The following is a 258,977-nucleotide window of genomic DNA, read 5'->3' as shown; positions in this document are numbered from 1 at the left end:
CCCCACCCAGCCGGCCTGTCCTCCCACCCCCACACAAGGGACTCCGCTGACGTGACATCATGTCTCTGTCACAGAGCAGACGGCATTGTTGTCCCTGACTGCTTAACTCTGCTTTCCACCTCCCTCCCTCTATCCCTCCCTCCTCTCTTCCGCTCTCTCATGCTCTTTTTTCTTTTTTTTCTCTCTCTCTCTCTCTCCCCTTGTCCTCCTCTCTTTTTGTTTTGTTTAAAGGAACAACAAAGGGACGCCACAGTCAAGGCTGGAGACATCCTTCCGCTCTCTGGCTCCCTCCTCCCATCCACTCCTCTGCCTGAATAGACAGAACACACGAATATAGACTCTCCAACCTGCAGACAAACTGTGACCTATGGCTGCAACCGCAGCATTACCCTGGTCTCTAGTTTCACTTTACAGCCATGCCCATGTGCTCACTGTGAAGTGTCCCACTCCCCACTAGTCTTAAAAACATAAACATAAGACTTAAGAACATTTACTCATACAGCAATAACCCACTTTTATCAACAGGTAGCGTTAATGGTTTCTCACAAGCATGCAAGGTGAAGACCCCAGTGATGGCCGCCACCCACATTCATTTCCCACCACTGATAGGGAGTAAGTTCCTGTTTGTATATCAATGTACAGCTCAATGCTTTTATTTCACTCTTCACTGCATTTTTTTATACTTACAGAATAAATCAATCAAAAGTTGTTTTTTTTTAATCTTTTTAGGATCTCTCGCTCCTAATTCAAGAACCATTATACTACATGACACTGATGAATATAAAATGATACGTTGTGATACAAAACAACCCACTGTAATACATTACAATGCAATATGACACAATGTCAATATGATGTGATACAGTTTGATATGATATGATATGATATAATGCTATATCATAAACTTCACATTAACCAGATGATACTCATCAACAGCTTCTCTTAAAGACACAACAGTGTGGATGAACTATTATTATTATTTAAACACCATCAAATAAAATTTGAACATATATTCACACTGGATTGTATTAATGCCGGCATTACTGTCAGATTGTCAGCAGGTCGTTATCTTTAACTTCAACTTATCCTTTGACTTCCACATTAAAGAAGTCTGCAGGACTGCCTGTGGAACGTCTCCTCAATCAGGAGCATGTTGAATTTGAGCAACATTGAGAAACCCTAATCCATAAACTTCTTACTTTTAGACAAGACTATTGCAATCGTGGATGTCCAAATAACACTTCAGGGAAGTCACTTTAATTTTAGCTACTCTTCTTTTGCTTCCTGTTAAATCTAGAATACAATTTAAAATCCTTCTTTTAACCTTTGTGGCTCTTAACAGCCAGGTTCCATCATATCGTAAAGAGTTGTTCCATATTTTTTATTTATGTATTTATCATTCTACATTCATCCCCTTTGGGGGATGTTTCTTAACTGACTTGACCCATCGTGAGGCAGTCACAGAGCTCGGTGTTCGGGGGCAGCTGGTGGAGGTCCAAGGGTCTGGAGGCAGAGGTTTCATATCTGAAAATACCAAAGTACTTTAAGTGGAATCATCATGAGATATGAGTCATTTACTCTCATTTGAAGGTACCATCAGCACCCTGTGGTGCACTGGTATACACGGCAGCCAAATAAGAGGTTTTCGTGCTGCTGCAGGAGTGATGTATTGCTTTACAGATAGGAAAATCTTTTATCAGAAACCAATTCCTGCACTGACATAACACATTAACAAGTCATTGGGATTATTCCGTATACACGACACTAAAGAGAAGAACAGACGTTACACTTTGCCCACCGTTGGAAATGACGAATGAATCCCTCTATATTTTGCTTGGAAAAAGGTGCAGTGAAATGTTTTTCATGGGCATGGATTTCTGCACATTATTAATGAGTTTTGGTGTTTTTCTGTCGTAACCCAACCCAGCTACAACCACGCCAAATGACGGCTTTCCTCTCGTTTGGCGCAGTGTACCTGACAGACTTGATTACTCTTGACTCAGATGCTGCAAGATTATACTGTAGATGTCTCCGGGTATCTGTTTCACTGCATCCTTATAAAGGCCCGATGGGTATTAAAAGTCAGTCTTCAAATGAGTGCATATTTGTTACAGTTAACAGTACACCCTTGTACAACAAATGTCTTGGCTCTCGTTGCAGTGTTCGCACAAAGACGAAGAAGGGAGGAAAAAAAAATTGTGACAAATCAACACTATGAAGAGAAGGTTCACAGGCGTTGTTCTCTTCATTGTTGTCATTGGTACTGATAAGTAATTTAGGTTTTTATAACATACACAATATTAGTTTCCTGCTTCTTTATTATTATTTCAATTGATCTATGAAACATACTCAAAAAGCAATGTCCTATTCGCTACTTTGATTTAGTCTTTGTGCTGTTTCGCTGACTGAGCAAACACCTCCTGTACGTCCGAGATACAGAGGATGTGCAGCTTTACTGACAACTTCAACAGTTTTCAGGTTCACATAAATGGAATGAACATGCTACTTATTTTTCTCAACCCTTTAAAGGGAAGTGCTTGAAATAGTCATAAATTCATTGTTTCTATTTGTAATTAATAATCAAGGCTTTTTAAAGAATCAGTTGCGTAACTTAATACATGATTTTTGAATTTGGACCTGAAACGGATCTAACTTTGAAAATGGTCCCCCTCAATTTCCGCACCATTTCTCTGCAATAACAGCTCATGATAAAACATGTTGCTAGGCATGACTAACGTGATGCATTTGGCATCATTATGATTTTACAAATTCTAAAAAAAAAAAAAAAAAAACCTAAAGTCCAAAAAACAGCATCAATATTTCACAGTTATTTGTTTCGGTGGTCTGTGATTGCCAGTAGTTTTTCACTGATAGGTTGGAATGCACTAATCAGGAAAAGGAGATGGCTTGTTAAAAACAAAGGTGCCATATATTACGCTACTATTCTGGGACAGAAATAACATCGCCACCAACAATTAACACAAATTGCCTAAATGAGGGTCAACCATGATGATTAGTTATTTAGAAGAGTAACTTGTTTGATACTCAGGAGTAAGAAGCAGCAGTAAAACAGCTCAGCTAAAGCAAGAAAAGCAGCAGACAGCAGCTGACAGCCCTTGCAAAGGAAGCTAATGTAATTTATTTTGGGGGCTGCAGCACATCAGTCACAGTGGAGGAAGACTAACGCCGCAGCTATCATCTGCCTCAAGGAGCAGGATAGAGACACAACAGCTCCACATTTTATTAATATATAAACAAAAACACATTTACTTCAGTATTTGATATCATGATAGAAACCTACTATTGTGTTACTGTCCTAATGTTACAATAAAGTGTTGTTTTGTAAAAAACCATCACCGATTGCGTAACTCCGGTTGCCAAATTCGGATGCCTCTTGGTAATCTCTACAAAACTTTCCTCATTAAATCTTCGTATCTGTTGGTGCCTCGTCTCAACCACTTCAGCTCTTGTCCCACACTTTTATGAACCAGATGACAGAAAATTCCTGAAGTAAATCAAAGACAATGAAGCAATTATTTGGCAGTTGAGTTAAAAAAGACAAAGGAAAATCCCAGCCCAGATGTAAAAAATCTTACAATGCCTGGTGTTTCAAACTGCTGTGATTCAGCCGTCATTCAATGGCAGCCTCCCAATCCGGCAAGTCCTCGGGCAAATTGGCTGATGCTGAGTGATGACAGTTGTTGTAAGTGACCCCCTAACTTTTCATAGTTTCTCATTCATGTCGTGACCCCATTGACCATCAACTGATATACTTGGCCATAGGCCCCTTTCCAAAAGCCTCCTCGGTCCAGTTGTCTCCTCAGGTCATAACTGACTCCTGAGACCCGCTATGCTCGCCCAACTCAAATTATTATATCAGGTCTCCTGGCCTTTTGTTTTGAGGCTTTGAAAGATGCTGTTTTGTGTTTGTTTGAGAAATTACGGGTGTCCGGTCTGCAAAGAGGGGGAGAAAAAAAATTGCCTGGGATAGAAAATAGAGCAACCACAATGCTTTCACAATGCTTTTTGCTTCTCCTTTCTCTTACCAATACCTCATGGTGCAACCTGACTCCCCCTCTTTTTTAGCTGTGTGTTTATCTAAGCGTCTCCATGGGACAGGCTGATGTGACTCTTTAGTGGACATCCTTTCAGCTTTCCACTATGAGAAAAAAGCAGGATTCCCTTGCAATCTATTCTTCTCACACAACCAGCAGATGGTCTGTGCACACATAATGCACATATCCATACACACACTAAATATATAGATACAGTGTGTCTTGCTTTTGGTGAAAAATATGCATAAAAAAAAAAATTATAACATTTTGTGGATTTCCCACAATAATAAGAATGATGCACAAAGAAAAGAACAAACAGAGACTGTTTTCTTCATTTTAATGAAGCTTTTGGAATGAATCTCTACATTTTTGTCGCATGAGCCCCAGCATGTTGGGCAATTCCATTTTCAGCGATATAATCTCAAACATTTGTTCACACATACACAGGTTGCAGATCTCATGATATTGATTTTCCTCAAAGGATTCTTAATTTTTTTCTTAAACATCCTCAGGTCCAAAAGGGAAAGAACTGCGGGAACCCTCCAGTTTGACTGAACGAGAATCGATATAACCCTGATTAATCAACATCTGATGAAAGGAACTCCTGATACTGTGTTGAAATAATTTTCATGCCTTTATTGTTATGTAGAGGAATGAGCCTGCATAGAGCTCCATTTATCTCTGTGACTTTTTTTTTTGTTTACTCCTGTAACACAATCTGAGGCCTTCTGTTAGATAAGATCAGGGGAAGTGAAGGCTTTATACTGCTACGTGACACTGACCATATCTCTCCAGCGAGCTGCTGGATGATAAGGCTGACATGACGGACAGCTTTTAAACTGAGGGTCACGGGACGGGATTTGGATTTATTGTGGTAAACCCTAAGTTGCACAACTGCTCTTCAGACTGAGAACTTGGCGGAGGTGCTGTGGTAGTTTGGCTTAGCACTTGTGGGTTTGGTTGTGGGGAAACAGAACCAGACATCCTGCAGCCAGAAGTGATGCTTGAGGTTGTGTGTTTTGGGCACAAGTGGCGCTGTGAGCTTCAAGCTATTATCAGACTGCTTATGCTTTTGTTTGATTTTTTTTTTTTTTTTTACTGTTTTCATCCATCTTCTGTACAGCTACGTATATCCAGTTCAGGGTCATAGGAGTGCTGGAGCTAACCTAAGCTATCTGAGAACGAAGGCAGGGTACGCACCAGTCCATCATAGGAAAAACTTGGGGGCTGTGAGAGAAACCCGGAGCACCTGAGGGAAACAGACATAGAGAGAACATGCAAACTCCACACAGAACGGGGCTGGATTCCAGACCATGAACATGGCGTGGCTCATTTTCACCATATTCACCATCATTTTCGAAATAAAAGCTGTCGGATTTAGTGGCAAGACGTGTGAGATCAATATTTGCAGCAAACTAAAACCAAACTTTTCCAAAGTTGTACAGAAAGATACTGTGATTGTAAAAAAAATGTGGGAAGAAAATGAGAAAACTCTCATGAACCAATGTTTTACTTACACGTTCTGGACTACTGCAACATTTGCAGTTGTTATATGTGGTTATAAAAGTTAAACTGTATTCATTGTGGAAAACATTTCTGAAACTTTGAATTCAAAGTCCGTATTGTTGGAGTTTTTATCTCTAGGGCGATTGGTTAAGGCCTGAAACACTGTCCAGCTTCAGATGACAATGGACTACAGATAAGCAAGAAAAACTGTTTTTTTTATTTGAATCCTTCTGGTTGCTGTTTATTTCTTCTTCGTTCTTGATTGTTTGGTTTCATTCAGTCGTCTGTAAATACGTAGAAACAATCTGAGTTGGTTCTCATAACCCTGCGACCAAGGTTCTGCTTCTTGGTCACATCTGGTTACAAACAAGTTCAGATTAACACGAGGGCTCTCAGCTCACAAAGTGAGTAACTGAGATCCATTTTTTTATACAGTCTATGGTTTGAGTTGATGATGAATAATGAATATATATCAGACTTAACTCATGCAGATTTATCAATGTGGTGAAATAATATTTCACACTGTAGTAGTTAATAGAGCTGAAACCAAACTACAAGGGGGCAGCTGCCACAAAAAGTATGCATCATCCGGGAGGAATTATTATTAGTTTTCAAAGCTCTGACTGGACAAGAGTGAACAAGTACAGTACGAGAGGTCAGATATGAAGAGGTGCGTCACAAATCTCAGTCTGGCCCATCCACCGGGCAGAAAAATAAAAGACTGAAGATACTTGGCACACTGAACATCAAATGGGTGTAACACTGCTACGGTACATTAAAGTCTCTATTAGGGGGAAAAAGAGTCTGCCACAGATGAGAGTACAACTTGAAAGTTAGTTTTGCGTCGCCACCGAGCAACAGATCTGACAAGCAGCGTCACAGCTTGTGTGTTTTTCCACCCGAGGCTGTCATCAGAGCCCACTGTGCCCCTCGTGGCTGCCGAGTGGCATCCATGACCAGGACACACACACACACACACACACACACACACACACACACACACACACACACACACACACACACACAGAGCGAGGGATGAGTCAGCGACATGTTTCAGGTGTGGGAGTTGAGCCGTTCGTCTGACGGCTGACACTGAAGTCATTCCACTCAGTGTTTCCATTGTCTGATGCGGTGCTGCTCCAGTGATACAGAGTCCGTCTGAGTTCTTCCACCCCAACAACTTCTGGCTGGAGCCGCTTGGATTAGTCACCACTGCTGCTGAGCATTGCGCAGCTGAAAAGCAGGAATATTTCACATAGAATCCCCCTGATCCACGTCTGAATAAATCTAAAGCTTAATAATTTGCATCTAATAATCAATATTTGTTCATCAAATATCTGGTCGATTTGCTCAGATGTGAGTTTGTAGGGCTTGTCAGCATTATTCTAAGGATGTAAACAGCTGGTCTGGGCTCAGGCATTTACTGTTCAATCTTATGCATCTGTGGCTTTTTAATGATTCAGCATTAGGATGTCAGAATCTTGCATCAGCACTATACTTGTGTGAATAAATGTGGGGGCTTTCCCAAGAATGCTACAGGCAAATAAGCATTAAAACAAGAACATTATATCCAATGTGGCAACTGCAGTAAGAGCTGTGGGCACCCAGTAATGCCTGTCTCCGTTGTTTATACCTAAAACAGCTGTTCCACTGAGTGCACCGCACGTTATTCAAGACAACATCGGATTACATGCTGCTTTTCGCTAATATCGCTATTTCACTTGTCCGCAAATGGTAATTGACTGAAAGTAAATGCCATCTTTGAGTTGGACTTTGTCCTTGAACAATATACTCGACAGAGCTTAGAGAAGAAAACTGATCTCATTCTTTGAATAATAATAATACATTATACGAAGAAAAAAAACCCCACAGTGAAACAAGACCTCCTTGTCCAACTTTCATTCAGTAAATGAAATAATTATGTTCACCAATTTGCTCGGGGTAAAATTACCCTCTCCCCCCCACTTCTGACTGTCTTCCACCGTCAGAGTTAAAACCCGTCACCCAGACTGGTGGCGTACAAATCAGCTATTAACAGGCAAGAAGCCATGAACCTAAACAGGTAGGGGTCTCAACTCCAAGGCTCCCATTCACATCTCCCCTTCTTTTTATCTTGGGTTTCACTTGTCGATGCGGGGGACAGTGGTGTCCTTGTTTGATTGTAATTACGGTCCTCACCTCAAAAGTTTCCCCCGGGGAACTTCCCTCCTCCCCGTCCTCCGAGAGGTCTGAAGACACACTCAGACTGACTCATGAAGTGTGGAGGAAAATGAAGACAAGCTGGAGCTGTCTGAGAAGGTGAAGCTCCACCAGAGTCTCGCTGGAGACTCTCCGTCAGTCGTCTTATCTCCTCTGGCATGTGGAAGTGTCTCTGTGGGCCTGTTGACTGCTGAAAGACGAATGAGCTCATCAAACCCCGGGCGGGGTTTTTAAGAGCGCTGCCACAGACGCTGGTCCGGGGTCACGTTTGAGTGAGGTGTCTGATCTTTAACCTGCAGTTACCGGGAGGATCAATGATCTGTGCCGACGAACGCAGCCCTGACAAAACGTAATGAGTTATGAGTTTCTTAGCCAGAGCGCCCGAAGACCAGCGAAGGTACGAGGAGGAAGGTTGCAACTGAAAACACGTGTGTCAGCAGTCTATTCTCTCTTTTTTTTTCTCCATTCTTTGGCATGAGGTGCAGTAATTAGGAAGGCTAACCACATCCGTATTTATTCTCCTCTGATGGATCTTTTCTAACTCAAATTTTCTGTTTCAAATATAGTCTTTCATCACTTCACTCATTGATCAGAAATTGATGGCTAGATATAGCAGCCCAATATGGATCAGTATCACAAATGGATCAGATAAGCCTGGAAGAGGTAATTATAGTCATTTAATACTTCCTCCGCCTCCTTTACATCCTCAAACACATTACTGCAGCAAAGAATGACTCTGGGTGAACTCAACTTTTTTTTTTCGGCCTCTTCAGATCGGATTAAGTGTCGACATTGGAAAGAAAAGCAGTTTAGTACACTAAAGGTCAGCTCAATCAGGCACATTTAACTCTTCAATGAAGCACACAAAGCCTATTCTTTGTGCAGGGCAGATGGGAATTTTGTGGTGGGGTTCTGCCCTCCTGTGGTCAGCACAGCAACTCTCAAGGTGTCTCAGGAGCACAATAAATCCTCCTGCATCTGCTCTTACTGCTGCTCAATGTGACAAAGACTGCTTGGTTGAATTTGGCTTAAAAAAATTCCTTTTGTTTTGGAGTTTTTCAGCGCTGGTTCAGGTTGTGTTAATTGAACCTATGCAACATCCACTACACAGTGCACACACACTTTAAACAATATCTGCTGGGGTGTTAGAATTTAAAACGATGATTAAAAACTGTTCATGATTTTTTAATTGTTTTTTGTTGTGTGGCGCCATCATGCATGTACAGCAACATCCTGCTTGGTGTCCCAAAGCCAAGATCAACCTCTGCATGCCTGCCACCCTTTATAAATGCACATTTGAAGATTTACTGTGGATCTCAGAGAACTGCCTCAATCTTGATTTTGTGTTTATGGTTGCAATGCCAGACACCAAACAGTTTTCTTCATGGTGTAACAACTTGCAGCATCCAAGAACACGGAAAGTGATGCAGGTCAAAAGTGCAGCCTGAGCGTACGCTCATCATTTTCTCTGCCAATAACAAGGCTTGAAGCATGAATGCATTCAAATAGCACCCTGGATGTTTCATTATGGTGTAACAGCTGTGCTAAATCGGTTTGTGAATTAAAATTCTGTTTGGACTTAATCATTGTTGACTATATTTTAATTTATTGGCTTTAAATCATAAATTTTGCTAGAACTGAAGAACAGACTGTAGATGAAGCGCTCCAGGTAGTGAACATTAGAGTGATGAAAAGTTGCATGAAGTGATTCCTTCAAGGAGATAATGTCCGAGCATTTGCTTTTTCAGTGCCGTATTTGACCTTTAAGTGACACCTCGTGTTTCCATGTTCAGTTCAACTGGGAGAGAGAAAGTGTTTGAGCTGCTCAGACTTCTGAGGCAAGGCTGCTTCTTTGAGTGGAGGGTTTGTGCAGAAATGAGCCCAGCATGTTTATTTGGACGGAAACTTTGATTTATGAAATATGATGATAAAATGTAATATCAAAGTTTTAATCACTGACCGGCATTCGCATTCCTTGCTCATCTGAAGTGCATCATATCAGTTAAACATAAGCGTTTGCGTGCTCTCTCTGAAAACTCTAAGTGAACATTGATGGACCGAAGAAAATCACATAATAAAAATCTCCAATGGATGAATCTCACCGTGAGAACATTTTTCCTAGTTGAAATCTTTTCCAAATAAATGTTTAAATTGCGAGTTTGTATCTGTAATCATTTATTCATTTCATAGTGTACATGATGCATTTTTGGAAAACAGCAAGTTTCTCACATTTGACTTTATTTTTGACATTATTTTTATGAATAGATGCCACACTTTTTTTCATTGATTAGTTGCTTTAAATTTCTGTCTCAAAGTCGGAGCTGTCAGCTGAAACCAAAACTGAGCTGTTTCCTTCAGAATCGCTTCCACACAATGCGTCTGCGTTCCTTGAATTCTTCCTATTGCTGCCTGATAAATTAAAGTCCACTAACAAAGAAGTCACAACAATTAAGGCAGTAGTGAATACAACTTACAGAAGTTTACTTTTCCTAAAACTATTCCAGCTCTTCAGATTCTAAATTAATACCCATGTAGTTAAAAAAAAAAAAGGAAAGGTATACAGGATGACTGTATTTAACGGGCAGTTTATAAGGTCCTGCGGCGCTCATCATATGGATAATAGATTTCCTCCAGTTGAAAGGGATGCTTGGATAATTTAGTTCATTGTGATCACTAGTGAAGCGTAAAACCACACACCGAGGAGCATGAAAGAACTGCTCTTTCAACTGCAGCCAAAACATGTCCGCCGAGGTTTGTCCTCTCCACAGCAATCCCAACCCTATTTTCCACCCAAACATGTTTCTGAATTTGTAGATTGTTTCCGGCATGGATCACATTTATTCTGCCATTATGTAATAATCACCTTCAACATTGTTTCCGGTTAGTTTGTTCATGTGAACCGTGGTGTTAAAATGATTAAATTAAATTGTTTAAATCAAAATAATCAAGTATAACACTTCATTAAAACTTGAAACTATTAAGAACAGAGATTATCCCGTACATTTTATAAATTTATGGGATCCAAGCCATGAAGCTTGTAGAAATACAGACTGACCTCTAAAAGACGGCGCTACAGAAAGGTTGATGAAGCTATCAGAAGAATGAGAAGTCTTGAAAAACTTCAAGTTTCCTCAAAAGAATAGGACATGACTCAGTAGTTCCACATTACATTGCATTCAGTTGTGGACTGCTGTTTTTAGTTTTACGACACATGATTAGAGAACTCGTTCAGATTTAAGTGAACTTTCCTCCAAGTGCATCAGTCTGAGACGCACAGCGATGACAGCTCAGCTAATGCGTCACAGCAGCATTACAATAATTCTGCACTTTTTACAAGACAACCTAACTAGGATGGACATGAACATCGAACGTAATGCAGCAGAAACTTTTCAGTTTTTAATTGCATTGACTTGTAAAAAAAACAATGAAACTAACTAAACATGTCTGTAAGATACATGTCTTTGTTTCTCTCTAAATAACTGTGGGAAAGCTCAGATAAACTATGGTTCAAGTGATTGAACTTAAGATTGAACATCTTTCCAGATTCATACAAGACACCGCTGATCAAACAGTTTAGGCTTACTGCTGCATAAATAACTGGAAATTAGTTTGAGGGAAAATGTTGTAAAGAAGAAGAAAACTAACGTATTTATCAGTTTGACAGGAATGTCCACACGTCCAAATGCTCTTGAAATAATCAGGGAAAACGCGGCGTATTGATTCACACCCGATCAGAACAGGCCGTATAAGGATGCAGATCATACTGCGGAGTCCGGGTCGTGACTTTCCACCCAGACATTTCTGCATTCCTGCATGAAGACCTGATGTAGTTTAAAGTCTTGCAGAAAAAAAAAAGTGCTTGGCCTCAGAAATGAGAAATGTATTCCTCGTGGTAGTGCTGTTTCATGACGTCCTGGCTGGTGGCTCCCTGGTTTGGTGGAGCTCACAGCCCAAAGGTTGGAGAAAAATAGTATCAGACTTGCCTGTTAGTCATAGTTACCAATACACCAAATCCTGTTTTTGAATGTGATTTAGGCTCCGTCACATCAAAGAGTAGTTTGGGATTTTCCAAAAGTTTTCCCCTCTTTTCTCCACATTCAGTTATGTCTGAAGGTGTTGCATGTGTGTGTCCTCCCTACATCAAGGCCTGCCAGAAGAAATTAGTTTTTCTCTCTGCTCAGGTCAAGTTGAGGACATCACTTGAAAGACAGAAAAAAAAAAGAGACGAAAATCATAAAACAGCAAGCCCCTCTTTGCTCTTTTGTTTCAAATTTTAGTTAAGAGAGCTGAAAGATGTCTTCATTGTACTGAATTACTGCAGCAGTGTGTGCGAGGACAAAGGTGTGTTTTGACTGACGGCTTGATAAAACACTCTGGCAACATAATGCAATACATGTTCTGAAATCTGGTTCTTAAGACCTGACATGACATGACCCCAGCGGGCCTCAGTTCTGGTTCAGGCGGTGGAGCAGGGGAGCGGTTTGATCCTCGCCGTTACACTTTGAGCAGGACGCTGAACTCCAGGCTCGGTAAGAATGTGTGTGAACTTGAGATGTAGTTTGAAACTGTCTGAACAGAGAAAAGCGGTCATGGAAGAGAAGTCCACGTTACATTTTTCCCCTAGAAATCGACAACACTCGACTGAATGGACTGTTTGAAGTAGCATAACATAAGTGCTGCCAAGGACACACACACACACACACACACACACACACACACACACACACACACACACACAGATCAATATCACGATCACATATTTCAGCATGCTTGTGAAAGCTTTGTGATAAACTGATGAAGAGATTCTTATCAGATTTCTTTATATTTTTTTTTTTTTGTAACACAGAGGACTCCGCTTCCAGCTGAAAATTCTGTCGAAATGTGCAAACGTCTGACTGAAAACATCACGGGTCGAGCTTTCTTTGTGATTGCGACACTCTTTGTGGTTGCGGAGAACCCATAAAGAGCACTACGGTCTATCTGAGAATACGTCTTAGCACCGATTTCGGAGTAACGTTGTCTTAAATGAGAGGTTCTTCTCACTGAGGACCTCTAAACAGTTATTTAACGAGAGCTTCACGGGCTCATTGAATCTGACAGAGTCATTTATAAAGGCCTGATGGGCACGGGGCACTTCTAAATGCTAATGTGATGGCTGCAAGAAAAACATGCTCTCAATCTTAAATGAAATAAATAAATGAATAAATCCTCGGCTCCTGAAGCTCTTGAGAGGCAGCTGGAGCCTGACACTGCAGTCTGGGTGGCAATGAAAGAGCAGCCGCCTTTTAATATGAACGACATTTGGGTTTATTGAAGGTTTTCATTGTATTATTGAATTATAGGCAACCATGAATTCATTACAGAACATTATTTTTTCAATTAAATGCACTTTTCAAGAGCTACACGAAACACCAGATGAAAAGTAAAATGAGTATCTTTATCCTCAACTGTTAAGAGGACCTGTTTGTTGTAACTGAGGCGACAAACAAACAGGTCAGTAAAACCGAGAGCAGCCGCGGAAACATGTATATTGCTGTCTCTTCATCATCTGACACCATGGCAATACAAATACAGCCAGTTTAAATATAAGCGTTCCCAATTTTTGATACTTTATAATAGATGATTTTTCCGCTCTACATCACTTCCTATTAGAATGACAGCAAAGCAGATCAAGGAAAACTATGCGCTGGAATAAGAGCGCCAATTTCCTGGGCTTCTCAGGAACGGTACTCAGACTGCAAGCAGTGAGCAATGGTCTGAATCTGCAGGCGGCAGATGTTTTTGTAGTGTGGATGTTCTTAATTACTGTTAATGTAACTTTAGAGGTTCTGCTGCGCAGCGCTTCCTTTCTTTTGCGAGGGCTGATACTTCCGGAGGAAGGTGGACTTTTTCTTTCAAGGGGACAATAAAGCAAAGCACATGGCACTGGCAGCGCTGTGCCATGACTCAGATAATGACGGCAGATTGGAGCGCCACGGCTCAGCTCGATCTAAATGGCCTCTGTAAAGCACTTCAGAACCTGATGGGTTCTTTTTTTTTTTTTTTGAGCCTTTGAAATGCCACATACCAATTTTCTCTCGTGCTCATTAGAATGCCCAAAAGCAGTTTAAGTGTGGGTTCATTACGGCCCTCGGTTTTAATGCCGAAATTAAAGTCTAATCAAGCTATCAGGCTTCAGGAGGTATGAGAGATGTAGAACAAACAGAGGCGAATTCATTTTACTGAGATTATGTTTAATTTAAAGGCAACAGCCCAATGACCGCTTCTCAGAAAAGACGTGAAAAAAGAACAGATCAGTCTCAAATCATTTTATTGAACATCTTCAAAGCACTCTCTTCCATTCATGTCGTTTCTCGCCCCGACCGCGGCCGCTGGACGTAATTTCCAGGTAAACACCGAACTATTTAAAGCTGCGCTGTGATTTTATTTGATTCCACTGTTGCTCATGGTCTGGGCTTTGCACACTCCCTTGCCGGCGACTTCAAAGGCAGCTCCTTTGTAGGTTGCGACACACTGGCCGTCCGTGCGCAGGTCGGGCTGGACCTGCTCCCACACCTTCTTCTTGGGATTCAGCTCTTTGTCGGGTTCACCTGGGGTGAGAAAGTCAGCTTAGTGCATCAGGCGCTGCATCCCGCTCCTCCAGCCGTCTCTTCATCATCTACTACTTTCACTTTAACATCTTCGAGATCGAGGGACGAGTTTTGCTCACATTACTAGTGATATAAAAGATTTCAAACAGAGACTCCGATCGGATAAGAAAGCGAAACCAAATACAACATGTGAAGCAAATGTCTGCCAATTATATCAATTGGACTGCTCATAAGCATATTTCTCCCATGTGAATTGTAAAGGGGCAGACACTTCCTCTCGCTTCCTGATGGAGCGTCAGCTTTTAAACATGGCTGTTTGTTCTCTGCCTAATTGGAAACATCAAAACTGAACTTCTGAGAATTGAACTCTGCATCCAGGGAAAACAATTAGGTCAGGTTCCTCTTTCATAATGGCTTTGTTTTTGATGTTGTTTGGCTTAAGTGAAAATCCATAGCTGGCACCGGCTGGCTCCTGCCCGCTCTTGACTTTTTCCACTTTTGCACAACCATCTCGAGGAATAAGGACACGGACGTGTTTCATTTCCCAAGGCGGCAACTTGTGCTGGTTTACGACGCCGGAGTGGCAACAATCACTTTTGATGAGCAATGTGTGCACGAGTCTAAAGTTCAAGTCCCGTTGGCTGAGGTGAGGATGGGGTGTGAGCAATTGCAACTATGCAGGATGGGCTGCGATCGAATTTACAGTATATTAACGGTCTCTGGTGGGAAAATGGAGCAAAACTAGAAAGAGGACGAACACTGACTCCTTACTCTTACACTGCTCGATTAAACAGTCTAAATTTTGAACACATTGTGGGAAGGAAAAGACTGAAAACAAAAATCGGCCAATGTCATCATTCCTCTATCCTCCAGGCTTCAGTTTGTTTCATGAAGCTCTCAGGTTTTCGGAGGATGGTTATGACTCTTTTTAATGCAGTATCCATAAAAAAGTTCCGGCCAAAGGGATCGCTGATGATTGAAGCAGTTTTCGGAGTGGCCGGAACACCGGAGGATGAAAGGCTCAGCTGAGGCAGCTGGGCTCAGGGTGCTTTGACCACAGAACCACCTTCATCATATGCTCCTCGTCACTTTTTACGGTGTTGCTCTTCAGAAGGATATGTAAATAACGAGATCAATCGCTTGCTTGTATTCAGTTTACTTTTTCAACCAGAGCAGAAAGTTCCTTGAGAGGTTGTGTTTTCAAACACTTTGAAACAAACTTCAAGCTTGTACGGCTCGCTTGAACGATGTTCACATGTTCCCTTTTGTTAAAGGATTCATTTATATCTGTGAAATGTGTGTGTGTGTGTGGGGGGGGGGGGGGGGGGGGGGGGGGGGGGGGGGGATCAGTGAGAAACCTCACAATAAAACAAAGTTGTGTTACATTCCTAACGCCGAGTGCTGATTAGCCTGTCAAATCAGCAGTCACACTTGATTTAGCCGCTGCCAAACAGAACTGAGCAGCTCTCTAGTGAAATCTTTCGGTGGGGTCTGAGAGCACCGGCTGATCGGTGTCTGGAGGGAGGAATGCTCGGGCTGCCATGTTGTTTCTGGTCGTCAAAAAGGCTCAATGAAACCCTTCATTTCCTAAAGACAGGGGACTTTTTGTGAGAAATTTTCTGGGAATTAAATCTCTTGACGGTCTCTCAGTCGAGACAGGCAAAAAGTTGAAAAGGTTAACAAATGCATTCCTAATCCCAGCGATCAAAACGGTTGAACTCGAGTGAAGAAGGGAACGTTACCTGGGAAGCCCTGGAAAGTGACTCGGTCTCCTGGCGCGGCTCCGCTCGGAGGATCAAGGATCTCGACTTTGTCTGGGGAGCTGGCACACATGACCATGGCCTGGGAGACGACGCCTCTCATCTTGGCGGGCTTCAGGTTACAGAGGAGCACCACCATTCGGTTCTGCATCTGCACGGAGGAGCAGGAGGGCGGATGCATTTTTGTGGACCAGACAACCATAAATGACAGAGAGCAACGTTTATAGTCAAGTTTCTAATATTACTTCGTTTTTCTGAGAATTCCACCCAGCAGATTCCAGTAGAAAGAATGATCAATAACTCAGAAATACAGTGTCTCAGGGTTTATGGGTTGTTCTCCTGGTTTCATAAACCTCTGTGGTTTACCCTCCTTTCAGACCAGAGCCAATATTTTTGCAAAAGCTAATAAGACGGGGGGATATCAGTATTGCATGAGATGATATATGCCCAATCCTTCAAAAGAATCATACCTTTCTTTGAAAGACATCTTTTCAGAAACGGCCACATAAATCTACACTCATTCACGTTGCTTTGTCAGGGTTTTAGTGTTACTATTTATTTTTCATCTGTGGGCCGTTCTGGCAGACGGGGGAGAAAATACAAATACTTTCTAACTGTATCGACGAGACGGACTGCTCACCGAGAACAGTATTTCATTTATACTGTCGACACATGTGCTAACAGCTATTTTACGATCGGCCTGCCTGAGACTGACACAACTAGAAGTCCGCTGCTGTTTATCCGCTGGGAAGCAAAGAAATAAAACTAATCTGATAAGTGAGCTTTTATTTGTGCGACTCCTGTGTATATTATGTTACTGCAGGAGTCAACAAAAGCTGTAAGCGGAGTTGGGATGGATTTATTGCCTCTGAGTAATGGGCTGGTATAAACATACAAACAGCAGCAGTGACTGCAGCCAGGGAGCAGTTAAGTCATGCTGTTTAACACAGTCTGTTAACTTTGGCCTAATATGTTTACTTTTGTGTTATAACCTTTTCATTGTTTTTCTTTTAAGAAGAATTTGGTGTTTGTTGTATAAACACCAAATTCAGTAGTCAAATGATTCCATGAGAATGGCATACAGTGTCTAAGTACAACATAATGCAATATAATGCAAATAATGTAATGGAGCTGTAATTTTTTTTCTCTGAAGAAACTTCAAGTTGTTCAGAATCTCATAAAAATCTGAAAAAGTGCATGAAAATGCAAATATTTTTAGGATGTTCACAAAAAGCTAAACTCTGGAGTTTAATATCATGATGTGATCAGTTTACTGGTCTGGACTGTTCGGGGTCCCTGAATTAAAATAAGCCAGACTGCCCAGGCTCATTTTAAAAAGTGTAGCTGAGGTTTGTAGTGGACGAAAACACCACCGCAGTAATGCGACAAGCATTTATCCTGGAACTCTGCATAGCTGTGGAAACGATGTTGTACAATATAAGTCACAACAGCTGTTTAGCATGTGCTTTGTTTACATCTTTTGGTTTGATGTTAAAAATGTCAGCGTGACCGCAGAGCAATCCTCACTAGAGTGACTCAAGTTCTTTTTTTTTTTTTTTCCTTCCCCTCCGACTTTGGTCAGGACCAGTGAACCGCAGCGCCACTGTGAACGCCACCTCAGTGCCGAGCCCGAGGCCAGATCAGACAACCAGCAGTAGGACACATTACAGCAACACTGTGCTGAGATGAACAGGAGTGGAGGATATTTTTGTGATCAGACAATGTTTCTTGCCTCGCTCTGCCTCCTCATCCCACACAGCATCACCTGCCAGGTAAAGAGCCGTGCTGTACCTTGTCCAGCGGTATGTGCTTGACCAGCCCGCTGACCACCGTCCTGGGAGAAGCCTCCCCCACGTTGATCTGCTCCACGTACAGGCTGTCGGCGTCCGGGTGCTTCTCGGCAGAGAGGATCTGTCCGATCCGCAGGTCGAGGCGGGACACGTCCACCTTGGCGTCCTCTTGGCTGGGAGCCGCCTGCTTCTTCTCTCCTTTCTCGCCTGCTGAAGAGATGATTCGTGCTGGCTTGTTAACACAAACACGTGTTGCTTTTATATCTCAAGCTTGTTGCATTTCATTTAATCAAGGTGAAATAAAAGCTCTGACAGTTTGCATCCCTGGCGCGTGTTTTCAGCATTGAAATGTCAGACAGTAGCCGTTCATCATGCGTCGAAGGGGAGGCTTTCCTGAATTGCGGCATCTGTGACAGTTCTCCTGCCGTTGAAATAAATGTGCGTGACATTATAGGAAATGTTTGTTTGAAAGCGCAGAGGATATTCCAACCGACTGGTGTCTTTTCAAAGCAACAAATCGTGGCTGAAACAATACTGGGCATCTATCTTGGAATTTGATTTAATTTCCTCTCATAAAATGAAAACAAAACCCACCAATGACAGACCTCGGGGTGGCATGCCTTCCATGTGATCCATAACTAAATAAAGATTGAAGAAAAGGGACAATCGCTTTTTCGCCTCTTTCTGCAGTTCCCAGAATACATACCGCGGCTGAACGACAAAACCAAGACCTGCTCTGGCTGAAGATGAGCTGCAACGTGATACTGTGACATAGCGGAATAGCAGATGCTTCCTCTCAGGAGATCAAGTACCTTCCACCTGTCTGCTTCGCCTGAACACCGCATTTCCAGTGGCATGCACTCATCTAATGATCACACAACCTTCAATCTTTCTTTGGAGCCCACACTGCAGCAGGATTCCGAGTTCCAACTCCGGCATTTGATATCAATCCCTGCGCCGCGGTGATGACAATACAGCTACATCGCATTACCAGCAGTCGGCTGAAGCTGCAGATGGTTCTGTCAACTAGCAAGTTATGAGTGTCTGGATGAGGGGAGAGCACAGCTAGATTAAAGCTGCGAGTAACAAAGAATCCAACATTTTTCAGGATCTCTGACACCGGCAGGTCTGGATGAGATTAGCCAGACAACCAGCAGGCCCGTAAACAAATCCAGAGCTCACTCTCTATCGCTTGTGTTCAGCTGAACTTCTCGTTAAGTGAAAACTATATTGATGGATGCACTGTTAATCAATACATAACATTCAACCTAACACAGATTACGACCAAGTGGGAAGAATAGAGAGAAACCTCATGTGATGACTGAAGCTTATGTACTGTCTCATTCTATACAAAAATAAAGAAATAAAAAACCACAAAGGCTGCAGTCTTGGAGTCGATCTCTTAGTTATATCATTATGTAATATATGTAATTTTTACAGCTGAGTGTCCCCATGTTCCCCTGGTGCCAGGTATTTCAGGTTAACTGGTGCTTTGACCTGAAGACTGTGTTGCTCCTGCGATGGACTGGTGATCAGTCCAGGAAGCACCTTGCTTTGTGCCTTAAAACACTTCTAATTGGTTCCAGACCCCAGCGATCCCTAAACTCTGATAGAGCCAGCACAGAAAATGGGCGTGTAATTACTTTTATTGATTCACTTTGGTTTTACTAACACAATGAAAATGGATACTTAACACATAAAATATCAGAAAAGGCTTTTTCTTTAGCTTCATTTGGATTGTTGGTTTGTTAGATTGGTGCAAAACCTTCTTACCTTTTTTCTCAGGCTTCTTATTTTGAGCCCCATCTTTGGGAGCGGCCGTCTGGACAGGCGCGGCCGGGGAGGCCGAAGGTGCCGGAGCTTTAGGAGCAGCGGCCTTCGAACTGCACTGAACACTGGCCTCCCCCGACGGCATGGGGACGTCCATCACTACAGGACAAACACATTCAGAGCTCACAGAATCAGTTTAAGGGTTCTTGTGCAATGATGGACACACAGGAGCGAACCGGCACCGCCACAAGATGGAAGAAATTTACATTCCAAATACACAAAGCCCACTTTATTGCTCCAGTTTCCCTCATTGCTTCAACGCGATGTGATGAAACGATACAGGAGGAGCTTTATTTACACACCTAGTGGGAGCACCGTCCTCCTGATTCAAACAGTTTGGATGGGAAAATGACACAGTGTCCACGTTGAAGGAAACAAGGAAATAGAAACATGAAGGAGAAAACAATGTTCTACAATAACTCCGCAGAGAAAAATAACCCCTCATTTCAGGCGCCTGATGCTTGAGTTCCTGCAAAATCCAGTGTCTGTGTCTGACAAAACATCGGTCTGCAGGCACGCCGCCGTCTCCATAATGCTTCTAATTACCTTAATTCTACGTTAGGACCTGACATCAGGAGTGTTCCGGTTTACGTTGAAATTACAGGCAATTGCTCTTAAACTCTTGACATTGCCATTAAATATCCACTCGGGGTTTTTCAAGTTGACAGCAAACCCAGCTTCTGTATGGAGGTGTTACACGCAACGCAAGACAAATGAAACCACTCAGCTTCAGACTGAGAAAAACCGTTCTGAAGCGGAGGTATAGTCCCATCCAGTATTTGCTTCTTTAGTCTCAGTTACAAATAAGCAAAATCCAACTTCCCTTCAGAGGGATTTCCATTCATTCATGTTTTGAATAAACCATATTAAGGCATCTTTAAACCATTGAGATGAAACCTCAAAAATAAGCAGCAGAATTACACTCGGCGTGTGTGAAAACGCCGCCCCGAGGGGACGACAATCTTTCATCATCTTATAACATATACAGAACTTTTGAGGAAGGTTGAATGACTTATTTCTTCCAACCCACTGACATTCCTGCTGCTTCTCTCTGGAAAACATTAAGCGATCTGAGTTGTTTGCCATTGAATGTCAGCGTTTGTCAGAGACACAATGGCCGACGCACACGTTGTCTCCATCACTGAGCGGGAACTCGTCGGTCGCTTGCAGCAAAGACAAAAGAAAGCTGCTTATAATGGGCTCGGGCGAGAACGCACAAGATGTTATCGTCGATAGAGCAAAGCAACAAAGGCTCTTATGAGCACCGACTGACATCGAATGACCCCCAGTCAGACACACAGCCGCCTCTACAGCTCCACGTGAATGATCGCAACATCAAGGACTTCTTTAAGACGAACACCTGATCAGAATTCAACCCACCTCCTCTTCTTTTTTCCTTCTCCAGCAGCTGTTTTTTCAGTTCCTCGATGTCGTTCTTCAGCTTCACATTCTCCACCATCAGTTTCTTCTCCTCCCTGACGCTGGCCTGCACAACTGCAACGAGTCAGAGCAGAATTAAATTTCAATTTCTGCTAAATATTTCAAGAACAGTTTCTTTTTATATATCCCGTCTAACTGTTACATCAATGCAAGCGGTCCACATGTTCAATACATTTGGATTTTTTTGTTATTCTGGCTCGTGCTGCCTGTGAAGGACGGCTCTGTTGTGGGCAGACGACAGGCATCCAAGACACTGTGATAAATTGATTTTTAGCACATGGACCGTCTCCCTATGATACACAAGTGTATTTTGCTGAAAAAAAAGACCCTCTTTCTGGATTTTATCAATCACTATGTGCTCAGTATCAGTTTGATCTACAGTTTATTCCGATTGTCAAATCACTGATTTTTTTTTCTAAATTCAAAAACAAAAAAAAGAGAAATATTAAACAATCAGCTGAATCCAGAACACAGAAATATCAAGCTTTGTTACTATTATTAGACAATAAATCTATATCACCATGACACGATCATTCCCCCACAAGAAAGAAGACAAACAAAAATCCAAAAGTTACATTACAAAAAAACTGCATAGTATGCTTTGTTTCTTAACATTCAATACCATCTCAGCAATTGATATTGTGCATAAAAATCTAGTACATCTACACAAATGGAGTAATCGCAGTGTATTGGTAACATACATCAGCTGACTCATTGTCTGCAGAGTAAATTGTTTTTGCATGGCTTACTGGCTTTCTCCTTCAGGAGCTGGACTTGCTGTTTGAGGTATTCGATGATCTGGTCAGCCTCAGCCGCTCGCTGCTCCAGCCTCAACAGGGGATTGTGACTCGACATCTTCAACAATGAGCGGGCTAAAAACCTGGGGAGGGACAAAAAACAAACGAAAAAAAGAAACGTAAATCCAACTATGTTAAATAATAATGCTGACAAAACCCAATCACGAGAACATTATGACACAAATGGCGCCCGCAGCCTTTGTTTGGGGTTTTACACGCGCCGTGGCTTTACATGTTTTTTAGATAAAAGTGCCTTCTATAACGCATAAACACAGATGCTCCGACTACGCTGAAAATGTACAGAGATGCATCTGAGTTGCAAGTTTTGCATTCCAGTGCAACTCCACCGCAAACTACAGCCTTCGAAATGACCGCAGACAGAAGTCGACTCGTCTCAGAGAGTCTCAACAAAAACTGAAGGTTGTAATTTAGAACCTGTCGTATAGGCTGCAGCTTCACAGCGCCTCTACACGGCGCTGGTTCTTCCGTTCAGTGTAATTTGATGCTGCAGCAGTGCCGGGATGTCTTCATTATTGGAACACTATAAATCACACATAAAAATGCGGTGAATGTCTGAGGACAATACGTTTTACGGAGCGATCGCATTTGCATGTTTTCAAAATGTGGAGTTTAAGAAGAGGTGAATGATGAACTGATGAATTTCATGACTGCTTCGGTTTAGCTGATCGCCCAGAGTGACACAGTTTGACCTCTGGCCACAAGGTCACCTAGATGATAGGACGCTTCAGAAATAAATTTCAGAAATACAACAACCGAAAAAACCCCTTGGGATTGATTTTCAACTAATTTAAAAATGCAATTCTGAAAACAAGTCTGCTGAGTTAAAGTTCACATCAGTTCAAACTTAAGTCTTGGGTGAATTATTCACAGTCTAAATGTAAACTTCCTATTTCACTGTTAGCTGCACATCACTGAGTCACTGGGAACACTCTCCAATGCTGCACTGGGAAAATCACTCATCCAAGAGAAAGGAAAAGAAGGATTTTTACAAGGCTGGAGCATGAAGAAGAAAACTTCTTCCACATACTCCAGGGAGGCGCTGGAAAACAACAGCTGGGCCAAGATGAAAACAAACTGTTGGGGGATGAGGAAATTAGAAACACAAAAGAGCTGGAGTTGATAAAATCAAGGATCAAAGCATTGTTTTTTGAGAAACTGAATCGATTTAAACAGGACCAGTGATGGAGTAATAACAAGAGCCACAAAAAGGCTGATCTCATTTGGATAACCTCTGGAAACAGACCCTGAGACCGAGGAATGGGCCGCAGCGTCAGAATGATGCAGCGCTGAATTTACTATGACCACGGTAAAATGCGGAAAATTGATGTGGCCTTTCACCAGCATTTAGCTCGCCTAATGTACCCGCCTACACCGCAAGGAACTTTCAAATTCTGCAGTGAATTCACAGCAGAAAATTACATGATTATCTGATTAAAGTGACACTGAGCCTTTAGTCTTACGTTGATATGTCAGAGATAATGCTGCTCAGCAGCACGCAGCATACAGAGAGGGCGTTAATCAAAGAAGCAAATCTGTCACTTTTAAGCACCGACTTCCTCTGGTGAGAGCAGATATGTCAGGATACAACTGTTCCCTTTTTCATGGTCACTTTGCACAGAAGCGTCGTGCAGCAGGAGATTTTCTTACCTGTCTGCCAACAAGATCATTGTGAAAATGCAGTGTGCCAGCACCACCTGAAGGCATCAGAAGGCCCTACACACTTTAATTTGGAAGAATATTAAGAGACACCCTCAACACTGAATGCATTCATATGTCTCATATTCTACATTAGAATAAAAGTGCAGCAATGTTCAGCCACATGAACTCAAATTATTAGGCTGCAAAAAAGGTGAGTTGAAATGTAAAAACAACTTTTTTAGCAAATGTGATTAAAAGTACAGTGATAGAGCTGTGATTTTCATTTCGGATGTTTGTTTGCTGTATTATTTCACAGTTTAAATTCTTTAATTGAGAAGTAACAATGTGAAAGTCTGTGGACTTCAGTCTCTCACCAGTAAAACTCAGAGCAGGTTTTCCTGTGATATTAGTAGGTTTAATGACTGCACATCAGAAAATAAGTACTCTTGGTCACAGTGGTTTCAAACCATGATTACAAATAATTAAGCAATAATCATCATTATGCCTGGTGCTCTTCTGTTTTTGAAGAAAGCAGTACAAGAGTTCATTTTGAAGAATGTTCTATATAAGCTACCAGAAGCAGGAGTGTTTCTAGACCCCCTGGGGGCCCTAGGCAAGAGGGACTATGGGGCCTCTCAGGCCCAGAATTATGATGAATGAATTTCTTTTCTCTGTGCTGCTGGAACACTGCATTTTCCCCCTGTGGGACAAATAATGGACTTTCAATCAGTTCAAATCAATCTAAATTATTCAAATGTTGCTGTGTGATAATATGAGACAAGGCACCAATCAAATTTGATTTGTAACTGTAGATAGCATTTCTACATTTGCAAAAGAATAATAAAACACAATAGATGTATGACAATAGATATCTGTACTTCCATTTAAAAGCTGCCTTTGAATGATCAGGAGTCAGGACTCTATAGCTGTACTCACGTGGCTCACTTTGCACCAATATGGCTCCTTCTTTCTGTATGAAATTGTCATTTAGAACTTTCCTGACTGAGGAGTTTGCAACAATGTATCGTTTTGAATGACGTCATCATCTAATTTGAGCTAGATGTGCAAATAAGCCTTGATACAAATTACAAGATGACAGAACGTTACTAAGTGAGGAGTTGGCAACAATGTGTCAGTTTTAAAGGTCTTCTGTTTTATGCAAAACACAATAAAGTGTATTGTTATAAGTGAAAATGATCATGGTTTTTTGATCGTGATTATTTTTTTTCTTCCTTCAGCCTTTTCAACATTATCTTCGTATATATTACATTATTTATTAACATGTACTACACGTTGGTTAACATTGCGTCAGTCAAATCAGTCCCTCATCAGATTATTTGGTCAGTAAATAACTTTCACTTTAAATAGCTAAACGCTTTATGCCACACCGGCTGGTAACGCGTAGTTTCTCAGCTTACGATTCAAAACAAGCGACACTTATTTCAGACATTATAATATAAAATCGGAGCCTTTTGAGACTTACATGGACTCTGACCAGCACGTTTCAAGGAGCCTAATGGCTCGACAGCTGCAAGTAGCTTGTAGAACGATACAGGCAGCTGACAGGCTACCTACAAACAGGCCCACTCAGGCCCCATCGACTAGATCTGTGCACTATCTGGATAGAGAGAAGCGAGTCGCACTCTGATTGCATTTACTCTAGTCATGTGGTTTATGAATCTAATACCAAACCTTCGTCTGAGCAGGTAACGGCAAATGCCTGTATGAAATTATTAAAAGTGAAACTGATTCGTAATAAAAAGCAAAAATAAATCCACCCAATAATAACTTTGTTAAATGATTGTTTCTTGTTTCATGATTTAATTAAACACAATCATCGTATTGCTCATAAAATGTGCCTCTGTACAATGTGCCGTCGCACAAATATTACGTGTAGATCACGTTCACTCAGCTGTTTCCATCACATCGAAGAGGAAGCGGGTTCATTGGAATAAGATTTTAAGCAAAACTCAGATTCATTCTGTTGGTGTGAGTATGTCGCTTTACATTTAATCCAGAGGAAACGTATTTGTTAAGGTGTTGCGCTCTGCATTATGCACGCTTTCTCCAGCGTGCCTTGTTTACTAATTTTAGGACGCTAATGCTCTCTGCATAATGTTTGTGGGTTTTGCATTTATTTTGTTTTTGTCTATGTAGATAACAGTGGGGCAGTTTCAATCATGAAATCCTTTTTATATATTTTATAATTTTGAGATTTAGTTATCTAATGGCATTCGTTCCCAAATATTGTTCCATTAGTATTATTGTTATTTTCATATGCTACACCATTAATTCTCATTTTTCAAGCCAGTGTCACCATGAGGCCCCTGAAAGACGCCCAGCTGGGGGCCTTCACCTTCTTTGCCTCGGCTCTCCCGCATGATGTCTGTGGCAGCAATGGGCTTCCTCTGACCCCCAACTCCATCAAAATCCTGGGACGCTTCCAGATCCTGAAGACCATCACTCACCCACGGCTCTGCCAGTATGTGGACATATCCAGAGGGAAACACGGTATGAGAGTTATTTGATGCCATTCCATTGAATTTGATTTTATTCATCAGGTTATTCCATGTTTTCTGGTGCTGTGAGGTGTAGCTCTGTTTGCCCTGTGATAGAGTGGTAGTCTGTCTTGGGTGGGATTATCTCTAGTGACCCATGACCTTGATGAGGACAGGGTGTAGAAGATGGACAGACCATTTCCTGTGTTTTAATGTAGTTCAACAGGTTTAATTTGGAAATATAGCTTCCCTTCTTGTGTAGGTGATTGGCATTGCATATATTAGATTTAACTTAGGCGTAGTTTGGCTATGAGTTATCTCAAGAAGTTTTTGACTAATTTATTTTAGCTCTATACAAAAGCATCAAAGCCTTCAACCTCCTAAAAGACCTACTTTTGTTGATTATTATTGTCTTTTTTTGATTGGTAAACGGACTACACTTATATAGCTTTAGAGACCAAAGCGCTTTACACTGCATTATCACATATGACCCATTCACACACCGGTGGTGGTGGCTGCTGTGCAAGGCGCTCAGTCCACCCACCGGCGGCAACTCAGGGTTCAGTGTCTTGCCCAAGGACACTTCGACATGCAGACAGGGGGAGATGGGAATCGAACTAACAACTTCCCGATTGTCAGACGAATGCTCCCCCCACTGATCCACAGCCGCCCTATTGTTGACTTTCTAAGCAGAAGTCCTGCAGTAAGGATGACTAATATTTTTCATATTCAATTCCTTCACAACATTGTCCAAAACACTAATCCAAATAAAAAAAATATTTTTTGTCAAAAAAATCATGATTTTCCTATATTTATATAAATGCACCATACCATCTTACATACTGGTAACCAAGTATCTATGGACCAAGTTTGTAACCAGAAGTTCACTAACTTAAATCCCACTTCTGATGCGTCACTCCTGTGGGTACCTCACAAAGCCTGCAACACCCAACTGCTCATGTTGCATTTGGAAAGGAAACCAGTGTAAAATATACATAAGACATGCAGATTATATGATCTGCTGTTGTCACCCCAACCGGAGTAGCAGAAAGCCGCCACCTCTGAGCCTGGTTCTGTAAAGGTTTCTTCCTGTTAAAAGGGAGTTTTTCCTTTCCACAGTCGCTTATGCTTGCTCATGTGGATCTGTTGAGTTTTTTCTGTTAAAGTGTCTAGAAACGACTATGTTGAAATTGGCACTTCATAAATAAAGCTGAATTGAATTGAATTAAAATGCATTCTGCCCCATATTATTCTTGCTCTCTAGAACGGCTGATTGTCGTCACTGAACACTACGAGAGCAGCTTGAGCGATTTCCAGAAACAAGGGAAAACAGTCAGGTAAAAAGAAAACTCCCACAATTCCTTCCTTACTATATTTCATAAGTAACTTTGCACTGATGTAGTTTTGATAAGGATGCTGTATATGACTGACAAGCTGGACACAATGTAGAGCTACGATTAACCTTGCCATCATCTGTGTAGCGATGGACGCTTCTAATAGTTTTGGAAATACCACAAAAAAATCTTTTCACATGTTTCCAGTCGGGCACATTCACTGCATCACATCACCCATTAATTTGTTTGTGGTTTTGATTTTTTTTCTAGCCCAGAAAAGGTGCTGCAAGTGGCCTATGAGGTTCTTGAAGGTCTGGAGTTCATGAACAAACATGGTTTGGTGCACAGAGCTCTCAACGCACACAACGTGCTCATGGACTGCAAGGTAATGTTCTGAAACTCACCAAATGGTTGAGGCTTAAATTGCAGTTAATGTAAAAGTGAGATAAATAGATATATAAATGTTATGGAATTACATTTTTATTGTGTTTTTAGGGGAATGTTAAGCTGGCGAAGTTTGGTTTCTATCACATGACTGACCATGGAGCAGATGTGGATTTTCCCATTGGGTATGTCTTTGTCACCTCATCCATCATATTTAGCTGTCTTTAATGGGTCAATTGTTCACTTCTGTCTGTTTGTCCTTAAACCCCTAAAAAAACAAAGAAGAAAAAAAAAAGCTTTCTTTCTTTTTTTTTTTATTACAGAAACCAGGTTTTAGAGCATCAAACAAATTTTCTGGCTGAGGAACTGTAACAAATTGCTGAACTTTTATCCTAATCCAAAGGCCTTTGCGGCCTCTTGAGTATTCCTGTGTAATATCCTTTTGCAGATTGAAAGGAGGGACCGATGGCACATGCCCATGAATTTCAGGAAAACATCTGGCTGGATAATGTTATAAATGAAGCTGCCACATAACTATGCAGATTGTTCTAAGGAGCAGCTGCTCAGACATCACTTAATGACAGCACCGTGAACACGATCATCGCTTCACATAAAGTAATCATGCGGCTCGGGAAATAAAATGTATTCGTTTCTCTTTCAAGATGTAGAATAAAAATTCAACAAATTCCCACAAATAATTGAAGAGCTTTGATGGCATGTGGTGTTGTTAGATGCTGGCAAAGTAAAATGTTGCTCTGTTTTGTCGTTTTGATCTCAGTTACCCATCATACCTTGCTCCAGAGGTGATCGCTCAGGGCTCTTTTCACCCGACTGATCCTTCCCATGATGAAGCTCCTCCGCCCTCAGGACCCAAGGCTGACGTCTGGTCTCTTGGGGTTTTGCTCTTTGAATTGTGTGCAGTAAGCATCTTGCGTTAACCTTCAGCAGAATGTATCACGGTTTGGGTTTTCACTGAATTCATATTTGCAGGAATTCTTTTCACCTTAAATATCAATGAATTCATTTCAGGGCAGACGACTCCTTCACAATATTGAAATAAGTGAGAGACTAAAATTCATCTTAACACTGGGTGAGTGAAGGGAGGTAATTATATAAAGAGCTGAGAAGCATCACTTGAAGCTCTCAGCCTCATGCAGTGACATTGTCTGTCATTTTCAGGTTGTATGGATGACATTGTCACCGTCCTCGCAGAGGAACACGGTTGCCTGGATACCATTAAGGTAAAATGACTATTGCAGGATACTTAATATTCTAAATGGAATATTTCTCATTTCACAGTTTGTTGAAAAGAATAAACATTTGCTTTCTGTTAAGCAAACATGCCTTGAAAATTCTGGTATTTGAGGACTGTCAGACGGTCTTTATATCGCGCTGTTCATGCAAGTTTCTGCAAGGGCTTCGCAGTATGGTTGATGCAGTGATTAAAAAGCAGAAAATACAAGACACGAGTGGGAAAAAAAAAACATTCAAAGGGAAAATGTTGTAAGAGTCGTAGATGGAAAGAAATGACAATTTACATACCGTAATTAAATATTCTGATGACAAAAACAAGATAAAACTGATTTAATCCACTGATGACTTAAAGGTCAAGCACAAAACAATATGAGAATTATCATTTTAATGCATGGCTCAAAAATCTTAGTTGTGCTGCTTTCTTTATATTGAAATATAAAAATCAGTCACAAGGCTTCCTTACGACTTTTAAGCCAATTAATCATCATGTCTGGTATTAAATGATTTGATATTGACTCCTTCTCATGGGATCAGTTCTGCCTCCCAATTTAAGAAATGAGTAGAAATACATATTTAATGTTATTATGTAGGTCAGGGTTATGAAATATAAAGTTTTGTCGGTAGCTAAGTCAGTTCCGTGTGATATTTCTGTATTGAACTGGGTGAAAATATTTCCATAATTTTTACAGGAGCTGCCTGAGAATGTCCAGGAGTTATTAAGGAAATGCCTGACCTTTCTTCCCTCTAAAAGGTAAATACAGTCTCTGTCAGACATCATATCCTGCTGCATGACATCTAAAAAACGTTGGTCATGCAGATTAGATGATCGACTTGAAGAATACTAAAACAAAGCAATAAAGTATAACAATAAGCAGATGTAAGCCAGTTTACACAGTGCTCTCTGTGTTTTGTGTCTTAATATAAAGAAGAGTTTTGTGAAAATTTACCACATAAATACTCTGCTTGTGAATATTTCAGTTCTGTTGTATTTTCTCTGGCATTTGTCCATCTCTCAGACCGACCCCTGCTGAACTGCTGGGAGACCCTGTGTTCAGCGGCATCTCCTGTCAGTATACTCCGTTCCAGAAGCCCGTCAGCCTCTTCTCCTCCTCGCTGCGCTGTGCACATCTGGAGCTGCCAGACGACATCAGTGACCTTTGCAAAGGTCTCCTCCTTTTTCCACACAGAGGAAAACGCAGACACAAACGCAGCCTGTCTCATAAACGTACAGACTACATGTCAAACCACCTTGCTTTGTTAAGTTAATGTGAATTAACTGTCATTTAAAGTGCCAGGATCAAATGTTCTATTAAAACTCAAGGAAGGATGGGTGGCTTTAAGCTGCTCCTGACGGGATGTAGTTTACTATTTGGTGTGTTTGCTGACAGATGAAGATGAAGACTACCTGTCAGAGAGAGCCATAGATGAGGTTTACCACCTGTGGTGTCTGGCGGGAGGAGACCTGGAGAAAGAGCTCACCAACAAGGAAATCATCCAGTCCAAACCTCCCATCTGCACGCTGTCTAAGTACATTCACACACACACACACACACACACACACACACACACACACACACACACACACACACACACACTTCCACAAACACACACGTGCTGGAGGTATTTTACCAAAAGGTCAACTTGTGTCTGCTTGCAGTTTTGTCATGGAGGACGGGGAATCGTTTGGGCAAGGCAGAGATCGAAGTTTCCTGCTCGACGACACCACAGTCACTTTGTCTCTGTGCCAGCTCAGAAATGTAAGACTTCACAGAAATTACGATAATTAACACAACATTTATGATCCTGTGTAAATATGGATAAACCAAAAGGTTTGGGCCCAGAAACAGTCATGACCCGGGTTCAGAATTTATATGGTCAACATCATTTAGTCTGAAATACTTAGAAAATAAAATGAGCATGCAATTTGTTTCAGGGATATGAGCCATCAGGGACGTTCACATGATCATATCAGGCCCTTCTAAAAAAATGTTTGAGAACCTTTGGTCTTACAGATGCATTAAAAATCAAACCATGCCAGTGATCATCACTCGTGTTCGTACACCGCTCACTCAAATTTAAAGCTTAGTTGGACCAAAAAGTCTGAAACAGATTAAAATAAATCTGTATTTGTAGACATTTGATAAAATGTAGAAAAAAATTAATGTAATTCATGAAATTCCCTTTAATCTTGTGTTTGAGTTTTATAAAATCTTCCATTTCTGAATTATTGATTCACAGTGATGGCCAGCATATGAAATGAGCAGATTGATAATAACTACTTTTAGACATTAATGCGGTAGAACAAGCCTCCAATTGTCAAACTAGAACCAATCTGGATGTCATTTTGTCTGAGTAGAAATGGTTTCTTTTTTCAGAGGCTGAAGGACGTCGCTGGAGAAGCCTATTACCCCCTCCTGGAAGACGAGTAAGCTCTCTCCATCCTGAACTCCCTCCTGCTGTCCTCCTGTCTTTCCCTGTCACTGTTTTTTTTTTTTTATTTTTTTTTCTCCCACATCACCCCATAATTTGTTTTTGACTTGAGTAATGTCATATCGCCTTTACTTCGCCCTCATCCAGGCAGTCAAGTTTGCCCCAGTCCAACAGCAGCAATGAGCTGTCGGCCACCGTCACGCTGCCACTCATCATCCGGGAGAGAGACACCGAGTACCAGCTCATCCGCATCATCCTCTTTGACAGGCTGCTCAAGGTCTCGGCGCCGTGCGGACTCACACACACACACGGGAGCATTTTAAGTAGCGCAGGGGAAGCTGCTCACCCGGCTGTATTTCCCAATTAGGAAAAGTGGCTGCCAACTGGAATATTATTTCTTAGATTTGAAATAAGTGTTATTTATTATTGCTTTTGAATTAAAGCTGTTTGTGTTTGATGCCTTCAGGGCTATCCGTACAAGAAGAACCTGGTTTGGAAGGAGGCCAGAGTGGATATCCCTCCCCTCGTCCGAGGACTGGCTTGGGCCGCACTGCTGGGTATTGAGGTGCCAAAGAAACTAGAATTCTGTCCTTTCAAAAGTTGTGTTTTAACATTTTTAGTTTGGGAAAATACTTATCCTGGCTTGTCCTTCACACAGGGTGACATTCAAGCTAAATATGAAAGCATAGACAAGGACACTCCGATTCCAACTGACAGACAGGTAGAAATACACCAAGGTGCTTTTTTTTTTTTTTTTTTTTTCATTATCGCGTTGGATTCATGTCATTTGAGTCGGGTGTCTTTGGGGTGTTTTCAGATTGAGGTGGACATCCCGCGCTGTCACCAGTACGACGAGCTGCTGTCGTCTCCTCAGGGACACATCAAGTTCAGGCGCGTGCTGAAAGCCTGGGTGGTCTCTCACCCTGACCTGGTCTACTGGCAGGGTCAGTCACTCCCCTGTCAGTCTCCTCCCATCAGTCTTTCCTCTTATCATCCCTGCACTACACACACCCGGACACTAGGTGGCGGTCCTGCCACGTTTTTGTCAACTCCTCCTTTTGCCCTGAGGTACAGCCATCAGCATGAACCTGGCTGATTTCATTCTCATTTCAGGTTTGGATTCCCTTTGTGCTCCTTTCCTGTATTTGAATTTCAACAATGAAGGTAAGAGTGTAAAATTGAAAGTCTTAAGCGGCTTACTTCTGTCTCTCCTCTGTGTTCTTATCACCGCTTTCTCTTTGTCCCCTGCTCCTTTTCATCTCTCTATCATACCCTCCGCAGCTTTGGCGTACGCCTGCATGTCTGCCTTCATCCCCAAGTACTTGTACAATTTCTTCCTGAAGGACAACTCTCATGTCATCCAAGGTGAGTTAAACTTTACTAAGCCTTCGCCGTGTAACTTATAAGGGCATTTATGTAATGCCATGCACTCAAAACTCTGGATGTTTTGTTCCTCTAGTTTGCAATATAAATTACACACGCTGCTTCCCTTCTCTGTAAAACAAGTTTTCACTTAAGGCGTCCAGTCTCACTGAGCTGATGCAGTAAACTGCCTCTGCAAGTTAAGTAATAAGTATTAAACATGGTCAGAGCATTCGGTTAAGTTCAAAAAAACAAAATTATGATCAGCTGGCACGGAGCATCGGCCGTCAGCTCAGTGTTGATTAAATTTTGGCTTCATGTTGCTCCTAAGCTGCGAAAACTAATTTCGGTCTCTCTTAATGGAGTTTGCAGCTGAGCCACATCATTTAGAGATAGGGAAACAAATGAAACTGCAAATGCCTGCGGAGAAATGTCACAAGCAATTCCTACGTGACTGATAAACAGCTGCGCCGTGCACCTCTTGAACTCTGCGGGGAATGTGACTATTATCGCTCCTTTCCACTGCTGGATGCCCCCGGAGAGCCGGCTAATGTTTATCTGTCTGGTCAGAGCTCCTTTGTTGACTTGCATTGTGAGGAACGGCAGTTGCACGGCTTTACGCTGCATGGGTTTTTAATTCAACAAGTAAAGAAGTTGGATTCCTGGGATGCAAAGAGAGCCACGCCACGTTTTCCCCTCCGTGCGTCTTTGTGGCCTCGTTTCATTGACCGTGTTTTGAACGCTGACAAACACTCATTCCCACTGTCAAACGCTATGTGACGCTCATAAACACAGATGTTTTATTGTAGGAATGTCTTTACTACATGTAAACAGCGATATCCCCTGCATGCACGACTGACGTTTGACATACTTTGGTTAAGCTCACTTAAGCCTCCTCTGCCTGCGTTTCAGAGTACCTGACTGTCTTCTCACAAATGATTGCCTTCCATGACCCAGAGCTCAGCAACCATCTGAATGAGATCGGCTTCATCCCAGATGTAAGTTGCCACAGATGCAGGCGTCCTGCAGAGAAAGCGTTGACGGCAGGCAGCAGTAAAGGAGACACTAGGATCACAACATTAGTGTTTTACTGCAGCTTTATCTTTAATGGAAGGTAGAAGATAGTGGGATATTATCCCCGGTTTCTGGCTCCATGTCAGGGACAAACCCATAGATGGCCGTATATATCTCTTCATTGCCAATGACATCTTTTGTTCCTCTGTCTCCGTCTCCAGACTTTGTGGCCAGGGTCAAGTTCTCCCTATAGTCCACTGCTGGTGATTTATACAGCAACTAATGTCTGCCAGGCACACTTAATAATTGTCCTCTACCAGGCTTACCTTATCCCTCTTACTTTGTGCCACCTCTTCCTGCCCTTGGCTTTCTTCTTCCAGCCCGTCTCAGACAGTGACAAGGTTAGAGGCTGCACCGTCTCTCCAGGGTTTCAGTTGGTGAGCTGATGAATGTGCATCATCTGCCGTCCGGCCTCTGAGACATTACCCCGTGAAGAGTGGGGTCTTTATCAGAGAGGAGTCAAGGATTTAAGCCACAGCTTCAGAAGCTGCAGCTCCGGAATGGCGCGAGTGAATCACCGACCTGTGCTCGTTGATTGTCTGTCAGTGTTGTTTGGGGGAAAAAAAAAAAAAAAAAAGAAATGATGCCTGTACATGTAGGTGTGATGCTTTATGGAGGTCATATCGTTCCCAGATCTCGGTGTGATTCTTTCAGTTCCCTGCCTGTATGTTGTTCAGACTTGGCTGTTAAAGGGAAGGCGTGCTGACTTGACTGTTATATTTACAGTGCTTGCCATTCTAAAGAGACTTTGTATGCCTGTTTTCACTGTTAGGCCGGGATAATTTAGGAGCGATCTCTGTTGGTACAGCTTTTAAGCTTGATGCCAGTCCCAGTTTCTGACCTAATCAGCTATAAATCTCTTTCTTCTTTGTAAACATCAGACAAAGCTCCGAACTGTTGTTTTATTGAAGCAGTAAATCCATCAGCTCGACCAAATGTCATTTCAGCATGAATGGATTTTATTTCTCAAAATATGGCTAGATTAACACAATTTGTCTGTCAGAAGACAGAAATCCTGCGCAAGCACGCCAAAACAAGTATACCTTGGAAGCATGGTGGTATTGAAGTGATGCTATAGGCAGAGAGTCAGATCGCCTGCAGCCAGTGGTTTAATTCAGGCCACTTTCAATTTGGCCACATCTCCTCTCCCGGGTCTGCCATTTACACCTACACTAATCCAATCTGGCTGGACTCGCAGTGCTGCTGCCGAGCCGCCGCGATTGAGGAAGAGACTGGGAGTGCAGAGGCTTTCTCCTCTGTTCATCACTCTCGGGCACACGAGAGCGCCGCCGAACATCCACCAGCTCCCGCGCAATTAGCTATCAATTAACTGGCTGAGATAAGCTCCAGTTTTTTTCTGCTCCAGACTCTTTGTTGCTGAATATTGCGGCGCTCCGCTGGCGGTAGCCAGCAACTGGCAGGTGTTAGAACAGTTGGTTAATGGAGGAACGTGTGTGTGTGTGTGTGTGTCAGTGTGTGTGCATGCAGGCATGTGTGTGCACGCTTTCAATTCAATTTTATGCATTTGCTCCCAGGGAAGTGTGGAAGGGAGAGAGCGTAGTAGGAGAGAAAGGAAAGAGAGATGACAAGGTTGGTATAGTGAGATTCATTGTTAGCTTTCTCCCCGTTGACTAATAACCAAACTCAGCAGTTTCCTCTTTATTGCTGCTTCTGTCTCTCCGAGGCTGGGGAGAAGTGCAGCCATGTGTGCAGCGTTTCCTGAAGACAGAGATCTCTTCTGCAGAGAAGCAGCACATTCATTTCACTCGAGCTATAAGCTGTTTATTTTGACTTACCGAATGTTACACAGAATTGAAAGCAATATTATCCCATAAACGTGCTCGCAGTATATCTTATTTTATCCTCCTCTCTTTCTCCCACACAGCTCTACGCCATTCCCTGGTTCCTAACAATGTTTACACGTAAGTTGTGCTTTTTTTAGACTCACGATGTTGACCGGATAGGCCACTGAGCGTAATTCAAAGCTTTCAAAGGGCATTTTGAAACTGCTTCAATTAGAGTATCAATAAAAGAGACTGAAAAGGGCATCAGCCCCAGTATGGACATTTCTGTAGCTTTTTGTGTTTTTTTTTCTCCTCCTCGCAGTGACCTTTTATTGCAATTGCTAATTAATTCCAGCCTTGAAAAGAGAAGATTCAGTCGGCCTGATGTGCTCCACTGGAGATTTTCACCCACGCATTTGTATTTACTTACTGAAGGGTTCTGATGCAGAACTGGTCCGCCAGAGTCTGATTACTTTCTTATCCTCGACACATCAGCTGAATTGTCACAACTGTGTTCTGCATTTATATACTTCGTCTCCGATGAGAAAAGGAAAAACAGGCAAAATACAGTATTTTACCGTGAAAATTTAAACGTCCATGATTCGTGAGATAGAGCGTTATACTTCCTGTCTGGCATGTGGCGCATCAGTGGTGATAGTCTGGAGTGACAGCTTTAATTCTGCCTGTCAGTGTGATGAATACGAGACATCCAGTGGTGATTGAAGTGTTTTGTGAAATACGATAGAATAACCTTCGAGGCGGTTTGCCATCTCGGAATTCTTTTTGAAATCAACAATGATACTCTGAATTTAAATTTACATAAAATTCAATCTGACTAAAGCTCAACGTTTTGAATGTGTTGCTAAAGAGGAAATGTGCAGTATATCAGGATCCACAGGGTGCATGTGGAAAACAAAATCAATTCCAGGCGCTTGACTTCATGATTGTAAAAAATAAAAAGCCGTCAATTATTATGGATTAGGTACATTATAAGACAGCGTGGAGAATTATCGGCACGGCCGCCTCTCTAAGGAGAGCTCTGAGGAGGGAATGATGTACTTTATGACTGTTTACCAAAAACTGATTGTGAGTTGACTTTGCGCACAGCATCAGCCTCGGTGACGCAGACCCTTCGATCCGTTAACCTTTATGTAAAAGTCAACACTTTTATTTTCTCCATGAGAAGTTGTTTGCGCAGAGGACTGTCTGCTCTTTTGTTTCAAGGCTCGTTTTGGGCTGAGATTTAGAAAGTCTGATGTTTTATTTATTTTTTAAATCCTGCAGCATGTGTATCGCTGTGACAGTCAGCCGTTTGGTGTCATTAGGCTTGAAGGCTCTCCTTATTGATTGGAGCGTGTTCGCCTAATGATTAAAGTCCTGTCAGTGTTTGATCAATTTTGTATGTTGATATTCAGAAATTTCAACATTTCTCGCAAGATTTCTAAATATATGAAAGAAAACAACTTGCAAGCAGTGACACAACACAATTCTCCCTTTAAAAACAAAGACAAATGGAACGTTCGGCCACAAACAGCTTAACACTGTGAGATCATTTGGTCATGAGCGCCTCCATAATTTCAGAGAATCTGATAAATCTTAATAAAAATGATCTCCAGCAGCTGCTGGATTTCTTGCTTTCAAGTGCAGATCTAAAAGTATTTGTTGATTCCAATTAGTGGCATCACGTCTGAGTCCTGTAACCTTTTGTGTTGCATCAAAGGTGCATTAAAGGCTTTTTCAGATGCGCCCTCAGCATGCGGTCTGTCAGTTGATGGCAGCATTACGCTTTTATCTTTCCACACGGTGCAGGTTCGTCTCTGAAGTATGAGCATATTAATAGGGGTCATGGATAATAGTTACAAATTAAATTGTAATTAACCTGCATTTCTTTTAAACCGCTTCAGCATGCAGATGGTTTGTTTTGCAACCATATAATTACATTAGATCTTGGCTAGTCTGAACACCGTCACGACATGATCTTTGATTTACATTAACTGTAGCCAGATTATTCCGGATGTACCTGATTCATTATTCAGTCTGAATCGGGCACTCTGCAGTGGGATATTTCATTTTTCCGTTAAGCACATAGACACACACACACACACACACACATACTTGCATAGAGGCTACTTCTGGGCCAGAGAGTGTAAGTTGTGACCCTTTTACCCCTGATCCTTCCCCCGAGGCAGTTTATGGGTCCCGTATTCAGGAGGCGTGCCCTTCTGACTGCTAATGTCCCCAATCCAATACTAGACAAGGTTGGAGGGTCATCTTCCATTCTCACACACACACACACACACACACACACACACTGTCTGTCACTCACATGCACCAGGCCACTCAGCTGACTGCTAATGTGCTGCAGATCCTCAAGTGTTTTTTTTTTTTCTTCGTTCCTGTTCCCGTCAGCCAGCCTCACCACAGTCACTCTCTACACACACTCACACACACACTGCTTAGTATCCACCTTAACAAACCCCAGGATGATATAAACAGGTGGCCAATCCCAATTCGGATGCATAAATCTCAACAGAAGGGAAACCTTAAATTTTAGGATGCTGAAAGTAGTATGACCGCAGTAATTGCCGCACTGGGACATATTACCAGGATGTGGTTTTATTTGGCTTGAAATAGCCTGTGAAGGTTTCTTGTTCTAATGCTGCTCAGCCCCCTGATGTTCTTCCTGTCATTTTCCCACAACAACACCCACCTAAAAACATTTTCCCGGCTGCCTCCCCCTCATCAAATATCCCTCCAGGCATCTCTGCCAATGTACTGTTTTGCTTAGTGAGCTTCCCAATTTGAAGCCGGAGAGCCATGTTAAACAGGAGCGCTATGCACATGCAAATCTGACTCATTATATACAAACTGATCCCTCGTTCCTCACGGTGTGCGTGTCGCATGCTATTGTTGCAGATTCAGTCATTTTTCACTGCTTGAAGGATTTGTCTCCTCGGGCACTCTTCCTTGTCTTGTTAGTCATTTAGTAAAATCTTTGCTTTGTTCTCTGTTTTTTTTTTTGTTTTGTTTTGTTTTGTTTCGCACCTGGAAATACAGATGTGTTTCCACTGCACAAGATCTTCCACCTGTGGGACACGTTACTCCTGGGTAACTCCTCGTTCCCCTTCTGCATCGGCGTGGCCATCCTGCAGCAGCTCAGAGACCGACTCCTGGCTAATGGCTTCAACGAATGCATTCTGCTCTTCTCTGACCTGCCGGGTAAGGCCGTCGTACTGAATGCGGACGGATCAATATTATCCATCTTTTTATCTTCATTTAAAAACCCGACCGTCGCACATTTGAGAACCATTTAGACTTATCATTTTCCTGTCTTTTCTAAGCCAGATTGAAAACTTGTCCGTCTGTGTCAGTCCCCGCTATTTCTTGCAGACAGCGTTTTCTTTCCTCGGAGTACTGATGTGTGCTGATGTGTCTGAGTTAATGATATCCTGGAAGCAGACAGCTCTGCCCCCCTATACAGACATACTCCTTCCTTGATGTGCTCTGGGAGCGCCTCATACTGCTCTGCATCTGTTCAACAGTCAATCTCTGCACCCTGGGAATGTTCGGCTCACAACCTCTACGGCTGTTCAACATTTACATCATCTTTATTCAAAGCTTTCGGTCCGTCTTCCGTCTTTGTGGACTGCTCAGCGTCTGTGGTACAGTGTTATTAAATTAGCATTAACCAGGAAATATAACTGGCACAAATATGGGATTACCCATGCGAGAAATCGGGATAAATTAAGAAAAATAAGGGAAGTCATGGTTTAACATATAAATGTAAGGTGAGCAGTCTGCCTGAGGCGTCTACCTGCTTTGCTAATGCCAAAATACAGGCATTTTGTGAAATGCTGCGCTAACAGGAGATGATGGTGTAATGGTAGGAAATGGGATTCGGAGTGAAAACGCAATAGATTTTACAATCCATGAAAAATATTTCATTCAGTATTATGTTGTCTCCATTTCCCCGCATGTGCAATCATTACAAGCAACGAAAGACATTGAGAATCACAGCTCCGCAATGAGGAATTGGGATGACGCTTAAAAGAGAGTTTGTTCATTTTGAGTTATAGACGGATCAAATTATTCCACTTCCCAGACCATAGATTACACCTGATTATGAGACGAATCTGTTTTTCCATGTAAACTTAACTTCAGCACAGTCAGTAACTCACAGTTCAGCAGCTTTTGACTGGTACTCATGCGGTTCCTCAAGCATATAAATAAGGAACTCCTGCGCTGTTTGTGGTTTTTACAGTAACTGGTTTTATTATGGAAAAAAATAGGGAAATTTTCTCAACAGTATGAAAACTAGAACCGAATGAGGGCAATCTGAAATCCTCAGAAAAGCTGATACTTTCAAGCTTTCAATTGAACAAATGATTCTGATTATGTGAATTACAGTGAAACTGCAGCCTCAATACTTTAAAAGAGGGTGGAAGTTAGATCACGCTGGCTGTGCCTGGCAGGGATTGGACCTTGCCCTGTTTTCATGTTTCCTGTTGTCTGGTGTTAAACTCCTTCTGTGTTCAGTGTCTTTCTGTTCTGCTTTCATGTCCTCGTCTGTGCTCCTGCTCTTCTCATGATTACTCTTGATCATTGTCCGCCGTGTCTCGTTGTTGTGGTTGTGTGACGGTGTCTCCCTCAGGTTTGTGCTTTGTCAGGTTCATCAGTCGACTCCAGTCCTGCCCCTTCCTGCCTGCCTTGTCCAGTTTGCTCGTTTTCCTCACCTGTGTGTTTCTCTTTGCCTTTTCCCTGTCAAGATTTACTTTGGATTGAGACGTAGTTTTGTTTTCTTTGGTGAAGAAGTCCTTGTTTTGCTAATGAAACCGGATGTCTGCATTTGTTAAGATGCACTGCTTAATAGATTTAAATTTACATCTAGTTGAAAAATTTCTTAGTTCACAGATCGGATTGTGCCATTTAGCATAAAGCGGTCAGATTAACATGCAGGTTTATAAACACCAGAATATCATTTGATCCACTCAGTGTTTTGCTCTGTGGTATTAGTCATTTGTGACATCCTCAAATGATCTCTGTTGAGTTCCTTTTTTCATTACTTTTGACAGTGACCAGAGGAAAATAAATGAAAGGAAAACAAAGAAATGAATTACTTGCTCAGATCAAAAAAAATTCAAGTCTTTAAGTTCTTAAAGAATCTCTCGACTAAACTAGTTGTGTTTTATTAATTTAAGTTTAAAAAAAAAAAAGATTGTATGGTGATGTTGTTTAACAGACATGCAGCCGAAGCCCTTCCAGTAAACGATCTGATGAGTTGTTTACATGGACTCTGATCTGATCATAAACAGAGTTACAGCCCGTACTCTGATCCAATTAAAATATTGATCACAGCAGACCAATCTTATCAGACATAAGTGTTTCCAATAGCCCATCTTAATCGGATTATTTATGATCGGGGTCAAGGTGAGATTATTAATACCCTTTGGTACATCCGTAAGGCAGCAACAGGAAAGGACATCTGAATACACGAGGACAGAAGACAGGACAGATTCAGAGGACAACATAGATATGGTCTGCTGCTCAGGATCTCGTCATGGTAGCTAATTAACAGTTGATTAAAAATACAGCTGAAAAGTGCAGTTTGTTTAGAACAGCATGTCATGTGCTTAAAGGCAGCATGAACTCAAGACTTAAAACTGAATATTAATGCAGAAAAGCATCATTGTAACTGAAAGTCCAGATCCAACTGCACACAGAAGGATTTGTAAAAGAAAAGCTAGACTATTGTCCAGCAGTGACTCTTGATCTCGATCCAATCATACAGTTTTGGCTGGAACTGAAATTTGCCCCTGCTGAAACACCGCAAACTTATAAAAAAGAAAAAGCTTAAATGCATCTTGAGAAAATAGTGCCTGAACCTAAACAGAAACGAGGTGAAGAAGATGTTTGACAGATAAAAGAGACATCTGAAGACATAAGGCAGTTTTCAGAAATGACTCAGAAATGGTTCCAAAAAATCTGTCAAGGGTTCACTTTCAACATCTACACCTTTGTTTTGGTTGTTGTTTCTCATGTACTTGGGTGATTTTTCTCCAAAGACAATTGTCTTACAAAATCATTTCACTCTGACCTATTTCTAAAGAAATGTAGGACTTGAAACAACGCTGACCAGCACAAAAGACTGACTCCATTTTTTTAGATTTCAGTTTATCAGGCAGCAACATAATGCATCTCTATTGTGTTTTTTTTATCTGTATTTGCCACACATTGGCGGCACAGAGTCACCTAATATGAACTCTTTTTTTTTTATTTGCACTCAGTGATTGCTACAGCAAAGTTTTGGTGTGAGAGCGGCATTCATAATGTTCTTTTTCACAAAGCGTTTCTTGCATGAGGATAGCTCAAACAATTTCTTCAAAAAGATCCATTTCTGAATGAGACTTCCCCTTTTGTTCTTGCTGAAAGGCAGAATGACATTGGGATTTTAAAACCAATAGAAACGAGGATGGTTTGTCCAGAAGGGACACTGAAGCACTCTGTAAACTTTCTGCCCAATTTTAGTTTGGCCATGTGTTTCACTTTTCAAGTCCAGCAGATCCGTGTGATTGAAGTCGAAGCCGGAGGAGGGCCAGTTCTCCTTATAAAGGTAAAATATGCCGGCCTGAAGCTGCAGTCAGCTCCTTTGGCAAGGCTGCTTCTGACTGACTGCTTCAGCTCGGGTCTGTATATCACTGCCAGTCTCATTATCGCAGCCTGTGTATACCTGAGCAGTTACAGTGTGGCGTCTGGCACGCTTTAAACTATATTAGGACCGAATCCCAAGCTATAGAATTACCTCAAACACAGCTTGTTTACTTAAGCTCCTTGCCATGTTCGGATCCACACACAGTTTAAGTTTTACTGAACTTTTGATAAACACTGACTGCAAGTTCCACCACCAACCACTTCAGAAGACCACTTCTACCAGCATCAGCTGTAATCCGTCCTGGAACATGGCAGGAGATGTAAAGTTGACTTCAGGGGGCTTCAGTTTATTAGCGAGCTCTTTGTTATTTTGTCACTTTGTTGATAATGGGATTCGGGTCAAACTATGCGCAAGCATTTACAACGGAGGAATTAGAATGCGTAAGTGAATTATTTTTTTTCCACTAGCAAATGCTGTATGTATGAACAATTGGCACAACAAAGAAGGTATCACCAAAAGTACTGTTTTACTGTGTTTTGATGGGAAAAGGGAAACCATTGCAAGTAAAACATTTTTAGTGATAGAAAATGTATCCCGACTTTTAATGACAAATACTGTGTATTTTCATAACCACATTTGTGCAATGCATATCATTTATCATAATCATATGATTATGATCTTAAATTGTTTGTTTTACTGATGTTTTTCTATTGTTTTAGCGTGGTTTTATGTTTATTGATTGCTGATGTTTTTAGTGTGTGTTTTTATCCTCATGTACAGCACTTAGATTGAAAGCAGCTCATGGATAAATGTATTATTATTATTATATTATTATTATAAAACCTGAGAACAAAGACAAGTTTTGCTTTATGATAGGAATGAATTACTCATTTTATGTAAAGATGTCTGTCAGCTTTTGTTAAGAGAATAGGTTTGAAGATCACTGTCTGCTCTGCCTCACCATACACACACACACACACACACACACACACACACACACACACACACACACAGATATTCTGTGATTTGTGGCCCACACCTGCTCCTTTCTGCCGTCAGGCGTGTAGAATTGATGTCCTCTTACAGCTGAAGCTCACATTCATTTGTTTCAGATCCAACACCACAAGCGCCACATGATTATAACTACAGGAGTGACATGCATGCCGGCAAAAAAAAAAAATAGAAATTCCCTGTTGCTCACTAGACAATGGGATCGAAGAAATGTAGGATCTGTTTTGCTTTGTATGGAGTGCAAAAAAAAAATATATATATATATATTTATATATATATACTGTATGTGTGTGTGTGTATATATATAACGGAGCCTATAACAGAACCCCTATGAATATGACTGTTCTAGGGATTAAAAATTAAAGAGGCCACATCGCGCCTCTGACTCAGTATAAGGTTCAGGCCGACATGTGAACTTCAGGAAGTTACATAAGCAGACTTGACATTGGTTTGTTAAAAAAAAGTAAGAAAGACCCTCCTTCTTTTCTTGTCTGGAATTGCCAAAAGGAGGTCAAGATAATGTGGCAGGACAGCGCTCGCTACAGGATTCAGACACACGCCTGTCTTTCTCTCCATCCAGGTAATAAGTGGGCCTCTTGATGATAATGCTCAGTGACAGGCCCATTGCACAGAGTACGGTGAAGTCCATAGTTGCCAATAACATTTAGACCAAAGATCCAGATTCAAAGAAAACGCTACATATGTTTGGTTCCCTCAGTGTTCAGCTGAATTATAAACATAACTGTACAAAGACATATAAATCCTCAGGTAAACGTCTGCACGGCTCTTCAGTAAAGTCAGAGTAGATGAAAGCATCGCTGACTGTTTCTGCAGTGACGCCAGCTTCTGTGATTGAAATGGCTCTCATTATTTCAGAGTTTGATAAAAAAGCAAAACGCGAAACAGGTAATCCATGCCGCAACATTTTGCCTCCGAGTCAGCAATACATCTCAGCTTGCCATTTGTTGGCAATTAATCTCTTTTTGTTGATTCCCATTTGCTTAGTCTGGTAGCCCGGAGTAATCTATACGGCTCTCTCCTGTTTGGAGACTTCATTGATTCACAATGGACCAGAGAGGCTCTCCGGCTGACAGGAACCATGTGTTTACTGATGATGCAGCGGCATTTTCCTTCACGGGACATTAGCATCTGCTTCAATGAGCCGAGATAGGCACAGAACTGATGAGCTCTAGTTATAGACGTTTAACTCTGAGGAAAAACAGGCGCGAGTTGCTGAAACCGCCTCTGGCAACAAAGCACACAGAGACACCTTGAAAACAGCAGCAGCAGGAGGAGAGGAGGGATAGTGGGATATTGATTTTGAAATGCAAGAGTTTTAGTGAGACAGATTACATGTGTACTGTATGTATAAGAGGGTGGTGTTTTGTGTTATTTCAGAGTGTTGTGTGCCAGTATAGACTGGCGGCTCACGGGTGTTCCTTCAAATATGAAGAGGAGCTGAAATTGTTTTGCCGCCTCCAGCTGCGGAAGCGGTGCGCCCGATGGGCGAATTTAATGGTTCACGCTGATATACCTGTCAGCTGAGTGAGAAATTCTGTTACAATGCGGCTTTAGTCAAGTACTTGTTGCTTTTAATTATTTTGAGCAAACATAAATAGGTTCTGTGATTCACCTGAAAAAAGTTGTGGCTCCCACTCATAATCCAAAGTGTGAAAACACACGGAGCGGTCTCAGACACACCTGAAATCCTTGTGTGGGAGACCTTTAGTCTTCAGTCTTATAGTTTATTGTCTCTAAAGCGGCCTGACTGTCTGAGGTTCATGTAGTACAGAGGTTGGGAAATGGTGTTGACGGAAATCATCAAAGGCCATATACGTGATCGAGAGGCTTATAAAACCCAGGTAGAGTAGAAGATGAATGGATGGACAAACACTCACAGCTCATGTGCCAGCCAGTGTGGCTGGTAATACTACTGTCATCATGGATTACAGTTAAATAGCTAATGTAATCAAAATAGCTAAACTAATTGCTACAAGATCCATTATTTGACGTTAGCGTCTGAGAGAAATCGTCCTAATTTTGTTGTGTCTTTGGTAAAACATGGAGGGTGGGAACGCCGCCCTGCAATAGAGGTTCTGTATTTATTTTAATTCACTTAGAGTCTCGTCTTCATTAATGCCACGTCTATCTCTCACTGAACCGATATCTAATTCCACAAAGCCCTGGAGTTGCTCTTGACTAATCATGCCATTCTGCTATTTGTGGTAACAAGTCACAGCCCACAATCAGTACCTATACATAATTACTAAAATGTAATTTCGTCTGACACAAAAGAGAAAAATTGCTGCGGAGCGGAATTGGCTGTATTGGAATGCCCAGCTGAGCCCCGAGCTTGTTAAAGCCGCCATCAATCTCCTCTTCCTGGTTTCTGCCTCTTTTAGCAGGGGGAGTGATTGCATGCAGCATTCATGGCTCTAGGGAGGGAAAATGTGTTTCCCTGAACTGCTTGCAAGCCAGCCGGCGAGGAATCGGAGCCCACCAGTGTGTTTTTCGCTGGAATGGACCTTGTAACTTGGTTTGTAAGGTCCCGGCCCGTGAGAGCCGAGAGCCCCTTAACCTTGACACTGTTGTGGAATCGAAGCCGAAGGATACATCTCTGGTTTAATTTCACTTAAGCCCTGGCCAGGTGCAGGTCATGCCAAGGAGCGCTCATTACCCAGACTTCCTTATTAGCCGTGAAAGACTGGAATGAAAGCGAGAGACTGTCAGTGTGAACACTCGTGAAGGAAAGAATTCCTAATTTGACCCAAATCCTCGGTTAATCCAGTGAGTCCCCGCTCTCTAATCCTCAACACAAGAGGCAGGAGAAGGATGGCTACCGCGGCAGAAGCATTCAAGGGAAGAGCAGAAATGTAGCTTTGCACTGAAAACTTGACAAGGTCCAGACGCTAGAATGAGAACAGCAGCTGAAGGATTGAGCATCTGAAAGAGCCACTTTCCTGGGGGATGACTATTTAAAGCTATTAACGGCAGGAAAATGTCAAGGTCAAGCCTCACACTTCTGCAGATACACCTCCCACATTGCATTTACATAATATGAAATAGCTCTTTGAAAGGAACCACTTTCATACAGCAATTTGTATGATTGGAAAGCATTCTCAGTTACAAGTTTATTATTTTAACATCAAGTATATGAATGTTGAATGAAATGGATGAAGTTTGATAATCCTGATCACTTTTTTTTTTAACCAGATTTCAATCTAGTGACTCACTACCCTGGTTAGGATTATTGAATGTTGTGAAATTCTCAAAGACAGCAGGGACGTTGACGGTGCTCTTGATGCCTTTTCAGCACGATCTGAGTCCATCTCTTGCTTTACTTGACAGAAATTGACATTGAGCGATGCGTCCGTGAGTCCATCAACCTCTTCTGCTGGACCCCGAAGAGCGCTACGTACCGGCAGCACGCTCAGCCACCAAAAACCACGGCTGACAACGGCTTTGGGAAAACGGCAACGTACTATTCGTCCGACTACCAGGACATGCCCAAGACAGACCTGGTGAGTTTGATCCATTCTCACACATTCAGCAAGCATCAACGTGATGCAACGCAGGTTTGAAAATACATGTAAGGTAATAGGCTAAGTGGTTCAGAACACGTTGCACAATAAATGATTATTGTCTGCTCGAGTGGAGAGCTTTCACCATGGAGAGGTCCACAAATGTATCATCCTCACTACTCACTGACCATTGTGTGACTCAACACCTCCAACACACACACATGTCTTTGTTATAGCTATTAATTTAATGAAAAGAGCCAGCTTTGTGTTTTTGAAATAGATTCAATCATCATGTTTTGATATTTTAAGTACTGTATGAACAATTGACGTTTGTTCTAAAGTGGTTATAATGACCTTCCTCCTCCTACTATCTTCTGTGGAAACAATTACATATTGATTTTTGGGAATAGAGTCGTTTGGTTCACAGAAGAGAGGCTGCATGAGTCTGACAAGTCGCCAGTTCTGTGCTAATAACAAAAAAAAAAATTAATGGATTACACTGAGCTCATTTTATATTTTTAAATGTTCCAATGATACAAATTAAATTCTATCAATGGGTTAATTCTGTTGATGAAAAATAAAAAGTGAATGACGGCAATCAATACCGGCCCCTGCAGTGCTTTTCTGGGTAATATTCCCTCAGTAACGAGAATCATCTGTGTAAATTCTTGCCATATCAAATTTGAGATGATGCAAGTACGGAGAAAATAGATGTAAGATTAAGCCTGGGTTCTGTTTGATATTTGGATAAGAATATTTCGGCGCGGCAAGATTCCTCTTCATGGATCCTATCAGCAAATTAGATCCTATTGAAAACATTTTTTTTTTTTTTATCCAAATGTGATTTCAAAAAGCAAAAACATTGGATTGTGTTACCATAATTTGGCAGTGGAGTTCATTTATCATAGCAGTCTGTGTTGGACGGTAATTTCATCCCACACTCAGAGAAACCTTCTTAAAACAAGCCAACATGAAAGACTTGATGTTGAGTTTTCGTCGCTGTTTATCGGGGTGACTCTGTCTTTCGCACAACACTTCTGTTGGGTTTTTGTCGCTCGGCCCTGTTTGCCTTTCACACCTGAATGCGTCGTGTCCAGAAAGCTCACAAACACTCTTGTCAGCTCTATCTGCTGTGTGCCCAAGTGATTGCTGTAATCTTTCTCATTCAGCCGAGGCTCATTTGTATGGGCGGTGGGTTTGATCTGTGGTCGCACCTTTGTGCACCCCCCCCCACCTTCTACTCAGGAAACATTCAGGCAGGAGTGCGCAGTGTTAAAATGTCATTCTTATACCAGGAGTGACCGCACACATGGACAAGACACAGAAAACCACCTATGCTGCACAACTCCAGGACCAGGTCCAGCAACCAAATCTAGTTTTTTATGAGCATATTTGAAGACAGCCATGATAAAAACATGAACATATCTATAATAATTAAGCAGTATAACACAGATAAACAGTTCTGCTGGTTACTTTCGTATAGTGGTACAGTGCTGTGTTTTCACGGTTGTGGTCTGCAGTGGAAAAACATTCGATAAAAAAATAAAAAGGAGGGTTTAGCTCAAATCGCATGACAGGTATGGTGTTCTGCGTGTCTGCGCTACATGCTTCTCTGTTGCCCCACTCTCAGGTAACAGCGCACAATGCCCTGTCAGCGGATTTTCAGCCCGTGTGGTAAACATACATCCATCTCACTGGACAGCTGCTGTCTTCTCTGACTGGTCTGAGGGGCTGAATTACAGAAAAGAAGCTTTCCTTCTCCTTCCACTCACTCAACAACCAATGTGAAAATGCAAACACAGCATTATAGGTCTAACACTCTTGTGCAACAGTGTCTCTATGTTTCACACAACTGGGACCAAACAATGGTCATTAGGTCAGAGCCTTTTAGGTTTTTGCCTGAAGTGAGTTGAATATAACATAATAGCTTAATGTTCTCCTTCATATATGGTGTAGTTTAATATTTTGGTCATTTTTGCATTTGCTCGCCATTGCATATGTAATCTGGTGAGTGTGCATTTTGGCCACCAGGTGAGTGTGAGGCCTGCTTAGATAATAAAATAACCATGTGGTACAGTATGAGCAGGGTTCATGTCAACCCATGAGCAAATGTTTTCCAACAGCTGACAAAGCTGGTCTTTCAGCAGCTCAGAGAATGGATGTCCGTGAATAAACAGGAATGCGTCCTGGTTGCAGTGTTCTGCAGCCGTGCACTGACGACAAAACGATTCCTAATTTAACAGTAAAACATCTGGTAAATGGGTGAAATCAGCCTGTCAGGATGCAGCGTATGAAGGATCCCTGCATCCGGATACTTATTATTAATTCAAGGTTTGTTGACCGTATGTCAACAGTTAGTAATATCTTCACCCAACACAAAGTCACAATTTCTCATAATTAAAAAAGTGACCAAGGTGTTGCATTAACTTTCTCTCAGTTTGTCAATAAAGTTAATTATGCTTCAGAGAAATGAAAATTTCTTAATGACTTGTGGAAATTTTAAAGCTCCACTGCAGCGCAGATGCTGCACTTTGGCTTCAGGTGGTTTTGGCTCAGTGGGCAGAACGGGTCACCTTCCAATCCCAAGACTGGTAGTTCAATTCCCTCAATCCCCGTCCATATGCCGGACCATCCGTAAGCACGGCACTGAATCCCAAACTGAACTTCTAATGGAGAATTTCTGTGTATTTTTTTATGCTGAATGTAACTAGAAGTGTGAAAAATGGTGAAAAACGCGACACAAGTGTAGCCCAGTCACCTTTACATGTTCAGATGATCAAGTCAAGTTATTTGAAGTCACTTCTCTGCATTTATGTTGGAAATCTGTGCATATATTCAATAATTGAATAGTGTTTCATGAAAATCTAAGTAATTTTATTGAAACACAAAAAGTTTTGCTTATATATCACTTCCTGACACTCAGTCATTACAGTGTTTGAACTCAAATGATGTGTTTTATCAGCAAAAAAAGAGAATCTCGATATCGACCATATTGTAATGTCACTGTGTGGTCAGAATGAAATCAGGAAGTATAGAAAACTGTGTGTGTGGTGTGTGTGTGTGTGTGTGTGCGTGTGTGTGTGTGCAGGTTGTTTTGTCGTCAGCATTTTTCTCAGCTCGTGACCTCAATTATCCTCGTCTCCTTGTTGTCTCACACCACACGGGGCAACTACAGTGCAGTTCTGCTTTTGTAAATACGCTTGAACATCGGTGACAGTGCTGTTTGATGTGTGAACACCTCAGTACCAATATCAACATACGTTTACTTTACTCATTCATTGACTTTCCCATCAAGCTTTCACATTTGTCTTCAATATGTTCAGCAAGGAGTTTATTTTTCTGTTCTGGAGAGCAGGAAAACAGCATGCAAACAGACATAAACTACTGCAGGAGATTTGTGTCTGCTTTTCTGAAGGCGCTGGTTTAGCCTCCTCACTGTCAGGCCAGTTAAATGCCAAAGAGTCAGTCAGCACACTGCTCATCGTGACATTTAAGTCAACATGCCGTGCTTCATCACAACCAACAAACATCATGTTTTGTTCTCTTTTTCCCCTCCTGTATATTGCATTGTAATATTTGCATATTATATGTATATGTTTACATATTATTCTATTTATGTATACAAAGATCATACATCTTATCTGAGTTAGATGAGCTCAACCACCCAGAAGAGGCTGCTCCTCTCCATCATCCAGCTCATCATCCAGCATTCTTATACAAAATGTAATTACCGTAATTCAGTGATTGTTTGTTTTTGAATTTACAAACGTCCATCCTCTGCTGAATCTTTTCTCAGTGCCTGACTATGGGCGACTGTTTTCAGGTCACCAATTTGTCACAGTGGAAGCACAGACAGTGACACACATCCATACTCTTGCATTTCACTCTCAATTCATCCTAAATGCAACTTTTTGGGGAGCTGGGCGAGGAGAAAAAATCCATGCATGCAAACTACACAGAAAAGCCACTGACCCCATAAACTACACAATAATAATAATAGTAATTGAGGGTTGTCGTAGCTACTGTCAGTCCATATTCCTCTGTTAAGCGTATCTTTGCTCAACAGACATCCTGCAGTCATTTAAAAGTCATGCAGTCATGAGATTAATGTGGAATTGAATTTTCGATATGCATATGTTGGTCCATTAATGATTACATAATTCAAGTGTTTCCAAGAAAAAGTAAATGTTTTCTTGGTGCATATGGTTCCCTGCATAATTTAATCATCCGAAAAGGTTTCAGATCCTCATTTAAATCAGCAGAATAGACACACAGTGCTCTTCAGCTCAGGTCACACTCACAGTCTTTTGTTTTTCTTTTCATTTTGGACTTTATGAATATACTTTGCAGGAATGTAAGTGAAGCTGAGGATTTCAACTCATGAAAGCTCCTTTTGGCAACAATAACCACAAACTCTTCAAGCAGCAGGAGGCCAGATTGTCAAGAACTTTCAGGAGAAAAACTGAACCGTCACTTGTTTCATTCCTAATATAAACTATATCATCATGAAAATCCAGTGTATATTTGCCCCGTGAGTTAATTCCACTGTGTCCTTTTTGGGTTCATACCCAAAATATCAGTTTACTTTCTCTGAAGATGTTGTTCAGTGCCTTTTATTTTGAAGGTTTGGGGTCATCGTCATGCTACGTGTTCCTGCACGCCTTCTGGGAAACCATCTGCATGACACATCCCTCCGTAGAACAGTTTGATGAACTTGATTAAGGTCCCTCTTGATGCTTGCTGTGAGGCCTAGAGGCAGTGAAAGAGCCAGATACCGTCACTCTCCCTCCCCAAGTATTCACTGCTGGAATGATTTCATTGTTTTTGGCTTACAGTCGTCTTGTTCTGTCATGCACATGTCCGTTTTCCCTTAACGACTTGACTAAATAAGTTCTTGTTTTGATTTCTTAAAAATTTTATGCTGTCAAATAAGCAATAACACAACACAAATATGCAAAAAATATTTGGGCATTATTATTATTATTTTTTTTTTTTTATTAGGAAGTACTGATTGTGTTTTTGTTTTTTTTTTTTAAAGTTATGGAATTGAAAAATGCATTCAGTCGATGTTATTCTTTACACAGAAGTTATCAATCACTTTACATTTGACCTTTGGAAGATTAGTCTGAACAGGCAGGTCTCTCTGAACCTTGCAGGTGTGTTTAGTCACACCCTTTATTACACTCGAGCTGAACTTAGTGACTCCTGCTTTCCCTCTGCAGAACAATCTGCTGTTTTCATTGGATCTGGTATCAGTAGTATTCTTACTTTTAGATCTGATTTGTACACTTTAAGGTTTAAAAGTGAGCTAGATGTAGATTTGCAGCACACAGAGTGAATCTTCACAAGTTTTTACTGCAGCTGTAGTCTGGAGTTTTATTATGCAGTAGTATCCTATGGAGACATTGGTCTATGATGATTTAATTAATTGCAGAGCATGCAAAATGTGAAAATCAATATATTTGTAAAGTGAAACATCAGGGGAAAACGTTTTCAATGCGAAATAAGTAATTATTGAGAGTGGCTGTCTTTTTGAGCCTCATTTACTCAATTAATAGAGCCTCATTTACTTAAGCTGTTCACGCAACAAGAACCACAAATATCTTGGTGACTTTGTGAAACACTTTTCCAAAGGGAACATTCATTATGGAATGTTTTTTATGGTTTTTTTAATCGGTAATTAGAAATCAAGCGAAAAAAATGGTCAAAGCACTTAGTGCAAAATTTTAGTTCAAGTTCAACATCACACAAACTATTTTAAAACAGAAAACTTTTACTTGTATTAATCACAAAGTTGTATAAAGCAAGCATTGCAGGTATGATCATTGATTTGGATTAATTTTATTGAGTATGTTCTGCAGGGTTTTCGTTCAGTCCCATGTGAGTTGTTTGGCATCAGTAGAAAGTAAGGATTGTAGTTTTGCTCTTTTCTTACCTGGAAAAGCTGCAATCGAATGCTGTGCTGATGAATCAGGAGAGCAGAAAAAGGTCATTTGTTTAAATGGCGAACACTCCCCTAAATGTTTTGTTGTACTCCACTTTGCAACACTGCTCAGCACCTCAAGCAAACAGCATGACTAATAAGAACTGTAATGGACAAGTTGCTTTAATCACTTTACAAAAGCAGAACTTAAAATGAAACCATACTTACTTATTATTAGCAAAAACTATTTAAACTAGGATGGTTGGGTGGTTTTGTGTTTCAAGAAGGGAACTGATTCGTTAAGTCTCCATCAGAATGTGTTGAGTCATTACAGGCACAGGTTAAGGTTCAAGTGTCAGAATTCTTTCTTATTCAGGGGTGTATAAAGTTCATGTCCATGTGGTTTGTTGATTTTTATGTGAAATGTGTTCTTCAACGTGAATTTCTTTTTTCCTTGCGATGCATAGTACTTCACTGTCATGCGGATGACAGCAGATCTACGTATGTCCCTTTAGAGAAGGAGGAAGCCTTCTCGTTAACGCCTCTATTACGATGCTTTGAGGACATTAAAGCCTGGATGGCTCTAAACTTTTGAAAGTTTAAAGGTGCCTTAAGGAGTTTGCACGTTTTATGCAAAACAGCGCCCCCTGCAGGCCTTGGGCGTAATGCAGCTTAGTGAAAAACACGTCCCTGCGGCTCGCGTGCACGGAAGAGGGGGACTCCGTCTTCGCTCGTTTAGAAGCGCTCAAGTAAAATTTAAGTTTCTTTTACCTGGTGGAGTCTGTGTGGAGCTGTGGCAGTGCTAGAAGCCAGTCTTTTCTTACTTTCTGGAAGATCCTGCTCAGTTGTTGCTCACTAAGCATCTGGCGGAGTAATGGCGGACATAACGAAACCTAACCAGCCGGAGCGAGCATTACATCATTCCTTTCAAATTCTCCCCAAAAAAATTCTGGTGCCGGACCGGCACTGCAACTTTCAAGTGACAATTTAGCGCTGTTAGAGGTACTTGTAATGGATATGTCAGGGCACATTGTACACATCATTAAAAATGTGTAACATATTTATGGTGGAAAATAAGTATTTTTAAGGTTGTAAAACTCCTTAATGCACCTTTAATGATAAAAAGACAGAGGTGACTGTGTTTGGTCCCAGTGACTCCTGTGAACCTCCTCCTGCCGACTTGGACTAGCCTTGTAAACCAGCCCCACCCATTCCAAATCCACATTGGGATTTTGGAGCTGGGGAGGCTCCAAAATCCAAATATGGCTGTGGAATGGGCAGGGCTGGTTTACGAGGCTAGACTTGGACCCCTTGGCTTTTAAATCTGTTTAAAAACGGACAGTGATTTTAAACTCCATTCACAATGGTCCAACTTCCTCCACCTTAGGAAGTTGGTGATAGTGGAGCCTATTCATGCACGTGAGCACTTTGACAGTACTCCCTGCCTTTATTACGTCTCGGCCAGATTACTGCAATGCACTTTATGTTGGAGTCAGCCAGTCGTCCCTCACACGTCTCCAGTTGGTCCAATATGCTGCAGGCCGGCTACTAACTGGAGTTCATAAGAGGGAGCACATCACTCCCATCCTGGCCTCCCTTCACTGGCTGCCTGTGCACTTCAGAGCTCATTTTGAGATTCTTTTATTTGTTTTTTAATTCCTTATTGGTCTCGCCCCACCTTACCTCTCTGAGCTGCTCCACACACCTGCTTGGTGCCTCAGGTCAGCTGATCAGCTGCTCCTGGAGGTGCCGAGGTCCAAGCGTAAGCTCAGAGGGGACAGAGCTTCTTCTGTTGCAGCCCCATTTTTATTCACTGGCTTTTAGCTCGGCCTGAGACTCTGCCCCTGGTTTTTACTGTTTTATTAAATGTCTTTTATTGTTTTCCTTGTTCTTATTACATTTTATCTTGCACTTTATGTATTTATGACTTTGTACAGCACTTTGTGCCGGCAGCAGTTGTTTAAAAGTGCGGTAGAAATGAAGTTGAGTTGCTAAGTATTTCTATTTAAATTAATTTGTGAGGCTTTTGTCTGTAAGGACATTTGTAACAATAATCTGTCAGATAATTGGATAGGGTAAATTGCATTAAATTTAACAAAGTGTGATGCTATTGAAACTCTTTACATTCTTTACTCTTCACATTTTGACAAATATTTAAGGTAAAAAAAAATATATCTGTGTTTTGTACTTTGACAAACGTTCGTCATTGATTTCTGCTGTTGTGTGCAGTTTGTGTCTTATCTTTTCGGCCTGAGATACATAAAACAGCACCACACTAAACTGTAATATGCAACTTTTATTGTGGTTTCAGGACAGAAGGTCGCATTTGCATATAAATACTCCATTTCTATTTAAAGGAAGAAGAAATGAATGAAACTTCTGGACTAATAGGTGTCTGGCCTGCAGCTCTGAGGTCTTCTCTGCTGGGCAGGTTGAAGCATTTCAGCTGGCCGGTAGAGTCAGGAGCTGAGACATTGTTTTTCATGGATGGCAGCACTTTGGCATTTAACCTGGTGGTCATGCAGTTGGCTGTCGTAATCCTCCTGTGTTCTGCAAATGGCTTTCATGCAGCGTGCCGAAACTCATGGATGTTGCTGTTAGCATTTCTCCACCATTAAATGTGCACGCTAATGAATGGACTGCTAAATAACTCTGTTGTGAAAGGACTGTTAGCGTCCTTGCTTTTCCTACTCCGTTTTAAAGTTTAAAAATGATTCCATGGCCTCTGAATGTCATGCCAGTAAAACTCCTGGTCACCATAGCAGAGCAGAGTTCAGCCCCCTGAAGCCATGCCTCCGGCACGCTGCTTTAATGAGCCAATTTGGCAGTTCAGGTACAAACTGGCAAAGCACCAGGCCCCGGCTGCCGGTCGTCTGTGGCTTTTACACTGGGTAGTAATACAGATTTTATAGTAACGCATAATGTAATTCCCGTTTTGGGTTTGTGGGACGAGCTCTTTTTAAAGGATGGTGTAAAATATATTAATACTGAGGGGATTTCATTAGCGAGGAAACTATTCAGACGGAATTCCCGGTTTCTTGGTTTTAAAGCAACAATAAATTCTAGCCTGACACCGTTCTTTTTGTCCCTCTTGTGTCGTTTTTATGATTATCCTGATTCATTATTCAAATTTCATGCAGATATTCTGCCAACGTATGTCCCTCTATTCTCTCCCTCTTTATCTGATCTCTTGTGACTTCCTCTCTTGTAGTCTCGGGAGCCTCTGGCGCTGTGTGACCTGAAAGCAGAACTATCTCCCAGGATCTCAGCTGAGGACTTAATCGACCTTTGTGAACTGTCACTGAGTGGGCCGACCAAAAGGAGCAGAGCCGGGAAGCCAAAAATTGTTGCCGTGGACATCCGCAGCGTTGAGGAGTATCCTTTCTGTGAATATTCCGAACGCCACACGTGATCGTCCAACATTTCTCTCACACGTAAATACCACACTCAGCTTTTCCTTTCTTTTCTGCTGATGCAAATCAGAATGTGGTTTTGCACAAACTGGAGCTTGTTCTAACAGCGCTCCACTTTTGTAAACCAAACACAACAAATGCTCGGCAATAATTTAGCTTGACATAATTGAGCAACCTCTCCAGTTCCACGCAGCGCTGCTTCCAGGGGAATGCAGAAGAGAAAACCTGCTGCAACTTGAAGTTTCTTCTGCTTAAGGTTTTTTTTTTTAGAATCATCCTTTCATGCTTCAAAGGACGGCTGTCATGAAAGCGGGTGTGACGCAACACTTGTTTTTGGTTTTTGCTTCTTTCTTTTTTTTTTGCTTAGTGTAACAATCAGGTCAAATTTACACTAATACTATTTATTGATCGCATGATTGGCAAGGAGCACTGCTGTTCATTTTGTAATTGCAAGTATGCTCACAAAACCGCTGCATAGAATAATTTCCATCATCTTTATTTTGATAAATAGCTCTCAGAGGTGGATTACATGGCGTTCGCAGCCTCCTGCCTGCTTCCTGCCTGCTTCCTGCCTCGGTGGCCGGCTCTCTGCTTTGGCCTCATGTGACTGCCTTCGGGTGGTCCGTCCCGTCCGCAGGGCCAGTTTGGCCCGGCTGTCATGGCTCATGGTGGGCTGTCGTCCTCAGGCCAGTCACAGAGCTGGCCCACTCTAAAACCTTTGGTCCAATCCCCCCCCCCCCCCCCCCCCCCCCCCCCCCAGACTCGCTCTGCTCTGCACCACCACAATGTCCTGTTTGCTTTGCCCAGTTTGAATGTTTCCATAGACATACACATTTCTCATAACTACTAACACACACACACACATATCCAGAGCAGGGTTGTACCGTGTTTCAGTTAACACAATATATTTATAATCTCCCAATACAACTCAGTTACATGAAAACTAAATACATTATTATGATTCAGAAAACGAACAAATCAGAAAATGTAATTCTGTCAATTATTTCATTTTTGTTTTCACATTTGACTCATAAATCCACCAATTCAGTTGGCAGCTGAAACAACAGGAGGAAGTGAATTCAATTCTTTGTTTCTTTCTTCTTCGCTAAAAAAATGCATTTTTGCTGCACTGCATCAGCCATTTGTTTTATATTTTCCATGGTGATCATAGTTCCTGTATTCACTCCTGTCCTTGTCGGGGTATTCATTTTTCTCCCACGTCCATAAACCTCCCTTTGAGCTTCAGCTTATAGGTGCAGCTATGTGTGCATGTTTGTCTATGTCTGTGTTTCCCACCTGATGGATTGGGAATCTTTCCTTCGTATATCCTGACTTTGCTAATTGCCGGCTGGTAGCTCAGTAACAACATTAAGTTTGCATTTCTGCTCGTCGTTTTTAGCTGTTTGGCTGACACAGACACACAGGCACTGCCTATGCTCCCTGTCCACTGTGCAGAGCCTCGCTGACATTGATTTTCTATGCTACTCTTGCATAACATTTTCAGTTCAGTTTCCAGTCTGCTCTACATAAGCTGTAGCGGCAGAGCTCAGGTCTGTGTGTGTGTCTGGACTGTTCAATTCATGCAACTTTTCTCATATCACATCATACTTAGATTTGGCTCAAACACAGCATACATGTGCCGTAGATGATTAAAAGAAGTACTTATTAGTCAATTATGGATGATTGTCCATTTAACTGAACAGACACACAGAAACAAGATGTGCACACAGTTTAACTTGTGCAAGAAGTCTCGACCTGCTACTGGTGCTTTGCAAGGTTTCAAAATAAAGTAAGGGGAGATTCATATTGAATGAGTTGCTCGAATTATGTGATGCCAGATTCCACTTCCTTAAGATAGTCTTAGATACTCTGCAGCCAGGCCTTCCCACCAAATCCCGCAGGCTGAGAGAAGAGTGCATAAAGGAGTGAAGCTTAGCCTGGGAAACAGAGCGAAGTGCCATTTTTTGCAATGCTATGATACCTTTTTAGCTTACTTATTAATACATTAGTTCAATTATTAATCCGTTACAATTATTTGACCTTCCTATTAGTGTATTGAGAGACCAATGTGTTAAATCCAGCTGTCCAGGATAAGGTCTTTAGTTTGTCTCAATACTGCAATAAATGAGGAGAAAAGTTACTTCACAGTCCTTAAAACTGACTTGAAACTGAAAATTTTCTTTCTCTTTTTTTCTGCTTGATCATCTTAAATGATGCCTCATTTAAAAAAAAAAAAAAAAAAAAAAAAAAAAACTCTCATTTTCAGGGCCGCCGTGGTTTTCATATGTGTACAGATGCTTGGTAATATGTGTTTCCCATAAATATCCCCATAGGTCCTTTCAATGAGGTGTATTTACATTTCCTGTTGCAACTAAAAGTACATTTATTCATCTTTTCATAGCTCTGCATAAAATTACAGCATCGCATAAAGACGTACATTTTTCTTTTGCAGCATCGAGTATAACAACCCAGAAAACCTTGAATATAAAAATTCAAAGCTTCCGAAAGAGAGAGCCTCAAACCTTCAGCTCATCAGTGGAATGGAGATTGTCTAAGAGGTTAAAGATCCATTAATCAGTGAGGATTAGCGGATAGAGTGAGGATTTGGAAATAGCAGCTCCTGCAGCTGAATTCCTGCTCTGAGGCCTCCTGATAGACAGAGCCTCCTCAGGCCAGCCCCCATTGACAAAAGGGATTTGACCACTTTCACAGGATTTACCAACCCTTGTTCACCTTTATTGTGATCTTAGGCAAAGCTGTGTTGCGGGTGTCTGTCGTCACAAAAAGTGGATTAAATTAAGACCTCCGCGAAGTAAACCAGTGCAATCTAGATTCAGCTGTCCAGGCTACCTCTTCGTTCCACTTTTCTGAAAAACCAGCATGCTTGTTCTTGTGCAGTGTCAAAGTTAAATGTGCCACAGCAGGATTCGTCACCTCCAGGATTATATCCCGCATTACAGAGCATGCTGGCTCCGTGTGCTGCTGTAGGAAGTGGTCTGGGCTGGTGAACGTGGTAATTTTCAGCACTAATGTCAAGCCTCAATAGGACATTGTCCTTTCATAAGACGCTATTTCTCCCATATACCACCTTGGATTTGTTCAGCGTGTGTCAAATCCATCACTCGGCTTCCGCTACTTTGTGTCTTTCCTTTCTCGCCATCTCTGTTGAACACTGTGTTCCTTCACCGCACCGTCCACAGCTACAGCAGGGGCCACATCTCTGGCAGCATCAACGTTGCCTTCAACACGGCCTTCGGCCCCGACGGCGAGCTGGTGCAGTGTCCCGCAACCGGAGTCCTGCAGAACTACAGGGGGCGCGTCATCGTGGTCATCAGCCACGCCATGAAGAGCGCCGCCATGGTGAGCAAGCTGTCAAGTCTCTGCGTGTGTGCGGCGTGCTTGTATAAACACCCGACAATAGATAAAGTCTGAACGCAAAATATTCAGAAAAATCAGGCTGAGGCTTGTCAAATGTTCCTTATTTCATCAAAGCTCTAATTATGAGCAGCCGACTTTACGTTACTTTACATCTGTGGTATTACTTCTGACAAGTCAATTGCCTTTGTTATCAATCAAACTTTTTTTTACACAGCAACTTTTATGCAACTTATTATGATCTAAAGTGCCAAACAAAAACACAATACAATCCATGTACAAACATGCAAATGAAGTATAAGACATATATGATAAAAAGTTAAAAACTGCAAAGATTTGCTGAATTCCATTTGATGGCAGTTTGACTGACTTGTACGTGATTCTCCCAGCACCTCTTCATACGAATATGGCTCCACAAATCAGCCTGCCATGTCTGATTGATCTGCGTCGGGCCATGTGATAGATCAGCCTGAAGCTGCTGGAGGTCTGCCATGACCACTGAACATGGGGAGAAATATTATGTCCGGCGATGAGTCCGCGTTCTCAAAACAGCACTTCCGTCAATCCATCAGTGGAGACGATGTGGAAAACGCTTTGCTTACAGCTGCTGGTGTCTGAGTGACCAACAAAACTGTCATGGCTGATGATGTTTAAAACAGCTGGGCATTACGCACGGGCACATCCCACAAATGCATGTGCCTTACAAATGCCACAAAATGTACTTTTTTATTTTTTAATCCTCAGTCGGATCAAGAATTGAATAATGATTCTTTAGGTAGTGATGGTTGTTGCCATTTTTCTTCTATCTTTCTTCCTGAAAAGGTGAACCGTGAGTAAATTTGTGTGACTAGAAACACACAGATATCATAAATAAAAGAGCAGGACAGAAAATGGTTTATGACTAAATCCAAATGAATTAGATAAGACATTGTTTTGCCCAGGGGGCCTATTCCATGCCAGGTTTCAGAGAGAAATTGAGTTTTTCCACATATACAATTGAAACCCTGGAAACATTGTCACAAATAATAGATATAATTTACCTCTCAGAAGTCTCCATTCTTTTTGTGCGTTGTCTATTTGCTCTCAAACCAAAACATTTTGGAGAAATCTGAAATTTGCCTCTTTGCTTGCAGCTTCACACCTGTTATTGTTTATGAAATCACACACTCTTCATGCCAAACAGGCAGAGGCTGATGAAAGAGCTTCCTCTGTTCTCTCCATCTCCAAACTCCTCCAAGTGATTAGTAAAGTGTGTAGTCTTGTATCAACCCCGGTGAAGCTGGATGGAAGGACTGCCTCCATCCTCACGCTTTCCTTCTCCAACTTTTCTGAGTGCAGTGATTTGCTGTTATTTGTCTGACATTCATTCAGAAATGTAATAAGTAGAGTGCTCTCTGTCCCAACCGTCTTTGGCGTCACCTTGTAGCTCCGGCAGAGTGCAGGTTTGCCCACGTCCCTTCTGATTGGGTCTTATGTTGAAATAAATATCGTCCTTCAGCTTCATTTCCACCCAGAGGCTCCTGCCAGCTTCTCCAGCCTCCTCTGTATAATTGCCAAATAGCTCCCATTTACAACATTTTGGTTTGACAGTCTTTTGAATGTATTCAATTTACTGTAGAATAATCAACATATTACATATTTAATGTCAAAATTTCTAAATTTTCTTGAAATTTTTTTACTTAAGTTTTAGACAGTTTAATGTGCACACATGTATCTCAACTTCTCACATGTATTGATGGTAATCATCACTTCAATGATCAGTTCTTTTATATGAATGCACATTTCAGGCGTCTCTGATCCTCCTATTGACATGTGGTTGATGATTGTGTTTTTGAGAGAAATTCCTCAACAATTAGGTATTATTGAGCTCAACAGAGTTCACGGTTCGACATCTCCCTCCAGAGGGAACTAATGCCAAATTCAATTTGTCTGAAATGTAAAACAGATGCATGATCTCACATCTTTTAACACAGGTTTTTTTTTTTTTCTTTGTGAGTTTCTTTCTGGTGTGACGTAGTTATTTTTAAATCTTAAAACCTTGCATTGTAGGGTCTGGTTCGCCGTCATTTCAGTAGTTAACTTGTTCAAACATTGAGTCGGTTCCACGCCGACGTTTCTTGCTGTGACATGTCAACATGCCTGCTGTGAAAAGGGCTGTTTCCTGCTGAGCCGCTCACTGACAAATCTGAACAAATAACAGGAATGTTATTGTAACCGTGGAGAGAACTGAAGGAAGTCGGGAGCATCGGGCTTCTGGGTCTTCCATGGAAAGCGACACTCCTCCGGTGCGTGGAGCGCAGGTCATTTCAGGACGACGTAACCAGAGTCTGTGTTCTGCTGTGGCCCTCTTAATCAGCCAGCAGCCAACTGGATCTGCTTGGAAATTAATGTGATCTAGAGCCTGTTTTAAATTAGCTCGATTCCTATGAAAGCCTCTCATTTCCGTGTGAGACTTACCTCCTTTGCACTGCAGTATCAAAACACTGAAAGAGTCAGGAAGACTGTCCAAGTGTGTGCGGATCACATCCAAATGTTACATTGGTGTTTTTTTGCTGATAGCGCATCTCACCCTGTCAAAGCATCCGTTCAAAAGACACTGAGTCCTTTTACAGTTTGAAAACAGCTCTTTATTGTTTCAGTCATTTATCTTTTTTCCTGTTTGTAATTAGTTTTCAGCTCCTTAAGAACTCAAAGTGACTTGATTTCAGGAGTCTAAGTCAGGACTCAGGAGTATTAATATTGACAGGATTTATATAATTTTAAAAAAGTAAGCACAAGAGCTACGTTCTTAAATCATATAAACATTGCATTTACTCTGTGAATGCTGTTAAAAAAAAAAAAAATCCATATTTATGCATGCACGTTACTGTGTTACTCTTCAGGGATATACTTTTTGTTATGTCCAACCCAGAAGTCTCCAGTATTCTCCGTCGATGTGCTCTGCCACAACTTGTTCCCCCTCTTGGCTGAAATCCTAAAAAATGTGTGGCCCATCCACGATATAAATGATACGACGTGAAAGTTAATACCTGGCAACAGCAAGCCCCAAATCCAGCTGAGATTTGAAAAGAATCACACAATGTATTGTTTATGTTTGTACTCGATCGATTAGCACAATGTAAATGTGAAATTTGTCAAACATCAGATTGTAAACATTGTTATTGTGGGCCTTGGCACTGAGCTGTGGTCATAAACTGTCCATCATTTTCCCCACAAAAGACACTAATCCCCATCAGCTCACAGCAGCCCAAACAGAATCTCCTGTAAAATAATAAAAAATCTGGATTAAGCTGAAAGTAAAAATCCCATAGCAGCCGTCGTTCTCTGTGCAAGAAGCCTTGCCTGAGGAAACAGCAGTTCAGTTTGGGGTTTGGCTGCTGATACTTTGATGTCTGCGTTCCTGGCTGGGTTTACATTATAAGAAAAAAAATCCCATCTTTTCCGTGTGTTTACACTCAAATGTTAGGCGATGCTGAGATTGTACTTTACAGAGATCTCCTCTCTTCTTTTCAGCAGACGTAACTTTGCTCATTTCAGAGCAGAAAACTATTGATCATTATAAATTCTCCTTTTGTGCTCTTTTTGGAATAAATTACCCAAACCTTCATTTAAAAAAACGACTCAGCGGGGAACTTGCTTCAGGCAACAACCCAGTTTAAAAAAAATATAGATGTTCTCTTTCCATATGTTAGAAAGTCAAAGCAAAAAGTTGAAAATCATCCTGCATTTTTTAATAAGCACTAATGAGGGGAAAAAACTGCTACAAATTACTGAAAGGTTTTTTTTTTCTGCAGATTTGCCATCAAGCTGTCTGAAAACTATTAATAGTTCAATATGTTGTTATTGCTCCTCCACATATTTTGCATGCTGCAAAGTTGGAAGTCTTCCCCAGAAACATCAGTCCTTTGACTTCACGTCATTTTTGTGAAATACTAGCAGAGGGGTCAACCGATGGTCGTCATTATTACACCGGTAAAGGGTAACATGATCATTTGCAGGACTTATCATTCCAGTAATCACCTCTTCCTTCTTTTTGTGTCATTTTTCTGCAGACTTTGATGCAATGATAAAACGTCGGAGTGGTTCACTGACCAGCCACACACTTACAAGGCGACATCAGAGTCTTGTGATAAACTTAAGGAATCTATATAACCTTTCCGTCATGTCGACGGTGAAATTAAACGTCAATAAAGGGACTCGATTGTGCTTAAATGTCACTTGCGTCTCCGTGCACTGCACCATTATCATTAACTTTGGGGCTAAGTTATGAGTCCATTCACGGCGCGGTCAGGCTTTATCTTTAAAGACCTTTAACATTTAAACTCCGCTGACATTCAGAAGTAAGCCTCTACGTGCAAGCTTTTTTTTTAATTTTGTGTGTGTGTGTGTGTGTGTGTGTGTGTGTGTGTATGAGTGACTGACCTCTTTGGCTGATGTAATCTAAAATTTTCCAACTTGCCTGCCAAGTAGATCTGAATATGTGACCAGCTATGCAGGCGGACAAAAGCCCCACATCCTTTGTTGCTTTGTGCTGGTACCGTTCTGTCTTCCAGGCCTGCGCACAAGTCAATACATGTCATCGTATGAAATTGCTGGTTTTCGCTCCAACTTTGATTTCTTTTTCCGTCTGTATTTCACGATTGGCAGCAGACGGGGTTGCACAGTCCGGCTAAAGCAACCTTCACACTCAGCTCAGGGTGAAGCAAATCAGATCGCCACACTCATTAGTAAATTCCATAGGTGGCAGGAAGAAATTTCCCACCATGCACTCTGCACCTGAGGGGAAACGGAACAGTCCACTTTTGATAACAGTAGGAGTTTTATTTGAAGGAGTTGCATGCAGATTGTTGGCAGTCTCCAGGTTTTAATAAGCATTTAATATAAATAACTGCAACATCCATGTATACATAAATCTATAAATGCAAATTAAACTAGTTCTTCATGTCTTAAATTGGCTTCACATAACTTCATCCAAGAAAGACATATGAAGACATGACTCTCAAAAAATTCAGTTAATCTACACATTTAGAACATGATAAAAAAAAACTCTGCTAAACCATTTCTAAATGGAGTTGAGCATGCTTCATCACGTTGAATTTGGTTTTTGTATTCTGTAAAAATGTTAAATTGTTTTTTTAATCCAGGCTTCATTATTTATATTGATTTTGTAACAACCAATGATTGTATTTGCTTTACTTTGACATCAGTGTTTTGCACAATGCCAGCATTATGTAACAGTCCAGTAACAATATTCTGTTGTACTTATGCAAGAGTCAAGGAATCCCTAATGATTGTGAATCAGTCCCCAGAAATTGGAAAAACAACAATTTAATGGATCTAGTGTTTATTTCATCTTTGATCAAATTCCAGGCCTTGAGGATAAATTGTATGACTCAACTGAGTTCAGTCGTCGGCCATTTTCAGTTGTCTTCGTGACTGTTCTGTGATTTCTGCAGCAACAGATGTTTCATAATCAGGTTTCAACACTCAATATCCTCATTTATTGGCATGAATTTCTCAACATGGGTCACAGGAAAGAAAAGAAAAAGCCCCTTTTGCTGAATCTGATACTGATATTACTGTATTCAGGCAATACCCGTCACATTTCTAAGTTGCGATATTATGATTTAGACTGACGTTTCCTTATTTTGGACGCTGTGTAACACTTGAAAACATGTTCTCTGAACTTTTACGTCTGCAGTTGAAAGCATTAATGCCAGCAGTTTTACAGGTTTTACAGTGTCACAGAATATTAACTCTGCATGTACCTTTAATGCTACATGGCATGGATAGACCTTTCTAATTAAAAGCAACAGAAAAACACTGCCCCACCTTTCTGGCAGGAAGCACGAACTGACTTGAGGGTTGCTGCTTCACAACCCGAGACTATCATATTGCGTCACAGTTATTGTGCCAAAACATTGAAGTAATATTGCATAACAATGTTATTGGCATTTGCCGTCAATTTGCGGATTAAATCAGGAAACAGTGCAATGCAGTTGGTGTTATTTGAACTAAAGCATGCTGACTGCCATGTCTCCCACTCTCTCTGTCGCTGTGTTCCCAGTTTGCTGCGCACCTAGTGAAGGTGAATTTTCCTCGCGTTTGCATCCTGGATGGAGGGATCAACAAGCTGAAGCCCACCGGACTTCTGACGGTGCCTTCCCCTCAGATTTAACCTCGGCTCAGGACTTCCCAAAGACGAGACACATATTTGTGTTCTCATTCCAACTTGTTTTCACAACCATGTTGTTTTTATGTTTTTGTTTGTATTTTGAATCATGAGAACTCTTGAGCAGAATTTATTTGCAGTATTAGCTTTGCACTTGAAGGATGTGGCCTAATGTGAACCTGATCGGAAGACGTTACCTGGCGGAGAGCGTTTGCGAGGTTAGATCGACCCAATGTATCTGCTGACGATAGGGGGTCTTATAACAGTAAGTCGAAAGATAAGAACTGATAACTGATTTTATGGGAACCAGAGAAACACACACATATACACACACACACACACCAGCTTCATAAAACAATATCTACAAGGACACACAGTTTGGTTGGCAACTGACGTGAATTGTAAATTGCCCAACTGGGAACAAAGACCAACCTCTCTGTCCGGGAGACGCCCAGTCCAGGAACATGTGCACGATATCCACTGATCAGCAGCCATTCAGACGTTCATCCACGTGAGCTACGTTCATGGCAGACCATCCCACTGACCATTGCCCGCGACGATTATGGACTAAATGGAAATGATCTGTTTTGCAAGTAAAGAATCAAAGAACTTGGGTGGACGGCAAAGTCCTGGACTGCAGGGAAAAACAAGCTGCCTGTGATCAACATGTTAATGTGCATAACAATAAAAAAAATAATCTGATTTCAGCAGTTTTGTGATTGTCTTTTGTGTTTTTATTTGTTTGAATGCCGCAGAGTTATCTCTGTTACTATTGACTCTGCTTCCTGTTGGGGTTTCTCTTTAAAAAGTCAGTGTTGTTTATATGCAATCATTTATTTGTTTATATGTTAAGGTTGCTGTTTCATAGTGGTGCAATGAGTTAATTTTTCTTAAATGAATTGGCTCCACCACTGGAAATGGTTTGTTATCTTATTCTTGTGTTTTTCCAAGAGTTTGTTGAATTCATATGCACAGAATTCCTTGTGCAGAACAGGGCGTTCCCCCTGCACTCAGGCTGTACACTCCCTCAGAGCTGTGTGTGTGCGGTTGCTTCTTCTTCTTCTTTTTTGAACAGAGCTGTTCCCTGTGCGGTCTTTGCGTTATCAGAGGTAAGAGTTTTATCTTTTCACAACTGATAATTGAGGAAAAATTAAATTAACCCCTTCTTGATGCTTCAGCAGAAGATTTATTTAACTTGATGATGACGGTAAACATCAGTCCTTTTAAGAAAGGTTGTTGTTTTTGTCTCCCTGTCAGGACTCTTCACCACAGTCAAAATGGTGAAATATGAAGTGATTGTGTACACTGGCAATCTTGCGGGTGCTGCCACTATGAACCAAGTCTTTATTAAACTCGTGGGCACAGAGGGGGAGAGTAAAAAAACCTGGCTTGCCAGCTTGAAAGGAGTTACGGATGTCATCAGAGGAGCAGTAAGTGCTTGTTTGACTTTAATGCATTTAGAAAAAAAAGTCACCAACAGGTTTGCAGCTCTGCAGGGTTGCAGCATATGGACACATAAAAGAAATGAGACAAATGTATTTTGCATCTTGTTCAGGGTCTGTTTGCTGATCCACGTCATTATTGCTACATGTACAGTAATCATGTGCATATCATAACTTAGCTCTGAGTCAAAAGGTACATTTAATAGAAATCTGTTGGTACTTTTACTTTAGGCACCAGGGTTTAATGTGTCCTGCCCAGTCTCCATTGGAAAGCTGGTAGTGATTGAGTTAGAAAAACATCGTCTCCCGCTGATGCCAGAAGATTCGTGGTTCCCCGCGAAGGTGGAAATCAAATCCCCCGAGGGAGACACCTACATTTTCCCCATCTATCGCTGGATCGCTGACAGCAAGGTGCAGCGCTTCAGAGAGGCAACAGGTTTGTCAAAATGTCCTCGTCTGACATGAAGCGTGCTTCTTGCCAACCACACATGACCAAACAAAGACGTGTTCTTCAAAAATAGACTTGATATAATTCATCCTAACACAACACTGTCAGCGTTTTGAAGCTTGTTGGTATTCCTCTTTCATTTCTGTAAGCTCTCACAGTCCTCGAAGACACTCACCATCTTGGCAGGTACAGCCGGCAGCAGGAGCTTAAAGAGCGAGAGGACGACTATCGGTGAGAGATCAGACTTTGTACACAAGAGGCATGCGTAAACCCCCTCCTCTTTTGTTTGAATATGCAATCACCAGCTACGACAACATTAAATACACCCTGCTCACACAGGCCGGGTCCCTTTGAGAATTCACTGTTGCCTTCATTCTTTTTTTTTTTTTTTTCTATTTAGATTGAGTACAGTTTAAACATTCCTTAGCTTCATAAACATTCCTCAGACAGTCAACAGTATAGCATCACTCAGTTGCTGTAGGTTTGCGGCACAACAGTGATGTTGATGTCTCGTTCTGCCACATACCAGCAGTACCTTATCGGATTGAGATCTGGTGAATGTGGACACTGTGGGCGAGGTGAACTTGTGCTCTACAAAACAGCTTGAGATCATCTGAGGTTTGGGCAGCAGAATCCTGCTGGTAGGAGTAAAGTGACAAACATATCAGAAACAGGCAGATAGGAGAATTTAAGCTTTAAATGAAAAGATCCATTATGTGTCCAAAACCATCTTTCCAGAGAGCAACATGAGGCATGTGACTGGAAAATCTTTCCACTGTAGGATGCATTTACACCCCTAAACAGAGGGTACCTTACTTTTATCTCAGCTGTTTATTTGCTGTCTTTTCTCATTAGCATAGTTTATAAATCTAATTCTGTCAAGAACAGGACTTGTGCTGAGTTTTGCATGACTAAAGGAAACTATACCCCCCTCAAGAGAGGCCGATTGAACATACCAGACTTAAATGATAATCTGAAACAGATCAAAACAATGTGTTCACACCACCATATGATTTGTATTAGTTTACTCCAAATGTATTCATTCAGATTACACTGCTGATACATTGGTATTTAAAGCGTTCCTTCACCACTTCAGCACTAATTTTCATGATTTTTGTCAAGGTGGGATTCATATGCTGAGGGTCTTCCCCACATCATGAAGACAGAAGGCCCCAATTCGCTGCCTTGTGAGGTTCGCTTTTCCTTCACCAAGACAACAGAGTTTTTCTACACGGCATCCACAGGGTGAAGTCCTCAAACTCACTTTTCTAACCGTGAACTTGTTTCCCAATGAAATGCAGGATCATGTTAACATCACTGTGTTACTTTATAGACTGACAGAGCTGAAACTGAAGGGACTGGTAAGCTTCAAGAAGACGTGGAGCAACATAGATGATATCAATCGGGTGTTTTGCAACAAAAAGACCAAAATATCAGGTACAGAAATATTATGCCATGTTAGTGAAGTACTCAATCCTACATGCATGATTGCGTAAGTTCTTCCAAAAAACAAGACTATGATTATTTGTTACTTTGCAGTAGATGCTATGTCAGTCTTGAGTCTCGACTCAAAATCATCCTTCCTGGTCCTCCTCAATTTCTTCGAAGCAGAGAGACTGAGATGGAAGGGCTATATAATGGAATACATTACATATTGATCCTTTATCTGACTAAGGTTTGTGCAAGTTAAAATCTATAGCCACAGTGATGTCTCTCAATTAATGGTATCCTAATTGTACTGTGAGCAGATAAATAACATTGTATTGGTGAATACCTCCTCAGGGCCAACCCTTCTCCTACACTCTTCTATAAATGATATTTAACCTGACATCAGTGTTCAAGAGACTGTTTGTCCATCCATCCATCCATTTATTTTTTTCAGAATACGTCAAAGAACACTGGACTGAAGACGCTTTTTTTGGCTACCAATTTCTCAATGGCGTCAACCCCATGTTGATCCGACGATGTGAAGCCCTGCCCAGTAATTTTCCTGTCACTGATGACATGGTCTTCCTTTCCGGTCAGTGCGGTTTGGAAGATGAAATGAAGGTAATTGTCCCATTGATAAGTTTGATTGAAACTCTGCATGTATTTTGTTCCTCTGAGGGACAGAAATGATTGCACTTGTGTGGTATTTTTATGATTGGACTGTTTGGATGGGTGCCTTCAGGTCGTATTATTTTTCACTGTCACTGAAATTCCAAACAGAATGGAAACATATTCCTGTGTGACTACAAACAACTGGACGGACTGCAGCCAAACATCATCAATGGGAAGAAGCAGTTCTTGATGGCTCCTCTGGTTCTGCTCCACAAGACTCCTGATGATAAGCTGAAGCCAATTGCAATCCAGGTGAAATGAGAACACAGTAATTGCTGTAGTGAAGCTGTAATTCAAAGTATTGATTGAGTCAGCTATTACTCAGTCTGATAAATGTGGGGTTCCTGTGAATGGATGAATCCATCTTGTTGAATGTGCCCTCAAGAAAGAGATCGGTTGACGTTACCAATGATGGATCTAGATCGCAGACATCAATCGTTTCTGTGAGACAAAGACATAAGATTCCTAGTTATTGATATAATTGCTATGCAATCCTTTTTATACGAATCAGCCAAGGGCCAGGGTTTGTTTTGTGTAGACATAGCAGATTGTAAAAGCCACACCAATCAAATGCAAATACATGAAGAGCATGGACTTTGGTCAAACACATGAAAAGGCAAGTTTTAATATTAGGAGGGGAAATATTGAGGTTGATTTCCTGCTCTGATGACAGTCAGTGAAAATCCCCCATAAGGGAACGGCAGATTATTCATCTGAAAAGACTGACCAGCGAGGAACAACAAACCTGCCTTGAATAGGAAAACAAGCAGCACTTACAGGAAATTATTCAGCGTTGTTGGCCACCTCTCATAATGAAGCCCCGTCTCCCTTTCTTCCTCCTGCAGCTAAAGCAGACTCCAGCAGATGACAACCCAATCTTTTTTCCCACTGATTCAGAGTACGACTGGCTGATGGCAAAGATTTTCGTGAGAAGTGCAGATTTCAATGAGCACCAGCTCAATGTTCACCTTCTGCGTACTCACCTGCTGGCAGAAGTGTTTGCAGTGTCGCTGCTGCGCAACATGCCCATGGTGCATCCTCTGTACAAGGTAACACGACTCGATGATGTAGATGTATTAAGATTGCAACTATTATGCAAAAAGGGAAGTTAGTTGTGTAACAATCAGTCACATATACATGAGATAAAACAGTCTCTTGGAAGTCAAATACAGTGTCAAGTAATGAAACGTGGTACTAACAGTTTTACTCTGTTGCCCAGCTGCTTGTACCTCACACTCGCTACACGCTACAGATCAACCACTTGGCTCGACTTCTTCTGATATCCAAGAATGGAATTTTCACTCAGGTATGAAATGACCAGCGCACTGTGGTCCCACTTTTGTTTGTCGTCCATTGAATATGGATTGTTCTCCAGTTTGCAGCTGCTGGTGGAGATGGAATGCTCACCCTCCTGAAGAAATATCTATCCTCCATGACCTACACTTCTCTCTGTATACCGGAAGACATTGCTGAGCGAGGACTGGAGAGCATCCCAAACTTCTACTACAGAGATGATGGACTCAAATTTTGGGACATTGTTCAGAGGTACTATAAGCTCTTCTGCATGACGTCTGTAACTAATATAATAGTGATCTATGATACCTTTTTTTTACTTTACTTCCCTGTACTTACAAATACTTTAAGGGGCATTATGTAATTCTTTTTTGGTACATTTTGTGGTTGTGGTTTTCAAAATGAGGTCAAGTGAATAAAAAGTGTGTTACTGCTCATCAAACAGATGATCATGACTCCCATTCAGTGGGAGCTTCAGCTGACGCTTTATACTTTTCCTGGTGTTTCTGTGAGTGACTCAATGCACCACCTTGTGGTGGAAACTTGTATTGCAAGAGTAAACCAGCAAATTGGGGGAACGGCCGACTGGCTGATACACCATGACTGTCAAAAAATCATTTTAAAAAAGACATAGTAACTCATGCTGCTTATTATTTCAGGTTACTTCAAATTGCATTAGAATACAATATTATATATAAATTGCATTAGAATTGTTCTGAAATGTTCAGAGGTCACAGTCCATCCTTCTATCCATCCATTCATGTCATTAAGGACAAGGCAGAATTATGCATTACTGATAAAATTCTGAGCAGCGAGCACCAGTTCTCATCAGTTAGCAGTGGGTTTGAATAACAGACTTTATCATATTAGTTCCACTTTAAAATGAGCTTCATGCCTTGGTAAACAATAAAACTCTGATCAGTCATATTGAAGAGCCACGCCGTTGCATATTTAATATCTCCAGTATTTTTAAGTGGAATAAAAGCTGGATTTTGGCCCGACTCATCATGAGTCACTGAAGTTTACAGCTATCATTTACAGCCGACTGAGACTGTGTTATGCTATAAAGTCAAGTCGAGCCCATTACTGCGCTGAGAGCGACATTAAATTAATGCTGAGGATATGATGCATCTTTCTTACATGCACAGTGCCTTTTATAGGTGATTACACAGAATCACTTCCAAAGCATAAAAAGAATACATAGCCAAAATCTTCTTTGCTGTGTTTTTATCACTCTTATATGGGAGAACACTTTTCTTCATTCAACTTTCTGAAAAGACGACAGATTTATGTGTGAGTGTGTTTTCTTATTCAAACCCGAAAGGTATCATTCCTGTGGTGTAAATTCTCAGCTCCACTCATCCAGCCCCTCTTATTCTGCTCCTTGCTAACATTTTCTTTGCTTCACTTCCTTCATTTCATTTCACTGAAATCTCTTCTGGACAATTTATGATGCAATGTGCTGTTCGGTCTTTTGTGGAGCAGTCACCGACTCCTGGATGCTTTGCTGCTCGTAATGACAATTTCAACCTCAGATACTGAAAAGACGCATTGTTAAGTGCACCTGAGTGGAGCTAATGTGGTGTAAAAGTGGTTTATTGACTTGATTAAATGTTGCTGTCATTTTCATTTTGTTGACGGCGTTTCACAGATGGTGAAATCATGCATGTGCAGTACGTGTAGATTAGAACATCTGCAGTGCCTGAAAGGTTTTAAAACTTCAGTCTACAAGCGCTGATGTAAATTCGGTGGAATTGGCCTGTTCCCATCAAATATAGTTAAGAACTCCTCATCCATTTCCCTGGAACATTTTGAACCATGATTGAGTTTGTGAATGAAAATATACCATGCCAGCTTGGATGTGTTTTACAGTCTTTATATCGATTTGTTTCAAGGTTTGTGCAGGGGATACTTGGCCACTACTATAAGGATGATTGTGCAGTTGAGCAGGACTCTGAGCTGCAGAGGTGGATTTCTGACATTTTTGAACATGGATTCCTTTCCAACGAATGCACAGGTGGGCTTTGAAAACACCCTCGTATTTTGATATGATGGATTTTTATGTGATTTGATATTGTATCAGAGTACAGGTTTCATTCAGTAGTGAATTTTTAAATATTATTCCCGTTTTAAAGGAATCCCGAAGAGCTTAACCTCTGTGGCGGAGCTGGTCAAGTTTGTAACCATGGTGATCTTCACTTGCTCGGGTCAGCACTCAGCTGTAAACACCGGACAGGTAAATCGTAGCAATGTCAGTAAAAATGTTCGTTGTTATGTATAATACGCTGATACGGTTCGATAGTTTTCCCTGCAGTGTTTTAGATACTCTACCTCTGGTCAAGTTTAAGAGTTGTTTAGTTTTTGCAACACTGAAGCCAATTTGTGAAGCTGCGCTTAGAAAATATGACAGCTGTGGACACATTTCTCTCGATACCACCTCCTCCAGGGACTTTCTCGTGCGAGATGGAAAGTGTCCAGATCATCAAAATTGCCCAGGACCAAAGAATGTTGGAAAAACATTTCACAGAAATCCATCCAATCCATGTTTTAAGACATCAGTCTGGAGCAGATAAATGGACTGACAGATTGCTTTTCACAAAAGCCCAAACAATATTGGAACTAAAAACATGTGGTTTGAGTTTCTGTTTCAATTTGAAACTCCAACAAAATTGCAGTAAAAGGGAGCAGCTAAAAACATATCATCAGGCACGGCAAACAGAAAGCAGCGATTAAAAGACACACTGCTGATGTATTGATTGCAGTATGACTACGGTGGCTGGATGCCCAACACGCCCATCTCCCTGCAACGTCCGCCACCCACCAAAAAGGGGACAGCGAGCAAGGAGACCATGCTGCAGACGTTTCCTGACGTCAACACGACCGTGCAGGGCATGTCCACCATGTGGCTGCTCAGCAAGCAGTCCAGCGACTTTGTAAGTGTCCAAAACCTTGTAAAAAAATGTAGAAAATTAAAAAGATATTAATCGCATGCTCACATTACAACAATATTTTTGCTGCAGGGAGTTTTCTTCTGATTACTTGCAGCTCAGCATGAGGGGATGTTTGATTAACATTTGAAATTAAAAGCTGAATGTCTCCTCAGGTGGCTTTCGGGCAGTACCCAGAGGACCACTTCTGCGAGGAGATTCCCCGCAAGCTGATCAGGGACTTTCAAGGAGAGCTGGAAGTGTTGAGTGCTGTCATCAAGAGCCGAAACAAGGGTTTGGAAGTGCCGTACACGTACATGGATCCAGCAGAGGTGGAAAACAGCGTGGCCATTTGAATCAGAGAGGTGAAGGCAAGTTTGTCTTCAGGAGCAAGAGGAACAACTCAACACTTCCATTTGAACTTATATGGTGTAACGGTTGTTAATTATTCATATCATGCTGAGCCACATCATTAGCCTAATCATCTCAGTTAATCCATAAATATATTTGATTCAGGAGAACTCAGTGTAAAACGCAACATGTGAAGCTGGTGCTTTGAAAAACAATTTGGAATTAAATTTGATGGAGCTTTGGTTCATCATCTCCAGACAGCTATACTATTTTGTGTGTGTGTGTGTGTGTGTGTGTGTGTGTGTGTGTGTGTGTGTGTGTGTGTGTGTGTGTGTGTGTGTGTGTGTGTGTGAGAGCTATTTGTTTTTGAACTGAATCTTGTTTGAACAGAGTCACATTTTCTTTTTGTGTATTTTTTATTTTTTTGGTGTAAATAATATGAGTAGAGCTCCATGGGTAATGTCTGGAAAAAAAAAAAAACAAAAAACGTGGATATCCCTCTTGGATGAAAATAATATCAGACAATTGTTTGTGTTTTACAGCTTCACTCTGATGCAGACCCAATTGTTCTATGTATAAATGTGTTTACATTAGTAAAACAGTCGCTATCACAGTCTATAATTACATTCTTATCTATGTATTTTCTAAGTCAATCTGTTTTATTGATTTTTCTGTTGTTGTTTTTTTTTTTTGATGCTGTATATTTACATTTTTCATCAGTCATAAGCCGTCCATTGTTTGTTCTCATTAAGCTGGTGGGTGAAAAAGTAATCTCACAACATAAGAAGCATTGAAGAGACTGATCATTTTTACCTGTCCTCATTTAATCGGGATTATCCCTGGATTTTACACCTACTTTTGTAATGAATATTATTAAAATATTTCACAATAAAGGGTTATTTTAGCTAAAAAAAAAAAAAAAAAAGAAGAAAAATCCTATTTTTGTGTGGATTTTATTAGCCTAAATGCTCATATGAGGATCTTTATAAATGAAAAGGAAAAAGATTATTTAATATTCTCCACATTTCCTGAAGAATTAAATCTCTGCATTACTGATTTTAAAATGATCTTCTATCTACTCAATTGAAAATGACCAAAGTGATGGTAAATTACAGCATTCAACTTGTTGCTGCTGGCCTCGAATAGAAATATTTGACTTCTTGGATCAGTTTGATGCCATTCCAACTTGTAGTTTGTTGTTGGCGCCTAAATATCCTGTGCTGCAGCTTCACTCTAAATACCTTTATATATCCATTAGTGTACTGGCACATTTATGAGTGTCATATAGAAATTCACACAACACATTTGTCTGAAATATAAAATATGTTTTTTTTCTTTTGTAGGAACAACAGAGCTCACAAATCAATGGCAGAATAGACCAGGCACAAGTCAACGTGTTTCATTCATGAGAATTAGTCTTTGTGTTTCTTTGCCAAACGAGGTTCTGACAAAATGCTAAATCACTCCACCAACCCGGGAGCTCAAAGCACCACTTCAGGTTCAAAGACTTTGACTGAATTCTAACAGAATGGCAATTTGTACCTGTGCCTACGTCTGTGCCACCGCAGGCTGTGCAGCAGCACAGAGCTCACCTCCAGTGTTTGGACCAGTTTGCGTTTATTTTCTGAGTGTGACCTTCCTTCCTTTGGAAAGCTGGTGCAGATTGAAGTTGACTAAACGCCTCCCTCTGGACTCCTGGTGTCTCTGGAAGGTTAAAGTGAAGTCTCCAGAGAGAAGGTGTGGAACTTTTCCACTGCAGAATGGTGAAATGGGAATGGGCTTCTGGATCTGCACGTGATTATTGCACCATGAATGTCTCCCCCTTTTCACCAAACGAGGAAAGTGAGAAGACCAATTTTATAACCTCACATTTTCTCAGCTCTGAGAGTCTTTGATGACGAGAACAGCGGAAAGAAGCTGAAGTTGAGAGAGTGCTGTCTGCCATTCTGTCATATTATAGTCCTCAAATTCATGCAGTCAGTGAGACATAACCCTTTATACGTCTGTCCTAATATTGCTTCAAGACTAATTCTGATGTGCTGTACACACATTGGCCATAACATTATGCATTGATTATTTAAGATTAACTCTCAAGAGATTGTAGGGTTGGATATATTAAGGCAGCAAGGAAATATTATGGACTCAGAGTAAAGCGATTTGATCAGATCATCTCCAAAACTGCTGCTCTTGTGTGATCGGTGGTGGTCAGTATTTACCAAAAGTGGTTCGAGTGCTGGAAATCCAACCAGCAACAGGGTCATAAATTCCCAGCGGTCTGGTAAAGTCCACAACTCACAAATTAACACAAGTGCTCATTGGGTTTGGGCTGATCAGTGTATATTTCTTTAATTAATGATGTAGAGAAAACTTGCCTTGTAGACTGTGAATAAGAGATGATGTTCGTACAGGTGAGAGTGTCCCAGAAACTTCAAAATATCCTAAAACCCACTCTGTTTGTTGGAGAAAGTTGCAGAGTTTCCCAGGTGAAGAGGGATTATCTGTGTTTGTCTGTTACACAGAGCACTCTGTATTCATGGATTACATGACGTATTCCTTTATAGCACCATCATGTGGACTTCTTCTGCAATAATCAGTTTGGAAATGTCAAAATCAAGGTGAGTGCACCGAGTGGGTCTCTGATCACGCTGTTTTCCTCGAACACTGAAGGCCAGTTGTCTCCCAGAAGAAGTGTCCACACAGGTGTGTGAGTGTGACTGACAGTGTAAAACATTTAGAAACTGTTGAAGCAGTGGAAATGGGCCACATCTCTTTACTATAATTTCTTTTGGACAAGGCTGAATATTCATCATGCAAACAGTTTCTGGCATTATTAAAGGGATCTGTGGAGACGATGGCACCACAGCGAAGGCCTCCCAAGCCTGCCTCGTCCATTACATTTTATTAAATTACTCATATAATGGGTGCAATAATCTTTCACATTGTCTTGAGACTTGACTGATACATTGGAAATCTGAAAGCGGCTGAGTCAGCCAACTCAAGTCTGTACACAACTTTAGGACGCGCTCCACATCCATCTAAAGATAGATGAATGAAGATCAACAAATGGCCGGTGGAGGAGTCTGGCTCTCAGACAGAGATGTAGTAGTTAACACTCTCTCCACAGCCACATGATCAAAGATCCCAGAGCTGGCTTGTGGGGAACGCTGTGCTTTATGAAACATAAAAACTGGAGAGCAGCCAACTGAATTGCTTATCTTTTGCTTGGAAATGTTCATTATTTGTAGATATTTCACTGAGTGCAGCAGCTGACAGAGGCAATTGTTTTCAGTCAGTGATAGCGTCTTGATTTCACAGTTTTCCCTTCCAGCTGCACACTGCAAATCAACTGCACGTTATTTACACCAGAGGGATTATTTTCACAGATGCACGATGTTACCAAAACAAAATTTATAGGTAAAAGAAAACCGAGGATGATTATCATAAAATGAATTATCAACTGGCTCGCTATTATCACGCATTTTTCTAACACATGAAGCCTACCTGTTATCCGTGTGTGGAGATGGTGCTGTAGAAATCCTTGTCCTCATTCTGAACGGTGTGTTTTCCAACACTAAAATACAAAATATTGCCAAGTCAGATAAGTTTGAGCCTCATATAAGGATTGCAATTCTCCAGCATTCAAGAAACACATACTTCAAGACAAGACCATTTGATGACAGCGTTTTCCTCTATAGATCTCTATACTGCTACAAGCTTCCTCCAAGAAGAGAAAACTGAGTCAGTTCTTACTGCTTTGTGACAAATGCACCTGAAGTATGTCAGACTGATAGGTCAACAGGAGGCTGAAGGCAAAGAGGAAATAATGAGGATTCCTTTCACAACAGCTCTCAGCCATTCCCATGTCTTTAAATGCCTCAAAATATTTGCTCTTTCAAAAATATTTGCTCTTTAGGTGCTCTTGGTTCGTCCTCGACACCTTGGTGAGCTGCTTCTCAAAACTATTGCTGCAATCTCCGGCAATACGCGCTCCCTCGTCACCTTTTTGATCAATCACACACTATTTGTCGAACACCTCACAGGAAAGGAAATGATCTGCTGATGATGTTCAGACGACAAGCTGCAGGAACTCAGACACTGCAAGGAAGAACAGATTTCTCCAGCAGTGGTTCCGGCGATAATTTAACAGATATGACATGTGCAGAAAAAAGCAGTGACTGGAGGAAGTTAAGTGACACACTTATTTTCAAGTTAGTTGATTGCTTGCTCCAGTTTTCCTCAGTAGGATCACAGGACTCACAGGCTGGAGCTAAAGGGACGTTTAGAGAGATGATGTGCAAAACGGAGAATGTGCACCTTTTGTTGTATGTATTTTTTGGTCAAGGAAGCTTTCATAGTGATGCTGAGGAATCACTCGATGCTTGCCATTATATACTACAGTGCCTTTAAAAAACAATTTCTATTGATTTCATACAACAATACATGATTGTTCTATAACAAGTCAAGGTTCTGCACTGGTTCATACAATAGATACATACAGTAGAAACAATGTCTCTCAGTACATATACGTATATATCAATTCAGTTCTCCAAAATCAATCCCACAGCAGCTGTCCATTTGAGGCCAAATTACATTTCACTCCAAGAGCCTCTGAAGGTCTCTTCCATCTCTGCAGAGAGACTCGAGTCCTTCCATCAAGTCCAGGATCTCAGTCTTATCAAAGCCATCCCCTCAGATCTCAGAGAGGATGAGTTCATCTCCAACCCAGAAGTTGCCTGAACAGCTTCTTCACATTGTATAAGGGAGATTGGAACATTTCCAAGGAAACATAACAAAGGATCCATTCTACACCCTCGTGTTCCCCGTGCTGCTCTGACACTGTAACAAACTCATTTTTATTTGGGAAACAGCAATGTGTTGATAGTAACTTCTCACAGCTGTGTGAGATTTAGACTTTAAGGTTCACAGACTCCTGGATTCAGGCCCCCAAACACTTATTTATTTATCTATTTGAGAAGCTCAGTTCGAAATGGAAAAATGCACTTTTAGGGACACCTTGATATTTTGCGCCAATCAACGCTGACAGCCAATGAAATTCCCAGATACGAACCCGACTCTGGACAGTGATGAAGGCATGGCTTCCTTTACACAGTTTGCTGATTGACCACTTCTTTCCACACTGGTTCAATATGGTCTCATACAGACCGTCTGAAGGTCTTTCAAAACTCAGTTTCATATTTTCACCACTGGAAAATACTGTAAATAGCAGTCGTTCTATATAAAACCACTATTTTTTGGGTTAAAGTTTTGCTCTTTATCAAAAGCAAGAATGCTGGCACTCTTTTTTTTTTTTTTATAAAAATCCAATCACTCATCCTGCAACTTTATTTATCTTGGGCCAATTATTTAAGACACACAGGCCACTTATGCCATTTGCTCTCCCTCCACACAGTTCCACACACCTTTCAGAGGCTTTCAGCTTGACTTTGATAATGCTGCAGAAATAAGTGAACAGCAGAATTGCCTCGAAGAAGCAATTTGTTCAAAAGGAGTGACAGTGCTGGTTTGCCCTGTTAATGGGTTATTTGTACTCATGGATCATGTCTGGTGGCAGGTGTCCTCCTTCACTAAATTTACCATGTATCCACTGGCTGAGCATGTGGTTGGTGCTGCTCGGATGCCCTGTTGATGCTTACTCACTGTTTAAGTTTAGCTTTTTTAGATATTTTTGCTTTTGCAGTCCAACAATTTTGATTTGTTTTTTATCCTTTTACTTTCTTTCTGTGAGTTGACAGGATAGCTGCACTATAAATTGATTTATATGTTGACTTTTTTTCATATTCTCAGTGTGATAGTGAAAGAAACACAGCAGAATAGCCCATATTGATTCATTATATTGTCCTTTATCCAGTACATTTAATGGGTATGTCTGTGGTAACCACTCCACCGCTGTGCAGTCAGCAGCCCAAATGGCCTATAAGTAAAATACTTTTAGCTCCTAATAAGCTCCTTTACTTTTTCATTTTGAGACACACTCAGGTGGAAATGTCTCTTCACAAAGAACTTTTTTTTTTTTTGAATCAATGTCATTAAGTTCTTTCTATATCAGAACGCGTTCTGTTGGATACCGAGGTTATTGCTCGATGAATGACTGCAGTCATCTTCGGCAGTTTAGCATAAATAGAGACGCGTTAGTGTTGCCAACAGCGGCCCTTCATCAGAATCCAAATCCCATTTACCTCGAGCATGCCACTGCTTAGGATCTTTGAGACTCCTGTTTAGATATGAACCAACATGTAGCCCGACTCTTCCAGCTCTCTGTCAAGAGAGACACTTCATCTCCAAATAATGTGTGTGTTCTCCTCTTTGAGAACATCTCGTGTTCACCTCTTTCTGTTCCACACAGCGAATGAACAGTGTGCATTACTCTCACAGGTCTTTGTGCTGCAGGATGTTGGCGGAGCAGTATTGTTGTTAGGATCCGTGCATCCAAAAGCAGAAAAACATACAAATGTGGATGTGAATACAAAACACTAACAAAAGCAGGAATCGGTCAAAACAGCTCACAGGACTCAAAGTTCCCAGTCAGTTTACCTCCTAATGAAATGAAAACAGCGTGTACAGTGCACACTGCACTGCTCCTGGGTCACTCTGCTGCTGTTTTCTCGGCTGTAACGGAGCCAGAGTGGGGGCAAGGGGGCGGTCGCCCCAGGGCCTACAAGGTCATAGGGCCCCGTTTCATGTGATGTGTTCACATTTAATCAGAAATAAATGATTACAAAATGTGCAGTGTGTGCGAGAAGGTATACGCATATGATTGTGGGCTCCAATTTGCCAATTCTTACATTGCGACTGTCCATGAATGCATCAGAGCTGTAAGCAGCGCTGATTGGCTGTGCGGCGAGTTTTTTTCTTTTGCACTTGATCTGAACTCTTTGGAGGGAAGTTAAACAGTATGCTAAACACTATGCTAGCCGCTAGCGGTACTACCCAAAACCTAACATCGGAGCCACTGGTGAGTCAGTGAAACCTTCAAAAATATTATCTTTATCAAATGCTGTGGTCTTAAACACCTGCCTATTTGAATGTGCCTTGTGTTGCTCTCAACTATAAAAGACCACCGAGTCTATTTTTTTTTCTAATATACTTGAATTCCAAAAGATATAGATAGCTGTGTCTATATCTATCTGAATAGATTGTGTAATTTTAGACCAGCTGTGTTCATTTTACATTTAAGCTGTATCAAAAATGGTACAGATGTAGCCCGTGACTTTTTAATCTGAGCTTTCAGCACCATGGACAGCGGACAGACCTCTGAGATTGACAGCTATCAGGCTGTGTGTGTGCCTGTGTGCGTGCATATGTGTATTTGTTCTTCAGAACAAGTTTGTGAACTGGTTTGTGACTTTATTTTGCTTTCTGAGGCATGTAGGTTTGCTTGGCTCATTAAAAGTGAGCGTTAGTGTGTTGTTTGATGGTAGGATGAGGTATTGTTTGAATGGTAAAATTACTATCATAAGGACCCGTCGAGAATGCTCCGCCCCCTCTGTACTGAGACCCACGCTCCGCCTCTGTTTCTTGGACATTAGCGCCATTAGAGTGGCTTATTTTTAAAGACAGCAGTGATGGATTAGCCTGTGATTGAACAGATTAACCTGCTGATTGCTGAGTCAATGGATCAATAATCAGTTATTAACCCATCACAGAGGTGATTGGACAGTTAAGATCTTGAGTATCTGCATTCAAATTTAACACAGAAGGTCAGAAAATTGGCACTTAATTAAAGGAAAGTCTCACAAGACCTTCTCCACCTCGTCTTTGGCACAATGAAGGATGTCATACACCATGTTTCTCCATGTGCCATTACCTCTTAAATATATTTTTGTATCACTTCGGGGGAAAAAAAGCACAAATGTCTCCAGGAAAGTCTTTTCCCTTCATTCAGCCTAGAACCTTCATGCTTTAGTCTACGTGGGCTGATATTTCCTCCTCATATAGCGCGCTCCATCACTTTGAGTGCAAATGTGTGTGAAACCAGCGAGGAAATACCTGAGTCCGAGCAGAGGAACACACACACACACTTGTGGTGGCTATTCCTGCTACCCTCTGGATTTCTTTCTGCTGCAGTGGTTTATCTTAATAAAAGGACTGTTTGCTTGCCCTTTTGGTCCCGAATAAGCAGCCCCGCAGCAAAATGAAGATTTTTTTTGGAGTATTTCATCACAGGTCAGTGACAGGACCTTGGAGAATCGTCTATTTGGAGACTGATCTAATAGCAAAACTGCAGATCTTATTTCAGCAAACAGAAATTTGATTCATTTACAAGTTGCTGAAGTGGATGTTTTTTTTTTTTTGAGTCACTGACAATAAGGTAGATAATCTGGAATGGTCATTTCTTGAGAGATTATCAAGCGAATCTCAGTTAAATGTGATTCATATTCTGAACTTATTAACTGCAACTAAGAAAGCATAGACTGATGTGAGGTGACATGGGTTATAGGAACAAGTCTAAACTATTTATTTACTGTACTTGATTTATTCGTCTCATTAGTTATTATGAAAAATCACCAGACTCAGAGAATCCAAGTCAACCTCTTGATAATCAGTGATGCAGAGCATAACATAGGTTCAATATTCTCACTGGCTGTGGTTTATTAGATCGTCTACATTTCTACACAGTGGTAGACGAGGACTACGACTCAGGCGTCATTTTCATCTGATACCTGCTCGCTTTCAGACACAAGATGAAGCATCACAGCATCTACAGCAAACACATCTTTGAATGAGTGAAAACCAAAGAATAATTAAAAAAAAAAAAAAAGCACGGGTCTCTTTCATAAGTCTGTTTGTCTTTATCTACGGAAATTTCCTCTCATTTTTTTTTATCAAACACAACTGTGTTTCGTCCTGTTCTAAAAAGTGATAATCATTTTTAGACGTACTATTAGAAAACAGTAACGTCTTGATTTTAATCCAGATCAACTGATTCTTCACTCATGCCGTTTACGATTAGATGTGATTAGATAAACTGTCAAACTGTGATGATCAAATGTATATACAGTATTAGACCCACTTTGAAAAAGTTTACTGGTGAAAACAGCAGAATAGACACATGTGACCTTAAAAGAGTAAACAAGCCGACAAAAGTTTGTGTGCCGCAGCAGTAATTGGATTTTTTTTAATGAAACTGCTACTGAATAAAGTAAGCCCTGTCATGCTACAATGGCACTGTCATGAAAAAGAGAAACACTGTGATCTGATACTTTGATCAGGTTTTCCTGGTGTACTCTAGAAGGCATCATTATTTTAAAACTACCTCCCCAGTTTTCTCCTCATACAAAGAAGTGTTTGTTTGAGCCTCAGTGAAACACAAAGTTTGACCCCACCTGAGATGTCTCTGCAGGGATAAATGCATTCAGACATTGATTGAAATTTGGTTTAACATTAAAAATCCGAACTGATGCTGAAACATCAGGTAGTTTTCTTTTTTTCTGTCCTGTTTTTCATTAAAGCATTGACATTTCTATGGCATAACCTGCTGTTTGTAATCATATTAAGCTTTTGTGTTGCATACAAAACAGAAACTTCAAAGATATACTTTTCTAGTGGGAAAAAAAGGGCTTTGTTTCATACCACAACAATCAAAAGTGTTTTATTTACATACTGGTCTGGATAAATGTGAAATTTGGGATTTGCAACCATGCATACAGAAAACCTCGGAAAATCCAGCCAATGCCCTTCATCAGTACAGCGTATACAATGTGCAACTCTGTGTTGCAAGCTAAAGACAGAGCATTTTACCACATGAACACACACATTTTGCACACTTTAAACACAGGGTTTTTTTTTCAACTGTGTACATGTCCTTTAATTGAAAGATTGAATACTGACCATCTGAAATCCAATCAATATTTATGTATGAATTTACATGACATTTAAACAACACAAAAAAAATGGGACTGTATAGAGTATGTACACACAACTACATTTACAATAACACAATCAGCAAAAGCCTAAAAAAACGGGTTGGTATTCATGTCTTTATAACAAACTGCACTTAATATAACAAAGCACACCCTGTATAATAGAAACTGATTTGTAAGAGTCAAAAATTATGTTTAATACAGTTCAAGTACCGGAAAAAATATAGGAAGTTTTACCATTTAAAGGAGGCTATAAAACATGGGTCATGATAGAAAAGCTGATAAAATATTTGAAATCTGTGCGAACAAGCAATTCTCTGAAACACTGTGAGACCAAAAATCAACCTGGTGTTTTAATCAAAACTATTTTGAAAGAAATCATTGTTAAAAAAAAAGGAAAAAGAAAGAAATCTATCTTGTGTGTCCAGAGAGCTGGGAAATCAGAAAGCTACTGCGGGGGAAACTTATGGTTCTAAAGTGAGCTTGTGACAAAAACAACAGTCAAGAAGTGAAAATCTGCAGATGAATGAGCAACATTTTCATCATCTAAATGAAGTAAAGACGATATTATAGATCGATCAAGGCTGTCAAATCCTGGTCCAGTGGAGTGACGTCAAGCTTTCAGGAGAGCGACGTGGCGCATTTATCAGAGTTCAGCGTGAAGAAACAGGAGAGCGGGACTGGACAGCCCCGCTTCCTCACATATATGAAGCGAACATATGATCTAAAGGCAGATTAGTTTCTCAGCATTCACTGAAATCTCTCCACTTTCTCAGTGGGATGTTCATAAAATAATTAAAACTTTCCGTCTTCCCAGTTACACATGAACACACCAAAAAACAAACAAACACACAAAGAATCAGGAAAACAAATGGTTCACAATTTGGTTTTATGCTTTGGATTTAAACGGATTAAAACTGATCAGTATCATTTATGGCAAATAGATAGAATCTATGACAAATGCTATTTGTCCCACAGACATTTTTATTTTGGACCTTCAGGCAAAAAACACACCGCCTCTGCTGCTGTGTTGATTAAAACAGTAACAACACACTCCTCCGGCCACGTGCTTTACCAGCGAGCAAACGAAAAGCAATGACTGCTGGGATCAAAGCAAAGCAAAAGCAGACTCCTATATGAAGAAACAATCCTCTCTCTCCGTGGAGAAATGGAGTGAAGGCGGGCCTTTTCGGACGTGTGGCTGGAAGGCTGCCAGGGCGGCGCGTCGGGAGGAGGACATTTCCATAGTAAGTGGGTACATGCAGGTTTCAGAGTAACAAGGTGATGGAGTGAGAGCGAGGCTGAGGAGGCCGCGCCGCGCCGCTGGGATCAGGCCTTTTTCATGGACAGTATAGAAATAGAGAAAGTGGAACCCATTGTTCTTCACACACTATTTTCTCGGATATTGTTCACAGAATGGCGAGGGGGGGTGTTGGAGGGAGGGAAAAGTGGGAGTCCAGACAGAGTCGGGGGAGGGGGGGGGGGGGGGGGGGGGGGAGTCACAACAGAGTCACTTCTCTTTTAGATGATTTCCCCTCATGTTTTCTTTCTGTCTGCCCCTGTCCTGTCCTGTCAGTCGGTCAGAGTCTCCTCAGATTGTGCTCCTCCGTGCAGGAGCCTTTCCTCAGGGTAATATCGTCCACGGCCATCTCGCCGACTCTGCCCCGCCCGCGCTCCCCCTTCAGGATCACCTGGAAAACAGCAACATGCACACACTCAGCAACTTCCAGATACAAACAGTGATCATGTACGACAGGAACAATATTTCTTGTGAGCGGGTTATTTGAAACTTTTTTTTGTTGCTATACTTGACTTACACTTTCCAGGCCCGTGCCCCAGAGCGTGATCTGGGTGTGCCTCCATCCGTTTCCCCCCGTTCGGCCCCACACCGCCGGGCTGTACTGCTTCCCCTTCTTGACGAACACTTGGAGCATCCCCACATGGTGGCCCGCCAGCTTGTGCCGGAACGACAGGCAGAGGTTGCCGTCGTTCCAGGGAGGGGTGAGCGGGAGGACGAGCCGGGCTCCCCGCCCCGTCCTCTTGTTCCCCGCTTCAGGAATCGTGAGGTACCGCCCACCTGCGAGCACGAGAGACGCGCCACGCTTGTCAGTTGGACATTGTGGTGCAACCAGCAAAACCTTCAGATTTTCCCTTTAATGACATTATAACAAAAGTTTTAACCACATTATGTAAAGATCGTCTGTTATCGTCTTCTCAAAATATTTTCTGTGAATTATTCACAAGTGAAATTGATGCAACATTTACTGCAGCTGCAGCGGACAGAAGGTGTGTAAACCTGGACTCGTTCAGATACCGTGCTTAAGAAAGTGTTAAGACAAACTTTGGGTGCAACTGAAAGATGACATGGAAAATACTGGCACGTGCTGCAGAAAGTTTTCCACACAAATGTGTTTCTGCAAAAATGAACAGCAGTTTGGTTTTCCATCAAGTCCTGGTTTATATACGGTCACAAATTTACACTTTAAGAAACAAAGTGCATGTAAACCATCACCATTAAAGATTGACAAAAGTGTTGAACTGGCAACTGTTTTTTTTTTTTTTCTGTAAAGCCAAATGTTTAATTTTCACAGATCCGTGAATACTTGGAGCTGCTTAAATCACATAATAAATTAAATATGTTTATTTGAATTTCAAGCTAAAGTAAACACATGCAAATGTTATTTACATTTCTCATTTGGGTTAGGCATCACAAAATAATCTTTATGCCAGTGGAAAATGGCAACTTTCCATTGGCACAAAGATTATTTTATGAATTCATGCATTTATTAGTTCCAGTTATAAAAATTTAAAAGCCTCCTGCTGATTAAGGCTAATATATTTTGCTGGCTGATCCATGGAGGGCTGATGTTTAATCGCAGCTGTTATCTGTAGGCCATAGAAACTATCCGCATAAATCATGAGCTCTTTCAAAAATGTGTCAGTCCTGAGTGTCTTTCCAAGGTTTCCTGCCAAAAGACTTCAAGTAATGAAGAGTTAACCCTTTAACCCTTTTACAGGAACGATGTAATGGAATAATAATTTCTTAAATCAAAACTGAGCCTTTTAAAACAGAATCAGACTCTTTTAACTGATCTTGAATTGTTTTCGTCAGACTTGAACTCTTTCATGTCGACCCAGACTGGTTGCTACAAAAAGACTCTCTGAATCAGCGTTAAACTCTTTGAACCAGACCTTTTAAAGAAGTGGATTTCTTGGGGTCTTAGTAAAGGCTTTGCTCCACAAAATGCTTAAACAGCACGTCAAAGGGTTGATGGTAGCAGGATTTAAAACGCTCTATAGATGTGGTTAAAACAACACACACCAGTCTGACTAACTGGGACTGGATTGTTCTTACAGGCTACCCGGATGGAATTACTTTGAGTAAACTTGTAATGTAAACAATTTTCAAGGCTGGGAAGAAGACTTTTTTTTCTTTTTGTTTCAACTGATGAGGAACCTCAGACTGGGCTTGAATTAGGCCTCACTCTGGATGTCTGGAAACACTAATAAGCGCAGGACTCGGATAGTTGGCAGCGGGAGCCAGAGGCCGTTATTGTCACTAAAAGAGCGCCGGCACTCCGCGCTGTTCAGACTTCACACTGCCGCCACTGAGTCCTCTCAACATAATTCACCGCGTCTTCTCCTCGCAAGAAAAACAGATTTGTATTCCCGTTTAATGCGAACCGCAGGTATCGCTGATGTGTTGTGTTACCCGCTTCTCATTTGCATTGCTTTGTAGAGCAACGCGCTAATCTCAAGAAAAGACAAAGTGCTCCCCTGAAGTCGTTCTCATCTTGACCTGTAATTGAGTAGAGCCAAACTGAACTGAGTGTGTGTCAGAAAAGAGAACGCGGAGGGTCTCATTTCTATTTACCGATGGAAAAACAAACCATTTTTCCTGATTAAACGTGCGTGAGTGAGGAGAATCGGTGTGTGTGTGTGTGTGAGTGTGTGTCCCTCCAGTTACCTGACGGATCGGGTGTTGTCTCCCAGTGCAGGTCTCCGTCTTTGTCCCGGATCCAACCACAAAGACCGTCGTCAAAGGAACAGCTCAGATATCCCGAGTCTGTGCAGAACAAAACAAAATATTCAGAAAAAAAAACAAAACAGAAAACAAGTGCACGTACAAGACTCTACAACGCTTCACAGGAGATTTGCTGTCTGCCTGAAACCTCACCAGGAGCGTCTGATGAACATGATACAATAACAGGGTAAATATTACTTATAATGTTGTAATCTCTACAGAGCGCTGACGCTTTTAAGGGAAAGCCAAACAGTAGGAGAATTGCGTGCATGAATTACAAATAGAAAGAAAAGAACAATGAATCCTGCATCTTGAATTGAGGACATGACTGCGCTACTTTTTAATGTCTACTGTGCGCTTCATGGCGTAATAAAATATATTACAGCTAAGACAGAGAGACAGAATATTCAACGGCTGAGGATTTCATTCCGAGTGATGACGCCTCGTCAATAACATTACGGCAAAAACACTCGCAGGATTTTCCACGCACCGCTGTACAAATTGGTCGGCAGATAAGAACAACATCCATCATTTTGGAAACGCTTTTCAGTCAGTTTTCTGAGCCAATGAAAAGCCCCTTTTCTCCTGACACAATATATCAATTGATGCATTGTGGAAAACTGAAATAAACACTTAACTAAATCACGGGGTAATTTAATCTGCATATCATTGAAATCACTGAATCGCGGGGAGTAAACACGACAGAAAAAGCCACGTCTTCACAAAAAGCTTGCCGCTGGTGCAGGAACTCCACGCATTAAGTACCGAGGAGACTTTGAGCGGCGCAATGATGTGGCTGCAAATGATCAATTAATCATTTGAGCAGTCAAGCAATCAAGGAGGCATAATATGAAGAGTGGGGAAGTCTGGCAGTGCATTCTGGGCCGCGGGCCATCGTTTAAACAGATACGGCCAGATGTCAGATGCCACCTCCTGGTGAAATCCCTATCAAAACACATCTGGTCACTGTAATGGGTTCACCTCGGCGGCGCCGCTGCACCGGTCGACTGTCACTCTCATTTTGCTCCCGGTAATTGTGGCTCGTCGGTCGTCGTTGCAGCCCCGCGAGCGCGGCTGCCCCAGATCGTCACGTGTGTCGTGTTTACCTGGGTCGTCTTTGGCCTCGTCCGCCGTGTTGCCGAGCTCAATGTCAAAGTTGTCGAAGATGGGCTTGTCGTCGTGATTCCGATGGACTGAGGATAGACATGAAAGACACGGCTTTAGACGGAGGATTAGCAGAGGTATTACATTCGTGCTTGTGGCATTTTGTGCGGCTTTGTTTTACGGCCCAACAAGGACCGTATGAGCATGAATCAATGTCATGGTTTAGCGCCTGCACAGCCGGCGCTGAGCGCGTTTATTAACGCTGCATTGAAACGCCTCTGAGAAGCTACAGCAACACCCAATGTCTCATGTCAGTCATAACAGAGAAATAAACCCTGTGCATGCCACACAACGTCCTTGCATTCAGTGCACACACTCACACACACACACATATATACAGAACACAGCTAATCCCAGAATAGTGTCTTCTATCCTGACCACTTGGGTCACGCTGCCAAAAATACTGCAGGCTGGATTTTCTTATTAAAGGTCAACTGTGTGCAATGCAGAGGATTGATCTGAAGCGTAATTGAATTGAATAACTCATCAATAAAGAAAGAAAGAAAAAAAAAAAGAGAATCATGCTCGGCATAGCGGATGATTCGAATCGCATGCTTCTGCTACAACCTGCACTTGAACCGTCAGATTCCACCGTCCCTAACATGTGTCCCCTCCACTCAGCCCGCCCCGCCGCCCCTCCGCCGGGTCACAACCAGCTGGCAGACTGAGATGTAGTCTGTCGGTCGAAGGAATGCGAGAGCGGGGAGGTCACGCTCGCACCAGGCTCTCCGGCAATGCCGCACATCCAGGTCTGTGTGTGTGCGCGTCTGTGTTTGTGTGTCTGTGCTTTTAAGGAACCGGGCCTCCCTTGAGGTCTGTCATCCGGTGTGAGGGCGGCTATATAAAGAGCAAATCCGGTGACATTCCTATTTGAGACGGCAGTAATTTCAACTGTGACACTGTGACGAGTAAAAATAGCCCTGTTTGACGGTCCTGTTATAAAAACATTGGAACATTGTGTAATTGCCTAAATCCTGGCATTGAGGCTGCGGCTTTAAATTCAATTTTTCACCTCAACTTTCTCAGCTTCACCCTTTAAAGGACACTCTGACATTCTTGGCAATTTCAACTGTAGAGTGCTGCTGAAACACTTTCTATCCTACTGTACCTGAAATATGTCATTTATGCACAATAAAAACTTCTTAATATTTTTGCACACATTTTTTCCCACAATGTAATGTCTCATTTGCATCACAGAAGCTTACATTTTACATCCTGGATAGATTTGATTGAACATTTGAGTGCGAATTGCATTAAACAGAAAGAATCATTAAAATAGTAAATTTTCCGAACAGCCAAACAAACTACAAAAAAAAAACAAAGAGTGATGCCATGAGGTTGTGTTATAGAAAGATCATCAAGATAATTTAATTTGTGTTTCTGGAAAAAATAAAACTGTAGATTTTAAGAGGCCTCACGCTTTTCAAGAATAAATGACCTGCTTACATTTTATTATCCAGACACCTGTTTTTGGAGTTTTCTCACAGAAAGTAGTTCAAATGAAAACCTTTCCTTGCCAGGTCAGTGAAATAACCAGAAAAAAACTGGGACACTGTTGCTGTTTTACGCAGTACAAACAAAAATTACATCCACATCCACTGTGCTGAAATGGAGGCAGAAATGTCTTCAAAAGTCACATAAAGCATTGAGTGATGAGATCCCCCGGGGCTGGCTCAAGGGAAGTGGCCCTTTGAAAAAAGTTATTTGTTCCCAAAATTCATGCTTAATATTGTAAAATTTCACTTTTGTGCACTTCCATTTCTTTGAAAGTTGGAGTTTAAAGCTAGGCTCGGCGATCTTGGAAAACTAGCATGTAGCACGAATGTGGCATCTCCCCAAGGCTCCGCCCAGCTCCGCCCAGGAGGGTTTGCGGCGTGTGCGGCGCTTCCGCGTCGCTTCCGCGTCGCTTCCGCGTCGCTTCCGCGTCCAGTGCATTCCTGGCGTAACCTGTCCGACTCCTCAGCGCTTCATTTCTTCCTTTTTCTTTATTTGCGCTGCGCCAAGTTATGGCGCACTCAACGGTAAGTAAACCCCCAAAACATTCTTCTCCGCCATTTTGCAATGACGCTCCGTCCTTCTACGCGCACACTGGACCAGGGTCAGGGGGCTGGTAGAACAGCGAAGGGATTTGATTGGTTTAATAAAAGGTGTCCCGGCAAGACTACTGGTTGCTGTTTTTCCCGTTTTACTCCTGCTGTAGATAGCGGATATTTTCCAAACTACTTTAAAAACACGCTATGAATTGCTTCCCATCGGGTCATAAAGATCATTTTAACCAGTATTTAAAAAAATGTATCTCATTCAGATCGCCAACCCTAGCTTTAATAAAGCAGCTGAATTTAGATTTGCTTCAACAAAACATTGATGAAATAAATCCAATTCAGTATTATGAAAAATTTTATTTTCTTACCTTTCCAAGGTTCACAGACCTATTATGCGTCGTCTCATTTTCTTAAGATAAACTGTAGCTAAGTGTACCTTCACTGATACCATGCAGCCTCCTCTCATCTCTCATCTCTCATTATCACCAAAACCTTGTCCCGGTTTTTGTGGAGTTCAGAAAATGAAGCTTGTTTTAGAATTCTTGTAAAACAGTTGCGAAAATCCACAGAGTGAAGACTCATATCATCCTGCAGAGAGCTCATACTACCTTGATGAGACACATATTTACACTTCCTATTTGTTCTCCCGCAGACCAAGATGAGCAGATTGATTCTACTCTCCTGGTTAAGTCCTCACCATGGAGGTAGACAAACTCAGATTAAAGTCTAGAAGCAAAGAAACAAACAAACCAAACACAAAAATAAGCAGTATGAGCAGAAGCTCACCATCTGGCATCGTGTCTGTAAGTTTTATAGACATAGAAATGCAGTTCTTGGTGAAACCAGACTCCCTGGACTTTATTTAGACGACCAGCAGAGACGCTGTACGGGACGAGCCGTTAGCCAGTAAGTAATTAGAGAAGCGACCGAAGCCATGGTAACATTCCCTTTTCTGTTCCAACTCATGCTGGTAATGAGTACAAATGCAAAAAACTATTCTTGAAATTTGTAGAAATCAATGTAATCCATCTGTTCGTGACTTTAGTCTTGATCTTTTCAGCTAGTTTGAGAAAGAAAAACAACTTGAGAGAACAAATACAATGATTCTTGTGAGTCAATGATGCTTATAATCAATTTTCAAGTTCAGACTGAAAGTACAAAACTCGGAGTTAGCTGTGAACCCACCTGCACTGGAGGCACAGCCGAGGTGTTCGTCACACTGTGAAGCTCTTATTCATTTTTGTTTTTTTTTCTTTTTGCCTGTTTCCTTCTAATTATTGGAATAATCACTCAGCGATGCCTCCCCTCCCGCCCGCTCCCCGCACATTCAAACCTTCTCCAGCAGGCTCGGGATTCTCCGAGTGCTCTGCCGTAGAGCGAACTATTAGATTGATGTCTCCCTCAAGCAGTGCAGACAGGTGTTAAAGTAATCTTCGCTCCTCTTTCCTTTTTCTAATTACGTGATGCCATCTGGCAAGGTGAGCAGGAACCACAGCATCTCACCTCTCATTCTCTACTTAGCTGCTGAATCGCGGCAGACGCTTCTACATGGAAATGGTTTATTCTTGGGTTTTTAGCAAACACGTTCTCCTTTGAGCACAGGTGTAACAGGCAGTTCTGTCTTTGTGCTGTTGAACGGTTTTACAGTAATTTGCGTTCACAGTTGCCTTTTGTTGTTTCTTTTTGTCTGAAAGCTGACATATGTTTTAGTTGTGACCATTTCATCTGTTAATTGTTTGCTTTGAGAATTTAATGGAGCAACGCTTAACAGATGAAGCTGCCTTAATTTATTTAGTCCTGTCACAAAAAAAAAAAAAAAGGTATTTCATCTCCCACAGTTTTCTACTTCAGAGATAATGGATGGACGTACGGACGGATGGACGGTGTGTTTTGCATGAGATCAACCAGGCCACTAAACCTGCTTAATCACTCACTGCTCATGTTGGAGCCAGCGGACTGCTGCAGGTGCTATTATTGTCACTGGTGTGTTTCCAATGACATCAGGGCATTAATAGAGCTGAATGACATTAATAAACAAGCTGCATGCGTTTCCTACTACGATAACACTTGCTAGTAAGATAAGTTTGTTGTTGCTTTTATGGAATTATAGGATTTGTTACCTGCCGTCCAGGCATTATGAAATCCCACCTGCATGACCCTGTGAATACCGCAAGGTTAAGTATGTGTATCTAAACAATTTAATTAAATCTATTTCACCGAGAAGTAGTTTGTTCCTTCAGCCTTGAGTTTCATGTACTTAAGAATTCACGCCACATCTCATCAGTGAAGAATTCACGGTGTGAAAAGGTGCGTGCACCGAGAGGAGAAAGCAGCAGATGATTGCCTTGATTAGCTGCTTTGTTAGAGTGAAAAGAAACAACCTAATCCCTCTTTCTCATTATTCTGATTTTGATTCAATTATTTGGTCTTGATTGAATGAGTCAGACTCAAGCAAAGACTGATGAGGCCTTCTTGGTGTAATTGGTGTCAAAGGCTGGTGCTTGGCAGAGATCGCAGGGTGTCATGTGGATAAACAACAGTCTGGCTGAGAACCAGCTTGTGTTTGTTAACTGAGGCCAAATATGATAATTACCTTTGGTGAGAAGTATTCTGACTTCAACACAGCAAGTATCTCTAGACTAATTGGTGATCGTGTAGAAACGGTCATTATTCCTTCACAATATCTGCATCGCAGGATAATTTCACAGTGGATACAGCTGGAATGAAACAGTATCTTATTGGACTTTAATGGGGGCTGCTTGGTGATGTGGTGGTTACTTTCCTCGTCTCACAAGAGGAAATCTCCACTCGGACTTCGAGCTTTCAATTTTGAAGTTTGAATGTTCTTACTTGTGAGATGTAGATTTTCTTCAGATACTTTGCATCCCTTCCATAATTCAAAGACATGTGTGAACTGTGAATTTACCAATTTACCTACTAAAATCTCCTTGAAATCTCAAAGTCTCAGAGTTTAAAACACTACATGGTTAACAGGCAGATAAACTCCGTGACCATCAAATGACTGAGATCTGCTCTACATCCAAGGGTTTAAATATCACATTTGAAAACAAACAGAAATGTTCCCGATCCCGCATGCATGTCCCACAACCAACGTACGCTGAGAACTGGCAAGGAAGAAAATGATGCTACATATAAATCCTGAGTGAATAAAAGGCTCACTCCACCATGAAATATATATAAAAACAGATGATAATGTGAAAACGCAAGATGTCATTTGAGTTCAAAATGAAGCTTTCATTTAAATAAATATAATCATCTCTGTGTAATTTGAAAGATGTTGCTTGTCATGATGGAGAACTGCAGGATTACCACTTGACTCCAGTGTTAAGGTTAAAGAGTGTTTTAGCTCTTTGTTTTTGGTCTGGAGCTTGTTGGTTTAGTCTCAGCACTGTTTTCAGAAAAAAAAAAAATAAAAAAAAGAGAACACCAAAAACATCTGTTTTGAGCATAAATAGCTGAGAACACTCACTGTGCAAGCCTCTCCCACAGCAAACATCAATCATTCAGAGATTACAGCTACCAGGTGAACACTAATGAGCATTTAGCAGGGATTTCTTCTTCTTCTTTTTTTATCTGGTTATCAAAACAAACAAGCATTCAAACACATTCTTGTCAAATCGCAAGAAAAATGACTCGGATTGAATAATTATGTTTCCCCTTGTGTGACAGATGTGTCAACAGACGACTGCTAATATCTGTATGAAGGGAAGAAAGAGCCAATTTTAGCGCTTTTGTGCTGCCTGCACGTTTATCTTTGTGATTATTATTTGAAAAGAGATCTACAATTTGAATCAGAAACAATAACTCACCTCTTTACATGACATTATATTACTGGAAGAAATGGATGAAACTGTCAGCTTTGAAAATAAAAGAAATTCTTACTGTGGACGTCTCCTCGGTGTTTGGTGACCTCCTTCTGGATGGTGTTGTCCACTGGAGTGACCGGCGGCGGCGGCGGCGGCGGTCTGGTGGGAGCAGCTGGTTTTGGTGTGATGTAGGGCTTGCGTGTGGGGATGGACGGCTTCCTGGAGGGTATCGATGGCTTCCTGGTGGGGATGGACGGCTTTCTGGAGGGGACGGACGGCTTGCGCGGCAGAGGAGTGATCCTCCTCGGTGGCTCGGGCGCTCTGGTCGTAGTTGTGGTGGAGGTGGTGGTTGTGGCGGTGGTGGTTATCGGATATTTAGGGAAGACGGGGAAGATCCTCTTCGGGGTCACGGGCGTCCGCTGGGTGGTGGTTCTCCTCTGATCGAAGTCTGGGATGTAGTTGTGATGATTCGGAGGCAGCTGGCCTGGCTTGGCAGGGTCAAGAGCCGCTTTAGGAATGGCTGGAATAAAAAGAGGGTGAAGAGGGAGCGCTGAAATATGAGCACTTTAGAGTTAATGAGGCAGAGAATTGCAGACTAACATGTGATGATTAGCCGGACTTTTTGCAAAGAAGAGCCTCATTTCATCCACTGAGACGCCTCCTGGAGTCTATTAAGTAAATGTTAGCATGCTAAAACAAATTGGGTGTCCTAAATCTCACTGAAGCAAAGGCTATCAATTGCAAGAGAGGCTTATGAGTTCACATGCAGGCAGGACTGCCGACGAACACACTGCAAGTACACATACAGCTCAGCCACCACATCTGGATCACAGTAAACTACAAAAAAAATTAATATTCACATTACCCTTCACAATGTAAGCTTATTGAAAGTTTTAACTAAAAGGTGTTTTATAAAGAGCATTGACACTCAATTTTTTGGAGTCAATGTAAAAAAACCACAGGTAATAAATAGTAATAAAAATGAAAATTGATATGCAAATTCAAGAAACACCCAAAACACTGATCCCCAGTTAGCCAAGATATTGAATCCTGAATTGAATGACTCGTCATCAGTTGACCTTTTTTAAAGTGAAAGAAGTCAAATATAATGGCTTAACAAATACATTTTAGGTTGACCTTTAAAAGAAAAGCTGATTGAAACTAAATAGGAAAAAGTGACTGAAAAAAAACAGGCCAGTATGTCCAAGGATGCCTTCTGTTTGTTAGAGATGAAATCATAGTAAAAAAAAAAAAAAATTTAAATACAGGCTACAACTCATTTTTTGGGTAAAACCAACTGGTTTTTTTTTAGTGTTTAATTGCATTAATCTCAGCCTGAAACCTATGAAGTGGATCAATGACTACGACAGTTTGAGGCAGTCGGTACAGAATGACCGTTTTCAGATCCGAATCCCCCAAACACGAAAAGCGACAATGAGTTGAAAACTGCTGCTTGATGTGAGAAAATCAATGTGAAGTGTAAAACTGTGAGTGTGTGAGAGGTGGCAGCTCCGCACGCTCGCAATATGTCAATTAAAAGTGGGGCTGACGGTTCCCTGCAACATAACTAATAAAATGTAATATACTGATATACAGCAGGCGAGCTGACAGTCTGGGGCTTTTCTGTGGAAGCATCTCTTTACGTGATTATTGATTCTTTGTGTCCTCATAGCCGGAGGCCAGGCAGCAGCGAGCGCCGGCCATGTTGTGTTTGGAATGACTTCTGCTCTCAAACAGACGACCGTGCCCCCAAGGTCACCGTGCTGATGCCATTACCGACTTATAACTCTCTTTTTCTATGTTCCTCCACACACACACACACACACACACACACACACACACACACACACACACACACACACAGCGTCCCTCATCAGGAGCAGAGATTGGAGGTTGGGTTTCAGGGTTGTTGTTGGTTTTTTTTTTTTTTTTTTGTTTTTTTGAATGTGTTGCCCTCGTGAGGGGCTTCATGAGTGAGGAATGAGAGCGGACAAAGGCAAGTGGCTTCAGCGCCGTTATTGCCTTCTCAGGTTGCAGGCGACTTTGATATGTGAGCCACAAATAGGATATTGCAAGTCGACTCTCCCGGACCACTTGTGGCTCACACCCCCTTTGGGCAGAGAGCCCGGGGGACGTATTTTCAGGAGACATCCTGTCCGTTCTGTGGACTGCTGTCACTTTTTTGTCTGTTAGATGACTGATTAGCCACGCAGGATGACTCCTTGTTCACCAAACTGCTGAGGAAAACTGAAGACACCCAGAGTAATGAACGGTGTGCCAACAAGCCGAATGAGACAAATTACCTGAAAGAAAAAAAAAAAAATCACATTTAATGATGACTTCTCTTTTTGGTTGATTAAAATGGTCAAAGCGGAGTTGCTGACGACGAGGGAGGAGGGTGTATTAAGTAATGACTGACAGCCATTACAAAGAAAGGAATTTCTTTGCTCCCTCTTGCTTTCCAACCTTTAAAAAAAAAAAAAAAACAGAAGCAAAGAAAACAAAAAACAAGAGGCCCGCTTCCTCCTGGCTGAAGTGAACATCGGGGCCCAGGGTTTTGTTCTCCGTACTCACGTTTACAGTCGTGGCCCATCCCCCTGTAGCCGTCTTTGCATTTGCACTTGTACGAGCCCGGCGTGTTGTAGCAGGTGGCGAAGCCGCCGCAGTGGCTCCGACCTGAAGAGCACTCATCCACATCTGAAAGATAATGGGAGCAACGACAACATTCAGCTACAGCGCAAGTGTAAAAAGCTTCAGACGTAACAGTCGGAGACCAAAGGCTAATTGCTGCACATCCACTTCGACGAGGGCGCGGGGTTTACGCCGCTCCGCCGGTGAAAGCAGTTAAGTGAATAATGGTGATACTTCCGTGAATATCGGAGGAAAATGATTATCAAGGTTGCACAAAGAGTAAAATGCTCCCTGACACGCAGACAAGGGAGGGTTTGTCGAGGGCTTTAGGAGCGTCTCAACACCCAACTGCTGCTTTTATCTGGGAAGAAAATAAACATCGCAGGCAATATGGGATTTAAGGTAAAGTCAATTCGTTCAGAAAATTCAATGTAATTCAGTGTTTTTACGGCTGGTATTCTGAAGTATGCTGTTCTTCATTGAAGTTCACTAAAGTGAATCACAACATAAACAGACTGAATTACTTCTGCAGTGAAATTCAGGAAATCCAATGTCATTTTCAGTCCCCCCCTTTATTTTCTTAGTTTAACACCACTATATATGTTTTATTTATATTGTATTTTATGCCCACTCTTCCAGTTGCTCACAACCTTTTTTTATTTGACTGAACGATTTTATGTAGCAGTAATCCTGTTTTATGAGCGAGCCTTAACACACTCCAGTTGGATTGTTTTGATTGAAAAATATCCTCCAAATACCCAATAAATCACACTAAACATACATTTATTTTCACAGCATTTTGCATTTGCAAAGTGACAATTGATTTTAAGAAGCAAAAGAAGAATCGATCTGTGGGAGAAGAAATGCAAATTAACTTATTTTTCAAGTTAATTCTTTGTACCATCATGCAAAAATTTTAAGCTATGAAAACTGAATAAAAGTAGTCATGCAAAAAAATCCTTGTGACTCCGAAATTGAGATTCATAAGCCTTTGTTCAGACTGGCATATTTCATAAGGGGTGGATGCTCTGCCTGCTGCAACTGGGATTCAAACCAGAGTCCTGCAAAGTCGAAAAGCACATGCTTACTGGTATTAAATGCAGCACAGAAAGAAAAAAAACTCAACAAAATGCTTAAACACACAAACCAGTACCTATGCACTGGTATTTTCCATTGATGTACTGCAGGTCGAATCCTTCATGGCACTTGCAGATGTAGCTACCGAATGTGTTGATGCATTTCCTGAACCTGGGACACACTGCTATTCCCGCCGCACACTCATCCACATCTGCAAGACAGGAAGGAGACAGCGTTAAGTAAATGAACTCGCCGACATTATGCATTCATCCTTTCAGCTGTGCATTCAAAATAAAACAATGAGATTCCATGAAAAACCGAACATTAAAAGCAGACAATTTATTTCAGGAGTGAGCAAACATTGTTATTCATACCACAAGACTTTTCCGTGTCCCTCGTTAGCATTCATTTATGAACAAATCTCATTATGTATTCTGCTCGGTGAGAACAATACAATGCAAACTACCTCATTTCATTATTTAAAGATCTATGCTGAGTGTCTCTGTTGATCACCTTTGCAGGCATGTGACCATTAATATTTAGACACTGAGAGGCTCCAAGCATTTGCCTTAAAATCATTAATTTATACGCCGCAGAAACGGGGTTTTTTAAAAGGACCTTAAAACACTCAGAGACCTGAACCAGCTGGGAAAAGGAGCGCAGGAAGCCGGTGGGCAGATCTCCCTTATCGCCTTAACTACTGCTGTTCAGGCTCCCATCAGCGAGGGGGCTTAATCTGAGTGAGGCTGCTTAATGGACAGGACTTGGAGTCGGTAGCTGAAATTATACTGGTACCAAGACACCAGTGATTAATTATATTTTAAACAACACACAACAAGCCGAGCATATAAATAGTCATCAGGGTGTATAAGAGGCTTCGAAAGCAGTCGGGACTTTTCCCTCACAGCAGCAACATGAGATTTAAGCCTATTGTCAGAGCGGTGGATGTGAGAAAAATTAAGCAACGCCCATAAGAAAGAAAAACTCAATTATTATTCTGTTTTCCTTCCCGACTCTCCAACAACACAATAACATCAGTGTAGTTTGTCCCTAATCAGAGTTTTTTTTTTTTCTTCCTCCACAGTTCTGTCACAGAGCAAAAAGCAAATCAATACATCCCTCCAGTGGATCAGAAGGCACTCAGGACCTAATCCCCTTTTAGTAAGCAAATACTGTAGCATGTGGACTTTATCCAAAAACAACAGTTATTTATGAGAGTCTGACCCTTGATGAAACATCAGAGCCTGAGCGGACTAACAGCTCACGGTGAATGTTGGACCTGAAAGCAAAACTCATTTACTTTTACATGTAGCTTGAAATTAATAAAAAAAAAAAAAAAAACTTTTTTTTCACCTTTATTAGCGGATCAATAAAGGGGAAAAGGATTTATTCACATTCAAGCACTCCTTTATATTCTGAGTTACAGTTAATTTAGAGTCCTCAGTTGGTCCAAAACACATGTTTTTGCCCTGTGTTTTGGACCAAACCACTAACTGCTACACAACAGTGGGTGTCGTGGTAGTGGCCCACTTTAACAAATATGTACGTTTTGAATTTATATTAGATAAAAGCATCAGATTATTGATATTTTCACATTTATTGCTACCAGAGCTGTAGAGCTGTCACGTCTACACACTAAACTACATGCAGTGAAATGAGTTGCCATGGTTTGCTGGAAAAGCAGAGAAAACAATGTTGCTAATGAGGGTGAATTCTCATTTGTAATTGACTGTTTCTGTTGTGAGCAAAGTTATAATTAACCACCGTCGCTTGATGACATCTTGCAAAGGTTGCTTTGATAAAGACCTTCATTACATTTCCACTCTGATGTTACCGCACGCTGTGACGGTGGTTAATAAATACTTATTGGTCACAGATTCACACAGCATAAGCCAGGTATGGCAGAAGAGTCACGGTTTAAAACCTTAATGTCTTCTCGACGTGAAGCTAACGGCAGGGTTTTGATTGGTCGACTGGGCACGCCCTCTCAGCTGAAAGAAGATGAACTCTGACCTCTGAGCCCCATGGAGTTGAATGAATCCTGAAGTGAAACGCTTTTTAATTTATGTGTCATGGCAGTCGCAATAAAAGCGAGTGGAAATGAAGTACGTATTAATAGACCAGAGCTGTAATGTGACCATAATTCACACCTTGGGGAAAAAAAAAAAAAAAAAAAAAACACTTAACAACATTAAACTCCTCTAAAGTTTGGTGATATGTTCAAAAAAAACAAATTATTCCCATATAGAATGCATCTATAGGGCAGTTCCTAATTTCTTTCTTACAAGGTAAAGCTACAACAAAAATAGGTGGACACGCTTCACTGCATCATTAAGTAAAGGCGTCCTCTGTGCAGACTGAACGGCTCTGGAGGCTCCAAGTCACCGTTGCTGTGAATATACGGCGTCCATAAAACCCTCCATAAAACATCCACTTCCAGAGTTCCAGAAGGATCCGGAAACATTCCATTAAACTGTCGTAACACCTGTGGCAGAGAGACCTTTCCATCCCTTCCTCCATCATTCTTCATGACTGATGTCCGTCCTCTTTTGAAAACCCGCCTCCCTATTAGCCGCCCAGCAATTAAGTGGAAGATAAGGGGGTTCAGCAGGACCGCAGGAGGCTGTGTTTAAAGCCCAGGCAGGTTAACAGCGTCTCACCCCCCTCCGCCTGATCAGTTACCCGTCTGAGGAGCAGCTGGAGGAAGTACGTGGAATGAAGTCACAATTTGGTTAAGAAGGTGAGATAAACTTAACTTAAAACTGAGAGGAAAAGAGCTTCACTGGTGATATTTTTTAAACTGAAGCGAGCTTCACTGAGGACCAAATCGTTTTACTATGACAGAGGGAAGTAATTTCAACAGGAAGTGTAAGAATTGTCTTATTATGTCTTGATTTTGCATTGAGGATAGGCTTTGTTTTTCTACTGTAAAAAAAAAAAAAAAAAAAAAATCAAAATGTTATATTTAGTGATCACTGAACAGTCTTGGTCTTAAAATGTACCAGAAAGGCTGTAGTTGATTGGTTACAAAGGTTAAAAGTCATGTGCACCTTCTCGATTAGAAGGCAGCGTTATCTTAGCCAAGAAAACAAGAAAAAAAAAGACACAAATTGAACTGTGGAAACATCTATTCCCATTTAGTAGTTTAAAGACAGTATACTGGAGAAGCAGCAGTGGTTTCACTATTGGATGATCCTGGGTTTGATCTCTGTACCACCTGTGCCCCACTTTCCCCAAATTCTAGATCCACATTCCTGATTTAATGGCTGAAAATGCCATTCATAAAAAATCTCAACTTGCTTGCGCTGCTTTGCTGATGCAGTTGGTAACACAAGCCCGCGGTTTGAATCCCGTGGAGGTTTATATTAAGACCGGGACGTACCCACACAGGTTCTTCCATCTGGAGCCAGCTGAAGCCCCGGCGACGGACACTGACATCGGACCTCTCCTTTCAGCACCTCGCAGCCGTACTGGCAGTTGGCCATACCACAAGTGCGGGCATCTGGTGCATGCGAGAGAGAGAGAAACACACGGCGCACATTATTACATGCTGCAGCCACAGAGGAACATGGAGGGGGAAGAGTTTACACTGCTCTAACAAACACTTTTTTTTTTCCTTTCTCCACACTCCTTATCCTCCAGCCAATTTGTAAGAGCCTGGCCACTCGCCTGCCTCTTCTGATATTAGCCGGGTCGACCCTAGGGGTGTGCGCGGCAGAACAGCACACACTCTGCCATTATTAGATTCCTGCGCTGTGCAGTTGCTATGTGCTTACACCTTGCGCTCAGGCAATCTTCCCGCACCCACTTTTATCCTTTCTTACGCCCAAAGACTGATAATCCATCGCCGCCATATCAAAGCGGCAGTGCGCCGTGCCGCTGTTGTCGAGCCGTGCCAGGCGAGATCAAGACCCTCCAAAATAATAATATAATGGAGCAGATTTTGTTCAGCCTCTCTTGATAAGTCCAAACCCTAAAAAGGAAATTAAAAGTGAAGCCCGTGCTGCCGCTGCTGCTTCGGCTACGGGAGGCACCCTGGAGGACGGTCTGATGACTGTGGCAGTCCGGGCTGATTAAATGCTGAACTGATCTATTGATCAAAGAGGTTGCAGGGGAGAAAAGAGGAGCAGCTTGGTGTTTAACGCGATCATGCTATCATTACACAACAAAAAAAAACCGAGGCCAATTTGAAATTGCCTGAAGTGGTGTGCAATTCACAACTTCAGAAGGAGGGGGAAGGAATTTTTTTTTTCCCCCACCCTGATATGAAAGCACTAATTAAAACGAGGCGGTGGGAGTCGCAGTCCTCAAGTGGAAACGTGAGGAGTAAACGCTACAGTTATCAGGTGGGAAACAAAATGTACAGAGAGTCGTGTGCAGGCATCAATTCGCATTCAGTGGAATACCTCAGGGCAACCAATAAAAACTGCACAATAACTCGGGGGGGGTGCATAGACTGCGTCTCTCTCATATTTTTCATTTCAGGCCTTGTAGGGTTCTTCACAGGGGTTCTTCAGACTGTAGCACTTCTATAATGAAGCGGATCAACATGGGGTTTTAATCAAAACAGTCTATCACGGCATTGTGAGGGTGCTGTCAAACGTATCCACATGAGTGGGAAAATATCTAATAGAGAGCATATGTCAACAGTGCCTGGTGTAGGAAGTCAGACAACTGTAGGGAAGGGACTGAGGCTTCGAAGTCATGCATACAGGTGAGAAAGACAGAGTGATGGCACAAAAAGGAGAAAAAGGCAATGAGAATATATACTTTTTTTTTTACAATCAACGTGCTTAATGACAGGGATCTGTGTGTGTGTGTGTGTGTGTGTGTGTGTGTGTGTGTGTGTGTTCGCACAGACTCACTTCCACAGGTCCCATCAGGCATCAGCATGTACCCGTTGAGGCAGTAACACTTGTAGCTCCCGTACGTGTTCATGCACCTGTGTTTACATGGCCTCGGCTTCAGGCCGCACTCATTGAGGTCTGCAGACAGAGGGAGACAGCGTGAGCGGACTGGAGCATGGGGGTCGGTGGTGGAGGCGAGGGGGGGGGGGGTGTCTTACAGAGGTGAAATTAGTCAGGGGGCAAAGGTGAGGAGGTCAGTCACGTCTAACCTCCCCTGTCCATTTACGTCTGGGTTCGAGGCCCGTACCTGTCGGCATGTGTGTTTTAGACGGGGGTGGGGGTGGGGTGGGGTTTGTCTTCACGGACGTGAAGTGTTGCCAAGTTCTGACAGGCCCAAAACTCCCCTCTTTGATGGTTTAGCAGGAGTCAGCTGTCAGCCTTCCTACCACCTGCATGTGCTAAAAGATGCTATTATAGCCTCTGACTCACCGTGACTTCGGCTGGTTTCAGCCTCGCCATCCAGCGCTCCCTGACAGATATGTATAATTCCACTGTTTTTATGCTGACATAAAAGCGGAGAAATCTCACCCACAACAGCCCGTGAAAATCTTATTAGAAAATGATGCTGTCTGAGTTCGGGAGCTGAGAGGACTCCTGGGAGATGGGAGCAGGCCCTCAGCTAAACATCTGTCACATGTTTATGCAAATTCAAGCCATTATAGCTTTCTCAGAGCAGACATTCTGACTAGTCCAACACAGGTGTAACTAATAACATTATAAATGTCCTATTCCATTAATGTGTTTTGGTTCCCTGGGCCTTGGTGCTGCGCCAGCGCCTCACTGGGATTACCGACTAGTTATCATTAATGTTAATAGCTGCACCTGTGTGCTTTATTCAATTCCAGGCCAAGTGTTTGTTTCCTTTTTTCACTGTAGCTAAAATGAAACTCCTCCTGGTGGCGCTTTGGGTTTGGTCTTTCTTTCGAGTGTGGGGTACAGGGGTACGAATCATTTTTTGCACCAGGAAGGACATCCGACTTCGGAAGAAGCCTAATCCACCGTGCGACTTACAAATCACTGATTGTGAAAACTGTTGTGGGGAGCAGCCAAACTAATACTGTGCTGTTGTTCAATTTGAATAATAAAGAAAAAAGACCAATAATACTCAATAAATCTTCCAGACACACAAAGATTTTTGCATTTAAAAGCACGAAAAACAAACCAACAGCAGCTTTCCGTTGGTTTATTTCGGTTTCAGTGCTCTGGTGTTCCAGATACTGCTTTTCTGGGATGGCCTTAGTTTGAGGCGGATCGGTGCAAGAATACTGATAATTCTCAAACCACATTTGGATGCTGATGTTAAAAAATCCATATTTACATTGCATATTTTAATCTTCGGAAATTGTTTGATTTTTTTAAAAATTATTTTTCTCCATGGAAGAAGGTTACTAATCTGCATGCAGGACTGATTCCTGGCAGACTTACAGCTACTTTTTCTTCCACCTGTCATCCTAATGTCAAATCTGTCAAAATGTCCCGAGCAGGTGAACAAAGGTCACGAAGCTGCGCATCAAGATGCATGTTGGCAATGAAAAATCTTACGAACAGACACATGAAGAGCTTTTTGTCAGCTCTTAATATGCGAGGTGTAAAATATGAGGGACAAGTTGAAGAAACAATAATATTGCTGTGGTAACACAGATATGATATGAAATAAACTACTTTTAACTTTTTCGGTGAACACATGACACATCTGAGCAGAGTACCAGTATTTGATCAATATCACTCCGGATTTCATCATTTAGCTTGGTATCGGATGGAAACGCAAATCAGCCTTCTTGCACATCACATTAATTGGACAAAAACCGTCACAGACGGAACTGATAACATATGCTCACTTTTGTTATGCAAAGCGTAAGTGTCGTGCTTTTACAAAATGTTCATCATGTCCATGCGAAACACAAAAACAAATGTGATATTTTCCTTCTGTGTGTTTCACCAAACACTTGAAAGAACAGCAGTAACTTCAGTATTTAATGTGGCATTGAAGCTAAGGTTAAACTGTTATCTCTCCGGTCTTTTTATGACAGATACTTTGTCAGATAATTGTGGGAAAGACACAGGAGGACTAATAAAATGAATAATGTCTACATTCCATTTGGGCGTTTCCGTTTTACGGCTCGGGTATTGAGTGATCCGCCACACTTGCACGTCAAGGCAAAGTGGAGCTATTATTAAATGCATTTCCTCTTGCATGTTTTTATATATAGCTTTAATTTGTGCATTTAAAAAAAGTTTTTCTGCTTCCCTTGAAGATGTGAAGCATGTCTACTCAAGCTTTTTGCTCCACTGAAGATGCTGAACTGACAAATATCCAGAAATGTGATCGCAGCAACATGTTTCTTTCATGGTTTTCTTCTCATTTAAGGCTCACAACCTTCATCACGCAGGTTAGTGTTTGGTGGATAAAAAGGCATATTACATTTGGATGAAATTGTCTCTTAATGTTATCAACTTACAATCACTCACGGTTTTGTTGGTCGAATTTCCTCTGTGAGAAAAAATCTTTTCAGTTCTCCTGTAGCTGTCTCGGTTATGGAAGAAACTGATTATTCCAACTGCTGTAATTGTTATTTGCTTTTGTGTGTTTGGACAATACACCTACAGTGCACTTAATAATGTATGAGGAGTTCTTGATTCTCTCTCCGCACAAAGAGGAGGATTACAGAGTCGCCCGCAGTGCGAAGAAGACTTTTCATTTCAGTTTGCTTCATAAATCTGTTTTTTACCTCAGGAAATTTTCAATATGAAGTTTTCTCATAAAGAAAATAGATGTATTATTCCTGCTGATCATCTCTGAACTGAAGAGGGACTGAATGATGAAACATACTGAACTGATTAGATTAACCACGTCAGCCTCTTCAGATCCTTAAATCCCTTTTCAAAGAAAGCAGGAGATTCAAAAGGTATTATTGCATTATCGTCAGATCTAATGTTTCTAATATTGAGGATCTGACATACATGAGATGGACATTTAGCAGGGCACTTTACTGTTTGCTGTCGAATAGAAGAAGTGGGGCGAACAACCAAGATTAACGTTTGGTCCATGTCACTGATATCAACTGGAAACCTGCTCTGAGACACTCAAAGTGTCCAGAGATCCCTCTGCCTGCTGGCTCAAGTCATCCTGAATTATTTTCCTTTGTCCTGTTTTTTCTCTTGAACCCCAAATTCAACTGGTGCGAGCAAAAAACCCCCCACCACATCTCTAAATCTGGATCTAAAGGAGGTTTCTTCCCCTAAACTGACACCCTCTAAAACATGCTGGAGATGGATATGTTGTAATTGTTGCAAAAAAACAAACAAACAAATAAAACAGAAATGAACTGAACTGGAAGCAACAAACCCAACAGAGAAAAAAGCTGCACGGCCTGCAAGAACTAAACGGGGATGCATCATACTGCAATGAGGACACGTGCTCCAAGTTACATAAATAGTTTAATCTAAGAATATCACTGTTTGATACTGTAGAACCATCACGGATAGAGGGTTTACCCAAACCCTAAATGGTGCCTGGATGGGGCATGAGCGGGGCGCATTCTTTGAGCGCTGCATACCTCCTGCATTTAAAGGATGCCACAGTTTAATTTGGATGAATGACGGAGCAGATGCCCAGTTTGTATCCACTTCTATTACAGGAGGCCTCTGGCCTTCTAAAGCAACGCTGGCCGAGCGATCAGGGGATGCAGCGGGAATGCGGACCGCCTACCTGGTTAGCCCCGCCAGGTGTCGTCAGGCCTTGAGCCATGTTCCATTACTATAAATTTGCGAGGATATAGGGGTCAGTGTGTGAATGCAGCTGTTACACCAGGGCACTATGCGAAACATTTATAGCATAACTTTCACTCACTACAAGAAGAATGGCATGTATTCACTGCTGCATGCAGGCGTGAGTAAACCCAGCTGAAGGGTATTTAATTGATGTGTAATTTCACGGACTGAACTCATCTGAGTATTGGAGATCGTCTGAAGTGCACCCACTTCCAATTATCGTACCTGTTCCATTTCCCATTTGGCACAAAATTACTTGATAATTTGAATGAATTCTTTTAGAAAATCCTGCAACGCCGTCTATTTGTATTCTGCATCTGTTAAAATGTCTGTTAATGTGACAATACAGGTGCAATGCTATGCCACAATGAAACACAACATTTCCTTGAACACACAACAGTTTGCTTGATGCTCTTTGACAGCTTTTGTGTAATTGTCTTGTGCTGTCAGTGAACGCAGAAGAAATTATCTTTTTTAAGACCTGGAACAATTTACATGAAAGAAAAGCAGATCGCAGTCATTTGTCACATAGAATGCTTCAGCTCTGTGGATTTTAAGAGCTGAGAGCTGTTTCTCTCCAACATGAGGTCCACAGCAGTCGTAGCTCCTTGCATGCACGGCGACTCTTCATCTTTTTAATGAGTATTGTCATTCTCCTTTTCCTCATTAGTTTCCACATTCAACAATTGGCAACCCCCGGTTCTGCGATTACAGGAAAACCATAGCAACAATGTCCATTGTCTGCGCGCCATAGAAACAGGCCTCTGCTTGCCCGACGCACTGAAGAATAGCCTGAAAATGTAAATGAGGGATTGTGGAATTGGTCACATTCTTAGACAGTGGAAGCTCCGCGAGCATCAGCGCAAGCCAGACGCAAGACGCAGCCATGACTGGCACCCGCGAACAAAAGTACGGACAGAACGAAGAGAGGACAGCGGAAACAGAGGAGGAGAGGGGTGGAGGAAGCAGAGCGGTAACAGACAGATATGACCAGGAATTGGCAGCTCGACATGACCCCAGGACTGCAGGAACCAGTGCGATAGCAGAGGCTGAGAGAGCCCCCCCTCCGGCATGTTCGCTGTACGGTAAACCAACTGCTAAGATATAAATGAAGCGATGCAAAGTGGAGTGATTTATTGGGTCAGCTCCACCGAGGTATGCTCCGCTACATTCTCCACACGCCTCTATCATTGACAGAGAGATTAGCGGGAGGCTCTTTCTTGCGGATACGCCGGTCTCTAAAGAAGATAACAGCGGTTAGAAGTGGAGGCCTTGTGCGGTGGAGCTGAGTGCTGCGTCCATGTCGATGATGACTTTAAAAAGGAAAAGGAGGAGCTCTTTGTTCCAGACCCTCAAAAAAAAAAAAAAAAAAAAAAAAAAACTGAAAAGGAAAATGAGGAAAAAAGAAGAGGACAGAGCAGCATCACAATGGCACACTGGTATTGAAAATCTGTTTTCAGGGCAAAGACTGAAAGACAGAGAGGCAAAAAAAAAAAGTGGTAAAAACTGTCACATGCTTGGCATTCATGCTGGCATTTCTATTGAAAGAGTGGCTCATGGGTAGTGTCTCCTCTGCCAGGGAGAAAGGAAAAAAGAGTTGAGAGTGACATTTACTCCTCCTCAGGCTGTACAGTGCAGCACCATGCACGGCGCCAACGGGGAGAAGAGAGGCTGCCGGGTGGAGGTCGATCGACAAATCTCACCCTCCATCACTACTCCCGCCCGCTGATGGTCCGCAGGAAGAAAGAGAGGAAGGTGACTGGTCCAAAGTGGCGGGGTTAAATAGTCCAGCGCTTCTTCTTTAGACAAAAGAAAATGGGTTAGAGGGGCGTGGGGGGCTGCTGAGGGTTTGATTGACGTGAAGTCTTAACGGGTGCAGAGAGAGAGAGAGAGAGGGAGGGAGAGAGAGAGAGAGAGAGAGAGAGAGAGAGAGAGAGAGAGAGAGAGAGAGAGAGAGAGAGAGAGAGAGAGAGAGAGAGAGTATGAAAAACACCGATCAAATGGATTAGAACACCTCGGACCACGCTACATTCCTGGAAAGTAAAGAGGAACATTATGCACCAAAGAGGATTACACTTGTGGGAATCGGACATGAGTTGAGTATCAGAGAAAAAAGCTGAAGGCACATGGGAAAAACAGGAAAAATGCTTCTGTGCATCATTTTCTCCTGAATCCTTCTCTCTTCAAGAGATTCAAGATTCAAGAGTTTATTGTCACATACACAGTAAAAAACACATAGGCTTAATGCCATGCAGTGACTCTCTTCTGCATGTCTGTTTTTGTTTCTGGAAGGTAAACTGATATCAGAAAGCTACTGTCACTCTCTGTACCAAACCTGCTAACAAAAAGGAAAAAAAAAAAAACAAACAAACATATATTTGAATGATACCTTCTTAATTTGTGTTGTAAAATTGGCAGAAGTTCCCATTCAACGAGGCCGCCCTTTCCTTGGACACAAACACTTCATCCTCAGGAATTCAAGCACCGCCCCGCTCGGGCGAGCCATCCATCAATCAGAGCAGCCTCTCCCGCGGCACTGAGCTAACAACACTTATTGTTAAGCGACAGGAAGATGATACAGCTACCTCTGCTTTTGCAAGCTTCAAATCATTCAAGGATTTCCCTACTGAGGGATCCCATAATCGAAACTGAGAAGTTATTCAAGCCTACAGCAGCCTCTGCCAAGCTTGTGTAGAGCAGAAATGTTTGTCAGAGGACTTGTCTGCATTTGGTGTCTATGAAAGAGGGGGGTGGAATAACAACGCTTAGAAACCAACAACAGAAACACACACCCACGTTTGTTAAATGAATAAATTGTCAAACTGCCATTATCTCTTGCTGCGTCAGATTTCAGTCATCTGGAACAACAGCAAAGAAAAGCTGCTTGATTGGCACGGACGATTTGACGGTTTCATTCTGAGGGATACGACTCACATAATCAGCTCCACTGATCAGTCCACAGATGTCTTTTGTTCTTAAAAATGTTGCACAATTTAGAAATTGGAATAAAATTGCTTTCCAGTGGTATACTATATCATCTAAAGAAGTATTGTTACTGCAAAGAGTCATGTACTAAAGACAAATTTGCATAATTTACTAAGGGTATTTTAAACAACAAGTCCGAACATATGCAACATTGCCTTCATTATAACACAGAATATCTACAAATAATTTCACAGTAGTTAACCTAAGTTGTTATTTAACCAAATTTAAATAATATATTAAGATCCTGTTCCAGATTTAAATGTTATTTTCTGTAGCCATTTGAGGATATAGGTTATCTATCCTGTCTGCCTGTTGCATTTATTTGAGAGGACCCTGAAAGCCTTGAAAGGCACCTGTAAATAAAATGAATTAAGACCATCAATCAGGTTTGATCCATTAATCCAGCCGCTGCTGCTGTACAGGAGCTATCATGAAGCTATATTTCTATTGAAAGCAAGATTATCCAGTGCCCACAAGAACATGGAATGAAGGACACTTTATAGAAAAAATAGTGAAATTCTATCTTTTTGAATAAATATTTGGCACAGACGAAGGCATAAAATAACAAGAGCAAGTCCAAATACCTAGGAAAGTGTGTGTTTTACCTCAGAGAAAAGCTTTTCAAATTTCAGCCAAATATTTTCGTTTTCTTGGCCATGAATGTTCTTACTGCATTTTGTGCAGATTTGGAGATTTAATTTCCCTAAATACATTGCGTTGTACTCAGAAGAAATATCTAAACAGAAAATGTTTACTTCAATTATATCCGGATCATCGGATTTGTTTTTTGGAAATAAATGATCATTGAACACAATGAATACTTTCCTTTTTTTCTTCTGCATTTTAACAGGAGAACAGCCCTGCACACAGTCAGCATAAAGAATTATGAAATTATCATTAAGGTTAATATTATAGGATCTGCTATTACTCTGTAATGGATGGGACTTGTCTTCCTGGTCCGTCTGGAAAGGTAAACTATAACTATACTTTATTGTATTAATGCAATCCCTTAGAGGGAGTTAAGTCCTGCTGTTCAATTCAAAAGCTTAATTGAGACCAGAAATTACCTCATGCCACTGTAATGATTATGTTTTAAAAGAGAGTCTTGATTTAATAAAACTGAAGAAATTAAATGGTATCTGAGAGAAAGCACACAGCATTATAACAGGCATGCGATACTTAACCTGGAGCCGCCTAATTGCCACCAGCCAGGAAGACAAACAGAGTCAGTGAAGGATTAGTTCCTAAACCAACAACCCCGGAGGACCCATCCACACTTAAACTGGTCTGAATTCATATGGGGATTAGTGGGAGCAATCAAGGAATATTCAGTGGCTTTTGCCAAGAGAAGGAACTGAGAGCTCCAGATACAAGTTCATTTTCTAAAAAAGGAAATTAAAAAAAAAAAAAAAGATGCAACGTTCACTTCAATCACAGTGCTCGGGTATCACTCTTGATGGAGTATTAATTATACATCTGCATGACAGACAAGGAGGAAAAGAAGAAAGTAACATCTGGAGGAGTCGCAGCTGTATCGCCTGTGAAGTCTGAGTGTCATTCCTGAAAGCAAACTCTTTAAAGAGCGTCTGAGCAGCGGGTCAACTACACCTAATTAAATCCACCTGCACAGAATAATCATCTTATTAAAATGATTGGATCAGCAGGGGAGGGGGTGCTGGCAAACTATTAAACAGATTATCCTCATAATGAGTTTATTTGTTCAGAGAGAGCGTATTCATCCATCCTCACTATGCTGTAAGACAGAAACGATTCTCATCCTCATGAAGGCTGAAGCACCTTCTCAGGATGATGGAGATTCTCAAAGCAGCACTTATTCTTCCTGACAGCTAAGTGCCTTGTTAATTTAATGATGAACACAATCAGATCCATTCAAATTATATCCCACTCCAGCCTGGAGAATTTATTTGAAGGGGCCGCAAATGAAATCACAATAAGCACCGAGGTTGAATTATTTGGCGGATGAAAAAAAAGCTGGCAGTAAAAATAACCCCGGAGTCCTCAAAGTATGAAGTAAATCTGTCACAACAGTACCAGCTAATAAAAGTTCGACGGAGGAAAAACGCGGCTCAGATTCCAAGTGAAAAAAATCAATACAGTGTGCGGCACGCTTGTGTTTGGTGTAAACACTAATGTGTTCTCTGTGGTTTGTTTGTTTCTTCCCACAGTGTTCCTGAGGTGTTTGACACTCGTGTTAACCAAAGCGCCTCCGGAGTGACGCGTCTGTCCTCACCTCCGACTGAAGCAAAGGAATGTGCAGCGAGTGTGTGGGCGAACATGCATCTCGCGTTAAATTAAGTTAAATTTTAACCCTGAAGTGACATGAGTTATGATCCCCGACGACTCAATTAATTACTTTTAGACTGAATGCATGTGAGAAGGAGAGTCTGCTGTGCAATAAACAATGAAAACAAGATAAAAAAATGTCTTACACATGCAAGCTACCGTGTAGTCGGGTTCATTTTTTTGTTTTTTGTCATTTGAGTGAACAAAAAAAGTCCAACGCTTCCAAATATGAATTGCTAAGCAGCACAATTTGTGCAAAGTCATGTGATTAAATGCGATCAGTCTCTGAATGGAATCCACTACCAGCAATAAACACAGTCATTAAGCAGCTTCCCGGGGGACACTGCCGTTCACAAAACAAATTCACAGATTGTAAATTCATTTAAAAGCTATCACGCTGACTACTTGACCTTTCACAGCGCCGGGGTCAGAAAAGCAGCTCTAGGCAACTTATACCGCTCCTCCAATTGTTTCCCGAAGATAAATGCGGCGCTCCACGGGGACAGGATATTAGAATGCTTCGAAACATTGCACACCTGGCACATCAATAGTAAACCTCAAGTCAATGTTTAACAGAGTCTGCATTTAAATGAGAGAATCTAATCTCTGCTCGATGAATAATTAAAATGGTTTCTGTGGCGTGGGGCAACTCAAAACAGAATCCCAAGGTTATCCACCACCTATGTGGGCCTGAGAGGTCAAGTCCTCCGTCCTGCAAAGAGCAGCCGGAGCTTAGCGGACAAAACGGGAGTCTGACACGCTCTCGAAACTACAGTTTCATTTTGAAAGGTCTCGGAATCACATTTGTCAGATAAGTCCGTCTGAATGGTTGGCAGCGGCGTGTATTGTGGTTGGATATGGGACACGGATCCTTTTTCCTTTCTCCTTTGTTGCAGATTAAGACAAAGTAGAGCCGTCTGGTCGGGCAGACAGGAGCCACCTATAGCCTCAAAATGCAGGATGAGTCATTTGGAACATTCCGGAAAGGATTTCAACACCCCCCCTCCTCTCCCTCCTCCTCCCGCTCCCTTGTTTTTAATTACACACTATCCTATTCCTGTCTTAGGGCGTGAATTCCACAAGTATTTTCAAGCCGCTTGGATACACGTCAACTTATAGCTAACTGGGAAGCTTTAACGCTTTTCAACATGTCCAAACTGTCAGCGCACAGAAACGCAGGCAGCCGCCACCACACACCAGGAGAAAGAGCGAGAGAGAGAGAGAGAGAGAGAGAGAGAGAGAGAGAGAGACAGAGTGAAAGAGGTGAAGAGAGGGGAGAAAAAACACACACTTTTCAATAGCATCGGTTGTACTCCGCCAGGTCGTGTAATCTCAGGTCAGTAATTGAGATGTTATCTTCAGAGGAGAGGATGGACTCCCGGGATCATTCAACATGCTCTCGCCACTCATTTCCCTCGGAGCTGAATCAGCTCTCTCTTTCCACCGTCCCCCCCTGTGATTAAAGCATCTCTCCACTGTCGGCTCGTGGCAAACCCGTTTCCGCTCTGGTGGCAGCTTTGATGCGCCGGCGTTGTGCCGTGGAGATCTGGCCATAATAAACAATGATCAGACTGCCGTTTCTCAGCGCGGGCGGTTCTCCTTCGCTCGCTCTTCTTGTGAGAAATGTGTTCGTCAGCAACTGTGTGTCGCTTAGAGGACGGGCACCATAAGTCTGGACGGTGCTGTGTGTTGGGAATAACACGCTACAAAAACGTCATTGCTTTTCACAATCATACGATTGTAACTGATTACTTTTATAAAATTAGCAACATTCACATTTGCTGTATTACTATTTTTGTAAATACGAAAAAGTGAAGTTATTTTTTTTTCTGTGCTACTCATTAGCCAAGTGAAAGTTACTATTTCGCTAGACTCATGTTTAACTCAGAAGCAGTGCTTTGAACTGAGCCAGTTCTACTGAAACATGAATTACGTTACACTACAATGTTAACACGACCCTGTGTTCACTGTGCCTGTGATGCATTCAAGGCCCTAAACACACAAGAGCTTACGTTTGCTTAAAAGAGGTGGCTGCATGTTTTGTTCCAGGTGTTTACGATGCTGCTGCTTCTTCGTGTCATTAACTCATAAATCTTTCTTTTTTGAGAGCCATTTATGTCCACATTATTAAGCATCTTCCTGCAACTCACTGATATAACTTGAGCTTAAAGTAATGAGTCAATCAGTCATTATGCTGGCCCAAACAGACCGAACAGCTTAATTAATGTGTCACAGCAACACTGGAAAAAAAAAAAAAAAGGACAGCTGTGTGTGCATATTATAAAACGGGCAAAGTCAAAGGAGAGCAAAATAATACAAGAGTTACCTTCTTGGGTGAAGAATAATTGAACTACTTTATCAAGCAGTATCTAATTAAAAATCAGCTGCTAATTTGCACAACATTGAAAATACAAAAAAAAAGCACAAGCAAAGCAACACCATTACTGAGGAAGATCAAAGTGTGAACAAGGCGCAGGTGAGAGCTCACCTTGATTGCAGGTCTTGCCGGTGAATCCGGGATGGCATTTGCACTTATTCGGTCCCACGCAGTCTCCGTGCTTACAGCCCGGCTGGCACACAGCTGTTCAGAAGGATTCAGATAGGAAGAGACAGATCAGCACAGAACGCCGGCGGAGTACCTGCACCAGATCAGGACGACAAAGCACTTAATCCGACCGCTTCTTGACTTCCACAACCCCTTGGCTGCAAATTATTTGTTTACTCCACATTACAGCAATCGGCTGGCATGAGGCCTTAATCATACAGGAAAAGTGTTTGGCTGTTTCTCCTTGTGTGACAGTTCAATTATTACTCACTATTGATAATGGGGAATCCATTTTCAGCTAACCGCATTGTGCATATTTCCTCTTTTTGCACTGTGGAGGAGCTCAGAAAAGTGGCATTGCCTATATTGATATTAAAATATTTGACGCTGCATGCGATAAATCGGGCATTTCACCTCACAAAGTTTTGATTCTCCCGGATTGAAAATGCAGCACTGATGTTTGAGCTGGCGTATTGCCGACAAGGATTATCTCGGCAAATAATACTCCCCCAGAAGATTGAAACTGAAACAATTAGAGCACCAAAATAGTAAATCATAATTAGTTCCTCAGTAAAAAGCTGCTCTGCAGATCATACACCGTGCGTGGCTGAGAATATTTAGAGTGTGTACTGAAACGTGGCGCCCCGGCTTCCGCGCCTTCCTTTCTCCCTCAGCGAACTGGAGGCTTGCCTTTGCTTATCTGACTGTGCTTTACTGCAGCTTACTGCTAAGCATGTCTGAAACACCAGGCTTCAGCCAAGTGTTGCTAATTTTCATTAAAAGCTTCATTAATTATGTCATAATAGAGAAGACTTAATCGTCACTGTCGTTTCGGAGGCCGTACATACGTGTGTGCATATGTTTGACTGTGTGGACTTTGTGCATTTGTGCTCTGGGGGGGAAATTATGGTGAAGAGAATTTATCACACCAGTCAGTTGGCTGGTGCGCCGAGGTTTATTCATGGCGATATAGCTGCACGGCTTGTTAAGCTGTTGTGTCGGCAATGCCTTAAAACCAAACTCGAGAACAGATTTTTGAAGCCCATTCCCTCAAATCTGTCTGATGTAGCTTCATTATTCACTTGACATGTTTCTCTGGGGTGAAAGGTGGATTACAGGGCAGAAGAATAAATTTAACAGATGATCTGAGTACAAACAGTGCTGCATTTAAATCGCACAGGAAGAGTGAAGAAGGGTGTGAACCGCGGATCCAAATAGTTTACATTAATAAAATGACTCCATGATAAATAAATCCATATGTTTGTGCTTTAATAAAAGCATAAAAATAATAATGCTCGGCATCTGGTGGTATTATGAGAGGGTAAGAGCAAATTAAAATGCACTAAACATTAATGAAACATTTTCTACCAGTGTGCTTGTAGTTACACTTTTTCCACTGAAGAACATGATGACAACTATATGCCAACAACAGCAACCTTATTTTAAAATGAAAGACTTGGTAGCAATTTTTGGAGCGGCTCTATATCCAACCCAAATCCTAATTTGAGGAAAGAACATCCATAGAGACATTTATATTTATGCTTGTGCAAGTAAATTATGAGATTGAGCCAAGATTTCTGTGCTTCTGGCTACATGTATCAGAAAAAGCAACATGTCCTCCTTTTTTTTTTTTTTTTTTTTAACTTAGCACTTCCTCCAATAAGGACCATGATGCTTTGAGAGAAGCCAGCACTATCACTGTGTTTGGTTTACTTCACTTATGCTGCCATAACATATTAACTACAAGCATTTGATGCACATATCATGTTTGACAAATCCAGCAAATCCTGGTATTTTAATACTATTAGAATAGCTTGCTTGAGATTATATTGCTTTAATGGAAATATTTAAAGTCGCCTGAGATGAACTCTAGGCAGCTACTTGGTATATAAAGGAAAATGTAGAAGAATACTGTCTGTGTATGAAATGCAAAGGTTCAGAATAGTGTTACACTCTGAAATTTTCACCGATATTGTAAGCGGGACAATCCGGTAAGAACAACTCGGGTTTCAGTCTGCAACATTGTTCCAGGTGAATTCAAAAGGAACAAAGGTATGAGCCGAATCCTTCCACCCGTGCAGATAACATCTCCACACTCACTCCGCTTTATTAGGCTATGTAATCAAATAGAATGAAGGCACTGTTAGCCCACTTTGACAGTGATATGAGCCCGGCTGTTAACATGTGGAGCGGACAGAGTTCACAACTACAAATTAAAAATGGCCCAGACTTCTGGAGGCCAGGAAAAAGTGTTGCACTTTTACTTTTTTAAGTACTTTTGTTTTTGTTTTTGCCAATATATATATATTTTTCTTACTCTCGTACATGGAGGAGGATTTGATTATCAGGATCAGAGGCGACTGTCAACACACACCGCCCCTGAGGGTATTTATACGCCTCTGGGCTGGCGGAAAGATCGGGGAAATGACCAGCGTTCATTAAGTGACGCGGAGGACGGGGCGGACTAAAAGTGGCCGTACCAACTGGAAAGGCCAAACATAGCGTGTGCGATCCTCCCTCCGTGAACGCCATGAAAACATGGCGGGTGATGACACACTTTCGCTCAGGTTTGCATCAGCCAGCTCTGTGGACACGAGACGGCAGCGTTCCTCCCGTTTATCCGCTGGTCATGACAGGCTGAGCACAACGTGCCAATATATCTTCAGGTATAGGTCATTTACTGTTTTTTTTGTGATATTTTCTGTTAAATCTAAGTTCGGTTTTACATTTCTGGGATAGTTTCCGATATTCAGTGTTGAGAAATGACAGTCATTGATGAGTCTAACCTATCATTCTTGCTCTCAACTATAGAAATGTTACAGATACTTGATGAATAAACTAGGAGGGCTTTGGCACTTTCAACCACAAAAACCAGCATGGAGTTCTCACATGTCTCAGACCACATGAAAGACTCTGAATATGCTCCCCTGCATCATAAATACTGTATAGATGTTTTACTGATATTAATTAAAAAACATTATGGATTTCAGCTTTAGGGGCTTCATTAGTATTCCAAAAGGTTGACCAGCGGGCTGGTTGAATATTAATAAGTCACTAAGAAGTTCAGCATAATTCATGTCAGACATGGCTTCAGGTGAAACGGGGTCTGCGGAGTGTAAGCTGTTTGCATAGATCCGAGACCAGAGGGGGGAAGATGGCCGCTGCCAAGGGGTGTGAGGTGTAGCTGGCGGTGACGGTGGGGAGGGAAGGGCTGGTCCTGACTCCATAAATAAGTGAGAGAGCCCAGGATTCAGAGGATGTGCCCCCAGCAATACTTGTCTAGCAAGATTATTTCAAGAAACATGTGGAGCTAACCTTGGGGCTGGCACCTTATCCCGACTACTCTGTGAGTTAAGGCGAAGAGAGCTGCAAAACAAATAGCCAGACAAACAAAGAATGCAAGGCATTGTTGAGAGAGAAAACAAAAAACAAACAAACAAGGCATGACGTTAGCGGGCACAGCCTGGTCACTTTGACAAGCAAACAGTCCTGGAAAGAAAAAGACACACACACACACACACACACACACACACACACACACACACACACACACAGGTCCTGGAGTCCCACATGTTGCTCGTATTTTAAATATCCACAGATTCTCAAAGTCTTACACTCTACAGTTGTGTTAAATAATACCAAACACATGATTTAAATTTCACCATATATCAGTTCCAGCTCTAATGAGTGGCCCTCTGCAGCAGATAAAAAATGACACACTTTTTGTTTGAGCCGGTAGTAATGAGAGTGAGCGGAGCGGACAAAGAAACCATACAGACAATCACGATAAAGTGAATGACTTAAACCGAGGTATCGCTTTTCTCCTTTCATCGCTCTCTTGTAAAGCTCACATTACCAATTCAAGACTCCTGCCCTAATCCAGAACACACCATTCGAAGAAACAAAGACCGCTCTCAATCAAGCTAAATCCCGCTCTCAGTGGATTTGTGAAATCTACCAGGACCTCAGTAAATTATAATGTGTGATCCATTTAATATGGAGATGATATTCAAGCCATTCTCTTTACATGACAGAGAAAATCGATGCGCATCTTCACTCAAGCTGCTGCAAAGTAGTGTGGGAAGATCCAAGTTAATCAAAACTGAAGCCCACCGAGACCCACCAGAACCAAACCACGAGTTACTTCAACTTTTCCAAGGTTCAAAATAATGAGGGAGAAAATACCGTGGCATTTTAATGTTTATCCTACAAATCTTTTATAATGATGTCTCTATAATAATGAGACAGAAATGCATGGAACTAAAAAAAAAACAAAAAAACAACATGACCTATTTCAGTCACCTCGCCAGACAATACCAGTTTTTATTTTTCTCTTTTACCTTTTTTATTGTAATTATGTTGTGAGCATCGATTTGAGGGGGTGTCTTGTATCAGAAGGTCGTGTGTGTAAAACTCTCGGGACTCTATTAGCAGAGATAGAATATAAGCCTAAAACTGTGTTTGTTAGCAAATGATTACCTGTCATGTCAATATGATTGCTATATGTGTTACCTTTTATTGAGCCCTTAATATTTACATGGGAGAAGTGGCGACTGAACTGACCACAATAAAAGGACTCTCTATAATGTGCAGTTTTACTGTATTTTTTATTTGAGGGGGGTTCAGACTCGCCAGTCGGTATCTGGTGTGACCACACAGTGCAACACATCTGCTTGGCACAGAGCTGATCAAGTTGTTGACTGAGGCATGTGGAATGTTTGTCCACTCCTCTTCAGCAGCTGAGCCAAGTTGCTGAATATTGGCAGTAAGTACACTGGCCATGCAAGAACCGGGATGTTTTCAGCTTCCAGGGATTGTGCTCCGAACGTTGCAACATGCTGCAACATAAGGTGAGGGTGGACGGCACATCAAAGGGCCTCAGGATCCCATCACAGGATCTCTGTGTATTCAAAATGCCATCAATAAAACAATCCCGTGTACACTGTTATACACAACATGTGCCTGACCAAACCAGAACTCCACTGCAACCAAGGGAAGACCTCTACAACGTGCCGAACACCACCGAATGTGAGCGTTTTCCCTCTAAAGTTAGTGACGATGATGAACTGCCATGATGAGGATGACGAGCATGCAGATGAGCTTCTCTGAGACGGTTTTATTGGATATGCAGACCGATACTTGCAGCAGCAGACGGTGTGTGGACGGGAGGCCGGTCGAATGTACCGCCAGATAATCTGAAACGCCTTTGGAGACGGCTTATGGTATCAGAATGGATCATTCAATTCACAGGCAACAGCTCTGGTGGACATTCCTGTAGTCAGCCTGCCAATGGACCTTTAGCTCTTTTCATACATGCCCACCTACTCAGGATCAGCTGTATGTCAAAGCTGAATTTTCAGACGAAGAAGTGTGAACAGAATCATTATTACTTTGAAACATTATTGACTGTGTCAACTGTGAGCATGTGCAGTACTCAGTGTTTAAAATAGTTGTTTTTTTCCAGTTTACACAGAGATGGAGATCAGTGAAATTAAAAGTAGTTTTCAGTTTTCAGTAACTGCCAAGGCATGGATGTGAGGCACGGATTCCTGTAGAGAGCTGAAGACGAGCTCTGGTATCTGGCACCAAGGCGTTAGCAGCAGATGAATTAATCCCTGGAAGCTGTGAGGTGGGGACTCTCTGGCAGAGACCACCTGCGTTAATGAACACTGGCCACTTATGAGCTTGTCGCCGGTCCACCGGCTTTCATCCGATAACCTCTTCGACCACGACAGACCGGGAACAGCTGCCGTTTTGGAGATCGTATCAGCTCCCATCAAATTTTCCAGCCATCACTATTTACCTCTTGTCAAAATTGTTCAAATCCTTCTCCGTGCCCATTTTTCCTGCTCCAGCAACAAACTTTGAGGATAAAATGTTGACTTGTAACTGAAAATTTCACACCCACTGAAAAATAAAGTGATATAAAGATAATCAGTATTTTTCACTTCACCTGTCAACAGTCATAAAGCTTTGTTCGATTGACGTACATGCACATATGTTCAAAGTTTTTGAAGTGTTGAAAAGAGTACCCACATTGGTTTTACACATCTAAGCTTCAAAGGAAGTACTATAGACCCGACAGCTGTGTAATACCCCGAGTAAACTCTCTAAAGTCTGAGGAAATAAAATCCCACTTTAGGCATAAGGCTTCAATTTTTTTTTTTTTTTTTTTAAGAGGCTGAGTTACAAACGGACTGTGTGGAGTTTGAAAAGTGTGGGAGTTTATCAGGCAGGATGGGTCAAGGAAGACATTATTGAGCCGTATTATGGGAAGTGTAAGATCCCGGGCTTTTGGGAGGACTGGTGCTCGCTGAAAGTGAAAATATCTGGACAGTGATGCTTTTTTTTTTCTTTTAAAGCTGTTCTCTCTCTCTTCACAAAAATAACTTAAGTGAAAATTGCAAAATGACTGGATTACATGTGTTTGTCTCCCATTGCTGCCCTTTTTTATAATGCATCTATAATAAGTTATTTGACTGATGACTGATGTTATGGTGAAAATTTCAGATTTGCAGCTTTTCTGAAAGGTTCACATTGTGCGTTGAATCACTAAATTAAGATGAAAACTGTGAGCACCGTGAGGCACAGTGAGCAGGTTTGCAAATAGAACACTCCATTTCAGTGCAGTCTGTTGACAAAACAAACAGAACCTTACTCACCACCTCATAGGGTGCAGTTATGCGTGTTATTATGACTATGGACCATGTAACTGGACATAACTGGGAAATCTCTATTTTCTCACATGCATTTTATTTACAAAACTACAATATTTCATTTGTATAAATCTATTAGTTGCAGAAAGTTGTCCTGCTATATTTATGGTCTTTGGAATCTGCAGAATTACTGATGGCATTCATTTCAAACTTAACCTCTTTCTTAATCTCCCACAGTCAGCATCACCTGACATTAACTGTGGGAAAAGATCAAAGCTTCTCCCCCTGAATGTCTGAGACGACCACTTTGATTCAGCCACATCTCGGATCAACTCGGTGAGACAGCTTTTCATCTTCATCAAGGCTGCAGGAGGGGGCGGGGTGGGGGGAGTTCTTTTGTGTGATTACAGTAAACTGTACAACACTGGAAACCCACTTGGAAATGGAAATGTTCACACGGTCACAGTGGCGGCGGTGAATCGCTCGTGATGGCAGCTGGTTAGAATAAGTAGCTTCAAGTGTGGCTTCGCCTGCCGGATGGTCTGTCAGAACATTATGAGTGGAGCTTTGGCCTACTATAAATCTAAAGCTCCCCTCTCCCTCTCACGCTCCATCTGCCTGAATTTTCTCACCCCCTATGCTACACATCGGTCGCCGCCGCTACAACAGCAATCATCACAAACTCCACATCTCCAAACCACTTCCCTTACACTTCAGGATTTTTCCATTTTCAGTCCTTTCTCTCCTCTCTCCATCACTCTTTCAATTCTGGGAGCTTGGGGGAAGGGGGAAAAAAAAAATCAAGGTTGATTCATTAAGTTTCTCATTCATTGAGAGAAGTTGCACAAAGATATCGCTGAGCTGTGCTGCTGAGGAAAGCCACAGTCTGACAGATCCAATCTATTCCCATCCGCACTTAAACTGACAAACAGCTGGAATCACCGACGACTGCATCCTCCCACACACACACACACACGCAGACAAAGGCACACACACACACACACACGCACATACCAATGATTACGCCCATTTTCTTCCTTAAGCCTGCTACCTCCTCGCAGAGGTTTAAATCAGCGCCTCGCTGATTTGATGGGAGGCTGATTGTACTTTCAAGTGAGCGGATTCCGGCTGTGCCCAGTCGGACACATTTGGAAGTATTAAGGAAAGCCCACCGGATGATTCTCAGCACATTTATGGACTTGTTGAGGCGCCGGAAGCTGGTGAAAGTAGTAGCTTGATAATATGGTGATCCCCAGAACTATTGGGTATTTTTTTAGGTCAGCACATGTGGAACTCCAGAACAACAATGAAAACATGATCACACACTGCTGGTTTGCAACCGTCTTTACACACATTCTGATTTTTTTTCATGATATGCCAAATAAAGGTGATGTTATAAATCTGAATACCTGTAAAAACGAAACAACAACAAAAAAGTATTAACATGCCAATGCAGAAATGTTATTCAGCGATACTTGCAGCAATACTTTGTCTCCCCTCAGAACTGCCAGCTTAACGTGGTGGGGGAGTATGGGAAATTTTTTGACACGAAGTAAGGTCAAAGCTTGTTTCCCAGAACAGTTCAGTTTTAACACACATTTCTTGTGATAAAAATCCTTAAGATTACTATTATAAGGAAATTAATATGAAACACATAATAATGTCTTCTCCCTTTGAGGATTCAGATGAATAAATCCATTTTCTTCTTGCATCCTAAACCAAAGCGGCTCATGATTCCACTGGGATTCAGTGAACTCTGGGAAGTGAGGAGGCAGACAGCCCAGTACAGATGCACCGCGAGGAAATGGGCAGTGAAAAACCTAAATTCTGCCAGAATTACCACTGAGTTTGGCCTCCTGTTCAAGCAAATACGATCAAATGATACAACTGAAATAATGTCTATGTTGCCTGTTTCATTCCAGCACAAAAAAAGTAGGGAATTTTTTAAAGATTTCACCTACTGTATGGGAAAAGATAAAAACTAAATATTCCTGCAATTTTCACCCATGAAATCGACCCTCCTCCTGCTGTGGGCCCAAGTCTCTCCCAAAAATCATTAGCATAACTTGTTATCTGACTCCAACTGTTTATATAAGAATAAAATTATCATATTTTGTGCCTAATAGACATGAAGCATGAGGTGGATGAAAGAACATTTGTATAACAAAAACCTTGGGTTAATCTGGCAGAGCTAAAAGGAATACAAACCACCGGGGCCGTGAACTCCAGTGATATTGTCTGTATACACAAGAACAGAAGAAGAAAATCTCGGTGTTCACGCCAGCATTAAGTGAAAGCATGGCGCTCTGCCACAGCTACATGATCCTGGAGTGGTAAAATAGCTGCTAAACCCAAATATTTCTGCTCTGCTTTTTTTTTTTTTTATCAGCATACACAATTTTAGACCCGACCAGCAGTGTGTGACATATTTCCCACAAGAAAATGTACAAAACATATTTGAGTTGAAAAAAAAAACAAAAAAACAAGGTACAGCATGACGGCATAAATGTCAACACCTAAGGAAAAAAAAATAAAGATGGCATTTAAAGCAATGTAAAACACAAATGAGCAGCTTAATGAACTTTTTTTTTGTTAAAGATTTGGTAAGTATGTTGCCAGAACCAACATGCAGAGTTATGAACCCTTTAAGGCCTTTTCCACTGCAGGAGCTTAACAACCTCAGCCTAAATGTAAAGGGATCCCTTTCGTTCACTTTTTTTTTTTTTTTTTTTACAAACATCAATATAGAATGATATTGAATTTAAAGCATCGTGTTGAATTACTAGGTCCCATTAAAAGAGCATAGACTGTACATCAAAAAATAATATGAGGCCTGGTCCTTAATCCTGATATTGATTTTCTATCATTTTACTAGAGTACCTGAACAAAAGTTAAAAAAAAAGGTCCAAATAAATGAGGGAAAACAGTGTAAAATGTAAAATAGTAGAATGCTGTAAAACAAAGATCTTGTTCTGTGCTGTGATGTGAAATGAACCTGGAAATACCTACAACTATGATCAAGTACTTCCCAAAAAACACAAGATCTTTAGAAGGACAACCAGCAGTTTTTTGTTCTTTTGTGATTTCTGTTTTGCTGTCAGGACTGTGAACATAAAATAATGAGAGTAAAATCGAGATCAATATGCCAATTATGGAGGTGACACTGCACAGAGCCAATAAAAACATGTATCTCGTGCAATTCTACTCGAATTACATTTGTCCAAAGGCCATATTTTATACTCAAGGACTTTGCAAATATGTTCACTGATTTAAAGAAAATTGAACTTTAACCAACATGTGTGCTCTTTAATTGATTTATATCTTAACTTGAACTCAGAGTGATTTCAGCCGATGATCTATATGTGCTTAAAATGACCTTCATCTTACTCTAACCTGCGAAACCAATTGTGCACCACCTTTAGTAAATTGACCCGCATGGCTCCCGTCTGACACACACAGATGCTCTAAGCTGTAGTTGTCAAATCCCGGTCCTTGAGGTACACCTTTCTGCTTGTTTTTCATTTCTCACAGCTGACAGCAAACCTGTATTCAATGAAAGTGTCGTTACCAAGCCCTGCAAAAAGCCTTATAATGAACCACTTTGTCTGATCCAGGGTGCTGGAGCATGGAAACCTCAAAATGATGCAGCGCTGTGGCTCTTCAGGACTCAAACAACTCAGCTTTAACAAGGCTTCTTCTTTAAACGGCACTTTAACATCTTGTTTGTGTAATCTGTAAAAATTTACTACCTTATAAAGTGGCAGTTTAGCTCTTATTCTTGTTAATCGGAGGTAACTATCTGCTGGCTCATATATATGGTTCCATATGAGGCAGAGATTGATTTTTTTTTTTTTTTTTTAACTCTTGGCAAGCGAGCGAATGAGCGTATTCCCTTGCCTGTCCATTTAAACTTGCACATTTGGAAGTCCTCGCAGTGGTAAAGGCCCATTTACACATGACACCACTCTTAATTAAACCTTCAGAGCAAAGCAGCGGGTACAACATGGAAGACACCAAGCCATGCAGAAGATCCAGCGTTCGCCAGGCGAGCAGCCACTGATATATTCACACCTCGCTGGGTAACATTACGGGAGAGCGGAAGATGTTCACACAATGTAAATATGTAGGAGATGTAACACGATAATACGGCACAGACGCGTGCTGATGTGAAATGTAAGTAATGACAGGACGCATCCTCTGAATCCTCGGAGCGGCTTCGCTCTATACACTGCTGAGGCGAGGCATGTACGCCTGGCAGTGCCGTGGAAGCTGTTAACGCCACTTTTTCTGCCTTCTGACACTATTATCAGTTCCCGAATCTACCTTGAATGTGTCCACCTGCAGCTATTTCGCCCTCATTACGACCACCTGCGACGTGAACACAAATGTCCGCCGGTCCAACGAGCCATTATCGTCAATCTTTACTTAAAGATCGCCCCTTGTTGCGACGCGCCGCTAGTTGTATGCCTCGCTTTTACGCGTGAGTGTTTCCCTCAGCCTCTAGTCACCGCAGCATCGTCGCCACAGCATGTCGTCTGCTTATTACGCCTCCGACACCAGCTTGAAACCTCGCGACCTTGTTAGCCCAGTTTGCCCCCCAGCAGCAGCAGCAGGCACGGTGGCACTCACGCTGGCAGTGACCCCAGGAGCGGCGCATCCATCCCCAGCAGCAGTCCACCCTGGCCCCGTATCGACACAGGCCGCTGGACGAGGCCATCTGCCGCGGCCACCTGTGTGCGGATGACATAATTAGTTCAAAGCCAATTAAAACGTCCAAATGAAAAGTAGGGGTCATTTTGATGTTGTTTGGAGGGCAGCGTGAGAGCTGCACAGATTCATTTCATTTTTCTTTTTAGTTGAGAGGGGGAAAAAAAAAAAAAAAACAGGGAACAGAGGAGGGTGCAGAAGGTTTCGAGCATCCATACAGCAATATCATTAGTAACGAAATGAAATGATGAGTGTAAAGGTTGTACAGTTTGTTTATCCTCTTTACATTTCAATATGAAAAAGAATATTTTCCATTTCAACATTTGATTGCATGAGTCATTTTTTGATAAATAAACAAATTCTGCATATATATGAAATAGCTGAAAGAGCACTTATGGACCCAATTGACATAACACACACTTTATATTCAGAAAAAGAAAAGTACTGAAGTCCCCCCTTTATAGTGACAGCGGTGAAAAAGCAATTTCTCTAATAAATGTTTGTATGATAACATTTGCTTTACAGATTTTGTTCTTTCGTGATTAACAACAAAGAGCAGTGATAAATATTCCAACATTTTGTGTCGTTCATTTGTTTTTAATCACGGTTGATGACACTTGTGATGGTTCTGTCAGTTTTAAGCTCTCCATATTATTAAAGACAATTAATATAAATGTATCTGAAGGATAAATGCGGTGCGGTGCTGGAGATTGACTTTCTGCCGCTTCGCGATGGCAGATCATCTTGTTATCGCGAAAATAAAAGTGATAACGCATCATGTCATGTCGGCCGGAGCGCTGTCAAGCTGGATACCTCTACTGAAACCCTGCCAGGCCCCATTTGAATTCAGCCCTCAGTTTTCACTGACACTCAACTTCCGAGATCTCCACATTACAGCTGTTTCTCTTAAAAAGGCCTGGTGTAAAAGACTGGACGCTATGTTCTCCTTTGTGGCCTTATAAATGATGTAATTTCCCCCTCTGACGTGTTCACGCCAGCGTAAACGCTCCGCGATTGAGAGAGAACGAGCAGAAATTAGCTTTCATACTGATGTAGGTTATTTCCCAAGCACTATATTTCCTTCAAGAGAAATCATAGCAGGATGTTTTCTCCACACCATGTTCTATTCAGCTCAGAGCAAGAAATAGCTTCTTGGCAGACGGCGCATGTGGATTACCTTTTTATCTGTATCAAGGCTGGCCACATATTTGTGAGAGAATGGAGAGAAGGAATGACTCCATTTAAGGATACTGATGAAAATACAGGCCACAATCTTTTGGAGCCCAGTTCTGAGATGTTGCCTAAAAATTTAACAAACAAGAAATGAATTAGGGAGTAGGACACAGTGAGCCGTGTCCTCACGCTATTTCATAGTCGATGTGAGAGACGGCGAGCAGCTGAGAGCTGTGCCTTGTTCAGCATGTAAAGCCAATATGTATAAACTATACAGAAGGGCCGGAAGTACTGTGATCCTCATGGAAAATAAAAAAAAGAAGTTTGCTTTATATACTTGCTCCACACCAAACATGACTTTCTTTTGTGCCTCGGTGAGAAAGTGAGGCTCTCGCTCAGTATTCACGGCACATCCTTTGCCGCTATCCCTGCCTGTTAGTGTCTCTGTGCCAAGATGAGGAAATGCTAATGCTTTGCCCCCGCTGCCAATCAACTCATTGGAAAAAAAACAGATGGATGCTAAGTGAGAGTGACAGATCCAGGGAAAATGTTTGTCTCCTGTCTGGCAAAGCAGGGAGGTAGCAGTCAAGTACACAGTTTGACTGGAAGGGAAGGGAAGGGAAGGGAAAGGAAAGGAAAGGAAAGGAAAGGAAAGGAAAGGAAAGGAAAGGAAAGGAAAGACCTGGACCCCAGCCAGGTTTGGATGCCACTAACCCCCCCTTCCACACATATAAACACACACACAGACACATGGGCACCCAGCTCGTGCCTCCACACCACAAACATGACACAGAACAAGAGCCTCGATGCCTGTGGCGAAACTCTCTTCATGTGGAGACACATCTGTCAAACTCTTTGTGACATTTCAGAGATATTCCGCTCCGGTGACAGGAGGCGTATTTCATCCTTCTGTCTTTAAAGCTCCTGTTAATTGATTCGCCGGTGTGCATAAGGTAAACGCTCTCTTAGAAACCGGTGGCATGAGCGGAGAAGCGTTTCTGCTGCTTTCAGTGCACCTGCTCCTGGAAAGCCTAATGGTCTCATATTTGCTTGTAGATTACAAAGCAATTATCACATCTAATGACACCCGACAGAAAGCTTCCCATGCAAAAGCAAATACACCGTATGCCGTCAACAGATTCTCTTTTGATTCCCGAGCTTCATCTGAGAGTGAAATACATCGGCGTGTCCAGGTTTTCTTCCCTCTTTATTCGCTCATTGTGCTGTATGGAGCTGGATAAAAGCTCTTTAAAAAAGCTTTTAAAAGTCTGAAGTAGATGTGCCGGTTCACTCTTGTGGTAATTTTGGACACTTTGTTAGCAGTTCAGTAGTGTTCAGCACCATCTTCAGCATTGATCTCGTCATCTGAAGAAGATTTTTAAACACGGAGGGGAAAAAAAAAGTCCGCAAAATGTGAGGCGAACACTTCTCTTGTTCTGCCAACTCCTCTTTTATTAGCCTCCTTGGGTGAACTTCACTTGCGCTGGATACAACATCTGAGAGTGTCGATTGGTACTTTTAAGGCTGAATATCTGGCCCACCCAGGCGGTAATGTGACTCCGCTGCACTGACGTCATGGAAATGTCCTAAATTGGCTTCCTCGTCCTTCTGCCAGTGCATCACTTTGATGAGTGATAGAATATTAATTGTGACCATTTTTTATGAAGTCAGTTAATCATAGTAATTTGAAGAAAAGAGCGAGAGAGAATAAAAGCCCTCAAGCTGGAGAAATATGCTTTCTGATAACTTTCGTGATGTGGAATGGCGAACGGCTCATCCTTGAGTTGTGGGCTGCCGGTGGGGGCACTGCCACCACGCCCTGCACTCTAACCTCTGCTCTTTGTTTCGCCCCTCACTCTCTGTGGTCGGTCTGAGGGCCGTCCACGGCGAATGAGGGCTGGTGGAGGACACGGCTACATGCAGAAGCTTCACAAAAGATGAAACTCTCACACAAAAACGACACCTGATCGTCACTCGTTGAACTGCGACGAAGTGAGTGGAACTGCAGCTTCACAGAAATGGAAAGTCATTTTTGCTTATGCAAATGTATGGTATTTCTCTTTTTTTTCTGAAATTATTCCCACAAGACTATTACATGGACTGATCAAAAGTGAAAATGAATAATAACTGTAGCACTATTCATTTGTATACAGACATTTAGAAGAGATGAAGGTTGGAGAAGGTTCTCATGAAAAAAAAAAAAAAAATCTAACAGACAGACGAGGCAGCATTAAAAGAGAGCGTGAACAAAGGGGCAGAGTTTGAAGTGCGACGTGGGCCGTCAGTGAGACGGGTCCAGCAGGTCGGCTCGGTGCAGCCGGATGATGATAAAGGGACACAAACCTCCTGAGATGCAACAGGTAAGTTGTTTGCTGCAATGCTCTCACTCTTCCTACATGCACGCACACACACACACACACACACACACACACTCTGACAGTATAAGAATCACGTCTCATGTTCTCGCTGCTTCTCTGAGTCCTCTCTCTGCCTCCCTGCTGAATTTAGCCCGAGGCAGCTGCGCACATCAACACAGCTCTGAACTTGAAACTGAGGCTTTGACACAATTGATCAGCTCACTTTTTTATATCACACCAGCAATGCAGAAATGTCAAACACACCTATTTCATTTCTTGGAACATTTAAAAGTTGAAAATTATGACTAGAAAAAGAATCAACAGTGGGGACTATAGTGACATTGCACATTAGTCCATTTTGCCAGACAAATTGTCCTCAGTGATATTCCACTAAATGAAAAGCTGGCATATCAAATGGAAGTGAGCATAATACCTGTATTTATTACCCTGAAGTCCTGAATAATGATCCTAAATTGCACTAAGCCTTGAGGGAACTCAAGCGGATAATTATTACCCTTCACGCATGCAGTGTGACACCTTTTTCTCAAGTGCAGACTGCGAGACAAGGTTCTCGCCTCAGAACCCGAGAGCCTGATATCCACACCAGGAATGTCATCTTTCTTCCACCTGACAGTGAAGAGCAGCCAGTTCATTGTTCACAGAGGAGCAATACGGAGTGTAGCGCGATAATCAGGACCATGAAGGTATATGGGGTGCATTCAGAGGGATGATAATTTAATCTTTCTATTACCATTCATGACCCATTCGGAAGCATGCGAGGCGTGACAGCTGAATGGATTCTCCTCACAAACACCCAGAGATGCTTCCTGCTGTAATTTCCAGCATCCTGCTGTGGAAAGGCTTGCTGGAACCTGCCGAGCTCAGCTGAAAGCATGGATTCGTGGAGTCGTGGAGTCTTATCTATTTAAATTAATCTTCTCGGCTGCGTGTGTTGCCAGATCTGCGCGCACATGACCAACAATCACGTTACAGCCACACGGCCAAAAAAATCAAATCACATCAGGCTTGCGTGCAAAGGTTTGAATTTGAAGGGAGGGAAGCTTCTGGCCCTCTTAAGCTTAAATATTTCAATACAAAGCAGACGTGGGAGAAAGAATTCACTGATTCATCGGTAAATACATAAATGCACCCGCACTGCGAAACACTACAACACAACAATGCAGCACCACTTTAATCACTTTGAAGAAATCTGTGTCCCTGCAGAACTTTTTGTGACATCCTGAACGAGAGTCTGGCACTGGTGTCTCCTAATAAGTGCCTTTGGCCCACAGTAACTGCTGCATGTCGAGTCCTGCAGTGCAAGTTCTTAATGGACGAGGCTCCTTGCTGCTACAATGTGTCATTTATTGGATTAGTCAAATTAGAACTACCGATGATCTGATAACTGTTTATTGCCATTGTTAAAAGCACTTAAGTGCTTGTTACAGGTGAGCTGAACTGTGCAATTTGATGGCCTCTCGGTTTAATGTGCTGCAGACTCCGCCAACAGGCAACAGCTGGACCTCACAGCACTGCAGCTATCTACACTCCTTGTGTCTCTGCATAGAAGACTCAACGACTCAACAGAGTGTTGGCTGTTATATGCTAATCCAGGAGTGATCCTCACAACAATGAGCTTTGTGATAGCCGTTAAAATATAATTTTAGCAAAAAGAGGGCAAAATTGTGACCAGGTACTTTCAATACATTGATATTACAGAATAGTACAGAATATTGCTGTTTTGCCTAAAGTAATGTGAGAAAAATCAACTGTATGTAATCAATTTTAGATACTTAGAGCTACATGCAAGCATTTAATGTTTTTATCTGTAGAAAGAGATTAGAAAGTAATAATCACAATTGATATATTGGTAATACGTGATGAAAATTACCTTCCTACTCTGATTACATGTGAAACCAATAAGTAGTGTTTACTTTGTGTTTTTTAAGGTTTTGATTTATGGTCCACAAAGAATGAGAATCCGGCTGAATGCAGCTTGCAGGCCACCAGTTGTTCATGTCTGCACTAATCGCACATGTCTCACATGTCCTGTTTGCATGTGCTGTCCATGCATGCATGCACACACACGCACACACGTATACACACATGCACACCATGTGGGAGGTACACATTGTCATATTTGCTTCACTGGAATAACAGAAATGAGTGAAAAACCAGTGAAACATTTGAAAAAGGCAAGTCTTTAAGCTAACGTGTGCACAACTGTTGTGTTCAACTGTAGCCATCTGCGTCAAAACACAAAACAGTTCAAACTTTTTCACAAGTCCTGAAACACAGGATTGCAAAAAATTAAGTCCAGTAGTGTCATTGAAGGGCATTAAATACTTTTGTAACTTCTCAATACTTCAAATTCACAGTAGTGAGAGATAAAAACCTTCAGAATTAACTTATTGAAAATAATTTCAAAATGTTGGAAACTGACCAACAATATGTTATAAAGTCACCAAAGTCAAGAATATTTCATGAGCCTTAGCAGCGAATCATGTATAACCTGTACTTGAAAGAAATTGATCTGATATTCTCATATATTGTCAAATGTGAAGTTGGAAGTCAAAAGTAACAGTGTTTATTCACAATAAAAGTGTAAAGTTGTGTTTTATTCTGAAAATCTTTCATGTGCAGGGTTCATCATAATATAGTATTATGAATAAATAATGATTAATACCCTTAGATACTGCATCAATATCAATCTTTCAGAAGTAAAAACACAAGAAGCAGTCATTGTCACATTCACAGGCCTCAGACAGGTTTGGGGGCTGAACCACACAATGATAAAAAAAAAAAAAAAAGAAAAAAAAAAGTAAAAGTAAATCTTCATATTATTTTTTAATTCAGGCGTCTTGTTGTTGGGTGACCCTCGCAGGACGATTTCAGCCTTCCTTTCACACTTCTCAAAGTTCAAATGTGGGTCTGAAATTACAATCCCAACACGGCCTGGCAGCGCTCCATGGCAGTGGATTATTACTGAGGAGGTCTGGTATGTGCTGCTTGGCTGTGTTTGACTCACAATTTCGTGTCGTCACCGAGGAAGAATATCCTCCACTGTACGTATCGCCTTTAACTCTGGAAACACTGTTTACTCACCATGCCTATGCTCAGGGCCTTGGTTACAAAAGAACAAACAAAAAAACTCAAGCAATAACAACCAAACAGTGGTTTCAGTGTTTGCAGGTAAGCGTATTATCTGCAGCTATGGGAGAACAAAATGATCCTACCAGTGATGCCCGTGAAGGACCCTTCAGGACTGGATGGATAAGCCTGTTAGGAAAGCTCTCTAAAAGGCAATAAGTGAGGAAGACTAGGTAATAAATGGCTTTTTTTTGCTTGTGCTCGGTCTCAGGGGATATTTTCTCAATGAATTAAAATTGAAGGGGAGACTCAGGCCCGGGCAAGTTTATACCCATAAAAATTGGCAATTTATAGCTACAGTGACAAGCCACTCCATCAGCAGGCATGTTAATAATGTACAATACGCTGCTGCTGGGTTAGAGCAGATGATTAGAACACAAAGGCAATGCGTGAAATAAAGTGAAAGCTCTACACATTTCATCAGGGCTCAGCCTATCACACAGACATTAGCCATGGTGATTAAGAATAAAAATGCCCTAAATAACAATAATACATGTGGTGGCAAATGCTAAGCCTCACTTTTCTGCCATAATCTCTCTCCTCTTCCCTCTCCTCGGCAGACAGACACAATTTTACCTCTTGCTGAAACCTTTGAAATCCAAATTGCTTCTTTTGAAATACTTTTGAACACAGCAGAAAGCGGCACAGAAAGCACAGAGCAGGGAAGAGAAATGATATATACCTGCAGATGTCAAAATATATTAACAAGCAGGTGGAGTGTCAGTCAGACAGCGGGGCTCTCATGCAAACTATTTCAGTCACAATTACCTCCAATAAGCTTCAGAAGTTTATCATTCATTGGAGAGACAGTGAACATGGGAGAGGATTGCGCTCTGCAGCTCAGTCTGCCTGACAAAGATACACCAAGGAAAATAAAGTGCTTGGCTGCATTCTCTGCTTTAAAACAGGGGGATTTGGCAGTAGTGCTTTGTTTATGTAATTTTCTCACTATTTGGATGGACTTCAGACCAGTATTTATTCTGAGAGACAGAAATTTATCTCGCGCTGGCACCAATAAGTAAAGAAATAAAGCTTTGCTTTTATTAACAAATTGAAACTGTTAAAGTTAAATAAAATAATATGTCTGCATGTTTGCAGCAAAGACAGGAAAACCTTAATAAACATCAGTTATGCATCCTCACGAAGTGACAACCAACACTGGGTAGAAATGTTCTATCAGTGTTGGGGGTAGAATAAACAGCCATGACCTATCAGGCTCATAGATGCACCTATACAGACTGAACCCTCGGACACGTGCATTCTTTGGGGTCTGGCACATCTTCACACACTTGATGAGAGTCGTGTTCGAACCTGAAGCACCAGCGATGTGCTGTCACATCACTTTAACTCTAGGATCAGCCTGACATCTGCTCAACACCTGAATGACTGTCGATAAGATAAAAACTCAGACGATCTGCTGTAGACTAACGCTCTTTTCGCGTTAACAAAAGTTGGGATGACAGAATGAGGAGCACAATGCGTGCACAACGCGCGCATTGGAGCGCATATTTTCTCAGAAGCAACATGTTTTCATTTGGATCTTTGTGTGGAGATTTTAAGATAAACAGTCACACACAAGAAAGATGTTATTATAGATTAGGACCCGCAGATTTCATAGATATCGTCTTATATGTGAAATGAAACGAGTGGAGATGAATTATAACAAGCTTATGACCAAAATCCGCCTCATCTCAGAGAAACGACCACGCGCCCTTACCTTCCATCGAAGTCTGCGTTTGCTCCAAAACAGCAGCTGTACAGCAGCATCAACTTTATCCATAATTCCATGATTTCGGGAGTTACGCGCCCACGCTCCTTTCCTTTCCTTCCCTCCGTAATCCAAGAGGAGCGCGTGAGAATCTGCGGAGGAAAACAATCAGAGCGAAGCCCGGCGGAGTTTCTCGGACGCGCGCTGGAGGCGCACAGGTACTGGAGGTCTGCCGGCGCCCGTCAGACTGCTCATCTGCAATATTCAGGAGCCTCGGGAGGGAAGCGGGTCTGATCTGTGGGAGCGGAGTGACTCCGGCGCGCGAGCGTGCCGGGATGTGTGTTGGAGCGGGACGCACTCTGCCGGGTAGGGCGCGCGCAGCTCGCTCTCTCTCTCTCTTTCTCTCTCTCTCCCCTTCTCTCTCTCTCTCTTTCCTCCTGACAAGTTCAGGCGGAGGACTCCTCAACCAACAGCACCCACTGCAGTCTGACCTTATCTCCAGGATCCAGACATCGCGGGGGACTTTTAACGTAACGCCGTGACCTGCGGGAGGAAGAGGAGGAGGAAGAGGGGCAAGCTTCACGCGCAGCTCCGCTTGCGCTTTGGAAAATGTTTTAATTAATTGCGCAGCTTGCTGAGGCACGCAGGTGCATCGGCCACCCAGGTAGACGCTGCCCGGGCAGTTAAAGACAATGCAATGAGCTCGAAATCAGAGAAAACAAAAACATTCATAAAGAAATACGAAATGAAGGATTTGACAAAGCTTGACGGCGACTTGACTAAACATAAAGGCTTTTGTCGGACTCGTGTAATTATTGTAAATACTGTGGGTTTTGAAATATTTGGCGAGGCGCTGTTTTCTAGCAACAGACTGATCCCCCTCTGTTGTGTCAAGTGTTTTGTTACCTTTTGGAATGAAATGAGCCCAAAGCCTTGCTGAGCGAAATGTCAGAATCACAGTTTATTTATTATAATTGTTTCGGAAACAGTGAGAAAAACGCTCTGGAGCTCTACCTGCCACTGCTGAATGACTAATAATAAAAGAAAAAATTGTGCATATAACACATAAGGGATGTAGGTGGTGTGTGTGGGGTTGGGGGGGAGAATCAGTCTGTGTGTTCAGAGGCATATTTTCACCATGAGGGCAGCCAGGAGAACAAGTGGTGTCCTGAGTGGGTGGGATGCTTTAAAATACAGCTCAGGTGGTGTAAATGTCTTGGAGGGGGGTTGGTGGTTTTATGATGTACTCTGAAATACCTGCAGGCCATTTCTGTTGTTGACTTCACTGTTTACCGCACAGGAGGCTCCCTATCGCTGATGAAGGAGGCGAGCTTCCGTCCACTCCCTGAGACAGATTCAGTCTCTGTTGGGCCTAAGGTGGGAGATATCTGTTGTCCAGACGTCAGCTGTGCAGAGGACAAAGTGTTTGGTGTGCTTCAGTCTTGTGCAGAGGCTGAGTGTGGGTCTCAGTACAGAGGGGGCGGAGCATTCTCGGGGCCCTTATGATAGTAATTTCACCATTCAATCAATCCACTCATCCTACCATCAAATAACACACTAATGCTCAATTTTATTGAGCCAAGCAAACCTATATGCCTCAGAAAGCAGAATAAAGTCTCAAACCAGTTCACAAACTTGTTCTGAAGAACAAATACACATACGCACGCACACACCCAAATGCAGCCTGACAGCTGTCAATCTCAGAGCGTCGCTGTCCATGGTGCTGAAAATTCAGATTAAAAACTCACGGGCTAAATCTGTACCATCTTTTATACAGCTTAAATATAAAATGAACACAGCTGGTCTAAAATTACACAATGTATTCAGATAGATATAGACACAGCTATCTATATCTTTTGGAATTCACGTATATTAGAAAAAAATAGACTCGGTGGTCTCTTATAGTTGAGAGCAACGCAAGGCACATTCAAATAGGCAGGTGTTTAAGACCACAGCATTCTGATGAATATAATATTTTTGAAGGTTTCACTGACTCACCAATGGCTCCGATGCTGGGTTTCGGGTAGCACCGCTAGCGGCTAGCATATTGTTTAGCATACTGTTTAACTTCCCTCCAAAGACTTCAGATCAAGTGCAAAAGAAAAAACTCGTTCATGCCGCTCAGCCAATCAGCGCTGGCTTACAGCTGTGATGCATTCATGGACAGTCGTAATGTAAGAATTGGCAAATTGGAGCCCACAATCATATGCGTATACCTTCTCGCACACACTGCACATTTTATTATAATAATTTATTTACGAGTAAATGTGAACACATCACATGAAACGGGGCCCTATGATCTTGTGGGCCCTGGGGCGTCGGCCCCCTTGCCCCCATCTGACTCCGCTACAGGTCTTGTGTCACTAATTGCAAAGTATTTTCTGTTGTACTTCTCTAATCATTCTAAGTAAAGCAGAAGCAATGTGGGTTGTGATTAGAATATTTGCTGAAGCAGTGTTTCTAGCAAAGGGCTGGTCCTGCCTCTACTTTTTACCTTTTCAAATGAGACCGATACTTACGTGAGTGAAATATCAAAATCAGAATGAGTTTATTGTTGTAAAAACACTGGGAAATGCTGAACAGCTCTAGCTGGCAATAGAATGAGTTAAAATAATAATGTAAAAATAAGGACTTTTTCTCCTAATAGATAATATATAAAACAAGGGATGATTCATAAAGCTTCACAGATGTACAGATCAAGTCCTTGACAGCAGCCACACTCTTGAGAGATTTTTTGTTTATTCATTCAACTAATAACGGCATGAAACTTCTCCTCTTGTGTCCCGCCCCACTTCGTTCTTGTTGGATAATAGAGTCGATGACTGGAACTCGTTCAGTCCTCATGATCCTTATTCTTTGTCGAGAGGTTATGGTTCTATTAGCGTGGTGATCGTGCGCCTGCTTAATAAGCAGCACTTCATAATGAAAGTGGAGGGAGCTGCACTTGGTGTCTGGGGGCAGGGTCGTAAAAGGCGGCCTCATTTTGGGGTGTGACAGCCGTCTGCCTGGAGAATCATCACCTGTCAGCGAAATGACTGTCCAGGAGGAGCTTAGTGGAAATGAGTGGGGGAGAAAGCTCCAGTAACCGCATAACCCTCTCTTTGGCAAAGAGATGAAGGGGGGTGAGGTTTGAAATGATTACCGCTGGCCGTCCACAGTCCTCACTGTCCTCTGATACATGGCGGCGTTCACCTTGTTGCACCCTGTCACCCACCTGATAATAAATCCATGCGGGCGCACAGAGGTTTGACATCAAGTGATCGGAGAAATGCTGGCTGCGTATAATGAGACCATCAATCACATCGTTTCCATGAGTGAACAGAAGGAACGTCGCTCTGTGATTTATTGCACTTATATAATAGTTATGGGTTATGCAGATCACCCAAATCATGCCTCATTACCAAAAATCTGCCGCTGACATAAAATGGCAGAATCAGTATCCAGTTGTAGCTTCTGGAATTTAAAGATCTGCATCTTTGAGAGAACAGCTGGATTAAGATGTCTTTAGAAAACATATTATACCAACTATTGGAGACCTACTCTTCCGTTGAAGAGAATTTGAAGACAAATTAAAAGAGCTCTGATGCCCTGCTCCAGAGTTATATCAATAGATTGATTTAAAGCTGAAGGGTACTTATTGAACATGGCGTACGCCGCATTTGACCTCAAATATTTAATAGAAAATTGGCTTCGAGATGCAATTGTTAAGATTGTGGCATCACAACAAAAATCCCGCTCCAGGGCTGGAGAGTGAAGATGCATGTTTTCCCTGAACTCAGTGGGAGGGCGTCCAATGCAGAGTTCGTGTCAGGTCAAAACACGCACATCAGCCGCGGCGATATATATCGACACAGGAAGAGGATCATCTGGAATCGGGTTTTCAGACACAAGGCTTGAGGGCTGCTGTGTGGTTTGACATTTGGCCAGATGACTACACAATTTCGTAGACAAAAAGGGAAACAAGGAGGGTCATACTGTTGGCATCTATACACTGTGATGTTGGATATACCAGACAAAGAATGAAACGCTGAAAATATGCTGAAGGCTGCAGAAATCACGCAACCGAAGAAATGGAAGGGAGAATGTATTCAGAAATGACAATGCATGCAATCAGTTGAACGTTGAAACCTCCGCCCCCATCATGAACATTTACACAGAAATACTGCTTTCCGATAAAACAAGATTTAAAAAATCTTGAACTTGTCAGTAATTTATTCGATCATATATGACCTATTGACAACGGACTGAATTTGACAAGACTGATCTAGAATCTACTGCTGACACGGAAAATTACCTGTTGTGCTTCTATTAAAGATTCATACATTTGTGCTTTCATGCCAGAGGGCATGTCGGCCATTGTCTGGCCTCACTGTAATGATTAAACACATCTGAGACGGGAGAGGGGCTTTACCCGCCTCTCACTCTGTGTCTGCTGGGACTGGTTTGAACCCCTGCTCTCTCTGGTGGGCATTAAAGTAAATACATAAACGTGTTTGGCGGATCCAGTGATAGAAAATTTGAACATTTCCTATGATTACAAAGTGAGGCATATGTTACTCCACTCGGGACTAGGCACCTCTGTTCTCATTTTTCTTTTTTCTTTTTTGGTCTCTAGTCTAACAAACCTGATTGCATATAGGCCATCAACAAACTCTCCACAAATCTGATAGATCCATCCATTAAAAGAAAAAAAAAGATTTGTTATAAGAGGGAGATGTGCAGAGCAGTGAATATCCAGAACTCTAGCAAGACAACACTGAAATGGTGTGTTTAAAACCTCAAAATATAACTATAACACACCATAATAATGCCAGAAGACCTAAGAGGTGGCAAATAGATGTATAAACACAGAAGGCATGAAAGAACGTCTGAACATAACATGGAGAGTTCTATTAGCTCCGTGCTTTTTAATGGAACGTTGTGCAAATCATTTCATTGAGGTCAGGACAAACCTCAGTTGTATCTCTTCCATATATACGCTTGAATTTTATATGAGTGACTCCAAGAGGGATGGAGAAGGTTGCCCTTTGCCGAAAGCAAACATTCACACCAACAGGGAACGGCTCCAGATACTGAACTAAAAACTGTGAGAGACAAACAGCCAGAGGTTAGAAAGTGGAAAAAAAAAAAAAAAACAAGCTGGTAAAAATACAAAGGTCTGCCAAATTCTAATTATGAGTGTTAAGTAAAGTTCATAAAGCAATGACTGCTCCATTATCTCCTGATAAAGGCTTCCTGAGGAACGGTCTATTCAGAGGCGAATTTAGAAACCTCTCAACAAACGTGAAGAGACACATTTAAATATCGTTTTCGTATTAATTTTCATCAGATACATAATAAACGCTCCACTTAGCGACAATCTGGACTCACGTATTTACCTTAGAGAAAAAACATTGATTTAGGTTCAGCACACATGGCTGCCAACATTTGATTTCAGGTCAATCATTCAGTGTATTAATAAATATCTTCTACCGCATCATGGAATTCTGGTTTATTCACCTTACAGCTAGAATCTCCTCCTTTCGGGGCCTTTTCTGGGTTGTTTTATGCATGTCTTTCCCAGGCATGCGTGGCTTTTCATTGGATTCTCATATTTTACCTGAGCTTTAAGATGCAGTCGTTACTTCAAATGTCATGTTGGTGTGTCTGTTTTCCTGAATGCTTGTCCTGCAATGGACTGACGACCACTGTACAGAGGATGGTTGGATCAGAAATGTCTTTTCAATATAGTATTGCTATGTTTCTTCCTGAGTGAACATGACTTTGCATTTCAGAAATGAAATCTAAACACAGCTGTTCATATACATACATATGTTGAAGTCATTCAGTTTGCTTTCAGGCGCCCCCTGTATATGTAAAGAGAAGTTTCAAAGGGTGCGTTATTATCCAAACAACAACAAAAAAAAAAATCCTGTAGGGTCACCCTCCAGTCGCGGGTGTTTGAATCAACCCACTTCACACCTTCACATCCTCCTCTTTGACGCTATAACCGTTGCCACCTCCTCTCTGTCTCCTCCTTTGTACCTATATGCATTTCTGTAATGCCTACTTGTGCAGAGCCACGAGCATGAACAGGGAGTCAGACGGCTCCTTTAGAAATAATTCCAGCCCTTGGAAGGAGCTGTGTCTGTGGCCATTCACCTCGGGATAGATTGACTCCGCTGACTGAATTTAGATGAGCTTCACGCTGGAAATGTCTGCATCTCTTCTCGTCAATCCCTTCTTCGGCGCGCGAGCAGGAAAACGGGCGCTCCGGCTGCCTGGCCGGATCCCCCAAACGGCCGCGGAGCACTATGAAAGGTGACAAGACGGGGTTTTTCCAGAGAAACAGACGACTACTTTCACCTGCGAGGGCGGGAAGCTTAAAGGGGGCTGCGGCGCGCAGGATTAGAAATACGGGGCGTATTGTGCGATTTCCAGGCGTGAGGCTGTGAACACCGCGCATCTAATCAAGCACACTGACCTTTTCGCCGGCGTCATAAAATATTCATTGGCGCTGAAAAGTATTACGGGATGCATACCATATTCACATAGCTTTCTCCCCAGGAATAATCAGGTTGGCTGTAGAACCATGACAAATGCTGTATTTTACCTGATGTGATATGAGTTTCAATCCAATTTCCCCTTTCTCGCTGCGTCTCGCTCTCACACTCACACACCAAAGAGAGACAAAGACGGAGGTAATTCGCTCATCTTAATTTTTAAATACAGACGTGCTTAAAGAAATCAATTCTTGCCTCTTCAGTTGATCAGAGGAAGGCGAACCATTCAAAGCCGTCATCACAGGAGGCGCTTCACACAGTATTTGCAGGAGCAGCATGCGGACGTATGGCGTACTTAATGCGCGGTGTGGGTGTGTAATTCCTGCTGCTTCTGTGTACACTGACAGCTTGGTCACACAGTTTAGGGAAAAGATAGAAAAACAACATCGTCGTTGAAAAGACGCCTCTTATGCATTGCTTTTATTTTCAGAGGCCATTTCTTACAAAAACTGGGCCTGTAAATGACAAATTTAAAAATTTTAGTAGATTTAAAAGGAAAACAGTTCCATTACAGAGTTAGGCACAAAACAGTCTGACAAACGGACCCTGCTGAGGACGTCCTGCTCTACTCCGCTGCTTTAAGTCCTAATTGCACCGGCGTTTGCGGTTGGCTGTCGGCGGCTTCCCTTCCGCCGGTCCGCAGCGGCCTTCCCACCAGCATGTTGTTCTTCGGGGAGCAGCTTTCAGGCTCCATCGTCATCACCTGCACCGAGTACCCATGAGTCTCTGCTGCCCAGGACCGATCCAAGTCAACCAGACCCATACAGTGTTTACCTGGAGAGAGGCAAGAACCAATTATACAATGTTGTTATTGAGCATTAAACACTCACAGTAGGAATGTAGTTGGAATAGTTTACAGTTAGAAGGAAACAAACAATTGTAATAATGAAATACAGGACACCATAAAACTGAAGAAAAGAAAAAAAAAACCCCAAAAAAACAAATAATGGGTCATTCTGGACTTTAATATGAGTAGAGCTCACAACAGATTTGATGCCGTTTCTCTGCATTGTCCACCACAAGTCATGAGCAGCTGACTTTGCATTTTGAGGAGATCTTTCCGTTCTGAGTCTGCGTCTCTCTGCAGCGTGACATTTCCCCGTCCACAGAGCCGGAGGGCCCAGGACGGGCTTAATGAGTGTGAAAATTAACCTTCACAGTCGGTTTGGTTCGACTTTTGGGAATCTCAGCAGCTCTTATCCAGCAACCGAATGAAGGAGCACGTTGTTGAAAGACGTTTGTTTGGTTTTATGGTTAATGAAATCTGAAGAATGCACGTGTGAAATCTCAAGCCGTTCCAGCAACTTGTGACGACAGCAGAAGTTTTTCCATTTAGCTCGTCACCCATCTGTGTTCCACGCTCATATTTACATATCCACAGCTAATATAAACATATTAGTCATTCTCGCTGAGTTATTCTGGTGCTGCTGTACTAATTTACATATCATCAGATCCATTGAGTCTATTTCCAACATACTTGTAGTGTTTTTATTTATCTTTAACAGCTATACATGGATTATCACGGTTCTCACCTATGATTTTTTTTTTTTTTTTTCCTCTCACACACTGATGCAGTTTAACAGTTTAGCGGCAGGTGCCAGACACTAAACGTGAGCTTTGATTTGTGACGACTTCAGTCCTCCTCGCGGGATCCGGAGAGACGCGATCAAACATGGTTAGAAAAGGTAAGTGGGAGAGGCTGAGCTGCGTTAACTGATCCGGAGCAGAAACAACAGTGACAGGTTGTGTCAGGGACGTATGAAAGGGCTTCAGACTGACGAGGCATCGGGGAGCCTTCTGAGACTCAGACGGACGCTTTGATAAGCTGGAGAGCTATCAGGGTGAAGAGTCCTCAATGTAATGAAACGCTGGAACGCCGAGCGCCGACTCGGGCCTTAAGGTTTCAGTCTGACAAAACACTTCCCTCCGAATCTGACAACACTGATCTGACAGCTGTTCGCTGCAGCTGTTTTGTCACTCTGTAGAAATCCTCCCATTATCATTTCTCACACTTTCTCAAAAAGTCTAGACCTTTTGGAAAAAAAAAAAGTACAGCGGTGGGGTTAAGTGTGAGAAAAGTCAGAAAACACATTCACCGCTTCAGCATGTAGATATCTGCTGGGCAGAGATAACCGTAGGAGTGTCGAACGCTATTCAATAAAAGATAACTTCTCCAGCAAGTATTTCTCGAGCTGCTGGGATTTCCACGAAATCTACATTAAACATGCAACTGCTAAACTTCTGCCCAACATCAATAACAACAATAATGATAATAATAATAATAGTAACTTGCGTTCATTTAGCGCCTTTCAAGTGGCACAAGGACGCTTCACACAAACAAGAAGAGATAAACACAGATGGGAACAGCGAGCAGCGGCTCGAGGCCGCAGGCTCGGTTGAAAAGGCGGGTTTAGAAAAAGGCTTTTCAGTGCGATCAGGGATGGGACCCTGAGGAGCTCCAGAATGCAGGCTTCCACATCTAAAACCCAGAGTTCGAAGGTCTGCGGTCTGTTGTGGCGCTGCAGCTGTGAGTTCAGGCGGAGTTTATATCTCTCAGTGATTATCGTTCAGGTAAACTCTGATCAGTCCCAAAGTCTTCCCTCTGTGGCAAAACTCTAACACAAGATGACAAAGTCGCGTTCTGGGTGTCCGTTTACAGCCACTGAAACTGACACTTTTTGAGACCTGTTCCCAAGGTGGAACTTTTCACAAACTGTTAATCATGTCTGGCTTGGACCCCATGCTGTCTTCACACCTGCTTTCATAAAGTTCAACAAGCTGCCCTGGAAATTCCTCGGAGATTCAGCGACGTCGACCCACACTGATGTGACGGCATGTAAATAATCTGAATGTCTCAGGTTGTGTCAGGAAGGACATCCGCTGCAAAACTTGCACAGATCACAGATGTGGCCACTTTAGAAGGAAGCAGAGGAAACGTACAATCACCACTCTGTGGTTTAACTTCCTCACTCAAAACTTACAGCCAGGCTCAGGGGGAAAAACAGAAAAATCCCAAACATACAGGTGTCTGCAGTGTCCTCGAAAATGTTTGAAATGTCCTTTCTGTCAACCTTTACACACAAAGCCAAGACTGCCAGGGACAACTGCTTTAAAGCTTTAAAGCTTTAAACACAACTTCGGAATCTTACTTTACTTTCCTTCAATACATCTTATATAAAGCTTCTTTCCTGACATAATGAACCTTTTATAATAACTAACCACATAATGTCAGTGGCTATATTGTTTGGTTCACTGTACAGACGCTGTTAGGATGAGAGGAGGAGGCGGTACAGTACCGGTGAGTCGCCTCTCGGGGGGAAGCTGGACAGCAGTCTGGTCTGCGAAGCGGCAGAGGATCATGTGTTCCTGGAACAAAGACAGACGGCGAGTATCAGAAGCGGCTTATTACATTTCACAATAACTGTCCACTCTTAGAAAAAGACTGCCTGTGTTTTGGTGCTATTACTGCTGCAATAACAGCAAAGCCTCACAAATCGAGAGCAGGATTTATTCATATGGATTTTCAGATTGGCCATTCAGTAAACTAACGCCGCTGTGCCTGAACTGTTTTTGCCTCGCTGTACGTCTGACTGCTGAACTTGGAGCAACTGAGCCAATCGTCAGCAAAGGAAGGAAAAACATCTCAGCTGATCTTGTGTCTGAAATTCGATGACGGAACATGAATACTAATGGTAAATTATATGCGTGTGTATTTTAACCAGCAGTGAGGACATGCCTATAAAGGATGGTGAAAGCTCTCAGAGATCCAATTTGGCTCAGACGAAAATATCTGAGCAACTACTGGGTCAATTATTTTGATATTTTTGACATTAATATAAATATACTGGTAATTAAAGAAAATTCAGAATATTGAGAAATTGACCTTACGTTGGTGTAAATTAAAGTAATTGAAAATAACAGACCTCATCTGAACAGCTCACAGCAATGTGTGAATTTGCACTTCTGAATCTTAAATACAGACACACGGTTTTTATTACAGAAAAAAAAAAATATCTACGGATGTTCCAAACCTGCAAATACGAACATCAGCAGCCAAAATCGCTAACAAGCCTCCAGTGGTGGTTTGTGATTAGCTGAAATCCCGGCAGCAGACGCTTTTCCTGCCTTTTCTGAGTCTGATAACAATCGTACGGGGAGAACTGTTTCTCTTTTTTATTACTTTTTCATTGTACAGGACATGGGCTCACCTGATGAGGCTTTGCTCTAAACAACACTTGTTTAGCTGATGTTTTTGACCTAAATGACCAAAAGCTAAATATATAAAAAAAAATCAAATGGTGGATAACAAAATTCACGACACAGTTGAATGTATTGTTTCATTCACTCCAAGCTGTGTGTTGATTTTTGCAGTTAACAGCGGCTAACATGGACTCTTTCCACCTGAAGAGACAAACCGAATGGACCCATGTAATTCATTTCTAACCAAAGGACAAGCTTCCCCGTTATGGCTCCTGCCTCGTTACAGTTCATGGAACAAGTGACTCAGAAGAGCGGTTAGTCATCTCTAACCTGCCTCTACTTTAATTGATCTCATTCTTCACTCCGCGGGGTCGGCGCTGAATGCAAGGCCACCGAGCAGGTGCTTAAAGTTAGTGTTGAGCACCAATATCTCACACCATTAGCCCTTTATTCCAGCCAGACGCCATCCGTCAGCGTGCTGTCATTCCCCCTAACCGCTGTAAGTTCAGGAAGGACAACTATGGTGCGGCTATAAAACAATGCAATGCAGCTTTTATTCCTGCAAGTGTTGTCCGGGGGATCGTGAGCGGAGACGTAAGGGAACAGTGGGGCTCTATACGCTGAGCCAAAAGAAACAGCCAATACCAAACGGGGTTGTTGAAAGCAAGAGCAGGAGGAGGCCGGAGAGATGTAGAGCTCAGGTTGAAAGTGGCAGATAATACGTCTGCTGGTTTAAATAGAATATAGATTTCTCCTGCTGCGCGGCTGCATGTTTAGATTCTTATTTTCAGACTGAAAATTTGCCAATTGCAGGGTGTTTTTTTTTTTTTTTTCCCCAGCCTCTTCACTCTGGATTTTTGGACAAACGGCAGAAGAATTACATCTCAGTACCCCACAACCCAGCAATTTCCCAATGTCTCGTAAATAATATACTATTTTCTCTGCTTCTCAGGCCCGTTTCTTTTTAAGTGCGCGCAGTGAAAGGAGCTAAAGGTGGTCCGGTGTTGTGACATGTCAACTCTCGGGGCGGCTCCGGTTAGGACCTGCAGCCACCTCTGCAGAGATTTTCCCCGGGGGCCCTGACAGCTCCCATACATCATCGTGGGATCGGCCCTCCCAGAGTACAGTTGTGTGTCTGCGCTGAGCGATAAGGGATTGAGAGACCGGAGGGTACAAGCTCTCCCTTGTAAGTGCTCGGGGAATCTTTGTTCCCCAGACAGTGATGAGTGCAAAGATCATTGTAATTCTGTTTTACTGTTTGAATACATCAATGGAAAAAAACGGTTGAAGAGAAAACACCAACAAGGAAGTAATACCGATGGCACGAATGATGAAGTTGTCCAAATGTTTCATACATTTTGTTTTTTTGAAAAAGGTGGATTCGCACTATGAGTTCAGAGATGAAATCCCAAGTTTGAAATCAGTCTGTGATTAGTGCTGAATATCTGAATAACGGCCGGACAAATACGTCTCTGCTTGTCAGTTTGTCTTTCGTTGTCAGACTCCTGTTTTCTGTGTGCTCGGTCTTGACAGTCGTGGTACGAGAGAAAACACTTTCACCTCTCGCCAGGTCGTTGACCTGCGGTGTGAAATGGCTGCTCTGGAATCAGGTAACTCTGAATCCATTACCCCGCCGCTGCTGCATAAAGAAGCAGTCGGGATGGAAAAAGACGACGTTCTACAATAGGTCGCGACACAAGAGGGCAACTTCCTCCGTGTTTATGGCGGGATGGATGGAAAATAACACAAAAACTCGAAGGAAGTTGTCAGAATTCAGTGCTGTGTTTGTGACATTTCACCTCATCACAAGTTAAGAATTCATGAAACAGTGAATTAATCACATACCTTGTATGTCAGCGTGTCTTTAAACTTTTGGCTGTAAACGAAAAACAAAAACAAGACATTTCAGAGCGGTTTCAAATGAGCGCAAAAAATAGAAGTAATATACCTTCACTGCATGTCTCATGTTAACCTGCTGCAAATGTTTCTTTCTTAAAAGAAGTAGAACCAAACAAGCACAGATAAAATGCAGCAACTGTGAAAACAAATCACTGTCTGGAAGAAGAAAATGTGACTTTTGCTACTTTTTCTGCTTCAGTCTGTTTGTCACAGTTGCTTGATGGGTAACAATAATTACAAAATGCACATGAGGCAGGTCACGGTTACGGGGTCAGCCAAGTCAAATAAAGATCTGCAGTGAGCCTAACCTGAACTTCTGAGGCCAGAATGAAACAGGCAGTTAAGTTTCACACCTCATAAAAGAGAAGAAAAAAAAAAACAGTGAAGTGCTGGGAATGTCTACACCTGAGGAATATTCACAGGAGTATCTGGAACATGACCTGAGGGGAAAACACTAAAAGTAGCAGGGCGAAGATTGACAGAGTCAGGTGCGTGTGTCCTACACACACGCTGCCCCGCAGGAACACAATCTCTTGTTGTCAGCTACAGCTGCAAAGTCTTTTTTGAATATTTTATGAGGAGTCAGTAGGGGTGAAGTGTCAAGTTAGCAAAGAGAGGCAAGAAAAAAAACCCAAAGAATGTGAAATTTCTGAAAAATGTATGCAGTAAACTGAAGGATTTTCCCCACGGCATAGTTTTAGGGTCCAAAATACCAGAGTCACCGACAGTCATCGGACTTTCATATGTCCCCCAGAAGCCTTTTAAATAATCCAAACATCATAAACACTACTTTAAAGAATGTATATTAAACTGTAGTTCACCATTTCTTAAGTATCATTAAAAATGCAAAGAAATATTGGAACAACAGGAAGCTACCTGAGCAAAATAAAGCTGCTTATACTGGGACACAGTAAGGTTGTCCTCTGCATACGGAAATATTGATCGCATTAAGCACACTGGTCCATATTATCATTAATCAATTACCTGTGCTTACTCATCCATCAGCGGTGGCATAAAGCTGGAGCTCATCCCACCTCCCGCTTGGCAGAAGGTGTTGTGCATCTTTAGACAGACTGTGGTCAGTCGCCACAAAGACATGTGCTGCGTTTACACATGCAGGAAAACTAAATCCTCCAAAAAACTGACACTGCAAATTTTAATGTCTGCTGAAGAAATTCAGAGCACTTTGATATAATTACAAATTGGTGTAAATTACTCAAAGTTTTCATGAAAGCAGGATTAACTTGCAATTCTTACATTTAAACTCGCAGTGTTTTTGTGCATCGCTCTCTCCACAGTAATAAACTGACAGAGCTCCCTAGAGGAACACCTGCAAGTCTACAAGTGTCTGTACTGCACACTGCATGTGCATGAGATAAAAACAATCTTTCTTGGTCACACTCTTTTTACGAAGTTTTCAAACTCAACAGAAAAACTGAAAGAACTGCACAGGAGAAGACACCGCCGCCCCCGATCACTACTGGAGCTGCAGTCAAGTAAGCATGATGTGAATGACTCAGTGAAGAGCTGCAGCCCTGGAAATCTGCCAGAAGCACAAACTCTATTGTGGTTTTTTTTTTTTAATGTATTTTCTGCAAAACTGATTACTTAATGAACCAATCAGGAAAGCTACAGATTTGCAGAGATCTACACATGGTGAGCCTCGACTCCTAAAAATGGAACACCCTGATAACTGCACTATGAAAATCAGATCACTCAAGGCACCGAACATCATCTTTACTTTTACTTGCCTTTTTTTTTTTTGGTACTGGGGAAAAAAAACTTCTTGGTGAATCTGAGTTGGAGCAAGGTCAACGAGAGTGAGAAGTGAATACATGAGAGAGATAATGAGAGGACTCCTTCTACCATCACACTGTAATTTAAACACCCTGAAGACTAGAACAGGCTTGGCCCAAAAACAGCAGGGATACGGTTTATCTCCACCATAATTTGGTTGTGATCAAAGTGGTTGCTACAACAGGAATACTGCACAACAGCTTTGTTTTGCAACAGTCTGTCACTGGATGATGTTTTCTGCCTTGTATGAGACTTAAGGCCTCGTGGTGCCATTAAGCAACGTAGCAACAGGATCAACACCATCAATTACAGCATCTAGCTTCACCGGTCCACTTTGTTTCCGTCTATTCAAACTGCGCTGTAATTCAGCCTGCATCACACTCGAGTTCTGAATGGATCCTACAGCGAAGAGAAATATTTCTTTTTGCACTTCCAACCAGATTTTCCATCCTGTCTGTCTTTAATGGCCTCACATCGTCTACATAAAGGACCTTGTTGCTGACAGATGAAGCCTGAAAATGTGAGGGCCGGACCCCGCGGAGAAGGTGATGCAACAGCGCTGCCCCACATTGTCAGCGGCGATGATGAGAGACGGGAGGTTGAACAAAAAGCCGTGACAGGAGATGTAGCTGATGTGAGTGTGAACACGAGCGGGTCCGAGAGGTATAAAGAGAAAAACCACGGAGTGAGAAAAGGCAGTGTCGCTCTTCCATGGAACTGAGGTGAAAGCCAAACTGCGATGAAGTGGTTAGTATGCTCACGCTACAACACGGGCACCCCCGGTTTCAGGACTTTCCCTTTGAGGTTCTGCATCTGCATTGTGCATGTGTCTCACTTCCTCCTACTGAAAGTTGCTGAGGATGGACTTCAGCTCCCCACAGATTTAAAAAAGAATAAAACAGGAATAGAAGACACAGAAACATTGCTTCAAGAGGAGTGACAGATGCAGGTACGAACCTCTTGGGGAAGGTGAACTTGACGGCGTTCTGGATGAAGCCGTAGCAACAGGGACTAATGACGAAGGCGGCTTCGGCCTGGACGCAGTGCTCCATCACCATGTCTGTCGCAACGCCGCATGCATGGAGGGCAACCTCAAATGAAAAAGAAAAAAAATAAAATAACAACAACTGAGTTAGAAACAGCAATAAAATCAAAGTGTTCTTGAAAACTGTCACAGTCCTGAAGCAAAACCAGACCTGAGAGCACTTGAGAGCATGTACTCAATTCCATTGATTACTTCATAATGGGTGCGACTATTAAATACATCTACACTCTCCGAGGTGCAGGCACGGAGCGCGAGAGCAAACAAAATGTATTAGTGTTTTAAGAGCAGAGGCACGGATGCACCAGGATTTCTATTGAGTGGGTAAACAGTGCGTGGTGATGAACACCTAGCTATGCATTAGTAATGCTGTGCTTATATATTGGACGGCAGAAAGGGGACGAAAAAAGCCACTGTTGTAGTCTGACTAGGATGCAGCCACCTTCTCCATCTGCAAATACACATTATGGCTTCTAAAAAGCAGTAGGTTTAATATCCAAAGTGCAAGGGTGACAGATGATTTCCCCCGTCACGCAGGGTGAGCTAAATAGATTCTCTGTTAATGATCCAAATAAAACGCATTATAAACAGTCCGATGTGACAATAGCAACAAAGGGTCTTTTAAATTAGTCCCATCCAGCGCAATCAATCTCCATTCATGTTTTCCAAGAAGTCATCGCTTGGCGTCTGCGAGTCTGATTCGCTCGCATGTTGCCTTGACAGCGGCGGCACGGAGCAGATGCTCAGAGCTGATCGGGACAAGAAGACGGATCCAGGACTGGCTGCAGACCCACACACGGGCGAGAGGGGGAAGGGACGTGACTGTGAACGCGGCCAAACGCGGCCGTAAAGCCGGTGAAACGTGTGAACGAGGCGCCCGTCGTCTCCCTGGCAGCGGCACTTGTGCATGTGCGATTTCACAGCTTGCACTTGGAAATATGTCTCAAGACTTCTGGGTGGAACATTGACATGTTTAGTGTGATACTCCACTGCATAGAAAGGATGTGTTTTTCTAAAAAAAAGAAAAAAAAAAACTATATGTGATAATTTATGTATGAAGTTACTGAATGAGAAACTGAAAAATTGGTAAATTAACATCAATTACCTCCACGGCCTCGGCTCTATTTGACGCCTCATCCTGCATTTATTCATGTCATCAAGGAAAAGACAGATACTCTTTCACCAGGCATGGCTTAGACTGCTGATTAGGACGGTTTCGTTTTTATCAAAGATTGCATGATGTTACATCCCCCCACATCTAAGCAAAAAATAATTAACAAAGTAACACCATCCCTCTTATCCAGAAACTTAATGTTGTACATTAGTCATACTCCAGTAAGTCCTAATTACATTTCATAACCTTTAGCCTTGATTGGACACAGGCAGTCAGCTGAAAGTCACATAACTAAAAAAACACAAAACACACACTGACTTGTTTTGATAACTAATTATACATTTGCAAGTTCTGATGTTAAAAAAAAAAAAAAAGAATTCTACTTTTTTAACAGATTTCTGTCTTGTTAAAGGGGGCATCGCCAAACCCAAAATGTTTTATTAATAAAAAAGAAAAAAATTACAAGCAAATTTTATTCACAAGGCAGAGCTAAAACTGTCTCAAAGACGTTTTATTTTCCATACATACTCGGCAGAGCATGAACTCTGTACAACCTGGATGATAAAAATAAAAACAAGAGTTTCCATGTGAAAACCACACGGCCTCTTGTAAAACTATGTTCTTTATTCATGTGTCTTATTGAGGGAGGGAGAACAGTTTCGCTCTGTATCTTTCCCTCCATAATCACATTACAGAAATAATGAGGCTTCATTATTCATCCTTATTCATGTAATTATATCTCTCTCCTGGTCTGTGAAGGCCCGATACAGAACTGGTTCCTGCTGCACAGCTAATAATCAACTTCATAACCTCCTATGAAATCGTGCTGCAGGTTTCTTCTGTTGCAGAGGGCTGAAGGAGGGTTTTATCCAAAGTCCATCTTGCTTTTTTACCGCATGTTGTTTCATGAAAATGAAATAAATACACATACACTGATCAGCCATGCATTTCTGACCACTGGCTTGTGAAGTGAATAACAATGATTATAGACAACATATAGCCTCTTTAAAGTGTGCTGGTAGCAGCACGAATGATCAAATGGAAGGATATGAGCAAGTCTGATGACAAGCATCTTTAAAGCTAAAGCTTTTTAGAGGTGTTCAAAGTCGATGAAAAGTGCTCCAAGGAAGGAAAAAAGAACAGAGTCATGGAGGCTCCAAAACACAGGACAAACGCTTCTGCCAACATCTTGGCGCCAAACACCAGAGCACACATTCAGAGGTCTGATCTAGTCAATACTGCAGGGCTGCTTTATCAACAAAACAAATCTGGATTTCTTTGTGCCTTTTAGTGTGGATGGTAAAACTTGACTCGCGGACCATTTTACAGCCAAAGTTCAATACACAACTATTGTCTGTGAAACATATTAGTACAGGGCTTACACATGGGACTTGATCAATATCAGTTTTTTTTTTACATGAAACTCAAAGTAATACCAGCAAGTACAGTGTATTTTACAGAGCCATTAAGGAGCCGGCTGCAGTGATCAATTGGGAACAATCACGGCCTTAAGCAGAACCGAATAATGAACCTGGGTTCAATAAAAATCCGACTGTGCTTCAAGCTACACAAGTTTAATGCCCCTGAAGTCTGTTTGCCCAGTGTTATCGGACAGAGGAGAGAGAAAAATCTAAACGCGCCGCCTGTAAAGTCTACTTCTGATACCAGTTTAACACCTGGACCGTTCAGTTTCAGCCAGGAGGAGCAGACACCGAGATCAGGAGCACCTCAACCTAATTACCCTGATTAAATGAACATGACTAAAAATGGGAGCATGTATTATACATAAAAGGATTAAACCGAGTGTGATGGGAGGCTTATGAAGGTAGGAATATTGCTGTAAAGCAGGCAGAAGCTTCTTGTATAAAACCCTGCCGGACTAAACACATTTACTAAGTTGTACTTTTTAAGCACAACAAACTTAAACAAGGCAGAACCGCGAGGAAGTGTGAGAGCAAGTGTGGACAATTTAGGAGTAAATGGGCTTCATTGCAAGTCAAGCCATTTGCTGAAAGCTTGTATAAACTTGGTGTGTTTACTTTTCATTACAAATAATTCTCAAAGAGGGTGCTCTCCTACCGTAAGCCGCTAATAAGAGCAAAAAAGCAAATCAAAAGCATCTTTGCACAGAAAATATGAACAGAAAAACCAAAAAAACAAAGAGAAGCAAGCCCTGAATAATTCCCTCTGAAGTGATCTCTGAACCCTGATATTACCTTTGTCCTTCATTTTGTGGGTAAAACTACCGACTGGCTTTTCAATAATCAGACAGGGAACACCGACATATGCTGGCTGACTGAAGTGCGGGGCACTAAAAGGGTTCTGATTAAAGCTCTTCAGGAAATAAAAAGCCGTCGCAGATGCTCTGACAAAAATAATTGCACGTTGACATTTTCCTTCTCTGCGAAAAGATGAGGGAATGACATGTCTCCACATGCGAGGGGAGGCTGTGTTTCGCCGGAAGACGCAGACGCCTCGCAGTGAAGTTGTGATTGTGTCTGAGCGAGACGTCGCACATTGTTTATGCGGCGCTAATCAACGCCGTGTGTGTGTGTGTGTGTGTGTGTGTGTGTGTGTGTGTGTGTCTCGGTATGAATCCGTCATCTGAATTTCTAATCATTGTAATTATCATTTATGCATACTGTGACCTCTGGTGAAAAAAGGTCAGACAATGTATGCACAAAGCGAAAGCAAGAAGCCGTCATAAAGCCAGATAATGGAAGGTGTCTGAGCAGCTTCGCCTTCAAAAAAATTGCGACGACTTGTGAGATAAATTACAGCAATAACGGAATTGATACCTCCCTGTTTGATCGGAATGATGCAGAATGTTAATGGGCATATTTGATTCACGCCAATGAGTCCATAAAACAGAATACAAACAATTTGTCTCCATTTCTGTAGTATTTTAAGAAGCTTTGCCAAATTTGGACGTGAGAGTTGGGTTGGTATGAAATGAAAGAACTTATAATCTGTAACATTTTTTTAAACATTCCAGGACGAAGGCAGGTTTGTGCCGCCGTCTTCTGCTCTGCTCACCCCGATCTGAAACGGTCCAGTGAAGTAATCCAGGTTGGCCTGAATGAACCCGATGTTCTTCAGGCCCAGTTCGGCGCTGCGACTCTGGGCCCGCACCAAGGACTCTTCTTTGTTCTCTATGAGGACGACCTTGAATGAAGACAGAATGTCGAACCTTAAACAGCGACGTCTTTCCAAAATAAATACGCTGCCTCAATAATCACATCGCAGTGCTTTAGTGTATTATTTACTCTGCATGAATGTTACAGTTCAAATATTTAATGAAAGACGAATACAAGGACCTACCAAACACACAGAGTGAGACATTCACTGCTCCGCTTTTAATTTGGAGCATTCTTTTGTTTCCTTGGTTTGCTTTTTATGTTGTATTGTTTTTGCTTCAACTGCTGTTTTATTCCACTGCTTTTGGACAGACTGCCACAGACTTTCTGCAGTGATCCTCGATTAGAATGACAATTAAGCCTTTTAACCATGTTTCTTTTCCACGTACACATGAGTGAGGGACAACATTATGTTGTCAAGCTGAATATAATGGTGACATTATGAATGATTTTAATAATAATAAAAAAAATATTAAGCTCATTATAAACAGTCGGTCACGGTCACTTAGTTTAATAATCAGTAAATAAATGATGTCATTTCATTGCAAATGGAAGAAATCCATTACTTTAATGGGGACATGAATTAATCAAAATTAACACTTCATACTTTTTACTGATCCAATGGTTTTTGTGTCAAGCGTGTGTAAAAAGTTGCTTCACTCTGAATTAAGTCTGAAAAAGTCATTTCTTTCTGTTTGGAAAACACACACACCCACCCACACGTCCTATAAAGTCTCTAAACACACGTTACCTGGCAATCTGGAAGTGTGTGAGCCAGAACAATCCCGACGTGGCCCTGAGAGACGGCACAGGGGGGAGAAGGAGCAGAAAAATGCTTAACGGGAAATCAACACACGTCAAGGAGGGGATCAACAGACTCGTGATTAGCGCTGCCCTTTCCAGCCAAACGCTGACCCTTCAGCCGCGCAGCGCCGCCACACTGGGCGCGCATTTTCATGAGACAATTAGCAGTCTTCCTGTGTGCAGCGTTCAACAACAAAAGCCATTCAAATGGTGAGAAAGAGGGAAATATGAGGCAATATGTGGACTTGGATTCTTTTCAGCTGCGATCATGTTGAACTGATGACGATGATGAAGGATGAAAGCGGGTACCGTCCCACTGCAGAAATCCACCACGGTGTCTCCCGGCCGGGCGAGCTCCAGAACCATGGCGACCAAGTTGTTCAGCTGCTGCATCTTCCTGACTGCACGGACATTTGACATTTTACCTGAAAGGAGAACGAAGAAGAAGAAGAAGAAGAAGAAAAAAAACACAAGTTGTCTTTCATTTCGGTTAAATACAATACCGACTCATTACAATAAACCATAACTCCAAAGACATTAGAGTAGTTGAAGCCGTCACATTTGTCTTCCCTCCAGTATCCTTCTTTCCCCTGCTGTCAGTGAGCAAACATACGTCCTCCACAACTGCTCCGGTTCTGATTTACAGCCACTCATTTCAGGTAATGTTTATAGCACGCTGATGAAAAGGCCTCCACTCTCTCATCAGCACGTTTCCAGCCAATTGCTGACAGGGGAGCGCGCACAATCTTTCAGCATCATAAAAAGCTGCTCTGCCGGCCAAAAATCAAGCGTCTCCCTGTTTGTGGGAGATCTGTGTGAGAGAAACACACCACAGCCGTCCACATCCACCATGTGCTGCTTTTAATCACATCCTCCATGAATCTGAGGTCGAGAGTTTTTCCATTTACATCTGGGTCACACACTCGTATCAATACACGTCCCATCTGTACACAGAGCACAACACAGACAGTTAGACCTGAATTAAAAAATTCTGAAACAGTGCTGGGGTATTGACAAGACTCCGCTACTAATTTAGATGAGCGATTCATATGGAGCTTCTTTTTTTTTTTTTTACCCAAGAGTCAAAAGAGACCTCAATATGGGGGATTTTTGATGGCTTTGAACACATTTAGACTTTAATTACAAATTGCAGAGCGGAGTGTGATAAAATCCAGCGGTGCAGAAATAGAGAGGGGGACCTGGGATGTGACTTGGTGTGGAGAAATGTAATAAGCAAACAGAAAATCATGAAAGAATCAAAGTTTTTAAATTAAAGAAAGTTTCGAGCTATCAGCTGACCCCCTTGGTGCGTGCGTACGTGCGTGGGAGTATATCAGTGCAGACGAACATCGTCCAGTAGAGTCCTGAGACCAGATCCCGAACGCGTCGGCATCCTGCCTCAGACGGGAGTGAATATGAAACAAATGGAGACGTACCGGCTCAGAAGTCACCGGGGTCAACAAGGGCCATCAGTTGCTAGGGAACCAGGGCGATCTGATGACAAATGGGCTACTGAAACACGCCAAACACGGACGAGGGCAGTCAATACAGAACTGATGAAATGTTACTGCACAGGCAATCCCGGAGAGAACGTAAATATAGAATGAGACCATTAGAAAGCCACAACCACATGCCTCCAGAGCGTGAGGCGAGTCCTCAGAGGTCAGCTGAATGGTAAGAACCAGGTCCGAGACATCAACATGTTTGGACTGCTAGTCATCAGATCTCCAGTTGGGATCACAGGCCGGCCAAAGGAGGAGGAACAGCCACAGACTTCAAAACAAGAATAAAGCTCCTCATCATACATGGAGGGTTTCACCCGGAGCCCAGCATCCTGAGGCCACGCAGCGAGCGAAAAGAGGGGAGGCTGAGGACGAGTGAGAGTCAGAAACACTGCTCGGGATGAAACATCCAAACTCCAGGAAGACATCTGGAAGACAGTCCCAAAGGATGAGCTCCTGAGTCAAACTTTAAAAAGTAGTTTAAATTGCACGGGTATCACTGTGTTTCATATTTTGAGCTGCACGTTTCACAGTTGCAAAATCGACAGAGGAAAAAAAGGATAGAACGAAGGAGCATAAGTCCAAGTTCCCGTTCGAAAAACAAATGGATAAATTAGTGCAATTTTATAAAGTTACAGAAATATGTGTACACTGGGTTCCAGTCAAATCAGGCTATCTATTAAAAACACATAACAGAAGTCAAATATCTCAGTTCTGTCATGTTGAGTGGAGGCAGCACACCTCATCCTTTGTGTTCATTTACACTTTGAACATTATTTCTGAAAGACTGTAAGGCAACGAGAACTTTATAGAACGCAAGTGTTGGGTCACTATAACTGGTGAAACGCATGAGTACATGAAAAACCCTAAAGTCCATGCCAATCAGAGAATCCATCAAGAATAGACAAAAGCAAACAAAAAAAAAAAAGCAAATATGAATTACAAACTATAAATAACACTGAGTCGGTTTAAAGGTTTAACTGGACTTTATCAAAACACTTTTACTATATTTGTAGCAAAATGTGAACATCATAACAGACACAAAAGGGATCATACTTTTATTTGAGGATAGCTTAATGGATAAAGGAAATAGACAGTCAGAATACTCGTGAAAGATATAGATATTTGTGACTTGAACATTTGTCCTTCATCCCAGAAGACATAAATCCCCAGAGAGAACTACCCGTCTCCCTGACAGCAGCTTAGTTACAGTTTGTGCTTTGTCCTCCTTAAATATTTAACACTTAGTTAACATGATTTATATTGGCTTTCACGCTGGTGAAATGTTTAGTATCAACACAGAGAAGCAAAAAACTGAGCCAATTTTTACTGTATTAAAACAAAACACCGGGACCAATCCTAGCACCGATGGGTTAAGACTTTTTATTTTTTTAAATCGGTCAGTAGAGTGTGATCAGATTGATTTATTGTGAACTGCTCCTCATGATGCAGTTATTTTATCACAAAGATGGGTGAAAAGATCTTGTATCAGTAAACTGTTGTCCTACAGAGAAACAAATATGAATAGTCATAATTAGTCTGGAAGACTTTCTTCAGTTTATTTAGAGAATTAAACAAACGTCAGGGATTAGATTTCTCATGAATACGAAGTCCTTGCAAAGAAAAACCCCAGCAATGTTATGACTTGTTTAGTTTTGGGAAATATGCTGCTAGATTTTAAATTCAGCAGCTGAAACAGAGCTTAATTTAAGGAAGAAACAAAGAAAGACTGTGGTTTTCCTCCAATAAAAGAAAAGTCAACAAAACGTTAGTATAATTCTGATTTTTTTTGTCGACTTGATCATTTCACAGATCACAGCTTTCTTTATCAAGTTTTCCGTGTAAAATATTGCAGAAAAAAAAAAAACAAAACCAGAAAGTCATTTATTTTGAAAAGATCTTGATATGACATGAAATAACATGCTTGACAAATTACAGCTTCGGTTTTATTACGGGCTGGTGAAAAAGTCAGAAGTTATTACATATTATCCTGAGGGGAACACAGATGTCTGTCACAAATTTTACGACTATCCATCTATTTCTTGTTGCGGTCAGGCCTTCTTATTGAGGGACGCTCCTTCTGCTGGCTATAAAACACGACATGACAACATGATGCCACGGCTGCCAGTTTAAAAAAAAAAAGCTATGGCTCTATGAATAGTGTAAGTGACAGTGAATATAATCACTGTGCCAGGAAGAAGCCCGGCAGACTAAAATATAATAATTCTGACACAGAAACCCAGTTTTACCCCGGCTCTACCTCATGGTAGGAAAACAATCACAGATCATGTAAATCACCGGCAGCTCAGGAAGAGACAGGCCTATCTGCGGTGATTTGTCTCTTCTGCACGCTTTTTTTTTTTTTCCTCATGCATCCCAACTACATCTTCTGTCTCCCAGTCACTTTATTTATAAAGTGGAAAAAGCTACAGCCATAAAAAAAAAAGTGACAAGAAGCGAGTGCGACTGTCATGTAGCCCAGCCCAGACGATCCTGCGGCGACGACACTTGTTGACAGGTGAACATTAACTCGACTCACTTCACTGTCAACACAAACCTAATGCTTTAGCAATTAGTCCGATGTTGTCGGGTTTTTTTATGGTTGTTTTTTTAGCATTACAGCAAGTATATATGCAAAGAGAAAACAGTGAAATATGTAAAAAATAATCTGTGGAGAGGTGGACACTGAAATAGCATCTAAAGTCATGTTATCATAAATGAATGACTTGAAGTTTGACTGACAGGTTGTTTGCAACATGAGTGTATTCCTGTTTGTGTCAGATAATATTTTTTTTGTTTTTTCAGCCTTTACAGAAAGAATTTTCCTCCAGTAAGCCGGCCATCAATGCACGTTCCTCTATTATCCTCTACAGTGTCTCTGAACAAGGCCCGGACTCACATTTGGTTATAGATGGTTCCAGACAGCAAAGACTGATCCATATCTCTTCACATGAAGGGTGCAGCTGTGGCTCAGCTGGTCGTCTTTCAGTCCTAAGGTTGAAGGATCGATTCCATATCTTGCTTTGTCCATACACTGAACTGTTGCTGAGCAAGACACCGAATGCCCTCATCAACACTGGTGTGTGAGACTAAAAATGAGAGATACTTTGGGACTGTGGAAAAAAGTAAAAAAAAAAAAAAATCCACCCCTCAGGATAACATGGCAACATGTTGCTGGCTCTCCTGAAAGGCTTCAACTTTCACCCTCCTTCCAGAAGCTGCTGTGAGGTGGAAGTGGAGTATTCTCTTGTTTGTGGCATTTATGAACAGGCACACGGAGGCCAGCCCATCCAGGCGACTGCTGGCCAGACATGACAGAACCGGAGGCGTTTTGGAATCGGGGGAAACGAGATTTCTGTTTTTCCAGCATGTCAACTCTGCGCTGACATCTCCGGAAAGTCAGCGAGGGGAAAACGTTGTGTGGCGGCGGCACCGAGGGAGATGAGGATCCATCAGCCCCTGTGTCCTCTGCTGCTAAGAGGTGGCTATCACTGCCGCCACCGCCGCCGCCGCTGGCAGCGAGCCCTGATTTCTTCCCTTTTCCCCTGATGCTGCAGAACTGCCCACAGTCTTATCAGGAAGCTCCATCACACAGATTAGAATGTAAACACAGAGCTGTGGCACAGGGGACCTCTGTTTGTGCTCCGCAGGATACATCAGCCACCATCTCTCACGAGGATGTGCCATTTTAAAGAAAACAAACTCAAGACGTGTGGATTTAAGATCCAGGCTCAGATTAGAATTCAGGATTCCAGTGTTCTGGATTTGACTTGTCTGATGAAACTAATTCAGGCCCAGTTTTTGAACATTTACTGTGTAAAATATGGAGGAACAGCATCCTGCAGAAATCTGACTGGTCCATACTGGAACTACTGTGTTTTTTGTATCAGCAAGAACAAGAAGTACAGAAAGTGATAATATGAATGAACTCCACCATCCCGATCTTAACATCTGTCTGGGATTAAATGGAGAGATAAAGGGTCTGAAGGCAGGATGCATTCAGAGAATATATGTGTTGACTTCTCCAATGAGTCAAGAGGAACCTCCACGTAGAGCTCATGTGGAAATTATTACAGACTTTAAAAGTACAAATATTGATTGATATTATATTCACATTTTCCCCACATGTTCATATAAAGTACAAGCAGAATAACTGAGCCTAAAAAAAAAAAAACCTGACAGGCGTTATCTCCTGGCTCGTGTGTGTGTTTTTTCTTCCCCCACACAGAGGAAATGAATTCCTTACAAGTAGAAAGTGTCTCCAGACGCGTTTATGTCCCGAAGAGAGTGATTCATTAACGACTGAGGAATACGAGGCGGCGAGATGTCACGTTAAAAGATGGCGGGCAGGAAAAGATGGGCTTAGAAAGAGCTGAGCTCCGAAGAAACCGTTTATATGGCTGAGAAACGGTTTGGTTCCAAGGATCTGCGAAAATAACATACACAGGAAAAAAATACTCCAGTCAGTAAATTTTCCATCATTATAAGGCCTGGATAAACAACTTTACCAATCTCTGTGAGCAAACTGTAACTGGTAGGTCAGAGTGAGATATGAAAATCAATATTTTTTCTTTCTTTATATTTTTTAAAGCACACTCCAAACTATAGATAAGGGATAAATAACAGTTGGATAACAAAAGAAAAACAACACAGACACTCCATTCAACTGAACAGTAAGTTCACTTGATTTAGACCAAAGAAATGAAGCATTGTAAACACCTCATTCATCCGTACTTGGCTTCCTCTTCAGGTTTGACAGCCTTTGAAAAACGAGGCTGGTTGTGACTTTATAACAGATAAAATAAAGTCTGTTCAGACGTTCTTCCGGGTTCAGAGGTGCACAATTGATAAAAAAAAGATGAGATTAACAGTTTGAATCTTTCATCAAGATACTGTTGTTGCAACTGTTTGTACAAAAATCTGCTTAAATATATATGTATATCTGAATCTATCTGAAAAACAGTGAACTGAAATACTGCGTGAGTCATGCTTTATTCCAAGGGTTAGGATCAGAACTATTCATTTTTTATATATATATATTTTTTTTTTGTTTTTCTTTACATCTTACAGTCAGCTCGGCGGAAGCAAGAACAGGTCGGCATATCAAGTAGAGCACCTGAAAAGGTCACTTCTGGGAAGAGGGGGAAAAAAAGTACTTATTGTGTCTGAATAAGCAAGACGGAAAGATTGAAATGCGCCTTGGTGTACGCTGAATAAATTCAATCACGCACAAGTTTCCACTGCATTGTTGACGAGAGCGTGCTGCTGAACACGACGCTGTTGGGGGAAAGGGAGCAAAGTGGGGTGAAGTGTCAGTGTGTGCTCTACTCCTGATCACATCAACGCTCTGACCCTGAGAGTGTGTCGGCTCAGATGAGATCAGCTCCGCCGCTTCAGTCCTTCTGAGAAACCAAAACACTGATTTGATTTTTTTTTTTTTTCCTCTCGTCTTGGCAGCCACTCAGAACAATGCGGCGCCAGGCTTGAAAACTCAAAAGATCTCGTTGGAAACAGTTGGAAACATATAGTGGTTGAACTATCGTCAACTAAGAATGTATAAAAATATACTTAATAATAGAAAACATGAACTGTAACAGTCTATCTTCCTGAACTGAAACGCCATCCTCACAATAAAAACCCTGCTGGAAAACAGGCGTCACTGGTTTGATTGCATCTAAAAGTGAGACAGATTCACAGACGGCCGTTGCCGTGCCACCACAGACCGCCTGACAGTATCTTATTGATCGCCATATCAACACAATGTTGGTTTTACTACTGTAACCAGCTTTAGCCTCTGCAATGATCCGAGCCACACCCGCTTTGATTCAATAGGTGGCCGACTGCAAACGAATCAACTACGTTCTCAGTCTCGGGTTTTCCCTGCAAATAAATGCAGCTCCGGCATTTCAATACTTGGTTCAAGACGTATTTGCTGAAAGAACTGGTGGCGTTTGTAAATGAAGGAAGCTGTTATTCTGGTGTGCTCCGTCGCCGTATCGGTCGTCAGATCCGATTGAGCCGAGGGTACGCAAGTTTACGAAACCCATGCCATGCGCAGTCTCTAAGCCCAGACTCGAACCGGGGATCATTTCAATTCCTGCAGGATGTGTGACGGGGGAGGTTTGTGCTGCGAGCTTCCTGCCCCCCTCATGTCTGCAGCGGGTGGATTAGCTGACTTCTAGGGACCATCTGTTTGCGGCTTGTTGCTTTCTCTAACTCCAGAAAGTCTCCACCTCTGAGTCTGGTTCTGTTAAAGGATTCTTAATATTAAAATTGAGTTTTGAGTGTTTCTTTTCCACTCTCCCCCAGGCTTGCTCACCTGGAATTCCAGGGGTTTTTCTCTGTCAAGGTGCATCTTGAGGCGACTGCATTGTATTCATTGCCACATTTATAAAAACAAAGTTTGAACTGATGCAAAGTTTGGAGAAACTGTGACACTCCTAATAACCAGTCTGAAAAATACTCCATTAGAAGCATAAGCTATACCAGTAAAATTCTACTGAAGCAGTTATGAGTCAGATACTTGTTAACCTTTACGCCGGACCTGCTACAGGTGCAGTTTTTCGCCTCATGGTGAAGAAAAAAAAACCAACTGCTGTTCTGTTTAAACATCATGTCCTGCTTTATCTGGAGAAGCTGAGAACTGAAGAAAATTACATCTTTGGTCCCTTTGACAATGTGATAATGTGCGACATTATTGCTATTATTAGTCCTGAAGTCTGGGTGTAAGAGCAGCATGTTGCCGCTGCTCTCAACTGCTTTAATGCTGCAGCAGATAAAAGCTTCAGGGTTACATGTTGGGGGTCAGAGGATGTTAACATTTTTTTTTTTTTTTGTGTTAAAATGGCTGATTGCCCTGAGGTAAAATAAATATCAAAAACCACATAAAAGGATCTGAGATGTGAACCTGACAAATGGATGTGAGAGGTCAGAGAGGTGAGAAAGTTGCTGGTTCATCTCCATTAAACAATGTTCTGCTTTACAGTCACATCTTTACATGAACAGTAAACTTACGTCAGTGTTTCCATCTGAAATGTAGAATGGAAAAAAAAAAACAAGCGGGGACTGACATTTCTACTTACATACAGCACTTGAAAGTATACTTCACCTACACGACCGTTAACATTAAAGCGAGTCCTTAACCTCGGCTCTGCAGCGGCTTTGTTATGACTGATGAATTAAATATTAAATTCACACACTTGACTGAGCCGCAATTAGTCCTGGTATGTAAATATTCCACTCGCTGGAGAGAGGCTGACTAATGCGGCTGCGACTCCGCTTCCTCGGCCCCGTGTGAAGAGGGCGAGCCGTGTTTTATGGCGAGACGTGGAGGAGAGCGAGTCTGTGATCTCTCCAGTGCTGGGAAACGCAAACACAGCGTTCTGCAGAAGTAAACTGACCGGTGGACATAAAGGAGCACACCTACAAACACAAACACTTTCAGAGTGGTAAAATACAAGAAATAATGGAAATAAAAAGCAAAGATTTGACAAATGCATAACCTGAGGGCAAAACACAGCAGCACCGGGAGAGAAAAATGATGGACTTTCCTATTAAAAATTTCTACTGACTTTTTTCTTTTTCTTTGGACAGCAGACCTGCTGCGTCTGTCCCCATCCTTTGCTGCCAGTGAGACACTGTTAAATATGAAAACACTCTGGCTTACACAGGTGATTTAAGGAAAAAAGAAGGTTATTTCAACCATATCACATGATGTGCCAATAACAGGCAACTTTATCAGCAGTGCTGCAGTATAATGATGTTTTCTTTATGTGAAACATCTGCCACATTACTACAACTTGAACTCTATAAAGTTAATTACATCTTTGATACAGTCTGTCAGAAAAACTGTCATGTCAAGGTAAAAAAAAAAAAAAAAAAAATTAAAATATCTTCAGAGTAGCTGCCGCTCGCTGAGATGTGAAAATAGCATCAGATGAGGACTGGAGGGGAAAATCTCACAACTGTTGCACAAAACAGCAGCAGCGGCGTCTTCAAATGCAGTTTATCTCAACATTATGATCCGGATTCACCTGATACTTATTTGTGCAGGTAAACACAAAACGATTTAACGTTGACAGTAATCTATTTCTGAAAATGACCGCAAGCTGGGAAAAGCTGCACTGGGATCTATACCCACATTGTTTTGTTCCAGAGTAAACACAACAATGCCATAACATATGCCTCGCTGTAACTGCTTATGCTTGAGAGGCTCCATGCTGACAGAGGACAGAAGACAGAGTCCACCAGGGACGGGTCGCCAGCTTCAGCGTAAACAATGTGAGGGTGAATCCTGAAAGCAGCACAGAATAAACTGCAACGGCACGGTGAGGTTTGAGGCTACGGGGTGAAACGCAGAGCAGCGACTAAATATAATCACGGAGACTCGGCTTAAAGTGGGGATAAAAAAAAAAAAAATCCTTCTGAAAGCATCACTTGTTGTCGAGCTGTCAGGGAAGGAAAAATGTTTACTTTAACAGGAGCAGTCGGTGAAATTTTTAAAGCTATTTGTGTAAGACTGTGATGACAAGAAGAACGAGGAGTAATGAAGACAAATGCAGGAGGGAAGAAAAAAAAAAAACTGCTCGCTGTGCATCCTTCAGCGGTTCGGGAGTGTCTGTCAAAACATGACCAGATGCAGCTCTAGGCAAGGGGTCTGCATAATTACGCGACCCCCGTAGTCCCCCCCACCCCCCCCAACACACACACACACACACACAGGTTACAGCACATTCCCAATTTGTCTACACTGGTTTGTTTCAAAACAGAGCAAATAACCAAACTGAGAAGTCAATTTTGCTCCTTTAAATTCATTTATCTTTTGTCACGACTGTGCAGCAGCATTGCGTCGATGCTGGCTTAAAGCACAGATAAGATCCATTGTTAAATAAAATAAAACATTTAAATCAGGATTTATTCAGGCATCCCTGAAGCAGTCGGTAAAAGATAAACTTCCAGAGTGGAGATGTTTCCCATCTATGCAAGCTGAGCCAATTAATTCATCCTTTTTTGTATCAGTTTGGTCAAAACATGATCGATTTCTCTGGTATCCTCGTGTAACTTTAAGGCTGATGTGTTATTTACCGCAAAGAAATACCAAAATGTCAAACGGTGATTTGTAGAGACTTCTAACTTTCTGACCTTGCTTTGGCCGTCTCATATTTATTGCGGCGACGGAGCACTTCTCTCATCATAATATTCAATGATTTTTAAGGGAAAACAAACAACCTTGAATTCAAAAAGTTTGGCAATGTGCCAAATGCTAAAAGCAGTCAACATGTGAGGTAATTTACAATTTAATGAAACAAATTACCTCATTTTCACTTCAATGGGAGCAACACATTTAAAAAAAAGGTTCAACTTTTTAATATATTATCTATATGTGTGTATGTTTTTCTGGTTTATGAAGACATTACAGTATATCGTAGCCATGATAACAGCAAAAAGATCTTTTTCACTTTTCCACTGTTTAAAGTTGAACTATAGTCTGTCTCCGCTGCTCTTTAAAAATCAGAGCGTCTGGAATCGATCCAAAGCTGTTTTTATCACAAGCATTACAAAACAGGGTTTGTTTGGGGTTTTTTTTTTTTTTTCCTTGAGAAGATTCGGATGACTCAGCTGCTGTGATCCGGACCAGGCTGCTCACATCTCCGCTCAGGTGGGGAACAAACGACCCCAGGCTCCCCGCAGGCTCACACAACAGGAAACCACATGCATGAGGAAAAGCGCCAGCTCCACACTTTAATGCACTCTATCAGTCTGTACCGTCCCACATGTGTTACGAGACGCCGCCAAAAGTGAAAGAGACACGAGCGCCAGCGTCCAGGACGAGAAATTGGGGAAAAAGATGAAAGTATGAATTCTCATTTCCATACTTTACATCCACATATTCTCCAGTGATTCCAATTTCTTGGACTGGAGAACTTGATGTATAGACCACAAAATTCTGCACCTGCTCCAAAACTACCTTCAGTAGAACCTCACAGATCAAATAGAATCTGGGAAATTTAATTTTTGTGCACACTGAATTGGTTGTCCAACATGTTGTGTGATGCAAGATGTAAATGGACCACAAGCCCCTGTCAATTCAACCTGTTTCCTCACAATCAAATTATGATTTTAGCAAAAAAAAATCCACTGAACCGACTATTTATTTTATTGCAGTGCTACTCAAATGAAATATGAATCATGGAAGCATTTTTTGCTTATATATCAACTGATCAAAATTTCTCAAAAAGGATCGGCACCATGTTAAATCTGTAGCTATTGAGTTTAAAGCACTGGTGTTAAAAATATCATTTTTCTTCAGCACCCTGATATCGGTCGAGTCCATCGTTAAGAAACGTCAATGGCAGAATAACGTGTGAATTTACTGTGTGCAGCGTATCTAAATCCACCCCTCCTGCTGCTCTGTCTCCTGACGTCCGCCTCCTACAGTCGCTCCTCTAAACTAAGTGGTCGGTTTTTATTCAGTGCACACTCGCCGTTCTCCCCGCTCCGCCGGAGCTGTCAAAAATCAGGGAGTAAGTGGCACAGCGCTGGCATCCGCGGAGGGCCGAGTCCATGTCTGCTGGCCTGCCACCTTTAGAAAACCTCCCAGCCAGCGTGCCTTTTAGCCTTTGCCTCGCAGCGCTAAGTCAAGTATAAATAAAGGTTAGCTGGACGGCGGCCAGCTGCTGTCGCCGCTGCCCCTGCTTTTCCTACGGAAACGCCGGGTCGTCGAAGCCGAGGGGCCCTCTGTGGAGAGAATGATGGGATTCTCCCTTCCGCTGATGCTGCGGCTGCAGACGGAGACTCCCGGGGCTCGGGAGGAAACTTCCACTCACAAACACTCCATTTGAACAGATTAAAGATTATTATCCCTTCAGCGTTATCCGACTCTCTTATGCTCACACATTGAGATTAGTGTTCTAAAGTATAGAGTTCGTCCCACTGTGCATCTGCTCCCTCATTATAGCTGTAAAAGTCTTGGCACAGCAAAGATATTCTTATTTAGGAAAAGTGGGACGAGAATCAAGGGATTGCAGATTGGCCACAAACACAACATGTGCCCTTTGAATAATTAGATGAGGGTTTAGATGAATCATTATTTTTGAGTAACTGAGCCACCTGCATACAAAAACAACATCTTGTACACCGCTGTTAAACTCTACTCCAGTTTCTGTCACTATTTTCATAAAAATAAACCCCAAAACTATTCAGCTGATGTAAAATTTGCTTGTGGTTTTAATATTAAGCCCAAATTTCCACAGTCATAATTGCCCATTTGTAACTTTCCAACAAACTATAATAATCAGGATGTGAATCTAAGGTGGCTCCTGTAACGCGGCTGATTTATGCTTACCGCTAAATGATCCGCGGACAGAGAAGGAGACAAAACACACACGCAGATTACAGGCGGCCCACATGCGCCGGTGCAAGACAACACCATGAGGGCGTGAAATCGATGTGGGAAAACTCCACCAACCACAAGATGCCCAACACAGACAACTGAGACGTGCACGCCAAAAGTCTGTGCACCGCGGTGTCTGGAGCCAGATGAGATGAGGGCACCGGGGGAGGTCTCCGCCGCGCCGCCTCCGCATTACAGGCACATCTCAGCCGACACACCAAGACCACATAGGACTCATCAGCTGTTAAAATTTAGTTATGTTTTCCTTTTTTTGTGAAAGACATGTTTATAGCAGGAGATTGTGGAAGATTCAAACAGAAACGACATTTGGAACAATGAAACATAAAGAACATCAAAGACAGGATTGTCTGAAAAAGAGAAAGAATGAAGGAGACTAAACGAAAAGGAGAATATTGCACAAAACCAGAAGCAAGTTTACTTTAAAAAGCAAAGAGAATATGTGTGTAATTATACGTATAATGTACAAATGATCATTGTAAACTGCTTATCAGAATAACTACTCTCATGTATATAATCTCCCTTACATTTAAGATCTACAATAAGATCGGTGGGAGATGCGTGCAAAATGTACTGGTAATGAATTAGATATGTAACTTTTATTTTCCACAGACATCCTTCTGCCTGTAAATACTCCCACATAGAGTAATGAGACATTTCACTGGAGTTGCTCAAACATTTGGAGTTCACACTTTTGCAACAGCATAAATTTTCCATTGTTTTTCTTACACCTATTACATCTATGATATTTAGTTCAATGCTTTTGTATCTACAGAATAATAAGTAGTGGCAAAATCAGGTCACTTCTGTCTCCCTGCAAAGAAAACGCACGAGCAGCTACGCAGGATAAAGATGTTGCATATTTTGCTAAATTTACATATCAGGAGAAACAATACCTAATCCACGCTCAGTTTCCAGTCAAACCATGTGAGAAGTCTTAATTGTGCTTTTGTGAAGCACCATTACGCAGAGTCGGAGCATGAAAATGGATTAAAAGGAAGCAGAGGATGTTCAATGAAAATAAATACAATAGCCTTGATATCGGGCTCTCCAGACAAAAATAGCACTAATGACCATATTACATACATTTCTGTATTCAGCGTTAAGCGTTCCAGATTGCTCCATACTGTGGATACAATAAAAAAAAACATGCAGAAAAAGTGAAAGACTGAAAGAGAAGGGAAAGTTTTTCAGCGGATGATGAAATCTCACATTTAACCAGCTGCAGTCTTAAAATGTCGCCTTGTACAATCCAAATATCCCGGACTCGTTAGACTGTACCACAAAGGTAAGCCCTGCAAAGGGAAGATTTGCATTAACATTCTGCACGAGGCCGAAACACTAATCGCTAATTAATTAGGAGTGCGGCGAAAGAGCGTCAGAAACGCCACGTAATCCAAGACTCCCTGAAAGCCGGTCCCGGGGTTAGACAAATTGTCATCCCGCTCCGCGCCCGCGCCGCAATCCCTCACCGGAGATTACCGCACAAAACAAAACTAAGAAGACAAATGAATATTCATGGTGTGACATTTGCGAGGAGCTCATCGAGGAGGCAACCGGTGGATCCGCATTCAAATGGGCACGGCTCAAATACCAACTGCAAAGAGTGAAACTCTGTGCCCAACCTCCGGGGAGGCTCAGTGTGTTTGAACTTGAATTGTAGAAATAAAGTGCCAATTATCCCTCTAATTGGGAGTAACAAAGCTGGGCGCCTGTTGTGCAGGGTCCCATGTTTACTGCGTATCTTTAAATCTCCAATTTAAAGGCTCTAATGAGTTCAATTAATTGAGAATGAGGGGAGTGATTTGGGATTCGCAGCCTGCTGTTTGGAGCTGGAAGCTCTCGGGAGCCGAGCTTTAACCAAACGCCAACAGGCAATACAAACAGATATTCTCACCAACGCTCCGAAAGAACAATATTAAATTGCATTTGTGCATTTGGAGTCAAATTAATCTGTAGATTAAAAGAAATAAAACAGACCTTAACTTAAAATGACGTGCTATTTATCCTCTTACCTGCTAAACTAGCTAGCGCTCTGGTTAGCGCTGGTGCCTCGATGGTTTCTAAATACAGCTTCAAAGAGCTGGCTGTACACTTCGCCTGTTTTTCCAGTATCTGTCTCAAGGATACAGTATGAAGGAGCCTGTGAGATTTATTTTGGCATTTGCTTTTGAGGAACTGTTGAAATTCCTCCTAATCTTACTTAACGGCTCAAAGATTTTCAGATCAAACTCTCTATTAGAACTCTGCTCGGATCTTTCGTTTATTCCAAGCACTTGGAGGGCTGTACTTCTCCGAGGTGACAAGATCAGTGAAGCTCAGAGAGTGGACAGATGTTTTTTTTTTTTTGGTCTGGTGCTTAGGTGAACTTGAAAGTGAGGTGTGTGTGCGTGTGTGTGTATATATACAGCAGGCATCTTAAGGAAAACCACCCCAATAACCTTCCACGGTGAGCGCCCTGGACATTTGTCAGCCAGAGGCCGAAAGATTGCGAGCACTTTCTGACAAATATCTGACAAGCTGACATGCGGTGGTGAAAAACAGCCTGGCCCTACGTCTTGACTTTACCCTGGGAAACTGAAGAGTGAACTCACAGGAAAAACCCAAACAGCGTGGCTGCACCTCCGAGGCGAAGGGCAGGCAATCAGTCTGCATTGTCTTAAAACGGACATGATGTGCTAATTTGCAGAACAGTTGCAAAGATTAATAATAATAAGGCTGCTTGGCAGCAGGGTTTCCTTCAGCCTGGCAGCCGGACGAGGAAAAAAACAACCTTTTATTCGACTTGAGTGCAAAGCTCACACTGCACAGGTAAAAAAAGAAAAATGAGAAAGTCTTTCTGTTTAGACAGAAGTCAGCCAGCCAAACCCTTCTTTAAATGTTTCAGTGTACTCGGTGTTCCTAAAGTACGGTGAGAATATAAAGTAAATAAGTATACACACAGCAGTAGCTCCTGCCATTGCCGATACACTTTTCCACTAAAAAGGTGGCGACTCTGAATGTGAACGGGTGAAGATATTTACACCAGACAGCCAAAACAAACCCTCCTCTCCCCTCTCCCCCCCCCCTGCCTCTGAATTTCACTGGCACACATTGCCAGGGCAACAACACCGAGGGGGCTTTCCACACCCGGCTGCAGACAGCGGCGGTCGCTCTGACGGTCGCCAACCAACAAAGAATTCAAGTGAACAGACCAAAACTGGAGCTGGCAAAAAAAAACAAAAAAAACTTCACACTGCAACTCACGGACAGATCCGACCCCATCGCATAAAGAGTGTAAATAAGCGCCAAGATGTAAAACACGATAACCTGAGCAACATGTGTCGCTGGTCATAAACAAATAAAACACCAAAGTGCAACGATCAGTTGGAGTAACGCTATGCATGGTCACACCCGACAGGCAAAATTAAATCAGCACCATATTTAGATATTCAGAGTTAATGATAACCCATTAGAGTAAAATCCTACTGAGAGAATTTGTATTTTGTCCTGAGGGCATTTAGTCAATAACTACTTAAAAAAAAAAAGAACAAATAAGAGATTAACTTTATGGAGCTGGACTTTAATCAAATCTGGCTAATTATCTTCTCGTGAGTTCAATAACATTGAGACGCCTGGGGGAAACTCGCACCCGTTATATGAAGCCAACCTAATAAAACACAAGAGGAAAACGGGCCTGAGTCTGAACACGTTTTATATCGTTCAATTTATCTTTTTTTAGCACAACGTAGAAAGGAAGCAGTACATATCCACCTACGTGATGAGATATTTCAATGTTTTTATTGGCTCTATATCCCACCTCTGATGCATCTCACAGGCAAGTCTCTCTATTCCCAAACCAGAGTGGGAAGCGTCCGCGGGATACCTGGAAGCTAAACATGACAGCTGTTTAACTGCTCATTGGATCTCCGTGCAGAGTGGAGACAACAAGGCGAGGAGCCACAACTCCCGGTGTCAATATTTCTACAGGGACGTCAATTACGCTGAAGACGGCGTCCGTGAAGGAACACCAAGTCTCGGCTCGACTGCGATCACGGGGATTAACGCTGCCTCAGGATGCTGTGGAAACACTTAACTCAGCATGGATGTTACATTTCTGGAGAGGCAAAGATGAACCTTTATCAGATGGAGTCATAAGATTGTAATCAAATCGATGTGTACATTTAGGAAACAGATTGCAGGACTGCTTGTGCGTGAACGGTTCTTCTTGTAATGATTAACCTACGGGGAGTTCCCTCTTCATCTCTAATGAGCATTCAGCAGATTTCAGCGCACTGATTTGGCTTTACGGCCTTCAGCTTTATTGCTTTGGTTTCCTCTCCCAGCATCGTTCTAGGGTGGAGCTGACAGCTGCTTCACGCAGAACCCAACTCAGATAAACCTGCTGCGCAGCAACTGTCCGAACCAAGCAGCAGGCCCGTCCAAAACCCAGGCAGATGGGTTCATTTTACCAAAAAAAGGGTAAAAATCTGAGTAAATACAGAAAGAAGGATGACCTCCAGAACTTTCAAATGTGTGAGCGGGCATCTGTTCACTAAATCCGTAATATGCCTGGTTTAATGTCTCGACTAACCAGCTGGGACAAAAAAACCTTCATCCTCATAATGACAAAACTCTGAAAGTGATTTATCTTTTAAATACTGAAAAGCATCTGCAAAAATGTATTTTATTTCCAACTTCAGGAGAAAGAGAAAGATGGTCAATAAGGAAAAAAGAGTGTACCAAGAGAGTTAACAGAATGTGGCTTCATTGACGCAAAGGACAACATTAGAGCTGAATGCATCTTTTTTTCCCCACAATACACTTTTTTTCCCCCCGGGATTTATGCTCCTTTCTATTGCACGGGAATCTCAAGCAGTAGGGCTCAATCTGATTGGCCAAATGTGCTGACGTGCACAACTGGAAACATCCATGGAAACACAGTATATGTCAGTTCAGTCAGTGTTTGTCGATGAACTCAACATGAATCCACAGTTCCAGGCCTCATGTTAAGACACAAACTGAGAAATGTAATACCTTTTTGTCTCACAAGGATTCATCACTGTATTGGTTGGAATATTGGCGTTTTCAAGAGTATATATCTATGTATCCATTATTCCAATTGCTTTAGGTTTGTTTTTCAAATCCATTTTTATCGCTCCTTCGATGTTTCATTTTAACGCATTTCCGAGTTATTGCAAACCAATTTGAAAAGCCTTGTGCCTGTACGGCGCTGCATAAATAAACCTGCCTGTCCCATAGTAATGGCCCGTTCACAGTTTGGCCTAAAAACACTCAGGAGGAGGAACAGAGTGTACAGATCACACCAGCTGGAGTCCTTACACACAAAAGAGTTCTGACAATCACATCATAACTCTGAGGAATCCACTAAAGGTTCAGGTACATTTGAATGTTTAACTTCTGGCCTACCAGTGACTGAAAAGCACAGGCCTAACCTAAATGAAAGATGAAAAACTAAAAAGCGATATCGAGACATTATTGAAGCCCTTCTGATGGACCCTATTGTCGATATGCCCATTTTAATGTAAATAAAGCTTATATAACTACCTTATCTCATCCGAATATACTGAATGTGTCCATGTCTTGCTTCTGATTCCCACTAATAGCTAAACTGTTAAACTATTAAAATATCAAAATATTGTAATAGGCTTTGTAATTTCAACTTTAAAATGTATGTATAGAACAATGTTCTTTCTGTGACACGTTACGCGAAGGCCCAGCATACACAGAGAAACAGTTTATATATTTTCTTTAACTTCTTTGCAATGTTCAGATAAGAGAAGCCGTTAAAACCGATGTACAAGTGAAATTATTCCGCCTAATTTGCATCGGAAAAGTTTTAGTTGGAGTTCTCTCCTCCACCGAGCTCCCAAGTCCAATTAGCACTAACAAGAGCATAAAGTACATACGGATTTCCTGCTGCGCCAAAGTGATGCAAAATTATTCTGATAACACTCCCACAAATGACCATTAGGCTTTATTTCCCCTCCTTTGCCTCATTGCGTCTATGAAGCAACTAAGAAAATCTAAAAACTACAGCAGTTGGGGAAAATCTTTATCGCCTTGCTGCAGACGAGCCGGAGACAAAGAGAGCCGGTGTCCCTGGAAGGCAGTTCACCTCCTGTCATAATCTGGTAAACTAAAAACAAAGAAAGGGGAGCTGGTCTCATCTTCTTGTACCAAAACAACCCTGAAGGACCAAATAGCAGCATGTCTCAAGTATGACAACTATGCAGTTTCTCCTCCCTTTTTATGCCTCATTGTCTGGTTCACCCCTCTTCCCTCGCCTTGTTTTCTCCCGATAACCCCCATCTCCCCCCGCTATCTCAATCTCCCGCTGTCACCCACTCCATCATCCCAGCCCTCAGTGTTTGCCGCCTCCCCCTTTTCCCTCTATTAAGTGAAGTGCCGGAGACAAGACGTTGGCGGCGTTTCACAATGGCCCCTCTATTCACGCTGTTATTTACCTATTTTCAGGAAACCCTCGGTACGCTCAGTGAAACGGCCTTTTACTCAGAGCTCCCTTTGTTCCTCCCCACACCGTGGACAGGATCTGTTACTATTAAATGCAAATTAGTCAACAGGCTCCATGAAGCACGGCCGGTTATTAAAGACGTAGAAACGTGTTGTTGTTTGGTTTTGTTTTGGGTTTTTTTACAGATGTTGAAAAACCTAGAATCTACAGACTTGGTGCAACCATGATGAGCTGATAGTTATTCATTCTTTATGGTTTTACAGTGGCTTTCAAATGGAGCAATAACAAGAGTAAACACTGTCTGCTTCCAGTGTTGTGCTCTGAGAGCTCTGGTTTTATTTGGTTCCTTTGTTTTCTTGAACAAAACCAGAACAGTTAAAAAAGGAAAAAATGTGTACATGTTAATTGAGAGTTATTCTATTCAAATCCCATGACTGCTTATGTACCAGAAGCAGAACAAACTAAATGAAAAAAATATATATATAAATAAATAAAATAAAAGAGGTTCCGAAGACCTGCGTTTGTTATATATTAGTTTTGCAGGTATAGGGACATATTTATGCATACGTCAGGGGAAAATGCGCCATGTTTCCCCCGCTGTGGTACTGTATGTGTAGGCATGTGTGCAGCCATTTGAGAACAGTGTAGGAGCAAAATAAATGGGAAAGCCCACGCACGGGGGTTCAGGACAAATTGGCTGCCTTTTGTCCCTGCTTCTCTTTAATTATACGGCGCTAAAACGGAGGGCCTGCCTACCTGCCGGCCAGCCGCTGCAGGACGAGATATCAACAGTGCCGTTTATCATGCAGAGTGCTGACAAAAGTGGGACGACTAAAACCTGGTCTCTCTCTCTCTCTCTCTCTCTCTCTCTCTCTCTCTCTCCTCTCTCTCTCTCTCTCTCTCTCTCTCTCTCTCTCTCTCTCTCTCTCTCTCTCTCTCTCTCTCTCTCTCTCTCTCTCTCTCTCTCTCTCTCTCTCTCTCTCTCTCTCTCTCTCTCTCTCTCTCTCTCTCTCTCTCTCGGCCGTTCGCTCTCTAAGAATAGACGCTGCGCCCACATCGTGGAGAGTCACTTCTGTTGTTATTTCGTGGGCGGTGCTTTCAGATGGCTTTAGTGGGGTTTGACAGAAAGTGATTTAAATAAACTTCGCTGTTGAAACATGGATGGGTGTAACGATAACAGGACGAGTGGGTGAAAAAAGTTCTTATTTTTGTGACTTTTTTTCCTTTTTTTAAAGATCTAACAGGTTGTTCTACATATTGGGGTCATCAAAATAACAATATATTAACTGAAGTAACTGGAAATTAATCAGCACGGAACAACAGCTGCTGCTGACATTTACATAAAAATACTATGATCCCACGGTCTGTGAAGGTACCACAGCTCATCGAGAAAGGAAGTACTCCCACTTAGCTGTGTCAGTGCATAAATAGAAGCGAATCGAATAAACATACTCTATTAATCCCAGAGGGAAAAAGAACAAAGAATAAAAGGTGTTGAAGTTAAAACATCAATACGACAGAATAAAGTTGATAATAATATGTACAGGGCTAAGAGGTGACTAGTATAAGCTGGGAAGACGGAGATTAACAGAGATAACACAGCAAACATAGTAGATAGTGGGATAATCCAGACCTGAATACATGGTTCTAAATTCTGACCAATTTCAAAAGATTCGTCCCTTTTTATTTTGTTTCTTTTTTCCAAGTCAGCTGAAATATTAGTAACCAGGAGCACCAATACTTCAGATCACTGCAGATCAGGAACACCTCGCCATAGTAGTTCAAATTCTCTGACTCAGTTCTATATTCATTTTTCATCTATCAACTTTGAGAACAAAACGTTCACCGATGCCACAGGAAGAAGACTATCATTCATTCATCTGAACTTTTTTTTATCTGACTGATGTACAGTAAAGCTGTTTTTCTGCTGGGTGGAGAAAATTGACTTTGTATTCATGGGATGTGATATTCAGCAGGACAAATGCCAGGAGAAGCAACTGGAGCAGTTTGGCTGAGGAATGAGGCACTGATAGTCATGTCCTTTTCACAATCAGTCACTTAATCCGTACCATTACAATTCTGCACAGATTTCCATTTTCAGGAAATGTGTTCTGCTAAGTCCCTCTGAATATACTCAGGTGCTTTCATAGGGCTGACATTTTGATTTTTTTCTTTTTTTTCCCACAATACACTTTTTTTTCCAGCACATTTCGCCTGGATTTCCAAGAGGTCAGACATAAACATACACTTTACGAAGTTTTAAACAAAGACTAAAATGCTACAACCACTCCTGAAATGTACTTTATGTTAAGTGCCAATTTATTTTGGAAAAGCTGAATAAATGACACTCAGATAAACATCCTAATATCTATTAACATCCATGTCTTTTACATAACTAACTATTCATTCAAACAAAAACACCTTACTTTTAGATATAAAAGTAAATTTTTTATGTATGTTTTACTAAATAATGTTCCTGTAACACAAAAAAAATGCATTTTTACATGTTACCCTGTATAATATGTACTTCTATTGTTTTTATTTGGACGAATTGTAAAAAATTCTTTTAATATTCCGCATTACTTTTCAAATTTCTTCCTGTAAAGCTAAATGCCACATTACTCACTCAACACTTAAAGGTGTCTTCCGTTACGACGTCAAACAGAAAAGCATCCGCAGCTCGGTGGCGTTTCCTCTGCAGCAGCAGCATAATGTCTCTGATCATCACAGTCTAATCTGTCAGGGGTGTGTTACACATATCAAGTGTCAATCAAACCTGAAACGCACCCTCTCTACTTTAAAGCATTCATACTGGAATTGTGCATGCATTTGTGTGTGTGTGTGTATTTGCCTGTTTTTCTAATATTGTTTGTAAAATCCATTAAAAACAGAGACGTAAGCCACAACAACATAAGTTAGGCTGTACGACAAACTATACACTCGCTGCCGAACATGCATGTTCAACTTTTTTTTTTTTTTTTTTTTTTTTGACAGCCTTGTTTAATTTTATAAGATTTCATGACAATCCCACTCAGTTTTTAGCTTCAACTGGAAACTAATTAGCCATCTCATCTCACTATTTATGCACACTGCTTGGAGTCGAAGTAGGTCACCAACTAAGTTAAACTGTAATGAAGTGAAAGCCACACAAAAACAAGTTGGAAAACAGGGGGGGGGGGGGGGGGGGGGGGGAACTTAACTTTTGATACCAATCATGTTCTAATGATAAAATGGCTTTCTGGTTTCATTTCCCTCTTCTCTCTTACAAGGGGGGGAAATGAGGGAATGGCGACTTGTCCCCATCTTTTCCTAGTTTTCTACATGAGTGAAAATGAAGACAAGCAAGAAATGAACACATTACACAGCACTGAAGAGAGAAAGGAAACATTTAAATATTCATAACATGCATACATTTGTGCCTTCATCAGTTTCCGCCATTGCTTAGAACAATAACACTGATGCATTGCAGCTGCGGCGACACGGCGGCGCTCGCCATCCAGCACCACCACCAGCGCGGACGCCTCACTAATAAGAACGAAACAATGCGAGCGAGAGAAAAAGGAGACAAAGAAACAGAGATTTCTTCTCTCCGCTTCACCACTGCCACCTGGGGCAGCAATCAACAGGCCTTCCACAGCCTATTAGATCGCGCTGGCACAGCAGTCAGTATCCACTACGGCATAAGCACAAGCTCCACATCACGCGTTAACTCCGTGTGTGTGTGTGTGTGTGTGTGTGTGTGTGTGTGTGTGTGTGTGTGTGAGTGAGTGCATCTCCGTGTGTTTCCCATGTACTGACTGTCTTTTCGTCGCGGATCTATTCCGCACTTTCACCCAACGACACAAGGAGGATAACTTATGTAGATAAGCAACTTTAAAATTCGTCAGGAGGGTCTCGGGGGGGCGGGGGCGGGGTGGGGGGATGAACGGGAACGCTCTGCGTCGTGTCAGTTCGTGGCACCAGAGGAGAAACAGCAGGCCCCGGCAGCGCGCGGTGGATTGATGCCAATGTTTATGCATGTTCCTCACTTTGTGTACAGTATCAACAGGATCTGTTGTGAAGCGGCCCGAGCATTGCAGCAGGGAGAGTGTGCAGAGTGATGTGGAGGCGCAGATGGAGACGGGAGAGGGGCGAGGATGGGGCGGACCGCATACCGGAACGACTCCACACACCTCGCTTCAAAGCTCCGAATCTGAGCTCCACACAAATTCAAAAGCTAATGTAACAAGTAGTGTTTTCCTGATGATTTAGAATAAATATTGGTGCAGTTTTACTTCCTGGACAGGACAGGCTGATGTTTTCTTCTTTTTTTTTTAAGGCAAAGGACAAAAAAAATACTATCTGTACAATTTCAAAATCCACAGCTGATCACTGAAGATCTGACATTTCCATCTCAGAAGTGTTGAAATGGAAAAGTTTCCATTCGTATTCTGGTGAAGAAGCCTCAGGCAAGTGAAGAAACAGTTTGAGCACTGTAAACCAACGCCAGCACGTGTGAACGGTTTCGGGCTGAATGAAGTTGGAAAGGTGACTTTAAAATGCAGCATACTCTGCATACATGCACTGAAGAAAGCAACAAATTCCACAAATAAGTTCTTCTAGAAAACGTTCTATATGGACAAATGAAAAAAAAAAAAAAAAAAAAAAAAAAAAAAACCTCTTCACAAGTCACACTCCCATCATGCTCTGGGGCTACTTCCCTGCCTCTGGCGTTGCAGCCATGATGAAACTTGCAATGTAGATCCATAAACAGAGAGTTCCAGAAAGTTTGCCACCGAACAACAGACTCCTGGACACGTATATATGTGAAAACATCACAGCGGAAGCATGACGAAACTCCCATTATGCAGGTGGAGGAAGCTCCTGGATGTTTACCAACAGTAAAATGAACAGTCTGTCGCTGCTGCCTGGGGTTATCCACTCACACGTCATTGATATATATGGAGATACATTTTGTTTGGAATTTGTTTTTCCCCCCACAAAGTAGCTTTTTTTAGTCACTATTTGAAAACTTTTACCCATTATACTGAGCAATCAGATGACGCACAATTGGTTCATCTGCATTTATTTGTGAAGATATTTTAATTTACGCGTTTAAAATTCAGGCCTGCCGGCTGCCAGCGAGGAAGGATTCGATGCAGACGGAAAAAGACAAATATGGAGAATGAAATACAGCAAAGGAAGAAGGAAAAAGTAAAATAATAACCTTCAGTGGGGTTGATGGCCTCTGGTAAGCTGTCCCACGGCAGAGTCCAGGCGGGGCGAGGATGAGGAGCGAACACCGCCTCGATGCCATTTTCCTGGAGAAAGCAAACACATGTGCACACATACATGTCACCATGGAAACCTGTTCAGAACCTTCAGCTTCTGTGGTCCGAGCGGCTGCAGTGAAGCCACAGTGAGGGAAATGCTTCTGTATCTTCCTCACGCTCACCTGAAGTTACTTCACCTGAGGCACAAAGTAAAAACACAGCCAGAGCACTTAGCGCTCCCTGAAAGGAGAACAATGCTGCAGAGTGCAGCACAAAAAGTCCCGCAGCCTCAGAACAATTAAATACTGGAAAAAAAACAGACAATAGAGGGCAACAGGGTAAAGCGTGATTCTTGTAGTTTTTAGGATGATAAGTGGGTTAGAGCAGTAAGTATTCACTTCATCAGTCTTCACTTGTAGGAATTAGAGCTGATTTCAGTTTAATTTCAACAAGTGTGCTTAGAAATAATGTTCTGTATTGAAGAGGGGCTCTTCAATGTCAATAAGATCGGCTCACGTAGTCACTTGTAAATATATCAACTTAGATTTCAACTGTTATTGAGGAAGTTTTTGTATAAAAATGAATCAAAAATGGCTGGAAGGAAGTTCATTTCAGCGAAAATATTAATGCATCATATTAATGCATCATTCGGGAGGCACCTGATCCTCTCTCGGCTCGTCCTGCAGCATGAGCCTGACCCCACACAGCCCCGTTCTCAACATTATTGACTCAGTCTGGCATTGCATAAAGACTCAGAGGCGGGAGCTGCGATGTCTCCAAAATGCTCTGAACAAACATATCTGCCAAAGCTCCTTGAGAGCTGAGAGGAGAATGCACCTCTGAGGGCCGCTACTGTTTTAAAAGCAGGGTGGTCACATCAAATATTGATCTTTTCAAAACGTTTCAAAACATCTTCACTTTATTCTTAGTGTATAAAAATGTGTGTATAAAAACACTGAGCATCACTCTGTCCCTACACATATATTTAGCACTGTACGATGCTATAGTAATGAACATTTGAAACGAAGAAAATTAGCATCTCATGCCGTAATAGTATGTGTGCTCAGGTCTCTTCACTGAATATCCAATCTTAACAAATCATGAATGATGTAATGTATATGAATAACAAAGATTATTGACCACAGGCTCACTCTTAGCTTCAGTCTAATTTCTAATTATTTCACAAACTGCACTGATTGAGGAGCGTTTCACTGATCTCTGAACAAACCGAGCCCTCCGAGCAACGTGAAGGAAGCTGCACTCGGTTCAACGTTTGACTGTATTCACAGCATCAGCAGCATAAACATTAGCTCACCTTCCTTCATGTTGCTTTTTTTATGTGATGATGTTCTTTAGGCGTTTCTTCTAAATGTCGGGATGTTAAATCTTTTCAAGAATCAGTGAATTTATGGTCAATGCCAAACATTTTTTGTCGTTCAAGTAGAAACTAATCAAAGCAGCGAACTCATATTCAGAAACTTTGCCAAGAAATGAACTAATAATTATAATAAAAGACCTATTTATCTGTATAAAACTAAACCGAAAGAAACAGTTTCACTTGATGGCCAATATGTTGAAACTGAACTACTTGGTGGAAAACGGAGCATTTCTCGGCTCTTCTGAACAGAGTTTATCTTGAAGAGATGCTCACAGCGACTCCATCTCCTCGGGAAACTCGGTGCCCTTGGAGTCACCCAGCAGATGTTGGAGCTCGTTTCCAAAACCAGCGTAAAAAATGTTTTTAACATTTCCTGCTTGGCAAAATTGCAGATTTGAGAATAAACTGTCTGGCATTGTGTCAACGGCAAGTCCCAGAAGCCTCTGATTCAACATTTTACAGAGGAAGACGAAGGTGAGCAGCATCCTGTCAGATCACACTCCTCCTCTCTCCAGCCAGCTTGTGCCTTTAAAACGAGACGCAGCACAGAGTCCCTTTAGCAAAGAAAACATAATTTAAGAGAACCCTTGTCCCTGGAGCTATTAATATTCTTAACTCTGCAAAGTGACCAGAGGGGAATGAGCCGAAGCCAAGACTCCAACTCGTCTCAGAATGTAAATGTCGATGTCTTAAATTCTCCCATTGTATATTTTGCTTCCAAAAAAGATTTTTATTATTCTACTCCAACAGAAATCATGGAGCATCTTCCTTTTTTGGAGCTATTTTGAGGGGATAAAGTCAAAAGTCCAGCAAACAAGACGTTCCCTCATAAATAATACCTTTTATTCTCAGCTGCAATGAGAAACCATCAAATCCTGATCTTCAGTGGAAAATCCATTTAAAACAGGCGCATTGTATGAATAATTTATAAAAACCATAATATATAATGAATCGCTTTAATGTTTTGCAATTAGCCAGAAGGTAATATTTTGGTCAGTGGATGAAGACAAAGTGTTTCAGAATAGGCAGTAAAAGTCTGAATTCTTCCAATCTGAACATGAGATTTACCCTCTATAAGCCCACAGTGTGTCAGAGTGATCTGTGCTGGCTGTACTGCTCAGATCAAGTCTTCCACACTCAGTCTGAAGCTGCGCTGTTCGACCAGTAAAAGGAAACGAGGTTCCTTCGTCAACCCTCAGGCCAAAATCACAAGTAATGGGTGGAAATAAAAGTATCCCAAAATAAAGCTTTCTGAAAGCACATTTCCACAGGAACACAAACGGACTGTGTGTGTGTGTGTATGTGTGTGTAAAGTGAAACATCAGCCTCCCTGAGAGCCCAATTCCTCCAACAGCAAATCAAAGGTTTCTCTTCACTTTTCACTCTACTGAGACTCTTAATCATCTGTTTTCCACAGCTCCTGTTTGTTTGGTATAATCTGCGTCGCCGTCTACTGCTGGTCTTTGTTAGGAAGTGTGAGGACGGAATCTTAATTTGGCTGTTGTGGCCCTTTCTGTTTACATTCGGATGGCGGCTCATTGCACGGGCAGTTTGACTGGCATGCCTCGGTGTGTGTTAACTGAAGTGCGAAAGAGGCTGAGTTTATGAGTCATTTATAATATGGATGGCGCGGCGAGATGAGTCCGATGCCTCTGGTTAACAGCGGTGAAGGATCACATGTCACCGTGTCAGATGGCATGCCTCTCCGTCTACACACACACTCTCTCTCACACACACAGGCCATAACAACCTAACAGCTGCACTGCAGACATGGTGGTGGCGACACGTAGTCATCTCTGTAATCCTTCAGAATGGTGGCCATTGTGTGTCTGTATGTGTGTGTGTCTACTTGTGTGTGTGTGTGTATGCATTCCTCCCTGTTTTAACGTCTGAGTTCAACCTGCCATGAAAACTGTCATTTCTGCACATCTGGGCCCGACTGCGCTTCATCCGGCAACGCGGGACGTCTAGAAGACGCCGCGCGGCGACCACCCAGCTCACTCAGCCTCATCCAGACTCTCCACAGTCGATCTTACTGCCTTCTCCCTCTCGGTTGCTTAATATCGTGTTGTAAAGAAATTTAGACAGCAGGAAGTCAAAGAAATATCTTTGCCGAGAAAGAAGAGCAACAAGGCCAAGAGAGGAGACAGTCTCTTAAAAAAAAAAAAAAAAGAACAGCTGGGCCTGCGTCTCCCTGTTTACAAAAAAACAGGTTCAAATGTAGCAGAGGTAATACTTGAGGTGTGGCGTAACTAAAAAAAAAACCTTGAATAAGCGCAGAGCCAATGCTTCCTGAGGGAAATGCACTTAAAGTGTGTGGAGTGGAGTGTGTACCGTTTCATCTCTTTAAGACTGTAGGTTTTTTTTTTGTTTTTTTTTGTTTTTCCAAGGCATTACAATAAACAACTTTCTATGGCCATAAAACTTACTTGTGTTTTAGACTAGACTTGCTGTTTTTATTGCACCTGAAATGAGGATACACTAAATGTGCACTGTCCGCATTACTGCGAGAGGAGGGAAAAAAATGCACAGAGAACGGCGCAGAGTGCATTTTAAAAAGCACTGAAGGTTATCAGACACTGTAAATAGATCATTACGCTTTCAACAAAAGGTCAATTGTTAGTCAGCTCCTCCTGGCTGAAAATATAACTTCATAAAAACAAGCTGCTGAAAGGAAAACGTACACAGAGAAGAGCCCTTATATCTTGAAAAAAGCCCACTTAAAATGTAAATTCTGAGTCAGAGCAATTAGCTTTAAAGCGCTGATGAAAAATAGAACAATTAAAAAAAAAAAAAAAGAAAGTTAAAGCTACACAGTGGAAGAGTCTCTATCAGCAGAAAACTGAGCCATGAAATTACAGGGATAATCGTTAACGGCCAGTTGGGGTCTGTGCAGCAGGACGGCAGTGAGAGGCTGTTCCTTCAGTCTGTGGTCAGTGTGAAGAAGCAGGAGTGTGTGCGGACGGTGTGCGTGCGGACAAATAAGTAAAGAAAAGTAATTATTTACTCTGAGTTTAGTCATTGTGGGTCTGGGGCCTCCGACAAAGGGGGTCTGCGTGGACGACTCCCGGCCGTCCTCTGGTTCCAGCAGGTCGGCTGAGGCGACCTCTGCGGTCGGCACAGGGGGGGCGGGCGAGGGGGGCGAGGGGGGCGAGGGGCCTTCGGGGGCGGACAGGAGCAGCCCGCACTCCTGGGCCGCTCGGAGCACTCCGGGCACCTCCTGGACGCGGCGGTACCAGCGCAGCAGGCGGGGCAGCCGCTGCAGGGCGCCGGCAGCGTGCGTCTGGAGGGAGTGCTGTCAGAGACGATCCAGAAAAATAAGAAAAGAAAACATGAAGATACTCATTAAGTGACTCAACAGAGACACGATCAAGTGCTTCTTGTGACTCTGAGGACAGACGGGGACACGGACGCTACAGGGAGACTCCGCAGTACGGGGAGTGGGTGGAGGGCGAGGGATCCTCGGCGGCGGACAGTGATGGCCGTTGAGAGGAGACACGCTAGGCTGAGTGTGAAACTGGAAACCACTGGAGCACAGCTGACTACTAAAAGCCTCATTGTGAGGACTTCGGTTCATTCCCACAGTCGAGGAAGAGTCGGAGAGAGCCGAGAGGTGAAATAGAGGTTGAGTTTCACTCCGCTGCCTGACAATGCAGCAATCCCGATCAATAACAACATACAGTCGGAGTGAGCGGCACTCGCTTTCCTCGCCGCGGCTGCTTAAACTTGTTCTGCCAACTTGAATTTCAGAAAAAAAATGTGGTTTTTTTTTTTGTACTTTTTAAAGCCCTCAAAAAATGTTTTAAGCCTTTTTAAGGTCAAAAAAACGGCACCCACCAACTCTCCGTGTGTTGCTGAGAGAAAATTCTCCCAAAGTGAAGTCGATGGAAATGAATTTCAACTTGCTGCATCTGAATAGAAACCGTTATCAGCCTTCTCCAGGTGGCTCCAGACCACCTTTGAGAATGAAAACCGGTGCCAAGCGAGTCTCCTTAAACTCAAGTTTTCTGCCTGGTGGGGTCTGAAAGGAGCCGGGGTTGTACCGCCTGCTCGCCCTGACCACGGTGTCAAAACCATGCGCCACGCATCGCCTGACGAGTCATCATAATAAAGCCGTTAAAATGCTGGGAATACATGTAATTAGGTTTTGTAGCCCACATGCCATTACAGCTGTGTCACTGGTGTTCCTGCTGATGTGATGTGGCAGAGCAGAGAGAGGATTTCCTGAAAACCGACTGAATATATGCAATATTTTGGGGCTTGCGTTCACTGATAGTCGAATATAACTGGCATTTGATGTGTATTTTAGAGATTAAAAACTCATCAGTCAGTTGAGATAACACTGAAATGCAAATATTATGTGTTCAGGTCCAAAGCTCTCACCAGATACTGAGAGATGCAGGGCAGCAGCACCACGTCAGTCAGAGTGAAGTACAGTCCTTCAGCAAACACGTGCTCCAGAGGAGGCAGCTCCGCCGTCTTCACTTTCCTGATCTCGGAGTTCTCTCTGGTGGTCGGAGACGGAACTGATTCCACCGACAGCTTGGCCAGAGCCGCCCGGAGCTCCAGCCCGGGCCCGGGCTCGGAGCTCCGGCTCCCCGGGCCCCCGGGGGCCTCGTTCTTTCCGCTCTGTTTCTGCTCCCTGAGCTTCTGCCGTCGTATTTTATCGTCGTTGTGGACTCTGACGGGCTCCGCCAGCCTCCGCTCCAGGGCGAGAATGGAGAGGGGCAGCTGCTGATGGTGACTTGTGGGGTTTTGGAGGTGGTCTTCCACTGCCGACGGGATGGCAATTTCACACAGTCTGGTCCACTTGCTGACCTGAGAGCGAGGAGAGATGTTTGAGGCCGGACTCAAAGCTGTTTTTAAATGTGCTCCCAACTCAAAAGACACTGGTTTAACATTCATGGTGATGTGTGTAATACTGACATTGGTCAAAGCATAACCTTGAGAGGAAAAGTTTACCACCGGAGGCTTGAAATCTAATCAGCATTTCACATCGGCGATGGCTTTAACCCTGAATACTTCTGCAATAAACATTCCTCGGACATTTGTGGTAAGAAATAAATAGTCAAAAATGTGAGAAAAACATTTACTAAAACATCATGAAAATAATGACTGCCAGGTTTGCCGAGGAAGCAAGTCATAAATACATATATCTTATATAAAATGTTATTGAAAAGTAAGAAAATTTCTACAACATTTAGAGTGAAAAAACTAGAAAACGTGGATTTCAACTGGACTAGAGGTTTATTTATAACCAAATGAAAATCTTGAGATCAATTTAAATAATTACGTGTATGATGTTTTTGTCTTTGAGCTTAGGGCTAATTAACAGTAGAGCTCTTTCCATCCATCCATCCTCTACCCTGCTTTAACCTGTGCAGGGTTGTGGGGCGCTGGACCCAATCTCAGTTCACTATGAGCAAGGGCAAGATACGCCTGGACTGGTCAACAATCCATCACACACACACTCACAAAGACACTTACACTCACATTCACCCCAGGGGCAATTCATAAGGATAACCAATTACTTTCACACCTGTAGCTGAGCCAGAGTGGGGGCAAGGAGGGGGGGCGGTCGCCCCAGGACCCACAAGGTCATAGGGCCCCGTTTCATGTGATGTGTTCACATTTACTCGTCAAAAAATTCTTATAATAAAATGTCTATTTTTTTTCTAATATACGTGAATTCCAAAAGATATAGATAGCTGTGTCTATATCTATCTGAATAGATTGTGTAATTTTAGACCAGCTGTGTTGATTTTATATTTAAGCTGTATCAAAGGTGGTACAGATTTAGCCCGTGACTTTTTATCTGAGCTTTCAGCACCATGGACAGCGGACGCTCTGAGATTGACAGCTGTCAAATCTCAAGGAGTGATGGGGGGATGTGAAGGGTCAGACAATCTTAGATGCAATTACATTTAATTCTAAGAATGCAGAATGCCATATTATTTGAATTCATACCTCAAATAAAAGGCATAATGACACAAAGACTCAAATTTTCCTCTCAGACAATTCTGTGATGTGCTGAAGGCTGGATTTTTCAGTCCATTTTATGTAAAAGTTGAGGAGATATCTAAAGATGATTAAGTACCTGAACCACAGCTCCTTTGCGCAGTCACATTTAGTTACAATATGATCACATTCAGATAAATCAGTCCTTGTAGCTTCATCTATCTCCACTCCAACTGCATAATTTATTTCACTGGACTTGAAAAGTTCCTCATAGCAGCATCTTGCTATGAATCTATTACCACATAATCTATCAAGTAATTATTCATTTGGTGACATTTCCAGATTAAAGGTATGCCCAGACTGCTTCTGAATAAAATCTCTCTCTAGCAGTAACTTAAAAAAGTGTGTTTTAGGCAAATTATATTTCAATATGAACTGATCTGATCAAATGACATGATTCTATCACCTTCAAAGAAGTCTTTCTGAGTTTTAGTACCTGCATTTTCCTTCCACGACCCAATGACATGCATGTTTTCGAATATCAGCTTAAAAACATCTGCACGTGTGTGTGTTTGCGTGTACTTTGGATTGCCTTTCACCTTGTGTTAACTTGGATTGGCTCCAGCCCCGATGGCATTAGTTTGGATAAAGCAGCTATGAAAGATGAATGAAAGTCAGGATACTTATAATCACCACTGATCCAACTGGAAGAAAAACCTTCAACTAATTTGATGAAGGTTAACATGATTCATTCCTTTATTTAAGAAGTTTGGACAGTGAGAGATCAGCTCTCTGCAGCCCTAAGTTGGAGAAAGCAGCTCCTGAGAGGATATAAATACAGACGCATGTTTTCCACTGACCTCCGCACACGCCTTCAGACAGGTCTTCTTGAAGCCCAGCAGTGCCAGCACATCAGTCCTGGACGGGTCTGCCTGGATGGTCGTGTTGATGATGTGTCTCAGCACCACAGCCAGCCCCGCCCTGCACAGCCGGCCGGACCCGTCCAGAGCCGCGGGCAGGCGGCAGCCTCTCACCAGCCGGGGCAGCGCCTCCACCGGGGTGTCGCAGACATCCAGGGAGGAGGGCAGCCGGCTCCTCAGCGACTCCCAGCTCAGGGGCTTGTCGACAGCCAGGAAAACTTTAAAAGACTTGCAGTCGCAGTAGGAGAGGAGGAAGAGGACGATGGAGGAGTGCAGGGGGAGACGAGGCTCATCATCCCGGGAACAAACTTCCAGGTAGAGGGAGGGCTGCTGCCGCTGGGCCGCCTCACTGTGCTTCATCCTCGATCAAGTACGGAACTGTGTGGAAAACAAAGATTTCACATGTGGCTGCTGCTGCTTCGCTTTGGAGATCACAAACTGAGTGGCATGAAATGTGTACTCACATTACTGGACCGGTTTCAATAAACCCACGTTGCTGCTACTTCCTCCTGCGTGTCCATCATTTCACAACAGCTCCACCAGCTGTCCGCTTCCAAAAGCACGTGAAATGATATTTTGCATTATCCTGAAAAAAAATGCGCCATGTATTAAAGAATCTAATTTTAATGTATTGCATGTATTTTTTTAATTTTACATGTCCATAACATAGATGGGAGATTTATGAACAAATACACCCTTCCTCTCTTGGTTCCGCCCCGTCCCGGATATATTTGTTGGTTGCACCGGTTGTAATAGACGGGGAGCATTAGCCGGGTTCTACGCTTCTTTGTAGGAAGTGATCTACCGTCATTTATCCACAGCGAAGAAACATCGGGCGTCTGGACACAGTTTCGCTAGAGCAGGTAACATGATTAAAGTCGAGAATATTACAACCTGCGGATGAGATTTCAAAACAGGCATCTTTAAAGCGGTACGGTTAACTTTAGCTCTCGGTGTCGCCGCTAACTGTGCCCGTGTTCCTGGTTCGGCGGCATGCAAATGCTACAGATTAAACTAACGAAAGAAAGAGGATATATGTCAAAACATTAGTGTAAATAAATATATGAATAGATGGAAAATCAATCTTAGATTCATCTCCTCAAATAATTTTCTTTGGGCTGCTTTACTCCTTTCATTTCCTTTATTATCGTAGGTGTCAATGTGTTTTTATTGTCTGTCAGTATTAATAAAGTGAACTTTGATGGTTTCACTTCTACAGACACAGTAATCGCTGAATATTGATGAAAATGGCTTCCTTTTAAAAATCAGTGTTGTTTAACATCTGGATGCCGGGATGAAGTGAAGGATGCTTCTGTCTCTCTTTCATTGTCCTCACCATTGCAGATTGCATTGGCACGTGTATTTGTCAGTGTAAGTCGCGAAGATATGATGCATATCAATCTTTAAACTTACACAGCCAAACGCCTGCATTACTGTTTAAAAAAAAAACAACTCTTTTTTATATGTTATCTTGTAGATTGTGGGGTTTTTTTTAACATTTTAAGTTGTAACCAATGCGTAACAAACTATGGTTGCTTGGTTATTCTTCATTTTCAGCCATGGCTGGACCTGTCACTTTGGAGTTGGACCCCATCTTTTTAAAGGGTCTGAGTTATTTGCACTCCAAGAGTAAAGACTCAGCAGAGAAACTCAAAGCTCTGCTCGATGAGTCCCTTGCAAGAGGAAGCGACTCGTCTTACCGTTCATTGACAAAAGTAAGAAATTGATCTTGTTTCCACTGTCTTTCTTTGAACTGATTCTCTCTATTGTTAAATGTTTCAAAATTTGCAAACCAATAAATGCAAATATACCTTGTGACATTTTTTTTGTATCTGTAGGATATCGAGGTGTCAAAAGGATCTGTGTCTAAACTGAGCTTAAGCAAACAAGACTCCAAGTCCTCCTCCAGCTCTTCATCTTCAAACAGCAGCAGTGGAAGCAGTAAATCCAGCTCAGAGAAGAGCAAGAAAGAAGGAGAGAAAAGACCCTCTGAAAAGGTACTACATCTATTGTACTAATGCAGTAATAAATTGTTAAATTCTGCATGGATATTTGAAGCTGTGTCAGAATTGACGAGAAGTAGAGAATGCTAAGAATTACCCGATAATGTCTGTTTGCCAAAATCAGCAGCTGATTGTAGTCAGTCGGTAGTCATTCTGCCTGTAAAATGTTTATTTTGCAAATAAACATAAGTAAGGTCACGATCAAGCACATGTTTACAACTGTCCTTGAGAACTGTGGTGAAGACAGCTGATGGTCTGGTGTCCTTTAGGCCTCCATCACAGCATTTCAGAGTTGTTCCCTCAAACAAAACAGACTAAGTACACTCATGAAGATCAGAGTGTGTGGAATGTTGAAAGGGAAAAAAAAAAAGAAAAAAAAGAAATGTTGAAGATAATCAAAGTCCACAGAAATCTTTAAAGTGCAACAAACAGACAAATACTGTATTCAGTATAACTGGTGTAAAAATAACATGGATAAAATGTGGCTGTGTTGTCAGCTGTTGATGTGACCACTTGTTGTTCAAACTGACCTCATTCTGTCCCACTGGAAAACAGGTCAGAGTGGACTTGGGTGATGTGGATCCCCCAAAAAAGCCTCGACTGGAGAAGCAGGAGAATCGCGCGTCTCCGATTACAGTTCAGACCAGCAAGGATCTCCTGCCAAACATCAATGATGACGAGACAAATGCTGATGACTTTGCCATGGAAATGGGTCTGGCATGTGTGGTTTGCAGGTAAGTTGAAGTTAAGTAAACAAGTTGAATGTAAATAATCTCAGGACTCAGTCAGGCTTCTAACCTAGACTATAAAACATCACACTTGGCTTTACTATCTCTTTTCATATGTTAAGTTTTTTAATCTGTTTATTTCACTCAAAGACAAATGACAGTGACCATGGGAAACCAGCTGGTGGAGTGCCAGGAGTGCCATAACCTGTATCACCAGGACTGTCACAAGCCACAGGTGACGGACAAAGAGGTGAACGACCCTCGGCTGGTGTGGTATTGCGCACGTTGCACCAGGCAGATGAAACGAATGGTGAGGAAATCATTGGCTTTTTTTTATCAGCCACATCGCCGCTGACTGTGTGCAAGCAAGCCACGTTTTCCTTATAACATTTGCTCCTTTTTTTTGATCTACAAGGCCCAGAAACCTCCGCAGAAACCATCGCCTGCATCTGCGTCCTCGGCGCCTGTCGTGAAAGACACGCTGGTGAAAAAGGCGGAGCTTAAATCCAAACCTGACACAGCCAGCACCTTCCAGGCCTTCAAGAGGACGGAGGTGAAGGTGTGTATGAGCTCATCCCAGCTGCTGCAGCGGAGAGAGAGAGGCCAACAAGTATACTGCCAGACTGTCACCATCAAGACTTGTAAAACCAGCGAGTTCATATTATTAATTCATTAGTGTCGGCCAGTGAGTGAAGCCCATTCCCCGTGTGTTAACGCAGTAAACACACTCTGCATAAATCCCTGCAGACGATGATGAGAAGGTATATATTTATCTTTAAGGATCAGATCACAGACTTCCAGTGCAATATCTCTATTCCACTGGGAGGGGCTTAAAAAGTTTCCAAACACTTTTACTCACCAGAGTTCAACTTAAAGTTATGTTGGCAGGAAACACCTTGGCTCAGATTTGATTTATGCTAATGCTTGTCGCATTGGGAATGAGACTTAAATTAGTTTCTTGTGAAAGTATTCCTCAAGTAAGGAAGTCGCCGTACAATTTGCATTCTAGGTAAATCTGCTGAAAGGGCTCCAACATACCAATGTACTGCTTTAAAATAGAATGTATGTAAATTCATCACTGTACTGTTTGTGTTTGGGGTGTTTTTAATTTTTAATGGTCCCTCTTGAATAATAAGCGATCACCAAGCATGAATAATACATGCACCAACATTTTACTGGAGTAAAATGGGGCTGAAACATTTTCTAACCACTTAAGCTCCAGTTTGAGCATTTAATCGAGTAAAAACACATTTTAATGGGGGGAATTTGTTGACTTTCACTCAACCTAATTAAGTCGTTTCTACCATACAAACACATCATATTCCTATAATGACTATAATTATGAAGGATCTTTTTTGATTGTTTTTTTTTTTTTTTTTGGGTAAAGTTTTTTTTTCCCTATTTGGCCGAAAGGTATGCGAAATAAAAACACAATGTTTCTCACTGCAAAATTCAAAAGATGAACGTCAGTGTTAAGTAGGTAATGTCAGGTCTTGTACAAGATGTGTGTGTATATATATATATATATATATGTATATATACTTTTTTTTTTTTTTTTTTTTAAGATTACCATGTGTTCTGATATTTGTGGTTACTGTTGTATGTTTCCTGCAGACTCCAGCCACATCAGTCAACCCCACCAGCAGCAGCTCCTCCTCATCGGGCAGTGGCCTCACAGGCTGGGCAGCCTTCGCAGCCAAAACCAGCCCGTCTCTACCTGCCAGCTCCAAACTGGGCTCCTCGGGCGCCAGCGGGAGCAGTAAGACCTTGACCCCGTCTAGTCAGAAACCCGTCGGCTTGTCCGGGCTCGCCGGAGCCAAGTCGGGAATCGGGAGCGCAAAGCTCGCGGGCGGCAGCAACGGGAACGGCTCCGGCCAGGTCAGCCTGAAACCCCCGCCGCCCCTCACTCTGGGCAAGCAGCCGCTGAGCCGCTCCGCCAGCGGGGAGAGCCAGGGGAAGGGCTCCGCCTCGTCGGGGGCCGGATCCCCCGGCAGCTCGCAGCCCAGCGGCGGAGGGAACGGAGGCGGCAACGGGGCAGGCAACGGGAACAATGGCAATGGGTCAAAGGCTTCCCTGGGGGACAAGCCGACGTCTCAAGAGTCCCAGCTTCACGCCATGAAACGGTTACAGATGGTGAAAAAGAAAGCCGCTCAGAAGAAGCTGAAGAAATGAGAAGACAGGGAACTGAGGTGTATTGGAATAAAAAGAAAATATATAAACAGTGTAGATTATGTGCCAGAGCATAATGTTCGTTTGTGAAGAACATCTGTACATGGAGCAACACCATCCGTTCAAATACTTGAATTTTTTTTTTTTTTTCCTTTATCTTTTGTGTAAATGCTGCTGGACGCTTTCGTGCCTCATTCTGTTCTAACAAATTTACCAGTTGAATAGTTTTCTTTTTATCAGTGAACATTAATAAATATATTCTTATAAACACACAAGTGACTTTATGGTGATTCCTATTTATAAATGAAATACAGAATACATTATAATGTTCAATCATGGTAGTCACATTTATTCATAGTGGAGGTGATAAAATATGTAATAATTTTCTTCATTTCAGGACAAATAGATGTAAAACACTGTAGAAAGCTTCACATATATTTCATTATAAACTCTTCATTTGTAACATATACTTCATCTATAAATCAATCTGTACAAACTTCAATTTACACAGAAAATTTGCTTCATGAATGAATCACTTCATTTTCAACTCGACAACACTGAAGTCCACAAAGTGCCCAGCACAGTGTCTCATATCGCCACTGTTCAGTACTAAGTGCCATTATTTAACTATCGATGCAGAGTAGATTCAACTACAACACTTTAGGTTTGATACCAATGAAAATTATTTCTGAAGAAATGTAACGTGTCAGAAAATCCAAATTCAACCGTAAGGGACAAAGCAGCTTTGCACATTATTAAATATTGTCACACTGACGCACAAACCTCAATGCCCAAAATGTGAAATGTCTGGCAGGTTCGTTTTTTATGCATAGGACATCCTGCCAAGATAGTTGGCCGGGACGTATCCCTTTTGTCCGTTGGCCTCAGCCAACCACCACTCCTTATTGCCTCCCAGGTCGCTGAACTTCAGGATGCGGACATGCTGGTACTCCTGCAGGGTCAGCTCCTGGTCACAGCGGGCTTGAAATGCATACACGGCATAAAACTGTGGAAACACACACACACAAAAAGTGATGTAATCAGAAAGAAAGATCTTTTATTTCTGAATGAAAAAGACATTTTCTTTTATTTCCTCACACGTGTGACTGTCTGCCTTGGCCCATACAGAGAGAATTCAATTCGAACATGCATTCTTGTGTAAATCCAGAAGGTGGCACTGTTCATCAACCTAAAATAGAAATCTCTGCTGACAGTCTCCTGACCCTGGTACTACGCACTAAAGGTTTAAGACCATTAAGTGTTGTGGTGTGATGAAGATGAGTTTTGCATTACAGTCACATCAGGTGAAATAATGCAGAGCCCAGTGACTCTGACTGGCAGCTCCTTCTCCGTGTCATTCTGTTCAACCCATTTAATTTTAATGCAACCTAGACAGACACAGCGGTGCAATAAAATGTGTTTTTATAGAGATAGATTCTCCGCTGACCTGCTGTTCTACACACACTCATAACTTATAAGTGACAAATGTCTCTGTGAGGATTCACATCTGAATATGACAACCCACCGAAGCAGAGGCAGAGCGTGGGTCTCAGTACAGAGGGGGCAGAGCATTCTCGAAGGGCCCTTATGATAGTAATTTCACCATTCAAATACCTCATCCTACCATCAAACAACACACTAATGCTCACTTTTATTGAGCCAAGCAAACCTATATGCCTCAGAACGCAGAATAAAGTCACAAACCAGTTCACAAACTTGTTCTGAAGAACAAATACACTTATGCACACACACGAATGCAGCCTGACAGCTGTCGATCTCAGAGCGCCGCTGTCCATGGTGCTGAAAGCTCAGATAAAAAGTCACAGGCTACATCTGTACCATCTTTGATACAGCTTAAATATAAAATGAACACAGCTGGTTAAAAGTTACTCAATCTATTCAGATAGATATAGACACAGCTGTTTTTTGGAATTCAAGTATATTTGAAAAAAAATAGACTCGGTGGTCTCTTATAGTTGAGAGCAACACAAGGCACATTCAAATAGGCAGGTGTTTAAGACCACAGCATTCTGATAAAGATAATATTTTTGAAGGTTTCACTGACTCACCAGTGGCTCCGATGTTAGGTTTTGGGTAGTACCGCTAGCGGCTAGCATAGTGTTTAGCATACTGTTTAACTTCCCTCCAAAGAGTTCAGATCAAGTGCAAAAGAAAAAACTCGTTCATGCCGCACAGCCAATCAGCGCTGGCTTACAGCTCTGATGCATTCATGGACAGTCGTAAATTAAGAATTGGCAAATTGGAGCCCACAATCATATGCGTATAACTTCTCATACACACTGCACATTTTATTATAATAATTTATTTCTGATTAAATGTGAACACATCACATGAAACGGGGCCCTATGACCTTGTGGGCCCGGGGGGACCGCCCCCTTGCCCCCACTCTGGCTCCGCTACAGCACCGAAGGCATTAGTTCGAAGAATTTCTCTACAGTTGTGTATGTGTGTGTGTGACCTGTGGCACAGACTATCTTTGTCATGGTCCTTTGCATAAACTGGCACATACACTCTCTCTCTCACACACGCACACACCTGCTGTGCCTCTGAGTCCAGTGTGACCTCCAGGTCCTCGGCACTCTCCAGCTCCCCCTGTAGACCAGAGAGTGTGGAGCTGCTGTCAGTGGTATTCAGGTTGAAGCTTCGCAGGCTGCTGCTGCCACTTCCTGAAGTCACAAACAGACTGAAGTCGTCAAAGTCCTCGTCCACCATGACAGGCGGTGGTGGCGGCTGCTGCTGTGGCTGCTGCTGCTGCTCTTTGGCCTTCTGGCCCGATCGCTGTGAGTCCCTCAGAGGGTTGTACTGCTTCAGGAACGTGGAGTAGACATAGCCTTGACTACCTAAACACACAAATGAAGTTTGTCAGGATAAATGACATCTGAGTCTGAATTTTTCTGTTTCCTCAAGCAAATTTGTGAGAGTCGAGTAAACACATCTGTGTCTGTTGCAACCTGCATGATTGACTTGACTGGTTTTAATGCTGATGTCCTTCCTGATGCCTCAAGGTCAACAACTGACCCGCTGCACCACTGGAAGGAAACTATACTTTTGCAAAATGTGTCAACAGAACAGAATGGAAAATTAAAAAAAAAATAAGAGTTTTCCTCATATGTTAAATGCCATGAAAACCAGATATATTTCCCCAGAAGGAAAATAAGGAATGTTGAAAGTGATAAAAGAAGAATAAATATATACTATATGTAAAATAAAATATTGCCCCAACCATGATTACATGAAATGTCCGGCATTTCCTGGAGATTAATGCATGCTTATGACTTGGGACTGAGATGCTGGCGGCAGTAATAACAACCCAGCAGTGTGGAGAGCACTCGCTTTCTTAATCTTGAGAGTCCAGTAAGTAAAGACTGTGGAATATGTAAATACTAGGCAAGCATATTCATTGTGTTGATATCAACAGAGGGACGAACAACAGCTCTCCGGAATGCTTGTTATCCCAGAGGAAAAGACAAGCCTGTGAAGAACGTACTTCACATCCAGAAACATACACGTAGTTTTCTTTTTTTTCTCGCACTAAAAAAAAAGACCTTGTTATTGCAGCGTACAGAGAGGAGCACAAGCGCCATCTCTCCATCCTTGTTTCTGAATACCCAGAGGGAAAGGCTTTGTACTCTAAGTAACACTGCCGACAACGTGCGGCGGTTTGTTCCAAACAAGACGCTGGGATCTCAGGTGCGTGTGCGAGACGTAAAGGGGAGATGGAGACACGCTCCGGAGCCGGCCCCGTTGTGAGGCAACCATCTCCGCAGGCGCCGGCAGCCAGCTCCTGGGACCCATTCCCGCATGCTGACTTGTCAGCGTTGGAAAGTAAAAAAGTTTGCGGAATGCGTTGCGTCTGGCCTCCGTCTTCTCGCAGACCCGGGAGGATTCGCGTCCCAGCGTTGTTCTGGAGTAAAACCCACGCCAGTTACGCCTGCTCCAGATCTACAGCGTGACAGCTCACTTCACCCGGTGTGTCTTACAGTGTGACTGTGTGCAGACGCCTCAGCCTCGACGGCCTTTGACAAGTACACAGACACACACGTGGCGCGTGCGGGCTCGCTTGCCTCCGGTGTGAACCAGCCAGCGACTGCTGCTGCCGAACGGGTCGGTGTCCTCCAGCAGGGCCACCAGCTCGCCCTCCAGCAGGCTGAGGTCCTGCTCCTGGCAGCCGTTGCACTTCCTCTTCAGCTGGTACAGGCGGCTCTGCGGGTATTCCGCCAGCAGCCTCGAACGCTGTTCCTCGGTTTGGTGCTGCACCTCCGGCACCTTGAGAACAGCACAACAAAAAAAAAAAAAAAAGAAAAAAGGTGTGTTGGTGTAAATATTTGAAGTGGGTGTCTGGAGCGTGGGCACATGCAGGAGAGATGTTTGTTATCAGAACATGAGGCTATTAGGGAGAGCCTGGAAGGTAATAGCACCCTGGGGGTAGGAATTTCAAGCAGACCTACTCAAATACACTTTTATACATGTGCAGGTATGTATATAGTACATACGTGTGCAGCTAGCAACACACCACACAGGTCTCAGTAGACTGATTCCTGCTGGAGCTTTGGATTGCCAAGTGCACTGCATGATCACAGCCCGGAGCCGGCGTCTGTGTCTGCTCTCGATAAGACTTGGAGCAGCTCATTTATGGTTCAGAAATTATTGAGACGTTGCAGAGGAAGTCGACAGAGCGCGCGGGACTCTCGTTTCAACCTGATGTCTGTGAGGAGTTTACAAATGGGTCCACCACTGATCAGAAGCACTGTTTCTGCATTCTCACTGCTATTTTCTTGTCCCGTTGTCTCTCGAAGCTGACTTTCCGCTCCATTAACTTCTGTGCATTGTCCTTGACAAAAGTCAGGTTGTTCAGCTCGTCCATGATGCTGTTTTGCACTTCAGCTATGTTTGATAGCGGAGCCTGCAAATGGAACAAAACACATTTCCCTTTACTCAGAACAAACTGACACTGAGGTCTGTTTAATTGAAATGAAATGAGAGCTCCTTACCGGCAGCTGACGGATGGACGGAGCACCAACCAGCATGTTGCTCATCAGTCCTCGCAGCAGAACCACTAAATACGTCACGCTGTTGGTCAAGATGGCGTAGGCGGCCGTGTTGAACTTCTGCAGCTCCTCCACCAGCAAAGCGTTCAGGGCCTCGTAGTCCCTCCTGGCGGGACCAGGCGGCTCCTCTAAAACCAGCGAGGGAGAGGACGAAGTGGTGGAAGAGGAGGATGAGAAAGAGGAGGAGCGCTCCAGGCGGCTGCAGTAATCCAGCAGTTTGTCGTAACGTTTCTGGATGAGCTTCTGAGGGGCTGTGAAGGTTCCCTGCAGGGCGGCGAGCGGGGTGAGGACCAGGCGCTCCATACTGTCTTTCTGGAAGGAAGAAGAAAAGGATGACGGTAAATGTGCCTATTATAACTAGTACAAGTGCAATATGAAATGCACTAGAATGATGTGCAACACTTTGTGAAGTAGATAAGCTAAAGTAAACTCTATCATCACTTGTACAGGGCATTAGCATCTAAATGAACAGGAAGGAAGGGTACTGTTAGTCACATAAGAGTCTCCATCTTTCATACATAGAAATTCATGGAAATATTCCTTTATCCATGTTTTCCAGAGAAATCTTTCACATGTAACTGTTACTTTTGCTCTTCCACATGCTCCTATATCCACTCATTTGGAGACTGGGTTGAGAAAGAGCAAAAGAGAGAGAGTCAGCTGCAAAAAAATAAAGTAAAAAGCTGGGTGACCATGAAGTTACCTAAGGACAGCGAAGCCCACAGAGGGAGGAACGGCAGGAAAGAAAAGTGGGGTAGCGTCACTGCAGGATCCAGCAGCACGGTTAAAAGCAAAGAAGTAGAAGATTAATAAAATGGATATAAAACAGGTAGCTGTGGGCGAAGTGACAGACGACTCACAGTCAGAGGAGGTCAAAGAAGAACAGGATGGTGAAGCAAGGACAGCGAGGAGGACTGAAGATTTGGAAAGAAAGTTACAGAGCAAACCGAATTAAAGTCATAAATCTAATGTCAAATTCCCTGAAGTCCCTACAAAATTCATACTTACAAAGTGCTTGTAGGGATCATTGCCATTACAGTGCAATGAGCTTGAATTTGTGTCAATTTTGTTTGAGTCTTTGCTGATATTTTTCATGTCCTGCGCATTCTGAGCAGCCACAGACACCATTTCCTGCAGGAAGGACATCAAGCAACAGTCTTTAGATCATTCACACTAATCTCTGAATGAATGAATGAATAATAATAATAATAATAATAATAATAATAATAATAATAATAATGATAATAATAATAATAATAATAATAATAATAAATGAAAAACCTGAGTATGCTGCAGGCAACAGTAAACGTTTTTGACCAGCTGTCTCACAGCTTTTTCCAGACAGCGGAACAGCTTCTCCTCACGATCGAATATTTCATCCCTCACCTTGTCGAAACAACAATCCAGATACAAATATCATGTCAGTTTTTTGCTTTTATTAAATCAAATATGTTTTATGATTTTTTTTTTTTTACAAGCACATCGTGGTTATTCTCAGTCATTTACCTGTGGTTCCACCCCAGTGAGGATCTTGAGATAACCAGCAAACCTGTCTCCTTTCTTCCGAATAGAGTGAATGTTGAACTTGTTCAGTTTTCCTCTCAGTGTGCCTTCATCTTCCAACCGCTTGTACTTCATTACTGAGGTCCAAAACACATTTACAGCACAGATAAATACCTCTATGACCACTCCGAGTTCACAAGTAACAAAATCCCTCAGTTGTCAAAATACATTTTGCTCATGAAATCCTCACATGAAATTGTGTTTGTACGCGTGTGTTTTTGTTTTTACCTATATCTTTACGTCTTCTAAACTCATTGATGTTGACGTTTATGATCTTGGCCAGGGTGAAGGCCTCCTGTAGCGGCTGGTGGTCAGGGTGGTCTTCAGGTGTGGCCTGCCACAGCTCCCCGAGCAGCAGTGGATACTTCATGATCCTCTGGACGGGTTTGATGATCAGTGAACCCATGTCTATCAAATTAGGTTTCCCTCTATTAAAAAAAAAAAAAAATTATAATGTATGAAATCATCAAGCTGTGAATGAAAACATGATGGACATTTTTGGGATGGCTGCTTACTCTTGGTCGTAGATTTTCCTGTAAAATATGAGTGAAAAATAAAGATTATAAAGACACAGTCACAAGCTCCGTGGCCATATATGTTAGGAGGAAGTGGCTTTACTTACTTCAGTTCAAATACACATGCGGTAAAATGTTGTTTGATTTCTTCCTCTTTCTCGTAGGACTTGAGCGACATGTTGGCGTCGTCATGGTGATAACAGTAAATCTTGTACACATCTTCTAAAGCTGCCTTCGCCTGGATAAATACTTCACCTTCAATTAAAAGCAGGACACGTCAGCGGTGGTTAAACACTGACCACATCAACAACTGAAATTGACCCGAATGATTAAAACTTCATACCTATGATGACTGCCTCTGGATCGGGCTCTGCCACGGCCTCGTGCAGCCGGTGAAGAAGAGCTGCAGAAACCTCACACACTGTCTCCATGTTGGTGAACAGTCGATCGACATCCATAACCTGAGGGACGAGTCCGAACATGAGGATGAAATGGGAATGAAATTAAATCAGTGTAACATACAACCTGGTTCTTCTATGTTCAGTCAATCTTCTGTCACAATATCAAAATTGCACACAAACACATTCACATCTCATATGACCTTGGGTTGACCTTTGTGCATATGGACATTCTCAGTTTGAACGCTCAACACTACGCCGTCATGAAAGAGAGTCTACCTGCAGATTCCGCAGAGGCTGGACCACCTCTCTGATGCACAGCTCAAGGTCAGTGAGGTAGTCCTTTTCAGTCTGCACAAGCTCCTGGATGACCTTGGCCCTGCGCTTCATCTTTCTCGTTCGGACTTCCTCTGGTTCCAGAGCAGGAGAGAGAGGCGTGGACAGGTCGTGCGACGTCATTTTCTCTGAAGGGGAAAACGGTAATGTTACAAAGAGTCTGGAGCGAATGATGTGAGTGCATTGTTGTTGACCTGATCACACATTCTTGCTGTAATTGTTGCATCTGGCCGACGGGCTCATAGAATATCGTGAACGCCAGGGTTCCACTGTGGTCTGAAATTGCAATTTGAGAAGGAAGAACATTTTTTGCCAGCATTTTAAGCTGCTCCTGGCACGTATGCATTTTCTGAAATGTTGGTAAACACCCCGGCTCTGTGGACTGTGCATGCAAAGAAAAACATACATCTTCTCGAACACATCCCCCTTGACGCCTGAACGGTATTCGCTATTTCACAGTGATCTAATTATTTTGACTTGAATGCCAAAAGGCCTCACTTAGCATGCCAGTCAGGCTCACATCTCTGCTTTTTTATTGCTCCGCCGCCTAATCAGTCTGTGGCTGCTCTGCACTTTGCATGGCAGGCAGGAGTGTCTGCTGTGGGAAGAAGGATGCTTCCTCGCTGTCTAATCGACGCCACGCACCGCTTCCTCCTCTGGGGTTGGGGGGAGAGAATCGGAGGAGGGGGGGGGGGGCAGACGGCTGCAAAGCCTGTGTCGAGTTACGAAACTAATCGTGCCGCTGATGTAATTCTACAGCATGCTCAGGCGTCCCATCTGCTCACACTCGGTGTGTGCGTTAGTGAGTGTGTGTGAGGGGAGATAGGCTCATGGAGACACACACACAGAAAAATATAAATACGTTCATCATGACTCTTTAAATGGTTACATTCAAGGCAGCACATAGTGTATTATATCCATTATATCATGTAGCCTAATGATTCTTCCAAACCTTTACACACCTGCTGCTCTAATATATTCTCCTAATTATACATTCTTTATATTAGTTAAAGGTTAAATTAACAAAAAGACCAAATATTTCAAGGTGTAACTCTTTCAGTTGCATTTCAAGGTCATTTTTAATGGCTTTAGGTATGAAAGCAGAAAGCTGCAGATGACAGAAAGGTACATTAACCACTGGCTGCCCTTTGTTGAAGTTAACTAGAATGGATCGTGTGTGTCTGACCGCTGGGAAGTGCTTCCTCATGAATGCGAGCTCTGTGTAGATTATGTTAGCACATGAGTGACTCCAGCAGGGATCTGATTGCATTCCCCTCTCAACGCTGCCGCCGTATCCTCCTCTCTGTTCTTGCAGTGCTGTCGTAAAATCTGAAGTCGACTTCTGACGAAGCTCCATTGTAATCAGAGTTCGTGGAAAACCACGAGATGCATTTTCAATGCTTCATGTTCACCTGTTGTGCTTTTACACAACTCATACTTTTAATACATGTCAGGACTTAGGATTTAGATCACAACAGCATTTTATTTAATTTTATCATCTATGCTTCAAAAAACACTATTTTGCGATTCTTCAAAAACATTTGAAATGGTTTTTTTTCCACTGTGCTCTTGTAGGAGTCTTATTCAGCATTAGGAACACTGACTCACTTGACTTGTGATGAACGTTTCACTAATCTTTCAAGAGCATAACAAAAGGTGACGTGTCTGTTAGCTTCCTGTGTGAAAATAAATCCCAGAATACCTGAAAAACTCCACCCGTGAGAAAAGTCCCTTTGCAGAGAGGTCAGGTGATCTATTTTGATGGATTATTGGGCGAAAGCACATCCAGTTTTTAACCTGATTTATGTTCTGTATAAAGTTTTGCTTGATTATATTGTATTTATCATCCTGCAAAGTAAAATTTTTGGTGAGATGAATAGCAGAATGTTAGAAAAGCATTTTAAATTCTACTGTTCCACTTGATCACTTCAAATCAGCTCTTTTAAAATCCAGTGACACGCTCTTCATGTTTTAAAAAGCAAAATAAAACATGCTTTGACCGATCAAGACGAGCAACATTTCTCCCTGATTTATCCTCTGCCACTATAATGACAGGTGAGGTATGATTACCAACAGGAGTTCCCATGAAAGTGGATACAGGCCTTTTCACCACTGAACCCAGTGAAAGGGATCCGGCGGACGAGCCCAGAATGAGCAGAGAGCATGGATCACATATCACCATTAGGAAAAATGACACGTTAGACTTTACCACCCAGTCAAGAGCACAATGACGATTTGGTATTAAAAAGACACAATAAGTGCTACTGGATAAAATATGCTGAATTTAGGAGGGAAAAAAAAATTCAATCGCCTTATTTTATCCTGAAATAAGTATAATGAATTTTCACAGTTTTTAATCTTAGTACTTGTGCTTAAAAAACTTAAACTCAGAGCATAAAGTTTGTAAATACATGCAGAAAGATGTGTTGACCCTTCATGTGCGTTGTGAGAGTAAATCATTGTCCGAACAGTCTTTGTCGTTGCTGTAAATAATTAGACGTACTGATGTCATGTTTCCATGGCTCTGCGACTCGACCAACCTGTTTGACGATCATATGGGAACAAACTGCAGGGCAGCAGCTCACATGTTTCCTCTTTCAGTGAAGTCATCGCTCTGTCAATATTTGCATTGGTATTACCACTGTAAATATGTAATGCTGGAGGGCTCAATTGGAAATGGGCGGGTCGCTGGTTTACTGAAAACAGTGCTGTGTTTTTAGTAACTTTCTCCGTCATCGTGCAGGCTGGTTGAGAAAACAGGGTTTAAAGAGGTTTGAAGAGTGCCTCATTTTCAGATAAACAAGTCGTGTGTGAGCGCGTGCGTGTGCTCTAAATTAGTTAACTCAACAAAATAGTTATGGGGCCTTCTCTGAAATATGAAGCAATAAATGAAGTCCTTACAATGCAGAAGTTTAGAATATGATTTGGGTTCCGACTGATGTTGAACAAGAATGTTATGTTTAGGCCTGCATTGAGCGAGTAGATATAAAGGCTGATGAAAACGTGTGTGTGTGTGTGTGTGTGTGTGTGTGTGTGTGTGTGTGTGTGTGTGTGTGTGTGTGTGTGTATGATCAGGTGAGTAGTAGGTTCCATTCAGCTAGTGTAATCATGGTGTCATTAGTTGTGTTGGAATGCGATGTGTATTCTCTTCACAGTTGAGGAAATCAGAGAACAAGTGGCACAGGAAAGCCTGCATGCTTTGACTAATCTCTGGTAGTAACCCATTTTGACGACTACTCATGCAATTTTTCCTGAAATGCAGCATTCCCAGTCGCTCGCAGCTCTCCGGACAACGGGCCGAGCCAGTTATTCAGAAACGTGGACATGTGTCGTGTATAAAAAAGACTGTGTCAGCATTTGTGATGCCTGTTTTTTGTTTCACTGCATTTCCCCATCAAACTGGTTTCTACTGCACACAGTGAGACTGTATGGAGATACCTGGTTGGATGTTGTTACTGTGAACTAAGCGGCGTACTCTCGATGTCTTTCAAAACTGTGATTTGACTTGATGTTGAAAATGAACGTGTAAGTGGCTTTTAATACCCTCTGTCGTCTTGGCCTTGTTTACCAGCTGGTCTGGAAACCGTCTCAGGCCACTCCTCTGTGCCTGAGTTTGCAGCACAGTTTGCATATGTGGCTTCATCCCTGCGGGAGTATCTCCTTCTCAACACATAGTAACACAACAGGTGCCCGGTATGGAGGGGCATCGACTCATTGTGTGTCTGCAAACATGATCGTGTTAAATTCAGGCTCTTAACCTCTGCTGGTAGAAGATAACTCCCATATTCACACATGTCTCAAAGCTCCTCTGATCAGCCACACATTTGCAATGTAAAGAGGTGAGAGACTCTCCAGCTGAGTGTTGACTCACATGTGCATAAATTGTTGCCATAGTTTTGACCCCCGGGGACATTATGATCTGATGTACCTTTAAGTTTGGCGCTGTACTCCGTCTTGTCAGACTGACTCCTCCTCACCAGCGTCCCCAGGTTGATGTCACCTTTGGCCATATCGTCAGGCACAATGGTGTCCGTCCGTCTCCTCTCCAGGTAACGCAGAAACACAGGCCGGTTCCTCCTCTTTATCACCCTCTCCTTCTCTTTCTCCTTCTCCTTCTCGGCCCCTGCGGCCTCTTTGGAATCCATGGTGAGGCCCTCAGATACTTCTGTGCTTTCGACCCAGTGAAGGAGAAAAAGAAGGGAAAAAAGCGGGAAAAGAAAAAAAGAAAGAGAAGCAGAGATAGACAGAGGCAGAGAGAGAGAGAGAGAGCGAGAGAGAGAGCCTGGGAAGTGCAACAGGTGTACTGTTCACTGTGCACCTGACTGCCAGCTCTGCACAAGTCATGCAACTCCTCCCTGTGTCGACCTGTGAAAGGTAGCCACGCCTCTTCAGGACGGTGCGATGCCTTCGTCCCTTCAGGTCATCACATTGATCCATGAAAAGAAACTGGTCCTTCTTCTCTTTTCTGGAAAGTTTAATGACTTTGAATAAATGTATTGTGGAGTAAATTTAGGAATTACACTTAGGAGACACATACAGCCTTTTCCTAATAGAACAAGAATGAATATTTCCATAACAAATACAACGAATATTGTTTTTCAACAAGTCAGGTTTTATATTTCTTCTGTTAAAATTGTAAAACAAACAGAAAACCAACAAATACAAAGATACATAAATTTGAAAACACTGTTCATCAGCACACTATGATGATCTGAGTTCATTAAAAAACATATTCTGTTCCTTGTCAGAACAATGAAGAGATGCATTTCCACCTCATTGACTCACCTAACAAAAGCTTCCATTGTTTTCTACACTTCATCTGCTGAGAAGTTCGTTATGTTTCCAGTTTCTCTTTAACAGTGGCAAAGTCATCATAATTTTAATTTATTTTTAATGTTTTTGATATCGAAATACTAAAGAATATACATAATAAAACATAATAATACACAGTAATTAATAGTCCGCATTATTTTAAGTCTTGACCTTGAATCTCCCCACGGTCAGCTGAACAGAGTCATATAACTACACCCAGAGCTCCACAAACACACCTGGCTGTACGAAGGCTGTGGGTGAGTAAAAATGAATGAATAATACATTTGAAGCATTTTATGCGCCCATCTATATCACCTCTCTCCAAACACTTTTGTTTCTGCACGTAAACTCACCCAGCAGGGAAAATTCTTATTCACTACTGAATCAGGAAGGGCTGGATGACAGTCAGGCTCAACAAATAACCAGCTTTTCCTCAAGAAGCCGAGCAAAGCTTCAAATCCACAGCAGTGAGCACTGCTGAAGGACTCTTCCCTTACTTTCATTTTGAGAAAGTGTGTGAGAAAGATACAGGAGGTGGGAGCGAGTGTCAAAAAACACACGCTGATGTATTCCGGGCCTGAAATAAAATTCATCGCAGTGCTTGTTTTTATTTGCTTGGGTTGAAGACTGCTCCTACATGAAATACTGACCAAAAAAAAAAAAAAACAAATTGCTGTGCAGAAGTGGTTCGAAATCTCGTCCTGTTCCAGCCTCTTGTTTGGGACCTTTTAAAGCAGAGTTTGTATGTTCTCCGTGCGCTTGTTTAAGATTTCTCTGGACAAACCAGCTTCCGCCCACAATATGAAGCTTTTATTTATTTCCTTTATAATTGCAAGAAAGATTATCAGTTTCTGTTAACCTGAAGAGACACCGACCTCCTGTACAGTCTGTATCCTGATCTGCACTCTTTGCCGCCGGCTCCCAGTGAAACGGACTAGGCTGAAAGCAATGCAGACGATAGACGAGGGGATGGAGCAAAAGTCGAAAGGCTTTCATTCCAACAAAAACAAAGACATACACATCAAATTGGGATTAGATTAGAAGAGATTGAGATTAGTGCCCTGAAAAACCACATGTGCCACAGCAATGGGAGAATAAGCAGTTATTCTAGCTGAGGTGTCAGCTCTGTGATGCAAGTCGCTCTGCCTCAGGGTTCCTGAGGGATATTATGTCACTGTGGGGTGTGTCTTCGATTGACCGGTTCAAATGAGAGGTGCATCCTCAATGAATTCTTGCCTCAGGGAAGATTGTTTTGGCACTGAAGCTAGTAATTAAAGTTGGACTGTCAGAAGACAAAGGGAAAAAGCCCTGAGTCACATTTGATTTAGTTGATTTAATGCTGCTTCACAGCTTTCCCTCATAGTTTGTACTTAATCGGCTGTCGATTCAGAGCCTTCCAAAGTTTTTTTAAAGTTAAATCTGACCAAACTTCAGGAATTGAAATGATCCACAAGTTTGTTGAAATCTTCACTACAGGAACTTGATCTACAGCTCTCCATCATGGTGGAGTCACTGTGCTCTGACCTTCACTTTATCATCCATGCTACAAGTTTATCTCAGAAAGCTTCTTTCTTATCATGGTGAAATGTGCACAGATTAATCATGGCCTTTTGGCAACAGTTTCAAAGAAAAGCAGTGACTGTTTTTTTTTCTTTTTATGGCAGCTTGTGGGTCATTTGTTTGAACAGGACTGAAGCTCCGGAGCTATAAAAAGAAAGACAACAATGTGGCTGTGATGGGTGATGGCTATGATTCAATGGATACGCATGGACTTTGATCTCATGGAGTATTGTGGAGATTGCAGCCGTCAAATCAAAGGAAGGACGAAAGGAAGGAAGGGAGAAAGAAATACTGTTCTGTAGAATAAAAAAAAAAAAAGAAAAGCAGTAATAGCAAAGCTATAAGGTGTAGACTTGACTTCATTTTCTGCTTCTTTAATGGTTTGGATCACAGTATGCATTGCAACAAAAAGAAAGAAAGAAAGAAAGAAAGAAAGAAAGAAAGAAAGAAAGAAAGAAAGAAAATAAGGGAGAGAGAAAAAAAAAAGGAATTACAGATCCAAAGCTAGGTGGCAGTAAAATGTAAAATAAAGCTATTCCACAGAGCAGCTCAAGTAAGAAGTAATGTCAAGTTAACATGAAAGACTTCCACTGAGACAAAACCTTTACTTTCAGAATAATAGCGCAACATTTAAAGCAGTCATATGTGCAATAGCATTTATTTATTTAGTTTGCGTTTAACGGAAGAACAATACATTGGTAATCACTCCATTACTTCATTTTGTGTGTGGACTCCATCCAACAGGGATGATCCTGACTGCCACCAAACCACGGAAGACACCAAATTTATTCATTATTCATCACTGTGATGGGGAAAAAATGTTTCCTCAGACACGTATCACCGGAAACTGTCCAACTTTGCTTTGTTCAGAGTACATTCTGTTTATCTCGTTTTGCTCTGTTTGCAATTGATTTTTCTCCAGAGATTTCAGTCTTCCCCCACAGGAGGTGTGACTGTACTGTTGGTCCAGTTAGACTTTCAGCCCATTCAGAGTCTCAGTTGTGAATGAACTTCAATAGTTTATAGAAGATGTCTGGATGGAGACTGAGTTTAGAAGGGATGTAGTGGTGAGAATAAACTGTAAATAAAAGCTTCAGCAGGTGGACGGACGGGAGGAAACAGCGGAGGAGAGCAGGCCTTTACTCTGAAAAGCCGCCCCGCTGCTCTGCTCTCGCCCCGGGGAACTTGACGCGGGGAAGACTCGGATCATGTGGAGGAACCAGGAACCGGGAGGATGTCTGTGCTGAGCCCGCTGCTGCTGCGACCCCCGCTCGGACGCTTCTTGACCGCTCTCGGCGCAGCCTCAGCTTCTCGCAGCAGACTCGCCGCACCAGCAGCAGCCGCAGCTCACGCGCTCCTCCCCAGGAAGAACATGCATTACCAGACGGAGCAGAGAGGACAGCCCAATTCCCCCGACTACCGCATTTATTTTAGTAAGTTTGTAGCCGCCATTGTGAAGGGAAGCGCGCGGCAGCCTGCAGCCCTGCACGGCGCGTCTCCATATGTCTCAGCGCGTGAGTCCTGCAGGTCAGCGTTTGACCTCTGAGAGGAAAACTCGGGTGTGTTTCCTGCCTCGAGCTGCTCTGACAAGTTAGCTTTAGGCTCGAGTTCTGCTCACGTTATCCGTCTTTTTCTGGTGTGTTAACACGCTCACACACTGAGCTAAAGTCAAGAAAAAGCTTGTTGTGCGTCCACCTCACGTGCTGCTGCTACTTCCGGCTGTGTGGTCACGTGACAGGAGGCTGGCCATAATACAGTAGTGTAAAGATCGTAAATGTATGAAGTTTCTACATCCCTGATAAAGTAGAAAAATATCATTGGATTTTATATCTTTGGTGTTTTATTTTTTACAAAACAATTCTGAAACTCAAAAAAAGTTCAAATCATGTGTGAATTTATGTCACACTGACTTTTAATAGTTGTACTTGTCTTCTCATCCTCATTATTTGGTTTATTGACGTTATTTAAAGTGATTGAATGCATGTTAATTTCGTGATATCAACAATTGTAATATACATCCAGGAAAAGACTGAAATTATTGCAATACATTATTTTGACATGCGTTATTCATATGAACATATTTGACAGGACAGTGACAGCGTTTTAAATACGATTAGTGAGATTATTCCAGAATGAATTTTCTGGAATTAGGTAATGAAGTTATTGTTGATCAGATGACAGCCTTAATAATTTAATAGTTGGTGACCACAAAACAGAAGCACAAAAATTGAGTGAAAATGACCAAAAACAACAAAGTCAAAAAACTCTGTTTGCTGTTTCTGAAAGCCTTCTGGTGAGAACTGCAGATCTGCATAATCAGAAAATAAAATCCAAACAGAAAAATAGTATGACAGGAGAAGACCCAACTATATTAAAGGTAGTATCCTACTTACAGGACCTGGCTATAATGAAGGAAAATCAGGACAGAGCTGCAAAACTAGAAAATGTTGCATTGCTTAAATTTCTTACTGACATAAAATCAGAATTGGCCCGTAAAATAAATGTAAAAGATTTAGTTTTTAATTTAAACAGTGAATGCTGATGGCAACTTTTCTAATATGCAGAAACGTATCAAAGAAATCAGAAGCTTAAGATTACTTGAAGTGGAGGTGGATATTTTACTATTTTACAATTGCATTTTTGTTAAGTGTTTGGTGTTCTCTCTCTTTTTGTTTTAGAAACTTCTGAAGGGAAATACGTCTCACCATTCCATGATATTCCACTAAGAGCAGAGACACAGGAGGTAAGTCTATCAAACCAAAGGCTGTCATATTTTGATTAAATTTTATTTTTAGATATTAATTTCACATGTTTTTTTATCTTTTATTAGGACAGTGACGTGCCAGCTAAGAAAATCAAGAAGAATGACAATGAGGTATTTTACAACTGAAAAAGACATTTACACCACATGAAGCTGTTCACTGAAGCCTGTATTTTGATTTTGCATTCTCGTGTCTCTTCAGGTGCTCTATAACATGGTTGTTGAGGTTCCTCGATGGTCGAACGCTAAGATGGAGGTATGCATTGATCTGATGCAGAAGTGTGTGTGAAGGGTATTATATTACACAGTCTTACAGGTTTTACCGTGGACAGAAAAACCCATGCTCATCAAACTGAAATTACTTTTACATGAAATAATATTAAAGGTATGTATTGTTAAAGGTATGTCTTGTCAGTGATGTATCGTTAAACTTTTTTCACAACTGTTTTGTTATCACTTGGTTTAACAGAAGATGTTATATTGATCGAAGCTAATGAATTTTTTTTCTAGAAGTAGAAAATCTGTTTTCTAATATTTTCCAGCTTTAAGTCACTCACCACAAGATGTAAATTGTTGATCTTCAAACTTCTGAGGCTGCTGTTTGTGAGCTAGTTAGCCCTGTGCTCATCCACTTTGTGTTGTCTTGTGACAAAAATGAATGTAAATCTGACTTGTATTCTCGCTTATATTGCTGCATTGTTTTCACACCAGACCAAAGTTGTATTGTAGATTTTTTACAGTACTACACACACAAACATTCATCACTTTCATTGTTCACTTTAATCATTGCTTAAATTCCCAGATTGCGACGAAGGAACCTCTGAATCCCATCAAGCAAGATGTGAAGAAGGGAAAGCTGCGATATGTGGCCAACATATTTCCTCATAAAGGCTACATTTGGAACTACGGTGCACTCCCACAGGTGCGGAGAAAGTTTTCAGTCAAATACTTTAAAAGCATCTTTATGCTTTAATTTATTTTGTCAGTTAGTTGTAAAATTTTGAATAAATTGCTAAATTGCATTCTTTTGAACTGTTCCTTGGATAAAGACATGGGAGGATCCAAACCACAAAGACAAAAACACAAACTGCTGTGGTGATAACGATCCCATCGACGTCTGTGATATCGGCACCCAGGTAAAGAACCATCGAACTAGTGGCACTCAGTGATACTTATTGATACTTCATGATGATCGACTGTTTCCTTCAGGTTTGCTCTCCAGGTGAGGTGATCCAAGTAAAGGTTCTCGGCATTTTGGCCATGATCGACGAGGGAGAGACGGACTGGAAAGTTATTGCCATAAACGTTAAGGACCCAGATGCCAAAAACCTGAATAGTGAGTGTTTCAAACTGACAGACACGGGTGATTGCATGTAATGACAAATCATACTTTTCACAAGTAAATCCTACAGATACAACAAAATTCTGCATGCGTTTGCATCGTTGATGGTTTTCAGGCCGGGTTGTGTCTCTGTAGTTACAACGCAAACATGCCGGGTTCCCTGCAAAGTTTCCATCAGCAACACTGTTTTATTTACATTTAACATTTTTTTTATCCACCAAATGTGTGTGTGGCCTCAGGGCTGTGCTCTCTGGGTGAAGACCTCTTTATATTTATGTTAAAGCATTCTTACCAGTGAGCTGTGGTGGCCTAGAAGTTTGTGGGTTCGATTCCCACAGCTGAGAGGTCACCAGTGTGAGCAGTGTCCCCCGACTCACCTGCCAAGACTTGTTAGGAAAGAAATGCAAACAATCTTCATGTATGACAATTTTGAAAAAAGGTGCTCATTCCCTGAATGTCTTTTCCTCAGCTCTCGAGGACGTCCGCAAGAGCCGTCCAGGCCACTTAGAAGCCACTGTTGACTGGTTTAGAAAATACAAGGTGCCTGATGGAAAGCCCCAAAACCAGTTTGGCTTCAATGGAGAATTCAAGGACAAGGTGTGATAGTTACGAGGCTGCAGTTAGATTTTTTTTATGCTTCAAATGTGAAATTCAGGAATATTTCCACCTTTCTTTGCTGACGCAGGACTTTGCAGTCGAGATTATTGAGTCCACTCATGAGCACTGGAGGGCACTAGTGCAGAAGCAAACAAACGCTGGAGGGATCGAATGGTGAGTAAATTGACATTGTGCTCCAGTGGTGTGTTTATGACGAAGCTTCAGGACAACTGCTACGAAAGATCTTTTGCGCAACACTTTGCATTTGTAAATAATTGTGAAAGTATCACTAACTCTTTTTTTTGTTGTTGTTCAGCAAAAACGTGTTGTGCGGTGACAGTCCATTTAAATGCAGTGTGGATGAGGCCCAGCACATTGTCCAGGCGGTAAGAACGTCCACAGCTTAGGTCAAATCGAACACAGTGGCAGCGTGTAAAGCTGATATATTCTATCTCTTGGTTCTCCAGGCCCCTGCATTTGGCAACACTCATCCTGTGTCTTCAGATGGTCAGTATCTATCAATCGATGAAACAAACTTTTCTTTTATACATTACAGATGATGAAATGTAGCTTGAACCGGTTCATGTTTGATTCAGTTTGAAAGATAAATATTGACGTTTGGTGTTTTCTGTCATTTGCATTCACACTATTTGTGATGTTGTCTTAAATCTCCTGCACAGTGGACAAGTGGCATTTTGTCTGAAACCCTCAAAACGAGATGGAAACCTTCAAAACGTCTTCACGTCGAATGAAGAAGTTCCATTTCTCCTGCATTTTTTTTAATACAACAAAAGATTTATTTTTGGTAATCTCGCAGGCTCACTTGAATAAAGTGCCACAATGCCATGTTAGTTTGTTAAAAACAAATCTCTTAACAGTGTAAGTTAAGGTATTGACGGCTGTCCAAAGGGAAATGTGTCTGTGAACATCAGGTTGATAAAATGCTGGTGACACTGCTCATGATTCAATTGAGTTTTCACAAAACAATTGATCCCCTTTCTACTAGATGGTAAAATACGATGGAAACAATGCTTCTGTGGTCGGTGACCATCATGCACTATTTTATTGTCAACTGTATTCTGTGTTTTCTATCAGTCACGTACATAATGGCATTTGTTTGTAAGCAGGTTCCTCTTGGTTGATTTAATAAAGAAATGGTGTAATTTAAGTGTGATTTTTTTTTCCTTCCAAGTGTGTGAAGTTATATTGGCATTAACTTGGACTAACAAATCGGATAGCTTTAAATAAATATACATTTTATTAAAAAAAAAAAAACACCCACATGTCAGCAATATCAGGAATGATATAATAAACAGCTTTCAAATAAACTGCATTCAGTACATTACAATACTTACAGTATTAATCCTCGATTCAATGTTCGTAGCATACCAAACTTCAGGAGAACTAGGGCAGCCTCAAAAGTAACACGACAGCTGATTTGACCACTTTTTTTCTTTTTTTTTTTCTTTCATACCTTTAGTGTCTAATGGCAAGAAGACCAAGTGTGTATGTGTGTGTGTGTGTGTGTGTGAACTGCTAGCTTACTCTTGGAGCTCGGCACATGTAGTGCACTGTTACAGCCCAGAAAGTCATTCAAGTACGGTTGACTTAACTCAGAAAACAGTCTGAAGCATCTTCAAGTATGGCTATGCTTTAAACCCGCTATTTTTTCTTTCCATGCCTTGGCTTCCTCAATGACAACCTGCTACTGTAGCTGGGTCCTGTACAACAAAATGCAACACTTCTGTATGAAGATTTATTTTACAAAACAGTTAAAAAAACAAAACAAAACAAAACAAAAAAAAAAACTATAACATCAAATGACTGAGATATCATGACACTGTAACTGTAAACACTGCTGTGACAGTTTTGTGTGATATTTACAAAAAAGACTTCCTGGATAATCTAACTCTTTATCATTCTGATAACTGGAAAAGGCTGAAAGGGTTTTTTTTTTTTTTTAAGATATGACACATGAGGAGCCGTTGTTCAATGTGACAGAACAAAAAGGACCTACGTCGACATTAAAGAATGAGTTATACTCCTGCCATACAAATTCTTGGTATGTACAATGTGACATAATTTATTTTATTTTTTTTAAACACATATACAATCTGTTTAAATAAAACATTTTGTAATTCTTTATTACAATTTTTTTTTTCTGAAAAAGAAATGAAGTGCTTTCAGAAAATTAATATGTAGAAAAGTGGGGTGAGCTGTTACTATAACATGACTGTTATTCAATTATATATTTATATATTTATATATATATGTATATCACAATAATTAAATCAAACAGGGAAGAAAACATTATACAATTGCTTAGTGGTTATAAATAAATTGTACTATACACAGGCACAAAGATGTGCAACTACGTTGATCACTGCCCTGATCTTTCCTCAAAACAAAAGCAAATTGCTTTTACCTTGTCAATATCATTCCCTTTTGTCAGCTCAGTGCATATATGTTCAGATTACTTTTTTAAAAGATGACCACCTTCCCACTAGTTAAAATATAAGTAGAAAATTGCAGGAAATGATCTTCACACAAAATAATTTTTTTCTTTTTTATCTTTGTGAAGTGTACGAGAACAAGAATTGTGTCTGGATTCAGGATGCAATGGCAAGTCCCTGAATGTGAAAAAGACAAGATGAATACAGGCAATGAAGATGTACATAAAATTAGTTGTCCCTGATTTTACAGTATTATCAAAGATTCAAGTTCAAGTAATACTTTCTAGAGAATTGATAAGAAAGTAAGAAATGAACTTTTATGAGTTTTGGTGGCCTGAACTTTAACATTTTGAAATTAATATACAGATAATAATAATAAAAAAAGAGTCATTATCCTATTGCCAAACTAGTTTTTGAGGTATATGACTGGTTTGTACTGTACACTATTTAAAAGCCTTCTCACTGCCTAAGGATTCTCACATTGTATGTTTCTATTAGGTTGAATAGCACCTTATGAAATAAAATCAGTTGAAACCCAAAGAAATACAATGAAATCACCTGTTAGCATTCTTTACAACTTAAAATCTAAAACAGTAATTTCAAAAAGGGAAATTAATTTACTATACAAATCTCACATATTTATCTTACAGTTAGATTACAATAATTAAAGACCCCACAGCAAGCCAGCTGCCCTCCGTCACAGACACTGAGCTTACCCTGTTTCATGTTCCTCAGTGTATAAAAAGCACGTTTACGAAGCACCACAAACAAAACTACATGTAGTATTCACAATTCAGGTTTGTTCAAAGAACCTGCAGGAAGAAACATTAAAAACAGTCGCTGACAACAAAGTAATCCTGGAGAAAAATAAAAAATACAACACAAACATAGGTTGTGTAGATCTTGTCAAAATGTTAAAAATGCACCAACAGAATGGCTCAATTTACAGTATAAATGACATAGGAAAGTAAAAGAAGCACCGACATGATGACCTATTGAAAAAATAGTTTTTGCATGGACACGACAGTTGCAAGGATTGCTCACACAACCTTGTTAAAACATCAATTGAGTGATGATTCCGAAGTAATTACTGCTCATGCAGAAGTTCACAATGATTTAAAAGAATTATGAAAACATTTTTCTTTCCAAATATTTTTACTTGTTATTATCAAAAGTGCTTTAAGAAACACCGCCTTACCAAAAAACAATGTGATGCTGATGTCAGAATATCTTCAATGTCCTTTTGATACAATGAATTGAATGTCATTCTCAGAAGGTGTTGTCATGGTGTGAAGGCATTTGAATTAAAGTAACTGTTAAGTAGCACACACTTCAGCACCGTGGATGTTTGTCATTTACAAAGTCAGTGTTATATGCTAAGATAACATCTCCAAAAGGTTTAGGAAAAATAAAGCCACCAAAAATGTGTTGTTGTTGTTTTTTTTTTCTTGTGGTTGTTGTTTCCAGCTAAAATAGATCCTAATGTTGCAGACTGAAAGCACCAGAGTTTGTCTATTCTGCAAAAGTCACTTAACAAAAAAAAAATACAGTACATCCCGTGTAGGATTTACAAGTAAAGCTTGATTGTTAAAAAGGTGACGGACCTAATGTGAAAGATGATTCACATCTCATCTGGTCACAGGTTCCTGTTGACGATTCAACTCAAGGTTGATGTGAGGGTAATGGTGTCTGTCTCGTAACAGACTCAGCACCTTCAAGGTCTTCGTAATATGTTTTTACACAAACTTGCTGTAAGGCCCAGTGACCTTGGTAAAGGCGTACGGAGATGTACTGACATATGTGTTTGTTGTGAATGACAAGGACCCTTCCATAAGTGTCTTAATAAATCGTTTGTAGGGAGGCTCCCCCATCGATTCTGATGGATCCGGATGCTCACGCTTTACTCCCTTTTTGCTGCTCTTGCTTGGTGTCCCCTCACCACCATTCCTTTCTGCTTCTTCCTCTTTTTCTCGAGCCTTCTCTGCCATTTTGGCTTCCCATAATGCCAAACCATGCTTGGCTTCGTTCAGGTTTTTATGCTGGTAGAAGACCAAGGAGATGCGTGTTGGGTGGTTGCGATCTGGATTTTTGAGGGGTGTCGTGGCATGGAGCTCCCGCTTAGCACACTCGATGAGGACAGAGCCATGGCTTGGTGCCACTGCTATGCCACCAATTTCAGGGTCCAAGAAGTTGTGCTCATTGTCTGACCACATCTCAGGCTTTTGTGGGGTGGTGGGAGTTTGCGGTGTTCCTGGCTCCTGTTTAATACTGGGAGCCACGAGGCCCCCATTGGGCAATCCTAAACCTGGTTGTGTTTCAGGATTTAAACTCCCTCCTGAAAGAATCTGTCGGCAGGGTGCACCCATCTCTGTTTTGATTTGCATATGAAACGGGTCTTGACCTGGGGCCAGGATTTGAGGACTGTGAGACAGGTATGGACTTGGGTATTGTCCAAACTGATTGCCTTTGCTCACAGCAGCTGCATAATCTAGACCTCCGTGGGCTGAGGGTGCTCTTGAGAGGGGATCCATAAACTGGGGCTCTGAGGCTCTATTTGGACCAAATTGACCATAGGGTCTCATGGGATGTACTGGTCTCATATTATTGGCATTGTAACCATTAACCTGTAAACTTTGCTCACCATATCTTGGTGGATAATTGACCTCATAACGTTGATGAACACCATACTGCTGCTGTTCTGGGTAAAGTGCGGGCCGCTGTTGTCGATACATGTCCAGGTGCTTTGGATTTGAAGTATAGTATGAAGGATAATTGTCTAAGGGCATGCCTCCATTGCACTGATAGCTCGGGTATGTACGATTTGACCCGTTCATGTAGGAGTTTGGTGCGTGGAGCGGGGAAGGGTAAGGGCTAGCTGGTGCTGTTGGCGGCTGATGAGGATACATACTGCCTGGCTTGGAAGTGCTTGGAAAAGACCCGGGATGGTTAGGGAACCTAGTGAAAGCAGCATTTGTTGAGCTGGGATAAGACGCAAGGTGCTGTTGTTGCTGTAGGTGCTGTAATTGATGTAGTTGCTGAGGATGGGTGCCAAGTAGGTGCAATGGCTGACCTGACTGCAGGGCTGCTCCCATAGCACCTGCAGGTCCTAGAAAGCAAATCCACAAAAATGGTGTCATTTATAATTTTAAATATATGTATCATGACAGTTTTACTTATGAAACGCATGTGATTAAAGTTTACCTTACCTGCCACAATAGTGCTTTGAGCAAAATTCTCATAAGTGCCAGCTTTGGATTTGGCCAGGAGGGTCTTTTCTGCCTTTTCATTAGCACTTTCAAGCATGGCGTTCTTGTTGGCAGCGGCTTTCTTAGCGTCCAGCTTCTTTTGCCGGCAAGACTTGGCGGGCTCTGCAAGCATGCGCACCTGGCGACGAAAGGCACTGAGGACTTGGATGGCCCCTGACTTCATTTTCTCCTGCTGACCCTCTTCGCTGCCAAATTCATCAGTGTTGGAAGCCTTGTAAAGAGGTAAGACGTGAAGCTGCTCATCCTCTGGTATCTTTCCAATCTCTCGGTTATCCTCCCTCGTTAATGTACACACCTGGCAAAAACACAGTAAGAAAAATGTCTTTAGAATGTTGTTTTGAGATGCCCCCAACTAGGGCAGATGAAGTATACATAGATGTATATGGGTGACATGATATAGTCTGACGTGGAATTTGAGTCAGTTCCTGCATCCCCTTCATACATACATGGTCAAACAAATACAAGACAGTTGAAAACATGAATGTTTTGTGGGCTCTCCTTACCACAGTGCTGCCGCCTTGCATGTTGTGAAGATCGCGGTGAGCATGAGCACAGAAATCCATGCAAGCAGTGACCCCAGAGAAGGGACGACCCTCCTTCAAGCCCAGACGGCAGTCCGGTGCTCTATGTTCATGTTCTACCTGTAACCAGGAGAAACAACAAGCAGCCAGTGAGCCACAACAACAGGAACGCTTCAATGTAGTTGATGATATTTCCATATGATTAAATGGGATGGCATGCATTCTTTTCAACGAAAGACAGTTTCACCTGGTTTCCATAAGCTTCGGGTGCCATTGTTTTATATAAGGGAGCCAGTATGGTTGCCAGGTTTTGAAAGTTGCGTTCCACTCTTTCTTCCTGTGGAACAAAACAAAGAGCTTTTACTGACCAGAACCATCATCAAACTATTTCAACTATCATGTCAATGATATTGATCATCAGACAGTACCTCTCTCACGTCATCTCCCAATAACTTGAATTTTCTTGGGATCTTGCTCCGGGCAAACTTGCAGCCATTGTAGTACATGCTCCATGAGCAGCCAAAGGAAAATGAGGCTCCGCAGGCTTCAGGGTCTAAGCCTTGACATGCACACGTCCTCCTGAGAGGGAAAGACAAAATGTTCATGTGTTCTGGGTGAACCATTATGTTTGCATTAGAGTAATTGACAATTGCTGGTCAAACAAATACTGGATGAAAAATAATAATGCCCCTAATAAATGTCCTGAAATAAAGAATTAGCAATAATTACAGTTCCACTTATGAAGATTTTTGTAATCTATAAATCACTGGTAATTGAATGTTTTAGCAAAGACATGTGAAAATTATGATGAATAAATGTGAAATGTCTTTTAGATTTCAGTTTTCTAGTGCTGTCACTTACTCTTCATTGAGAGCACAGCGTCTCTGTGTGAGGGCTCCATGCTTTGTCAGAGTTTCGCTCAGCTGGAGGTAGAGGCTGTCAGCCAGAGTGTGTGGGATGCCTTCCCACACCAGAATCACAACGATGATACAAGCTGTCTCACATCTGTGGCCAGTACGTTCCCGCACAAGCACCAGTAGCTTTTCTTCAACACTCGATCGACGAATCACCTGAAACATTATGAGTGTTTGAGAGAAGTACAAGAACTGACCTGGTTACATTTCAAATAAATAAAAAAAGATTTTCATACCCATTTGGCTATGGGGCATCCTTGTGTACTTTTCCCTTCTTTGCCAGTGTATACAACTTTCTCAATCCTGATAGCACGCCCAGTTAGACCAGACCTTTAAAGCAGAATAGAGGCAAGAGTCAAAACAAGTGAAAAGTGAGTGAAAAGAAATCAATGTGAAATAGTCCATCTTTACAGGAAATGTAAGTCAGATTGAGCTAACCTTTTCTCCATCGCCTCCCGAATACCAGCAACACTGGGTGCCGACCCCAAATGAGTGTAGTATGGACCTTCGTCTTTTTCACTGATTTGTTCTAAATATCAGAATTAAAAAAAAAAAAAAGAGTTAACATCTTCACTTAATCGGATTTGTCATGTTTTTGAACAAAAAAATCTTACCAACACAGTGGCAGGATGCGATGTCATATTGTGTTTTCATAGGGGTATCCAAAAGATTTTTTATGGGGGTATCCAGCAACTTCATTGGAGAATCCATAAAACTCTGTAAGAGTTGTTCTTTCTTCGGAGTGGATTCAGGTGTCTTCTTTAGTGCTGCAGTGGATGAAGCAGCTCCAAACGGTTCCTCTCCCCCCACATTGAAATTGGTAGATAGAACTGTGACGGCCCCAGAAGATTCCACCTTCACTTTATTTGTTGGATTGATGGCAAGGGATTTCTTTTCAAACACAGGAGAAAGTTGGTATTGTCTCAGACTTTGTTCCATCGAAGCCAGAATGCTCCCAGGCCTCTTGCTTTGCTCACACAAGGAATGTTGATTTTCTTGCTTGACTTTTATTTCACCTAAGCTAGCCTCTCGCATGTGTAACTGTAGCTCAGGCTGCTGTGAGGCAGACATCTCAAACCTGGCTCCGTTTTCCATTTTCACTGCTCTGGGGATGTGTTTGTGATCGCCGGAGTTCGGAGGGGGATAAGTAATGCCCTGACGTTCCTGTCTTTGTAGCAGGTGCATACGCAGTGCTGCATGCCTCTGAAAGTCTGCATGGGGACCGGCAGGTCCCAGAGGTAGCCGAGGTCCCCTTTGGAACTGGTTACAAGATGACTTCAACTGTGGTTCAACTTTGGGATATGTCTGCGTTGTCACCTGTTGGTTTAGCACACCCTGTGGTACGTGAGGTTGTGACTGTGTAGAGGTCTGAGGAAAGTCCACGTCGTTGGGCTGCTGGCAGTGGCTGTTGGGCTGCTGTGGCTGAAATTGCTTGAGGTTACTGCTGCTTGTATTTGGTGGATACTGCTGTTGATGTGGCTGTTGGACTTCTGTTGTGTTACTGTAGCCGAATGTTGCATGGTCATTGTGCTGGACGTTTTGGTTGTTGGGTTGAGCAGAAGTGCTTCTAAGTGTCTGACTAGATGGAAGCTGGTGCTGACCTGGCTGAGGTTGACTATGTGGTCTGTAATTGGGAGATTTGAGTTGTTGTGTTTCAAACTGCGGCGGGTGGGACAGCGGACGCTGAAGATTGCAGTGCTGCTGTTGCTGTGGTTTCTGTGTTAACAGTCTGTTCTGTACGTCACTGTCTTCACTTAAGTGCTCAGACTGCAACTGGGAGTGGTAGCGGCGGTCTGCTTGTTGATTCTGGGGGAAAATATGCTGTTCGGGCATTTTTTGAGATAGAGGGAGTTGCATTTGAGATCCTTTAGAATCTGTTTGCTGCCACTCAGGGGCAGTGTTGTGCTGGGTTGGAACACAGTGCGTTTCAGGTGATAGACAATCCTGCTGTTTCTTCTGGTAGCTGTTAGACCCTTGGCTGCTACCTGTGAAAGCTCCCTGTGTCTGGAATCTTTGCACTGGGTTAGGATCAGACATCTGGCTGTTCACGCGAAGGTTTGCCGTATGTTGTTCTGGCTGGAGCGTAGCAGGGAAACCCCTCCACAGGTCCTGCTCTTGTGCCTGAGATGATGGGCCACTAGCTATCTGCTGCTGAGAATGTGAAGAATTCAGCTCGATCCAGCCTCTCTGGTTGGGGGTAGAGCACGACAAGTTAGCTCTCTGTTGAGACATATTCTCCGTCCCATTCTCCAACCTAGTATGATGTGGCTGTTGAAGGCTGGGCCCCATGGGTCTAGTACTATCAGCTCTGTGTGGGTTCCCAGGGTTTTCTTGACCATTTTGGGCATGAATTCCATACTGCAGTCCCCTGTCACTGCCACGGTGTGGATGCTGTCCAGGTCCTGCATTCTCACTTTGTCCCATTTTCTGTATCCCAGAGTTGGGAAAAGATCCATATCCACCCGCTTCTGTTGTTTGTGTGGGATTACCATGCTCCAGCAGGGAGCTGTGATCAAACGCGGGATGAGATTTCGCATACATAGCTTGCGTATTTGTGTCATCTTGATAACACTGAGCACCATTTGGATGTTGTGAGCTGTTGACATTGTTTTTAGGTTGAATTATACCAGATAATTGCCCTAGAGCCAACTCCTGACCAGCGTAGGATGGTGGCTGCTGCTGATGCTGTTGCTGCTGGTGGTCTGCCCCAAAACTATTGGAGTATCCATTTACTACATAGTTGACAGAACTGTAATCGTTGCTTTCTTCAGCGTTCCCAGATGCAGCAGGCTGCCGTTGCTGTGAGTCAGGCATCTGTGCTGAATTGGGCAATCCTGAGGTTAAAGGAGGGAGTTGAGCACCTTCACTTGACGCCTTATTGGTCAGTGAATCATTGACAGCATCTAACTGTGACATAGATGTTTGTGGTGCAATCGACACCTGCTCAGGATAATACTGAGACAAAGTTTTCTCTAAAAGATCACCTGGAGTGCTTTCTATGGTTGAAGGAGGTGATACAGCACCATTTGGAACTTGTTTATTTCGTGGTAGGCAAAAAATATCTCCATTCGGAAAACTGCAGTTCCTCTTATCTAACTTAATCTCTGTCTGTGGGGATTCACATTCAAATTCATTTGTTTTTGTCAACTCGGGAAAGTCGTCCACTAAAGTAGAGTCCAAGTTGTCATTTTCTGGGATCTCCGAATCTAACTTAATTTTCTTTGGCTGATGGGCCAATAAAGATTGTTCACTGAACGCATGCTTCAATTCCCCATTCATCAATTCTCCATTCATCATGTAGGATCCTTGATCGAATAGCCGTTGTCCTGATCCGGGGTTGTTATAGTTCTCCCTGTGCCTTTTCATGGAGTTCCCGTCCGCGTTGGGCTTATAATGATTCCAGTTCGTATCCCCAGTAATTTGCAGAGACTCTTCCTCTGAAGACTGGCCCCCATTCTGGAGTTTGCGAGAGATGTTGTGAGATGCGCCAAATTGTGCTAATATCAGACTTTCTTCCGTCTCATTCCTGGTCTGTTCCGTTTCCATCTGGCCTGCTCAGAGTCCATACAACGGGCTGCCCTCTGTCCGTCCTGTGAGACAGATAATGGGAGAAAAATATTTAGTTACAATATTTCCCAATCATAGCTGTTACGCATCAAGTAGTTATAACAATATTTTAACAGACTGCAGTCATGCTGAAATGAGCTGTTCCCTCCAAAATATGTTAATGTCAATGCAGCCAACCCTTCATGCTGTACTAATTTATTGAGGGGAAATCACAAGAGTGCCAATAAATGTATCATCATAACAAAGCAAATGTGTCCCTCATGTTGAAAAAACAGCCAGTTTGTGGAGCTCAGGCCACATAACAGCAAACAACACAAAATCCAATATATACAGTATATATATTTTTTAATGTTAAACTGACAGGAATCATTCTTTACCTTATTTTTTAACAGTGGAATAAAAACTGTTGTTGTAAGCTGACAGGAAGATTGAGACCTTTTGAGCCAAGCTGAATATTTACTTGAGAAACTGCCTTTTAAGTTCTTTAACCTCATCGAAACAGTCAATTGTACTCTGCTGAGAAATATCTTACATGAGCACTCTAATGATGGGGTGGCTTGTAATGTGTTCACATTTGGCAATAGATCTCTATCAGCTTGCAAAACAACTCTGTCACACAATCAGATTTATTTTGATCTCAGTTCTCTATCACCTCAAGTTACAAAACAGAGAGCGGGTCGAGTGCTAGCCAGGGGAAGAGAGTATACACGAGAGGGCGTAATGATGTCCGACTGAGGACTATGAGTCACTAATGTACTGTAAAATGTTTAATTCTAACAAGAAGTGATCTTAACTTTTGTTTTGTAGTCATAGGACATTTTTAGATCTGTTTGTAATGTATATTTTTTACCATCAAAATGAACTTGCAAACAACTCATCATTGAACAGAAAAACTTACAAGGACCATCAGACCAAGTGGTTTTTGCAGATGTAACAAAAACTAAAACATATGTGTATGGCCATGGGTTTTATGTTGATTTTGATTTATGGAACATCTTTTTCATAGACAACACTGGATAAATGCATTAAGTTTGGATCATCCATTCACAGTCCTTTGGAATTAAAACGTTTGTCAAGAAGTAAAACTATAAAAATTGTTTTTCCTGGAAAAGAAGCAAACAAATCAAGATTTAGCTGCCAACAAATTCTGTTAATACATGTCTAAATGTATTAAAATCAGCCTTCTGCCAGTTGTTCAGCTTTGTGTGTTTGAATCTGTTTTCTAGATTCTACTCCTACACATTAAAGTTTGTATGTAGGGATTGTAATAAGAAATAAAACTATAGGAACTAAAACTATAGTTCTCAAGATGGTGTGCCTGTTATTTTATCTCTGAGGAAAAAAAAAAAAGTAATGACCAAAACGTCACTCTGGCTGATTGAAGGCAGTGTAATCCAAGGTTAATGTCCCAGATGGCAGATGAGAGGAGGAGCTGGCTGCTCCTCAGCTGTTCACTCGAGATGCGGCTCTCAGTCACAATGCAATGCAAAACATGCAAATGCTATTCAATTCTCAGGTCTGAGGTCTTTGTTGCGAGAGTCGAACACAAGAGGTGTGAACTTTCTGTCGTGAAGTTTAAAGAGTTCACAATCCAAACACACCCACGTGAACAGTTAGCACTGTTCAAACAGTGTCCCAAAGAAGTACTTTGGGTAATGTTTTCCTTTTAACTCGGTTATTCAATGACATCAAACTGAGCTCATGGTTTCACTCTGCCTTCCTTGAACTTGCTCTTTGCCAGGAGTAAATAGATTCCAGCGATTCCAGTAGGACATTGATTTCTGCATGCCGCCCACTGTTATTAATGCATGTCACATCCGCAGCATCTGCAAAACCATTGCAGCGCACGACTACAAAGAGCTGCAGTCTAATCCATCATAATTATGACCAACTCTCCTGCAGACGCCAAAGTAATGAGTAGTGTATGAACACCAAGAGGGGCTCCCCTTACAGTGTTCAAGTGAAATAGTGTTGGACATCAAACCTGCTTGATAAAACAGTGAAGCTAATTGTCCTGATTTTGTAGTACAGTTAAAATTACAGCATGATTTGTAAAACGCACACATCTCTGTTGTCAGTTCATGCCTGCTTCTGGCTCTTTTCTCTTATTTAAAGATGGAAAACACCTCTGTGTGGATTTTTCGTGCTATGCAGTCTGCCATCTTTACAGAAGGGTTAAAAGCCTTTCACTGAGCATCACTTTCTAAAACGCGGTGACAAAAGATGTGTTAGCTTCAACTGAGGAGGTGTTTTGAAGTTTTATTGACCTACATACACGTCTCTCACAGCTCCTGCACCACCTATTTCTTCCAGATATTACATTCAGAGTGTTCGCTTTTCTTTGGCAAATTTACAACCCTTTAACAAGATAACAAAATAACAAACAATTGTTGCAATGTCATGAATTGCAAAGTCTACAAATGTAACTGTGACAAGCAGTAGCGAGCAAAGATGTTTATAAGATTATTTTAGATCTTATATTTTGTATCTGTTGCATCAAACATGAGCTACAGGAAATTGGGGCTTTTTTTGGCTGAAAAAGAGGCAGAATACACAGTGAACAGATCACTGCAAAAATCATACCACGTATTTATACCACTGTAGAAACATTACCAGTTATGGTAACATGCCATACTGTAAGCATTTACATGACATAAAATAAATAAATAAATTACTGCATCAGACTGAAACTGTTCACCAGCACCAGTATATTAAAATATTAACAATATCTCAATATTTAACAGTTAATTTCATCCTGTTAATACAGGCCATCTAAACACACAATGTATCCTGAACAAAGGTGTTCAAATTATGTGGTCACAAGTGCAAGGTTCTATTGGTTAAGATAAAAAAAAAAAAAAAAAATAAAAAAAAAAAAAATCAACAATATCATAGCATACAAACTTTGAGAAGATAATTGTTTCCAGCTTTAGAAGCCAGTCTGTTAATGTAAGCCTATAGGTTCTCTATAGGCACTGACTGCTGTTTGTGGGAACAGAGGAGGGAAAAAAGCTAAATATTTGAGGTACTATGGCATGTTTCATTTGGCATAATTGTGTTCCATCACTGGGGTTGATTATCACATCTGGATCTTGTTAAAGCGACTTATGATGCCGGAATAACAGCTGTTCTCTTAAAATGACTTGCTTCACCCCGAGCCTGGTGACCTTTAGAAACGCTTATGTGTAAATATGATATGCTTTTTAAACGCATGTAGATTTTAAGGGGAAGGGGAGCATATCAATGATATACTGTTTCTCATGAGCGACTGCCGGGCCCACCACTTCATGCGGGACGGAGGAGCTCAGACCAAGAGGGCAGAACCAGAGAACACTGGAGCGCCTTTGGTTTTGACACGTGTTGGGGCGAGTGGGAGGAGTTGCTGTGAGGATGACCTAAATGACCTGGGGGACCAAATCTGGTCTTAGCAGATCAGTAGTGCATTGTGAGGCTAATTCCCAGAGGGATTTAAAAACAAATAATTACATTTTTTAAATTAAGGTTGTTGTTCTCCGGTCTCCGGTGAGACTGAGACACAGCGTGAGTGATGTGTCTTCACTTTGTTCCTGTTAAAAGGCATTTTGAACCAGTTGTGATTGAGAAAGAATACAGAGAGTCAGCTCGATAAGCAGAAAATTACAGCGTGAACGTGATGGACGGATTGGCATTTAACGGTCCTTATGGATGGAATTTAACAGCTGGCGGAAGCAGAATTTTTCTATAATCACAACATAATCCGAACATGTTTGTGGATAAAAAATAATTGCTATAGGAATCAGACAGTATTTTAAATTTACTAAAAATCAACAGACAGGATGAAGCATGTAATGAATCCATCAGAGGTAAATAGACTGACTCCGGATTATTTTCTCTGCAATAGGGGGCCGAGCACTAAGCTGTGTTCCATTCTGTACAATATCAATATATTTGCTCATAAACAGCAGTCATATATATTCAAAAGGTACTTTTACTGATCTATGTAAGTGAAGCTGTGTTGCTCTCCATATTATGAGGCTTCAAATTGTAATCTACCTCACTCAGGACAATCCGGTACTAGACAGAAAGAAGCAGCATCTCTCAACCTCTTTTTATAAAAGTAATTCTACAAGTCTTAAAATACTTTACGTTCATCCACACAGACACGGAACACCCACAGTTACTAACGACAGTGACCAGTCAAGTGGACCGAGGCAGCGGGAAGCCGTCACTGCAGGCCGGTTGGCGTAATGATCAGCATCTCTGTGTCAATCACCCTCCTCGGACAATATCAGGCCTCCAGACCTCCAAAGTTCGAGCGCTAAATCTCCCGCTAACGAGCCGAGTTGTTCCAGGGCGTCTGGATGCTGTTGTCCCAGCAGAGCAGCCAGCTGCCTTTTAGCAGGTGGAAGCGGCGCAACAATATCAAGACAAAGACAGCTCGGAGGTGAATTGCCAGGAAAAAAAATTGAGCCTCGAATGTGTCTTTATCTGTACCGGATGAGGCACAGACGTATTGTGTTCAAAGCACCTTGATGGAAATGATTTTCTGTTGCAATCCCAAGTAATTTAGAGCACAGAGACACGTCTTAACTTCAAGAAAACATTAGTCATCAACAAAAGGGAATAAAATGAATGACAGACATTTCAAGCCCTTAGCATGTCATTAGGTTATCGAAATATATTTTTCAAAGGAATTTCATTCTTACTCAAACAAATACAAGGTGTGTTTGGGCCGTGCATATTATGGTTTCAGCATGCAGTCAAATGAAAAGTTTTTAAACTGCACATCTGTTGATGATAGTTCTTAAAGAGACTTTTTTTTCATGATCTGTGGAGAACTTGTGACTGAAATGAATCTCTTCCTCACTGATATATTTATGCATGTATGTAAAGAAGAATATCAAAGATTGTCTAATTAAACAGCAAAATACAGCTATTGTCACCTTCTCAGTTATTTTTTACATTCTATTATAGATGCCTGAATATGCACATTTCGATAAAAGGGAGCAAAATAATCATTTTATTTACTTTCCCTTACATCCTGATATAAGTAAAGGAGTGAATGCCACTTCCCGCCCCCATGCGACTACTCCTTTGTTTTTCTAGCCCTCCGTGGAGGTCTGTAAATCAGTAACAAAGTCAAGAGGTGAACGCCGGTGCTAAGCTGCTTTCAGTGCAGCTCCACTCCTATGGGACACTCCAGGGTTTACAAAGGACCGCGTGGAGCCAAGCAGCTTGTCACAGTTGGATACACCCACACTCACAAAAAAAAAAAAAAAAAAAAAAAATCTTTGCAAACCCAGAACAAAGCCAGAGATCCCAGCTGTGTGTGCGTCTGTCTAAGCTCTGTACAAACATACAAACACACACACACACACACAGATCAGTTATACATCGGTGTAGGTCCAAATTTGACTGTGCTTTTGGGCATTTGAAATATTGGCTGCATCCTGTTAATTATTTATCTGATGTGGTTTACAGCCAGATCTATTTTTTGCTCCGGAAGTGGAGCACTAAACTGAGCCATAGGCGCGGCGTGGCTTCGCTGTGGATGCCTGCTGGAACTTATCACGCTTTGATCTATTTTCATTTTCTTTCTAGTAGTTGATGTCCACCAGGGAAATCGGCCCTCTGCTTCGGTTTATGATATGACTCAACTTACTTGGCGTGAACTGAACTCCCAACAACGCTCCCCTCCTTCCCTCCGGGAGTTGATTTCTTTGTCTCTCTGCGCCCTTGTTTGGTTTCCCTCCTTCACCCGCAGCCTCACCTCTGCTCTGTAATTACTCTTCAGGTTCATCTCTGCTTGAGTCTGTCATTCATTCTGTCCCTCCTGCTCAGGCTACTCTTTAACCTCCGCCGTCGTGAACCATGAACCCGGCTAAACAGTCATTGTCTAAGGTTACTGTTTCTGTCCCCATGCTGTAATCAATGAAGAGCCGCCGTAGCTTTAGTCCTTTGAAGGTTGAGCTGAGAATGGATTATTGGGCACTTTTGGGGAAGTATTCTTATTTGTGTCAAGACAGAAGAAGTTAAATCGCTTAATAGATGGATTTTAACTCCTGCTTAAGTATAGGGTGCTCAGTCAGTAGAATTACCAGATGTTATCCAGGAAACAAACAAGCCAGTCATGCTCACAGTGAAGTCTTGGCATAATGTCACGCAGAGGTGACGTCTGTACGACAACGTGCACTCGAGCTCGCCACGGCGTTTTCATTGGTAGTACCAATGCAAACAGGAATAACAGCACTTTGAATGGATATAAGGCTAGAGGGATTTTCACAGCAGGAACTATAAGGGAGTTCACACACCTGAATGGCTCATAATCACCGAGTGTGGGAAGTGTAGAAAAACTGTTGACACAGGTTTAGTCAGTTGAGGGCAGTAACAGTAGAACTACAGTTTTACAATAAAATGTTCTCCCTTCGGCAGGGGCTTTGCTTTCCCAAAAACAAGAGTATAATACCTTTTTGTGCGGCAAGCTGCCATAGATGGGTTTTGCCTCTCCACTAAAATTCAAATTATAGTTGTTGTGGACATCGGGCCCTATTTCTCTCAGCGCTTTTGTTCACTAGCACAAGTGTAACAGTGCCTAATACACAGGACTCACACTGTGTTTTTGTTATTCCCATAGAGAGCTAGTGAAATATGAGAAGTGCCATAGTGGACGGAGTCTGTTTGGCGTGACTTGGCAGCCCTGTGCGACATCCACCACCAGCAGCAGCTGCTGGAAGACTCGGCTCGCCGTGCTTTCAAGTTGAAATGCAGGCGGCCGCGCCGAAGAGAAATAGAAATGTGGACCAGAACTGTAAATCAAACACATGCACGCTCACCGAGTTTTTTAGAGCGGCTCCAAGAGTAATCTCAAGTACACATTTCCTTTTTCTTTGCTGAAAAGGGCTCATTTATATTTTCCTGTTTAAAAGATAAGAACATACAGCACGGACCCCATCCAGAGACGATAAATTTTCAGTTATTAGGAAAGCTAAATTCAAACGCATTGTGGAGTAAGTCATAAGCTATTATCTGGCTCATTATTGTAACTAACTGTTAATTTACTGCTGTTAATTAGCGCTGCTGCGAGAACCGCAACAACTAAGAAAAAGTCTTTTTTCCTGGCATCCATCCATCAACAGTGAGCACACACATATGACGAAGGGGGTGGGGGTTAAATTGCCTTGCTCAAGGGAACTGTAGCCATAGATATTGAGAGAGAGAACGTGAGTATTGCTCAGGTTATAGCCGGCTCACCAGGGAAAAGAACGGGTGACCTTCTGGTGTCAGGTTCACTTTTTACCCTCGACGCCACAGCTGTATCCTTTATCACACCGACTCACAGAAACACGAACCCCGACGGGTTTTTCAGCATGACTGTTAACGGTTTCCAATTGATGTGTCCAATATCAATACTGGACTTGACCCATCACGTGTTTCTTTTCACAACACGGCCGTCATTTGGATCCGAGAGCCGCAGTTTTGCTTCCGCTGTAGTAACCACAAGAATTTACGATGCTTCCAAAATTAAAACTACTGAAAGTACTGAGATGCAGCACACTGAAATCCTTCTTTGATTAGTTGTGACTTTCATATGGTTAGCTTATATTGAATGAATTTGAGTAGATTATTTTTTAAGATGTCCAAACAGCGGGTGAAAAAACAACCATTATACACTTTTATTGTCAATCCAGTAGTGATTTTTCATTTAAAATATACTGTCAAATACACAGGGTTTGTGTAGACATTATTTTGACACTTAGCAAAGTAACAAAAGGCCAAACTCATCAAAAAATCAGGCTGAAACTGAAAAGTTTTCATTTGTCTATAATGTCAAAATTGGTCAATCAAATTCCATATAAAATAAGACAAAAGACTTTGCAATGCGTGATTCTTGACTTGAGTTTGACGCACAGCTGTGCTGCAAGTGAAACTTCATCCATAGCAACCCTTTACTGGTGTAATTAGGTCAGATGACTTGCATTCTGCAATGTCTTAAATCCCTCCTTTAAAAATAGAGCTGAACCTGCTGCGCCACAAACCCAATGACCTCCAACGTTTCCACAACTCCACATACCAGCTGCTAATGTAAACAAGAAGATTTGTCCTAAACGTTTGTAATGTCTGTCTCTTTATCATAAGGACTGACTTATGGGCATAATCTCCATGATCGCAGCTTTACCTTGATGGATTGTCTGTCCAGTTTTTGATAACACATCAATAAAGAGGCTAAATCAGCTATGTTGACACAGATAGTAGAGCTCCATGCGCTCACATTGCATTTGATTTAAGCCAAAGTTTGAGTATTTTTTGGAGATATGTGACACTATTCTAACATTATTTCAATTCATAATGCACAGCTTGTGAATGCAATGACTTCACTGCACAGCACGCGCAGTGGAAAGTTGGACTGGAGAGTCTGGAAAGTCAGAGCACAATGTGTAGTAATGTGCTGGTTAGCATGTGTTGTCGGTGATGGTCAAATGCTCGTCGGGCCCGACGGGACAGATGTTCATTCATGTTCTGCATCTCACTGAGGCTCCTTGTCAGGCACCTCACACTTGTGATTTATGTCACATGGCCGACTCATGCAGCGACTACAGTGCACCTCACATGTCTCTCACTCTCTCTCATTCTGAGCTTATGACACTCTCTGGCTAAAAAAAAACAAAGCCCTCTGTGTCTGCAAACTCAGATTTGCATGTTATGCAGATGGAGCTTTTTACTCCACCTTAGCAGCACTCAGATAGCATTCCCAGCATGCCCGGTAAGTATTATCAAAGTTAAGCTTGGTACAGTAGAAGCACACGCTGGTCGGAGCTAGAAGCCATTTCTTTCTTTGCGAGATCAAAGCAGAACATTATTTTCTTTCCCTTCTCCTGGCCAGGAAATTGTTTAGCACATAGCTGCTTATGAAACCACAACTTGCTTTTTTTCCATGTCTGTCATTGCAAAGATTAAAAATGCTGAGTTACTTGTAAATCAGGGAGCTATAGGAGTAAAGGTACTTCACTGCATAAGGCTGGCCCCAGCACTTTGCAATTTAAGTACACTGCTGCAGGTAATGTGATATTTATTATAATGCCATGAGCCTGATATGTGATGTATCTCTTAAAATAAATAATTGTTTCTTTTTCTTCAAAATGTAATGAAATATAATCCATGCCATATGGGATCCAGTGTCCAGTGCATCTGTCTCAAGTTTTTTTCTTCTTCTGTTTTTCATTACGTGGAAATCTTTTGCATTCTCGCTGCAGAAATGCAGATACGTGTGAAGGTTATTGCCAGGAATGCGGAGACTTGAGGTTCAGAGTTACTTATGTGACACATGTTGGTCCCATTAATAACAACAAAGGTTGCTGCCAGACTTTAGGCATGGGGGGTTGGGGTCTTGCGTGACACTGCACAAATCCAGGTCTACTTTTCTTTTCTTGTCAGATACAGTGGAACAGGGACCTGTTGATGCTTTCTGTAGATTATTCAGAAAATTGTGGTCTAGTGACAGACGCATCACATGAGAGCTTGGAGCAACAAGTCTGTTTTTCCATTATCTTCTGACCTTTCACCTGAAACAGTTGACCAAATCAATCTGTAGGTATAAAATTAGTTTGCTAAGTGATTGTGTCCTGGTGGACAAATTATTCACTCTTCCAGCATAATGCAAACATTTCACATCCACATGAAGTTTTGACTTCAGCTTCTTGATTCATTTTCTTGGAGTCTGAGGACATAGATTACTAGATTACAGCAGAGACAGAGAACACATAAACTTCTGTTAGCAATTTCCCCAGAGAGCCTCTTCCCCCTCCATATGAAGAAAGGACCTCTACAATCTACCCTGTTCAAGTCTAATGCAAGACAGATGTGGCTGACTTGTGGAGATTCTCGTTGCAGCCTTTTGTGCTCCCATCACGTTTTGTCTTATTGCTGTCTTTGACTCTATTGTGACTGAAATCTCAGTCTGATTGGTAATTTGAAAACATTTCAGCTCATTAGTTTGACTCAAATTCATTAGGTTTTAATAATTATCAATACATTACATATTTTTCTAAACTTATAGTGTTAAAAGTTTGGAGAATATCTTCTGAATGAGCTGACAGTGTGGGACCATTTTCAATTCACATTGTTGCCAAAGAGCATAAAAAGAGAGATTGTTTTGAGAGCATCTTGATCGTGGGAAACTGAAGTTGAATGTGTCCATAACTAAAACCTGTGACACACATTGGGAAGCGACTAACTTAACGGTTTTGAATGAACACAAGCAATACACTGTTTATCAGTGTGCTGGCACACTTTCCGTGAGGTAATCCAAGGAGACAAGAAGATTCATAATATTACAGTCATAAACCATAGAGGAATGCTTACAGCTATTGGTACAATCAATGTGATGCTGTACAGATGCAAACGGATTTCTGTTGACGCTTCATACAACATGCGTTCATTCTTAAAGAACAAGATGTTGTGATGTAGAGTTGAGTCACTGACTCGACTCGTGCCTGGTTGTTAACTCTTCTCTGTACCGTCTATTCTTCCAGGGTTGGCTTAAGTTGACTCATTCACAGTTTTTTTTTTTTCACAGTGCGGCTCATATTGCTGATACAAACAGCTGAAAGCAACAAATGCAACTCAAACATTTTAATGTTACTGATGATAAATATGCAATCAACTGTTCAATAAAATTTAAAATTAATAAAACTTACATTTTACCTTAGCAGGACTTACGCCGAATGCCTGAACAGACTTGATAAGCCGGTGCATGTGAAACCCCAACAGTCAAGTCGAGAGATGAGACACTGTTCAAAAGCGCTTTAAGATTACACATCCATGACTAACTCAACACCTTTTGTTCTAGGAGATGAACAACGCCCTGAAAATTTCTCATACAACTTGTTCAGCAAGTATTCTGGTAAACCTACTAACCTTTAACGTGCACGCACGTGCTTTTGCGAAACCAGTTTGGCTTTAAACTCGTCTGAAAAGCTTCATGAAAAACGAGCCGTGACATCCTGCCTGGAACGTCTGGTACGAGGCTCATCGGCTCAGAACATCACTGTGTTAATCATCTCCTGTCCCTTCAAACATTAACAACATTTTCGTGCAGTTGAACATTCTCCTCTTCCTTTTTTTTTAACTCCGCAAAACCTAGAAAGAGAGCCAACCCAGCTCGGAAGCTCCTTGAGCAAAGTTTACAAAGAGACTAAACCGTTTTTTTGTGCCTTCAAGCTGCATCACATGGAGACTCTAATTAAGAAATGGGTTACTGAGCATACAAACCCACTAACCTGCTCCCCCCCAGTCCAATGCTGCACTTTTCCTGCTGAACTGCAGGCCCTCTTCCCTCCCCAACCCTTTGTCTATGTATCAGTCAATATATCTGACTAACTTGATGAACTGTGTGCATAGCAAAGTTAATTTCTTTCTGAGCGCACAGTAGTCATGGCAACCATCTTATGAGCGCTTCAAAGCCCATCTGGTCTAAACATTACCCCGGCTCGGCTGACTGCAGAGTCGGCTGCTATGCTGTTGTGTGCATATGTGCTTCATGTATTGATTCTTCTGCCTGTACTCTGAAAGAGCTGGATGTCCAATAACGTCAAGTTTGCACTCAATGCCTTTGTAATGGCTAGTTTGAAAAAGTGTCAATGGCGTTGAAATAAACTTAAAGAGAAAATGTTTTAAACCTTCTTTGTGAAAAGATGTCATGAGATTAGAAAAAACAAAAAACAAAGACAAAGGCCAGTGATGTGCAAAATTGAGCTTTTTGCCCGGACATGTGATTAGCTTACAGGCACATAGATTTAGCAAGTATTTCCTTTCTGTTTGCAACGTCCAAATCCAAACCAGCTTCCAATTCAACAGGAAGAGGAGGTTAAACTGCAAACAGAGCAAAAGGAAACACTATTATGGAAGGAGAAGTACAACAATGTGAACAAACAGAGGCAGTGAGGGATTTTGAACGGACTCGACACTCAGACAGATTTCAGAGTCATGGAGGACTGCAGGGTGACAGGGTGCATTGTATAGTGTGGCGATTTAAAAGCAAGCTTAGCAACCGATGCTGTCTTTCTTCTTGTTTCAGACATGAAGCCAACAATTTATCGTTGAAGTAACCACAATATTTATAAAAAGGCATATTTGCTATGTGCTGTTGAATCATTTGGAAAGCGAATGTAGAGATATTGTTTCCCTCATTGGTTTCCAAGCAGCCTGACCTAAGCCGCTGTTGCTAAGCTCCCTCTTTCCCTCCACTGAGTGGGAGACACGTGACTCTCATTGAATAGAAATCACAAATCCTTCTGAGTGAGAGATATGTGTCTGATTCATTACTTTGCTTTGCAGGTTGTATAAATCTTTATATTCATCTCCTCAGGTAGGTCCTCATAGTAGGTGGGGCCAATTGAAACAGTGAATAACCGGTTGTCAAACATGGCCTATTTGGATTCATTGCAATATATGTGAGTTAAATATGACTCAATAAGTTGTTTGTCACAGTTTGTATTAGCACATGCAAAAGCAGAATTTCTCATTTTTTGCCAGGCTCAACTTGCGACACCGGAGTCAAGGTTTTGCTTGTGTGCAGTTTTCATTCATTCAGACCAAGAGCCACAGTGAAACTCCCACAAAGTTTTGCAATACAGGCACAGATATGTATGCAACCTGCTCCAGTTGCTGATTGAGCGCTACACTTCAGAAAGACTGCAGCTGCTCCACTTACACATTCACCAAGGAAATCTAATATGAAGCAACTCGGTGCTCTCTGGAGGAGTTACTGATGTCAGGCACAAGCCTTTGGTCGGGTTATGCTTTTGAGTGACAATCAAGACCAGCTGTCTGTCTCTGGGCTCTTTGTGGAGACAATAGGGGGCCTTGAGGCCTACCATCTTCTGCGACAGTCCAAAGTAGCAAAACGGTTCCTATCTGACAGCCATTTCAGAAGAGGGCAAACAGCAGTCAGAGGTAGTTACTTGGCTCATTATAGCCCCCTTTGGGGGCTGTTGTCTCGTGACAATTGCCTTGGCATTTACTCAGACTTTTCTCAAAGTATTAAACTGAGTCAGCCATGTTTCAGTAGAAAATGCGTATTGTCCCTCTATTGTAACTTTGGAAGATTCGACTCTTCTTCTTCTTCTTTTTTTTTTTAAATCTTGATTGTGATTGATTTAAACAAAACTAACTGACTCTGTTCCGTTTGGAAAGTGTAAAGTTAAAAAGTTAGAGAGTTCACTTTTAGCACGAGGTTAGATCACATGTTTACAGCCTTTGTGCAAGGTCACCAAGTTTCTCCACAGTTGTTTGAGAAGCCACATCTTGTATGTAAAGAGGCAGCGGGAGCCTAGAGGTTAGAAAAGTGGACTCGGGATGAGGAGCTCGCAGGTTTGACCGGTCACCACTGTGGGTCTCTGAGCAAGACCCATGACCCCCATCAGCTCCCCAGGGTGCTCTAACATGGACTGCACCTCAGCATCCCAGAAATAGAATGGGTCAATGCGGAAAAAAGGGAATTTCCTAACGGGATAAATAAAGCATCATTATTTCAGTTAAGTAAGGGAACTGTTGGCTGCTTTTTAACGGATCTATTTTCAGTTTTTACATGCTTTTGTTTTGCTTTTGACACAAATGGCCATTTTATTTTTTTCAGGGATTCATACATTTATGCTTAATTGTACTCAAATCAGGTTTTTGAAGCAAATAAGTTAAGTAAACCATCAAATGCAATAGTAATCCATACGGATGGCTGTTTTTGATTCATGCGTTAGGTGGTATTCAAACAACCATGTCAACACAGCAAATTTTTGCTTGCTTAGCCCAAACCCAGTGCTCTCAGAGAGGCTTTTGGAATCAAGAAGAGGTAAGAAAGCTGAATTTCATCTCTTGCATAAAAGCTATGCAGGACTGCACCGGAAAAAAAGGCCTGCTCACCGTCGCGCTAACTATTGAAAGATGGCCGTTGCTGCGAACGCCGTTCTTTAGCTCTTCCTTCAGTCTTAACGTCTCGTCGTGGAACCGGCGAAAATAGCATCCGAGAAGCTCGTCCAGGCGTAGGAGGAGCAGCCTAGCTAGAAGCGGGAGGAGATGCTATTCGCTGTGGGACGATTACGTAACATCTCACTTGCCTCTCTCTCTCGGATGCCAGGATAGTGTTTGTAAACAGAACGGCCATGTGCGTGTGCTCACGTGGAGGAAGCTTTTGAGTTGCTGCCCTCGCTGTCTCACCCTCGAGCTAAACCCTGACATCGATACATGCTCAGAGGGCCAGCAACACTCCCTGCAGCACCGACGCTTCAGCCATTCAAACCGAGCCTTGTCACTGTCACTAAATAATTACACCTCACGTCGGCGAACAACCCGAGGCTTTGTAGTAAAATATTTGGATATTCACAGTGTATGTGGTCCAGCAATTACAGCTAATGCCTCATATCTTAGACTCGTAAGTCCATGATTGCACCTTTCCAATAGAAACCATGATTGACAAACCACTCTCAGCCTACAACTGTATGAGTCTCTTTCATTAGGTTGGGCCTTCAAGGAATGCAAATATTCTTGTTAGTGTCTGGAGCTGGTTTGGTGACTTTTTAACTGACAGATCTTTGCGATTAGGCACCAGTTGATAAAGCTGTGCTACGTTTGTACATCAACTTCAAGGACCCATTTATACATTTGTGAGAATTTAGAATTTTTCAGTCTATAACCTGGATAAATAGTGGCTGAATGGTCACATTATTACAAATGCCATTCCCAGATAACCCTACCCTTGTCTTTCAGGTCCAACAAGGACACACAATACATCCAATGTCAGTTAATTTATTTAAAAAAAAAATCCATCTTTTGGAACATTTTCAAGTGTGCAGCAGGAATGAAAGTCTTACTGCCAAGCACTTGACTACACTGTCTGTGGAAATGCATTCATGTATGTGCAAATATTACAGGGCAGCAATTCCATTTCAGAGGGCTCAGAAAATGGCTTGCTGCTGCTCTTTTGCTCTCCATAGAAAAACAACCCCCAATAGCAGACAAGAGGGAAATCAATATTGCAGAAATCAATACAACACTCAGTCTCGCCATTTTGTCTTAGAAAAGCAGTTGAGCTATGACCAGCCAGCAGGTAGTGCAATCTAAAATGTCTAACCTGCTACTGGGCCTGTTTCTGTGTCACTGGTGCAGAAGCCTCTGGGTGGAAAAATGATATGTGGGCAGGGCAGAGGAAGGTCAGAGGTGAGGGCTTGGGTAAGGGCTTTGGTATTGTGAGTGGACAGCATTGTTGTGGAACGCTATGGCAACTGGACATTCTTCCCAAAGGTGATATTGTCTTTGCCCTGGGAGTGACATAAAGAGGACTTAAGGCCATGACGATGCAGCAATCCAACCGCACGGCTTTATCTGGAGGTGTAGATAGATGAGGGAAGCAATGTGCATGTGATTGATCTCTATGGCCCTTCCCCCCTCTCTGCCTGTAGCTCCATTAATGCCCTGGTGCATTTTCAGCAGCTGATGTAACAGCAGCCTTCCACAAAACCATAGAAACATCTTCAGGGAGATTTGATTATTATTATTTTTTTTTTAATTTATTTTTTATTATTTTGTTATGGAGGTCAGGATTAGCATTTGTAAATCCTGTGTACTGAGTCTGAATACAAAGGGAAACAAAATAAACAAGCACACTGTGACAGTGATTAATAATGCACTTTCATTGGCGTCAGTGAACTGGGTTAGATTCAGCTCATCCAAACAGAGCAGCATTCAGTTTTTCACATGACCTGAATGGGCCAACCAGCTCATCATTCACATGTACACACACAAAAACCTGGATCACCTCATCTCACACAGTCACAACAAACTTTACGAATCCTGTGGAGAAAACCGTTGCCCGAGCACTCGTGTTGACACTGCACAGTCAATGGCCATGGCTGCCATATCAAAACACCGCCGTGCCATTGCATCAGAGGACGGCACTGCTCGTGGTGGTTTGTAAATTTAGACATACCACGATGACTGAAATTGATTTTCTACACAAACAGATACTACAAGCAGATATTTTTGTACAACAGAGCATGACGGAGGGTCTGTATACTCTGCAGATCCCAAAAGGAACAAATAAGAAAAAAAAAAACAAAAAACAAAAAAACAAATACTTGATTCAGAAGGCTGTGAAAGAATAGTGTTTTACTTTGTTTGTCTTCAGCTGTTCACATAAAACTGTGGTCATTTGACCAACAGCTGACTTTTTTTTTGACACCTCTTTTGTTCATTCATGTTTGGCAGCTCGTCTCTAAAGGTCATGTGGCCTTGATTGAAAGTAAAGCCAAACACATGCTTCACACCCTGTACATTATTAGGAGACAATACCAAGTTAACAGTCCGCCACTAGCAGCTTCTTTGAAGACGTGCTTTCCCTTCACTGTGGGCCCGAGGACTTAACATCACATTTGTCATCAGAATACACAAGAGCAATACACAAACCTCTGAGAGAGCTGTTTCTTATGAATGAGCCTTTTAGATGTTAATCACTTAGTAGCACTTAATGATTTCGGGACAAAGCCAGCATGTGCTGATGTGTGATAACACATTAAGCTAACTCCTCTACAAACAATCACAATTCACACACTTTCATCTTTGTGTTTTCAGTCATCTCTTTGCCAATAGCTGTCTTCCAAAGATGGCAGAAGCACATTATGATTCCTTTTTCTTTTCAGCTCACACAGGAATGTTAAGCTACTATTAGTAGTTTCGGCAACTTTTATGAGCAACAAGATGTTGGCTGCTGCTTCATAGCAGTGACCCCTGATAGTGTCAAGTTAAAAAAGGAAAGAAAAACCGGCTCCAGGACTGCCACTCTTGTGCCCCCAGTTAATGGTGCAGTAGGATAGAGTTTCATTTCGTTCAGAGCTTTCTGACCTTGCCTGCCTTCACTATGCACAACACCACAATTCCCTTGTCTTGTGCTTCTCCTTGGGATCTGCCTTTGTGTCTGCTTGTCATTCAGTGGGGAAAGCAATGAAAGCTGATTCACAGAGATACACAAAGCCAGGAGCTATTTCAGCTCCACTGCTGTGCAGTCACTATGCACTTACTGCTGGACCTGTCCTGGTTGGACTTTTACTCGCCTACAGATAGTCCTACTGAAGCCTACTGAACAACAGACACATACATGGAATTGAGAATACAAATGAGAGGCTACAAAAGGTAACACTTCCTGTATTTAGGCTTGTTTAATTAAGAAAAAAAAATTAGCCTTTATTACATTTTAATAACACATAATTGCTCAAAATGTATTCACTGATACAAAAGTCACACCTTCAAAAACATTATACACTCAATAATGCTTTCTGTGTGTGTCTGATGAAGAAATGCAAGCTTGAAATACTGAGGGAGAGAGCACTGCACAGGCATTTAAATTGTGCCTAAAGGAAAAACTCCTGAACAAGCAGTCTAAGTACACCGTTTTCTACGACGGATTCAGCAGCAGCAAGAATTATGACTGAAGACAGGATACGCAAGAAAACACAAAACCTTTCTTTTGATTCCAGCTATTTAAAAAAAGAAAGAAAGAAAGCCGTCAGCCATGTTGGAGTAGCTTTATCTAATATCCCCTCCTTATTATGTTGGCTCTTGCTTTTTACGGTGGGGACATCTGCTCTACTTCACCTGGCGAAAAAACCACTAGACATACACTCAAGGTTAAAGTGGAATGAGACAAACAGAGTATTAACACACCGAGCACACGCTTACCTGCTTTTTACGTCCCTCCACTTTGTAGAAATTCCAAAAAACCGTGTAGATCTCCTCTTTAACAAATCCTAAAGGGCAGCCATCTTGCCTCCTTCTGTTCTTCTATGAAACAGACTATCCTCCACATCAATATTCATGGAAACCAGTCTGACGTCGGCTCTCATCATCAGGAGAAGCCCGGGTGTCGCTGTTCGCCAGCCCTGAGCAGCACATTCGCGTGTGTCTCCTGTGAAAGGCGGCGGCGGCACACACGACGCTGCTGCTGCTGCCGGCTCAGGGGGAAGAGCCTGGTTTTGGTGGCAAACTCGAATAATCACAAAATCACTTTCCTGCGGATTCCTTCCCACACAAAGAGTCAGATTTTCTCTCCCCCCCCCCTCCTCTCCTTTTTTTCTTCTTCCCTCAGCCGCACACAATAGTGCACACACTATGATGGCTGCCCTGAAGCACTGGAGTGGATTCAGCGTGCGGGACAGGACTCCACTCCCACTGCACTTTATGCTGAATATTGCACCGGTCTCAACTGTCTGACTGCGAGCATAAGCTGCCTCCACCCCCTTCACCCCCTTCCTTTTTCTCAGACAGGAAGCCAAGTGACTCAGGGTTTTTTCCCTCCCTTTTCACTTGGTTTTTCTCTTTTTCGGTCACAGCTCACAGAAGTTCCCCTCTGTCGCAATCGCAGCCCTTTTTGTAGAGCATTACAGCAACAAGTAGGTGCGGCCAATTCAGCCTCCAAACGCCGCTCCCTCCCAGAGCCCCGCGTCTTATTTTGGCACACATCAAGTGGAGTGGCTGGCTCATTTTTAGAGTTGGGTGTAAGACAACTCTACACCCTGCATACTGAGAGCATACTTTGCCTCATGCGTCTGCCAGGACCCACCTCCTGTTGACATTGGCCACGTGGGCCTGAAAAGATAGAGAGAGCAGTGTGAGAGAGAGAGAAAGGAGCCATGGGTGATTTAAAAGACAAATTCAGCACTAGGGCTTCGCTCCAAATTATGTTTTAGTGGGACACGCACTCAGCATCCGCTTTTGCTGGCACTGTGCCGTATTAAGTCAGTTGTGCCTCCTGAAGAAACGCAGACCCACAGGTTAGGCTGCAAAACTGGTCCTGCCTGTGTCTTAGTTATTTAAGATACTAACCTGCGTCACAGATTACAGCGATAAAACCTGGCGATCAGATATCTGGATTAAAAAAAAAAGGTCATTTTTTTTGTGATGAGGAATAGTGAATCACAGAGAAGGAAGATCAGCTCAATATTTGTGTGTAAACAAGGCGGCCGTTCAGCCTTACCGCTGCCGCTATCCTGCCTTGTTAAGATAAGCTGCTTTGTCTCTCCAGGTCAGTGGAACAGCCTTTGTACGGCGGAAGAAACTAGACATATGGCCAAAGCTTTAACAGTCATTCATTTCCACATTTAAATTCCTCTTTTGCTTACAGGTGCGTCTTGCACAAAAATAATCTCCTTTTAACTGTTTTTCAGACTTAAAAGGAGACCCCGCCGCTTTCCCAGCAGCCCCTGCCTCGCCGTGGTGACATTTGTTGACTCAATAGTTTCAGGCTCAGAGCAGAAAAGGAGATTTGTTTTTACACAGAATGGGGGAGGGGAAGAGGCAGAAAGAGGAAGGAGGAGTCAGAGACGACTGCAACATAGATCCTGCACAGGCAAAACGCACTCTTTACCTTATCTGAACATCTGAGAGCAAGGCTTTCTGCTTGCTTGCTAAATGGTTTGAAAACATCTTTTAAATCATATTATTACTCTTGTAGCCTGACCAAATATTTTAAAAATAGACCTGACCTTCATTGATCATCATTTTAAATACATCTGGATTTAAAAAGTAATGATCTTCAAAAACACAGACACACAGGGTTGCAGCATGTCTTGGTCGTATTTGCATAAACAGAGCAGGTGACCTGAGCAGCAACACCGACAGCGAATGGTTTAGATAAGAGTTTCACCCCAGAGGAAGCAGCGACGGAAGCTTTCATTTGTGCTCTCATCAACTGCAACAATTATAGCACAAAGCAGTAAACCCACCGCTGCCAGGGTGAAGGGGCAACCAGTCTTTAACACAGTACTGTTGATTAAACTGGAACGCTGCTTCCCTTCATCTGCCTGTTACCTCAAGACATCATGAAGACAAAGCAGAGGGATTCATGATGTTAGGGTGAAAAATATGGAAGATACCTGTTAAAGTGGTTCCACATACATCTGTCACTGCTTTCTTTATTGCAATAATGCTTGGTGAAAAGTATCACCGCTTTTTTTTAAAGCTGCACTTTATTATAGATATTTCAGTATTCAGTATATTTCAGTAAAAACCGAAAGCGACTTTTTTTTTCTGTCGTCTTTAGAATAATGATTATGATTTAAATGTATTGTCATTACACATGTACAAGTACAAAGCAACAAAAAGTCGCTAAATGTCGCCACAAAGTCAACTTCATAACAGCTAACTTTCCTGCTCTAAAAGTGGTAAAGTACAGACAAGATTAGTGAGTAGTATTATCTATAGCATTTTGTGCAGCAGTTTTTTTTTTTTTGAAGCAACAGAACTTGATAGTTATCTCACGATTTAGCAGTTACCAATGACAAATGTTAACAAACTCGTATCTTAATAACTAATGTATTCTCACAAGGTCACAGAAAAGTAAGGCTGCATCCAGAGGGAAAGACAAAACCTTTTTGGTTGCGATTTTCAAATTTGTGAATGCTTTTATGAAATATTCCTTCCACTCCATGAAAGTGAAAATATTTTTGCAAGTTTTGGGTTATATCTAAACTTCTCCACAGTGTAAATAATGTATTTATTTTTTCCCCAAATGATCAATTATATTACCTGGCCTAATTTACTTTACAATGCCAACTGCCACCGATCCAGCAGGAGGGCTTTTGCTTCCCTTGAAAGTTACTGTAACTCGTAAATTGCAGATTATCTCCTCATTCTTCTCAACGTCTCACGTTTCAAAGGGATAGAGGCGTGTGCCATCGCCTCATCTGTAAACACAGCGCTGTGGCCTCATGCCGACCCGCTGCCGCCACAATTCAGGCACACTTATCACTTGACCGATTTCACACCTGAGATGAGTGTTAGTGGGAAATCTAAATGAGGCGCTTGTTGATTTATGCAAAGTGAAACAAAGGCAGGAACTTATTAGTGTCTAACATCAGAAATTTCATGTTTCGGCTAAAATCCTGAGTCACTAAAGTCACATCATCGTTTACATTTCTACTACATGCTCAGATCAGGCAATTAAAAAAAGTCTCAAGCACACATTCAGATTATGAAAGTCAATTGTAGTTTCAATTAAATATTATTCCAAATGTAGAAATCTGCACTGAGAGATGTATTGTGAAATTATCGAATTGTTTAATGTCCGAAATATCCAACATCAAATGTTTGAGGGAAGCTGAAGAATGACTCTGAATGCACAGAAAGCTGCACAATTAAAAGTTTTGTATGAAGATCACATTGATTTACCTTAAAGTACTGGATTAAAATATTGAATAAACACTATAAATGGTATCTTAGTGATTCTCTCTTTGCATGTTGAGTTAACTATGATTGTTTAAATCTTTTGGACCATGCTTTAACGAATACACGTACACACACACTGAAATTGTTTTGATCAAACGTTACAAACAACCGAAGAAGAAAAAAAAATATCTTCATGTTTATACATGTCCTTATACAGAACCCAACTTTCCTGTTGTCAACTTGAATTTTGACTTCTATGGTATCTAACTTTATCTGGACTGAATACATTTTCATTGTTTTCAGATTTGCCCTAATGGAGCGGCAATGGCCTCCCTTGCAGGAGAGTTTTCTATTTGGTGTGAATCATTTAGGCCTGACAGGGTGGAGACTTAAATCACCGGAGACAGATTTGTGATGGAAGCATTGATTTACAGCCGTCCCTACACTGGCCTCCAAGTGGAGAAAAAAAGGTCGAGGTGTGAGTACGAGCGGCCGGAGCTGAGAAAAGCAGCACTTGCATCACACACATCTCACCTGGGGCAATCTAAGCACACAAGTCTTTATCTAGGGGTAATAACTACACAGACTGGGCCAATACACAAAATGACTGACCCACATGATCCCCCCCCCCTCCCCTCCCCTCCACTAACAAGATGTCAACCCCTTCTGCCCCTCCTCCCACCGTTATCTTAAAAGACAAGGGAGAGTCGTTAGAGCGGTTCTCACATAGGCTAATTGTTAAAGCCCCATTGGGGGTTTGGGTGCAGGGGTGGTGGAGAGTTGCAGACAGAGAGGGAGAGTGACTGCAAAACAACAGATTGACAAAGCTCAGTTCAAAATAAAACACAAATGTGTTATTTTGTTGGTTTATGACACATTTTTTGAACCTTTGCGCGACGCGGTCTTGCCTCACCAGGCCTCTCTTCGGAGGTGGATTCTATCTAACCATTGACAGAGTCCCTCCCCGAGCACAGCAGGGTGAGACAAGGCCCCTCGCGGCCCGCCGCTGTTCCCGTGGAGACAGAATGCTTGTCGCAGGGTTAAAAACCGGTTCCCGCATTCAGGCTGCAGGTGCTTTGAGCCGCCTGCTCACCGCCCCCAGAAGAATGATCTGCAGGGATGGCCTGCAGCTGAAACAAAGAAACAAAACTTTGGCTTTTTTTTGTCATAAGCTTCCCACACATTTCTCAGTCATTAGAGAGGGAATCACCGTCTGATGGTGGCTCATTTCGTTTGAAGTGGTTAAACCTATTTTTAAGTTTTGAATCATTTTAATGTCTCACTCGATAATTCAGCATACTGAACAAAGTACTGTTGTAGGATCGTGTGTGCAGCAGAAAAAAATGCATTCTACTTTAAATCTTCGCCACGTTTTCAGAAATAAACATCTATTTATAGAAATAATGGCAATTTCCAGGGTTCCCAGGAGGAAAGTTAGCACATGTCTGACACATTCCCTCTGAACTATCACTGAGGCTGAACAGCAACAGCACAGTGTGTCCTGAGCATGGGGAGGAGGCTGCCCCCTGCTGGTCAAGCATTAAAGCTTTACTGATCCTTTACAGCAGCTGTCATGAATTTTCTGGGACAGGTATTACAGGAACAGTGCAATAAATGTCCTTGTAGCAGTGAAGCATCCGAGCAAGCATTAACTGTAGTTTGTAGCTTATTCACAATCTTCATTTAAATAACACACTATTTGATTTGTTTGTGCAAAGCTTTTAATCTAAAAATATATACAAATCTGTCTAGTTTTTTTTTTTTCATGTGACTATAAAGGTTTGTATGCTTAAAATGATATCACTACTGTTTATGAAAGGAGGGTTGAGACTCAGACAGCCACTGTATGCGCTGACAGCTGGTACAGAACACTTGTGACGGTTAAATCCCACATCACACAGCAGCAGCTCCGAATGGCCCTCACTCGGTTTGAACAACATCCCGATTCACTGTACCCCCACAGGTGGTCCTGGATCTGCAGCCACCTGCCAGACAACTGTCCCTGCAGCACTCTGCGGCGGCAAACACTCGAATCGGAGCTGCCCCAACGTCAGTTTTGTTTTTCACTTTGTTGAAGAAGTAGCCACGTAATTCACTTACTGAAGAGAATTGCTGTTATAAAACATTCCACAGTGGTCAGGTCACTGCTGCGGGTCCCCAAACAAGGCACTGACCCCCAAACGCTCCCAGGGTGCTCCGCTGCAGCGACCCACTGTCGTGTAATCAGCCATTAGAGGGGTGGATTGTGTGTTTGCCCCAAACCTGAATGAAGAGTGAAACTTACCAAATCATACAAGTGGATCACATGTTCCACAGTGGTGACCGACACATGCAGTTTTTTTTTCTTTTTTCATAAAAAACAAAACAAAAAAATGTTGAGAATATGTATATTGATTCATTATTGTATAAAATTATAACTACCTTGGCATCACTGCCTAAAACAAACTGTATTTGAGCATCATATTGATTCAATATGTAAAAGAAAAAGCCAATCAGTGTATCTTTTCGTGTTTTTAATGTTGAACAGACTGTTTTATTGAATCTCCCCTTGCTTTTCGTCTGTTGGTATTACTCAATCACACTCAAAAATACAGAAAAAGACTGATAAAAAGCTGCTGCAAAATTGCACACAACACTCTCAACAAGTCCAATCATCTATATAGAACTGGTCAGCAGCCGTCCTGTTCCCACTGTTTCTCCTGTTGGTGTCAAGTTGTCAGTTCAGTTTTCGCTTTCAGTTCCAACTCAAAATAATACTTCGGTTCTACATGTTACCCAAAGAGAAAAGTATGTTTAACATAGTTGAGTTTCACCACTGATAAGCTAGTCATTGTTACTGTTACAGTTATTGCTGTGTTCAGGAAATCAAAATAGGATTGATAGTGTTGGAGATGACGCTGAGTTTCCTCCCACGGGCCAAAAAATATTAGTTTGAGGTTAATGGATCTCGGTGTAGAGAATGAGCGGAAAAAATTGACGATGAAATAAAGAGTTATTGATCAGATGACTGAAGTGAAGTGGGTAAGTTGGTTTACTGCGTCTTTAGTCGTATAAATCCCCGTGTTTTAGTCCATACCATGAGAGGTGGACTCCTACTCTGATTTGTTAGGGACCACCCCAACCTGTTTGTTCCTTCCTTGCAGTTCTTTGAAAAAATAAAAGTTTGAAAATAACATAAAATCCAGCATGTTTAATTTTTAGCTAATGATAAATGTAGTGCATTCATGCTGATAGATGTAGAAGCTGATGCAATAATAAAGAAAGATGTAATATTTGCATATTCACCTGCATGCATGTATAATCACCTTCAGCACCAATAGAAAAGGTTCAAAATGTCTTAAATCCCTTCTTCAGGGGCTGCATCCTCAAAGTTTCATCCAAAGACTCATCGTGTCAGCTGTAGCTTCACAAATCTGTCCTAATCGGAGCGTTCTTTCATATTCAGCCCACAAATGTTCAGGATTTTTGTAAACAATACAAGTTGTTCTACCAGATATTCACTTCAGAAGGCACTGGAACAAACAATCCTCACTTTGAGTCACGACTGGCTCTTAACACAAACCAAAACTTCACACAAAGCAGAGAGCTTCATTTTAAAATTGTACACTTTGTGTAAAACCAGAAGTTGTTGCGTAGATGTGAAGGTGAGACATGCACCTGCTCAGGACTGCTGCCTAATATGTGTCAGGCTGAACTGATGCAGAGGCAGCCTGTTGAGCCGTCTGCAGACGTCGTCCCACAGCTGCCCAGGAGCGGCAGCTGCCTCGTCCTCGCTTATCTGTGCGTTGGCAGCAGAGACGGCCCTTCTAGATAGCGCAGACATGAAATCATCCCTTCACCTGCTCCGGGCTGGGTTCAGCATGACGAGCAACCGGTGCAACAACTGCCCCCAGCCATGTTGTCTATCAGGACAAACCTCCCCTCGCCTGAACCGCTCAGCCGCGAAACACTTAAACCAGGCGGGAAATAATCAGAATAATAACAATAAAAAAAAAAAAAGATAAGAAAGGCAAAGCTATGATTTTGCTCCCTGACTACCAGATGATGGCGGAGATTAGGCTGAGATTAAGGCATCCAGAGCGGAATCCATCCAGACAGGCAGAGGCAGCGCAGCACTCAGGTAATTAAGGGGATGTTTTGCAGCAGCAGAGATGTGCCTGCGACTTAGAACGTAGCGGAACAGCTGTGCCGTGACTCATAAGCCCCCCCCCCATCCCCCCACCCCCCTTCGCCGCCGATCACTGATTGTGGTAAGTCCTTGGTTGTGACCTTGCTCTCTCTCTCTCTGCCCACGCCAGCGTGAGCTGGAGATGGTTGACGATCAATTTCACCCGCGTGTGTGCTGCGGAGGAAGGCAGCATATGGTTAGACATGATTTACACACAGACACGAGCGCTCCCTGATCTGCAGCCCCCCCCCCCCCCCCCCCCCCCCCCCCCCCCCCCCCGACCCCAAACCCCCTCCCTCTGCTCACAAACACAAACACACACTTACATAAATTACCATGTTCAGCGCTCCTACACAGATTTCCTGCACGATCTGTAATTTTGGTTCCAGGTTAGTAGTTTAACAATAAAAGGAAATCATTTGCTGCCTGTTCTATTTAAAAAGGACAGATTCACATTTGAAGGTGTTTTTAAACAATATTCAACGTCTGTGTGTGTGTTACCACTTTTTCATTCCCTCTGTTTTTTCTAAATCCATCCCATACGTCTTTTGTAGCTGGTTATTCAAGAAAACAGACAATCTCAAACACATACACACAAATACTCGCACTTTGGAGCAACGTAGAGTAAATAATAAAAATGTGTGTCATTTTGGACTGCGGGAAGAAACAAGCACGGCTAAAGAAAACCCACACACCACCACACCACTGAGTGACCCTACACATCAAACCATGAAAAAAAAAAAAATCTTCTGAAACATTTTTGAGAATAGCTCCCTAGGTAGAACTTTTTGAAAACTCTGTCATCGTGCAACCAGGGAAAGAAAACCATATTATGTGGAAACACTCAGTCAGGCTCAGTCTCCACGTGCACAGCAGACATGCTGCAACTGTGCATGTGCACCACAGTAAATAGTCGTCCTCTTGCACAAGCAGACAGACAATAACAACAACGGCAATGTGAAACTTTTCTGAAACACAAAAACCATTTTCCAGGACCTCCGCTGTCTGAAGGTGTAAATGTGTGTGTGCGTGTGTGTGTGTATGGGTGTGCGTGTGATTTCCCTTTTCCAGATGTTGGGTCCAGCTCACCAACACGTTTGATGAAGTTTCTCAGTGACTGATTGTGAACAATGCACATATTTATGACTATAATTACAAAACTCCCTTTAAATTTTAATCCTAAATTAGTCAGAGAACGTGCCATGTCTACACGTTTAGCAGGTACGATTTAACTTGAAATAAATTTCAAGAATTTTATCCACAGATAAAATAGATATCTTCTAAAATCATAGGAGATAGCTTCTAGAATAACTTATTCTGCACTAATAAAACATCAAAGGGAATTTAACATCAACCTGATGAAAACCACCAAACATAAAAATTAAACAGCAGCCTCTGCAGTGGGGGGTGTCAAACATGTGGACTGCGGCCCAAAATCCGGCCACCAGAGGGCGTGATGGGGTCTGCGGACGCTGCATGTCTGCAGAAGTGTCAGGCTGTTACCATATGTCTAAAGAAATCAGTTTCAAAAAGAATTTTCAATATTTCTGCAGATTTCAGCAACCAAATAAGGGGGAGTCATTTACTTCATTTTTAGTTGCATCATTTTTCAATAAATAAAGGCACATGTTGTTCTTTGTTGGTTCTTTTTTTTTCTTTATGTATTCTGTTGCACTTTTTTCAGCAGGTATCATCAAACACAGCAAGCTGAATGAATTTCATTCATTTTTATTTATAAATTTAAACTTTTGAGATTTGGCTAAAAGATGCAATTATTAATATATTAAATTAAAATCAGCAACAATCTTAAATATAATACATGCTTATGTATTACTCCTTCTTTTTAGTAAGCAAAGGGAAAACATTTGCAGTTGCTGTCTTCCATTGATTTTTTGCTTTTGTCATCTCAGGATCAAATTGGGCATTATGTAACTACGTTTATAAAACAAAAATGTGTTTCAAACCTCTGGCTCTTACATGGCTCTCTGATGTATGACTTGCATCTCAACTCTACTTCATGCAAAACACCAAGCTGCAGCTTTGTTTTTTTTTTTTACAGCTTTTTATTTACAGCAAACCAAGTAAAAGAGCAGTTTAGTTAAGTCCCATCTCAGTGTGTCCCTTCCTGCCTCTTGCAATATTTCATCTCGACTGAAAACCCTCGGAAGTGCTGGACTTTCGGCTCACTTTTTTACAGAGAGCTTCATCATAATGATATTTTTATTCCGAGAGACATGGCCTAAATGATTTCCTGTGCTAATGCAATGGGCCTGGCCATCCCTACGGCAGCGGCACTGGTCTCATTAGGGTTTCTAGTCATGAAAGTAGTGAAGAAGGAAAAGCGCTGAATGGGGTCGTTAAATACATCATCAAAGAGGTGTGTCTCTGCTCTCTCGTTATAAGTTAAGATAACGCAAAAAGCTCCTCGGTTACAGTGCGAGGGGGGCGATGCTGGGTGGGGGTGGGGGGGGGCTATATGCGAGGGAAAGTCAGTTAGTGTTTGCTTGTATTTTCTGTTTTTTTTGTATCTAATTACCGAGCCATAATGAATTTTCCATATCTAAGGAGGGAATTTAATTTTTCTGCAACTAACAGCACCAGTTGCATAGGTTGCCTGTTTTCCCCCGGAATGCGAGAAAAGCTTGAAGGATGTTTTCCTCAGCCTGAGTGGCAGGGCGTCAAAATATAAGTCATTACTTTTAGTTTAATTAAAGTTCAATTTTTTGTTTCAACTCATCCTTTGCAAATTATGTCTTTTTGGGTTCAATCACCAGGAATTTACTGCGGTAAATCCATAACAATCGTTGATGTTTATTTGAATTCACCTTAACGTTACATCACTCTTGTCACAGTGGACGTCGAATATGAACATAAATGAATGTTCTTTGTAATCTGCCAAGATATGTTACGCGTAAACTGTAACTTTATCAGTTTTTTCTTCTTCAACATATGCTGTTGACATTTAATGACTGCAGGATTCTGACTGAGAGCCTTCAGTCTCCAGAGCTCAGCCCCTACATACATTAAACATCCACTAGAGGGCAATGTGTCCAACGCGTTCAATCTGATGTCACAGGTTTCATAAGGGCGACAAACCACACAAAGAGAAATGACAAAGAGTCAGCTATTACACCATGTGCAGATTGGAGGAGTGAAGCACAACAAAATCTGGTCATTACTTGTTGTTTTTTTTTTCCTCCTGATCCTCCTTTAATGCAGAGAGGTTCGGGACAAGTAGTGTTATTTTGGACATTACTCCTCACATGTGAGCCTTCTCCAATGACAACAATGTCAAACTGCAAATCAGATCTAATAATTTATAATCCAGTTGTTAAAATTTAGGAATCTTAGTTGACAAATTTAATCTAATTCTCAAAAAATTTGAGTGTTTGTCATTATTGTCACATGTAAGAATTAAATATTTAAACAAAGCACCTTATTGTAACTGCAGTATTTAAAATGAAATGAGCAAAATTAATTGGTTTAGTAATGCATAACACTGCTGATCACTTCATTTTTTTCTTTTTTGGCTTTTTTTCCCCTCTTTTCTTTTTTGTTTCCAACAAAGAGAAAGCTTCCCGCCTCCTCTCGGGGTATATTTTTTTTTATTCCTCTCCCTCTCTCTGTGTCCCCTCCACCCCCCCCCCCCCCCCTTGCTATCTGTTCCCCCTCCTGTGGGATCATGGGAATTGTGCAAGTAGCGTGGCGTTCCACGCTCTGCCCGCGGCGCTCCAGGAGGAGGCGTGCAGTAATGACCTGCTCCTCAGCTCGCTCGCCATCATCGCCCTCACAATTAATTCCCGCCTCGTGTTCCTCTGTGGTGGCGGGGGGTGAGAGTGTGGGCTCCCTCATTAGAGCTCCTTGTAATGTGTCTGGCAGCAGTTCCCATCCTGCCACTTCTGCCCTTCCACTGCTTCCACTGTGTTTGTTTTATGGATGCCTCCTTCTATGCTTTCCCTGCCTCGCAGGATTGACTGACGCCGCGCCCGAACGTGAGCCCGCTCCGCGTTTTTAACCAACAAGGCTGCTGAAAAACCGGCGGATGCGTCGCTCACGTGCGCGATGTCAAAGGGGATGTTTGGAGAGGTTATTTCCTTCCCGTTCACCTACAAACACATTTCATGGAAATGTCTAAAGCACTGTCAGATTATAACGCCCCCAGAAACAAGTCGTGACATTTTGAATGGCTGACGACAAAAAAAAAAAAAAAAAGGGCCAGACATTGAACTTTTAAACTAGTACGACCTGGAATTCAACTCTGAGTCCAAAAAGGGATGTTTCACTGTTTCATCATTCCACAGTTTGCCAACTTGGTCAGGCTGCATATTCTCCTGCTGAACAGTGAGACGGAGTTGCAGCTGCATAAGGTGGAAAGGAGCGGATTTTTGACCATACGTTGTGTAGGATGAACATATTGCCATTGATGTGCACTTCTGCCGCTCGCCGTCTCAGTACAAAGAGCCTAATGGCCGCGACTCGCTCTGCGGTTTCAGCCATCTGAGGCGGAAGACGGGCAACGGCAATCATGAATTAAAATCCCCGGCCCTTTCCGGGACGGTGAGATGGGTTTGCAGATGGCGGATGTCATGGCCTCTCGGCCACCAACAGATTGCAATCATTTTCAGAAATTGTGCCTCCGCCTACAGCTCCTCGCCAACCAATCAAAACGCAGAGAAGGATCAACGAGACGCAATAACCGAACACGAAGCCCCGCAAGAGCCCCGCTTTGCCAACAGACAGTTAGGAATATGACAAACTACATGATGCATAAAATGCTTACATGACATTTGACCTTTACTAACATGAAGTCCAATAATTTACTGCGAGCTCTGCACTCGGACTGACGAACTTAAAGCCAACGAACATTTCTTCTTCCATTTTAACTATGCGTCTGAATGTTGCTTGACCACTAGATGGCTCTAAACCTAAAGTGCAAAATATAAAAGCTAATGGCCAAGTACTGGAAAACTACACAAAATACTTATATATTTTATCTTTAGTAAACATTTTTGTTTTTAAGAATTTTATTCACATTTAGTATCTATTTGTTAGAATAACTCTAAAAGATTTTGAATAAAAATATTAATTTGTTGCAATTTTACCGAGTTTATGAGGTTTGCTCCACTTTAAAAGTCAAATAAAAGATATATTGTTTTGAATTACAGGAAAATGATTTACAAATGAAAAAAATGCCAGAAATGTTAATGTGTAACATGGTTAACAGGTTTTCCACTGTAAATCACATTTCCCTGAGTTCTACTAACTGAGCCACAGCCTCTCATTGAATACTAGAATAAATAAAGCTCTCTACAGAAATGTCAAATAATAACTAGAAAAATCTAACTTAAAGAAGTAAAATCATCATAATTTATTAGAAATTAAGAAAACAGCAGACTATCAAAGCTATTTTTGTCATTTTTGTTTTTCTTGCTTTCTGGGATGTAAAATCTCACAGCAGCTGGTTATTAGCATAAAACCTTACCTATGAGGTACAGGTGAGGAAAGAGGGTTTGGTACCAGATGAACCAGGCTCTGGGAGAACCGTCTTCTCCAGGCTGAGTGAGAACACAGAGAACGTATGAAGAACATGGAGAGGAGACAAAATGCACACAGTTTCAGGGGGGAACATGCATTGAAAAAAAATGAAAAATACAACTTCAATAACAATAACTGCAGGCATAAAGTTCCAGATAAAAAAAGTAGGGGTAAATGTTTTCACAGCATATAGCAAGATGCTGTCAACCCTTTATTCGACTCTACAAAGATATAAAATTCACAGAAAATCATGTTTTGCAGCTTGGCTGCACTCAATTACCAGCTAGCATTAGCAGCACATTTTTCCATATTTCAAACCAGAGACTTAAAACTCTGGTGTTTTATCACTGAAGACAAATCATTCCTGCTCTTAATGATTGGTTTACTTTACCTTCTGTTTGTTTGTATCTTCAACCTCTGTTTCATCCTCTTCTCTTGGTAAATTCTACAGGTGATCAAATCCATCTCTGCACTGTGACTTTACTTTCCATTTATCAGGACTCCCCTAGTGGTCACAGGCTGGTAAGGTTCTGCTCTGGTTCTGCCCCAGAAATCCACTTTGTACAGCCTGTCAGATGATCAGTTGTGTCAATTTTACAGAATGCTGCTGTAACTGGTTAAATCATGCCAATGTTGACTGGTTGAGGCAAAAGGAGGGGCATTTTGACAATGGAGTGATTGGTTGATCATGGGGAAAAGGAAGGAAACAAAATAAACTGAAAAGGCTGTACTTCATGAAGGACACTGACTGGTAATTTTGATATTGGTTTGCATTCTGATCCTAAACGTTAAACTTAAAGGATCGTAAAACCCCATAATCTCAAAGATGCTGAATCTACGTTGCATTTTTTTTATATTCCTGTGGAAAAATAAATGCAGTATACACTGCATCTGGACAGTGTAAGTAAAAATTAATGTGATGCTTTGGGTTCCTTCTTTAAGTAATCAATTTATAAAACAACAATTACGTTCTCTTTTGAATCTAAATGCCCCATTAAAAAAAGACTTTTCATCATAGTGAAGATATCTCCTGATTGTAAACAGGTAGCTGTTTGAAAAGGCAGCCTGGAAGCGAGCGGCCAATGACTTGTGTGTCAGTGACGCTCGGTGGAGGCGTGCTCCATTCCTGCGCCACAGACCTCGCTCGCCATCACAGTCGTTTGAGACTGTTTTCTTGCCATTACATTGATTTTAGTATTGCTATTGTGCAGGGGAAGATTCAGCATCTGAACATTGTGGACGATGTCAAAGCCAAGGCTGCGGCTCAGAGGTTGAGTCAGTATGCAGATAAACAGAGGTTAGCTTGGGTTGACGGCGCTGTGAAAGATTCAGAAAAACTTGTCTCCATTCCAACTAAGGTTGAAGAAATGATCCGCCTCATTTCTGGGATTGATAGCATCTGTGTGTGCGGATGTGTGTGTGTGTGTGTGTGTGTGTGTGTGTGTGTGTGTGTGTGTGTGTGTGTGTGTGTGTGTGTGTGTGTGTGTGTTCTTGTATTTCTATCCTTGTCGGGGCCAAATGTCCCCACAAGGATAGCAAAACGTGGAACGACGTGCCTTGTGGGGACCTTTTTCCGGTCCTAAGTAGGAGAAACAGTGCTTTCTTGACCATGTTGTTGTTACTGAAAAAAGTAAAAGTGCAAAAACATTTCTTTAGGGTTAGGCTTTGTTGTGGTGTGGGTTAGGGTTAGGGTAAGGGTCAGGGTTAGGGGCTAGACATGAATGGGAGTCAATGGACGGTCCCCACAAGGATAGAAATACAAGACTGAGCGTGTGTGTGTGTGTGTGTGTGTGAGTTGTCTCCCTGGCAGGACCAGACAGGAGGGCTTCTCGTTTCGTTATGGCTTCATTCGAGAACATTAATAGTTGTGCTCAAACAGCCTCCAACTTCCATCCATTGAAGCTCGTTGCAGATGATTGTAACTCATCCAGACGTTTAATGTATGCGTGGACATCGCTTAGCTCTGATAATAGCTGGAGGAGATTAAACATCCACCTGGGCGCTACTTCAGACTACAAACGCGATCCTCACAACCGTGGGCCAAAAGAAAATGAACTGAAGACAAGTGATTGCCATTTTTGGATGAAATTGTTGGGGTTTTTTTCTCAATTTTTTGATAATGAACATAATAATGAATGCAAACAGGGTTTTTTTAATGCCAGGGTTAAGATTTTTTTTTGTGTTGATTCATTTAATTCATATAGTTTCCACTCAAAAAGCATTTTTTTTAAAGGGGTGTGGTTTCAATATTAGTAAGGGACAAGGAAGCCACGGCCTCTGTGTTGTAAATCCGGCGTTTAGTTTGTGTTCAGTTCAATAAAAGAACATAAGTTTGAATTGTAAACACAACAGACACCGGGAGTCTTAATCATAAATCAATTAAAAAAACAAATTTTGACAGAAATAATAAAGCATTGGACTGAATCAGCCAGACACGACAATGACTCACTGCTGCCACCTAAGGCCATCTAATGCGCTACATTTTGCATGATGCACTGCTTTAATCGCCTTACAGATGAATCCTTGTGTAAAACTCATATGATTCAGATGTAGATATCACATCTGTTTTAGAGGGAAAATTTTGTTTTGACTGAAATTGTCTGTTGGCAGAATGTGTTTCACACAAAAACGACACACATGAGAAGCATTTTGTCTAATCTGGGTATAAATTCAAGAAAGTAAGTGCCATGAAAAAATGTTTAGCTAATTCAGAAAAGATCTTCAAAAACTATGAAATTGTTTTTTTGAAACAGCCTCACTTTCATTGAGCACAGTGGGGGCAAGGGGGCGGTCACCCCGGGGCCCACAAGGTCATAGGGCCCCGTTTCATGTGATGTGTTCACATTTACTCGTAAATAAATTATTATAATAAAATGTGCAGTGTGTGCGAGAAGGTATACGCATATGATCGTGGGCTCCAATTTGCCAATTCTTACATTACGACTGTCCATGAATGCATCAGAGCTGTAAGCCAGCGCTGATTGGCTGTGCGGCATGAACGAGTTTTTTCTTTGCACTTGATCTGAACTCTTTGGAGGGAAGTTAAACAGTATGCTAAACACTATGCTAGCCGCTAGCAGTACTACCCAAAACCTAACATCGGAGCCACTGGTGAGTCAGTGAAACCTTCAAAAATATTATCTTTATCAGAATGCTGTGGTCTTAAACACCTGCCTATTTGAATGTGCCTTGTGTTGCTCTCAACTACAAGAGACCGCTGAGTCTATTTTTCTTCTAACATACGTGAATTCCAAAAGATATAGATAGCTGTGTCTATGTCTATCTGAATAGATTGTGTAATTTTGGACCAGCTGTGTTGATTTTATATTTAAGCTGTATCAAAGATGGTACAGATGTAGCCCGTGACTTTTTAATCTGAGGTTTCAGCACCATGGACAGCGGACGCTTTGAGATTGACACCTGTCAGGCTGCATTTGTGTGTATGTGTGTGTGTGCGTGCATATGTGTATTTGTTCTTCAGAACAAGTTTGTAAACTGGTTTGTGACTTTATTCCGCTTTCTGAGGCATATAGGTTTGCTTGGCTCAATAAAAGTGAGCATTAGTGTGTTGTTTGATGGTAGCATGAGGTATTGTTTGAATGGTAAAATTACTATCATGAGGGCCCGTAGAGAATGCTCCGCCCCCTCTGTACTGAGACCCACGCGCCGCCTCTGATTGAGCAACAAGGCACCTAATACTTTAGTTGGTTAACCATCACTCTCAGATATCAGTCACTGAATAACGCACCGATAAGGGATTTCATTGCTAGATGTGAATGGATCCTTTTTATATTGACTCATCCAAATTAGTAAGTTGTGCATACAGTTTAAAGTTTAAATGTAGTACAATATTTGTTGATTTTGGGTTTTTTTTAGGTTGAATGTTAAGAAAAAAAAAACTTCTTCCAGAAAATGTGTGAGTCTGAGCACAGAGTGAAATGAACCGCTTAAAACTGAGTCACATCCTGAATGTGACCTATGGACTTAACCGGGCGCTTCAAAAAGATATTTGTGTTTGCCGAAGCTGTTTGCTCTCCAACACTGACAGATGAGCAAAGCAACTGTGTTTGCACATATTAGCACCAAACCGAAAGTGTTCCCAAACCCGCTTCATGGAGGAAAACACTCCAAGTTCAATCACTTGTCACATAAGTTTCAGGTTTTGTTTACAGAACAGTTTTTTTTTCTTCTTCTTCTTCTTCAATTTATTATAGATTTACAAATTCTTTGGAATTATTTTGAAATAATTTTTGTTCAACGGCAAATTAAATTTCTACCAATCCCTGGGCTGAAATTTATCTCGGAAGAATGTTTCCTCTTCCAGAATCTGATTACCCTATTAGTATTTGGATCATCTCCTTGAGTTATTTCCTTGGGATCACATAAGATGTTTAAAATTAGTGACTTTCTCGGTCAAAAAGACAAAATCCTTCAGCAGGCAGGTCCTCATTCTGCACCGTGCGTCCTGGTACCGTCACTCCGATTCGGATTATGGCTCAGATCTATTAAAACGTCTGCGTGACCGCTAATTGACAGTGAGCAGGGTCAGGCACAGTTTGTAGTCACGCAGCTGACTGTGACGCTGGTGACATCCATTAAGTGTCATTAGGATATTATATGGTTTGTTCTGCCATGACTCATCTGTTGGCTTGAATCAGACAGGACGGTCTCTGGCAAACACCCTTCACCGCCACGCAGACAACAGCTAAGAAAAATAAACGCTAACGACTTATCCAAGGTGGCTGATGGGTCACACGCTCTGCGGATGCTGAGGTTTCACGTTGAATCACTTCAGGCTGGATGTGGC

The 258,977-nt window shown here is 41.9% G+C and overlaps 9 protein-coding genes across 16 annotated transcripts; 4 read left to right on the top strand and 5 right to left on the bottom strand.

Moving 5' to 3' along the window:
* Window positions 1-13,982: 13,982 nt before the first annotated feature.
* Window positions 13,983-25,203, bottom strand: aimp1a (aminoacyl tRNA synthetase complex interacting multifunctional protein 1a). 2 transcript variants are annotated; one of them, XM_030094007.1, is made up of 7 exons: window positions 25,110-25,203; window positions 21,920-22,050; window positions 21,111-21,224; window positions 19,674-19,829; window positions 17,902-18,107; window positions 16,093-16,261; window positions 13,983-14,350 (listed from the first exon to the last, which is right to left on the bottom strand). In XM_030094007.1, coding segments are annotated over exons 1-7 (945 nt in total). In that variant the 5' UTR covers window positions 25,112-25,203; the 3' UTR covers window positions 13,983-14,183. The 2 variants fall into 2 exon arrangements, with proteins under 2 accessions (XP_029949867.1, XP_029949866.1); XM_030094006.1 differs by having other exon boundaries at window positions 13,988-14,350; window positions 17,902-18,110.
* A 334-nt stretch (window positions 25,204-25,537) lies between these two features.
* tbck (TBC1 domain containing kinase) lies at window positions 25,538-66,485 on the top strand. The gene is made up of 26 exons (XM_030094810.1): window positions 25,538-25,615; window positions 25,938-26,137; window positions 27,389-27,461; window positions 27,729-27,843; window positions 27,954-28,027; window positions 28,621-28,762; window positions 28,872-28,932; window positions 29,022-29,083; window positions 29,786-29,847; window positions 30,113-30,261; window positions 30,485-30,623; window positions 30,754-30,853; window positions 31,472-31,521; window positions 31,674-31,803; window positions 31,993-32,091; window positions 32,185-32,247; window positions 32,344-32,470; window positions 32,640-32,690; window positions 32,808-32,891; window positions 33,801-33,886; window positions 35,848-35,884; window positions 38,804-38,965; window positions 46,755-46,927; window positions 56,062-56,225; window positions 59,464-59,623; window positions 65,706-66,485. The coding sequence occupies exons 2-26, from the start codon at window positions 25,945-25,947 to the stop codon at window positions 65,814-65,816; spliced, it is 2,667 nt and encodes an 888-aa protein (XP_029950670.1). The 5' UTR covers window positions 25,538-25,615; window positions 25,938-25,944; the 3' UTR covers window positions 65,817-66,485.
* A 319-nt stretch (window positions 66,486-66,804) lies between these two features.
* LOC115391003 (arachidonate 15-lipoxygenase B-like) lies at window positions 66,805-74,912 on the top strand. Its single transcript, XM_030095086.1, has 15 exons — window positions 66,805-66,919; window positions 67,068-67,240; window positions 67,484-67,688; window positions 67,850-67,931; window positions 68,823-68,945; window positions 69,034-69,137; window positions 69,583-69,749; window positions 69,909-70,052; window positions 70,646-70,849; window positions 71,020-71,106; window positions 71,176-71,345; window positions 72,989-73,110; window positions 73,229-73,329; window positions 73,856-74,026; window positions 74,197-74,912. Exons 2-15 carry the CDS (start codon window positions 67,088-67,090, stop codon window positions 74,374-74,376), a joined length of 2,013 nt encoding a protein of 670 aa, XP_029950946.1. The 5' UTR covers window positions 66,805-66,919; window positions 67,068-67,087; the 3' UTR covers window positions 74,377-74,912.
* A 9,053-nt stretch (window positions 74,913-83,965) lies between these two features.
* npnta (nephronectin a) lies at window positions 83,966-135,673 on the bottom strand. Of its 4 annotated transcripts, XM_030094595.1 has the most exons (14): window positions 135,290-135,673; window positions 126,815-126,915; window positions 118,845-118,895; window positions 115,473-115,565; window positions 109,399-109,494; window positions 103,883-104,002; window positions 102,400-102,519; window positions 99,094-99,228; window positions 97,884-98,006; window positions 95,386-95,829; window positions 89,383-89,469; window positions 88,220-88,318; window positions 86,070-86,329; window positions 83,966-85,943 (listed from the first exon to the last, which is right to left on the bottom strand). In XM_030094595.1, the coding sequence occupies exons 1-14, from the start codon at window positions 135,358-135,360 to the stop codon at window positions 85,833-85,835; spliced, it is 1,911 nt and encodes a 636-aa protein (XP_029950455.1). In that variant the 5' UTR covers window positions 135,361-135,673; the 3' UTR covers window positions 83,966-85,832. The 4 variants fall into 4 exon arrangements, with proteins under 4 accessions (XP_029950455.1, XP_029950456.1, XP_029950457.1 ...); XM_030094596.1 differs by lacking the exon at window positions 118,845-118,895 and having other exon boundaries at window positions 135,290-135,672; XM_030094597.1 differs by lacking the exon at window positions 109,399-109,494 and having other exon boundaries at window positions 135,290-135,670.
* Window positions 135,674-142,118: 6,445 nt separating this feature from the next.
* On the bottom strand, window positions 142,119-189,379 carry gstcd (glutathione S-transferase, C-terminal domain containing). 2 transcript variants are annotated; one of them, XM_030094817.1, is made up of 12 exons: window positions 189,175-189,379; window positions 188,651-189,088; window positions 186,216-186,650; window positions 184,840-185,127; window positions 180,409-180,502; window positions 156,125-156,240; window positions 155,763-155,807; window positions 154,911-155,039; window positions 150,676-150,809; window positions 147,868-147,898; window positions 145,119-145,188; window positions 142,119-142,596 (listed from the first exon to the last, which is right to left on the bottom strand). In XM_030094817.1, the coding sequence occupies exons 2-12, from the start codon at window positions 189,068-189,070 to the stop codon at window positions 142,388-142,390; spliced, it is 1,971 nt and encodes a 656-aa protein (XP_029950677.1). In that variant the 5' UTR covers window positions 189,071-189,088; window positions 189,175-189,379; the 3' UTR covers window positions 142,119-142,387. The 2 variants fall into 2 exon arrangements, with proteins under 2 accessions (XP_029950677.1, XP_029950678.1); XM_030094818.1 differs by lacking the exon at window positions 184,840-185,127.
* ints12 (integrator complex subunit 12) lies at window positions 188,941-193,859 on the top strand. Of its 2 annotated transcripts, none has more exons than XM_030094820.1 (7): window positions 188,941-189,025; window positions 190,268-190,425; window positions 190,549-190,707; window positions 191,269-191,447; window positions 191,592-191,751; window positions 191,857-192,000; window positions 193,056-193,859. In XM_030094820.1, the coding sequence occupies exons 2-7, from the start codon at window positions 190,270-190,272 to the stop codon at window positions 193,611-193,613; spliced, it is 1,356 nt and encodes a 451-aa protein (XP_029950680.1). In that variant the 5' UTR covers window positions 188,941-189,025; window positions 190,268-190,269; the 3' UTR covers window positions 193,614-193,859. The 2 variants fall into 2 exon arrangements, with proteins under 2 accessions (XP_029950680.1, XP_029950679.1); XM_030094819.1 differs by lacking the exon at window positions 188,941-189,025 and adding an exon at window positions 189,453-189,573.
* Window positions 193,860-193,939: 80 nt separating this feature from the next.
* arhgef38 (Rho guanine nucleotide exchange factor (GEF) 38) lies at window positions 193,940-205,797 on the bottom strand. Its single transcript, XM_030092994.1, has 14 exons — window positions 205,420-205,797; window positions 201,435-201,619; window positions 201,101-201,218; window positions 200,865-201,012; window positions 200,758-200,775; window positions 200,471-200,670; window positions 200,186-200,319; window positions 199,961-200,065; window positions 199,688-199,810; window positions 198,623-198,991; window positions 198,397-198,534; window positions 197,696-197,897; window positions 196,167-196,471; window positions 193,940-194,616 (listed from the first exon to the last, which is right to left on the bottom strand). The coding sequence occupies exons 1-14, from the start codon at window positions 205,634-205,636 to the stop codon at window positions 194,434-194,436; spliced, it is 2,445 nt and encodes an 814-aa protein (XP_029948854.1). The 5' UTR covers window positions 205,637-205,797; the 3' UTR covers window positions 193,940-194,433.
* Window positions 205,798-209,053: 3,256 nt separating this feature from the next.
* Window positions 209,054-213,725, top strand: ppa2 (inorganic pyrophosphatase 2). The gene is made up of 12 exons (XM_030092995.1): window positions 209,054-209,296; window positions 210,542-210,606; window positions 210,694-210,738; window positions 210,827-210,880; window positions 211,427-211,546; window positions 211,674-211,760; window positions 211,834-211,960; window positions 212,436-212,563; window positions 212,652-212,737; window positions 212,880-212,949; window positions 213,031-213,070; window positions 213,244-213,725. The coding sequence occupies exons 1-12, from the start codon at window positions 209,098-209,100 to the stop codon at window positions 213,264-213,266; spliced, it is 1,044 nt and encodes a 347-aa protein (XP_029948855.1). The 5' UTR covers window positions 209,054-209,097; the 3' UTR covers window positions 213,267-213,725.
* A 767-nt stretch (window positions 213,726-214,492) lies between these two features.
* tet2 (tet methylcytosine dioxygenase 2) lies at window positions 214,493-241,344 on the bottom strand. 2 transcript variants are annotated; one of them, XM_030092992.1, is made up of 10 exons: window positions 240,985-241,344; window positions 220,332-223,307; window positions 220,156-220,246; window positions 219,954-220,047; window positions 219,665-219,873; window positions 219,241-219,382; window positions 219,051-219,140; window positions 218,786-218,923; window positions 218,223-218,577; window positions 214,493-218,122 (listed from the first exon to the last, which is right to left on the bottom strand). In XM_030092992.1, exons 2-10 carry the CDS (start codon window positions 223,261-223,263, stop codon window positions 216,753-216,755), a joined length of 5,421 nt encoding a protein of 1,806 aa, XP_029948852.1. In that variant the 5' UTR covers window positions 223,264-223,307; window positions 240,985-241,344; the 3' UTR covers window positions 214,493-216,752. The 2 variants fall into 2 exon arrangements, with proteins under 2 accessions (XP_029948852.1, XP_029948851.1); XM_030092991.1 differs by having other exon boundaries at window positions 219,232-219,382; window positions 240,985-241,343.
* Window positions 241,345-258,977: the final 17,633 nt, after the last annotated feature.

This window comes from Salarias fasciatus, chromosome 6 (assembly GCF_902148845.1).
Source record: "Salarias fasciatus chromosome 6, fSalaFa1.1, whole genome shotgun sequence".
In the NCBI taxonomy this organism is placed as follows: domain Eukaryota; kingdom Metazoa; phylum Chordata; class Actinopteri; order Blenniiformes; family Blenniidae; genus Salarias; species Salarias fasciatus.
This window is presented reverse-complemented; position numbering and strand designations above follow the sequence as displayed.

Coding starts and splice junctions, on each gene's coding strand:
- aimp1a (XM_030094006.1), bottom strand. Junction 18,111..19,673: donor TAAGAAGCCTGAGAAAAAAG/GTAAGAAGGTTT, acceptor TCATCTCTTCAG/CAGGCGAGAAAGGAGAGAAG. Junction 14,351..16,092: donor CACTTTCCAGGGCTTCCCAG/GTAACGTTCCCT, acceptor TTCTCACCCCAG/GTGAACCCGACAAAGAGCTG.
- tbck (XM_030094810.1), top strand. CDS start 25,945: ATGAGGCCCCTGAAAGACGCCCAGCTGGGGGCCTTCACCTTCTTTGCC. Junction 31,522..31,673: donor TACCCCCTCCTGGAAGACGA/GTAAGCTCTCTC, acceptor GCCCTCATCCAG/GCAGTCAAGTTTGCCCCAGT. Junction 38,966..46,754: donor GCTCTTCTCTGACCTGCCGG/GTAAGGCCGTCG, acceptor TTTACTTGACAG/AAATTGACATTGAGCGATGC.
- LOC115391003 (XM_030095086.1), top strand. CDS start 67,088: ATGGTGAAATATGAAGTGATTGTGTACACTGGCAATCTTGCGGGTGCT. Junction 73,330..73,855: donor CAGCTGTAAACACCGGACAG/GTAAATCGTAGC, acceptor TATTGATTGCAG/TATGACTACGGTGGCTGGAT. Junction 74,027..74,196: donor GCAAGCAGTCCAGCGACTTT/GTAAGTGTCCAA, acceptor ATGTCTCCTCAG/GTGGCTTTCGGGCAGTACCC.
- npnta (XM_030094595.1), bottom strand. CDS start 135,360: ATGGAATTATGGATAAAGTTGATGCTGCTGTACAGCTGCTGTTTTGGA. Junction 109,495..115,472: donor CGGCAAGACCTGCAATCAAG/GTGAGCTCTCAC, acceptor TTTTGTCTAAAG/AAGAAGCGCTGGACTATTTA. Junction 98,007..99,093: donor TGGAAAATACCAGTGCATAG/GTACTGGTTTGT, acceptor ATTATCTTTCAG/ATGTGGATGAGTGCTCTTCA.
- gstcd (XM_030094817.1), bottom strand. CDS start 189,070: ATGAAGCACAGTGAGGCGGCCCAGCGGCAGCAGCCCTCCCTCTACCTG. Junction 180,503..184,839: donor CCACAATGACTAAACTCAGA/GTAAATAATTAC, acceptor TGCTTTCTCCAG/GAAAATGGCATCGAGGCGGT. Junction 150,810..154,910: donor CTGGACCGTTTCAGATCGGG/GTGAGCAGAGCA, acceptor TTTTCATTTGAG/GTTGCCCTCCATGCATGCGG.
- ints12 (XM_030094820.1), top strand. CDS start 190,270: ATGGCTGGACCTGTCACTTTGGAGTTGGACCCCATCTTTTTAAAGGGT. Junction 191,752..191,856: donor CCAGGCAGATGAAACGAATG/GTGAGGAAATCA, acceptor TTGATCTACAAG/GCCCAGAAACCTCCGCAGAA. Junction 192,001..193,055: donor TCAAGAGGACGGAGGTGAAG/GTGTGTATGAGC, acceptor TGTTTCCTGCAG/ACTCCAGCCACATCAGTCAA.
- arhgef38 (XM_030092994.1), bottom strand. CDS start 205,636: ATGGATTCCAAAGAGGCCGCAGGGGCCGAGAAGGAGAAGGAGAAAGAG. Junction 201,620..205,419: donor GTACAGCGCCAAACTTAAAG/GTACATCAGATC, acceptor TTTCCCCTTCAG/AGAAAATGACGTCGCACGAC. Junction 198,992..199,687: donor ATGATCCCTACAAGCACTTT/GTAAGTATGAAT, acceptor TCTTCCTTCCAG/AAAGACAGTATGGAGCGCCT.
- ppa2 (XM_030092995.1), top strand. CDS start 209,098: ATGTCTGTGCTGAGCCCGCTGCTGCTGCGACCCCCGCTCGGACGCTTC. Junction 209,297..210,541: donor CGACTACCGCATTTATTTTA/GTAAGTTTGTAG, acceptor TTTTTGTTTTAG/AAACTTCTGAAGGGAAATAC. Junction 213,071..213,243: donor TCATCCTGTGTCTTCAGATG/GTCAGTATCTAT, acceptor TCTCCTGCACAG/TGGACAAGTGGCATTTTGTC.
- tet2 (XM_030092991.1), bottom strand. CDS start 223,263: ATGGAAACGGAACAGACCAGGAATGAGACGGAAGAAAGTCTGATATTA. Junction 219,383..219,664: donor CGCTGTGCTCTCAATGAAGA/GTAAGTGACAGC, acceptor TTTCCCTCTCAG/GAGGACGTGTGCATGTCAAG. Junction 219,141..219,231: donor TGGGAGATGACGTGAGAGAG/GTACTGTCTGAT, acceptor TTTGTTCCACAG/GAAGAAAGAGTGGAACGCAA.